Source organism: Ammospiza nelsoni, chromosome 2 (assembly GCF_027579445.1).
Source record: "Ammospiza nelsoni isolate bAmmNel1 chromosome 2, bAmmNel1.pri, whole genome shotgun sequence".
In the NCBI taxonomy this organism is placed as follows: Eukaryota; Metazoa; Chordata; class Aves; order Passeriformes; family Passerellidae; genus Ammospiza; species Ammospiza nelsoni.
In genome coordinates, this window is record NC_080634.1 from 2,830,582 (window position 1) to 3,118,939 (window position 288,358).

At 39.7% G+C, this 288,358-nt stretch overlaps 1 protein-coding gene and 1 long non-coding RNA gene across 3 annotated transcripts; both read left to right on the forward strand.

Moving 5' to 3' along the window:
- The first annotated feature begins 11,957 nt into the window (after positions 1 to 11,957).
- On the forward strand, positions 11,958 to 26,939 carry LOC132070238 (uncharacterized). Its single transcript, XR_009417916.1, has 5 exons — positions 11,958 to 12,004; positions 12,439 to 12,499; positions 13,205 to 13,277; positions 23,464 to 23,574; positions 25,874 to 26,939. It is a non-coding gene; the product is annotated as an uncharacterized LOC132070238 (long non-coding RNA).
- A 27,478-nt stretch (positions 26,940 to 54,417) lies between these two features.
- Positions 54,418 to 229,346, forward strand: EPHA3 (EPH receptor A3). 2 transcript variants are annotated; one of them, XM_059491578.1, is made up of 17 exons: positions 54,418 to 54,631; positions 70,397 to 70,461; positions 107,242 to 107,902; positions 167,146 to 167,301; positions 167,795 to 168,130; positions 180,405 to 180,529; positions 187,357 to 187,519; positions 188,981 to 189,083; positions 189,535 to 189,602; positions 193,165 to 193,290; positions 197,792 to 197,977; positions 201,757 to 201,818; positions 204,034 to 204,243; positions 210,760 to 210,909; positions 212,859 to 213,052; positions 223,934 to 224,089; positions 225,456 to 229,346. In XM_059491578.1, exons 1-17 carry the CDS (start codon positions 54,502 to 54,504, stop codon positions 225,559 to 225,561), a joined length of 2,997 nt encoding a protein of 998 aa, XP_059347561.1. In that variant the 5' UTR covers positions 54,418 to 54,501; the 3' UTR covers positions 225,562 to 229,346. The 2 variants fall into 2 exon arrangements, with proteins under 2 accessions (XP_059347561.1, XP_059347567.1); XM_059491584.1 differs by having other exon boundaries at positions 187,360 to 187,519.
- Positions 229,347 to 288,358: the final 59,012 nt, after the last annotated feature.

Genomic DNA, 288,358 nt, shown 5'->3' on the forward strand with positions numbered 1-288,358 from the left:
TTTCTTATCATCACCATCATCTCATTTTCCTCTTGTGCGTGCAATCTATTCCCATTAAGTGACCCGTTATTTTGAATTAATATTTTATTGTCTACACACTGCTTTCAGGCTGTCTGCCAAACATATAAGGTACCATCCTATATCCTAAAGTGCTTTAAATCATTGATTTTTTTCGGGTCATTAACAAACTAATAAGCAGACTATTTAACATTGATGCTAAATGTGAATTGTCAATGACAGCAGCCAGTGGAATCCTGCTGACAAGTGATAATGTCATTTCAACGTGTCCTCAGAGCATGGTAATTACTGCTCTATTCATGAATGTATATGGCTTGATGTTTACCTGATTTGAATATGAAAGACTTCCTGAAAACTTCATACGTGGTCTCTGCATGCTGAATGCACTGGATGAAACAGATTAGGCCTAACAATCTGCAGAAAACAATTAATTCAGATCCCTGAGCTGACCCGAGGCTGCCTATTGTGGTCTCCAGACAGCATCAGCATTGGTCTGCATTGTTAAAATGTTGCTCTGGATTCTGTGTCTCCAAGATGAAATTGATATTGAGCAGGGATGGCAAAAGAAATTAGGCAGGACATAGATTGCAATGTGACCAATAACCCTTTACGTTATTTCCTTCACACTCTGTAGAAATATGTCCCACATGACTGATGGTCAAAAATCTGTTGTTTTAAAAAGCAATTTCAAAATATGAAAATGAAAGTCAGCATTTCTCATTCTGGTGCTAGATAATTACTAGTTCTGTACCAGTGTTGGCTCTATTGAAAGAGAAGAAAATGTTTCAAATGGTTTTTAAACAAGGACAGAAATAACAGAGCTGGCAAATATGGCACTCAGATGGTAGCAGACAGGGCTTGGGAGGACTCTGAGGGCTTGGGATGTGAAGGAATGAAACATGGATGCAGTAGTATGGTAAGATTTTACTTTTTTATCATTCTGGATTTATTTTTGCATCATTCTGGAGTGCTACAATTTCTTGTAGTCTCTCCATGGCAGCTGTTAGAAATGCTTCAAGCTGTCCAAATGCAACTTTTACTATCTATGCTGGATTTCTGATGGAGAGACAATAAAAGCATTTCATCCAAAGTATATGTGACTGACATTAAGATAAACTCCCAAAATACTCAAAGCTTTTCCAATGCTGAAATAATCAGAACTTTCCTAAGCAAACAAGGAAACAGCAGAAATTAAATCAATTACAGTCCGTATCCTATTTTTGCCTCACCAGGAAAAAAAAAGGCCTGAGGAAGCAGATTAAAATCTAGTAAACATCAATTTATTTTTTAATTGCATTCAGAAAGGATGCCTTGGAAACAGATCTAATTTGCTTCCTTGGAAAGCTGTTCAAACCTCATTGCCTAGTGCTTATATACCTTCTTTTAATTTCTGTTTTGAATATGCTCATGGCATCCTTTGTTCTTGTGTTGGCTTTGTCCTTTTACACCCTGGCTTTATTACACTCCTTACTCTGCTCTTATTATATGTGGAGAAAGAAGTGCCATTCCCTGTCAGCTTTTCACAGAGCTGAACAACCCAGCTCGTTTCACCTCTTCACACAAAAATCAGCGCAGCCTTTCCCTGCAGCTCTTGCCCTCCCTGTGCATGGCTGGCTGTGATTTATCTCTCACTGGGCCCTAAGATTGCTTTCAATTCCCCCTCAGACATGTCACGCTCCCGCTTCATAATGCCATGTGATTGAGGAGCATGCACAGCCTTGTCTTCATTGTTTTGTGCTGATGGCCAAATTTGTTGGTCCCCAAAGGCACAGCCCTTCACTTTGTTTTATGCAGTTTCTTTTATTCTCTTCCTTAAGACCATGCAGTGCTTCCTGCAGGCCCCTGGTAGATAGCATTTCCAAATGTGGAGATGCTTGGTTAACATGTAATTAATGAGCCCATCAAAATTTGTCCCCAGCACTCAGCTCCCTCCAGTCAGTAGCTCTTCCCTTTAACGTTATGGGGGGCACAATCCTCCTCTTGTTCTCCTAAATTCCAGCCAAGGCAGTGACTTTGATGTGCCAATAAGTCAAGATGCTTTGCTAAATCCCAATAGAGGATCTCTTTGTTCTCTGTTCCTTCTAGGAAGCCAGGTATGCTATGAAAGAAAATATACAAGGTCAGTTAGGATCAAACTCTTTCTCTTAAATTTGGCTGTACTCTACCCTTTCTCCTTTAGGGCCTGAGCCAGAGTTTTATGTGCTATTAAAACTTCAGTCATCAAAGCATTTCCTTTCCAAAGTTACTGCATTTGCAGATTTCTAATTACAGACAACTCCATGCATTGTAATAGATTATTGAAACATCCTTGCTACTGTACATACAACTTCATGTGCAGCTTGTTCCAGTCTTCTAGACTGGATGTTTTCCAGTCCCTCTGGCTCACATCAAGCAATCCTGTTACCAGTTGTATCTCTGTTTCCCCTTGATATTCTACTATATGCAGTCTGGCACTGATTTTGGATGTCTTGATGTCCAAGACAGCTTTGTCTGTCTGTGGATCTCTTTTCTTCCATTCTCTGTATGGTCTCAGTTTGCTCCAAGTCTTCTTCCTGAGATTTGGAATCTTTCCCATCTTTCCCCAGTCCTTCCTCACTTTACAAATTGTTCATAATTGTAGCATCTTTCCCTAAAGAGAACCAAATCCTCCTGGAGATTCATGTGCCTTGACTATTCCAGCCTGGATTCAGCTGAATTCAGAGCTTGGTTAATTTTTAGTCTTCTCTTTTCAGGACCAGACCAAAAAAGCCTAATCTGATACTTTTTTTCCTATTTAGAATGAAGTAATTGCAAGAGCTTCATTCAGGGTTATTCTATAAACCCTTAGAGGAAGTGCTCAGCTACTTAGCACGACAAGATGTCATCTCTTCACACTTCTTTTTGGCAGAATATTTCCCAGCTGAGCTCTGCTTTTGTGGGCATGCATCTGGGGAAGCTGAAAATTTCCTTTTGTGAGGCAGATCTTGGTGCTGTTCCTTTCCGCTACAACCTGTCCATATCCAAATCTGGCTTTGGCACAATTTGTTGCAGGTCTACCAAAATGACACCACCATTATCTAAGTGCCCTTAATTATTAAGATTATTTTATTAATTTTATTACAAATGAACAAACTCATAGGAAACTCAAGCTTAAACAAGAATGAGCTTTAAAATGTTTTTTCTTATTACTTTTTCTGGACTTCATTTTAACTTCTTTAATTCTATTTTACATAACTGTGTTTTTCAGCAGTGTTCTGAATTGCAGGTGATATTTGTCTCTTCTAGATCACTGCATCATTTTCAGGAAATAAAATTGTTTTCATTTGCTGTTTATTTTTTCTGCTTTTATTTCCATACAATATTTGTTGTTGCCAAAACAAGCTATTGTGAAAACAGGAGTTACAATTTCTTTCTCTACCCCTCTCTTCCTTTCTTCCCTCAGCCCTCAAGTCTGGACTCTGAGGAAAGAAAATGCTTCTTTGTACTCTGTTTTTAGGTGGATGTGTAGCCCATTATAATCTGATCCTGTATGATCAGCCCATCTTCTGAGAGACTCTGTTTATTCCAGATGTCAGCTCATATTTTGTCCTGGCTCTTAAGTCTCTGTCATTCTTCCTGTTATAACAAGCCCAATCACATATTTAAATACCAAATCTGCTGAGAGGAACATCTCCTGCAGTGGGATGTGCTGGCACACTCCAGTTATTTAAACAGAACTGTAAAGGCCTCTTTCCTCTCCAAAACTGTTTAGTGGATCCAAATAATCAGGGACTGATCTATATCTTTTTAGTAATGAAGAAAGGGGCACTGAAAAACCCTTCGGGTTAAGATGTGACTTCCATAAGAAAGAGAGGGGAGAGAAGGAAGGAATGGACAAAAAAAAATTTAAGAATTTGAAGAACAAATGCACCAAAGTTTGTTCATGAGCAATTTTTTTAAACAGTGAGAAATGCCTGGACTCCAGGTGTCATTATTACTGGCCCATTTTCCAGATACTGGTCTTATGAGTTAGAGCTTACTTTTGGGGGGAGGAGGAAAAAAAAATCTCCTAAGGTTCTATCTGGCAAATAGTTTTATAATCCTGTTCCTGGTGAAACACAGATGGCCTTTCAGCAGCAATCCAGATGCTCCTGCAGGAAGCTCAGGCTCTCTGTGGAGCCATTTGGAGGGTATCCGTGGGTGCTGCTGCCTTGGAACAATGCAGCATTTCTTCTCTGAGAGATGAGCTGAAAAAAGCAGGAATCCATTCCTGCATGGATGGGGAATTAACTTCTGACATGGGAAATAAATTCTGTTCACACCTGGAGGGGTGGTTGGGTCCACTTATGCAAGAGCAGGATGATGCACGTAGATTTTGGGATATGACCCTTGGTGCAGCAGGCACTCAGCAGCCAAAATAATGCATTAAAAAGTGGATTTTAGCCTGGTATTGTATCAGTTTGCAGAGAATATGGTGCAGAGTGCTGCAAAAAAGGCATCAGTTTATACTAAATATAATAAGTTACAGCCTATTGAAGAAAGCAGGGCTTAAATTTACAACATGGATAGCTAAAGGCATCTCTTGGAAAACATATGTAGGAAATGTGCTCATTTTGCCCTGGATGCTCAAATACAGAAGGGAGTAAAAGAGCAAAGTAGACAGATAATAGAATTCAGGATCATTGCTTCAATGAGACTACTAATAAGCATGAAATTGAACATCTGCTTAAGTGCATGTCTGGGTTATAACATAAAGATAACTCTCATAATTGTACCCTGATATTTCCATAGCAGAGATTGGAGTGGATGATAACCAGCATAATGCAAATATAAATGTTATACTCTGGAAGAAGCTGTACAATTATTTTACCTGTGATTGATAGGAATGGGAAAAAAAAATCAAGGGTCCTGTAGTTTACTTTTTTTGAAGAAAATCCTTTGAATATATTAAATATTTGGTGGAAATGCTATCATGAGCTGAGCACTAAAAATTATGTCAAAAAATATTTTCTGGTCCCATAGAGACTTGTGGTGGTGGTTGGTCTCTGAGTATTTTTTTTCCATGAAAGAAATCTTATGCTGACAGTTTAGTGTCCATGCTGTAGAAAATGTCTTCTACAATAAAGGAAATAATAATAATGATAATAGAACCAAATATTTTACAATGGTAATTGTTTTTGCAATCATAAATTAAATAAACTTCCCTAAGAAATCTTTCAGATGAGGCAAGATATCAGGTGAGGCAAGATGTCAGGTAAGCTTCTGTTGCTCAGATGGGAAAGACCTGAACTGAAAATCCAAGTGTTCTGGCAGAAAGGGACTTTGTGCATGGGAAAATGAAATGTCAGTGATGTAAAGCAACTCTGTAGGTAGATTTAAATCTTTATTTGCCTCACTATGCTGGTTTTGTATTAATCTATAGAGATTTGGATGCTTTATAATTTGAATTTCAGGTCTTGAGCTTTACATAAATGAAGTATTCCTTATCTTTTTGGAACAACTTTGCTTGAAATTCCTTAAGCTTGGTGACTACACGAGTAGATAATGCAAGATTGGGTCTTTTATTTGTTTTCTCCAGTAGAATGCTGCTGAAAAGGGCTGTGTCTGTGTGAGACCTCATTGTCATTCTGCCATGTATTGCTTTGGGGCAGCTGCTCTATTATAAGCCCACATAGTTATGAGTGAGAGACTGCAAATTTATTCTTCTAAGGAAGATGCATTGTTTCTGACAGATACAATTAATAACTCTGGCTTTTGAGATGGGATTTTTTGTCTGTCTGGTATGGGGTTGTTTGTTTGTGTCTTTTTTTGTTTTAATTGAAAGGTTGGTTGAGGTCTATGAAAATATTGTGTATTTTTATACGGAGGATACGTGAGTTTTATCATGCAGTAGCCCTCAAACTTCTCTGAATGCTATGGATAAATGTAGGAGTGACAATTCAGTAAGAGAGTTTCTCTCAGTTAAATAATCCAAATTAAATAAAATTAGTGGATTGGCATTGCTCTTACTAGATCATGTTCAATATACTTTTCTCCTCTAATTTTTATTTTTAAATAAAATTATTCTAATACAGTTTTTTATGGCAAGGTCATCAGTGGGCACAATCAAAGGGAAAAGCTATAATGTATAAATTAACATGCTCTGTTTGGGAAAGCAATGCCTGCTAAATAACTATCCACAGGACACAACAGAAGGGAATATTTCATTCACTAAATGCAGATAGAATCTTAGTTTCCACAGAAAAATAACAAAAGCTCTGTTTACCACAGATCTTGGCTATTAGTACATTGAAATGAATATTCAAAGCGCTTGCAGGTAAAAAAATTTGTAAAAAACCACATGCTTGTATTTTAAGGAAAAATTGCTTTAAAGACAGAGTTGCCTCATTTTTTTTGAGAGAAATAACCTCAAGAAATAGAGGCTTAGGATCACCTGAGCTGAGTTCATTGTAGTGTGGAAAATAAACTGTTTTATGTTTTAATGCAGTTGTCATCAGATTAATTTCTTTGGCTCTTCTCTGGGTATTCCTGACCTTCATCCAAAACCCAATTGCTTCTTTATCTCCTCGTGGCGGGGCTACCCTCGGGGCATGGAACAAAATGTGTGAAATTGTATCCAGAGAGCCTCTTCTCATGGGGCCCATCCTCTGTGAGCTCGGCCTCTGATTTTATGAGAGCAGTTAAAGGAGCACCCCAGATGCTCTCTGACCCTCTTAGGTGGCTTATGGGGTTTTAATGGGACAGCTGAGAATTAACTCCCCAGTAATCATCACAGGGACATTATGGAGCCAGAATCATGCAGGATTAGACCTTAGGTCACCTCACTATTGGTAATATTTTCCCCTAAGTGTCAGAGAAGTGATGGGAGTAACACTTGGGCCTGCTTCAGAGAGAGGCTGCAGCTGTTCTCAGAAAGCTCTTTGTCATCACTGCAACCACCTCCAAAAGCTGGATGCTCCCCCAAGCTGAACCCAGTTCTTCCCAGGACTGTGATTTATTTGAGTTTTATCCAGGTTAAATCTAATAATTATTTCTTTGTGGTGTGTTGGCCCTGTCTGAGCACCAAGTGCCCACCAACGCCAAGCTGTCACTTCCTTCCTCAGATGGACAGGGGGATAAAATATCACAAAATGCTTGTGGATCATGTATAAGGACCATGACAGATCACTCACCCGCTGCCATCATGGGCAAAACAGCCTTGATTTGGGGATATGAGTTAATTTTTTACAAATCAAAGCAGAGTAAGGTAATGAAAAACAAAATCTTCACTCCTCCCTCTTTCATTGGCTGAGGAATGAAAAATTCACTACGAAATCTCAATCTTCACTTCATTGTGTGTACCAAATCTGCATTTGTATCTTTCTAAATGGAAGAATATTCCAGTTTTCTCACAACTAACTGAAATGCTGCTCCCTGGCGCAGCTGAGCAGGTTTGCTTGATCTCTGCCTCTGTCCTGAGGTTACTGAGATTAGCAGTGTTTAGCAGAGATCTATGTTACAAATTTACCTCACTGCTGTGACAACAGATTTTGGTGTGGCTTTACAAGGATTTACAAGTCCTTTTTGCGTTAAAACTTTGCTTTGCGTTGACTTTCAGCTTGAAAAGCAGAAGCAAACCATGGGTTTTCTCCTATAGCTGCTTCTAGATTAGACAGCCATGTAATTCAGTCTGTGTGGTTTACCCTGGAATGCTCAAAACTCCTAAAAGTTCTAAAAGCAGCAGCTTTTCAAGGGACATGTCTCAAATCCATATCAGCCCTGTGGTCCAAAATCTTCCTTGGATTGCTGGAGAGGGAAAGGGAGAAGGGGATGGATGAAGAAACAACTCCAGGGCAATTTTGAGCCTTCCTTAAGTAAAGCTCTGACTCTGCAGCTTGTCCTCCTCTAGGGATTCGTGTTGTGTGGAATAAATACCTCCTAAACCTCAATATTTGCAAAGATCTCATCCTATTTGCAATAAATTGCATTTCTCCTCTTGTTCCTTCCATCCCCATTCAGAGTATGAGCTGAAGTAAAGTTCATGTTTAAAATAAATAACACAGTTGGGACTGCAGACCTGACTCCTCACTCAGGTAAATCTGGGTGGTCTGGAGATAGACTGAGAACTTTGTGATATTATTTCAAATATGCAAGAAGGAGAAACACAATCAGAAAGGCTCTGCTTCCATTTTTGCCCTTTGGAAAAGGTCATTGATCTCATGATGGCCTAAAAGGCACTAAAATTATTCTATTGAGTAAAAATCCTCTTAAAATGCCTTAACTCACATTTTCTCCAATGTATGGAACTGGGAATAGCATAGACAAAGCATGGCTACCTTTGCCCACATTTGGGCAAAGAGCATTTTTATGTCTCACTTTTAGTTTATCCACCTTCAACATCACAATGTATTAATTTACTTTTTAAAAATGCTTTGGGTTTCAATAATCTTTAAAAGTCTTCGTTTTTCCACTGTATTACACCACCACCATCCCCACCTCATTGTTTTTTCCCCAACTAAATTTCTGCATGTTGTCTAAGGAAGAGTGCTTATTTAAATTCCCAGGGAAAATCTGCAATCTTGCACTCATGGATGTGTGGAAAGCACACATCTATCACAATCAAAGGAGAGAGGGGAGGAAGGGAGGATATTGTCACTTTATTTTTTCTTCACCATTAACCTCTTAAGTCTTTAGTAAATTGGCTGTCCTTTAATCATGTCCTTAACAACCCCTGATGAGCTACTAATTGTATGTGCACTTGATCACTTGCAAAATCCCCTTGTACTCTTTTTAGCTTCCTTTCTCTCAGATTATAGCAGCAAGAATGTATCTGGAAATACTTCATTATTTCACTAGTTCTCATTAGGAGTCCAAAGGTCATATCCCTAGACCAAAATGAAGTTGATTTTTCCATTTAGTCAAGGTAACTTCACTTAATTTGGCACATGGGCTCCCAAAGATGACATTTTGTTCCTTTTCCTATTTACTCCTTTTGTTCCCCGGAAGTTTTTATTTTTCTTCTGAAAACAGAAATAAATTAAGATAATAGCTGGCAAAGATTCACATTTTTGTTCTTCTTTGGATCTTCGTATTCTAGTTATGAAAATTTTGTTTTATATCTTTTTTTACGAAGAAAGAATAACACCTTATTACTTGTATCAGGTTTATCTACCTTATGGAGATGATGATAATTCCTCAAAGTTTAGGTCAATAGAAACCACTGCTTAAAACAGCAGCTTTCTGTCTGCTCAGCTTTGTTCCAAAGGCTCCATTTTGTTTTTTAATTGGCAATTTAATACCCAGAGAAAAATGTCTATCAATTTGCATGGCCAACTGTTACCTCCATATTTAATTGCTATCTAATATTTAATAAATTTCTGGTTTTCCCCTTTTACTTCCTCAGGACTACAGGGGAAAAAATCCAGTTTATTCCCTCTTTGAGCAGCTCCTGTACTGCATTTGCAGTGCTGTAGAAAACAATGGTTTTTGGTATTTTTTTTAAGTCTTCTGCTTCGCTAAATGTATTTTTTGACTTTTATCTACAGTGAACTTATCCAGAAATTTTTCAGTACAGAAATTTGTAGTATGTGTAGAAAGAGGCCTGCCTGTGGTGCTGGTAGTTTGTGTTGTTCTATTTTCTAGATTCTCCTGAAAAAAAAAACTACAAAAGAAGCAAAAGGAAAACCATGCTGATTTAGTGAGAGACAGCCAGAAATGGTTTGATATGAAAATTCATTTGATCTGCATCAAAACCCTGTCTGGATGAAAAGGATGTACTTTGTACACCACTGAAAGCATGTTCCTTGTAGGATGTATTATTGCCTGCTGTGCCCATCAAATTGAATTAACACTCAGTGATCTGGTGAAAAATGGAGCCTGGATCAATTGTTTTGGGGATGGCTGAAGGAAAAGTGATGTGCATTCCACCCACCTCCCCAGAAATCAATGAGACGTGGCTGACTGTGCATGTGCGTTGTCATCAAAGCAGCTCCAATTCAGATTTGTGTTCAGTGTGCACAGAGGAGTCAGCACCTACAGGACAATAACAGCTATTTTTAGCCATGATTAGCTGCTTCCATACCTGCTTCAGCCATGCAAACAGGTCACCTGCTGCACAGTGTCCTCCCAAAAATAAATTGATAAATAATTTCTAAAGTTTTAGTAATTAGGAGTTTGTGTGAGTGATGTTCCATGAGTTTTGGCAGGAAGCTCATTCTCACCAGTACCATTTGTCATACCCCGAGCTTTAAAACAATCTTGAAACCTCTCAAGAAAAGAGAAAGGGGGAAATGAAGCAACAACATGAGACACAATTTGCAAAGAAATAGCAAGTGCTAAAAAATTGCAAGTCAGATCTATCCATAACCTCAATGAAACTCCCTATGACAACGTTGTTTAACATTTCAGCCTCACATAATAAATAATTGTTTACAAAACCTGCTGAAAAAACCCCAAAACAAACCATCCCATCATCCTATATGTGAGAAATGCTTCCTTCAAGATCTCTGCATAAACAAGATATTGGCCAAATTTAGAGAGACAGAAAAAAATTTTCCAGAAAAATTGATTCCTATTAAATTAGGCTGGGGATTTACTAATTTTTTAACCTTCTTTTTAGCTACAGAAATTAATGTTCTCTACCTACATCAAGAAAGTTTTTCTTGTGGACTTTTTCTTCAGTTTTCTCAGCAAGGTCTTGTACAAAGGCATAATTTTGATATAGAGTTGTACAATTAAATTTAAGGGGTAAGTGTTCAAAAATTTTAAACTATAGACATAGTGTAAATATGTAAGAATATATAATATATAATGGTCTGGAACAGATCTGCCATATTTTTTAAAGGTGAAGGAGTTACTGCAGATTGGTTTTGTAGGAGGAATAATCTCTTATTAGCCAATTAAACAAATGACTGATATTGAGTAGACAAGCTACAAGCTCTCCTTTTTCACTGATGAGGGAAATACTTTTTCACCCAATTGATTGTGACTGAATGGATGAGGTTGTGCATTGAGCAACTGCAAAAAGCAGGAAAGATGATTACACCACTTGAACCAGGCTCCATTTGCAAAAATCAATTCTACCACGAGAAAAAAAAAAAATTTGTTGCTTCTTATCCTTGTGAAGGATTGATACTTAATATTGCAGAAAGCACCCAGCCCCTGGCTGGCACTCAGAAAATATGTTACATTTGCTTCAGCTGTTGTGCCATTCCAATATTGCATGTAAACAGAAAGAAATTATGCACATTAATTTCTTAGAGGTGAGAAATTATAACACGAGGTGATGATTACTCTGCTAATGTGTATTTATTTATTAGACATGTCAGAACGTGCTTATAAGTGATATCAGCAGGTAAAAATATTTTGTGTACGTCAAATCCAAGGCTGCTAAACCAGGCAGTACATCTCCCTGTTTAAGATGGTTTTGGAACCTACTATAAGAAAATTTTCCTCATTTATACAACCTTTGGACATGAACAGTGGCCTTGGTAAGATTTCAGTGGTTTCTCTACTCTAGTGTTACACTCAGTATTCAGTATTTTATACTGTAGTAAATACAAGGTAACTTAAAAATATTTTTTGTTATAGTTAAGGGGTAGGGTGTTAAAATAGACTTCTAGCATGATGATTGAAAAATCAGTCAATTAGGGGAGTCTGAACTCCTATGCTTTAAAACCACTTGTTGCTGACTAAAGTATAATCAAATCAAAATTTCCAAGCCCCTCCATGCTATTAAGTGACCAAGCACTGCAGAGAATGCAGGACCCCTCCCTGTGCATTTGCTCATTCAGCTCTCAGATATCCAGTGTAGGGAAATAGAACATAAGTAAATAGAGGTAGTATAGAAAGTAATCTTATCCATTAAGGAGTTGCAGCTGGGTTAGTTTTTAGAGATTGGGAATGGGCCTGATGTTAGCAGGCCACACCTGTAGCCAATAAGCAGAGTGTTATAAAAGAGTGGATTTGTGGGAATTGGGGTCAGTTGGCTGCTGTGAGGATGAGGAAGAGTCAGTGCCTGGAGGAGCTACCTGCAAGAAACATCAAAGAGGTATGAATCTAGCAATATTGAACCCTTGCAATATAATGATACTAGAACTCTTGCTCTGTATATGACAACAAACCAGAACAGTCATCACACCTTTCTGCTTTCTTCAAAACAAGCCAAGAGCACAGAGCATTTCCCATTTCTGGCTGACCACTATCTTCTTCACAGACACCTTGAAACAGAAGGGGAGTTTCTGGTGTGTGAAAAGGCAGGAGAGGAGGCAGACCCAGCTTAGGGCTGGCTCATCTTTTTCCCTTCCAAGTAGTTTTGATTCGCCTCTAACCTCACCCCTGCACGCAGCAGTGTGGATATTTCTGAACTCTGCTCCTCCAGATGTAACAGCCAGCCTGGGTTCTGCTTCCCCTAAAATAAAACCCATCTTGGTTTCCTAAGTGCCAGCAGGAATAACTCTCCCTTCTTCCATCTCTGGAGCTTAGGAGAAAACATAGGAGAGAGAGAAAACCAAGGAGGAGGACAAGAAAGGCCAGGAAATCTGAGGTGAGACTTTTTTTTATTTCTTACAGGGGAAATCAGTGGTTTTCTACTGTGGGCAAGTTAAAGGTATTTAATTGTGAAGCAGTTTAATAGTTATGTGTGTTTAGTGTATTTGAACTGGGAAGGGCTATTGTGCTTGGCCGTAACATAAAAGTAAATTCTAACTTTTTTTAATCCAGTAAAACAGCTTGAGCTATTGATATTGGTCTTTATGGACCCCAGCAGAGGTGTGGAAATCTCATTAGGAATGTAAATGTCAGGTAGGACACTTAAAAACCTCATTATGGAGAAGAACCCAAGTACCAAAAGTGACATAAATTACTGCCCAACCTGAATATTGCACAAGAGCGATCCTGCAGAGCTCTGTTATGTGGTTTGATTGGAAGGACAATTACTATCAGCTTTATCTTGATATAATGTACATTTAACTAGATTTGTGCGTAAACTGACTGACTAAAAAGAAAGTAAAACAGAGAAGGTAATAAGTCTCTTTAAATATTGAACAAATCTCTTAAGGCAATAAAATACTTTTCTAGGACTTTTGTGTACTTTAATGGTTTATCTGTTCATACTAATGCTTTAGATTGACATGTGGTAGGAAATGACATGGATATGTCTATTTCAGATCTGAAAATTAGCATTACTCAGCAACAGCTCCTTTCTTAATATAAAGTTAGCTATTAATTCTGTTGGTGTCCATATTTTTAGTTGCCCAACACTTCCCTTGACTTTGAGAAGGAGAAGATGGGCTCTGCCTGGCAAGAACATGAGCTGTTATCAGGTGAGAGTCACAATATCTTGTGCCTGTGCAGAGGGTTGGGCTGGCACCATCACATATCTTTAAGTGATTTCAAAGCCAAATGGGAAGAATTTAAATGTTGGTGTTGGAAGATGACCACTCATGACTTGCTGCTGTAGTGATGGAGCTTGGATGGTTTGGTAGGAGGAAAGATAAAATGTGGAGGGATAGAGTGTAAGAAAATAAAGATGGTGCCGAAGGCAATCTCACACCTGGGGAGTTGCAGCTGTCCTAATCACCAAGGATTAGGCACAGGCCTGCCCTTAACAGGCCACAGCTGTGTCCAATAATAATGACTGCTGTAGAAGAGTGGGTTGGCTGGTGGTGAGGAGAGCTGGAGTTTGTTGGCTGTGCTGCAAAGAAGAAGTAGTCAGTGCTGCAAGGAGATGTCCATGAGAAATCACCAAGAAGGTATGGGAGCTTTGCAATAAGATTGCAACAACAAAATGAGGAGTTCACAGGGGGTATGAGTTCAACAAAACTGCTTTCAGCTGCTCTGTACCTTTCAGCTGTGTCCTTCTCTCTTTTTATACCTTTGCCCATTACCAAGGGATCTTTGGTGTACAGAAGGATTGGCTCTTTGCTTTGAAGTAAGCAAAATTAAACAGGAATGCTTGCATGTGATCAGTTTTGATTATTTTGATTTCTCCTTATTTAAAACACTCACAGAAGTCTGATCATGTCAGAGGCTAATCAGAACACAGGGATTTATTTTGTCCACCATATCAAGATTAGCCAAACATAAGGAAGAACCTACCCAGATTAATTTTTATGCCTAACAGAGGCATAAATATCCAGGAAGCATCCCTGCACCTTCAGCAGCTGAGCTGTTCTGTACAATCAATGACATGCATTTATTTTCTTTGTTTTTAACTCAGTGACAGAAAATCTGTCCAAACAAGGCATAGTAAGTATGTTTGGTGGGAGAGTTGGTGGGGTTTTTTCTGAGTTTGTTTTTTAGAGTGAAGGTGTTGTGGGTTTTGCGTGGTATTTTTCGGAAAGAAAGCAGAACCAACAGGAGATGCAAGTAATGAAGGTACTGGGCTGAGTTTGTTATGCCATAAAGCATAAATTACTCTGGATTTAGCTTTAAATATTCATTGGATTTGCTCATTCACTGCTGTCCATAAAAACCCATCACATTGTTTAGCACAATTAGGCCTGATTGTTTAAAGAGTCTGGACTGAAATAGCATTAATTAGCGATGTCATGCTATTATTCACTGTCCATAAACTTGCTGTTACCATTCAGATCATGCTTGGATTTACTGGCAGAGCAGAACCTGGAAAAACACAGTAGACTTTATAAAGCTGTTTTATTTTTTGCTGATTCAGTTTTCTGAGGGAGGACTTATTGCAATAATAGGAAAATGTCTTTAAACTTAAAATGGAGAGAGAGATGGAGATGGGAGTTTTATGTCTTTGTTAAAATGTAGTTTCATAATTAGGAAGCCTTTCTATTTTTCCTTTTTTAGAAGTCCATATTAAAATTTCAAGCTTGACTTTCTGGGTGCACAGAGTTGGTTGTTGCCTTTTCCAAAGATCCCATAGCAGCAATTTACAGGCACAAGATTGACTTTGCTTCTCACAGATGTTTTACCTTGCCTTGGTTTTACATTCACTTTTCCTTTTTAGCCCTTAAAATGAGACCATATACTTAAACAACACAAAATACCTCAAATACCCAAAGATTTTAGCAGTTCATTTAAAGCAACACAAATTTAAACACACAGGAACAAGTGTGCCATGCTGTGATTCAAGCCACTTTACAAAAACCAAAGCTGAACAAAAATGCAAACATTCATGTTTATTTACAAGAACAAGTGCCTGTTTGTGTGCAGTATGCTGGGGATTTTTGAAAATTTAAATAAGAGGCAATTTTCTAGTTGTAAACCCCAGGCATTATCAGATCCCTTCTCTCATCTGATGGTAATATCTCTTTGTGCTTGGATGGAGCACCAGCTCGCTCCTTTGGTGTGAGCAATTACTGTCATAAGCCATAAATCTGCCTCAAGAAGTGACAGTTAAAGCTCAGGATTCTTAATGCTGGCTCTCTTAGAATAATGGTTGCTTAACATAACACTTGGAGCATTACCCATGTGGATCAAAAAGAGGGTTTTGAGTGAAAAAAATTGTCTTCCAGATGAGCCTTTGGCATTATGCTGCTTATAAACTGCATTTATTTCACTCAATACTGAAACTTCTACTGAGCTCACATCAGGACTTCATTTTAAGACACCAAGAGGACAAGAAAGAAGGTATGTTTGTAGTTTAAGGCAGTCTTCTCTCTCAAAATGTTTTAATATATAAAAAACAATGGAGAGGCATAATGGTAACCAGTACATTCCTCCTTTAAGAAATTAGCCTTTTGCGTTTGCTGGGAAAGCTTTCTTGTGTTGATATATTTTAAGGATGCATTAATTTCTGCTGGATTTCTCTAGTATTTCTTGAAAAAATTCAGAGGAGCCCAGTTAAAAAGCAGGCATCATTGAGAAACTTCATCAGTCCTTATGTAGATCTCAGAGCAAGGGCACATGGAGTGTTTACTGCTCTGGTTTTCTGTCAGGACTCTGGGATATGCAGACTTTTATTTAACTGTCATTATTGAATCCTGTGGAAATTTCCAGCTGACATAGTCCTCAAATTCTAGCCCCAGTTTGTTTTTTGACTTTCTGATAAGCCTGGCAACCTTCACTGTCCTTCCCTAATCACAAAGGAGAAATATTGGCCTCTTGAGAAGCTGATGGAATTAATGCCTGATGATTTCACGATTAAAGTAATCTTTATGCAGCAATTTCCACTGTTGTCCAATATCCACGATGAACCTCTTCACAGCAGCCATGAAATATGTTAGAGAAATTGTAACTTAGTGGAGAGCACGCGATACACATCTAATCAGAACTTTCTGAATGTAAATCATATTCATGCAAGGCAGGCGGATTTTATTGGTAGAAGTCAATAACACTAACGAGGAAAAATTCATTCTGTTGAACTTGTTGTACTTTTAATGTGCCCAATTTTTGCTGGGTGCTCTTAGGCTGCCTTTTTAATTTAGATTTCCAGACACTTCTAAACCACATCCTGGATGCAAACCCTACCACAGCCATATGTAATTTTAAATCAGAAAAATCCCTCACAACCATAAAGGGCTGCAAGGAGATCTTTCTTTCATTTCCCCTCAATACTATTGACATCCAAGTAAGTCTCAGCAAATGTGGTTTAGTCAATAATTCCTACTGGCATTACTGGTGTGATTTAGAAGGGAGAGTGAGTCACCTACCCAACATAATGACTGTGTTAGGAAGGATGCTGTTTGTCACACTGGGCTTTGCCTGCCTACACAGCAGGAGATGAGAAGGTAACTTGCCTGATTTTTGGGATTTTTTTCCCTTCTTTTCTCTGATTTCTCTAAATCTAATTCTACTGAAGGCAGTGGAAACACTCTACTCTTCACACAGTCTTCACTTTTCACAGTTTTCTATTTTATTTCTGTATCTAAGACTTCTCTTCATTCAGGAATCTCAGAAAATATTATAAAATCGTTGGAATTTGAACTAATTTTTAAAGGAAATCCTCCAGCATCTCAAAAGCCTTCAAAGCCTGTAATTAGTATCTTAATATTATGAAGCAGACATCTCAGAAGGAGATTTTTGAAAACCTGGATCAGGACAAGGCTCAAATATTGTAAGCTTTTGTTAAGGCTGATAGGAAGAATGTGTTACTTCCTCCTCTCCACAGTTGTCCTTGCTAGTTTGGTGTGGATTAGTTTGTGCAGGCTGGCATATGAACCCACAGCTTCACCTCATTGGGAGTTAATTTTTTTATATCTCTAGGATAATTTTAAATTGGAATTCTCTAGGGTGATTTAAAATTAGAAATCAACTCTGTGCTCAAAGTCTTTTGCCCTATTTGTGCTTAAATATTCCAAATCAACCAAAAACTCTTGCTTTGGTGAATTATCCTTCACCACCTTGATGCTGGAATATAGGATGGGGTGAGATAAACAATGGATGAGCTGCCACGTTTCCACAGCTGAACATCAGTAAGATGGAGGATTTCCTGCCTCAAGGTCTCAGCATTAGCTAAAAAATAAATTTCCTTTAAAGTCACAGAGGAGTTAGAGCAGTATAAACAGTGAGGCTGCCAATTCATTGCTCTAGACTTCTGTCAGGAATCTGAGTGAGCTTGGTACTTGGTTTTGACATGCATGTTTATTTTACACCACAAGGTTTGCTTTTTCCAATCATACTTCTCCTCGGGGTTTATTTAGTTTTGCCAATACTAACAAAACTATTTGTGTGGTACCTGCTGAAATATTATTGAAGACATGTAGCAAGTCATTCTACACCCTCTTCTTAACATATTTTTAACTCTACTGCATAAACAGTTAACTTATTCCTGAAGGAACTGCCTTCCATATCTCAAGCCAATTAAGCATTCTCTGATTATGTGCTTGCTGGATGTCACTTGCTAAATTCTGTGTTCTCAACATTATTTGAGCAAAATGCTCTGGCTATCAGAACATAATAGAGGTGTTTCATGTACTGCAGTCATCCTACACTTGTCTGGGCCTTTCATTCTTCTGGCACTGCTTTTCCTTGTCAAAATGTTGGTTGAAGGCAGTCATTTGCTAAACATTTCATTTGGTAATTACATTTTTGGGATGGGGTGTGAGAGGTTGGTAATTGGCTGCTAACTTTAAAACTGATAACTCCTGAGATGGGTAAGCAGGATGTTGTTTCTGTTGGATAAAGCAGAAACACCAGTTCAATTTGGAGGGTTGCTTCATGTTCTTTCTGCTTTAGGGTGCTCTAAATTTACCAGATCTGGAAGTTAATCTCATTTTGAGCTTAATATTCTTAACAGCTTCTACTCCCTCTGCTTTGTTTTCTTCTGGCTATCATTGGTCAGTGCTGAAAATTCCTGTAGACCCTTGTGTGCTTCAGCATTTTTCTGCCACAACTGTTGCTATGCATTGTGTTTTCCGGGGACAGATTTCACATGGGATTGGTGAATCAATGTTTTCTGCCAAATTTCATGAGTGTTTGGCAAAGTGACAGTATTAATTGAAAAAGACCTGCTGGTGGTTCAAGCCTGTTTATGTTAACAGGGGCACTTTTTCTTTCCAGCCATGTATCCCAGTAATTTTGGGGTGGGATTTTAGTTCCTGGCCACTTAAAAGCTCTCATTCTGAATGTCAGCTAAGTCTTTTTCAGGAAGAATATTAGCTCCATTCCAGGTGAAAGCATTAATCTGAAAGAGGCCAGCAGAAGTTATCACCCTTCTCAAAAAGACTCCTCTTGATTTGGGAGGAGTCTTGGAGAAAGGAGAACAGCTAAGTTTTCCCTTGAGGCAAAGTATTCTCAGGAGACTCAAGTAATTGAGGAGATAGATAATTTTTCATTACAAAAATTTCCAGATTTTTGTATTTGCATTCCAGGGTCATCTGCTTAGAGACAAGTACAGGTCTATAAAACATTTCAGGCTTAAGTGCTTTATGAGCTGTATGATAGAAAACTGTGGGTAAAATTCACTTGAGTGAGTGAAAATGGAGCCTATCTTTAAGCTGAGAAACAGGCTTCTGCTGTAAGGCTGTGCTGGTTTTTTCATGTTTTTATTTTTCCTATTGGATAAAATATTTAAATTCAGGTTTGAAAACATCAGATGACCATTTATTGTGAGGAGCCCTGACCTTCACTCAAGAGTATTTAATTGAGATTCTGTGTAACCACTGCTGTATCTCGTTCTCATCTGTTTGCTGGGACACATATATGCAGCTCCAATGGGGTTTTTCTGTCCTCTGCAGTTCTAGGAAGAAGGAATCAGATCTGGGATGAGCCCAGAATTTCCTTTTTTACCTGCTTAGGCTCTGATAACCTAAGGCCCCGATGCTTGGACTCTGTCCTCCAGCTGAGTTGGCCTCCTTGCGTTGAGCTGCAGCATTTAAATCTAAGCCACCTGGTCAGAATATTTTAATATTTAGCACTGAAAAGCTATTTCTAGTTCAGGCCATGCTTCTAATTTAAAGTAGCCCTGCTGGTTTTGATGGGACATGGCAAACACTGAAGTCCTGCATCAGTCCAGTCAGTCCAATATCAGCAAGGAGGTTCCAGCCAGAACTCATCAGGATAATTATCTGTGTATTTATTTATGTGGTGGTGGTTTATTTCCTTTTCTCTTGCCAATACCTGAGCTAAGTACCTTCAATTTATCCATGTAAGGACACCTTTGCTGCAGTCATGCTGCTGACTCTGGTGTAGGCATAGCCTGGGTCTCATTTTACATAGGAAAAAGCAAGTTTTCCTGGCATAAATAGGGTAAAAACTAATGGCTGCATCCACTTTTCTTCATTATCTTCATCATTTTGCTGCTGCTGCTCTTAGGCAACATGTCAGCATTTATTCATAAACATCTCTGTAAAAAATGTATGCTGGCGAGCATCACATTATAGTGCAAGTACACATCACATTTCTGAGCAGGCTTTTTTTGTTTTTTCCATGACTGCAGGATTTTTCATATGGGTGACATTACTTACTGATCTCTATTCTTGCTCTTTTCCAGTTTGGGCCCCTGCTTTAGAAGTAAATCAATCTGCTCAAATTTCTTTTGGGTGTAAATAGAGGGGGTGGCTGGTAAAGAAAGCTACTGTTTGTGAACTCATGTGCTCAAAAAGAAACACAAAGCTGGTGTTTTGGCTTTTTGATGGAAATAAATGTGAATACAAGTTTTCCTAAGAAAAAAGGAGGATCACAAGACTTGTCTTGTTTGTATGAAATCCCTATTTGTGGAAAAATTTTCAAAAATTTGATCCTTTTTAATTAAGCTGCAACTTGGCAATTGAAGGGGAAAAAGAATGCTTTGGACTAAATTGATTAAAAACATAGAAAGGGCTCTTATGGAATTTTCCCTGAATTTAAGCCTCTTGATGTATTTGAGTCAAGTCATTATGTGCCACATTCACAATTTATACCAGCTGACTTTAAGGGTACTTCATTAGTGCAATGCCAGTGAGAATTTTCCACTTAGTGAAAACCTAATGAATGCAGGAGATTTAACAACCTTTGAAACCCCATTAATCTAAAACACGAAGAATCAAAAATAACAATGATTTTTTTCACTTAGAATACAATTTATCATGTTAGTGAACACACAGGCTAGAATCATTGCATCTTTTTTGATATCTTGGAAAGAGTTAATGAAGAAAACTTATATGTAGTACCTTCCCTGCTGTAAGTAGCTATTAGTTATTGCGCACGTACTGGAATTGATCCTAAAAACAACAGCAAATTTATCTCAAATAAAATCTAGTTCTTCAATGCCTCTTTCCTTCAGGTGAGTTTTGCATGAGCTTGAATTAAATTTTGATTTATAGAGGCATGGTGTCTTTTTTAGGTAATGCTTGTAGTCAGTTGTTCTTCTGTTAAATGTGAATGGAGTCTGAGTTTTTGCCTTATTGCTGGCTCTGGTAACGAATTGTTTGTTAATGGGAGCAGTTGTGAGACTTCTCAAGCTGAAATTCTTGAGCTGGAAATTTATTTTTAACATTCCTAGATAAATGATTGTATTCTGATCTCCTACTTTTTTGTTCTTGAGTGACTCCAGTGCTCCTGCCTTGGTTTTTATGCCATCTCAAGTCATGACTTGGCTCAATGGAGAACCAAAGACCTCAAGTTTAAATAATTAGCACTAGCTGAGCTTTCTTTGGGGATCTGTAATATTTCAATTTTGTTAATCTTTATATCCAATTACTTCCATTCTACTAGGAACCTCCATGACTGCAGGAGTTGTAGTAATGCTGTTATGTGTCTGCATCCCAAGTTTAAAGCCAAGTTTGAAATCAATTCCTGTCTGCAACTTTTTTAGCAGTCAGACTGAGTTAAGATGGTTGAATAAACCCACAAGTGTCAGTAAGTAATGACAGCTTACCATAATTTCTTGAAAAATCCTAATGTTGCCAATAAGGAAAGTCACATGCTGTGGACACAGAAATCACAGAAATTTGTGTACTCTTCTAAAAGCATCTCAAGTTTCTGTGTGGCTCTCACACTACAGGTCCATGAATATGTAATGCAGTTTTTCATTAACATAAATCTTTATGTATTATGATGTCAAATGAGTGAAGGTTCCAGCACAAAAATTTTAAGCATTTTGGAAGGAGAGTGATTTAAAAAGAGATGACAGAGATGGGAATCTCAGCCTCCAGTCTATGCTCCATTAATCTTAGGCAGTAAAATAATATAAATATAGTGACAGGGAGAGCCAAATTTGGATTTTAGCTCCATGAAGGAATATTGAGAATGCTTTCTGTCATAAGCTAGGCTAAAATGTAGGCGTTTTTGAGTCTACTGTGTTTGTAGAATATTGTATTGGTTTCCAATTTGTATCATTACTGATTTTGTATATATATAGGTACACACTTCAAAAAAACAAGTAGATTTTAGGGAGTGATTCAGCTGTCAAACCACACTGATTTGACATTCCTTTAGTAGCATTCAGTTGCTGCTCTGGAAGTGTGGAGTTCTGTTGAGCACCTTGGGAGCATCTAAAACAGCTTTCAATTCATTTATTTAGGCAGCTGAGCGCCATTGTGGTAATCATATGCATAACATTATTTCTATTGCTTTCCATTTGTATCTCATGTAAAGAATAAATTTTCAAGCTGTAAAATTAATTCTGTGAAGAACTTAATGAAGTAGAGCATTTAATTATTTTACTCAGTTACTTTGACTTTGTTAGCTATAGAAAATTTCTTAATTTTTAGTAGCTCTTTGTAAGATATCTAAGACAAAGAGCTTAGATATTTTACAATAAATATTTCCTATGGCAGAAAGGATACCAAGTTAGGTGGTTTAAATTGCTGGGCATGTTAATACAAGGAGTAGTTAAAGAAATTAAATTCAGACTCAGTGAGAAAAACTCATGCTTAACTGTTTTCAGATATAATTTTTAGTGCTGTAAAAAGGATACTCTGCACTGAGCAGGTAAGGTACACAGACATTTAGTTTCAAATAGGCAGGAAAATGAGGATGCTGGTGAAGAAAACTAGCCCTGAAAATTAGTAAAAATGATTAAAATGCAGTAAGTGAAAAAGATTTAGTGGAGCTGTGGTCCTAGTCCTACAAAGAAGGAAGTGCGATAAACCCTGAGGAAACCCAAGGAAGACAATCAGAACTGGTTCTCCACTGCAAGGAAGAGAAATAGTGACAGGAGGAGGTGTGGCAGCATGGCCAAGTCAGCAGTTAGCAGCCATGAGTCAAGGTATTTTCCTTAATATTTTGGGCACTAGTTTGCCCAGTTTCCTTAGTTAAAGCATTAAAACTAGAATAGAGTAAATGCAGAGCAGGTAATTGTTTGGGTATGTGTAATTGCTGTGCTTTCTCTTTGACATGGAGAACACATTCTGGTAATATTTTTGTTGAGCATTACTGACAGAAGCTGAGGCAGACAAAGCCAATAAATTTAACATGCAAATTGAAGCTCTCCTGAGTCAGCCCAGTGTCCTGTTTGCCAGTGAAGGGGAAATACAGTATGGGAGACACAAAAAATCAATGCAGCTGCAACACCTTAACCACTCAGAGATCCTAAAGGTCAGACCAGTCCCGGTTTTCTGCATTCTCTTCTGCTACAGTCCTCCCTGATGGGGTTGTCTAAAAAAAAAAGAAAATTCCTTACATTTATATGATTTTAATTTTGCAATACTGCAGTTTATGGCAGCTCAATAAATAACTTTTCTTCAGAAATAAGTGATGTGATGATTATCTCAGAGAAATTTTACCATGGGCAAGGGCATTTGGAAAGGAAGATCATGCTGCTCTAGAAAAGAGAGCCGAAGAAATGTGATGATAGCTTCCAGTTCATGTATGAGACTGGTTCCATAATGGAAAATCAGAGGAACTTTGGCTGGGAGGGACCTGTGGAGGTCCTACCATATGCTCAGTGCAGGACTGTCTCCAATGGGCAGATTAGCTCAGCTGTGGATTTTTCTAATCTCAAAAACATCTGAGATGGTTCCAACATCTTTCTGGACAGAAAAATGAAGAAAAAAGTTTTCCCGTAAATGAAGCTGAAGCCAGGTTATGGGCTGCTCCTCATCAGCCATTTCTTTGTGCAGACCTGAGACAACACAGAGTTAAAAGTGATAATTTCTTTATTCTGTTTAATTTTCACAGATATGCAGATCCATATTATGTTGCTGAAGAGCTGCATTATTTCAGCACAGCCCCACTTCTTCACTGACTGATTTATCTACAGCAGCAAAAGGCACTGTCAATAAACCGCAGGTACAATTTGGGTGAGCAGGGGAAATTTTGGTAGAGAGTAATCCTTTATGCACTAAACTGCTATTTTTCAGGAAGGATTATTTTCATACCCAGCTGCACAGAGTAGATGTCAATATAGAGAAGAGAAATATGCCCATTTCCTTAACAAATGAGATTTTCCTTGTACTTTTCATCTGGACAGCAGACCTGAAGGAGCTGAGTACAGCAGGGTGTGTTCCCTATTGCAGCACTGCTGGATCACTTCCTTCTTTCTCAGTTATCTGGGTGGGTGAACCTGTGCTGGGAGTGCAGCACTAAGGTTTCAGTGATTGATGCTGTTGGGAAAAAGCTAAATGTGTCAGTTTTCTCCACACCTGCTGCAAAATAGATGCGGCATGAATGCCTCTACAGAATTTTCTTGAGGCCTTCAAAAATTGGAGTGTGAGGGATAGAATAGGAATGTGGGAAGCTATAATGTCATAAAGGAGATATTTTCCAATCCTATGATTGCTTTTCTCTCTTGGCTTGCACAAGTCAAGCACTTGCACAAGTCAAGCACTTGCACAAACAAGCACATGCTTGTTTCTGTTTGCTGTTTCTGAATGCTGTGGGATTTTGCTGCAGAACAAGAGAATTCATTTAAATGGTGGTTAATATTTCTGAGTAGTTGACTGCAGATTTAAAGAGCTACATGGATGCTGATTTCACATCATTGCTGTGATATCTGTGCAGTAAAAAGGTGAAGCAAAGTATTTTCATGGCTGTAAAGCAGGGTTGTTGAATCAAGTTGGTAAAGTTGAAGATTCCTGTTGTGTGAACTTTGCTTTACTTTTGTTAACTTGGAAAAATTCTTAGCCAGATGTGCATTTTGATGTTGACTAGAACAGAAACCACCTAATTTCCATAGGATTAGGATGATACACAAAGCAGGAGACTAAATTATCACTAAAATATTCAAATTCCCCCAAATTGGGGCTTCTGTGCCATTATGTATTGCAGACACTGCTAAGCAAACCACTGTAATATTTAGTAGCAATCTTGCTAAAATCTGGATAAAATCATCACCAGATTATTTTAAGTTTTCTCCAATTTCTAAGTTTGTCAATACTCTCAAGACAGTTGTAAGAGGCCAGGAGAATTATTGATGCTATGAACAGTAAGAAACCCCAAAATAAACAACGATTTAAAAAACCCTCCGTGTCCATGGAGGAATAAAAAATATTAATTCTGCTTTTTAGCATTTGTGTAATGTTTGGGGGTATCACAGGACATAAAAATGAGAATGCTCTGCTTTGTGGTAGTCAAGGCATCCTCGTCCCAGAGATGGAAAAAGTACAGAAGCTGCAACTTTGAACTATATTTGGGGTTTTTTAATAGCAAAGATTCAAGTCATAAGTGTATTTTGGAATTCCATTTTCAACATTTCTGGAGCTGCCTGTTTACAGTCCAAGTTATCCCTTGGTGCTTGCAAAAAGAAGGGAAAATATGTAAATGTGAGGGAATACTCACATCCCCAACTGCTTACTGACCGAAGAATTTTTAAAGAAATGTACTTTATGCAATAAAAGCTGGTGTCATTTTTACAGAATTGCTACTCTAGAGTAGTTTGAAAGTGGTAATCTATCACTGGAGTGATATTCCCAAGTTGCTTCATATTTGTCTTTGTTAATAGGATTTTCTAGAAGTGAATACTTAGAGCCCAGCCCTGTGTTTGCTTCAGGTTGGACTGAAAGTTTCACATGAAAGGAACTGGATCTTCTCATGTTTTTTTTTGGGAAAAAAGAAGGCATGGTTTTGCTTCATCTGGTTGCACTTAAGTTCATTAAGCTGAAAATGAAATCTGTCAAAGAGAGTCATGTGTAGCTTTGTTTGTTTATTTGTCTTTTTCCCAAAAATGCCTGTAGCAGGAGTTTGTATTCATCTGCAACCCTCTCCAAACTGGGGTTTCTCTACAAAAGTGTGCAGAAGTTGTGGTTTTTTTCTTTCTTAGTTTTAGTTCTTCAGATTTTGCAATGTTCTGTCTGTTTGAATAGCTGAATAGCAAAGCAGTAAGTCAGCCCTTTATAGCATGTAATCAAGCTTTTTATATGCTGAGCATTTTTCATTAGTGTAGGTGAAAATTTTTTGCTTCCTTTGCATGGTGTTTTGACAGTAAATGCAGTGAATACATTTCTTTCATTACTCCAGGCAGACTTTTGTGAAACCAACACTTGAAACAGAGATTTGCCTTTCTTTGCAAAGGATATGGGTGAAGTATAACAGAGAATTAGAGGTGTTCTCTGATGCAAGGGACGTAACCAAGATCACATTTTCCTTGCAGAAGCCGGTGTGTGACAATTTTTGACAATCAGTGCAAACCAAGCACCGTGCACCACACTGAGCCTGGAATCAGCATTCACCACAAAACCCTCAGGAGAGAAAGAGGTGCTGCTGGTGGGGATGGAAACTGATGTGGATGCAAACTCTGAAAAGGAGAAAAATAGATCCCCTGATGACAAAATCACACCTGGTGTTAAAGCCTAGGCTCTCATTAAGTAATGATTATTGCCTGCTGTGTATAAAAATAGCCAACACAAATAGCAGAGCTTAGCAGTGCTAATTTAATAGCTGACTGTGCTTACGGGTGCTCAGTGGAGCAGAGAGAATAATCTGCTGAGAGTTGTATATTGAGTGATTTCAGTCCCTCTTTTCTGCTTCTGGAGTAACCACAAACAGATCACAATTTCCTGGAGTTCATATCTTCAAATATCTTTTATTAACAACTTTTGCCAGATACAATTGACTGGGTTGATTGATCATGAATATTCTCAATTCAAACCGCTGTGTGTGCTTGTGGTTAATCTGATAAGTCACATTTTATCATTTTTGTTGACTGGCTGGGTAAATTCACAACAGCTTTCAGGGAGCTGAACCCAGCCATGTGTTAAAGGAAGCAAATCTACAGAAACCCACATACATCTAAAGTATATTTATCAAAACACATTTTCATTAGTTATATTCAAATTTGATAGAAAAAGGTCATAACAGTGTGCGTTAACTAACAGGAGAATGGGACCTGTAGATTTACACTTCATGAAAAGTTACATTTTGCTATTGCAGATGTGTATTCTAGTGGGTAATGTGTATGTTATATTTCCTCCACAATTTAAGATTAAATAAAACCCATCCACTGCCTTCTCAGTGTTGGAAGGAAATGTCATGCTGGAAAGGTATAGAAGACTTAAATACTATATCTTAAAATGTTAAATGATAACCAGCTGATGCCACCAAAATATAGCACAGTCTGGGATTTTACTGATCACTCTAATGCCCTCATGTGATTTATGTATGGTCTGCATCACAGAGGAGCAAGAATTTTTAACATTTATTTTCCAGTGCTTGGACCAACTGGGAGGTGTTATCTTGTTGCAAATCCAATGTACCTCAATTATATTTGACTTGCATCTAAGCACTGATGAATTTTATCTTTTATAGCTGCTAAAACTAAAATTCAAAACTCATCAGATTCTGTGATTCTATAGGTTATCCTGTGATCATGCATTCATTTGTGGCTGCTGGAAGAAAACAAAGATGAAATAATAAGTGAAAATAATTTGGAACATAGCTGGTATTGATTGTCTCATTTAGTCTTTTCCCAAATCTTTCTATACCTAGAAGTTGCTTTTTCCTTACAAAAAAAACTAGGAGTCAAATTAGCAATAGTTTGGAAACAGTAAATGAGAAGGATTCTTGAAAAAAGAAACGATCAGAATTTAAATACTAGTTTGTAAAACTGGTCATTCCTACTCTGAAATGAAGCTAAACACCTTTATATGGGAGCAATTTTTTATTGATAGCATTTACTTTTGCTTTTGTCTATTTGCTTTCCCTTTCTCCTTTTAAAAAGAAAACCAAAATAGGTAAAATATTGCAAAAGAGCAGATGAATTTGCTGATTCAGTTTGCTGAGGTGGTAACTGTCAGCCCAAGCCCAGAACAAGCAGGAGGTAATTCTTCTGCTGGCTTAAAGTTGTTCATCAATCTTTCTCCCAAATCCATGAAACCGCAGCTCTACACCTCTGCTGTGAGGTAGCATAAGAAAGAGCACCATCAAATGAGTAATTGTGACAAAAATTGGATTTTTATACCCAGAGGTGCTAAGTATTTTCTTCACTTGGTGATTCACTGACAAGTGTCTGCATTCCATGCTGCCTAATCCCAGGCTGCTTTTATTTGCATGTTTAAATTTCAAATTAACATTAATTTGGCTGCAGAAGTAAAAATTTACCCCCAAATAGATCTTCAGTTCCAATTATGGCAAGTGTGTCTTTAAAATGCATCTAATCAGGGCCTTCATGGCTTGGAGATTTAGTATATCAGCTTTATCTTGTTGATTTAGGGAACTGATATGGTTTTCAAAATATGGATAACAAGGCATGGACACAGCTGACTTTGCTGTGACAGAAATGAAAGAGTCTTCATGTTTTTTTCTGTGTCTAAGGTAGTGTTTGATGTAAATAATAATATTCTGAGTTAAATAACAATCAGAATTACTGTATGGCCTAAAATATAACCAGAGGTAAGCCTCTGTCTCAGTGAGCTCAGTTATATTCATGCACCATCTTTTTTTTTTCAGATGCCCTCCAGTAGTTCCCAGCTGGGTCTCCTTCAGCCAAAGCTGCTGGGAACTTGAGGAGTGAACTGAAAAATGCTCTTTGCTATCCACCTTAAGTGGACATGATTCAAACCTGTTTTATTCAGCACAACGCGCTCTCTCCTTTACCCCTAGGAGGAGCATGTTTCCTAAGGATGGGTGTTGGGTGACATCACTTATTTCCTGGCTTTGGTGAGATTTTTACTTTGTTTACATGGCTTTCCTTTAAAGCAGAAACACATCCAGGGCTAGGTGAGTGCCTTTCTAAGTGACTTTTGCAGAGGCAGATATTTAATACAACTGGTCCTGACTGAATTTTTTCCACTTGCTGTTTTTTCCTTGTCCTTTATACACTCCTAACATGTCCTCTACTTCACAGGTACTAAATCACCTTACTTAGTAAAATCCTAGCTCTTATCTGTCTCAGCTTTGTCTTGGCTCTTGGGACTCACATTTACCTCTGAATCTGCTGTGTTCATTGAAGACCAGAACAAACCTGCCTGATTTTCTGAACTGCACCTGTTGGCTTTATATAGGTTATGTAGATTTTACTTCTATCTTCAAATCTGTTGAAGCAGTGGATTTATCCAGCAGAGTTTGTGTCTAATTCATGTACTCCTTCCACAGGAAGACAGCATCAAGGTTAAAGAGACATCTTTTAAGACTTAATTACAAGTATCAGGAGGAAGACAGAATGATCCTGCCTTGCATCTTGCCAAGTCACAGGTAAGCTGTGATATATGACAAATATTGGAGCCAGAGATGACACACAGTTAACTGAGGAAGACTTAAACATTGTAGGGTGATGTAAACACAAATGAATGTTTTCTAGATCCACAGGGGTTATTTATGAGATCTATGATTTCTAAATAAAGAAATGAGGATTTTTCATGGCAAGCTGTCTCTCTCTAATTGAGTGACAAATGGAAAGAGAGAGGTCCCCTGTCACCACAGGTAGGGGCTTGCCTGAACTTTTGCTCTGTGGACATTTAAAAAATTCCCAAACCCCTTTAATAATCTCTTAGAGTGCTTTATGGTACACTAATTATATCACTACTATTGAATTTTCCTGAGGGGAGAGATCATTGGTGAAGTTCTAAACCTCTGCTTTGTTATATTTTCTAATTATCTATGTAGATAGCTGCTGTTATTGGCTAAAAATGAATTTTAGTATATGTTGAGGAATAATATTAACAGGAAAAAAATGGTTTTTAAGTTATAAAATTTATAGATTGGCTCAAGTGAATTAAGAAAAAAAAAATCTGAAAATAGAGCTTTCACTCATTTTATCTGATCTGAAATTATCAGTTCATCCTGCTAGGTAGACCTTTTATAATTTGACCTTGAGTGAAAGAGCTTTCATTCCTGATGGAAGCTAATTCTATGTGTGGTGTTCAGACCATAGTGTTGAAATTAAATTAGGACTGCACAGGAGGGGATCATACAAGGAAAAACACACTGTCTTAATGGGCTATAAACCTGAGTGAAGCACTGTTTTCAAACCAATGAAATAGCTATAAAGTCATCTTTGCTCTTTATGATTCAAATATACCCCTGAAAGATTATAATTTATACCTTAAATAGATAAACCATGGAGAGTGAAAAACTGCATGTTTCAGAAGCATGACAATAAGCCCTCAGCTGAGTTTTTTACCAAATATTTATGCTGAGAGTTGAAATGAAAAGTTTTCTATATATTCTTTGAAGGGAAGTCAGATTTCATTATATTAGGATGAGCCTTTGAGCTGTGCTTCTCTTTTTTAGGAGCACGTGTTTTAAATTAATGTGGTTGCCATCTCCCTTTTTTTGCAGCGCGCTTCACTTTCACAGTGCGCACAGAGATCTGATCTCAGCTTGTTTGCTCTGAAGATAATGTAAGTTTTGCCAGTGACTTTGACAAAGAAAAGCACTTTGCCCAGTAATTGCTTGTAATATGCAGATATAACTAGCTATAATAACACATGCTGTATTTTAAAAATGGAAGGAACAAGATATGTAAAGCCATAATATTGAAGAATTCTGGGGCATCACTATACCCTCCTTTTATACTGGTGACCTCTGGCAATGTACAGCACTCTTGAAATGGTGTAATTATGAATTTGGGTCATTTCAAGGTTGCTTTACAAAATGCAAAGAAGCCTTTGCATATCAGGGAGTTGTGCTTTGGGTATTGTCTTCAAACTCTCTTCTTTTGTAAAGAGCAATATGATATTGGCGACTCCTCCAGAAGAAACACAGCTTGTGGTTGAGGCAGTGAGTCTGTTCTTGCATCAGGCTGGCATGGTCTGTGCTGGTGTGCAATGAGCACCATGACCAACCTCATCCTCCTGTGTTTGAGCTGGGTGTCATCCTGGACAGTGCTCAATGTCAACTGATGATAAATATCTTCATAAACCACTGGAAAGAGTCTGCAAACTGAAATTCTTGTTCATTAAACCTCATCAATGAGTATGAAAGCCTTCCTTCGTGTAGACTTGGGACTAAGAACCTAAACTGATATGATCTTTGTCTTCTCCTTCCTCTGTTTTAGAAATGTTCTTCAACAGGTGAAACTTCATCATTGGAAGGTGCAGAAGCTTGTGCTTATGGAAACAAATTTATCTGTGCAGGGTGAAGGCAGCTTTCTAGAAATGCTGAAATTGAGTCATTTCTGCTATTCTGCCTCCAAAGACATTTAGAAAGACACAAGAACTATGCCTGCCGCCCCTCCTGGGATACACATTTAGTGGGAATTCACACCCCACACACCCATTTAAAGCCACATTTCTGAGCCTGCTTGTTAAGTGGAAAAGTCTCAGCTTTTACTTAACTAAACTTCTGCCCTGAGATAGAATGGTAAGCATAAAATCAAACTGAAGGGAAGAAAAACAAACTTCCTGTCTTGGCCTTTTGTGTAGTTTAGTGAAGGAGGCAATCTGCTCACCACTGATTGGTTTGGATGCCCTTTTACTTTAATCAGGTAAAATGCATTTGTTTTCTGAGAGTAAAAAAGCACACAAAGTAAACGAAAGCACTTATGGCATGACTTAAGGATATCCATGTTCACTTACAGCCGCTTTTTTAAATCAATAAAGCAGATCAGGATCCTCTTCTACTCTTGTAGTGTAATTTTGATGTTGCAAATGTATCTAAGAAAGAGCTTTGAATTAGCTTTGCTTATCAAAAAAGTCCCGATCCTGCAAATTCTTGTGAATGAACAATCACCTGATCTTCTTGGGTTTTTTATGGCTGGGTAAACGGAGTAAAAAAGGCTAGACCCACCTTAAAATCTTTGGGTTTTAACATGTTTTTAATGTATACCTTCTCATTCCTTTGGTTTTTATAGTTGAGGGGATTGCTAGAGTGATTTTGATGAAAGCTGTAAAGTATTTACTATTATCATACAGCATCTAACAGAAAAAATGTTACTGGAGTACAAACTGTACCCATTCACACCTCTGGCCTCTCATTTCTATTTTATTCCTTGTCAACAGAACAAAATGGGTTTGGCATCTTTGTTTGATGTTCACACCTCTTAAACTGCTGCTGTGGCTCTTTGCAGCAGGTGCTGGAGTTATGCTCCAGTGAAATTAAAGGAATTTCATTTGCTTCTGTCTTTGGCACCTGAACAAGGGAGTTGATAAGAGTTTTTGCCAGTGGTCTCCCAGCTCAGCAGTGATGCAAGGTACTGTCTGTGAGGTGCGGCTGTGAATCAGGAAATGATAGAATAGATTCTATTTGTCTGCATTAGAGGAAAACAATTTTTCAAAAATTTAGTAAAATTATACAGGCCCTACTGGACAAAAATTCAATTCCATTTCTGTGTTTTTTCTGTCAGTTTACAGTGGAATGGCTGCTTTTTAGCAGTGACTAATAACTACACAAGACAAATTCAGCGAACATAATGATATTAGCTTTCTCTTTTATTTCTCTAAAAGCAAGGCCTATTTCTTTAACTTACAGAAGCAAAAGCATCACTGTCAGTAACCAAATCATTTACATCAAAAGCCATATTTTGAAATGCCAGAAAAATCAAGCATTCTTTGTTTCAGATTGAAGGTTTTCTTGACTTTCAAAGTGCTGTAAACTGTTGTTAACTCCAGTGGGATCTGAAGATAAATTTTTGCTGTTGGTTCCTGTTTGAGAGTGTTTGAAGTGAACTGTGATCAGTGTTCATGTTGAGAGGAAAGCTGGCTGGAAGTAAGGATGTGACTGAACCACTGTATTTTCAGAATAAGTTGGGTTTTTTCCATGGTAAGTCCTGGAAGTATATAATATTTAGTTACGTGTAAGAAATATTTTCACTTGTTCATCAGATAAGGACTACTGTGGAACCATTTAGGGGCTTGAAAAATAATATTGGCAATTTACAAAAAATATCCTTCAGGAAGCATTTGGCAAAACCCCAATCCTATTCCTTAAAAAACAAATGAGCTACAAATATTGGGTTTGATGTAAATTGACAAATCACTCCACAAGATCTGAGCATGAATATTGGTGTGGACAAACAGCTTGGCTGGATAAAAATGAAAGTGTGCATATTTTCAATTTATAATGAGGTCTAGAGAATATAGATACCCTCCAGACTGAAGTGCACGGGATGAAATCTGAAACACATTTATGGAAAAATGCAAATATTTTGCGCATGAATTATAATGTGGCTGCAACCTCGTTGTTTATAACTGAGAAGGAAGATACACGATATACCCAAAGTGAAAACACTTGTGAGTTAATGGCAAGATTTTCTTCCTTCTGCAAAAATTTAACATAAATCCTGACAGTCCTTGAATTTCCAATCCATGCCCAGAGCCATTGGCCCAATTCAGGTTTCACTGATCTGTTGTACCCTGAGCAAGGGCCATGCAAAAAGTCCTTTCCAACAAAGGTTCCCATTGTATGGCTTCAGACCAAGGGTAATGAATTGCAGCACCAAAATTAGTGATGATTTTAGTAGGATCAAATCAATTGTACTTGAATTTAAAGGTGGGATTGATGCAGCAGAGAATTCAAGTCCTGTTATTTTACACAGTTAATTTTGAAGTAGTTGAAACCTGAGGGTGGTAGCACTTTCTCAGAGACCCACAAATTGCAATGCACAGAGACGTTTTCTCCTTTTTGTTCAAACAGTGCTCTTGGCTAGAAATCTTAAAAAGAGCAGGTCTACACTTTTAACACTGTTTTTTGATTTTTTTGTTTGTTTGTTTGTGATCTGAGGCTAATCTGACCTCTAGATTGGCTTCGTGCTTTTCTATGGGCAATGTGTGATGAGAGGGGAACAGTATCTACATGATATGAGGAAAAGCAGCAAGACATCATAATAAACCACATTTATCCGCGTCAGAGAAGTAGCAATTATAATTGGCACAATGTTAACTCAGTTTCAGAGTGTAACTCAGCACATATTTTGTCTCTGTTCTTGAAGGAACAGAAAATCCTCACCAGTATTAATTTAGCACATTATGAACTTTTAGGCAGGGAAACATGTCCAGAACTTGGTGAGAGTCCTCAAAAGGGAAGTATTCATGGCAGTTCCAATTTTTTTTTTTTATTTAATCCTATTATGTCAAAGTGAGAGATTGCTGGAAACATTTTCCCTCTAAGAGGAAAAAATTGTAGTCACTTTCCTTTGCAGATGGGAGGTATCAGGGAAGCAGCTTTAACCATGGAAAGGGAATCGTTTTGCTGCAAGGAATAATATAAATCAGATGCATCTTCAAAATTAATTCCACTCCTTTTTTTTTTTGCCACTAGTTTCAGAATCTAGGGAAAAATAACACATAAATAAATGAAAATGTGGCTGCTTTCTACCTTAGGGATATAGAATGGATTAATTTAATTTAATTAGATGAATGTGCTGCTTAAGTGGAAAACATTTCCTTGGTGGAGTAAACACACAAGAAGGCTGAACTTCTGAAACTCTGTTAAAGTTTAAGTTAAGCTCCCTAGAATAAGTTTCCCTTTGATTCTTTTAGAAAGAAGAAGAAAACCCCAAACAACAAAAGATATTATTCATTATCAGAAATGAAGGGGTTTTTCCTAATTGTATAGAGCTGTTTCCCTGTCAGATCTTTTTGTTTTCAAGTTCAGATTGTATCCAGTTTTAGAATTGATTTTTTTCCTCCATCACAATCTCATCAACTGTTTACTCTCCTTCTTTCCAGTAAAAAACATGCAAGATGGTGATCAGTGTCATTAATGCCAATACTTCAAGTTTTTCAGAGAGGAGAAAATTCTATCACAATGTCTATTATACCCAGATCATAAAATTAGTAGTTTTTGACAAAAGCAGATGGGCAGAAATGTGAATTTACTAACAAAGACGTTGCTTTCAGTTTGTGTGGAACCTTTCTCTTCGCAAAACCTAAGTATTTCTTATTTCTGAAGTTAAGGCATCATCCAGACTCAAAGTCCCAGTTTGGCTGTGATTGTGTGGGATTGTGATTTTAAATTTCATGTTCTTTTAGTACTAATGAAAAACAAATGACAAAAAAAGTTGTGTTCTCTCACAAGCAAACAAAAAGATTTTATCTCTGAAATAAGAATTAGGATGATATTCATTCTCTTACCTACTTTATATGTTTGGTTTGTTTATGTAGTTGATTTTTGGCTGCTCAAAGCAGCTCTAAAACAAACTTACTGTGTTCTGCTTTCCCAGTTAAATCTGGCACAGGGGATGGAATCAGTGCTGGGAAAGGTAATTTCTTGCAGGAATAATGAAGCAATAGGAACATTGCTGCTCTTTTTTTTCCTCCCCTCTTAGAGTGGATTTGGTTATACCCAGTGGTTTGAAAAATCGGTCTCTGTAATATCCCATGGGGAATGACATGCCTGTTCTTGGATTTATTTGTAAATGCAAGCTCAAGTTCTTTAGTTCAGTCTGTGGATAAGAAATCTCATCAAAGAGTAATTCCACTCAGGGCAGCAGCAACTGTCCACACCTGACTCGCTGCAGGCAACAGGAGTCACAAAAGAGAAAAGACAGGCAGAGATTCAGACTTATAATTTAGGGGTATTGATGGTACTGCCTTCTCAGGAAGAAGTTTTGAAATTTTTTTCTGAGAATCATTTCCGGTGTAGTATTCCTTGATAAATTATTCACTGTATTAGTCACAGTTTCACTCCTCTTCCTGAGTCCATTATTTAACTTCTCTTTCCCCAGTTTTTCCTCCTGTAGTTCTCTGAGCAAGTATCTCTTGGACTTGACTGTTCTAGGGAGAGTTAATTTATGTTCACAATAATTATGTGGTTATACAAGTTTATTTTAAATCACACCTGCCAAAGCCCTACCACCTCTGGCAGGGCTTACAGTTACCTGGATCTGCTTGAGGCTTTGCAGACCTCTACCCAAGACCTTATTGTGTAATTAAAAGTTACTTCTAAATTGATTATCACAGACGAGAAAGCATTGTCACTGTGGGAATGTGCAGCTCATCTGTTCTTCTGACCAAAGTGTCTAGTGGGCACAAATTGTAAATCTGAAATCAGTTATTGACCAGCTCTAGGTGACTTGCTGCCCTGTGAACCCTTCACCAGAGTTGTTAGATCATCATTATTCTAAGCTATAGGACTTATGTGGGGTTTCTGTGGTATCAGAAATGGTAATTAAATAATATTGTGATAACCTTTGCAAATGGGCTCATTTGGATTCACAGAGCAAATAGCACCACTGCAGACAGTGTTTGCATCTCACATGGCTGGTGCTTTTTCAGACTGAACCACACAGATTATCAAAATTCACTGTTTATTATACTTTCCTCAATAATTCCAAGTGGTTTTTTGTATTTATTCAAGTTAAAATTCTTGAAGTGAATTTATATTGAAAAAAAAAAATTATTGATGGGAAGAAGTCTGGATACTCATGTTTGTATTTCCAGATGTGAAAAAACCCAGAGAGAGGTGTAGCAAGCTTCCACTTTTATTTATGGAAAAATTGAAAATTAGCTAAGGAGACTGTTGAACTTTTGGAAGGCGTCACTGTGGTTCAGTGAGGAACAAACCTTGCAGTTGTACAAAGCAGACAAGAAATTTTGCAAATTTGTTTAAAAAAAAGAGCAGAGTTGTACCACATAAAAAGTGTTTGATTTCTGCCTCAGAACAAAGTGAGACTTTGATTCTTCATGGTCTTCTTTGTTGGTACTATTTGGATTAAGGCAATTTTAGGAGAAGAAAGTTCCTTGGCTACTCTGTTCCTGCTCTGCATGGTGTAAAGAAGTCAGAGCTAATAACAAATGTGGTGGCTCTCTGGCAGACTCTAGGTGTGACATGTAAAATGTGGGACATAATTACCTATAGATCTCCTAAGCATATGTTTAGGATTAAAAATTAAGCATATGTTTAGAATTAAAAGGCCAAGCAGTTTGTCAGCAAGTCAGGATAAATATGACAACTCTGCCTGATTGTTTGGAGGTTAGAACTGCTCAGAGTTGCTGTTGTACTGAGCAGCAGATAGAAGAATAAGCGCAGTTGGGGGTTTGATACCTGCCTGTTCTGTCTGGGAAATGTCACAGCAGCAAAGAAGCACAGGGAGGACACTGCAGGAGCATGAAGGAGAGGCAGAAGAAGCAGAGGACCTGATAACTGGTAACTAAAGAGCCTGGCAACTGCAGATAAGCAGATGCTTATTACTTAATCTGTGAAGAAGTATCATGAGACAGGTAGTGGGGCTGACATGGTACAGAATTTATTTAATGTGTCCTTTTTTGTTTTGCTTCTCATTCCTCTTTGGAGCTTAGGGCTGTGCTTTTCCCGTTGGTACAGGAATGCACTGATTTAAGTGCAATGGTCCTACAAAGCTTCCAGACTTTAGAGTTAGTGGGTTCTGTAATATCTGCAAATCAAACTGAAGGCACAAACGCTGGTTTTTTTGGATGCTGAGCCACTACTCATGGTCCTTGTTGAACAGATGTCAAGGATGAAATTCCACTCATTTCTGCAAACCTGACATTTTTCAGGACAGCTGCAATGCGAGCTGAAATAGAAATATTTGTGCCATAAAGCCGGAATATAATGTTTTCAAAAAAGTCTCTTACAAAATCTGCTGCTCTTTAATAAATATAGTGATAACAATAAAAAAGCTTGATGTAATTATACTTGGTTCAGGTCAAAACTTCTTTCTGTTGACAGAAGCATGAAGGTCTTGGTAGCTGTAAGACTGCAGATCTTTAGAGGAGAAAGATTCAAAGACTGCAGAGAGAGAGAAGTAAGTAAATAGAAAGGAGAACACATTACACATTTCAACCACAGAAGACACACTGGAGTATTCAGCCCCAGGAAATTCTAAGAAGGGGGTATTTACTGCAAATTTAAGAACAATGTGGTTACACTGTAGTTTATATCTTGTGGCATTCAAGAAAAGTGGGTAGAAATTGTCTATTCTGTGCTTAATGAGAAAAAAAGGTTTTGCTTTGTGCTTTGTAATGTTGAAAGCATTAGGATCCATAAACAACAGCATAGTTTAATCAAGTTTTACCATTAACTCCTAGAATTATTCCATAAGTTCCCAGCGTTCTGGCAAAGTTTTCCCTCTGTCATCTGCACCCAAAATCTTCAGTTCTCATCTGATGCTCACAAGGAGTCACCAGAGAGATTGTCAATTCCCTGATCATAGTTCTGCACAGAAACTGCTTTTTAGTATGAACCAGTCTCAGCTACAGCCTTTTGATACCATCATCATTGCCCTAAAGTAGATCTGGGATGGTGTCTTTTAAACTTCTTGTAATCTTGAAATCATCCTTGTTTCTGCCTTTTATGTTTTAATTGTAAAGACAATTTGTGTTTCATATAGAAACATGCAACATTTTATTCCAGTACAGCTTATTCTCAAAATATCCACATCCTGAGGTTTGTAGTTCAGTTTAGTCATGCTTTCATTTGTTCAGTTATCTTTATCATACAGCATCTCAAGGGAGTACCTCTTCTGGAACCTTCTCAGGTAATTTAGAAATTTTGTTTGCATAATCATCAAAAGTACTATGCTAAAGAAATGCCATTTCACTCGTGAAGTGCTGACAACTGCCCAAGATGTTGATGATAATCTGTATTTTACTGATTTTATTTTTTTGGGGGGGGGAAAAATTTTCCATATATAAGTAAAAAACAGGAATGCTGGGGAGCTCACTGTCTGACTTGCAGCTTTTCCTGGAACACCACAGTATCGAGGTTTGAAAAAAGTCAGTTCTGAATTCTTTATCAAAGTTCCGACGGTCCATGTAAAATTATTTGCATGTCTTTCTTGGCTGCATGATTTGATGTTTTACATTTACACATAAAACACGTATTTCTAGTTTTAAAATTTCCTGAAGATTTTGTCTACCAAAACAAACAAAAGTGGGGGGAAAAAAATAATTGTGTATTTTAAAGTAGAAAGGTTTTTTTTTTCCCCCCTCAGTGTTTGCTCTATAAAATCTCTGGTCTAGAGCAGGTGTTGTGAGAGAGTTTAATTCTTTGCTGAATGAGGATAGTAGTTATCTGCTCAACCATAGCTTTAATTTTGCTGTGAGCACTGTAGTTAAATGCTTCTTAAATGTTTTCATTCAGGGAGCAATTTAAATATTATTGTTAAAATTAGTAATTGCTTAATGTTCTTAATAGCATTATTTTTTGTATTCCTGTTTTGAAGCAGTGAATATGAGAAGATAATTTTGGACCTGACCAAGAAGTTGTATGTTATACACAGGGTCAGAATAAGTTTGCTTTTGTATTAATTCTGGGGTAGTTTCTTGGCTGGAGAGATTAAAACAAATATGATATTAAGTTATAGGAACAAAGGTTTCTAAATCAGATTACTTTAGCATATGTGTTCTTTTCATATAAAAGGGAAAATATCTGAAAATGTCATTATCCAAAACACACAGAGAAAGTTTGGATGCCTTCATTGCATCAAGCCCTTATATCTATGTCAGTGCATCCAGGAACTCCTTTCTTCCCAAATGAGCTTCCAGGCACCAGAACAAAGCAGCAAAAGCCTCCCTCTCATCTTTCTTCTTGCCCCCACTGTTTTTAATAATGTCTGTCTGACATGCCAACAATCAGGCACATGCTCTGCTGCTGCTGCTGTCACCTCTCAGCTGCCTGAGAGGGATGAGGAGTGGAATTGCACATCAAGGATCTCTTTTGTTGGTGGAGCAACCAGGAGAGCGTTTCCAATTTGCAGTTTGGCACCGGCGCTTCAGAAGTACCACGGATGTTTGATACCCTCTTGGTTGCCTGCCACCAAACTTGGGGATCAATCACTCTGTTGTGACAGGATGCAGAAGGAAAAAAAAATCCCCAAAGCACACATGCACATAAAACAAACAAAAAAAAAACATGAAAAGGAAAAAATAAAGCAGGAGAAACCTGATTTTTGTTTTGAAAATAGTAGGACATCTTACAGATTGAGAATTTTATTGTGAAATGTGAAGGCGGAGCAAGTTTGTCTGTGAGTGTGAACATACATGTCTGTATTTCTTTCATAGCATCTCACAGACAAAATATTTCATAATTTGATTCCACTGACAGTTTTTGAGTTAAACCAGGGATTGCACTGAGCCATTTTTAGGCAACCACTTCCAAGTTAGTCCAGGACTTCTTGTGGCAGATGTGCATTCTTCTTAATCACTTGCAGTCAATCAGGTTTTAATTTGTCTTTGTCTTCAGCCCTGCGAAGTTTGGGCCTGAAATTTTTTCTGCTTCAAGGATCAAAGAGTGTTTTCCCTGTGTGTGTCAGGCACACTTATGGAATGCTCTCGTATGTTTATTTAGCTTCATAATTATTCCATATTAACAAAAGCAGATTGTTTCAGGAATGTTTTTCAGAAGAGCCTGTTTGAAATCAGGCTTTGTTGGAATTATTGCACCTCCAATTCTGCAATTTTCCTTTTGAAATGCATTGTAGGAATTCACTAGAAAATCTATAATAACCCTATTCAGGGATGAATGGCTTATTCTGCTTCTTATCTTGTTAATCAATATTGTTAACTAGCTGTGATGGACATAATTAATGGAATGACCCTAGCCCCTCCTAATTAGAGATAATTGCCTTGTTCAGTCACATTCACTTTCCAAAATATGTGTGTGAGCGTAAATGTCATAATTTATTTTAGATTCTGCCATGATCATTATGTATTCTGTTTTCTTGTTAACAACTCATTTTAATTCTTGCTCACCCAACAAAGTTGAAAGCCATGAAAGGGCCCTCTTACCTCTCTGAGCTCGATGGCCAAATAACACATTATGATATTGCACACTTACAGTCAGGAGGGTAGAATGAGGAGGGTAAAACCACTGCAGAATTCCACTGCTTGGCTCTGGCTTCTATCCATTTCCCAACAGCTTTTCAGGATGAGAGATGTCTTAGCTTGAAGTTAAATGGGACTTGGATCAGAAAAAACCCTGGATTTTGGTATGCATTTCAAGTATCCTTTTATCAGCTTTATTATTTATTATGCTTTTGCTGAGCTTCCTTGAAGAAGAACAAAAGGGTACACTTATTATGCAGCTATTTCATGAGAGCTATTTAAAATAACATTTGAGGAGGAAAAAACAAATCAAAATGAATAAAAGCCTGGCAAACACATGATGAAACAGAATGAATATCAGAGCTATTAAATTAATAAGCTTGCAAAGCATTATTTATGGTATCTCAGTGGAAGTTTAGAAATTGATAGTGACTTCTCCAAATTAATGGAGTACCTTTGTTGTATTTCAGGAATACATATTCAAACTCACCGTGCCCGTTCCTTGTGGGGAAGATTGTTCCACCTGCCAAAAAACCTCAGGAGTTTAATCTGGTTTTCATCTTCTCAAGGTAAACAGTGGAGGTATTGACTCAGGATGCCATTCATTCAGCAAAGCTGTGCAGTCTCAGATTGTCTGCACACAGTTGTCCTTGCTGCCACAAGCTGCCCATTAAAGTGTTTGAAGCAGCAGCCTGAAACAGATTTGACCTCTCCATGGCCATATCTGCACCAGTGCAGACACAGAATTTGGTTTTAAGGACTGACACGTTCACAATGGGCTCAAAGCTCCTGCCAGAGGAGTTAGTCCTCTGGGGAGCATCTCAAATCCTTGGGGCTGGGGGACATCCCTCAGCTGTGTCCCTAGAGCCCTGCAGACCAGCCCAGGGTCAGGCACATCTGCACACCAGTTGGTAGGAATGGAGGGGCAGAGGATGGAATGAGTACAGATTTTTTGGCTGTTACCTTTGCTGTGTTGATCAATATTCACTGGTGCAAGTTGATTAGTATTCTGTCGTGCAAATCAGATGGAGGTCAACTTCTCCAAATAAGGGTGTCAACAGACCAGAGGTACCTGCTCAGAACAAGCTGGCTGCTTCCTGATGGCTTTGAATTGTGGTGAGTGGCTGAATTTTTTTTCCTTTTTTGCTGTGGCTGGGAATTCTCCCTGAGTGCCCACGTTTCACCATTAAAAGTACATCTGCTAATTCTTCCAGGATTAACTATTTCTGTACAACACAAGCTTTCTCCAGATTTAATAAACTTGGTTATTTCTGTTATAGCTTCTCATGGAGAAATGACAGCTGGGAAGTGAACAAGGGAGATGGAGGAGCACTGCCAGCAAGAATCCCACCCCTGACATGGTTTCACTTTGCTGTTCCATTTCTCTTCCCTCATTTTTGCTTCCCCTTTTCTCTGATCACGTTTTTCCTGGAGTTTAATTTTTTTTTCAGTGACAGCTTTTATTTTTCTTTTTCACAACAATTCTCCTCTGTTAAAAAATTTGTCTAAGCAATGTTTCCCAAGTCCCTAACAGCAAAAATTTTACAGTAAGATAAAAGTTCTATGTATAATGTGGTGAAGGTTTTAACTTTGTATTGTTTGGCTTATTATAAGGGTCCTTCTCTTGTAGTGTTCAGCTGGTGTGATTTTGCAGAGAACCAGGTCCCCCCAATGTGAGCTTTAAACAAGATATTGGATGAGAGCTCATGATTTCCAGAAAATATTCAGTGATATGTAAAAGAAGCACTAGATTGGATTGAATAATAGCAGAGGAACAAGCAGTTCGGTATTAAGTCGTTCTTGCAAATCTACTTCTGCAGGTATATTTTCAATTCTGCCAATTGCTGCAAATGATCTTTGCCAGTACCAAGCATCAGTTCATGGTAAGCAGTAAAAGTTCATCAAGCAGTTTTTTTGCCTCATTGTCCCACTTAGAATACTGATATCTTACCAAGAAAAAGTAACATTTCCAATCAGAATTTTGAAGCTCTTCTTCTTTAGCTGGCTGTCATCACCTGCCAGGTGTTTCACACCACACAGTGAGCAAAAATTGACATCCCCCCATGTCCCCCCTGCTCAACTGCAGAACCTTGTGGGACCCTGCTATAGATAACTACCAAAGCTTTGGGCCTCATTCTTTTCTTCTGAGGTATTATCAAAGCACTGTTTTCCTTTTTTATATTGCCTGTGTTGGCATTTTTGTTTCCATTGAAACCTTGAGCTTCTGAGATGAGCACGTGTTTCATCTGTTTAGGGTTGTTCTCAGTAAGGGTGAAAGACCCAGTGATTTCTTGAGCTGAAAGAAGGGATTTTTCCTGATCCAGTTTCTATCTGTACATTAGGTTTTGCTTCTCTTGAATTCCTTGCATATCTTATTTGCTTAATACCAAGGACTTTATAGCTCAGGACTGTATTGTCATAGAGATTTAAAGGACATTGTTCTTGGCTGGTATTTCCAGACACTGTTATAATGCAAAACTAAAAAACCAAAAAGAAAAGCAAAAAAGAGTAAGATTATATGTGCTGTTTATATTCATGTTTGTACCTGTAGGGATGGGTTGATGGGGAGGTGTGGTGAAATGATAAAAATGTTATGAAAGACAGTTATTCCTTCCTGTGAAATCAGGAACTCCTAAAGGCACCACTTTAATTCTGAGAGTGAAGTGAAAAGGACCAGGATGAGGCAAAGGTAGCACAAAAAAAGGAATTGAAAAATTATAATGGAAAAATCTATATTTCAAGCACTGACAGGAATATATTTATGCATGGAGAGTATTCTGTGATTGATCTGCAATAAAACTGAGTGAGACACAGAAACAACACGGAAATGGTTGTGTCACTCTGCAACCTCCACTGGAGATACATGTGAAATACACTCATATTTCTTGGGAGATCTATTGTAAGCCTTCCTCCTTCCAATGTGCCCTTAACTTCAGTAGTGGATTTGTAACAAATTGCTTGCTTCTGATGGAGTCATGTTCATCTTCTTGACGCATGAAATGGCTTGAGAGTTCTGTCCTCAATATTTAAATGGTTACCTTAAACCAAAAAGCCTACAGTTCCCAAAATACATGATGAGAGACAAGAGTCCTGATTTCACTCAGTCAAATCTCTTTATCCCCTATTTTCTGTTACACAGAAAAACCATCTGTCACGTTGTCATTAAACTTATTTTTCTATTAACCACAAAGTAGAAAAATGCCCAGTAAATTGAAGTTGCCTCAGTCTTTCACTGAGTTTATTATTTTTTAAAATAATTGGACTTGGTGATGTTAAAGGTACTTTCCAACCTTAATGGTTCTGTGAGTGCTGGAGGAGAGGCGATGGAGAGGATTTATATATTCTCATTATTAAGGGACTTTGATTTGAATGCACAAAGAATTGACTGGAAAGAAGTACTGGAAAATATATTAAGCAAAACCACAAGGTTTCGGAAATGCAGAAACCAACAGCCAGAGCTACCATTGTGCCTCCTGAGTCTGAAACACCAAAGTCACAATCCTGGCATCAAATTTTGCATCATCTACCTTGAATTTGACATCCTATGTTACTTTAGGGAACTCTTTAAATATATTTCTTGATACAGATTTGAACTCTATATTGTTTAATTACAGTTGTTCTGACTTGCTATGAAAAAAATTTAAAAAATAATTTGAAGATATTATTTTGCTAAATTGAATTGTCTGTTCAGGCTAAGGTGGATAAGGTCCAGAAATGAGACACAGGTCAAAGAGAACTTTGCATCTCCTAATTTTCAGGGCCTTACAGTATTCTTTAGTGGGAAGAAATTAGGATAATTTTCAGCACCTGGAACAGAGAGGAGATTAAAAACCAGGAAAGAAATCTTTCCCTCCCATCTTTTGTGGCTATCTGATATATCCATAGTTCAGTAATACCAGTATTTTTTTTTTTATTTCAGAGACTATAAAAAATTAATTTAAAAACACCACAACAGAAGTGGCCAGGGGAGTTCAAGTGGGACTTGATATTTACACTCAAGATTGAAAGTCCAAAATGAAGAGCTGTGTTAGGTAGTAAATGGTATCCATGATTCATTGCCCAAAATAACACCTTGCAAAGGAGATGATGTCTGAGATCCCTCAGAGATAAAAGGAAAATCTTCTGTGATATGATTGGCCTCTGCCTCTAGAAAACAGCATGATTTATAAAGTATTTTTTGCATTAAGGCAAGTGATGGAGGAATCAGGTGAAACAGTGGTAAGGCTTTATGATAGAAATCTTATTTTCTGTCCTGGCTTTTGAGATTAAGCCTCAAATTTGGTAACACTTGTGTCACAGCACCCTATAAAAACTTTCAGAGAAAACTGAGTATTTGGCAATGCGGAAGGCAAACTGAATTCCCTTCTGAGAATATGCACAAGTCATTGAGGTGTCTGCAGGCTGATAGACACAGTGAGGAGAGTCTTCAGAATGAAGAATTAGTTAAAACCCTTACATTTATTGCATCATATTCTCTAAGATTCACAGATTTGTTCAGCATTTGGAGGGAAAAAAAATCACAAATGAGATAATTGTCCTGCAATTATTGACAGAATGGGATGCTCAGCAGTAGGAAAACTAATCTGGAATTCAAGTCAGGGTAAGGGAAAGTCATTAGCTATGCTGTGTAAAGCAGACATATACAATCAATGTGTGAATGTCATGTTTGTCAGGCCAAAGTGATGGGAAAAGACTTCTACTAAAAGAGAGAAAATTGAACACATCTATAACAGTGCAGGGTAGTTCATATCCTGTTGTAATTGCAGTGCACTTTGAGCAGAATGTGAGAATAGCAAGGGGGTGAAAAAAAACCTCTCCTGAGCTTTACAGCAGCACAGGAACGTGTGACAAAGGTAAGGGCTTGGAAGGTGATGTTGTGAAGAAACCTGAGGGAAGCCAAAGAAGATCAGGAAGATGGTGTGGGGGAAGAATGCAAAGAAAATAAGCAAAAAACCAAAGCTGAATTGAGCTTTAGGCAGCCAGGGAGAAAGTATCTGTAAAAGAACCCCAGATGGTGCCAGAACGAACTGATGGTTCTGTTCCTTCTGTCTGTTAAAATGTGTCAAGTGTGCAAGATCAAAGTGCACATGGTGATTTGATGGCAAACAGAGGCATGTTAAAAAATGAAACTACTCTGGGAATTGGGATATGCATAATTGATAGGTGTTTATTGGGTAAGATAGTTAAATATTGCATATTCAGTACTGCTGCTCGGTCTGATCGTGTGAGGTGACTGATGTGCCACCAAGGGTAATCCTTCATGGAGGAAAAAGCTGAGAAAATCCTTAAAACTGAAAATGGAAATAATATTACCTCATTACCAAGCCAGGAATCCCAGATTTATTTCAGGCTGTGTCAGGTAAAAAGTCTGAAACTTCTGAGAGTGCACAGAAGAAGGAAGAAGTTTGAAGGTGTGAAATAGTTCTTGCTTGAATTCCTGAGGTATTCTAGGTGCTGCAGTCATTGTCAAAGATCCCATTATACAGTAGTAATAATGATGATAAACAAAAATTGTGAAATAAAACTCCAAATCACCAGATCACTGCATATAAGACAAGGGGGATAGCAGGTACAGTCTTGCCAGCACTGTGCAGGGCTTTTTGAGGGGACAGAGGTGGGGACAGTTTGCTCCAGTGCCACATTTCAGGCTGCTGTCCCCTCCGTCTCTGGTGCTGCTGAGGGTTAATCTAAATGCTAGAGGAGCTGGGAAGTGGTGCCAGAGAGAGGAGAATTCTGCATTCCTCTCCCTTCCATCTCACAGGGCACTCCAGAAACACAAGCAGCAGCAGCAGCTTCTGTGCGTTAAAGGGATTGAAACAGTAAATTTTACAGCACAATTCATCAGTGGCGTCAGTCAGATTTAAGAGAGAGAGAGCAGGTTTTAGCAAAGCTGTACAGATTGCTGTAGCTGAGGTCAACAGCAAGCTCCTGGTGCTTTTAAAAATTGATTTTACTGAAATCTTACTCAATTTTCTTAGTAATAAAGGCCTCCAAGGATTTAAACTGCTGTAAGCAAGAGCAATGTTTGGCTCTGTTCTCTAAGTAGGTGTGGCTTAGCTCCATTACAACTCCAACTCAAATAATAACATCCTTTAAAAATGGAGTGCCCTTCCTAACATTTTAGTGAGCGATTTTTTTTTTCTCTTGTAAAAGCTGGGAGGTCATATGCTTAAACGCCCGAAGTCTCCAAGAAACCTATTTACCTCCTTTGCAAAAAGGCTAACATGAAATCAGACAACATATGTGGAAGGAATATAAATATATTTGCTTATCTAACAAACCCAGTGCAGATTGCTTAATTAAAAAAAACCCAACAAAACAACAAAAAACCCCAAAAATAAAAACTTGGCAAAATCAGCATGGCTTGGTTATTTAATTCCAGACAAAACATTTGAGACTGTATAAAATAATAGAAAATGCTGCCTTTATTATTCTAGAACTCACAAGAATCTTTTGTAGTCTTCTTAAGGAAAACTAAAGGGCAGGTGGCCAAGCATGATTAGGTCTGAAATTGATATAAAACTTAATCATTTAAAAGTAGGTGATAACTTGGATTTTAATTTAAAAATGAAAAAAACAGAAACAAAAATTAAAAAAACCTCACCCAAACAGCAAACAAACAAAGAACTCTCCCAACCAACCCAACAATCAGGACCCATAATATAAAAGATCTGACTCTTTTCTGCCTTCTCTGGGTCACAGAGCTCAGGCTTTTGCACTTTACTCAAGGTGTTTACAAGGTTCTCCATCCTTAAGCAGGGATGGAGGTTCTGTTCCTCCTTCCACTTCCTGTGATTTATCTCAGGGTTCTTACTTCTATAAATGCTGCAGTTTTTGTTCTCTCCTGAGCAGGGGTAATAATTCACTCAGCTGCCATCTCAAAGCAAAGTATTATTTAAAACAAAGTCCCATTAAAGGGAGCACATCCATAAACCCAGCAGAGTACCCTGGGTTTCACAGCTTGGGTTTCAGCAAAGCCGTTCCTTCCACACCCCTGACAAGCCTCTGAATTTCTTTCACAGATCCATTGCAAGGCATTTCCTTTTCTTCAGTTTTTGTAAAGGTCTCATTTTATGTCGCTTTTGATGAGTGTCCTCTTTTCTCAAGAAATGCGCTTTGATTCTAGTGAGTTTTGGATTTTTAGTTTTGTAGCTTGCCAGTAGTGTTAGTTCATTTTAGGAACTGAATGGGGACTATTTTCTACTAATGTTTTCCAGCTTTTCCAATAATTTGGGGACCTTTTTGGTTTTGTTTTATTATGGGTCTTTTTTTCTATGCATTTTCTACAGTTGCCTTTTGAGCTAGAACCTTGCATTCATTTAGCAAAATCCTGCAAACCTTTGTAATTAATTTCCTCCACCATACTGTACAAATTATTTGTTACTTCTTTCTTTTAATCCCGCTGCTACTTCCCAGTTCCAAAGCTGATGCATCCAAAGGAAATGATTGAGTACTCACTGGCTGATTTCTCTCATTAAAATCTCTAGAGAGATGACTCATTTCAATGCTGGTAAACCTTTTCCAGCAACTTTAGTTTGGTAACGCAAATGATAGAGACTTTCTTCATTTCTGGTATAAAAAAAGTAACTCACACATTCTTCCAGGTTTTGGTGACAGCTCAAAGAAATGACAGAATTTCTTTAAGAAAATGTTAAAGCCAACATTTAAGTCATGAACTGTCTGTCTCATGAAAAATAACCCCGATGAATAAAGAAGTTTTAAAGATTGAAAATTTAGTTCAGATAAACCAAATCTGATATTGCAGTGGAAAAACCTTTTTTTCATGTTCAGGAGGACAAGAAATCTTTGTAATACATTCTACTGACATAAGCAGCACATCTCCAGCTCGGAATAGGAAATGTTTGCATTTCCAACCCTCTTTGGTGAGTTAGAAAGGTTAAGGAGCTCCATCCTTCACTGCAGAGCTGCAGCTGACTGTAGGACTGGAGGGGAAAGCCTAAAATATCATAAAATATCATAAAATATCCCATTTAATGGATAAGGGCTGCTTGACCCAAGGTTGACAGAATGTCCTGCTATGGGTCAGTTGGGCTACAAGAATACTAATGAGCCAAAATTATTTATTGCATGTGTTGTCTAATAATTATAAAGAATAATATTTAGATAATGTTAGCTTAGCCTTCTGCAGAAACTGCAATTCTTCATTGCCCAAGTGGCCGAGGGGATTAATAAAAAAGCCACCTCGTGCTTTCTGGCAAAGTAATTAACTCATTACAATCAAGACGAAAACACTGGGATGCACAGGGTGTTCTCAGCACGCACAGGGTGTGCTGGGGTGATGGGTCAGGAGGATGGGGACGTTTCACAGAAGCTGAGCTCATCCAGCAGCACAGGTGTGACTGCTGAGAACTTGTTCTGGCTGCAGCTGGGGGAAAGGATGCTTTGGGGGGGCTCTAATTAGGGGCTACTTTGGCTTTTCTGGTGTATTTTTGCTGTATTGTGGTTAGAGGCTGAGAAATGTTGGTACAAGGTGGGCACATGAGGAACTTGTCTGTGGAGGAACTTCTGAAGCACCTGTGTACCCTGACAAATTCTGAGCCTATATAGCTAATAGCTGATTATTATAGAGCTAATAGCTAATTATATAGCTATTATATAGCTAATTATTGCATATGATGCTGTCTTCAGTTCCCAAGCTCCCCCCAGTCCTGAAGGAAGCAGCTTTTGAAGCAAACAGGAAATTTCTGTCTCCATGCAGGTACCAGAATTGGGAACAAGCTTTTGGAACATGGTTGTCCCCTTTTGAAATCTGATTTTCCTCTTGGGTGAAAGCATTTAGTTAGGAATTAGTAACCACATGTACAACAGCCTGCAATTAAATACCCCCCTTGCCATTATGAGCAATAGTCATGAATGTAGTATGTATATTATTAGTATGAAATGATTTCATTCTTTGATGCTGGATGTGAAATTGAGGATTCTAAGATAATTCCACTTTATGGTCTTTCCCCCATCTTATTCTGTCCCCTGATGCTTCCTTGGATGTGGACAGAAGTGGTGCTGCCAGTTCCATGGGATAGAAGAGGAGGAAACTTTGGATACCAGGGAGGAGATGAGGTGATTTGAGGAAAAAGCAGCAAATGACAGAGGTTTCATTTGAAGAATCTCTTCAAATGAACAATCTCTTCATCATTTGAAGAATCCCAGGTATTCTTTACCGAGGCAAAAAAAAGAAAAAAGAAGATAATCAACAAATAAATGCAAAAAGTTCCCTGTGGAAATGAAACTGTTAAGGAGTTCTCACATGTTGTGAACACAGACTCTTCAGAGTGTTTGCATTCTGCTGTTTAAAATTGCAGTTGGCCATGAGTGTTTCTCTCTGTTTTTTAGCTGGCAAAAATAGACGACCTATTTTGCTGTCAGTGTGCAAGCCTGGCTCTGCAAAGACAAGGGAATTCTTCCAATCCAGCTCAACCAGATTACAGAATTTTGCCCGTGTGCTCTCCAAGTGCATTCCCCAGATTGGATGTTGATCCCTGGTATTACAAGTACTATCATATTTATTTTAAAATGTGTCTGCCTATTTTGTGTCCAACCCTGCCTTGCACTGAGAATAAATAATTTCAATTCTTGCTTGTCTTTTTTTCCTGGACTTACAAAAGAAATTTCTGAACATTCTTTGTGACCTGCAAGAAGAAAAGGAAACTGATCAAACTTATCATTAGGCACCTTATTGGAGGTCTGCCAGTGTCTCCATAATACAGTCTGGTTTTGCAGGATTCATGGATTTCTACTGTAAGTGCTCCATCCTAGAGCTAAAATTTGGCAAGCTCTTTCATGGTAGCAATACTCTCTCCTGCACATAAATGTTGCTTTTCTTTGAAAACTGGCAGTAACGCTGGTGAGGCTTTTCTTTTATGGCTTCTATAGATTTTTGTTTACAGATAGGTAAATTCAGTCTAAGTGCTTGGACTGTCACCTTTTTATTGCATATTTAACAAACGATTCAGGCTTTATGGGGAAAACTTGCAGCTCAAATGCATTTGCATTTTGCTTTTCTGCCCTTTTCCATCTCCACACTTTTTTTCATTATGGGATTGGTGTGCAGTTGTTTCATAATTACAAGTTCAGCTTTGTTGCTGCTCAAAGCTGAGTTTTTTATGCTGTATAGTTAATCCATTTGTCTGGATTTTCACATAATTATTATGTAAGTATTGATTGGAAAGGGCTATAGCTTAGCTTTACATGACTTATTTAAAGTAACTTTTCACACTTCATTATCATTTGTTTTTATTGCATCCTGCCTTTTATTCTTCCACATCCTGCATTTCCTCATCTGCTTGCATTTTCAGGGCGACATTGTGCATTAGGAGACCTCTGAGTTGTGCTGTAAAACCTCTCCCAAAGAATATTTAAACCAAGGAAATCTACTTGTTGGCTCATGGGAGAGTTTTTCCTCCTTGGTCACCATCTCCTAGAGTGGCTCATGTCAAATTTAGGATGAACTCAAGCATTGCTTCCATCAAGCAGCAATGCTTCCATCTATAATATTTTTTACCTGAACACTAAATAGTTAATATTAAGATGCACACGCACACACACACACACACATATATATATATATATATATATATATATATATATATAAGAACCTGCATAAATAAATCCCAGAAATTGAGGGGGAAATGTTCTCACGCCTCCCAGCCTCCCAGCAATCCCATGGAGGCACAGGCGAGGCATCACTTGGGGACTATTGTTCTTCCTCCTCCCTGAATAAATGGGGGATTGTCCAGCCACCTTTCTTTATGAGTAGTGAACCTGTCATTAATTATTTTTGTTTGTTTTTAAGGAAAATACTTTAAATCTCTAAGATTAGAAGTTTTGTGCCATTCAATTAATTAAACGATGCCACTCAAGAGCCAAAAACATTAAAAAGCTTCTTGGAAGCAGGCTGTGGCCCAGTTCATTGGATAAATTGATTGATTACTTCTGTGGCTATTCCTAATAATCTGTAGCATTTTTTCATTAGGCAGAAAGTTGTTTTCCTATTTAGTATGCAAACGTGGGATCTGGAGCATTCTGCCCATGTGTTATGATTTCTTTTTCCATTATACAATCACAGAATGTGTCACCTCCCTGTTTACAAAAGAAAAATGTAAGAGATAAAATTTGTGTTTAGTAAGGATTTTGATCTCCAATATATTAAAGAAATTAAAGCCCAGGCTTGGCAGAAAATCATAAATCATAGTTATGTGTTTCTCCAGAAGGATTTTAGAGATGCTAGGGCAAAGATATTACCATGTGCACTCTGGTTATGTAGAAATGCTACTAGAGGCTATTTTCTTTCTTCAAAGGTGCCCTTTAAGCTCACAGAAAATGACTCTTAATAGAGTAAACATGCAATTTGCACAAAACTAACACAACGTACGTCACAGAGAAAAAAGCCTAGTGAGAAATTTGTAATGAATTTAATCTTTCTTTCCTGCTGAGAATTTTCCCAGGTTTGTGGGGTTTTTTTAGTGAGGTTTTTTAAAAATGCATTCTTTGTTTCAAATTTTTCCAAGCATTTCTGCTATTCATTTTTTCACTTGGGAGGTTTTCTTTCTGGAAAGTTTGATACTAAAATTTGTATTATATGGATTGTGTTAATAATTATAATTTTCTTCCTATATGAGATGAGTTCACTGATGCTGAGATATTTACAAATTTGGAAAGTGATTGCTATGAGTAACCTCATAAAATCCCTTCTTTGGAATTTTTTTTTTCCACTAACTGAAAACAGAAGTTTTTTGGGTTTTGGATTGATTGCCATTTTTGTTCCTCCTCACTCCCCACCCCCCATATTTGTTCCTTTTTTACCCTTTTTCTTTCACCTTTTTCTCATACCTTAAAAAAAAAAAAAAAAGAGCTGAAATCATGAATGAAAGATGCAGCTTCAGAACTAGTAGTCCTGAGAACTTAGTAGGGTTTTAAGGATGTACCTCTGTTGTATGAGAGAACTCAATGAAGAAAAAAAAGTTGTATATTATAAAAAAGTTGAGGAAAATGTTTGGGAAAAACCCCCTTCCAACTAAAGCAAAATAGTTTTTATTACAAGGGAAAGTTATATTTTGAGGAATGTGAATTTCTGACCTTTTTGCTGTGGAAAAGCATCCTTGTCCAATGAATGGAAAGGTGTGGTGAAATGAGACTTGAGAAGGATGAAGGAGGACAGGAGATGTTTTTCTCTGGGCCATACATAGTTAACTACATGACCAGAGCACCCTGCTCCTCCCTCTACCCCTGCAAGTTTCCTGCTCAAGAGCTCTGGGCATTTTTTCCATCTTTTGGAAGTCTGACCACAGAGGAAACTGGGTAGATGGTAAATATGAGTGAAAGGAAGAGCTGGAGACATGAAACAAACAGTATTAAATTTGATGATTGTTTAATTTGGTTGATTGAGTAATCAAGCCTGGAAACAGGAAAGGAGATTAATATCATGTTAATTTTCAGTGCCCATGTCCTCCCCTGTGCTCTCCTGAACCAGGAACCTGTCTGAGATGACTTCTCACAGCCTTGTCTCTGCTTTGCTTTGGTTTCCAACCCCTTCAGTGCAGTGCACAGTTAAACCAGATGTTTGGGGGGGGCCAATACTGTGCAGGAGAGACCTTGCCACAGGTCCTGGCTTGCAACCCGTCCAGCACCTCCTCTTCTGCTGCAGGGAAGCTGCATCACTGCTGAAGCAAGTTGGTGATTCTGTGTTTGATGAACCTCGAGCTCAGGTGGTAGCAGTTCCCAGCTGTCCTGCTGGCACTGGTGACCCTGAGGACACCAGGAAAATGAAGGAGGCTGTTCAGATGTTTGCCACACTAGTTTGTGAAACACTGGGGATCGGTTTCTGTGCTGTCAAAGATTTTTGATGTTGATTCTGAGATGTAGTTCCACATCTGCTGCCAGAGGCTCCTCTCCTCCCATCCTGTTCCTTGCTGCGTGTGCAGACAGCCACATGCATTCAGAGCCAGCCTCTGTACTAGGAGGATGCATAGCTTTGGTTTGGAGTGAAATATTTATTTGACCTCAGTATTATTCAGATATTTTCCCATTTTCCACAGAACCATGCTGGGTGGCTCTGGAGACCTGAGACGAGTCACTTGGGAAGAAAGTTGTCCATATTCTAAAAAAATGATCTGCAGAAGGGGAAGCTTGGGAAGCGCTGCTCTGCAGTGATTCCCCCTGAGAGCAGCAGAATAGCAGCTCTGTTTCTCTGCTCTGTGCTCTGACAGGTACTCTGGGGCCTCTGACGGGCTGCAAGGGCAGAAGGAAAGGTGCAAATATGAAGAAAAACCTCTCATTTCACGCGGCAACTTCTAGAGTAGAGCTACACACTCCTACAGAGAGCAGCTCTCGGCTGGAGGCCCCTGCTCCACTTTGCTTTAGTGATGGCAGAGCCAGCCCGCTCTTGGGGCCGGACTTGTAGCCCCGCGTGGTGCGGGCTGTCACAGCGGGCAGCCAAGGCACGAACGATGGAACTGGCGTTCGCTCCTGCACGGCTGCAGCCTGAAACTCCCGAGCTTTTACCGCTGCTTTGCCGCTGCATTCCTCCGGGGAGAGCCAGGTAATTGGACACGATCGGCTCGTAGCTGGCTGCAACCCACCCGAGGCTCCCGAGTTACGTGACTCGGGTCACCCAGCCCTACTGCCGAGCCCGGCTCCGGGTGAGGGGGCAACCTCGCGGGGCCGGGCCTGGCTCGGGGGCACCTCACGGGGCTGGGCCGGGCGGCACCTCGCGGGCGTGAGGGCAGGCTCGGGGTTATCTCCCGGGACTTGTGGCGGACTCTGGGGCATCTCCGCAAGCTGAGGGCGGGCTCGAGGTTATCTCCCGGGGCTGAGGGCAGGCCCGGGGTTATCTCCCGGGGCTAGCGGGGCACCTCCGCGGGCTGTGGGCAGGCTCCGCTGTGGGCAGGCGGGGCGGGGCGCGGGGCGGGGCGCGGAGCGGGGCGGGGGCTGCGCGGCGGCGGCGGCGGGGCCGGGCGGGGGCGGCCCCTCCCGGGCGCAGCGCGGAGGCGGGCGCGGGGCATGGTCCCGGCGCCGGGGCCGGTGGCGGCGGCGCGGAGCGGGCGCGGAGCGGTGGCATGCGGCGCGGAGACATGCGGCTCTGCCTGCGCTCTGCCCCGCCGACATGGACCGCCGCCGCCGCCTGCCGCCACCGCCGCCGCCGCTGCTGCTGCTCCTCCCGCTGCTGCTGCTGCTGCTGCTCCGCGCCGCGCTCGGCGCTGCCGGCCGTCTGAGCGCCCGCCCCGGCAACGAAGGTGAGTCGCGGCACGGCCGGGTGACCCGTTTCTTCCTCGTTCTTTTTCCGCTGTCCCCCCTTTCTCTATTGATTTTTTCTCCTTTTTAAAATTTTTGTTTTGTTTTGTTTTTTTGTTTTTTTTTTCACCCCCGTTATTCCTCCCCCGTCCCGCTGCTCCCCTTTAAGGTGGTCCCGTGCGGCAGCGGCTCCTCGCCCCGGGAGGAGCCCCTGTCACAGCGCGGCCGTGCGAGGGAGGGAGGCAGGGATGGATGGATGGATGGATGGATGGATGGATGGATGGATGGATGGATGGATGGATGGATGGATGGATGGATGCGCGGGCAGCCGCCCTACGCTCCCCCGAGCGGAGCTGGCGAGGGCAGCGCAGCCCGTGCCACCCCGGCAGTGACGGGCAGCCGGAGGGCGGGGAAGGGGCCCGGGACCCGCAGCCCCGGCAGGTGCCCGGGGGGAGCCGCCTCTGCCCCAGCCCCCGATCGCTCTCAGCCCGGTGATAACTCCGAGCCCTTGCTCGTTTGCAGGGCTGGCGGTTGCGCTAGCCGTCGTGCCTTTCAAAACTTTTAATTAATCCGCGAAAGAAGGTTGTTGCCCTGTAAAACCTCCTCCTGGTTCCCTAGCGGGTTTGCGTCAGATCGCGTTGTCTGTATCGGATGTGTATCAACGCGTTAAAGTTGTGTTTGTGTGTGTATGCGACTGTTTGTGATTTTCCGGAAAAAAAAAAAAAGAGTGAGTAGTTTATTTTCTTTTGGTGTGTTAATTCCTAAGATGACATTTGCTGAAAACCCATGCTAGTTTCAGGGAAAAAAATAAATAGTGGCAACCAGACACTGTGAAACTGATTGAAATACTTGAAAAAAACCCTAAAAGACCCTGTCCTTTCCCTATTAAGGAAAAAAAAAAAATGAAATGGAGCTTTTGCTTGCTTGCAGTGAAGGCGCTCGGCATGACCAGGTTGTCCAGTGCAATTATCTTTCGGGATAAAATCTAGAGGGCAAAGGTTGTGAAGAACTTTTAGCACCTAACAACCATGTAAAACTCACACCTGTGCTCGAGTTGGATGTTGTGTAGAGAAGCTCTGAAACCTGTCAGAGCAGTTATTTATTTCTCCCTTATAAATAATGCTGGTTTACTAACTGATATTCTGGGTGCTTGTGTGATAAGGCAGTGAGATAACAACTTTCCATGATTTCTGGAAGGAAAAAGAAATATAGTAACAAATAACTAAGGAAAGATGCAAACTTGACAAGTCCTGGGTAATCTTTAATCAGTTGATTTCATTGCTGGCAGATAATTATAGTACCATTATACAAGAGGAGCAGTATGTCATCTGTTTGTGTGTTTTATGCAAATTTGTTTTGTATGCAGTGCTTTATAATTTTTTTTTTTCATGAGTGTGCTTTCAACAGTCACTTCTAAACCTCCAGAGAGAAACTATTTTGTAAATATTGTCATTTCTCAAAAATAATTTTCAGGAATGAAAGCCAGAGTGTGGGTAGGGGTTACTGTTGTCTGATAACCATTCCTCTTAGGGAAGGGTTGTGCTTCTGTCAGTCAGTGGAGCAGCTCTGCCTCCATGGCAGTGGAGGCACATTCTGCAAACTGAGAGTGGCTATGCCAGAAAGATATTGGAGCGTTCCAGTGTGCATAAAAACCCCACTTTTTGTGTCTTTGTTTCGAGCCACTGGCGCTGAGAATGGAGAAAGGAGGGAAAATACGGGTGTCATACGGAATGCATGTTAAGTACACTTGTCCAAGTCAGCTTTCAGCAAATGCTGCCTCCCTTCTCTCTTCCCAGCTTCAAGAGCTCGTACAAGATGAGCAATATTTGCAAAATTGGTAGTGAAAACAACAGTAAAAATGCAGTTACAGGAGAGTAACCCCATAAAGTATATGTTTGGCTATGCTTTTAAAAAAGAAATACTGTCAGTTTTCTTTAAAAAAAAGAGATCAACTTTTAAGGGCTTTTTAGTTTTTGTTTCAAACCCCATTTAGGAAAGTTCAGTAATCCTTTTATTTATTTACATTATATGGATTGATTGTGTGAGTTTAGAAATCTTAATTCTTATAATTTGCCGATCCACTAATTTGATGAACAAGTGTTAGCGTGCAGCTTTAAGTCATGTCAGAAGATGATGTTTTTCTCTATTAAATAATCTTTTTCTATCCACTTCATTTACATTTCTGGTGTTGTTCCCATAAATTTCCTCCCAAAACTAGAGATAGATATTTCTATATTTCTCTGGAGTATTTAGAAAAGTTTCCTTTTTCCACCACTGAGAATAAAAAAAGATATATTTTGGACAGCATTTGTTAATGTAGGCACATAGATAAAAATGTCTCCCTTTTTCCTTACATTTTATATTAAAGCTACTGTTGAAATTCTCCCCATAAATTGTTTTAACAGTGGATGGAACTAATTTTTGGTGTGTTTGTGTACCTTAGTCTAACTTCTAGGGGATGTAAATGTTGTAGTGAGCACGTAACAAGAGTGTGGGCAGAGAAATGGCTCCTGAATTTATTTGACTTGAAATAATATTTTTTTTTTTAAATCCAACTTCACTTAACATTTGCAATTAATATGAAAACTTACGACTGTAGGTGGTAATACTACAGTGGCAGTGGATGGGATGAAAGGAGTAAAGGATGAAGGAAGGGCTGAAGACAAACTGCTGTCTTACTGCACTTTGTGGTGCTCAGTGCTTTCCTTTTTTGTCTTTTTCTTGGGCAGCTTGAGATTTTCTTAATTTGCTTCATCCCAGAGAAATTTTATTCAGGATTTTTTCTGGATAAAAAGTAAAACTTTCCCCGAGTTTGTTTTCAAACTCTCTGCCGTGCTCGTGAGAAATTTTCCCTACTCAATCACAGGAGCTCAAGGAGGTTCTCTGAAGCTCAGATTTATCTGTGTTTGCTGGTAAAAGGTGTGTGCTGTTTTCTGCTGGGCAGGACGATGTCAGGAAGATTTAACATCCAACTTTTCCAGTTTGGAGTTTGCAGACTGAGCCCCGTAGGTGCACAGAAACCACAGGTTCTCCTGTTCCACTCTGCTGGGTATTCTCTGCTTGCTGAGGATTGTGTTTCTTTTTTCTTAGAAGGATGCATTTCTCTTTCTGAATAATTCCTGTGGTATCAAGAAATCGAGTGTGTTCTGTCATTTAATTTAATAATTTCTCCTCGGTCTCTTCTGTAACTATATTGCCTGCCTGAGGGTACCAGCCACCTTAATTTCACTGTTTTATAACCCACAACAGTTAACACTTGACCTAGGTCATTAACAGGATTATCAGCAAATTTGTTTAAGCTTTTACTGACAACCTGAATTGCTTCAATAATATTTTGACTGTGCAGACAGGAAACTTCTTGTAACCTCTCAATCTAGCATAAAATTAATTTCTTGTGAGCACAGCTACCAAAAGATCAATACGGGAAATCTGCTTACAGTACTTGGCTTCAAACAGTGCCTGTTTTGGGTTTACAGTAAGAAGGTTCCAATCAGCCTCACTTTTCAGTCTGGATTTGGAGCTGCAGCTTCATCTTTTGAGCATTGATTGCAATCTCAGAACTTTGCAGAACCACACAATTAAATGCACCATTTTTATCTGAGCTGGTCTCTGTTAACACTTAAAATTGCTAAAGACAATTTACTGTGCCTTTGTAGTAGTGACAGCTCTTGGTGTGGTTTTGAAAAATGTGCTGCTTTCACATGGAACAAAATCCTTGCCCAAGTCTTGCATGTGATTTTGGGAAAGGCTGACAATACTGGGCACTTTTCAATAGAATTAGAAGGGGGAAATGCTTTTTCCAAATCTTACTTTGCTCTATGTCATGTATCATTAGGTCAGGGTAAGTCTTCGTTTCTCGTGGCACTATTCCTGCTGCTGTCCCTGCCTTGCAATTGACTGTTTATCTGCAGAAGAAGTTAAAAGCAGGTTTAGAAGTCTCAATGTCATATCTTTTAAAATTTAGTTTCAGTAATCTCAGAGTCATGAGGGCTAGAGGACTGTTTTTCATACAGCTGTGTCGTATTCAAAGCTTCTGTGCTTAATCCTAAACTGTATCATTAGACAAATAATAAGCATGTTTTAAAATTCACACAAGGGTATGATGGTTTTAAAGCTAGGAGAAGTTGGGTAAATGCATAATTTTCTGACTACATTTTTGGTAGTAGACTGTAACATGTGGAATAGCTAATTTTCTTAATTTTTTGTCACTGGGCTTTTTTCTTGACTTACTGCTATTTAAGCATAATGTATTAAAATGAAAAAAAAAATTCTCCATTTGCTATAGCAAACTTAAAGCAGGTGTTTGAAACACAGAGATGTGCAAATTGGACACAGCAATTAATTCTTATTGCGGTTAATTTGGACACAACATACTTGCTGCCCAGCAAAGCGCTCAGGGCAGAGAAATGGGTCAGAACTCTTCTGTAGCCTCAGCTTCAGCAAAAAGGCACCAGCAGATGGGCAGGCATCAAACAGATAATAGGCACACCAAGTTTAACAGTTGTTTACACAAAAGCTTTGCAAATCAGGAGTGTGTTCTAACTGAACTTACATTTTTCATTCCCAGCTGGGAGGATGTACAAATTAGTTTTAATTTTTTTAAAAAAATTATTCTCTGCTGAGGTTAGGTAAATTGCTATTACTATACTTACTTTTTGATTCTGTTGGAGAACTTGGGAGTTTTCCTCCAGGAAAATGCCTATAATTGCTCTTGTTCTTGTAATCCCCACTTGATGAAAGTTTAGAAATACAGATGCAGGTGTTCATTTTCTCGTTTTCAGAGCTCTGGATTTTATCACCAGTGAGGGTCACTACAGAGCTGTTACCAAATACCACAGTCCTGTTTGTGGAGTTTTATACAGAGCCCGAGTTAGTGCCATAAGATACCTGTAACTCCTGTAGCTTTGTAGCTGCTCTTTGATTTTTCTGGGAAAGAAAATAAAAATAAATAAGTAACTGCTGCAATAATCATGCCTGTACTTATGGTAAAGTTCAAAGCTCTGCTCAGTGGAGCTGGTATTGAAACCCAGAAGGTAATTTTGATACCTTTAGGTGCAAAACTGGATGTTTCCAAAGTTGTTAGATAAATCTCCAGAGGTGGGGCAGAGGGTTTTCCCTAATCCCCTGCCTTTCTAAAGCATAATTCCAGCATCCAAAGAGTGCTTTTTCTGGAATGGAACATTTCCTTCTTTCTTTTGCATTGTTAGATTTGTTGAAGCATTGCTGAAATATATTTTCAGTGAGGAGAAAAAGACTTGTCATAAGAAATGATAGAGTGAAATAGAAGACTTTGTAGTTTACAAAAACATCTGGCTACTGTAAAATGATTGTTTTTCCTAAAAATTCACCACAGTGGGGTAGCCTTTATTTCTGTAAACACTTTAGAGCAGTAGCTTTTTTTTTTTTTTTTAAAGAAATATTTAAACTTGTTCTAAACAAGAACTAAAAGTTTTAAACAAAAATAGGTTAATTCAGAAGATTAGATATGAGCTCCCAGGAGTGTAATTTTGGAAACAGAGTGTGGTAGCAATTTGTGGGCTCAGGATTGTATTCCCCAGCAGAAATCTTGTGTCTTTTAGTTTCCTAGGCGCTTGCTAAACCCAAGTGCAAGTTCTCATTTTGCAGCGTGAAACACATGCAAGATTAAAATTCAGTCCCTTAAACTGAAAGTTCCTTTCAAATTTCTGCAGTGAATGAATGAAAGAAATAAAGATGTAGAAATAAAGATAATCCTGCCTGAAAGAAACCTTGGGATGGTGACAGAAAAGTTCCAGTCTGCGAGAGTGAGGGGGAACCAGCACGTAAAGCCTTAAATTTGCAGAGATGTTATTAAATCAGACACATTGTAAGCAGAAACATTGGTACCACTCTCCTTTTTCTTTTTTTTTTTTGTTCATTTAACTACCGTGTCCTGCTGTTTCAGGCAAAATATGGAGGAAAATCCCATTAATCTACTGGAAAAATATTGATGAAAGAAGAATAGCAGAGCAAGCGAACAGTGGTTGAAACTTGCTAGCAATTAAGAGAACAATAGGTTGAATGTTAAGGTTCAGTCAGGGCAGTTTAGTGTAATATGGTTGGGAATGGGGCTTTTTTTTTTATTTCCAGCTGGTTTCTCATAATGTTTTTATATCTATATTTAGATAGAAAGATTTGCATGGCATTTTTTTAAACAATAATCAAACCTGCTAAAGTATAGCTGCCTCACATAAGAGGGCAGCAATTAAAATCTAAAACTTTTTAATTGGTGCCTAGGAAGGGAGGGGTTTGTAGAAAATCTAGAGTGACAAGTTACTCTTTAAATAATTTACAATTAAATCACAAAAATATCTTTTGGTCCATGATGGGCTATCCCACAAACTTTGTACAGTAACAAATAATAACAAGTGATGTGGGATTGCTTAATTTAGTTGGTGAGGAGTTACAAGGTAGCTAGAGGGGGTTTGTTCTTGATTTATTTTTTTTTTTTAAGAGGCAAGGCTTTTTGAGAGTTCCATTTTAGGGGGGGAAAAGAAAGATTAAAGGAAGAGAAAAAGTAGGCAGAGGTGAAGAAAATCGGATCTGAATATGAAAAAAAAATCCAAACTTCCCATGATTACTGACAAAGTTAGGGACCCAGAATTCAGCCCTGAAAGGGATCCAAAGAGTGAGCAAAGCACAAATTAAGAAATTCCTTGCCTCCCTGAAAGTCTGAGCTTTGTTTACATTAGTGAGCTTCGTGACTCTGATTTACCAGTGGTGAATTTCAACAGAGGCTGCAGTTAAGGAAGGGTAGAGGCATTTTTCACCATTCTATTTAATCTTGCTCTGACAGTGCTTTCTTTAAAAAAGAAAAAAAAAAATAAAAGCAGGGGGAGTTATGTCTGCCCAGCCTTAATGTTCATGGAGAAAACTGACTTGAGGATTTTATCCTGAGACAGGTTCTGAGATGGTGAGGGCCTTACCCTACAAAAAACTTTTCTTCCATGATTTACCCCAGAGAACAAATGTCCTGGCAATGCCTGAGTGCTCAGCGTTCCTGGAGTACGTGGTTCCAGCTGTGGAGAATGTTCTGTGCTCACCCAAACTCTCCAAAGAAAACCCAGCTGCAGGGAAAACTCATCTGGTTCTTTATTCTCAGCTCACCTGCCCACCCTTCCTCTCATGCCTGTGCCATTTTTTTTTGTTCCTTCCCTTCCAGAAATCAACATTCAGCCAGAAAGAGTAGAAGGCAAAGATCTTTTTTTTCTTTTTATATTTCTGATTTTGAAGGATGAGTGCCCAGTCCTCTTTTTACTAAAAGCTGTTTACCAAAGGGGAGGGATGCTTTGACCCTGTAGATGCCCAGAAGAAAAGGCAAAAGAGAAGAATGAAATGTTTAATGGCATTGCTTTTCCTGAAAGATGGGCTAGAGCTAGACATAGGGTGTTCAAGGAATTAAAACAGAGGTTTTCCATGCAAACCAAGGACAGAAACACTGGAGAAGAAGCGTGAGGAACATGCTTAGTTTATGGAATAAAATGGAAACTTGATCCCTTTGTGGTAAGGTGGTGGAAGCAGAAGAATAAGCAGAAGACAGGGGTCTGAAAGTGTCTTGTGGGTAGATGGGAATAGAGCAGTCATTTACCTTTGTTATAAATATTTGTGTTTCTCACATATGGAAATAGTGAAAAAAGATGTTAGTGGGGTTTTGGTTGCAAAGGCAGCAAATGAAGTTGGGGCAATTCCATTTTTCATACGGATAGCTCAGCACACATGTTTTGCATTAATTACCTCCATAAATTCTGTTAACCTGGCAAACAATGAAAATATCATGTTGGTGACATCACTGTATTGGAAAATAAAAATGGGTTCAGCATCTTGATTTTCTCAGCATGACACTTGAGGAGATTTCTTATGCTATTGGCATTTTACTCCTGCAATTTGCACCGTGGTGTTGAGTCATTTGCTCTGTGGGTTTATTTTGTCTTTGGGGCAGCCATGGAAGGGCCCAAGCATTCCATGCAAGCTGGGGATCTTTATTCACGGAGGTAGAGAAAAAAAGCTTGACAAAGTTATCAGGGCACACTTGAGTATGTGCCTTTCCAAATGTAGTGCTTCAGGATTCTCGGAATTGTTTTATAATTCTTGACTTCTGTGCTTTAAACTTAGAAAAACAAAACTCAACCGAGCCCAACCCAACTCTATTTATTTTGTTTTTCTGTGCCCCATGCGAGGAGTTCCTTAAAAGCCAAATTTTTTTCTGAGTTGTGGCATGCTGCCAGTTGATTCACCAGGGGGATATCACAGCCTTTTAAACAAATGAATAGCCATTTCCTGGACTTGTGCTCTGGTCCCTGTCTCAAAAATTTCTGTCCTCCAGTGGGGTATTGATCACTTGCTGTGGATTTTGTTGATTTCTGCACCTTGAATATGTTTGAACTGCAGTAAAATCTGTGGGAACCTTGGTGTTGTGTGTGCCCAAGAGTCTTTTCTGTGACACTTTCTGGTGTCTAGAATTCTAGAAACTGAGCGTGTCATAGTAGGTTTGGACCTCTCAGCTTACCTTAAGTGAACTTGGACACTGACTCAACATTTATTTTCCCCTTTAAGCTGCTAAAAGTCTTCCCAAGAGGGATCTTTGTCACGCTCCAAATCTACCAGACCTTCGGAGAGCTCAGTTCTGTAAAACCAGTGAATACTGGAAATTACTTTTTGTTTCCAAGGGAATGTAGAAGTAAAAAGAGTTAGATGTGCAGTGTGGTTAAACCTTTCTGAGAAGTGCTTTAGGACTTACTGAAATGCTTTGAGTAATGTTTGCTCTTGAGTTTTGGCTAGACATAACATGTGGTGCCATTTTATGTGCCTCAGGGTTTGGGCACCCAGTGGGACTGACAAATATGACACATCCTACAAGAGACCCACTTCTATTCTGGGCTGATAAAAGGCAGGGATTGGCAGGGTTTAGGTAACTCAATCTCATCCATACTTTCTGGATTTTTTTCTTTCCTCTGAGAGGAGGAAAATGACTTGGGTTTTAAAGGGAATTTAAACTCCCTTTCAACACAGTAGCCCCCATTTTGCATTTGCATATTTAACATGGTGCCTCAGTGGTATCAGATTTAATGCCAGAGTGGTTGGAATGGAATGAGATCTGTGGGATTTGTATCTGAATGTCAGTTCAGCTAAACTCTAATTCAGGTATCCTGAAGCTTTCTGCCTCTTGCTTTTTGTAGGAGGCACTGGAACAGGACCAATTGGAACTGTTTAAAAACAATGCAAAGAAGCCAAGGCGACAGTAATTTGGAACCCATTAGGTTAATCCATTTTTAATTTTTATATCCTTGTCTTAATGAAAAGAACTGGCACATATCAACTTACAGGAAATAGCCTAATAAAACTGAAACCTTATTAGGCCCCTTTGATAAACAGTGCATTCCAGCCCACCACCAGTCATATGTTTTTGCATACTTGGAAATTGAGCTTTGTGCCACTTTAACAATATCAAGAGAACGCTCATGTTTCAAAGTAATAAAAAAAGAAATAAAAACCTGTTTTGCCTGTGTTCATCACTGAGAATGGGTGGATGGTTGTCCCTTTTCCACAGGCAGGCTCCATACTTAGCAAAATGGGGAAGACCACTGGAGAGCTTCCACTTAGCATGGAGTGCAGGTGATGTTTTTTATTTGTAGGCATTCCTGCATTGCTGATTGCTGCCCTGCATTCCCTCCTTCATGGCAGCCTTTTGAGAGAAACCTGCAGTGAGGGGTTCCTGCTTTGGCTGCTTCTTCTTTTTCAGCTGTAGGTATCTAAATCTGGCCTCAGATGCTCTTGGGGAGTGTGTTTGGTAAGAAAAGTAAAACCTGGGAGGAGGAAAATTAAATTCTATTCAAAAACTGCAGGAAGTTGCCATGAAATTAGAATTTGCCAAATCATCCGAATTGATGGTGGAAGCTTTTATCTTCTCCAGAAGCAATAATCTCTAGGGTAATTTGACATAATTTGCTAATTTTTTTGTCTTTTCATCTGATATTTTTGACCAAATCTTGCAATTTTGGAAAGTTTTTAATGAGCACTTAAGTGAAAATAATGGAGGCTTGGGCTTTCCGGTATTCTCTGAATATTCCTGTGTTCAGTATTGCAGCAACTCTTTTTAAATTCAGTTTGGTTTCGGTTTGCTTGTTCATCCCTTGCCCTCACCCTGGTGGAGTCCTTCAGTCAGCAGTTTGACCACAGATTGAACATGACAGTTGCCAAATTTGGAATGTTCTGCACAAAATCACATTTGTGTTGTGCAGTGTCACAGCTCAGGCAAGGAGGGTTGGAAGTGCAGACCCCACAGGGCTGTGCCTCTCTCAGGGCTGCAGCCTGGCTTTGGGCTCAGCAGAAATCTCAGCTTTAGGAAAGAGTTTTTTAAGTAAATGGGCCAAACTGTTGGCATGTGTGTTGGCTAAGTCCTGAAGAGTTCTACTGGCTGTTTTTTATTTTATTTTCTTCTGAGCAGTGCTAACATCTTCACTAAAATATTTGAGGGGAAATGCAGGACCATAAAATCACAGGAGGCTTGACTTTTATTATTAAGCAAGCAGCAAATCAGGCTACTTAAAACCAGACTTCACTGCTGGACACCCTTTTTTATTTGCTATCCCTTCCCAAAGGTTTCTTGGTCTGCCTTAGCTGGTTTCAGCATGGTTTTGGCAACATCAGTGTGATAGCTGATCCTAGTTGGAAATTAAAATTGCATCAAAGTGCAACTTTGGCCTGAGTTCTGCCTGCCTATCTGTAAATGTTTGTTCTAGCCCCAGAATAATCACAAAAGTGATGTGCTGGCAGTGCTGGGGCAATGGAGAGTTGGGAAGGCTCAGATCTGTGTTCACAGATGGATGAAAATACAGGTGCAAGCCCCCTTTGCTGGGAAGGGTTCACCATTCCAAAAATGTACATCAGGCTTTGTGCTGACTCCGCTCTGTCCCACCCCAAAACCAAGTTCTGGCTGACTTTCTGCCACAGAGTATTTTCTTTGCTGCTTGGGATTATATGGCAAATTTCAATTAGTCAGTCATCATTTTTTAGTTTTGTTTTTGTTGTTGTTGTTGCATAGCAAATTTAATTTTTCCCATTTGTTGGCATTTTTTTTTAATAACCAGCTAGGGTAAAAACTCCAAGTTTTTTGCCAGACAAGAGAAGACAACATAGTGGTGTGAGGGTTTTTTATGCATTTTTAAAATATTAATAGAAAATGTTAATTAGCTGAAGAAAAAAGATTTAAGTATCTTTTGACATTGGCTATTGCTCGGCATTTTGTATGCAAAGAAGAAAATTTGGAAATGCTTTCCACTGGTGAAGTTTGTGGGTGGCTCTCTAAATTTTGCAAGTTGCAGGATAGTGTCCCCCTAGCAGGCTTTCCTCATTTCTTCAGCAGTGGGGGGAATATCAGAGTGATTCTACCTGGCACAAGATTTGTTTGTTTATTTTTATTCTTGTGGGAGGTATTTCTACCATATTCAGCTCATTGTGGCAGTTATTACCCCATGTGTTTCTGGAAATGCTGCAGCTTTCAGACTGTGTTCAGGAATCAGTTTAGTTTTAGGGTTCTTTCCTTTCCCTGACATCCCTCCTGATGAAACATGCTGTTAGTGAGCCCTGGAGCATCACTCCCAAATCTGGAAGCAGTTTCTGGTAGTACAAGTGTCATATTCCACCCAAGCCTCCATTCATCTGCTGCTGATGCTGTGAGAGGAGGGTGAGAGAGCTTTGTGTTTCACATCCACATCCCATCTCCAGTTCTGGGGAGAGATTGGATTTACCCCCTGGAAATCCACATGGAGGGAGCTGATCATGCTTTCTCCTGTGCCTGTGCATCGGGAAGGGCAAGAGAATCAGGAAAGACTCTCTAGAAGGAGAAAGTATTCTTAATTGGCATTTTAGGGGTGTGCTGTATCAGCAGAAATACTGCATTGTAGTGTGGAGAGCAGGGCTGTTGTACAGGAGGACCAAATCACTGTGAGATTGTTGGAGTCAGAAGTCATGGCTGCTAATCTTAATACCAGTAAATTCTCCCTTGGAATTACCACTAGCTTTAAATCAAGGTAATTACATGCAGGACACCAAGCTAGTTAGACAGCACTTTATTTATTTACTTAAAGTTGCTTTATGAGAGCTCCTCTGTGTCTCCTCAGCACAACCAGGAATCTTTTCCAAGGCATTCTGTTGGAAAGAATTATCACTAGCAAAGAAACTGTTCAGCTTTTTTTTAAGAGTTACCCCTGGTAACTGGCTGGTCAGCCTCAGGGATTTTTGTAGAAACCAGCTGAGTGATGGTCACACAGTTTTGCAGGAGGAGTTGGTACAAGGAGAGCACATGAGTTGTGTGAGAAACTCATAAACTTCTTTCATCTAGTAAATATATGGCTGTAGGCATTTGTAGGCTATTTAAGTATTGGCTTCCATGTAACTTTAATAGTATATGGGAAAACAAATGAGGATCACACTGAAGTGTGATCTAGCCTGCCAGTGAGGATCTAGCTGAGTACATCTTCATGAAACACTTCATTAATTGGTTCACAAAATGCACCTGACCAAGTGTTGTGTGTTGTTACACTAAAGGATCTATCAGGATTAAAAGAAGTTGTGATGAGTTAATGTAGGAATTGAGTGCTTGCATGAAGTTTTCCATTTTTACTTTTTACCTTACCATCCAAATCCATGAAGAAGAATAAATCAGACAATGAATTTCTAACCCGTTCTTTATATATTTCTTATGTCTTTGTGCATGGAAATGCCATTTTCTTCTGCAGTTTCCAGATTAATATAGAGTTTTAGGACATACAATGATGAAATTTACCATTGCTTCTCCCAGTCAGTTTTGTCTAAAGACCAGGATTTCATCTTCTAAATTCTGCATTATTGTTTCCCCTCTATTGAGATGTGCAACTCTGGAAGTCACAGAAGCTTTTAGAAGTCACTAGAAGCTTTTATCAGGAAGAAGGTGTTTTTTTCAGGTTACCACTTGAAAGGAAATATGTTTTTTGCATTTTTGATACTATTAAAGAACAGCACAATACCCATCTGAACCAGAAGTCTCCTGTAACCAGTGTGAAAACCTCCCTTGTAATGACTTCTAAAATGTTTGAGCATGGAAAAGTAATGGTTCCAGTCTGAAGGAGATGAGGAAAGTGGAATGAAGGAGAGAACTGAAAAATTATTCTTAACTTCATAGATTTGATCCTGATGATATCAGGTTGTCCCATGGCTGAGGCACCTGCCTGTTGTGGGGGACAGTGAACATTTCATTGCCACCCATGTGCTGCTGTGATGCCTGTGAGGGCAAGCTGGACCTGCAGGGCAGATCGAGAGAGGGGGAACTTCCACCAAGCTGTGGGTCCATTGCCTGCATGTGTTTTGTAGATGAAACTGGGTTTGGATTGAATTAATCAATTTCAGAGTGACTGCAGTCATGTTTTCAAGGAGCTTGTCCTGTAAGAATAAATAATATATAATTAATATAATAATATGTTATATATATTATTTATTCTGTATAAAATATATCACTTAAGTTTGCTCCTGGGTGATTTGCCTCAGCCACTTCTTGCCAAGGGATTTTCCTCAGGAGTCACACTCCCTTCAGCACCGTGCAGTGCAGGTGCATGGCAAACAGATCTGTCTCATCCCGGGAGATCCAGAATCTGTGGGAATTTCTGCTAACAAAAAATGAGAAGTGCACTTTTCCTTTTGAATTTTTATTGGTGTTTCCTTTTTATGGATGCAAACCTTGCTGCAGAGTTGCCTGCCTAGGGCCCCATGCACTCAATAAAGGACTGACTGATTTTTCTTTGTCTATGTGATTGAGGGCTTGATTCAGAGCTAAGAAATATGTAGCACTGGATTATGTTCTTTCTGTAAGATTAGTAAAGATATTTTGTTTATTGATGTAGATAAAACAATGCTATTGTTTTCTTTTAAAGGGGAGTATAACTGCAGGGGGAAACATTTTTCTCATATAGATGGCAGAGCAGCTCAGTCCTGGCAGTATAGCAGTGCACATATATCCATACAGAACACAAATATGTGTGCACAAAAATGTAGAAAATATGTTTATTTATGTTTCTTTATGGCACAATCTTATTTTAGTACTGTACACCTGTGTCTCCTTCTGCACATTTTAATTAACAGTAAAAATAATGCCTTCAGAGCTGTTTTTTTTTTTTAAAGTGGTGTCCAAAATTAAACAGCAGTTAGAGGAGGATGATGAAATAATACAAATAGCTTAACTCAGCTGATTCATAGGCACTGTCCCTCATATTTTGTTTCCTGTTCTTCTGTTTACTCAGAACACCTTTGCTCATGCCATCTGGTTCTGGCAGCAGTGACAACCCTTCAGGTTAACAAATAGAAGATGAAGCTTCTACAGTGGCTACCTCTAATAAATCTGTCATTGTCAGGTGTTAAAATGTCCTAGCATATGCTGAGATTTATTTAATTTCTCGTTATCATTATTTCCATACTGGAGGGGAAACAAAAATATAAAGGGGGTGTGGCGAACACACCCAACAAAAGTAAGCTCAGATTGCAGATAATAAATATTACAGTGTTGCTGTGAAGTATTAATACTTCATTAGTTGATATTTATATAGAGGCTATTTGTTTTTGTACAGTATTTTGTATGAATTCACTTCCTCTGCTTCAGGTTGATAAAGAAGTGGTTACTTAGGGAATTGTGTGATCAGGCACTTGGAGGCTGTATGGCCAAGATGAGGAAAAGAAATTACATTTGTGCTTGTAGGAAACAAATAAATGCCAAAAGAAGAATATCCTTTAATTTTGATGTATGTATTTATGTATTCTACTTCATGTTGATAAAGAAGTGGTTACTTAGGGAAGTGTGTGATCAAGCACTTGGAGGCTGTATGGCCAAGATGAGGGAAATAATTTATTTTTGTGCTTTTAGGAAATAAATAAATGCCAAAAGGAGAATATCCTTTTATTTTGATGTACGTATTTATTTTAAATACCCGTTGTGTTTAAAATAAGGTATAAATCCACTGAGATTTGATTGACTAGAAAATACCTGTGAAAATGTTTACAAATAAAATGTTCCTTTTCACACTGAAAATTATTGCATGACTCAAAAAAAACCCCCAAAAAAACAAACCAGCAAGATTAGCTATCAATTGATGGCCCTCTTTAAAAGCAGGTTTGTCTGAACTTGTAACATTGTAAATAATTACTCTTGTATCTAATGTGTTACACATGACATTTAGAAAACACTACTGCAAGACAATTTGAGAACAAATTAGATCAGAAGCAAGAAAGAACTGCGGGAAGGACTTTAATCAGCTTTCATTATTTATTCCTGTATTCTGAGAAGATTATAGATGCCAAATGGATGCCTTTAATCAAATAATGATTTAAATATTCAGATCTCGCCATTTCAGTTAGATGCAGTGACCCAAATTTCAAGCATCCGAGGGGAAAACGCTGTGGTTTGTGCAGCTGATAGAAGAGCTCTGTTCCCACCCCCTGCTGCAATTAATTTAGCCATGATCCCTTGTTTGTTTTTTGTCACTTTTCTGGTTTTCAGAAGTTGCCCTGTCTGCTGTTCATCTGTTCATTGTGTTTTAAGCTAAAGGAGATGATCCTTTTTATTTGTCTTTTTTTTTTTTTTTTTTTTTTTTTTTACAGCTTCACCGCCTGGCCACCTGAACAAATCATCTGCTCACAAATAAACACAGCTCTGGGTGTGGGTAACTGAGGTTAACTGGGCAGAGGCGAAGGGAACTCACTCCTCTTCCTTGTGTCTTCTTTTGCAGTTAATCTGCTGGATTCAAAAACAATTCAAGGGGAGCTGGGCTGGATCTCCTACCCGTCACATGGGGTGAGTCCACTGGAGTGTGAAATGCAAAGTGCTGCTGCAGACCAATGTGCTATTTAACCATTGTTTCCTCTTCAGAGGACACTGTGCAATAAGGCTGGGGCTTTGGAGATGCAGAAATAATCTGCTCTGAACTTGCAAAATATGGCTTACACAGGTGTGGGGCCTTCTCTTTAGAGCACCCATCCCACTGCAGATAAACCCTTGGAAGGGCCCATTCCTTGGGGAGAAACATGAAAGCAAGAGGTGCACTGAACAACAATAGCAAAAATTTCTCTTTAGGTACTGCTCCTTCTCTGTCATAAAGTGTATTTCTAAAAGAGATCGTGGCTCTTCTTCATGGTGTTACTTGCTAATTTGCTCAGATGGAAGTGGTGGGAGGTGAAAGCTGTGTGGACATGAGTGGCTGATGTAAGTACTTATTTGTAACTTCTGTGCTGAATTGTTGCTAAACTGTTCAAGTCATGAGTTAAAGTATTACTACAGAAATGTCTACATAATGTTCTGGAGGAGGTTGGTGGTTGTTTTATTTACCTTGTATCCAGATCTAGTGGTATTCTATTGGAAGATTTAGAAGTGCAGTCTTAAAGCACCTGTGCTTTCCAATTTGCTAACTCCATCATACCTACATGGCTTTTCCCAGCAAGACTCTTTAAAAAAAATTCTTGAATAACATCATATTGATGACTAAATGGTGCATATCTGTCTAGTGATGCTGATATGTGTTCACTCTCTCACTCCCCACCTCCATGTCTCTGTGGAATGTGTGTATGTGTGTAGGAACATCCCACCTTTTTCTTTCTGCGTTACATCATGCAGATATGCAGGATGACTCTTGCATTCCTGCATTCTGTTTCCCCCAAACACAAAAAAAAACCCCACTTGGCAGTTGAACCCCCATGTCCAGAACCCCCATACCCTTGTTCTCAGAGAAGGCTGAGCCATCAAGTTTTTGCTTTGGGCAAGCTGTTGATTCACCTTTATCACTTTTACAGAATCAGTGTTAAGAGTGCCTTTGCATCTCTGCCTCATGGGATTCCTTTGCTAATGTTTAAGTTGTGCCTTCTTGATATTAGGCATCAAGCAGGTGTTTAGCAGTATTTAAGGATGAAGGTTTGGTTCATTTTTTGAGTTTATGCATGGATCTCTCTCCGTGTCTCTGGATAAAATTGCTCCATTCTCATGGGAAAGAAGTGGGAAGAGGGTTCAGGTTTCCTCCTAGTGGCTTTTTCTGCTGACTTTTCCCAACAAGAAACATCTCTAAACAGGATGTCCAAGAGGGAACTCTCCAGCAATTTCTATTTCATCCGTGTGGTTTTCTTTTTTTCACTTGCATTTTTTTTTTATGAAGCCTTTCTCTCCCAGCTCCCACTGCTCCTCTGCTTTGCTCTCCTGCTTTGCTCAGCTCCTTGCAGCTGTGCAGATCTGCTGCTCTGCTCCCTGCAGCTGTGTCTCTCCTGCCTTGGATGCCTCAAACAGTTGGTAGGGAATGATGCAGGGTATCATGGGGGCTATAAGGAAAACAGATGTGCTGCATTACCCCACCAAAAAGGGCCCCTGGATCTGTCAAGGTCAATTTTATTGGCTGTTGCAAGTTTTCGTCAGGTAAATCCAGCCCAAGTTGTTGTTTGCGTGTGTTTGTACATGCTGTTCCTATTTACTGCCATATCCTTGGATATGGAAGCCAAAGTAAATCATGGAATTTCACTGATGTTCTTGCAAGTTAATGAAATTCCTTGTTAAAAATCGCATGGCAGTAAATTAATGTAGATCATATGCTGTGACTGTTTTTGGAAGAGAACTGAGCCTCTAGAGTGGAGTCTTCAAAATACCTTGAAATTTTAAGCTTACATATTGAAATATAAATGTAAAGTGTAGAAATAACAATGTTTATCCTATCCCAATTGGCATTTTGCTGTAAAATGGTGACAACTTGAGCATCCTGTGAGAGAGGCGCCTTCTTCTTACAGCCCTTTATTTATAGTCAATTAATTAAACCTGGTAAATATGGCTGTGTCTGTCTCTGAGCTAAAATATGAACTTAAACTTCAGTGGAAAAACATTATAATAAAGATGTCACATCATATTGAAAGATTGCTAATAGCAGAGCAGTGATTTAGAAGGTAAAGCTGATAGAGCTGCACCGGAGGCTGTGACTCACAAATGAGAATATTGGTGTCGTGCCAGGTCCTCTCGAGCGTGCAGCAGTGTTCACATAAATGTCAGGACACCAAAGCTGGTGACTTACAGAGTTTTTAAAAATAATTTAACTGAAGTGTTTAACAAACCTCTTACTAGGTTAATAATTTTGTCCTGTTGATACATGATATTGATTGATTTCTGGCAAAATGACCCGAATTGATTGGTTCTTCTTTATTTCTATAAGTTGTCTCGACTTGGGCATATATAATAATAGCTTTCCAGAAATTCCTGAATATTCATGTTAAGGTTTGTGGCTCATTGGTATTCAGGGGTTTGTGTGTCCCACATGAGCACGCTGTAATGGCAGTGATTTAGACTCTGGTGAGTAATATCACCCTGGAAGAATGTGATCTCCCCTTGAACCATCCCACACAGCCACAGCCTTGGCTCCGGGAACACTGATCTGGTCAAGCTCATTAAAACCCTGTCAGCACAAAGCACTGGCCCCTCCAGATAGCAAGGCACAAGAACTAAAAAATATAATAGCAGGTTTTGCTGATGCTTGAGCATGATTGGCAGCAGCCACAAGGCCCCTGTCCTGTGCCACCATCCCAGCACCTGCCCAGGCAACCTTTTTGTGATGCCAATCAGTCAAACCCCAGCTCCATTTCTATAGGTTTCATTAAAAGGGAAAGAAAGAAGAGCTACTTACTCGGTGCAGAGTATATTATTGATATGCTGATTAAGCATAATGCAAATGATCATTAACCGTAATTCACATAAATTACAGCAGCACAGATGTGGGGGTTGGGAGGATAAAGCAAGTCACTTTAATAATATACAATAGAAATGTGATGGATAATTCATACAGAACAAAAGGAGTACAGTCAAACCCTGCTCTGCATATTCATGGGAGGAATTTTATTGGTTTCAGCATCATTTTTTAGGGAGAAAGATGTATCTGACTCCTGCTCCATGTGTTTTTTTTTTTTTCAAACTTCACAAAAAAAATTATTCGTGACATAATCTCAATCCATCGTTCTGCAGTCACGCAGCTTATGACTCAGTCTTTACGTGTTTATCAGTCAAATTTATGGACTTGAAATTTTTGATCATGTTTTTTTCATGTAGTCAGAGAAAAGTAACAGAGAAATCACTCTTATCTTGTTTGGTTTGTAGCTAGAGAAAGGAATGCTGTGGCATTTTTTCACTGTCATGTAAAAGATAATTGTTCAAAAAAGAAACCAAGCCAAGTCAGGGAAAACAAAACATAACAAACAGCTCTAACAAAAAAAAAAAAAAAAGCCAGCCTCAATGAGTTCTGTACATGGCTAAAGTTAGTAAAATGCAGACAAAATTTAACAGGCTGATTGGAAAAATAATGATTCTATTTCTGATCTTGACAGCTTTCTGAATCCCTGGGTTTCTTCAGAAACAGTAGATTTCTTTGAGAGCTGGCCATACTCAGTACCTTAAACTTTTGGACACATAGTTGGAAATGTGGTGTGGACAACTTGGCTTTTTCTTAGTGGTCACTCTGATGGTCATTTGAACAAATCTAGCTGATCGTGTCAGTAATGGAAACTGGTGCATCAGTATTTGAGGAGAGAAGGGTAACATTCCCTGCTCCCCTAATGGCTGGTGTTGTGCCAGGCAGGCTAGAGCCTGCGTGACTGAGATTAATGAGAGTTTTTCCATCAACCAGAAATTGGGTTAGAATCAAAATAATCCTAGCAAAAGTGAGGAAAATGCCTCCTTTCTTATATTTCAAAAGCCTGAAAGTAGTTTGTCACGTTAGGCTGCATTGCTGCCTACCCAGGCTGCTGGCAGCCTCCTTGGTTTCATTTGTTCTGCTTTCAATAGTTGGCTAAAGTGTGGCCCTATAAAAACTTTTGGGTCTTTTCTTTTTGGGGGGTATCATGGACAGAGTGACTGCACAAGAGCCTGAATTATATAGGTATTTGGATGTCTCTTGTGACTAGGTGAAGGTGGAGGAGAATTTGTGCAGGGTGCAGCCTGGTTCTGATGAAGGTGCTCTCAAATAAATGTTATTCAGGAATCAGCTTCTCAGCCCACTGTGACTGGGAAGTTTCTCTGTTAATGCAGAAGACATTTTGAAGATTAATAAGTATTTCCATGAGGTTTGCTTTCCTGCAGCTTTGTGTCTTGCTGTTAATTGCATCCTGTTCTGCAGAAGGTTTGGGTTTGGTTTTTATTTTTCACTAGATCCTTAATGCCATTGGGTTTACTTGTGCCTTTCCTTCAGCCTTCCCCTCATCTGGGCACAAAAAAAACATGCAAAGTTGTTCTTCCTTGCAAAAATCTAACATTTTCACACCACTGCAGAATCTCAGGGCAGCTGAGCTGCCAAAAAACCTTGAAACTGGCCAACAAAAACACAAAAAATTATCAAATGCCTCATTTTATATTTTTTTAATGCTGATTGACATCTTAGCCTGTGTTCATTTTTTATCTGACAACAAATTTGACAATTTATAAGCAGTACTGTATATAAAGTGGGCAGTGTTGCTGAAATCACTAAGTGGTTGTCAAAATGAGTTTCAAAGGGTACCCAGTGATATCAAACAATTGGTGTGAGACAAAAGACTGAAACTTAGAGATATCTTTTTAAAATAAAAAATTAGGTCCTTGTTTTAAAAATGAAAACAATCGTGTTCTGCTGTATACTTTCTTTTTCCTATCCATTAGCAGTGGAATTTCCTTAGTACTTCTTAAAACAATGTGTTCTGGTAAAATCAAGATTTATCTGTTTTGCCTGAGCTCAGGTCTCCTTACAACCCCATGCTGTTACCCTGCCTTCCACAATTTGTGTATCATGTCTGAAATGCAGGCACACTGTTGTGACGGTTGCAAGTCAAATGAACCACTTGGGGTTCTGGTTTTGTGACTCATAGACTTTGTTTCTTCTTACAGTGAGTGCCTGATTGGAAAAATATTTTTTTTTGTTAATATGCTCATTTTTTTGCTTATTATGTGCTTTTGAGTGCACTGAAAGTGTATTTGTTTCACTAGTTTCTCCTTTTTTCAAAATAGTGAAAACTTTAAATAGTAAGAGCTTTCATAAGAGTTTTTTTTTACCCTCAGTTTTCTGTAATCAAGCATGTGCTGTTTCTCAGTTTTAGACTTGTTGTTTTCTTCCTGCTGGAATAAAACTCTCTGCATGTTCTGCTGTAAAAGGAATGATTTTTCTTTGGAGAGGGACAATTAAAAATCTGCCTGATTTCTGAATTTTTAAAGTCTCTTCATTCACAGTCAGCCTTGAATCAGAATCCAATTGTGGTTTCTTCAGTTTGTGGGTGCTGCTTTTACAAAAAATCTGAATTAGTAAAAAGAAAATTGTTTGTATGATACTTTTTTCCCCTTTCTGATAGATCTTTCTTGGAGCAACATAAAGCTGTGAGATAGGCCAGAGAGATATGTTAATTCTGTGAATGTTGTTATATTTTGACTGATTTTGAATAAATGTGAGGTTTTTTTGATATTTTCAGAGGCAGTGTGTAAGTAGTCAATGACAGTGTATTTTAACTGGTTTTGGCTTGTGTTTCTTCTGTGCACTATCTTCTGCTGCTTGCACTAAGCATGCATTTAAAAGGGAAGTTTAAATTGAAAAACTTAAGTGGAGTTGACTAAAGAAATAAGATAAATGCTTTGGGGGAAAATAACGACATTAAACATATTACTTGAGAATTTTATGCATCCCTGGTCTTGTTAGGAATTGTTACCAGACACAAATGCCTTTCTTTTTAAAATGTGGAGCACTGGAATATTCTTAAGATTTTTTTTTTTATAATTGTAGTCTGCATTGCATTCAGTTGGAAAATTCATTGTGATCATAATGGTGCTGTGTTTTGGTATCTTTTTAAATTGATCTGAAGTAGAAACTGTGCTAGTTTCAGTGATTATTATTAAAGGAGGGGGGCTTTTCTTTTTTTCTACTTTTTTACTATGTTACTTCAAATTATGAGATTTCTTTTAAAGAATAATTATAACAACAAGAAGAAAAAGTACAATAAGGGCAATGTCTTTATACCACATTTTATAATGAAAAATATGCACACCCTCCCCATATTTCATTAGCCTCATCAGTCCTTTTATTTCTTGGTAATAAGGTTGTTGAAGGTTGGAGATCAGTTTTCTGTGGTTTCAAACAAAAAAGAAAAAAAGAAAGTGCATGTTTTGGCTTTTGCTCCAAGAGTTAAATAAAGATCTTATTTAAAATTGGAAATGGAGATGGTCCAGCTTTCAATTTTTCTTTTTAACTTTGAAAGTTTAGAAGCAACATCATTCTCCTCAAGGGCAGAATTTTATTTCTGTCAGCCTAAGTCCAGGCCATTTGTGAGAAGTTCTCTCAAATGGTCTCATCTCCATGAGATCTTTTTCATTTTGTGAAGAAACGCTTACTTCATAATTTTATTCTTTTGTGCTGAATTTATTTGCATAAACCAGAACAGAACAAAGTAAATACAGGAACTGTCATGAAATGCAATATTATTTATCACAGGGGCACACTGCAGTCGATTTTAAGACTGTTTTTATAACATCAAGTCCACAAGACAAGTAACTCCCATCTCCAGTTAAAAAAGCCCGTAAATATTTTCTCCTGATAGCTTTGCTGTTAGTTGAATTTATGGTGTCAATACTTTGGCTAGGTGGTTTATTCTGCATTTTCTTTCTTTTTCCCCCAAATATCTGTAAGCATTCAGTGTGAGATGACTGTAGTTCTAGAAGAGCTTTTAGAAGGTATGAAGTGACTTTAGAAGGAGTTGGTGAGTGGGCGCGAAGGGCACTGATGGGTGCAGGGTGAAGAAGCGAGACTCGCAGGGTGTTTCAAGGCAGGACACACGCGTTGTTTGATTTCCCTCTTCCCCCTGTCTTTTTAGAGTTATTTGTGAAAATAGCCTGAGGGTTGTGGCAATTAATTTCCTAATTTCTCCCGCCTGGCTGCGGGCGGGGCAGGAGGAGCGGGAGCAGCGCTCAGCGCCGGCCGGGCGGGCATTGCCGGGAGCGCTCCCCGGCCCCAAAAACATCGCCTGCCCTTCCCCTGCCTGCTCCGGCCCCAAAAACATCGCCTGCCCTTCCCCTCCCTGCTCCGGCCCCAAAAACATCGCCTGCCCTTCCCCTGCCTGCTCCGGCCCCAAAAACATCGCCTGCCCTTCCCCTCCCTGCTCCGGCCCCAAAAACATCGCCTGCCCTTCCCCTGCCTGCTCCGGCCCCAAAAACATCGCCTGCCCTTCCCCTCCCTGCTCCGGCCCCAAAAACATCGCCTGCCCTTCCCCTCCCTGCTCCGGCCCCAAAAACATCGCCTGCCCTTCCCCCGCCTGCTCCGGCCCCAAAAACATCGCCTGCCCTTCCCCTGCCTGTTCCGGACACCCTCACCCCGGCCATCGCCAGCCCTGGGGACTGCGCGGCACACACCGGGACGGGCTGCGGCTCGGGCAGAGCAGTGTGCGGCGATGATGATGATGGTGATGATGATGGAGGAGGAGTGTGGTGGGAGCATGCACCGCCTCGCTGTTCCCTTGCACTGGAGGAGGGTGACGGGCTTGGTGGGGAGCTGGGACAGTGTCCCCATAACGCTGTGCCCAGCGGGGATGTTGGTGTTGGTGTCGCGCACCAGCGGGGAGCGGCGGGGACTCAGTCCGCACGGCACAGCCCGGCTCGCTCCGAGCGCAGCATCCCCGCCTCCTGTCCCCATCCCGCTCCCCAAGTCCCACTTCGTTTCCCAAGCCCTACCCCGCCTCCCATTCCCTCTCCCGCTTCCCAAGCCGTATCCTGCTTCCCGTCCCCGCTGCAGCGCCCCAAGTCCCCATCCCGTTTCCCCAGCCCTATCCCGCCTCCCTTCCTCGCTGCGGCTTCTCAAATCCCCATCCCGGCTTCCCAAGCCTCATCCCATTTCCCAAGTCCTATCCCGCCTACCTTCCTCGCTGTAGCTTCCCAAGCCCCTATCCCGGTGCCCAAGCCCCATCCCGGCTTTCCAAGCCCCATCCCGGTTCCCAAGCCCCCATCCCGCCTCCCGTCCCGCTCTGTGTCCCGGCAGACAGGTGGCGATGTCCCTCGGCGGGCACCGGGATGATGTCCCGCACCTTCCGCCCGGACAGGCTCGCCAGGCTTTAGGCAGCTGCTCTGTGTCCCTTGGTAAAGCCTCCAGCGGCAGAGCTCAGGCAGCAGCCGCTGTTTTGGTTCTCGGTGCTGTTGTTTTGGTGTTTGGAGCAGAAGGTGTTACGGTGGAACTCGTGTTTTGTGCCGATATTCTGCTTTTAATCAGCGGTGAAAGCTGTGGGCTGCTGGGGGCTCTGTGCACGGGGTGGAGATACCATCTTACACATAATAAGGTGATGAAATCTCAGAGTTTCACTCCGTGACATCTGGCCATTTCATCTGCGGCTTGGTTTCTCCTGCCTAACTGCGATTACTCAAACTTTATTTCCAGCTGTTGGGTTTCCAGAGGCCCCAGAGGGCAGCTGAGACACACAGGGTGATTTGATTGCTGGTTGTTAGCACCAGGACAGGGGGATGAGAGCTGTGCTGCGATGTGGTTTGTGTGCTCTTGCAGTAGGCAAGGAAGGGCAGTCAACACCATCCTTCCTCAAGAGCCTGACAATTGATTTTAGTTGGACTCTGGGGGGGAAAAAAAAAAAAATTGAATTGCTCTGTGTTCGTGTTTTTAAACAAAATAAAAGGCTAACCCCAAAGTGAATCTCGTAAATCTAGAGGAAAGTTTCTGTTTGCAGTAGCTGAAACTCGGTTTCTAAATTGGATGTATAGGTTTATATGCTGCACTTTGTGAGTAGAAAGGTAGGAATTAGTATCCTATATCAGTTGTTTATCTTGGAATGTTAAAGGTAGATTTTGACCACTAATCCTTTAATTAGTGCCTGTTCAGACTTCACTGATATCAACAAAAGCATTAAAGTCAATTAAGTTGGTTTAAGTTAATTCACCCAAAAGTTATGACTGATGGGATAGGGTGATAGTGTTGGTTATGAGTCAGGCTGCAGAGTGGCATAAATCAGAATCTACTTTTCACTTGGAATCTCCATTAAAATGTGGTACTGAAATATGTCTAATTTTGAGAGATGTAGATTAGCAGAGACAAATTAAAATGTTGTTTAGGAGAGTTGCCAGGAGGCCACCCAGTCTCCTGCCTGGTGCAGGATAATTGCTAAGGTTCTATCAGGCAGCAGCTCTGTTTTGGGTAGTGGAGTCTGTGGTTGGAGATGTAACAGCCCCTCCAGGCAGCCTGTTTCAGTGCTTCTAGTGGGTAGAATTCTGCCAGATACCTAACCTGAATTTCTCAAGACACATTTTGTGGCCGTTTTCTCTTCTTACACCATCTGCTGTTACTAAGGAGAGTTTGTGTTAACTCCCTTTCAAGTTGCAGTCTGTAATGAGATCATTCCTTAGCTGTTTTTTCTTTTACGAGACTGAACAATCCCTGTGTCTTTGCAATGTATTTGTCCTCCAACTTGGTATTGAACACTTCTATTAGGTGTGATGCCATACTCACTGCTATCCTGGCTTCCTTAATGGGGAGGTTAATGTGGAAAAATATCCAAGAATGGGATGAAGTAAGGATGGAGGTGCTTTGTCTGTGTAACTGATGGAGTGTTTCAGTCTAGAAACACCTCACAGCAATGCTGCAGTTCAGTTTACATTCCTTTTACAACGCAGGGATTTAACAAGTATAAGCTAAATGGGTTCTGGAGGGATTTCTTGAAAAGAAAGATAACAGCATAGTGTGGCTTATTTCTTCACAGCTTCTAAAAATAAGAAGTCTGGCCTTAAACTACACTTGTGATCAAAAAGCTCTTATAATAGGAGGCATGTTTGTCCAAAATCTGAATGTTTCCAGTCTTAATAGCTCTTTCCATGATAGCAGAAAATCCTAAGATTGTATTTTCTGCTCAGAGAGGAGATTTTGACTATTTAAGACTGAGCAAGAGAAGTGCTTTTTGGAAATTGAGTGTTTTGGGATTTATTTGTTTGTTATGGTTGGGGTGGGTTTATTTGTTTGGATTTTCGTTTATGGGGGTTTTGTTTGTTTTAAAAAACTGATCATTTTCTGTGGGTAAACAGGACACAAAAAAAAAAAGAGCTGAGGAAATAATGGCACCTGAACTGAAGGTGAGAACTTTGGGAATAGTGACATTAAACAGTCAGCTCTGTGTGGAGAGACGTCAGGTGTGAGGGTGAGTGAAGAATCCAAGAGTGGAGTGAGATTTCCAGAAAGCAACCTGGATTTAAATTGCTTATGGAGCTGTTTGTGCTGCCTTCCATCTGCAAGGCTTGGAGCTTCTTTCCCATGTGACAGTAGGGAATAAAGATGCCACAACAACCTTCATGTTCCAGAGAAAAGACAGGACCCTGTGGCTTCTTTGAGAGGGAGAGAACTTGGGTTAACTCTGGGTTTCCCCGAGACTCTGACTTCATATTTCAAAGATAGGTTCAATGACATTTGTGCCTGTCACCTGTTCAAAACTCTGCCTTTGTGCACCTCTGTAAACACTCGTAGTCCAAACAAACAGGATTCTCACTTCTCCACTTTTCACAAGAATTAAAATCCCAACCAGAGCTTCAGAAGTTAATTTTCTTCCTGCCTGTGTAGTCTGATACATCATGTTGAGTGCATTCCATCAAACCAATGGGATGTGTAACCTGGCAAAGCAAACACTGCTACTGGAACTTGAGCGTTTATGTTCCCTGATATCCTTGTGTTACCTGTTTAACTTTCACTAATATTTCTGTGACACTTTATTAATAAACATAATGTATCTGTGATGGTAATTTAATTTTACTTTGAAACCTAGTAATAAATGTTTGAACTGCAGAGCATTTCTGTAGAAGTGTTTTAGCCTGAAGAAATGTTTAGAGGAGAGGCTGAGCTGCACTTCTGCTGATGGCACCGTAATTCAGCGCTGTGTATTCAGAAGTAAATGGTTTTCAGATTAGAACATCCTCTTACAATGAAAACATCCAGAGGGTGAATGTTAATCAGATCTTGTAGAAAAGTGCTGTGTGGATGAAGGACAGGCAGAGGTGGTGAGGTAATGCACAAAATAAATGTGCAGGCCAGGTGGAAACTTTCCCTTTACCACGGGGTTGTTTTGCCAGAACCACAGAATTGTTACTCCTGTAGGCTGGAACTAACTGGAGTATCTAAAAATACTAAAGGCAGGTGTTGGTTTTAAATCACAGAGGGTGTGGTGGGATGGGCAGATCTGGGAACAAACCCCTGACTGAACATCAGCACTGTCACATTTTTAATTTAAATACTGTTTTAAGAGAAAGTTGTGTGTTGTCTGTCTTGTGCTAGAGCAAGCAGAGGGTGCATTGTGGGCTGCCCCACTGACTTCCTGAAGAGCTTGGCATTTTTGTAATAAAGTATTGATAGAGAAAATGGAAGCAGAAGCTGAGAGAATGGAAAATGTTTTGAAAACAGTAAATGTTGAATGTTGGTGTTCTTAAGATTTTTAGGAAATCTGACATATACTGCATGATACGTTTTGAAAATTCAGTTGTTGCATGTGACTGCAGTATTGCAATGTCTTGATTTAGAAGGTGGAGGGCAGCATTAAACCCATAGAGCTAATTTACTGGGGTAAACCACTATTAACAGAGACACAAAGTGGAAGGTCTGTAATCTCTGTTACCTAGGCTGAAATGTGGAGACACTGAAAACAGACCAAAGAAAATACAAAAAGTTTTACTTGACTCAGAGTTGTGTTTTAATCTGAAGAATGACAGGTTCTTACATAGAAGGTGAAAAAGAGGAATATAGTCTGCTATTAAGTATATAATTTCCATTAAATGTATAATTTTTTGTGTTTATGTCCTTTGAAAAATAAAGAGAATTCAACAGGGGAGCAAGGAAGTGTCTGAACTGAAGGTTCAGGGATTCTTGTAATGCGTGATGTGCAAAAGTTTTGCAGGGTTCTATCTGCCACCCTATTTTATATTTAACATAAAATGTATACGTAATTGCCTCTGAAATGTTTGGAAGTGAACTTTTTAAAACCATATGCCTTTTAACTGGTGCATGGTAGCGGTGTTTACAAACACTGGCCAAATGTGGTGTAGGTTTGTTTAACCTGCTTCCCTAGTTGAGTTCAAGGCAGTACTGTGACCAAAAGTAAACAGGTTTTGTCATGGCCTCTTGCAATGTGTTGTATTTAGGAATCAAGTTAATTTAGTGACTTTTGGCAGGGTTTTATTTCTCTTTGTCTATGCCATGTTCATATTAAAATTTGAATTGTGCTGAATTTCCGTTGTAGCTGGGAGTAAAATATGACTTTGTGTAGGTAATGCTTCTGCACTGAACATAGCAAAGAGATGAGTTAATGTGAAGGTTTTCAAAGAGAGGAGTTAATGTGAAGGTTTTGTGGTTTTGGGTTTTTTTCCGAAATGTGAGTAATGTTTTGTAAATGCATGAACCAAAATGAATATCAATTACATTTTGGCATCATGTACCATGCCGGACTTTGTGGAACAGTCATGGCTGGAAAGGACAGAGTGGAATGAGTGTCTGAAGAGGAATCATTGGTTCAATGTGACTGTAAATGCCTTTGTTGTGAAGAGAAGATGAATGCAGAATTGTAACAAATAACCACTGATGGCTGGTGTCAGCAATGGATATGGTATTCTGGGCAACTGGAAAGGTTAGGGAATGGCTAATGGCATTATTAAAATGATAATAAAGTAAGAATGCCAAAAGGTCAAAATAAATACTAAAGATATATTGTATTATCTGAGAGAGAATGGGCAAATAAAAAGAAGAAAAAGTGAAGAATCTTAGAAGTAACCCAGAATAATTTGATTAATTTGGAGTTTGCATAAAACCAAAATTAGGTTAAAAACATTGTTTCAGTGTCCACAAATCTCTAGAAATGTGTACACAAAGAATAATGCAAGAAAGATGGTATTGGAATAACTGATAGAGAAGAGTTTAGAATTAGGTTTTTTGGTGCCACTTGACATTTTGTGCACTGAAATGAACAGGGATATAGGGGAAGACAGGAGATCACAATATAATAGATTTTAAAAAGGAGCAAACAAAGGTGAAACTGAGGGAAAGACCAAGAGGAAATTCAGGAAGAAGGAGAAAAAAAGAAAAACAAAGGGTGCAATCTTTAAAATACATAATAATGTATGAACAAGCTGCAAACTGAGAAAGAGACATGCATGGGTTATAGGTTATTTTTTTCCTCTTGTTTATGAAACTAGGAAGAGAATCCATGTTTGCTTCCTGCTCTGGGGTCTGTAGGGAAGCATGGTCCTTTCTCTCCAGAGGATTGTGTGTTCCTGAAGCAGTGGCTCCTTCCATAGCAGCATTTCTCCCTTTTTTCTTTTTATATTTTAAGTATCTTTTTACATAATTCAGCAGATACCTTAATGGGTAAAATAAATGCAGAGTCCTGGTCAAAGATATTACAGTATAAAGCAAAATTCTAATAGTTCTTTGCTTACAATTTTAGGGACGGAGAGTACAAGTTCTCTCTGGTCCTTTTTTTTTTTTTTAATATGAAAGCAAATATCTTGATAGCCATGCACACACTCACTCTTCTCTGATAAAGAAGTTGAAAATCAAAAAGCAATACAAATTTATATACATTTAATACTGTATGCAGTGCAGTGCATTTTTCATAGCCTTTCTGTGAGTTGCATTAGGTCCTGACTGTTCAAGGGTTTTTATCAGGCCTGCTATACAAATCTTGTCTTTTCTCTATGCAAACAAGTTGGTATTTTTTAGTGTTTGCATGATAATTTTAAAAGATTCATCCAAAATAAGCTTATATTTATTAAACTAGAACTGCTGCTGCTGGTGAATCAGAGCAGCCAAATGCAATATATGTAAACACTTGTGGAAATCAGATTTTTATTTTAACCGAAGTTAAAGAAATCCCAACTCCTCACAAATCAAAGAAGCTTTGCTATTCCCAAAGCAAGCAGCCAGTATTAAAAGAATTCAGTTTAATTCAAATGAAGGCTATAGACCAGATCATTGTATTGATATCAAGTTCCTTGTGATTGATGGTACAAGAGTGAATAAGAAATTAATTTGATAGACATTGATTTTGTACTGCAGTGTATTGACAACGTGCAATGTGATATCTGCCTTACAGAACTTGACTACTTTCTTATTGCTCTTAAAGGTTATTCTTTATTTCACTACTTCCTACCTTTTTATTACTATGAAGAAATGAACATTCCAACCTTCTGTTTTGAGCAACTCATTTGGTTTCACTGGCACGGGGTGATTTGTCCTGGGACCACTCTCCTTTTGAGAAATTAAATCTTCATTAAATCTCTTGCTTTCATGGTTTCATAACAAAATAAGATTTAATGGATGGCTACATGTACAAAAGTTTTTACTGGGTATGCAGGATTGAAGTCTAGGTGATAATTTCCTCTACCTTCTACCATTTAATTTTTTGCTATGTCTTCTTGAAACTCTATTGCCTTTACTCCACAGCTCTGAATAGTTTCAAACAGTTTCTTTGAATAGTCATCAAACTACATAAATGCAGCTTATTGCATAAACTTTGGAACTTGGAAAGCATTTGGACATTAATACTGAGGGCAATCTCAGTTTTTGATACTACGTCTGGCTTTTTGTGCTTGTTGTCATAGGAAATTTAAGAGGGTGCTGGACCTACAGTTGCAGAAGAGTTTTGGGTAAGATATGTCATTAGACCTCTCCAAAGGTCTGTCAAAAGAGTAACTTGCAGGAAAAAAATCCACATTTTTAAGTTTTTGTAACAAATTGGGGTCATTAGCTTGCTTTGCATAAGAGTGTGCCATAGAATTTGCACCACTGGGATAGGTGGAAGCTGAGGACATGAAAAATAAGTTGCAATTTTCAAAAGGCACCATTAGCAGCTGGAAGTGTAGCTGTAATTGACCTAAACCAGAGTTCCAGTTAACAAATACAATTGTTTGAGTTTGGTGAAATTATCTGAGGCAAGAGCTGGAAAAAGAAGCAAAAATTAAACATCTCAGTCAATGAGCTGGATCATTTTAGAAAGAACTGCATTTTAACATGGAGGATTACTGTGCTTTTTAAAATTTTATTACGTCACATCTCAACAAAACCTAATTTAACTTTCATTCTTACTTGTGGCAGAGGATCTATAGGCCATCCACATGACGTGTTTATGGCTGATATATTTTTCAGCAGTAACAATGTCACTTCACATTTTTGAGTTTTAGCCTTTTAATTACACATATTTGACTTGAATTGCTTATGCACCTCCTTTAATGATCAAGTCAATGTATATCATAAATCAGAAGAAATCAGACAAAGAATAATCTTTGGTATTGTGTCTTTTACGACTTAGAGTTTGAAAGTAATTTTATTCTGTTTTTAAATTTGCATGACCCAGATGTTACTTCTGTGTCAAGAACAAGTGTAAGCCTCCCTAGAATATTTCTATCAGAACAAAATAGTTACTGTTGTATTTCAATCATTTCCATAGCTGGTGAAGTTCATATCATTTGAAAAATTTATGGACAATATATTACAGAGGAGGACTGCAGTGTGATAAGACAGCACAGGATATTAAAAGAGATTAAACATCCCAAAAAAAAGGAGAGATTTACTGTACTCAGCAACTGCAGTGTGGATGGGAAAAAAATGAGAATGGAAAATTAGCTTGCAGATAAAAAACCCCAAACAGTTGAAGGCCAAACACTGACAAATTTTGCATTTGAGTGGGGCTTTGTCCCTTTGCCCACTGTTCTCCTGGCCCTGTGTTTCCTGCACAGGATAAACTCCCCCAGACCCTCCTGGGCACTCTGGAGCTACCTTGGGCCGTGGTTCATGGAGGCAGCAGAGCCCTGCAGAATGGGAATGCAATCCTAGAAAAGAGAATCTCAGTCTGTTGTGCTGCTGTGAAATAAGACAGCCGGGTGGGGTGAGGGGATAGCCTGCTTATTTGTGTCTTTTCACCCTGAATTATGTGTGTTTCGCTGTGTGTAATTGACACCACGGCTCACAGCATCTCTGAATTTGTTCCACTTTCTCATAAATACCTGATTTTTCGTTGTCCTGTGGTTTTAAGCTTCCTTCCAGTGAATAGGATTATATTTATTCTTTTTTTTCCTAGGTACTGTTTTGCTCAAAGCAGATGTTTTATGACAAGTAATTTGAGGGTGTAATATGGAAGAGATGTGAAATAAAACTCCTTGAGTGCAGCATTGTCTGGAAAAAAAAGTAGAGGCATGTGGAAGACAATGCAACAGCATCACTGTGATTGTAGTTGGAAAAATGAGTGTGTTTATTTTGATGACACTTACTGAGAGATTTTTATTTAAGATGCCCGTGATGTTATAATGCAGTTTGTCGTATAATCCGTTATATTAATTTGTTTTGTGGTAAGATTTCATTCGTTTCTAAGCAATATCTCAATGTTGTTTACCTATTCATTTTAGTTGTTGTGAAAACTGCTCATAACAAAGCTTTTGAGTTGTTCATATTAAAAATACTTCTTTGAGGAGCATTAGGCAGTCTATACCTCACATAGAAGGGGCGTGTGATGGATAGAAAAGAGCTGAAAGATGAGTTTATGCTTTTTTCTCCTTGTGGAAAATAGAAGTTGAAGAGGTCACTTGAATTCCAGAACTTAGTCCTCCATGGTAGAATTAATTCAGTCTTGAAGGACCTGGAGATATCTATTCTGGAAATAACTATTCTACAAATTGCAAAGCATTTCCTTACTCCTTAGAACAAATCCAGGCAGATTGGTAAATAACAAACTTCAGTGTAGGAGGTCCATAACCGTGAACTGACCACACGGAAGTTGGACACAGAATTGAGACATTGCTGTTATTTTTTTCTTCTCCTGTTTAGGAAACTTAGGAAACAGCAATTTAGGACGTGTTGGCTTCTTTTGTCTTCTGCCAGAAGTCTGGTGCTGGTGCAGAATTGTGTGTGTCAGCTATAGAGCTGATCACACTGTGTGTAATTCATTAATATTTTAAGAACATCTGATTTTAATAGCAGAACTATTTTGAGACTAATGTTTTAAGAAGCTATCCCGAAGACAGCTTGACTTCATCTTTTCCTGTGTGTGTTTTCTTTTTAATAACATCTTACATTTTAACTTAACTTTTTTTTTTTTTAATCTCTGCTCTGATATTTTTTATTGTCTTGCTTAAGGAAAGTCACAAAAGATCACATAAACACATCCTTACCTCCAAAGGGTTCAGAGCTTGGCTGGTCTGGTTCCTTCATGTCTTGCACTGTTTGCTGAACAGTGGAGTATTTTTGTCCCTCAGAGGTCTGATAATTGGGTGCCTGAATGGAGGAATTTGTAGATGGCTTTTCATGATTTTTAATTGTAAGTAATGTAATTATAAAAAAAAGTTATAGTTTTTTATTAATATCTCTGGCTACTCTTACACATTTTCTGTTGTCTCAAAATGCAGCATGTGCTGTGTTCCCAAACTGGAGAGTGGTTAAGAATTATCATTGGCACATGCACTTTTTTTTATGAGATGCATGTTTCTTCTATGGGAAATATTAGAGTGGGTTCTCCTTTTAGTTCAACTGTTTCTGTTTTAAACCTGTAATCTGAAAAGTTAAAGCAGCACAGGAGCATGGGAGGTATATTCATTACAATGAATGGAACAAGGCTCTGGTTCTGCAAAAGCATCTACATTTTGGATCCCACTGGAATTAATGAGTTTGCTATCTGTAAAATTAAACAGATACTTCTGAATTAGGGGAGCAAGTGTTTTCTCAATTTCCTCTGGTTGTTGTTAGATAAGTCAGTATTGTCAAAATTCTCTTCCTCCCTTAAGAAGGAATCAGAACTGTAATAGGGAAAGTTTTAGGGACTGAAAAAGCTTTAGTTTTGGAGCATCAGGATTTACTTTGAGGTTGAGGAATTGTGCTTTTCTAAGAACCTTCTCCAGCAGTCTCTTAAAGTGAGGTTGCTGACCTTGTCTCTGAAGTTTTTCCTGTTAGCAAACTTGTTGTCAGGCTGTGAAATACAAAGACATTGTTAAAAAAGAAGGAACCTTGTTGACATTTTATGGGGAGTTTTTAAAGCATCAGAAAACTTTTAATAGGTAGGTTAAATGTGGGCATTGTATTAGAAAAAAAAAAGTAATCTTGAACTAATTTAAAGTCCACAATTAGTTGGGATCACAGGTGGCAAGAAGAAGTTTTAATGATAGCCTGGCCCAGGCCTTGAGGTAAATGATGCATAATTATTCATAACTGCTATTTTTGGCTTGCTTGCATTTGTCCTAGACCTCTGCCTGAGGAAACAATTTGAAATAATTAGTGTGCTAGTGCAGTGACAATGATGAATGAATCAAATGCATCTGGTGCCAAACACGGATCTTGATAAGAAGCAGATAACTTTGGCAACTGTGGAATTTTTGTTTTTAGATTTCTGAGACTGGGAACAGTTTGTTCTTGTTGGTTTTGTTTTGTTTTTTTTTCAGACTGACATGTTCAACATAGAAAATTACCACTCACTGGGCCATGATCAAAGCGCAGGAGGAATTCCAGCACTGTGAACACGAAACAGGTCTGCACGCTGTGTGTGCAGCTATTCAGGCCTGGGAAAATGAAGGGGTTATTAAGGTGGAGCATTTTGAAAACTCAGGTCAGCAGAGCCAAAAGTTAATGTTAAATGAGCAAGATGCATTGCTTATCTCAACACAGGTTGCAGGCACATTTGATGTCAATATTCAGCGGTGTAAATACAGCTGTGTGTCATTAGCAGAGCAAAGCTAAAGCAGAAACAGAAAGATTGGGTTTAGATTCCTTCATTGTAGCGTAGTTAGTGCTTCTGAGGTCCTCAGAGGTGTTTTCTTTCTCTGGCTTGAATGCTCATTTCTGTCTATGTAATTCACTATATATGGGTTTAGGTGCGGGTAGATGTGAGGCTCTTTTGAAATTAAATGTGTTTATTGAAGAGGGAAAAGTTATTTTTAATTAATATTCCCTTATCTTCTGGACTCCCGCACATTTGTATCTTGTTGGACTAGTGAACAAATGTTTAGTAGTTTTGAATTTGTTCCTAATAAATTGATTAAAATAGGGTGCAAGGTAGTGCTCAGGTCAGTGACTCCATACCTGAGCTGTGACCAGCAGTCTCTCCATCCAGAGAATATTTGGCTTCTACTCACAGCCTTGAAATTACAGCACTGTGAGTAAAGTTCTCTGCGACAAATGTGGCTCTAAAGAAAGATTTTTTAGACTGAAATACAAGGTCAGCATATAAATAAATTTAGGGGAGAGCTGACAGCCTGAGAGTTGGTCTGTTTTTTTCAGTTCTGTGTGTGCTTCAAGTAGAATTGTTACAATAAGGATTTAAATTTTTGAGCTTGTCAACTGCTGCTGCATGTGTTGTGTTTTAAAAGCGTTTCTTGGTGAAAGGCATTTTATGCATTTAATTGGACCTTAAACACTATGCAAACTTCAATAGAATGCATATAATAAGTTTTCTAGCTTCTAGCTGGTCTTTAACCTTCTGCTTCTACATGTAATTAATGTTTTTCTAGTGATTTTTCCAATGCCAATCCTAATATTTCACCAGAAACTTACACCTACTTGGGCAGTGAACTCTATTATGTTGAGGATGCCTTGGCAAAATACGAGTCTAGGGGAGTTTTAAGCCTATCCAAGCCAGATCTCTGTTCCTAAGAGAAGTTCTGCTGGGGTAACAAGTTTGTATGATCAGATACTTTTTCTTGTAAACATCTCTATGAGCTGTGTCCAAATCACCTAAAATCACTGAAGGTTTTTGTTTGTGTGTTATTTCATCTCCGTGGTCTCTGGAGTTGCTGCTTTGTATTGATGTGGGATGAGGCTGGAGAAAGAAAACATGGGGAATCACTCTATGTTCAGAGCCTTTAGTCCAGAAACTTAAATAAAAGTAAATTCTAGTATTAAATGCTGATTCACTGCCTATGCACCTTGTTCACTCAGGCAAAATATTTACCTAGCATGGGTTATTTTTATCTTAAATGCCAAAGATGGCAGAAGTAAAAGGTGAAATGAATGAAAGCCTGAGCAATTCAGAGTCCCTTTAATTGCGGCTCAGATCCTCTCTTGTTGTCTTCTTCATTCTGGATTCTGCCGTTTCTCACGACTGCTGAGCTCCTACAGCTGACCCTGGTGTTCTCTCTGCAGAACAGCTGTCCTAAGAGAGAGCTAAGAGGATGCTGCATTCCTCTCTAGAAAATCAAGGGGATCCTTGACCTGTGGCCTGAATTTGGATTACCATGTTCAAAATCTTTCCAGAAGTATTAGAATCCAGAGCAGATCTTGCCATTCATCAGGATTTCCCACTCTTCTAGAACTCAAGGGTCCTGTGGTAAGGAGGAATAATCACTGAATTAGGTGGTATCACCATGTCTGTGCACCCTGGAGCACAGGTGGATTTCCACACCTCAGTGTCATGAAATGAAAAGCTTACCAGATTTATTTAGGTAAATAATTCAGTCTGAAAAGACTCTTCAGTGGTCCTGAAACTAACTAGATTTTTAGGTGGTCATAGGAACAAGAGTAATTTACTCTTTACTTATAAAATTACTCTTCACAAATCACTTCAATATATTTAATGTGGTTTTTTGGGTTTTTTTGTGATATAAACTAATCAGGGTGAATGATGTCTTCTGAGGGAAAAAAGTGCTCTTATGCCAAGTAAGAAGAGGAAGAATGTTTGTTGGGGTTTTTTGTATGTTCTTTGAACAGTGTTTCATGTGGGCTTTTCTTTGTGATGGGAAAATCTTGGTGGTAGATTTTCATGTAATTTGCAGTTATTGGTTTTATTTTTTTTTTTTTTTGCAGTGTACTCCTTTCCCATAAAAAAACAAACTGAAAATGATAATTTCTCTGAGGCAATAGGATTAAACCATGTACTGGTTTTACCCAGATGGAAGCAGAGTGCAATAAGGTTTTTTGAGGAGAACATATTCTTTGAAGCAAATAAACTTATTTACTGTTAGTATCTCAATCTGTCACACATGGACTGAGCATGAGGATAGCTGCCTCAAAGGTTATCTTTTGCATTCCAACATTTGCACAGAGTGTGGGGTGTGTGGAGAGGGTTAGGTAATAGATTTTGGTTTGGTTTGGCTCTTTTGTTTTCTGGGTTGGATTTTTTTTTTTGTTTGGTTTTAGTTTTTTGTTTGTTTTGGTTTGGGGGCGTTTTGTTTGTTTGTTTTTGGAGAGCTTTTGGGCTGAGCTTTTTGGTGGTTTTTAATGGTTTTTTTTGTATGACCTTAAACAGAAAAACCAGGTTGTTCATCGTGTCTCCCTCCTGTTCAGTGCTGTGCCACGAGCTCCTTCTGTTCTTACCCATCTTCAGATGTTTTCAGTTTCCTGCTGGGCAAGAGGGGACGCGGACAGAGGTATTCAGGTGCTGTTGATCCCCAGGGAAACAAAATGGAATTATTTAATCTAACTCAGTGCTGGTCCTCAAGCCTGGACACCAAAAATCACTCTTGTGTCCTTGCTAAAGTTTCATTAACAGAGCAGAGTGCTGCTTTGACACATTAATTGGTTGCCATGCTTTCTTTTTCTCCAAGTCAACCTTTCCTTTGGTCACTTGATTGAAATTACTGATAATTGCAGGGCTGTTTGGAATCTGTTTGTGCAGAATGGACGTAAAGGGGCTTTGCTGTCCAAGGGAGCAGGCGAATGGTTCCTATCACCTGGGAGCTGCTGGGTTGTGCTTGTCCCACACTCCTCCCCTTAAAGAAAAAGGGCAACCAAGCAGAAAAAAACCAAAGATAACCCCAACAGAATACCACAAGTTACTTTTAAGGAAACCAGTTCTTCCTCATTGGAAAATAAATGGAAGAGTGAGAGTGGGCTGGCACAAAATTAGTATAGGGAATATTTCTTTGCCTCATTTCTGCATTGTAGAACAATTTTTTGTGTTCAGCAGTTAGCAACTTTCAGGAAGATAAATGTGTTTTTAATTTTTTTAAATGACTGCTGAATAATGTATTGTACTCCTGCAAGAAAAGAGTAGGATTTTGGGTTGTTTGAGATTGTCTGGTTAAGTGAAACGAAAAAATTGCACAGGGTAATTTAAATTGGTATAGCTTCCTGGATCTCAGGGGGTTTTGTATACATGTTTCACATTGTGCCATATTTAATATTTTCCTTTCCGGGTGTAAGACAAAGAATCAAATTAATTTTTTTCCCAACAGACTTCTTTGGTTTTTTGTTTCTTAGCCAATGAAAGCCAACAATGCTTTCCACTAAATCTTCTTATGACACTTTGTTTCAACTTTTCTTCACTATTTCAGTCAAATTTCTGTATAGTTTTGATTGCCCTTTTCTTAGCTCAGGCCTCTATTTTCAGAAAATAATATCATTAAAAGATGACTCACTCCATTTGTGTGCTCAGACGTTTGTATTCGACTGTTACAGAAAAGTCCACTTGAATTTTCTGGCTTGTAGTTATTTTAAACCAGGACATTACAGATACTGTTTAGTCTGATGAAACATGAACTTCTGTTTTGAGAAATGTTCTATTCTTTCTGCTGTGATAATTCACTGTGGAGAGGCATGGGGCCCTCTCTCTCAAATCTGTGCTATAAAATAGCATCTACCATTCAAACAAAACTTCTTATGGACAGAGATGAGTCATTCTTACATGTTCCTATTATGCCTTTCACAATGGAATTGGTCCTTCTCAGTACTACCACTTTTCAAGTAATAAAGGTAGCGGCAAAAATACTTTCCCGTACTTGTCTGCTACAAAAAAAAATGCCATTATGTCACTTTCAGGAACATTAAACTTTTTTTTTCTTCAGGTGACCTACTTTTTAGGGTAGATATTTCTGAGATCTGTTCCTTTTTCCACAGCTAATCTGCCTTTATTGTGCAAATCTCAGTTTATTTGTAATTTAGTGCATCCTAAAAAATTTCAATTCTATCTAAATTTTCAATTTTAAGTTTTGTATTTTGTGATCATAAACCAGAAACACTTGCATGGATTTTAGGTTGTTTCTATGGCATAGGTTTGTTTGATTCCTTCCTTGGAACACGCATGTGCAGTCACCCCAGAATTCCTGTTTGTGCCTCAGTATTTTAGCTTTTATATTTTTCAGATTCTCTGCTGCTTTACTGTGTACTTTTGAGCTTCATATTAGGGGATGGTAAATTCTCTTCACAGAGTAGGGAGACAAAACAATTCCTTCTCCAAATCTCAAGCCCAAGAGCACAAACACCATGGGGCTGAAGAGAGAAAAACAAGGATGGGACTTCATGGGCTAAAGCTGTAATTGGACAATTATCTCCAATATGCAAATATGGAGGAGAACTGATCAAAGTAAGAGACCCCGTGACTGCTCGGGCATTTTGGGACCATTTGGGTTCATCTTGGGTGTGGCCCTGGCAGGACTCTCGTGCTGCCCAAGGTGCATCCATTGAGGCCTTTTAATAAATCCCTACTTTATTCTTTAACTCTGTCTAACCTGTGTTCTAGGGCAGCCTTCACAAGGCATCACTGTCATGATTGAATTACAATTATTTAAATAAGTGGCTGCTCAGTATAGCCTGGAAATAGTTGACAGAGATGGTGTTCCTGCTGTGGAGTGAGGATACCTTCCCTGCTGATGGAGGAGACAGGGCCCATAGGTTCCAGGAACAGAAAATTCTCATTGGGTCTGAGGAATCACAGAAGGTGTCTGGGAAAGTGCTTTTATGTAGGAACAAAAGGCCTTGCACAGGTATTCAGGGCACACTCTGTTTTCTCATGCTTGGCTGGAATGGGAGTCCTCTCATCATCATTTAATGAAGCAACTTGGTGACCTGGTGCATGCATAGCTGCTGAGTTACTGGTTTAACCTTAAATCACCTGCAGGGCTGGACTGTTTCACTGCTGTTTGTGCTGTGCTTTGCTGCTGCTGAGATGGACAATTCACCTGCACGGTCCAATGCTTTGTGACACACTCGGGGGCTCTCCTGACAATCACCATGAGGTGGCTGTGAATTATGCAGGACAGCAGCAGTGCTGGATCCTTGCTGCAGTGCATTGAGTGTTGCCATCCTGGGAGGGTGTCCTGGTTTAGGGCCAATTTGGGACAAAACCTCTAAAGGGGTTCCTCTAGAACACAAATTCAAGCGGCCTCTCCGCCAGATGGTACAGCAAAATATTTCCTTGGAGAAAGGTGGAAAAAGCTGTTTAACAAGCAATTCATTCACAAGCATAAAAAATGAATAATATTAAACAGGAAAACCTCTCACTGTTCTGGAGAGATGGCAAACTCAGCAAGTCCCCTTTGTGGGCTGTAGTTTGCTCAATTTGTTATCAGTCTCTCTGGTGCTGCACATGCTGCGGCCCAGGCCTGACCTGCTGGTCCTCAGGGGTGAGCTCCTGGTGTTTTTCTGGGTTTTCAGTCCAGAGTGGGACTGATCAGTTCCAAGGAAATGAAAAACCACAGTCCAGTGAAATTCTCTTCCTCAGCTAGCTAAAAACTAACTAAAAGCAAAGGAGAGCTCTGTCCTGCTGTCTGTCCATGCTGCAGACAACATAGCAACGGGGAGGAGTGAGTGCAGTTTCTGAAAACAAACTCCGCACTTCTGCTCGCTACCTTCACTCTCAGAACCAATCTTAAAGGTGCAAAACTTATTTCTGGGCTAAACAGATGAGTGGGGATACAACTCAGCATCATAAAGTCACCTCAGGACAGAGGGGAAACTAGAAAGCAATTTTGTGGCTCTAGATGTCTCTACCAAAGTGCACATCTTCTGTTTGGGTCATGGTGAGCTAATGATGTGGCAAAGGAATCCAGTTTTGCCAAGGGAAAGTTCTGAGTATTTTGTTCCTCCTATGCTTCAGAACTTGGCACTTCCCTTGCTGAACCTTTTGCAGTTCCTCTGAGCCCATCTCTCCAGCCTGTCAATGTCCCCTGAGTAGCAGCATGACCCTCTGGCGTTTTGGCCGCTCGTCCGAATTTTGTGTCACCAGCAAACTGCTGAGGGTGCTCCCAGCCCCATCACCCAGACCGTTGATGAAGATGTTGAACAGGATTAGACTCTTGGGGTGTCTCCATACAGACTTTGTGATCACAGCCTCCTAAACTTGGCTATTCAGTTTCAGTTCACCTCCCTGTCTGCTCAACTGTGTTTTCTCAGATTCTCTGTCAGCTTGTTATGGGAGAAAGTGGTGAAACTCTGCTGATTTCTCCTGATGGTTTCCTTGTCCTTTGTATGCTTGGAAGTGATTCCTAGGATTGCTTTTTCAATTATTTTCACAGGAATGGAGGCTGATTCCTCAGGATTTCTCTACTCTCCAGCCCTCTCTTCCTGTCCCAGCCTAGGAACTGGAATTAACACTTTGTGATTGTTGATCATAGCAGCCATTTCTGTGTCTTTATTTAAGGCTGTTTGGTTGGTTTGTTTCCCTGTGTTCTGTTTCTGGTGTGTTTTTGCTAGGTTGACATGTAGACAGATTTTTCCTCATATCAGCTCCCAGAATGGACATTTTAGGAACAGGACTGAGCAGAATCAGCAGTTAAGCTGTGTAGGGCCATGACTTCCCTTACTGTGCAAGTTCAGTTTTCCATGTGGTGCTTAGAGGTCAGATGCACATTTCTATACTCTTCACAGGAAAAAGACATCAGAGAGAGAGTGTATTTTAGCCAGGTATTTTATTTGTGTTGTTTTATTTTGCCTTACCCAGACAGTGGTTATTTCTTAAGGGCAGTGAATTTTAATTTATGCTTTATAACATTGTATTAGGCCGTCTTGAGAAATACAAGCTTGTATCCAAAATGTCCCAGACAGTGTAATACAAACAATTTATCCTTTTTATTGAGGTCAAAAATGCTTTAATTACAGACAGAAATTACAATACAAAATAAATATATGTGGTATATAGAATATGGCCTTTATAACAGAAAGTTATGCCTTACTATTTTTAAAAAAAGAGTTCTTATATTTTTAACTTCTTGGACTCTCTGCCCACGTAATTATGTTTAGTAGAAGTTCTAAGTCTAAGCAATTTCTTCTAAAACTGTGGTATCAGTAAGCATATAAATAGTATTTTATTATTTTCTTTCCCAAATATCTGTATATAGTGAATGAAATGTTAAATGTGTTTAAATTATTTTTAGGCATGTGAAAAATTATTTTGCAGCTTTTTCACTGACTTTTTGTACTCAATTTAAGTAAATAACAGTCTTACCAATAATGGCAACAAAATTATTTTTCTGTTGGAAGTGTTCTTATTTATGTAGTGAAATAAGTACAGTGTGATTACAGTAAACACAATTTCTCACTTACTAGAAAATAATATTGCATCTAAAATTAGCAGATTGGAATATTCCAGAATGTTTAATGCATAAATTATGAAACTCCCAGGTATAAAGTGTGTGTTTAACAACACCTGCATAAAATACTCCTTTGTGTTCAAAGGTATGTTTTGGGTTTTTAGTTTGATTTTTCTTGTTTTTTCTGACAATTGAAATGGATAAACAAATTTTGGTATGCTTGGGGCACAAATTGCTTTTTCATGACAATTTTAGTTTTTACACTTGAAATTTTGGTATATGGAATATGAAGCTTGGTGTAGTCCAAGATAATGTTTATTTGATGGTTTATTTGTTTGCATGACTCCTTTGCTTTTGGATGCAGCACCACTGAGGCTCATCAGCAATATTTCATTCAGTATCACTTAAAAATAGAACTTCTCTTGTTATGGTTATCAGCTTCCTATGTTCTCCATCTCTTTTTCTGCTACTCTAAGTGGCATGTGGGTTCAGTTCAAGCTGGAGTTCTCATTTCCCAAAACATTCCCAGTTGGGATGTTGGCTCTGGGACATGTGAATATGAAACAACTCTGAAATGCACTTCTGGACTTCATTGCCTATCAGTAAATCTGTGTTCCTGCCCATGTTTCATGGGTTATAAATCAGCAGTGATACTCGATTTTTCCTGTTTCCTGTGGCTTGAAGCACATTCCAAATGTTTTCATGTCCTGGTTTTCTCACTAGGTCCCATCCATCTTCTAGGGGAGAATTCTGATGCCAGCAATGGAAGGAACTCCTGACAGCTCAGGTTCTTTGTGGGTTTTGATTTTCACTCTTACAATGGTTCAGTGGGACCCTGGGAAGAACGGTCTGAAGCTGAAGTTCTGAAAGAGTGTTGCATACATGTGGTAGCTTGTCTAATCAAGTATATTAAAATGTAATTTTTATCTCTGGTTTATGGGACTTCAAAGACTTAACTCACCCAGAGAGGCTGTGATGGCCTTATCTCAGAGCCTTGAAATTGATTCTTTATCAGAAACATAAATCATTTGACACAGTCCGTGACCTTGGGGCAGGAAAAGACCAGAGACAGGGAGAAGGTTGGTTTGTCTGTCCTCCTTTGGGTTGTGATTCACCCATTCCTCTGGAGGTCATCAGCACATCCTGGAAGGCCATGTGGTTACTTCTGCAAGGCTACCTGGATGGCAAATACAGGGGCTCATTGTATTCTGGTTCTGAGTAAACTTTCACCTCTGGAGTACAATCCAGCAAAGTAAATAAAACACTGAAATCTTTGTCTGATTTTTTTTTTCCTCTCTGAAGTCCCAAATGCAGAGAACCGAGTCAAACACGCATTTATTGATGCACATTCCCAGCAGACTTCCATATATTTAGTGTATTTTGTGTTAAAAAATAACAAACCTCTCTCCTGTGCAGTTGTTTTCATTTTGAGCTTTTCACGTGCATGTAATCAGTGTCTTACTGAGAGCAGTGAAAACTTAACTTTATTTTCTAACAGCCGGACCTAGAAGTGAGGCAATTTTGAGTGTTTGAATACCAAACTTGCAGTGCAGTACTATTGAGTGTTTTCATATCCAACATTATGACAAAGAAATGAAGCTTGAGGAAATTAAAGGTAATATATGGAACTATTTTTGGCATTACTCCTAATGAACACTCTTCATCTTTAGGGTAATTCTCTGAACCATGCTTAATCTCTGCAGTAAAGTATTGGTGCCACTGATAATTACTGCAGTGCATTTCTGGAAGCATTCTGTTCTCCACTGTAAGGTAGAAAATGAAATTTAAGCCTCATATTTACATGCAAGGCCTAATGGAAGAATTTGGTGAGTAGGATTATAGCTCAGGAGTTTCTGTTCCTGTTGATGTCTCTCAACCTCCCACAGAGCAAGTACACAAATATCTCTATTTGATGACCTTTGAATTTGAAGTTCTTGTGAGCCTACTCTAAAACATAACAATACCTTTTAGTATTGGATGTGTCCTATTCCTAGAGACATTTGGCTCTTCCTTGGGCTTTCAATGACCTGTTACCAGATTTTTTTTTTTCCTAAGTATTTGTTTGTGTATTTGTCAGCTGTTTTGTCTAATGAGCTTCTGTTTACCCAAGATTGGATTTGAACGCACCTGTAAGCTGTTAAAGTATGATGAACTTTCGGAGGTTTTTATGGTTGGTTGACTTTGAGCGTTTATTTTTTGTTCTGTTTTGTTTTGTTTCTACAGGTAAAACTACATATTTTTTGGCATGCTATTTTGTAGTTCCCAGTGTGGACAATTTATCAAGTAACAAACAGAATTTTTAGGAAACGATCTATCTCCAATTTACTGCTACACTATAGAACTGTGAACATCAGCTAATGCCATTGCTCCTCAAGAGTCTTTGGTTAAAATCCTGGTTGAGTTACTTCTGTTTATTCATCTCATATTAAATTAGGCATGAGTTCTTCTCTCATCCCTAGCCTGACACAGGGAAGGTAATTGTTTAATAATGCTTTAGAGCCTTGAGAAATCAAGAGTGTCTCAGCCAGAGGTTGAGAAGATATCTGGACTATCTCCAGAATTCCCAGTCTAATTACTTTCTTCTTGTTCAGCTGAAACAAATTTATCTTTAGAAAATATGAAATGTCAATGAAATATGAGTTCCTGTATTAAGCATATTTTTCAATTAGAATAACTGGAAATATGTGCACAGAACTAACTTTTCCTAATTGTATGGTGAGGAAATTAATTTCCATAGAGTCACAGTAAAAAATATAATAATTACCATCTCTCTTTTGACTCAGCAGTTGACAAAAGAATAATTACCTTTTTGGAGGTATTTTTAACTTAGCCTTTTAAGCATAATGACTCTTGTCTGATTTTAGCATGTTTTAATTTTCAAGACCCTATATGATAGCTATATTTAAAAAATAGTACGTGTGCTATTTTTATTTATTGCCTTTTTTTGCAGTACTTCCCAAGCAAGGGATTGGAGGAAACAATATGAATATTATGCTTTTCAGTTATATACATAACTATTTTTGGCTTGTGCTCATTAAAGGGGAGGTATGATGGCTGAGACAGGATTTCAGATGCTCTTTTCTTTAAGGTGTGTTGCCTTCTACAGGAATAAAGAGGCAACTTCAGAAGGAAAAATGTATTTTATTGACAACTCAGAAGAATATCATAGTATAATTTAAATGCCTCTACTGAAGAATGCAATTTTCAATGAAAGGATAAACTCATGAATGAAAAGGAAGCCTCCTCAAGTAGTTATTAAGAAATTATTCTAAAGATGGAAACATGGAGATATGTGAATGTGTAATTGCCCAGCTGAAAAGATATAAATAGAGATAAAGAGAACATATATAAAGGATAAGGATAATATATCCTTTATAAAGGATATAAAAAGAACATTGCCATATGAACAAAGTTAAAACCAAAATAACCCAAATACCTTTAAATTATGGTAATTACTCTGAGCAGCCTTTTATGGGATTCATTGTGGGCTCCAGCTGTCATGGAAGTTGTTTGAGTTTCAGATTAAATTGTTGCCTCACGTGGACCTATGAAGCGTTAGCTATGTGTCACTCACCCAAATTAAAGGTTTCCATTTCTAGATTAGCTCCCCATCTGGGTTGTGCCAGGGAGTTGAAGATTTCTGTGGAATCAAGATCTTTCAGAAGGGGCAGAGTCACAGTTCTTGCCTTTATGCGCAGGATTACATCCCGTGTTGAGATTTTAAAGCTTTTATTGTGTTGGAGGCCAGAGATCCTGGGGCTTTTCCTCAGTTTTCATGTGAACATGGCTGTGCAAAATTCCAGCTCCTTGGAATTGGAGATCCTCTGGAGCTTGAGGGAAACTGCTGCACTGAGCAGGAACCTTTGCAGTGTCACTTTGGGGTGACACCACGCTGGGGTGGCTTTGCCACCATCAAATCTGCTGCAAATCTGGAAATAGGGACACAAAGTTTTCAGCATACAACTCTTCCATTTCCATTCTTGGCTGTGTTCTGCTCACCTCCTGCTCAGTATAGGGTTAATCTGCTCCTGCGAGAGGGGTAAAATTTTCCTGCACAAAATTGGGAATAAGTCTCACCTCTGGACTGGTTGGTGTGGTGTGACTATTTTCTGGATCCAACATTGCTGTTTCTTGTCTTTCTGCATTGCCAGTTTACTTATTTATGCCCTGTGTAAGGCACTGGTTGAAGGACACTTTGCTCCAGGAGCAGCTGGAGTAAGGATGCCTGGTTTGCCTTTTTTTTTTTTCTGTTCAGTTTTGCACTTTGAAAACAAGCAAATATTATTTGGATTAAAGGGGGAAAAAAGTCTGCTATGTAAAATTTGCTCAGAACTCTGTATCCTTCTTTGGTTTAATCATCTAAGAACAAATGAGATTTTCTGTAGGGAAGTAGTTTTATATGGATTTGTGTTCCTTGCCCTTGTGCAGTAGTACTGCCAATTATATTTATTAGCCCTAAATATTAAACAGCTGGAAGGATTCCATTGTATATAAATAAGACATTTGAGACCTGGAAGGTTGCCATTTCTAATGCAGCCAGCTGGTGCTTTTTACAGTTACATTCAGCACAACACTACTGAATTTCACTTCCATTGAGTGTTGTGTTAATGACAATAGGAGAATGTGGGGTGGTTTGGGATTTCTCTAGGAAATGCCATTGTGTAAAAATACATTTTTCTGAAAGACTGGCTAGCAGGGAAATGCTATATTATGCACCTGTTTTGTGCATTTTGATGTAAATATTTTTTTTGTTTATGTGTTTTGCTGGCAAATCCAAAACAAGAAACTGCAGGGGCTTTTCAAATGTGAATTTTTAAGTGTTCTTGTGCCACAGATGTTTTTCACTTTCTCTGTTGTGGTGTTGTTTTCCCGTTTAAGTAATGGTTTCATTTTTAAAAAATCCTGCTTGCTGATGCTTCTGCATTTGCTCATTCTTTGATTATTTTTTTTTAATGCTGGCATCATTATTATGGTTCCAGAAATAGCTAAAATAGTACCAAAATTATCGCCCCATTGTTAAATTGTTCCTAATTTATTTCTTAGAAAACTGAGGCATGAATGTGGATGAAGGATATATTCCTGTTTAGCTAGCCAGCAAACACTTTGGAGAAGTGGATTCTTCCCACTTTTGATTGACTGTGTCCTGATTATTTCTTTGTAATCACTGCCTGTGTGGGTGGCCACATACAGTTTTTGGTGCTGGGTAGTGCATTAGGTAAAGCAGAGGATGGTGCTGAACAACCTGATACTGTTTATATGTGTTAGTATTGAAAATTTAGAGGAGCTGATTGTTATGAGCTAAATGTCATATCTAACATTGTGTGAAATAATTCTTTGAAGACACTTTTTTCACTTCAGACTGCCACATCCACAGCTTTGTGTGAGATCTGTCTTGGATAAATTTCCATCTCTGAAACAGCCACACTTAGAGGCTGAATCTAACCTAGTTTATTCAATGCTTGTGGAGAAAGGTGCTTTTATAAAAATTATTGTTCAGTACAGATTTCAGCTATGGGGACTGTTGTGTTGAGAACTTGCCAGAAAATCTGCTTAACCTGTGAGATAAATAAGATTAAAACCTGCTTCTCCAGGAGATATATAGCTTAGGGGGAAGAAATGAAGCTGTAAATACTTTTTTTTGTCTGAAGGGGTGTTTGAATGCTGGATTCAGATGTCTGTTAGGAAGTCAGATGTTTTCCTCCTTGTGGTGACCTTTTTACCTCACTGTGATTAAGAGGCTTTTGCTTGCTGATGGGTGAGAATCAGCTGTCCTTACAAATTTGATGATGAAGTACTCTTCTGTCTGCCAATTAGAGATGGGGGAGAAAAGATGGTCTTCCTCATCTTTCTGCAGTTTGGTTTGATTATTAGTTGAGCAGTCCCATGATAAGGTATGCACTCATGCTTTCTCAATATTGTTTATGTGTGTTTAGATTCTGTAAGACAGTTACTTATTTTAATTTTTATTTTATTTCACAGTTCTTTAAAAGTTCAGAAGCATAACTGTATGGAACACAGATCTGACTGGCTTGGATAATTTAGGATAAATTTGGGGCTAGGTGTATGGTAAAATGCTAAACCTCAGTTTTTCTTAGGGAAGTGTAGTATCTGGGTACTCTAAATGAGCTTCTCATGTCACCTGAGCACTCAACAGACAAGATATTAATATTTTGTCTTGGTTGCAATTCTGAAACTCTTTTGCTTAGCTATGAAGAAACCAAGTTTTAGGTTGAAGCTATGAGTGTACCCACAGTCTGTGTCTTATGAAGGTTTATGTGATGGAAATGATAATTTCACTGTGTGTATAACTTAATCAGAAAGCTCTTGCAATGCAATTTATTCTTCCATTTACCACTTAGAAAAAACTAAAAACCTCTGGCTAGAGCCAGTGGCCTGAGGTAGTTTCATTGATTTTTGAATGTCAAATGCAGAAAAAAATTTTCCATGGTACTTTTAAAGTTTCTTAAAATCCCAAATCAGATCATTCTCTGTCCTCTGATCTCAGTTGGTTGGTATTTATGGGCCTTGAATCAGCATCTTTGGTGATGTTATCAGGAAAGTTTCCATACTGATGAGCTGGCCTGGAATGCATTCTCCTATAATATGGTCATCACAGGGTTTTTGTTAATAGCAACCTTTCAGAGCTCTTGCATCCTGCTACTATTTTGTTAAGCTTTTAAACAGCATGTGGAGAGGTTCTTTTTTTTATTTAGACTTGAATTATTCTAATGCTCATCTCAATTTGCAGTTTTATACTTTGTAGTTAAAGAGTTTGATGGCAATGTGATGCTGACTGAAAAATGGGGATTTTTTTGCAATCACACAGTTGCATATATGTTGTATTGTAAATCACAAAATATCCCTCTGTTTCTTATTGTAATTCAGATTTTTTTTTTAAACTATGATGAATAAAAAGACACAAAAAGTGATGTCACAGGCAGGATGCAAGAATTGAGATCACTCATGTCCTAGATTCCCACATTGAGAGGGAGCTTTTCATTGAGGCTGCTCATGGCATCCCAGAAACATCCTACATTCACTTCTGTACATTTCCTTTTGTAAAGAAATTGCATTTCCTTTTGCAAAGAAATTGCAAGAAATAAACCAAAGTCTTAAGTCCAGCACAGTGCCAGATCTTGGAGAAGAAAATCCTTCTTGGCTCAACTTTGTCACTCAGAGACATGAGTTAGACCCTCTCACTGGAGATCTGGACATTTTTCTCCACCACTGAAAGCAATCTCTTGTTTGCTGTCATTAACAGTATCCAAAGAAGATTTTAAATAGTGAAAAGTAAAAAGAACATTTTCCAAAAGCCAGATTACATGCTGGGAAGGGAGTGGTGCTATGGCACTTTTGGAAATGCTTCAAAAGTATTGAAAACGCCTGAAGGCATCAGAGGAATATGACATAAATACTGTGTAATAATATGAATTCAGAAATTGTGGCCCACATCATTCTCTCATAGTGTCACTGAGACTCTTTTATAAACATCTTCCTAAAAAATTTTGAATTTATCATTCCTATTGGGCTTGGAGGAGGATAGTCCCATCATTTCATCATTCCAGAATTTAGGACTTGCCTATTAATTTCCTCTCTAGCAATTTTGGTACTTGCAATTCATGTGTTCAGTTTGCTCTGTAAAGTTATAATAGTTACAAAAATTCTTTTAAAAAATTTAAAAAAATAAGTAGAGATAAATTCCTATTCCAGGGATGAAATTAAGAAGGGAAAATAATAAAACAGACGGACATGGGAGGTACCAAAATAAAATTAAAATAAATGGGAATACAGGTGTTTGAGAAACCTTACTTAGTAAAAAACCCTCAATGTCCTTGATTATCTGTTTAACATTAGGATCCCTTTAAATGGCAATACAGAGGTTTAATGGGAACAGTTGCAATGTATGAACAATGCAAATGTACTGCTTGCTTTTTACTTAGATAATGATAATTATTGAATTCCCAAAAGTACATGTTGGGATTTGAATGCTCTTCCTGTAGTTTTGGTGAGTTATTTAATCTTTTTCTAATGAAATAGCTGCAATCTCCACAATTTTATAACTGTTAAAGTATTTTAGTCAAATTAGCACTGAGAGAGTGACATTTCCCTTCAGCAATGCTTCATCATTTAAGTGATCAATCTAAAATTTTGTTGTTGATGTAAGTGGACTAACACAGACTTCCAGGCAATTTGATCTTCATTGAAAATTACTGAAATTATAATTGCATTAAATTAATAATTGAAACTTTTGGATTAACAACATAGTAGTGATACTGCCTTTGTTATGCAAGTCCTATATCTACATGCAAAAGTCTGTTGGATAAGAAGCTTCTGGCAAAAAAATTTATCATGAGACTTGTTCATAAAACTAACATCTTCCTGTGGAGATGTTTTAAACTGTGCCAGTTCCTGGTTTTGGCTCTATCTCCCTCTGGACATTTTAAATAGAACTGATTAGAAATTATATGGAAATGATAACCGCTGAATGACTTCTGAATCAGTGCGAGCTGCTTAAAATGTCTCTAAAATTTGGTCTCATTATATAATCCTATCTAGTTTCATCCAGGTGTTGTTACTCAGTATTTATTTGTCCAGGTAAGAGCTGCAGATGAATCAGTGCATCCAGCTTCACTGAGGCAATTATGGCTCTTTGAGGCAGGGTTGGATCGCTGGCTCAGGGCCTGTGCTTGTGCAAGGACATCTGTCAGAGGAGGGTCCTTCACTCACTTTTGGGAAGCTGGCAGAGGTTGGGAGCCAGGGTCCAGCTGTCTCTTCTGCGGGCAGCAGCTCATCCTTGTGTGGCTGGTGCCGAGCTCTCAAGTGGCCATGGGCTCCAGTGTGGTAATTTTGATTTAAAAAGTCCCTGCGCTGCTGGCTCTTTTTGGAAATATATTCTGTTATGGCATGCTGTAGCATATCAGCTGCTGTAAACACATCCAAGATTGTGTTTTAAAGTCTGTTGAACTAGTCAGGAAGAGATAAAACTTGTGTATAGTCAGGTCTGTAAAGTGAATTGCAGTAAACTTGGTTTCAATTAAAGGAAAGAGTATTTACACCGTTTTTATCTGCTGGTTTAATGACATGGTTTAAAATCACATCTTCAGTGCTGTGTGGACAATTTCATTGTGCAGACCAGCTCTTAGTTAGATCAAAACTTCCTTAAATTAGTGGGTTGAGACTGAGAACTCTCAGATGCTACTCTGATATGTCCATGCTTTTTTTCCTTCCTTTGTATATGTGTGTGATATACCCGCATTGTAAACCCAAGAAACTGTAAGCACTTCTGCACCATGGTTTTTGTCTCTATAGTGGGAATACTTCTTTCCTCTCCTACTGTCTGCACTACAGTAAAGTCCTGTAACAAAAGGTGCTTATATAAAACAAGTTATTACCAGACTGAGATCTTAAATAGGAAGTTGATATGACTTGATTTTTGAGGGAAGATGTTTTTCTGGTAGAAATTCTTCTTTGTCTCCATTCCTCAAGAGTGGCAGTGACTTCTGACATTGATTCTCCAGTTTTTGTTGTGAGGTTTTTTTTTTATTTTTTCTTGTGAGTGATAAATATTCCTCTTTCTTAAGTGTGACTTTGGAAACCAGGTAGGACTGGTATCTGAGTAATTCTCAAGTAGGAAACCCCTTCCTTCATGTTTGGGTCAAGAGAGTTTGTTAGCTGAGGACTGCTGTAAAAACAAATCATAACCCTGTGTTCTTCCAAAATCTTTCCTATGTCAAACCCTATGTAGTGCACTGAAAAACCACCTAATCAAGATATGGTGAAGTGGTAGTATGTCTTAGACCAACTCAACCCAGTTTCCAGAGTTATTGTTTGTCCAGAGTACATTTATCCCAAGGAAAATCAATTGTCATGCTTTGAATAAATATAGAAATGTAACATTTTTATTGCAACTGTATGAAATTTCAGTTGGAGCCATTGGTTTTTGTTTAATCTTAGATATAAAGCTGGTTCTAACAGTGCAAATATGTGTGGTCCTTGAGGATCTCCTCCATCTGAGCTGAGTGTAGTTGTTGTAAAGGCATGGAATTGTGGGTGAAAGGACAGCACTGCTTATTGTTTAGGAAATCACAGGTTTTTAGTAATGCAAAACAGCTGTAGCATCTCTTTCATCCACCTTGAAGTAACTTGGTAAAAACTGACTTATTAATGGGGAATTCTGTGATCATTTAAGATGTTTTTAGTTTTTATTTAGAAAAAAAGTAAGAGAAGGTTGAACCAGACCTGATTGTTTATTTTATAGATATGCCCAAGCAAAGTTATTTTTGCTTTTTCACAGCTTTTGGTCTAAACATTATTTTTGTTGGTATAATAATTGATCTTAAAACATTTCTTTTTCTTCTTATTTTGTTGATGCAGTGGGAAGAGATCAGCGGTGTTGACGAGCATTACACTCCGATCAGGACTTACCAAGTGTGCAATGTCATGGATCACAGCCAGAACAATTGGCTGCGGACGAACTGGATCCCGCGCAACTCGGCTCAGAAGATCTACGTGGAGCTCAAGTTCACCCTGAGGGACTGCAACAGCATCCCCCTGGTGCTGGGCACCTGCAAAGAGACCTTCAACCTTTATTACATGGAGTCTGACGACGACCACTCGGTCAAGTTCAAGGAGCACCAGTTTACAAAGATCGACACCATCGCGGCTGACGAGAGCTTCACCCAGATGGACCTGGGCGACCGAATCCTCAAGCTGAACACGGAGATCCGTGAGGTGGGGCCCATCAGCAGGAAGGGCTTCTACCTGGCTTTCCAGGACGTGGGCGCCTGCGTTGCCTTAGTGTCGGTGCGGGTCTACTTCAAGAAGTGCCCTTTCACCGTCAAGAACCTGGCCATGTTCCCAGACACGGTGCCCATGGACTCCCAGTCGCTGGTGGAGGTGAGGGGCTCCTGTGTCAACCACTCCAAGGAGGAGGAGCCCCCCAAGATGTACTGCAGCACGGAGGGAGAGTGGCTGGTGCCCATCGGGAAGTGCTTGTGCAACGCTGGCTACGAGGAGAGAGGCTTTGCCTGCCAAGGTAACCGTGCCCTGCGTGCCCGTAGCTCTGCTCTGAGCTGGGGCTCGCCCTGCTCCCTTTGCTGTGCTCCTTTTCTCCAGGTTCTGAATCCCTGCAGAAATATCAGTTAGGTGGGAAAATTGCTGTGCAAATGGGGTTTGGTCAAGCTGTGCTAATAACTATCTGCTAAAAATATTTGGTAAGAGTCAACAGCTGATTTTTAGTAGCGCATTGTGCAGCAAATCTAGCCTCTCTTATCACTCTTGGACCTTCTTCCATTTTCTTAAATGTTTGTGTCAAAAAAGTGATTTTTTTGCAGTGTCTTCTTGTCTTTTATACTTTGTGTCTTGACATATGATTTCTGCCAATGAGCTGTGTTGATTAATTGGAATTGGTTGGTAAAAAAGATATGGTATTGCTCCTGTAGCATAAATATTAAATGCAGATACATTTGGAAGATTAATAGTTCAAGTTTATTCATAAGTACTCATGTATTTTAACTCTATCTTCTCCAAATTTTTGGTTTCTGCTAACTGTGGTTATGTGAATGCTCCCAAGAAAAGAGTACACTGGGGATTTGGATATTTTACAGAAATGGTCCTTCTTAGAAATCTTAGAGAAATGCATGTTGTATTTACTAGTTTTAGTATCAAGCAAGATGGTAGTAGCTAATATTTTTATTCTTTTTATAAAATTACATTTTGAAGCTTTGTGCTGAATCAGTCTTTTCACAGTGTGCCTCGAAGGGTGCTGGCTGTAGCAAAGGGTCTTCTGTTAAATATACAAGTAAAAATTAAACAGTAATGTCTGGAAATCACATGGTTGGAAGCACAATAGCTGAAATGTTTACTGTGGGGTGTGTGTATGTGTAGAACATTAAATTTAAAGTATTCTGAGCCTGGCTGGGACAGTGCCTGCTCCTTTTTAATTAGTCCTACAGCAATGCATATATCAAGCAAGTCCTGGAGAGTTACTGAGAACCCAACAAACCATAGCCATGACTTTTTCTCAGAAAATGACAGGTGGACATCTGGGGGAAGGGGTAAGAGTGTTCTTCCTTTGATTTTTGTTTTAAATAGATTTTAAATAATCTTTTGCCCTTGAATAAATTGAGTAGCCAGGTACAAGGATGCTTTTCTGGGGTTAGATTCTGTTATTTATAAAAAACAAAGTAAGCTCTTCTGTTAAGAGCTGAATTCAGGGGAGGATTTTATTGTTCAGAAATCCTTTCTCCAGGGCCTCCTACAGCTGCACTTAGAAATGCTAAAACATGAGTGAATCTTTTATCCACTGTATAAATTCTTGCTTGCTGGAGAGCCTGTGTTCCTGTAAATGGTTGGAAGCTGTTGGTTTAGTTTCAGTCACACGTGAGCACAGACTACAACTGAGCAAAAGTAAAGCTAAATAAATTAAACTAAACTTTTATTAAAAACAAGTTCTCAAATGCTTGAGACAGGCAAAGCAGCTCCTACTGAGTTCTGCAGAGAGAATCAGACCATAGAATTAATACATTTTTCTGGTTTGGTTTTTTTCTTCCTCACTCATTGTTGATCAAGGGGATTTTAAATGATGAAGCCATTAACAATAGCAACAGGTCCTTCTGGTTTATTCTGGTGTAACATAGAATGTTCTGCTAACCTTTATTGGAAGTCATATTGATCAGATCCTTTCAGTGTGCTGTGATTGAAGTGATGTTTTAAAAGTGATGTTTTAAAAGCACTCAAAACTTCACATTTTTTGGTATCAATGGTGCAGCAGGAGTTGGAAAACTCAGAAAACCAGTTCAGCTTTGACTTCAAGATCAAGGCTGCTCCTGCATTTTTCCTTTTCTTTTTCTCCTCTTCTTCTCTTGCTCCATCTTGTAGGGTGTTTAAAGATTTTTGTGTTTGTTTAAGGATTTTTGTGTTTATTTGAGTTTTTTTGGTTTGGTTTTTTTGTCATTGAGAGGGCAGTAGCATCAGGATTGTGGTAATGTAACCCCAGAATGTTGTTACAGGCATGGGCTGGAATGAAGACATAACTTAGGAAAAATAAGTTTTAGTTGAAATCTGAAGCAATAATTAGTAGTAGAAGTTATTGTCTTCCCAGTGGCTGAAAACATTTAAGAGCTTCTCAAGCTCAAGATCTTAAGAAATCACTACTTGATCCTGTGTTCAGATGGTTTCTGATTTTGTTTGTTTCCATAATGCAGGTTTCATAAACAATATCATTTTGCATTAGCAGAAGATTATCACTGAGAATTAAAAGGAAGGACCTTAATAGTGTAAGATGAGCCTATTTAAATTCCATTCAGAACAGCTTTTCTTTGTACTTGGAAAATTAGACACAGTCATGGCCTCCCAAATAACAAAAATGTCACCAGTTTCCTTAACTGCTTTCTTTTCTCTGCATAACCAGGAAAAGTCAACATAAAGTCAGACCAGTTTTTCTTATTAGTGCACATTTTTATAACACATTTATGGGTAAGCTATGAAAGCCAGCTCAGCTGATGGGTTCTTTCTGGGTGGAATATTGTTCTGCTGTGGATCCTGTTGAGTGATTTTTCCTGTACAGCAGCAACATCCCTACCTGTCAGTCAGCAAAAGAATTTCACTGTGACCATCTTTGTCCTCCTTATTGTGTGTTTGTAGAGCAAAGATTTCCCAAAAATGATACACTTGAGGTTAACGGTTTAAGATTTAATTCCTCCTCTAGCAAAGGCTTGTGCACCTGCTCGGTGTTTTGGAAGAATTAGAGTTTGAAGTAAAGTAAGATGTGTTGGGGAGCAAGTTGGAAAAAGCACCCTTTCATACCCATTTTTTACCTTAATTAATATATTTATTAGTTAATTAAAATGGTATATATCATACACTGTAGTCTGTTTGTTATTACAGGTTTTTAGCATCACAAGGATCCTCTCTATTTAATCTTATTTAAATATTACATGGTTGAACGGACCTTCTTCCTCACAATATCTTTTATAAATTGTGTTTTCCTGTCACTTTGACCAAACTACCTTTTCCTGGCATCTTCTCTTTTATTAGTGGGTTTTAATTAGGGGGAAAAACCCCCAACTGGCTGTAACTACACACTAAGCTTGATGCTTTCTAATGATCTCCATCCTGATCCTCAGCCAACCAAGGAAAAAATAATCTTTTAACTTGTTTCCCATCAAACAGGACAAATAGATCAGGTTAGATCTGTCTTACTATTCTTGCTCTGACAGTGACTAGTGGCACCCTCCTAAGGAAACTAAGGGAAAGTGTAAGATATTATATAAAAATGCTGCTTTCCTGGGCAAAGCTTCTGCCAATCTACTGCTGACCTTTGAAGATTTAAGACGCATTTTGTAAGAAAGACTATGTACAATAGGAGTCAGTGACCAGTCTCTTGGTAATTTGTCTATATTTTGACTCATTTATATTTTTAATCTCTTAATTTTTGTGGCAATGAATGCCATATCTTGCCTTGTGTGGAAACCATAACTTCTTGCTGTGTTTAACCCTTCTCTTTTAGAGTCACTGGGATAAGGTTTAGCATATCCCTGTATGGTAAGGAGATAACTGCTTCCTTTCAGCTTCCATATGGACAAATTTCAAGACCTCTTTCATGTCTAATGTCTCTTGTCTGAGCTTTTCCCCTCTACTGGTGCCTTCTTTTTTAAAGGACAGACTGGTTGCTCTGTACCTCATCTTTTTTGACTGCCTCTGTACATATTCAAGGTAAACATGGTTTTTATGATGGCAATGAATCTTGTGTGCACTATTTAAGTTTCAAGTGCAGGAGGAGATTAGACAGTGGCTTAGAGTTTGGAACAGCCCAGACATTTGAGTTAAAAAAAGGGGCATTCACATCACCTTCCCAGTGAGGGATTTGTACATGGAAAAGCTTGACTCAGTTTTATTTTGAACACTATAGAAGAACTAGATCTCACTCTCTGAAGGTTGATTAGTTGGGGTATTGATACCAAAATAAATGGAAAAATGTAAGATAAATGGCAGAAAAACTATCTGTAGTTCTGTAATGATCTGGAAGGCTCCTCAGGGAAATAATGGAAGCCTCATTTCAGGAGTTGTTTTTTAAAAAATTGCAGGAACCAGATGATAAAGAAAATCCTGCACTGGCAGGTTTGGACTACTAAATCTTTTCCATCCTGAATGTGTCTATTCTGTTGGTTTCATGCACTTCAGAAAGACCAGTTGGACATGAAAATTGTCATTTTTCATTGCAGTATATTTAATTAGCAAGCCTGCAGTGGGCAATTGTTTATCCATGTGGGACTATGAGCTTGAATCCTCTTTTGAAGGCTTCCGACAGGTGACCCTCTAGACCAAAATCAAATTTTCTGTCTCCAGTTATCAAATGAAAAATTTAAATTGGTGGGCCTGAACATAATGACCCAAAAAGCACAGAATAACATTTTCTGCATGGTGTTGTTTCAAGGTATAGTTCTAAATTTTAGTTGCTGGAATTGAGTAAATCTGAACTGTAAATTTCCTATGTAATGCTATGTAATATAGTTGTAAGTTTTAATCATGAGTGACTGATACATTTTCTATAACAAAGACAGAAGGAAAAAGAATGTAACCCAACAGTTCCTCCTTATGTGTTTAACTTTTAGCTATTAATCAGGTGCATTGAATGGGAGAAAAGGGAGTGAGGGGTAAAGGAGGGAGAGGATAAGTTCACCCACTGTGCCTGGTTATTGCAAAAATGACTTCAGAAAATTTCCCCTAACACTAAATTTTTCAGTGTTTCAAGTTGTGCAGTGAGCATCTCCTAAATCATATTTCTTTCTCTGAGTTTCTGGAGATATGAAAGGAATGCCATCTGTGGCTGCTAAATCTGAACCATCACATCCATTGCCTAATTCTTTAGTGGAATGACTGCTGCACTTGTGGTAAAAATATGTACAACATCATTAATACCAAGGAAGCAAATTTCTCCAGACTCCTTTTTTTCCTCTGTGCTTTAAATAACCATTTTGTCTCTGCATAAGTAAATCTAATTTTTACTTTTCTAGATCAGTAAGAAAAAAAATTATGACTTTGCATGTAAAGAGAAGAAGATACTGTGAGGAACTACTCAATTTTGTGCAAATGAAAACGGAATGAAGGCACAAATCTTTTTTGCAACTGCAAAGTTTTTCTTGGAATTAATTGAGTGGCTTGAATGTGTTAGACTGCAAATATGTGTGGCCTTAACTCAGACTCTGCACAGGAGTAATATTTAATATAATTATATTAATATAAATATATTTAATAAAATAAAGGCACTGATCATATGGAGATCATACAATATAATAATGAAACTATCAAAAAGTTTCCCTTTACCTGAAATCTGAGAAAACTGGAGGTTCAGAGTTTTTAAGCAGAGGTCTGAGGTGTGTTTTTATTCCTTTGGTTTGTATTGTTTTGATTTTAAAAAGCAGGAGAGATGCTTTTTAAAAGGACTCTTAGTCTTTCAAGCTGGCAAACTAAAATGACAGCAGCTATAAATTATGAATCACTTTATTTGTAAAATATTCATTGTTTTGATCCACTTTGTAGTCTGTAAGTACATAAACAGAGCACAAAAGTCAAGGATTTACCTTCCAGCTTAGAATTTATTTAACTCTTACAAAAGTTGTGTTGAAAATGTCCAGATGATTTTTATGGGAGAAGAATTACGTTGTATTCAATACTTGCTAAAGATCCCAGCCAACTTTTTATGTAACATATTCTGACCATTACAAATTTGGAAAATACTCTCGAATTTTTTCCTAGTAGATATAAAAATGCAAGTTTTTTAGGCAAAATTTATTTGGCACAATGTTGTGGTTTTTTGAACACATTTTCACATATCCTGAAGAAAAAAATCTGAAATTATTGGAAAAGAGGGGTTTTTTGATACAATACTATGCACATTGTTCATACATGTAAGAAAACTGTTCTTTTAGCCCTTTTTAGTTTCTTGGAAAAGCCTTTACTAAATTTCTTGGAGATGGTGATAGAAGTATTTAAAAACATGATTAAATATTGCTATAAAGTTTTTAACATTCAGTGATCAGAAGCTCAAATGTAACATTACTGTTAAGTGTTCTTAGAGAACTTAGTAATACATCTCTGCAAGTTGTTCAGCACTACAGTGTCAATATATGGCAGGACTAGATAATTTAAAATTGAATTTTTGTATTTGAAACAAGGTGGGAAATAGAAAGGCTTACTCAGAAATAATGGAAATATTTGCAAAAGTGTTAATTACTTAGAAAATGCAACATAATACAGTTGTATGTTTGTTTGATCCAGATATGTTACCACTTTATAAGTGTTTGTTCTGCCACTTTGTGGGTGTGTTGGCAGTTTTTTCCTTGTCTCCCTTACCTGCTTTTCAAGCAACACAATGACCACCCCACTCCAAACTCTGACAAGGAAACTCCTCAAACACCCCATTGGAACCCAGGCTTTCTCCAATTTAATAAGTTTGTGAAACATTTACTTGTTCTTATCCACACAGAAATATTTGCCTTTATTCTCTGACACTCACCTGTTCAAGGGCTCTACCACTGGATTTATGGGCAGGGTTTTGCTGCAAGAATCCTCTGGATGTCTGTCACTGAGAATCCTAAAGGATCTTGCCGGTATTTCCTTAACCTTTTCACTGGAATGGGTTCCCTTCTTTGGAGGCTTTCAAAAGATTAAAGACTAAATAATGAGTATCATCCTCAGCACGTTTTGTTCACTGTGCCTTGGGTGATTTTTCAGTCTTGGAGTTGCATGAAGGTTGCATTGTCAGTGGGAATTGAGGGAACTTTTTCCATTGAGAACTTTTTCCATTGATTTCCCTGCCACTGGCAGAGTTTATAGAGCCATTTGACAATCCCTTATTAGTTCCAGAGCGGGACTTATAAAGGCTAACAGGGTTTTGCAGTACCCCTGTCAGCTGGCAGTAGGCTTTAAATAGAGAGCAATTGCAGCAAGAGCTGTGAGTCCTGATAACACTCAGCTCTGAAAACGCTCTCAGAGTAAGGACCATCTTGAAAGATGAGTACAAGATGAGGAGAATCTTCTCTGAGTCTGCTGCTCCTCAGCGTGAAGCTCAAGATGTTGTCAAAACACGCTGTTGGCAGACATCTAAATAACCAGCAATTGATAGCAGACTTTATTGAAACACTCAGACTGTGGGAGAAGTAGCAGCATTTGCTGTTTCTTGGATGACAAACTCAATAACATTCAGTTCATTTGTAGTGTCTCATCCTCTTTGCGTTTGAAATTCTGTTATTCTGTCTGAAATTCAGTGTTATTCTTTACAGGAAAATAATGACTTGGACTTCACACAGCTTGTTTAGGGAGGGGAAGTACAAAGTTCACTGCCTAGAATTTGTTTGTGGCTTCAGCTTTAAGTATCAGATACCCCGGCAATTAGTGTAGGTGTTCTGAGGCAGGGATAGCCCTGAAAGATGGCAAATCCTACCCAGGTCAAGGAGGTGAACTATTTCACCGTCATGGCTCTGTGGGTTCAGTGCCTGTCTACTGTAAGGTTAAAATTTGATGTGATAATTTAGAACAGCTGCTCTTTGACAGGAAGATTCACTTTCCGCAAGGGAAGGAGAAGCCATATGGTAAAAGCTGATGCTGTGCCAGGCCTGAATAGCTGCAGAAGTGATACAGGACAGTTCTCTTCAACAATATGCTTGAAATAAGGCATTTTACTTGCTATTGGTGTTTCCAATCCATGTGCTTTTTTGAATTGTAACTTAACTTTTGAAACTTTTTATAAATGCTTTTTTTCTAGCTATTTTTATATACTAATTTTTATTAATAATGACGGTTAATTGACAGAAGGGGTGAGGGGCTTTAAAAATACACCATTTATTCATAGCCGTATCCAGACCGCTCTTCGTACTCTAAATACATATCAAAGTTTTATAGAATGATTGCTTCAAAATTTTCAAGTATATTACCATGTATTTTTAGAGGCTGTATCCCACACTTAACTTGAGATGCTTTTAGCAGAGTAATTCACTTAAGTGACACTGCTTTGGTTCACATACTTAAATTTCAGTAAATTGAGCATGAGAAATAGCCTGAAACCTCATGAAATTAGTAATTCCCTGTGCTCATCCTAAACAGTAGTGGTCAGTAGGAATAAGGTGGTCATAAGGAGTTCAAAATCTTAGGGAGAATTCATCCAATTTGGAGGAGGGGAATAATTTGTCAGAACAATTACGTAAAAAAATACCACCAATTCTTTTTGATGTGGCAGAGATTTTTAAGGTAAGGAGAATAACAGAATCAAATACTTAGAGTGCCTAGCTCTTAGCTTGAAAAAATGCCACTAAACAAGTGACTAAAAATCTTCCCCCAGCAGTGCACTCCCATTTAGAAATAAAATTTTTTTTGGTGTGTCCTATTTCCCTGCCTCCCCCCATAGTGAGGATGGGACAAAAACCTGTTGCTTAAAGAAGAACAAAATTTTCTTTCCTTCTCCTAGAAGAAAAAAAAAAAAAAAAGAAGAAAAAATAGAATCTCTGAGGTGATTCTAGTAAAGCAGTAAAATATGTTGAAATGGTCATCTGTTACCCAGCTGAGCTAAGAAAAGACCTAAAGTGTGGCAAACATATTAAAGTCAAATATGAAACTTGTTCTTTGATGTTTTGCAACCCTATACAGAGGTCACTTAGGCAGAATTTGACCTAACCTGACCAGCCCCTTTATCTCTGTAAGAGGTAATTCTGAGATTTAGGTATGCGCATATAGAATTTTTTATTTATAAATGTCTTCTGTAGCATTTTTTAATGCCACATTAATATTAAGATGGTGTAGAATCCAGTAAGTAAAAATTCCTCCTTTGTTTTCCTAATGAAGGGCATAATGTATTCCTTATTAGTATTATAAAACGAAATACAAGCAAGTTATTCAATAATATATAATTCAGATTTAAAAGGAGCATCTTCAGCTGCTGCAATGTGCCTCTTTAGATGCCAGAACAACTTGAACTCTCTGAAGGTCTAACAGGATTTTTTTTTCCTGATTTTGGTAATGTGATCCTAATACTGAGATGATGGCTCTGGGCAGTTTATTTTAAGAAGCTACTCTTCAAATATGTTCTAGGAATTTTCAGGTTTTGCTCCCAAAAGGATAAAATGGAAAACTGAAACAGGGCTGGGGGACTGTGACTTGAAGTGGAGTCAAGGTGTATTTAACCACGAGCATGAGATCACTGCTGCTACTGCAAAAGTGGAGTTATTCTGGGCCGGAGGAGGAGGAGGAGGAGGCTGGGTGGGAAGCAGGACATTGTAGCTGAAGTAGCTCCTTTGAAATCTCAGGTAACCACAGCTAATGAACCTTCATCTTCATTAATCAATCAACCATTCCTTCAGCTGCTACTTTTGTGCAGTGTATAATGTCTCTGGCTTTTTTGATTTTGAGTGTCCAGAGCTTTCACCTCGAGCTCATAGGAGTATTTGTAAATGCAAAGGATGGAATTAGGAAAACATGAAATTTTTAAGTGTGTATGGCATTTAACAAGCAATGCCATTCTTGTTTCTCACCCTGTGTGAGGGGGTGAACTGGCAGTGAAATTAGCAGTGAAAGGGGAATCAGCTTCTGTATCTTTTCTCTGCCCACACCAGCCACAGCAGATGGTGGAAGACAGCTAAAAGCATTTTTGTAAGAGAGTAGGAATAAGAAAGACAATGTGAGGAAAGAGACCAGAGGGAAAAAAAAATCACCATAATAAATAAAATATACTTATTTCACTTAAACCTAAATGCTGACATTAGTATTCTCAAAAAAGTTACTAAGTAAGAGGCTCTCCTGAGATAAGGAATACTGATTTTAGTTCAGACAGGAGTATGAGTCAATGGTGTCTTTAAAGGAGGATTTAAATCTCTATGGTAGTTTAGTCTGTGCCCAATTACTAAAGATATTCATGTTTCTGGGGAAAAAAATGTGGTGACTGCTTCAAGTCCATGTTTGGGTGGGTCTCTGTCACAGTCTCACATGGAATTGGTCTGCAAATAATAATATTAGAATTGCCATAATGATAGTGCTACATTGAGAGATTTAAAGCTGATGTGAGGTGCAGTAAATAGTGACATATCTGTGTTTCAGGGACCCCTGTCTAAATGAAGCTGCACTAGAAAAGGTTTGCTGTTTTCTCAAGAGCCTTCCTCTCAGAGGAAGGCATAAATTGTCTCTCTGAATTTTGTCTGGCCAACATTTTAATAATCTTTCTCTGATTTTTCTTTGTGTCACTGAATTTCTAAAGGCTCTTGGGTGTGTACCTAGCAGTTTCTCACAAATTATGGAAATTACTTGGGGGTGGACTGGGAGATCTCCAGAGGTTGTTTCCAACCCTGGCAATTCTGTGATTCTGTGAACTTGAAAGCCAAGTGACTGTGCCTTGTTCTGAACTCAATGGACTGGGTTTTTTTGGGTTTTTTTTTTGAGCTTGAAAAGCCTCTGTCCAGTGAATTTATCACTGCTCTTCAACGTCCTTAGTAGAGGGACATGAAATAAAGCACTTGTCAGTGATGTGACATAGAAACCATGGTCACATCCATGGCTTCCCTTTGTAGGGATGACTCAGAGGTGCAGTTTATCATCCTCATCCTTTGGGAACTGCTGCTTCATGCCATATTCATGGGCAAGCAGCTGCTGTGGCCAGGGAGGAGCTGTGTGTGTGCAGCAGAGCTCAGAGTCCTCTTCTCCTGCTTTCTTTGGCCACTTCTGGAAGGTGAGAGGAGGTATCAGATGATGGATCCCTCAGAGGCTTGGAGGAAGAGGGTAGCAGAGCTTTTTGGGCTGGGTAAAAGTTAATCCTTGTTTGCCCTCACACTGAAGCCATGGTCCTGATCTGTTCTAATCCACAGCAAATCTGAAATGTGATGGCAATATCACAGCTCACAGGAGTTTTCACTCAATTTGATTTTGAGTTTTGCCTCTGATCCACAGCTGCAGTGTGATAACAACCTAACCTTTTAATTTTTAATCTCTTCCCTGAACAAGTAGGCCCTGCTTCCCCCCAAAAGTTAAATACTAGTCTTTAATTGAAAAATACACAAAGCACTGCCAAATCCTGTGGTAAAAGCAGGTGTTCAGGCACAAGCCTGTTTAGTAAAGAGCTTATTTAAACATGGATTAGAGGCTTCTTTGGAATTGAATGCGTTGGTTTTTTTTCTGTGCAATAATTACTTTCCAGAGCCTGTGTGTTTAAATGACTGCCTTAAAACCTAGCATGCCCTCGATCCCAAATTCTCTCATAATTAGGGATTATTTTGTAGCTTGTCAGTTATCCATCTGCTGGGAAGCTTCCTTGTCTGACTTCCACAGATTGCAGTCATTCAACCTACAGGTGTTTTCTTGGTTTTGTATGGTTTGGAGGAAAGAAGCTCAGGGGAGACTTTTACTCTACCTGAAAGGAGGCTGTGGCAAGGTGTGACCTCTTCTCCAGGGAACTGCAGGACAAGAGGAGACAGCCCCAGGAAGGTTCAGGAAGAGTTTTTCCCTGAAAAGGTGAGCAGGCATTGGACTGGGCTGCCCAGGAAGGTGGTAGAGTCCCCATCCCTGGCAGTGCTCCTGAAACACCTGGACAGGGCAGTGCCATGGTTTGGTTGGGCTGGATGGTGTTTGGTCAAAGGTTGGACTGGATGATGCTGGAGGTCTTCTCCAACCTTAGTGATTCTGTGATTCTGTGCTCCTCTGAGTTATTTTTCTTAGGCACATTGGATTCTGTGTTGTGCTCTTGTCTCCTGCATTCATCTTTTTGCTAGATTAGAAGTTTGAAGGTGGCAGGAAGGGGATTTTATCCTGGGTCAGTTTGGTCAAGTCTATCAGATTCTCAACCCCCCTGCCCAAACACATGTGAACACAAGGTTATGCATTCATAATCTTGCTGTGGGATTCAGCTGATTTTGTGGGATCACATGGGAAACTTTGCAAAAAGTTTCTGGGAGTTAGGACTTAGGAAATTCTCTTGACATCTTAGAGGTGTTGTGTTTTGATACACTTTTGGTCTTTCCTTGCAGATTGTAAATCTGCTTTGGGGCATTTCACTTTGTTTTGTGGTGTTTGATGATGTGTTTGTTGACTTTCTATAGACTGTTTCCATTACTTGAAAATCTGTCTGTGTCCAAAGGTTGACTTAGAAACAACTGGAGGAATAAACAGTGTTATATATTCTCTCTGCAAACAATTTAGAAACACTTACTGGTTTTGGATAACAGTCACATCCTGCAGTAATTTGAGAAGGCTTCTATTTGAGGGAAAAAAGAAAATGTATCATTTTTCCTTCCACCAGTAATTGTGAAGATTTTTGGAGTGAGATGTACTTGACTGGAGACTCTTGGATGTGAGCAGAATCATTCACACCAGGTCCTAATTCACATTAGGAGTCCCCTTTATGTCAAGTTGAACACATGAAGAGATGTGACAACTGCAATTTAGTGTAAAGACTGAACAAAAAAAAAAAAAGATATTTATGAAGAGAACTGTTGGTAGATGTATTAAGCATTCCCATTGGAGAGTCATCAAAAGCGTGCCTGCAGGGCTTTGACTATGAGGCAGGGAAAGGTTTCCTAACAAATAAAGGCTTGTTCATTCTGGAGGAAATGAAATTAAGAGAAATGAGTAAAAATGACCAGTGGCACTGGGGGTGCTTTTCCCTGAGGAGCAGGAGCAGGTTCTCTGCATCAGAACCCATCCATAGTCTCAGAGCATTCATCCCTCCCTTCATGGCTGTTAACATACCTTTCCACCTCACCTTGTCACGCTGTGATGGGCCCAAGGCGCCCTGCCCAGGCTGCTTTTCCTGCCTGTGTGTAAGAGGCAGTGCGTAGTGGGAAGGCAGCTCTCCCAGCTCAGAGCTGGCAAGCCCTCGGGCTCAGGATTGATGCTCGTGGCTGGCTCGCAGTGGGAGCCACTGGAAGCAGTGACAGAGACTGATGATGGCACACCAGAGCTGCCAGCTGAAAATGGCAGGGGCCCCAATGAGCAGGAATGCTTTCCTCATCAGCAGAGCTTGATTTTTGCCTCCTGTGAAGGTGGGACATTAGGGAATGGCTGCCTGGTGGAGGATGTAGTTTCTTTTGTCTTTACATTTTAGATGTGAAGTCTCTAACCACATGTCAGGGTTGCTGCTTGTGCTGTCATTGAAATCAGTGGTGAAGTTCCCATTGGTTTAATTGGAAGAAGTCAAGAATTTCAGCCAGTTAGCTCTTGGATGGATGAGAATGTGTGGCTTTTTGATAAAATGCGATTCCTCTTAAATAACATATCTCTCTACAGTCAGGCATGCAATACATTAGTGAATAAATTTTTGTATGTGTGAAATACAAAATCAAATGCAAATCAGATCATGGAATTTGCAAAATTATGAATTAATCGTTCAGCTAATTTACCAAGCAAAGATTTTTAGCTTTGTCAGTAACTCAAAATCACTTCTTTGTATTGTATTTTAAAGTACAAGACAGTTGGTGTGCTAATAATATTAATCAAATGGGATTCTTTTAGATTCCAGCCTCTATAACTAACATCAACATGGACTTTGAAATATTTCAATGAAATATGTACCATTTGTGTGCTATTAATTCTGGTGAATGTTATACAATTAGAAAACAAAAGCATTTGGCTGTGTGACTTGACTAATAGCTAGAGTCCAACTTTCAAAAGATCAATTTAATAAACAAATATGTAATTAAAGAGATGCTTTAGCACATACTTAATCTAAAAATAGTATCTCCCAAAACAATAAAAAGGCAGCAGCTGAGCTTCACCAGCAAGCATTTGCAATAATTTTCTGTGTTCAAATGTAATTTTGTCCAGCTCAAATTTAGGTTAGAGTGTAGAAAGCCATGTACACCCTGGTGTTTTTACAACTCTCATTATTCTGGATACAGCCCTGCCCTTGAGAAATTTAATGCAATGTTTGTACATCAAGGCTTTATAAAAAAAATAAATAAATGTTTTTTATCAGTTACAAAAAATATTCACCAGTGGCCCACACATGTTTTGTTACAGAAGTATTATGATAACCTGAAGGCTTTGTTTTTATTGCTTTTGGGTTTGTATTTTACGGAGTCTTCGTGGTCCCAGTTTCATTACAGCTAAATGCATGAAAAATGCTCCAATTAGCAATATATGGAAATGGTTTGCAAATGGTTTGCTCATTCCCTGTAATTTAGGAGTTTGCATAAATTACTGCATTCACAGGACTGAACTTCCAGCATGCCTGAGGGCTTTGGGTCTGGGTTTCTGGTTCAAATCAGTCTATGCAATACCTTAAGAGAAAACCTGTCTTTTTCTGCCTTGTTTTTTGACCTTGAAGTATATTTTCTTTCTGTCATACCTATATCTCTGTACAGATATAGATATATAGAGAGAGAGAGAAGAACTGGAGGTCTGTTCTCTTTGCATGCCTTGAGAGAGCAATTTGCGAAACACAGAACAGGGAGATTTATTTGAAAACATATGGAAACCATGGGGGTGAAGCCTGAAGAGGCCACTTGGCCCAGCATGGGATGCTCCACCTCAACCTGAACAGAAGCTGCTGCATCAGCCTGGGTGACCCCACGCTGGGGCTGGCAGGAGCTCAGTTTAGTGACCAGGGAAATCTGGCTCTCAGTCCACAGGCCATAAAGCCAAAACTTGCCAGAACATAGAAGAATTTTGATGGATGCTAGTTACGTAATCAATAAATAACAAAACAAAAAGCAATGAATAACAGTTACACATTTAATCTAAAAAAACATATATTAAAGAAAAAAAAAGGCATGCAGGTGAATTTAATTGAATTGATGAATTGATTTGTTGGCATAAATAATAATTGATGTTTTAAATGTAGGAGGTCTGTTTTAAAACTGTTTTGAAGAACAAGCTACCAAGGCATGTGCAGTGAAGAGAAAGCTTGGTGCATAAATAAAGTATTAGAATTATGTAAAACCCCTAGAAGCTCTTGTGTCTGTAGCCAAAAAAAATGTTTGTTTGCTGGGCTTAAGCTGAACTGTGATTAGAATACTTAAATTTTAGCTTTTCTTAGGCTGGTTTTCCATGAATAAAGCTCAAAATTAAGTTATAGCTTAAAAGTAATTATTCAAATAATGCAGTAAATTACTATGATCTGAATGGGTGGGTTTTTAAAAATACTTTATAGTTTGTGTCATCTTAGTTCATAAGTGTTATGTATTTTTTATGAGAGCTGAAGTGTTCTCTTTTTAAGTGGCAGCCTCTTGCTCACTCTCTTTAATTCTGAATTATGACTTGTTTTAATCAGATGCCAGTTCCTGGCAGATTTGTTGAGCTGAGGTGCTCAGTGTTGTCCTCTGCAGTTGTGTTTGTAGCTGTGTCCCTCCAGTCCCCATCTCTTTATTCTTTTTTAGTGTCCAGTGGTTGCATAGCTCACCCATACTCCTATTTTTTCTTCCCCCTTGTTATGATCTTTTCTTATCACCTGCATTCAGCTGAGCTCAGGACCTGTCTGGGTGTAGCTCATGCTCCTCACTTGTAGAATTTCTGATAAATACCTCTCAGGGCCTTTTCTGGGGGAAGGTGACTCTCTGAGAATAGTATTGATTACTACTTCCTGACCTTCTTCAACCTATTCCTGATTTAAGTGAGTTGAAAGGATCGCTGTTAGAGAATCAGCCAATCTGCTGTGTTTCAGACCTGATAGCTGCAGACTAGAGAAGCCATTTCCCAATTTTGGAGCTATTTTATGATGTGCTGCCCTCTTGCCCTGTCTGAGTTGAGCTTGCCTTAGTCCAGGCATGCTGGGGACAGGGCTGGGGACAGTGGTGCCACCAGTGTGACCACAGGACAGGGCAGGCAGCACCAGCACTGGACAGGTGCTGCTAAAGCAGAGCCATCTGTGAGCTCAAAGGATTTGGGGTACTTAGCACAGTGCACCCCAAAAGGGTTAAAAAGGTTAAACTTCTGTAAGGGCTCAAGTTATTTCTATGTCTTCTCTTTTGTGTCTCTACTTTGTAAAATTTGCCTGCCATATAAGGTCCACAGAATCTGGTGGTGGTTGTTGAAAATGTATTTTTAGTGAAGATCGACCAAGCCACAGCTCTGTGTTATGGAAATACTTTAGCTTTGTTAAATGAGATATTTTCTGCTCCCCCTGCATCTCAGTGGAGAGTGTCTCATTCATATTTCATCGTGCTGATGATTGTGTTTGCGAAGAAGTCTCTTTGTTTAATGATCAATCAGGGAATTTAATTCATTAATCTGAAAGCACTCTGAAGCACAATAAAACATCATCTACATTTTACAAATAGAGTACTAAAATAGGAAAAGCTGCAGTTGCTTGGTCACATAAATCTGTGAGCAGCAGAACTCAGATTTCTTGAGTCTCATCTCTCTGCTTGCTTCATGAACCGTGGCCACCTCATCACTGTTTGGGAATGATAAATGCCTCCCATTTATAGGCACATATGCATGTTCTGGTCATGCAGTAAACAAAGGGGCCTTTCAGTATTAATGAAAGTATTCGCAAGAGGCCAAGCCTGTGGTCCTCGTGCAGACAAAACTCTTGTGGGCTTGTGTCAGAATTCTGCTCTGAGTGATTGCTAGACCAAGCTCATAATGTGTGTTTAAACCTTCTCAGGGGAGGAAAAGAGCTAGCATGAAACAAAGCAGAAGTGAGGGTTTGGTTTGGTTTTTTCTTTCACAATGAAAAAGAATAAATGTAGCATCACTATGGATGAGATCATATGAGGAAGCCCCTTGCAAGAGAAGTGAGGTGACTTTTGCTGTTCCTAAAATGGTTTTCCTTTAGGTCACCGAATAAGTTTTAACTTTCATAACTCAACTTCCCAGTGGCTTTTATTTGCTCAAATATTGATGTAAGAATATAATGGGTGCTATTTCTCATGATTATCCTTAAGAAAGAAGTTTAGTGAAGGCTCCCACATTCTGTGTTTCTGCAGACACATTCACTGTGCTTTGGTTTTAAAATTTTAAGTTCCAAATCAAATTTCTCAAAGATCTTTACCAAAGTAAAACGAGCTATTCAATAGGAAACAGAATAAAATAAAATATATTTGAAAATAAAAAATAGGCCGTGTATCATAAAGTACTATCAAAGAGGATGTAGGGAAAGTTATTCCATATCTCTAGATTTTGGGTTTAGTTTGATTTGTTGGTTGGTTGCTTGGGGTTTTTTGGTAATTTAAACACACTACAAAAAATTAGCATTTTTGAAATACCAGGTGGTAAACTTCCAATAACCTGATTTTTTAGGATGACATTCATGGATGTGTGTGCTCCAGCATAGGTGGTTCATTGACTTTCTCAGTCACCCAGATATTTATGCACAGGCACACATCCTGTCACTTTTGAGGAGGGATTTCAGTCTTGATGGACCTGTACTTTTAAACAAAAAATTGTTTGGTGAAGGATTTTCCAATCAGGTTCTAATCTTGCATGTCTGAGTAGCTTTGAAGTCACTCTGGTTTTGGAAAAGAAATGCCTGTCCTGTTTAACTATTGAATGCTCCTACTGAAACCATCTCTGTCCAAAAAGGAATGGGAGCCAAATTCAAGCAGGGATGACTTCCCTGTTCCTAAAGTTATCATAGTTTTAAATTGGCATCATTATTCCATTAGTAAAGGTGTCAACTTTTAAATTAACTACTAGTGCCAACAAAGTCTTGAGGTATGAGTTTTATCTCCTGGGAAAGAGAAAACTCCCACCTTTCCATTCCCATTTCTATCCTAAGAGTACCAGGATTAAGGATGTACTCCTCCTACTTCCTATACTACCAACTAATGTAAGTTATCCACAATATGTTAGGGTGTGAGATAATGGTTTTATCCTCACATTTTTAGAGGACATTTGTAGTTATTTCCTTACTTAAACCTGACTAATTGTTGTCTAATTGCACTTTAAGGTGTAGTGCTGGCAGCCTTGAGACACTGGACATGCTGAGAATGCTGTCAAAGATTATTAAATACAAAGGCACCTTCTCTGGCTCAAGAAGTCCCTTTACCACAAATACCTGGAGTGAAGGGAAATATTCTGAGGAAGCATCAAAACCCATTTGTCTTCTTGCTGTACTCTTTTCAGGCATAGGCGGTTACAAAAATAGTTTCAAGTAACAATAGAATCTCTGTGGATGTCTGCTCTTATTTTATGAAATACATCTTGTAGTAGTTGTTACACTTGTAAAGGTATTGGCTATGAAATATTATCCATGAAGAAGAAAAATAGCTTTGCTTCAAAGTGGCATTGAGAGTAAGCAGATGTAAATGCAAAATGGGTGTTGAGTAGAGAAAGAAAAGTAGCACCAGAGGTGTCAAGTCCCAGTTTGTCTCTAAAATTAACTGGAATTTTACGTGTTCAGTGCCATGGTTCTTATACTAGCCACTGGTGGGGCCCAATATATGAATATTAATAGGGCAATACTGAACCAGCTCAGGTTTATTATGTGAGTTACTCTTCCATTTAAACCAGTGGAGTCTAACCCAGGTGTGAATTCATACTTCCAACATAATAAATCTGAACTTTAAAACTGGAGACCAAAGGGTCTCCTCCCATCCCCATCTTTTCTGATGACTGAAGGTTGTGGATCTCGCAAGAGCCTTGATTTTGGTGGAACTGAAACCTGCTCCTGCTGGATAAATGTGTTTGATAAATGACTCTCATGCTAATCAAGCCCCAGGAGGCAGGAAGGACGATATCAAGTGAGTCTTTATCAAACCTGCCAATATGTCAGAGTGAGATTTTTGCTTTTCCCTGGAGCTATAGCAGAGAAGTCTGAGGACAGTGAGAGAAACATCTACGAGGAGACTAGATTTTTCTTTCATAGATACAGATACAGTAATATTGTATATTATTTTTCATTGTTTTTATTGTGTAAAATGAGTTTTACTCCTTCATTTTTAAACAAACAAAAAATTCCAAATGGTTAAATTAAATAAGAAATGGATTTTCCAGATGGTTAAACCATTCAACTAGCTGGAATACCAGATCCAGACTTACAGAGCTCAGTACTGGTATAGCATCTTTTTCTTTTTGTGCCCTTTCTGAAACAGCATAACTAATCAAGGCACTATTTTCTAATAATTTCTGTGCAGAGTAATTTGCTTTGTTCTTGTCTCTCAAGTGACAGATTGCTGAAGTTGAACTTCTGCTCAAGCACTTCTTCCACAGACAGTTTCATATTTCAGTGAACGTTTCCCTGGCCTGGTTGACTTGATTTATAATAGCTGAGGTTAGTGGGAAATTAAAAATTAATTAATTTCAATGAATGTGTAATCAAGCAGAGTGGCCTGAGCTGTGGAGGTGCTAATAGGTCTCTCCTGGGTGTCCCTCTCCAGCTCAGCTTTTAAGGTGTGGAACATCCCAATATAGGCAGAGGGTCAGGGTTTTGGGGCAAGGTCTTCTTCTGGTGCTGCAGGTTGAGGAAGGAAATTTGACAGCTTTTTAAATATATTGGTGGGACTTGGACATCTCAGTGAGTTATTTGAGTTAATTTTTGGTACCTGATTTTGGTCTCTGGGATGCTGGGGAGTGCTCACTTCTATCCCATGCAAGCTACAACCTCTTTCATGGGAAAAAATGAGCATGTGGCTCATGCAGCAGTTCAAAGGACCCCCTTAATGCTCAGGGATTTGAAGTAGTTTTGGAGGAATACATCATAAATTTGAATCTGTTGTCTAAAAAAAATGAAAGTCCCCTTCATATCAATTTTTATATGGTAGGGAGATAATTTTCTGTTAACTGCTCCTTTCAAAAGGGAACATGGGAGAAATTAAACATCTCTCTGTTTTTGTTGTGAGAGAAGGAATTGATAGAAACAATAACTCCAGTGCATTACTGTTATGAGATTAATTTTAACCCTTTTTCAACTGTAATAGTGCAATGACTCAGTGATTTTAGCAGCAGAGTTCCAGAGTGTATTTGTGATCCAAATTGAAGTGGGAAGAGTAGCTCTCACTCAGAGTGATGCTGGGCTTTCATTATTGGAGCTGTGGCTGGTGGGAATCCAACCACAGCCCCACCTGATCAGCTTTGAAGGTCACTGAACCTTTGAAGGCTCAGAACAAATGAGTGCATTATTAAATATCTCTCCTGTCCTCACACTACACTGCATTTGGTTATTTATTTAAGAATCTCGCCGGAGTGAGAAAAGCAGAGAAGTAGTCTCATGTAGCATCCCTTCAAAATTCTCTTTAGTTGCCAAAATAATATTTTTGTGTGCATGTGTGTGATTGCACGTATGTAAATATTTATATGTATGCACACGCAAAATCTCTCTAAAAAAGTTGAGGGATTTCCTTTCTGTTGAAGGAAGGTAGGTTAGTTGGAGCAAAGCTGTGAACAAAGATATTTTACCTTTGCCAGAGCAGTTGCATAAAAACCATAAGTAGCATTTTTTAGAATATCAGTGTGAAGTATTTTCTAGTATGTTGCACCCTAAACACTGATTCAGCTATAAAAAAACATGGCAAATATAAATCTGTGCATTTGAAATTTTACTGGAACTAAATACTTGATACTTAAATTTCACAGAGTATCTTAGAAGTAGTCCAAGAGCTATAGTTGGGAAACAAAATGCATAAAATATATAATATTTTTTTTTTTTCATTTTGGTCCCTTATTTCCAAAGGTTTATGGCTGACACTTAAATTGTGACACCCTTTGATTTTTACTGAATGTTTGTCATATATTCCTGAAAACAGAAATGTATGATATTTTAAATAAACTATGCTAAGGAGTGAGAGGAATTTAAATAACCAGGATTTTTGCAATGATTTCTCTGTATATGGTCACTAGTGAAATATTCAGACCATATTAATTACAGAACTATGGTGATTAACTGCAGGGCAGGGACAATTTTATCTCTTATTCCATTTCAAGAATGCTCTGAACATAAAATGAGTATATTTAACCATAATGGTTTGGATAAACCTCTCAAATTCATCTGTTTTGAGGAAATGTGACAGTCTGTAGGGTGTTTTTTCATCTCCAGTGCTGTTCCCAGGTGTCATTCAGTTATTCCCAGCGATAATGAAAGATTTATGCATCAACAAGTGTGGAGGTGAAATTGTGGTTAAAGCAGTGCTGCAAGTGATACTCCTGATCCCAGCAGGAGCTGCTACCATGCTTGCATTTTTTGGAAGGTTTTGCAAAGTTTCCCCTTGTGAATAACCATAAATTACTGCAGTGAGGCCTTTCTTGTGGAAGCTAATGTCACCTCTTCTGGCCTGGAGATTTCTGAGCTGCATAATAGAAGTTAATCCAGTACATTTTTTGCTCAGAGGATCTGAAAGGCTTTTATTATATGGAAAAAAAAGAGGATTTGCAGGCTTATGAAATAAGAACAATTACCATCAATTAATAGTTTGAGTGCTTCTTATTCCTTTCTCCCACAACTTTTTTAACAAAGAAAGGAATGAAAAACCCTACCTAAACAAAGAAAGAGAGGCAAAAAAAAAAACCCCGAAACTTTTCAGGAGTCAAAGTAAGCCTTAGTTGTGTGATTGTGCTGTAACAGCAGTTAATCTCTTGAGAGCTGTAACATGGATTGAATTCATCAAAAAGAGAATGTGTGTCAGAAATGACCCCGTGTATAATGGGCAGAGATCAGGTCCTGGTTTCATGGTGTATTAAAAACTAAAGACCCACAGTTTCAGGTCCCACATATAAAGAAAAGGGGGGAGATTACTGAGTCAAGCAGGGATGTTATAAATAAGCACTTGCCTTGATTAGCCCAGCACAGGCTGCACTTCCAAATATTTGGGGCTTCAAAAGCCTTTACTGGGAGATTCTCAGAAGAAAAAAAATCAAAAGACAAAGTGCAGCTCATAAAATTTGGTCTGTCTTTGCGGGGATTGAGGACATAGTGGTAGCTGTAAGAAATAGTTGAATTTCAGCTGTTTTTTTCAGTAGCACTTAAAAAGCAATGGCTATCATCCTATACTGGTCTCAGTTGTTTCCAAGGCAGGACTTTGCTCAGAGTGTCTGCACACAGTGCATGTATCTTTGGTTTTACCAGGTGGGCAAATGGAATTTATGATAATCTGAACTGCATAGGAACTTTCATCCACAGATTACATTGACCAAAACAAACAAACAAAAAAACACCAAAAACCCCCCCAAAACAACCCAACACCCCCCCCCCCCCCAAAACAACCAAACAAAAAAAAAAAAAAAAAAACAAAACAAAAAACACTTAAAAAAAGTGAGGAAATTTGTTGATTGTATGCAAGGGTGATTAAGATGCATTCAGGATATCTCTGAGGTATCAAAGTAGTTTATTAATGTGATTGTAAATAAGATTTTTATTTTTTCTTAACCTGTCACTGGTGTGTATACAAAACTATACACACAGCACTTTTTTTGCTTAGAAACATGACCAAGAGATAGGTGAGTCAATATTTGTTCTTCTTTCAGTCTTTTTGGGTAAATTTTGAATACAACCCTAATTTACTGTTGGCTGTTTCTCCTTTGGAGATATAAAGGGTGCAGTAGAGGACACAGTCGGTAAAAAGCAGACAAGTTAACAAAGGGAGGTGCTTCTTTTGGGGATTATCCTAAGAGAAATGTTGAGGAGAGGCCTTTTCCCAACATTACAGGAGCTGGTCCCTGAATCTACAGTCAGCCACCCTGCTGTTGCCTTCCCCCTGTTGTGTTGTGATTTGTTTTACACTAATTTTATCTCATGGGGATTAATGAGTTCATAGATGAAAGAAATTGAGCAGAGAATGAAAGATGCCTTCTCCAGAGCATTCTGGTTCCTTGTGGAGTCCCTCAGGGTGCTGGACCATGAGGAGCTTCCCCAAGTCATCTTCATTTCCTCAGAAGATGAAACTGCAGAATGAATGGAAGGTGAAATGGGAGAGAGGATGAGGTGGGTATGAAATCTTTAAACTCTTTCATATCCTTCACTTCACCTTTTTGCTTTTTTGCTGCCTGAGAGTTAGGTTTACTGGTGTGGAGGCAAAGGCTGTCAGAGCAAATTGTGGGAGAGAGACAAGGAGTGGAAGGATAATTGTGGATTCCCCATTAGCTGCAGTCATTAACAGCTCAAGGTCAGCACTAATGAATGCTTCCCCAAGGCTGCAATGAAAATTGCCCAAACCACTGAAAAGCTTCTCTATGGCCATAAGCAGGGCCTGGGCACACGTGGTTGGACATGGAAGAATGAGTTGAAGGAAGTTTGGGTCTTCTGGGGTCACCAGGCAATGCCTTCACTGAGCACAGCCTGCTGAAATCACAGGGCACAGGTAGAGGTTGCTGGTTTGCCTCATTTTGCAGTTGCTCTGTTCTACCTCTGAGAGGAAAAGCTGCCTCTTTCAAGAAAGCTGAGGGTACCTTTGGCAGACAGAAATGTACTATGGCTTTGGTATTCCTGATGTATGGGGTGGGGGTGACTGTGTGTGGAGCAGCAACACAAACATGAGAAAACTTGTGTGCTTTTTGTGATCTGGAGTGTAACTAGCAAGTGCAGAAAAGAAGGAGGCGAAGTATGATAATTATTGACCTTGTAATTTGTCAAACTCCCCATCCACAACATTTTTGCACTGCTTTACTGCCTTGTGGAGATTATATTTTGTTCAGATACCGAGATCTTCCTGCTCAACCTTTAAAGTCCTTCAAGAGTAGTTGACCTTTAAAAAAATATTTAAAACAAAATGCCAGATGAGAGTTTTGTTAAGTGAAACTCTTGCTTAGATCCTTTTCCTCAGATATTATTCATTGCTTAGACATAGTTTTTATTCTCTCTTGCTACTACAACACAGCCAGGTTTGTTGGTAGAAACTGAGGAGAAGAGGGAAAAAAATATAATCCAGACCCCAAGACTGCTCTTTTTCTGTGGTAACTAAATTGCAAATGGAACTGAATAAAACATGTAGCAGAAAATTAGTAGAAATCAAAGAGTATCAGTGGGAAAAAGTAACCTTATCCTCAGAATGCCAAATTCTGAGTTACAGAAAATGTTTCAAGGCCTCCAGAAGTAATTTAAGGAGCTGGTGAGCAGCGTTATTGTTTGCTTTGTAAATGAATTCAGTTGGCTGTTTGCTGGTGTGGGAGCTGGAGTTATGGGTAAGGCAGTGTGCTGAGCATTGATTGAAAATGTGTCATTAATTATCTGTGCTTGATTTCATACTGTGGATCAATCAGAAGGGAAGAAATACATTTCCTACAGAATTGGAGGAAACAATCACAAACTGGACAAATGGGGAAGGAAGGAGGGAGGGGAAGCAAAGGCCTGCATGACCTAGGGCTTTTCCATCTCCAGCTTCTATGAATTCGGAACTAGGCTTACTGGGGCCTTGAGATATTAAAAAAGAAAAAGAGGAGTCAGCAAATCCTCCATGAGCAACCACACTGCAATTCCCAATGGAAATCATGGAGGAGGAATGATAGGGGAGGAAATAAATGTCAGGAACTGCTGGGCTCAGGCCTTGGTGTGCCACTCACAGGGAGGGGATCAGCAGGACACTTCCAAAGATTTCTGTGACAAATAATAGGAAAATACACTACACTTGTGATGTGGTGCCACAGCCTGAAAATCTGCTTTGGGACTGACATCTGTGTCCAGCGAGAACATCCTGGTCTGTTTGGCTCTGCCTGTTTTTATGGGCTCTGGTTCATGTTTAGGCAGTTTGGTGAAACTTGGCTTGCTGTTACCTGGTGCTTTACAGGAGGTTTTTTTTAGTACCTGTTCTATCTTCTTCGATCTGACCTGTGATGTGGGTTTTGTACCCATTTCTGAGCAGGGAATGTTCTAAAATAGAGCAAAGCAAAGCAGGCACCACATTGTGCTGGGGTGTTTGTTGTCCTTTCTGTCCCTTTTGCGTCAGCCTTGGCTGCCTTTGGTCTCCCTCCCTTTTCTGGGACACAGAGCCATCCCTAACCCTTTTTCTATCCCTCTGGGGGCCTCCTGGCTGCAGGGAGAAGGAGACATCCTGCCCATCCACAGGCAGCCTCCAGGTTACCTCTTGGACTGTGGCGCCTATGGATGAGGAAGGAGGGACTCAAGTGCAAAACCCAGGGGTTTTCTGGCTGCCAGCTGGTTTCTTTTTACAGATAAACTGGATTGCCCAAAGCCTCATCAGTCAGGAACGTGAAAAATCAAAGCGTTCAGGTTTCACTGCTTGTACGCATCGATTCTGCACCTCTTCTTAGTCTTCAGTGGTTTGCAGGAGCGTTGGTGTGAATGCAGTGCATAATTCTGGTATGAAGTCATTGATTACACCAGTTTGAAGATATTTTATAAGGCTGATTCAAATCCTTGAATAAAACCAGAAATGAGGTTGGAGAAAATCTCTGATGGCTTGAGAGTTATGTGGTCTGCATTTTGACAGAAGAATTTTATCCCCACCTTGTTTCTCACAGCTACTCAGGGCTGAATCCACACCCTCCAAATATCAGCCTGTCTTTGTTAAAATAGGTGAGGAATGTTCTTCAAATGGATTTATTTATTTTACTCTGCAAAGAATTTTTTAAGAACTATTCTCAGTATTTTATTTTGGTTATATGCATCTGTAGAGGTTGTTTAGACATTTTATTGATTTCCTACGTGGAGTGAAGCTATGAAGTCCATTCAAAAGCAGACCAGCATGGCATTAAATATTTAATTTCAATTGCCTCATTGTCATTCTAATAATAAAAAAAAAGAAGAAGGAAATCCATAGCAAAAAATTCTAATGACAAATTTAAGAGTGTCTAAGGTAGAGATGAAGCAAGACCTATTTGTTTTGTCTTTCTCAGTGTTTATTGCTCCTACTTCCAGTGAGTTCCTGTGGAATTCATACACCTGAGGCTGGGATGGGGCAGCTTTAAGGCAGGAAGTTGTCTTCCTGCCTTTCTCTGCATCTAGAGCTTGGCAAAAATGCCAACGTTTCTGCCAGCAAAATCACTGGAAGGCAAACACTTGAATCCCTTCCCACTGCTGGTATTAACTAGGCTGAGTCAGAAAAAGCCCTGCCAAGCCCTGCTGTCTTTCACTCCCAGAATGGCACAGAATTACCCGGTTTTATCTTGTGCTGAAATGCTAATGGCCAAGCTGCTGTTGTTTCAGAAGAAAAGTGCTTTATTGTCAAGGGCTTGAGCAGCTCTACCAAATCCCCTTCCCATATTCTACAGATGGTTTTGGTGACTTTTTTTTGGCCCTGAGTATTCCATCCCCACAAAGGAGCTAATGTTCCCCATTGTGGTGGGAGCACTGCAGTTGCAATTTAGTTTCTGGTTGTGATGCCCAAAAACACGATGGGCTCACATAGGGGTAGAAAGAGGAAGGAGCTCCATCAGGCCTCAGTGAGGATGCTGTGCCTTGCATCATAACTTCTGCTGGTCCCTTTTGCAGCTGTTTTCTCCCTGGTTCATAGAATGTCTGTCTGCTGCTCCTTTTCCCTTTCTTTTTCCTGTAGAAATATTTCGGTTTTAAGCATATCTCTAAGTTAATCGTGACTGAGATAACAGGGAAAGCTGTGTAATGCCTTGAATTCAAGAGAGAAAACCTATTTTTAGTATTTTTGCAGGTGACTCCTTTCACTCTAACAAGTGAACCTTCCTCTGGAAGAGTTACTTTGCTAAAATTATGTTTTTAAAAGGATCCACAAAGCTCACAAATAGGCTTTGGCTATCTGTGGGTAGTAACTTACCAATATTTTCTTTGTTCACACAGCCACATTTTCTCTTCCTAAAAGCACTGTAATCTGTTTTGGGGGGTGTGTGAGCAGAGGAGAAGTGTGGAATAAATAATCAGGTTCCTTCTTTGTGAACATGATGTTCTAAAGGAAAATTTGTTCAGTCATTGATACTGAACAATGAAAGCTTTGGCTCTGTCCAAGGTTTTCAGGAAACTTTTTTTTGGAGTGAGAAGGAGAAAAAAACCATAAACAAATGTTTAGCATAAACAAATGAATTGCATTTTCTTTGCTGTTTTTCTCCACAGTTTTCATAGAGCAATCCTTGATATTACTAAGTGAAATGGGAATATGAAAATCATGGAATATGACAATTCTTCTAGATAGCTTTAGCCTTTGTACAGTGATGCTTGCATGTAACTTGAAAATCTGCTGTTTGAAGTCCCAACAGGGCTTCCCAAGGGCTAATAGGATACTTTCACTATTGCAAATGGCATATAGTCTTACATGTACTCACATGGAAATTCCCTTGAGAACCATTGGACATGGGAAGAAATGTCTCTTTTTCTTTCTTTTCATGGCCTCTCTTTGTTTTGGGTATTGTTCATAATGAGTTCTAGATTACCTTTTTATTGAAGGGATTTGAGAAGCACAGCAAGGCTACAGACTCTGCTTTGTGCCTAATTTAGGGAGGATTAAATGTAGCACTGGAAATTTGTTCTTGTGCATCTCTTGCAGCACTGAGCTGTGCTCAGGAGGCTGCCACTGGCTCATGGGCTCTGTCATTGTTTTGAGCAAAATCAGTTTGAACCCTCTGAAAGGAAAAGAGCTCTCTGAAGCTCTCACACGTTTTCTCCGCTCGCACTGCAGTGTGCTTTTGAATTGCTGAGCAGCACTCTCAGCTGGCTGCCATAAATTTCTTTCCTAATCCAGCCTCACTCCTGCAAATTCAAAGTCGAGATCTGGCCACTTGTTTGAACTACAAGTGAGGAACAATGGGGTTTTGTGATGGAAATGCTGACCCATGCCGACCCACAGCCATGAGCATCCTGCGCTGCTGGAAGGGCTCTTGGACAGCGCTCAGCTGAGCCACGTGCCACCCACCCCTCCTGCATTATTGATCAATTATTGATCATCCTACCTGCCCTGAGCTGGTGCTTACAGGGAGGGCAAAAGGGGAATAAATGGAAGAGTTTGGTTTTTTTGATGGTTGCCTGCCAGTGCTGTTGTATGTCTTTTATACCATGTGATTAAAGCCTGAATAGCAGCACATGCAAAGGTAACTTGTGCTCTTCTATTTTTGACACAGTGGTTTCACATGTAAATTAAAAAAAAAGAGCAAGAGCTGAAAGCAGCAGTGAAGGGTAGGGACCCCGCTGAACTGCTTGGATGTTGTTTTAAAAAAGCCTTATATTATAAGTTTGATTAAGTAAGAGTGAATTTTCCTGAGCTTTCTGTGTTTGGTGGGAAGATTTATGAGAATGAGCTAAATGGTGCCTCAGGAAGCCAAAGTTCCCACAGAATTCAGGAAATCATGTATTTTTTTTCTGCAACACTAAAAAGAGCGTTCTGCATTAAAAGGCATATCTGTAAGTCACTGATGCTCTGAGGGAGTGCAGCTGTGGTACTAATCCAGACCACTGTAATTTTACTCCCTGTTAGATAAATAAAATAACCAAAGATGGATTTACATATATCTGGCAAATACTTTGCAATAATTTTATTTCTTTTAAACTGAAGAGTCAATCAAAATTCATTTTAATCTGTAATCTTTAAAAGCTCCCCCTGTTGCTTCCCCACATATTGTTTCCCAAAAAAGTGTTACAGTTCACATCCACTATGAATATTTCAAAAGCCTTGTTGTTCTTCTGTCATCTGACAGGTCTTTGTTTCTTTCCTTTTTTTTTTTCAGTCTGAAGTAAAGTATTTGGTCTGAAATTTATTCCTTTCCTCAAGCAATTACAGCTGAGTTTTTACTGGGTACACTTGTGATGTTGCTGCAGTTAATGGCCACGCTCTGTCCCTGACATTTAACAAAGTGCAAGCACTTAAGTGAAATGGAAACGCTGATTTAAGATACGTTATTTCAAGCTTGTTTTCATAGTTACTGTTTCATTTGCAAAATGTGAGCATGGATTGCTACAGGGATTCCAGGAGATCATGTTTTGGTTAAAGCTGTAACAGCAGCTTTTTTTCTATTATGTGCTTTCTCTGCTTATATTTAGTGAGCATTGCATTGAAGGATTAAAGTTGCAGCTTTTCAGGCAGTAACATTTTTTAAGTGATTGTCCTATGAACTGACCTTTCTTCCTTTGGAATTTTATAGGCTAGAATTTGTTGTACAGCAGGATATCAGCAGGCTTGGCAGCTGAGGGTCATCCCTGCCTGGGAAAAGCAGCCCCTTGTGCTAAAGGGAAGGTCCCACTGTGAGTTTTCTAGCTGAGGTATTTTTGTCATTGAATGGGAGGCTAAAAATTGAAATAATCTCTTAAGAAAGTGGATAGAAAATCAGGGGTGAGTTCAGGAACCACAAAACTGGACTGTGTTTTTATTCCAGCTATGCAAGTAATGCATGTACACAAAAAAACACCCAAACTTTTCAAAGTTTCAGGCTGCTTATTTTTGAACAAACAAACAAAACCTAATTAATTTAGAAAGACACAGAAATTAACATCTTTAAAATATGCAGACTCATCATTTGTAGATGAGTATCCTTTGCTTCAGCAGGAAGGACAGGAGGAGCTGTTGAAAGTGGCATTGAACTCATGTCAGAGGACCAAAGCAGTTGTCTGGGGGTTAGTATTTTCCTTAGCAGTGAGGTAATGATTAGATGATGAAATAAGAATATGAGCCAACAATTTCTCAAAGCAAGTGTTTGCATTAATGTGCCTGTCAGGGTTCCAAGATTGTGGTTACATCTCAGAAAGTGATAATATTGCTGGCAAATAGCTGCATTTAAAATTATCACCTTCTCCTGACTCTTTTTAAATTATGGAAGCATTTTCACATACCTTGTAGCTTTTCACACTGAACTTCTTACTGTTTTGCAGTAATGAGCTGTCAGCTTTTTACAATTTCTTACCACTTCATGTTTCAAATATGGATCTTTATTTCTCCAGATTCTAAGGAGCTAAGATCAAAAGGGGCTTCCTTTTTAATTTTATTCTGTGAACAGCTACAGTTCAGTCCTGCTTGCCTTTTTCTTCCAACTGTGTAAGACCAGAAATTAAATACCTGTTTAGTTCATCTACATTTAATACTAATTTGCAGTCGCAACATGATAAAAGACAGAAGTTTTTAAGCAGCAGGGGGTTTAGAATTTTCTTGATCCCGTCTGAATAAATCCTAAATTAGTGGGATTAACACAATTGGATCTGTGTTTTACCTGGTAAAGACCCTCCAGGGGATAAAAATGGTAGAGAGGAGGGAAAAAGGCATTCATCTAGAATAGCACTTAAATATACGCCTTGCCCCTTAGGATATAGGTATGTGCTTAAATTTGAGTATATTTTAAACACACTTCCTGAATCAGAGCTGTAGAGAGCAAGAGCTCCTGGAGTACATAAATAAAGGTTGAAAAACCAGGAGACAATGAAGTCAGGCAAGAAAGAGAGGAGAACTTAGAATTTTTTAGAACTATGAATAGTATCTGTTATAGAAAGAGCAACCAGTCACCCCAGTTCACATTTGCAGAGCTTTGATCTCATTTCAGGGCATGACACCTCTGTCTGTCCTTTTCTAATGGGAAGAAAGTGACTTGTCAGTGAAAAATGGTTTGGCATTGAGGAGAAGGTTATGAACCTGAACTTTTGGTAAAGCTAAACACAAATTGGAGAAAGGAATTCACAGCACCATTATTTTATTTGATAGCCAAATACAATTTATATTCAAATGTTGATATTCTGTAAGTTTAGCTCAGTTCACCAAGTTTTTTGGGGTTTTTTTTTGGTTTTTTTTTTTATGTGAAGCATAGTACCACCTTTCTTTTCTAGGTAGCTGTTCAAACTGTACAGACTGTACAAACAACAACAACAAAAATATTTACAAAAAGATACTTGTTTTTGCTTTTAGAAGCTTCATGCTGGGCTTAACCTTTTTGTAGTGTGTCTTTGTATCAGCACCCTTTAATTCCCCTGAAGCTTTTTAAACTGGACTCTGTCAGTTTTGCTGCTGAATGAAGATCACCCTGAAGACAGATTTGTGGTAACTTTTCTTGGCCATCTTTCCCATTTTCAAGGTGTGTTTCTAATCCCAAGCACACTGGAGCATGATTCAAGACATATTGCCTGATTTTATTCCAGTGCTCTGCTGGTTCCCCAGCAGTATCCAGGCATGCCATATCTCTGGAATAAAGGCAGCAGTGAGCATGTGGTGGGCTCTGTAGGTGGTTTCAGGTTGAAGAAGCTGCCTTCTTTCAGGTGGGAAGTCAGCCTGTCAGGCTGAGTTATGGGAACATGATTAGTGTACCAAGTTCATTAAATGAAAACTTTTGCAGCTCTGTGTTCCCATTGCTCCCTGTTTGTTCCAGTGAAACAATCCAGTTTTTCATTCACTGAGTGGATTACCATGTGTAGGCCCAGCAGGAGGACATTCCAGATTCCCCATTGATTTCCTCTGCCAGAAAGTGTTTTCTGTGATTCTGGTTGGTGTCACGTATAGAATCTGTATTATCTGCTGTCTTTTGCCATGGTGGATATGAGCAAACTTGTGTTTGGATAAAATGTGGAATAACAGCATGTAATGACATGGATATCTCATGTAATGACATGAATATCTCAACCAAGCTATTACAATTGCCCTTAAAATATTCTGCTCAGTACATTTAAATATGGTATATTTGTAACCCAAAAGGTTAGGCCCCATCAAGTTATCTTTTAGTACGGTATGTGATTAAGATTTGATAAAGAAGGGATGCCCTAACTCCAGATGTTGCTGTCATTTGCTATTTTGAGCAGCTAAGGAGCTTCCCAGGTGAGACACAGAGGTAAATTTCACTTTGTGTCAGCCAGAAGCTGAAATGTGGTGCCTGTTCATTTTATCGTTGCTGTTTTCTGCCCTCGTTCATAAACAAATCTTTCTTTCCTCAGTGATTGCAGTTACTTAGAGATAGAAAAGGCTGCAGGATCTGGAATCAGCTTTTGTGGGGCTCTGTGATGCAGAAAACATGGTCTGAGAGGTCATTCCTCCCACAAGTGCTGTCTGGAGTAGTTTTCAGATTTCCTTTTTTTTTAATAAGCAGTTTTATTAAAACTAAAGCCAAACTAAGTTAAACTATTTATGCAGGCTTTCAAGGGCACTTTGAAGATGTTTATCTGGCATCAATATTCATTAGGAGTGAGTTGCCTTCAGTCCATTTTGTGCCTCTTAAAAGTCAAAGCCTAAAAGGTTTTTGACGAGGGGCAAGATGCTTTCTGTTGTTATTTATTTATATGTTTGTAACTGGGAAGAGTGACCTTCTTCCTAATGAAATGTATCCTTTTCTGCTAAGATAAAAGTGGCCATTTCTGACTAAAAAGCAAACTGTTATCAGTCAGGTATGGATTCTTCTCCAAGCAGTGAGCAATGTCCTTAAAAGGTTGTGCAGACCTGTCTGCTACAACAGCTCCACTCTGCTTGTCTTTCAGGGACAAGATGGAAAAGGTCAATGAGGTACAATTGCTGTGCTGTAATATTTACAGATAAAGTACCAGATATGCCTAATTTAGAAAAGAAATGTTGTGAGCTTTGCATCATTAATTCATTTTATACTCTCCTTTTAAGCAGATCTCCATAGATGATTGGTAGGGGGCTTAGAGATTAGTTTAATAAATGCCTAGGCTAAATGGAGCTGAAAATTCAGAGGAATGGTTCAATTTGCTCAGTGTTCAGTGAAATAAGCTGGTGTGTCAGCCAGTTGTACACATAGGATTTTTGCTAATTGATCACAAGTCACATCCCACTGTTTCTTAAATGAGGGCATTCATCTTCAGGAGTGTCCTGCAGAAGTGCAGAGTTTTATGTGCAAAAGGAACCTCCTGTACAGCACACCTGAGGGGTGTATTTTGCCTTTTAGGTGCTACTGGCTGTTCTCATTCATTTTTAGCTTGATCTACATATAAAGCCTTTTAAAACCAGACAAGATGCCCACACATAAATACTGAGTACAAACTAAGAGAAATCTAAAAGTTCCCCTAGATCTGTAAATGCATGAAGTGGCATTAAATGCATAATAAATAGCATTACTTATGCTATTTATTACTCAGTCTCTGAAAATGCTTTTGGAATTCTTTCAGTACAACATTATATTTCACAAAAAATATGTCTAGAGAGTTGAGACCTGAGTAGAGGGGTGAGTGTTGCATTAGACAGCAGGTCTGCATCTTCACAACAGCAGTGCAGGGAGAGCTGCTCAGATTTAATTCCAGATCAATAAGAAGGCTGCCAGGGTCTGCTGAAGCAGACCAGGGACACATTGTCATCTTGTCTCTGCTGCCTGTTGTACAGCTCACACAAATCAAAGCACTGCAGCAGAGACAAGCCGTGTTTCTGTGCCCATCGATCAGGGAGCTGTCCTGGGGGCACTGGTGTTTGCCAGTGTCAGGTGTCTTTGATTTGGTTTCACATGGATTCTGAGTGCCATCAGAGCAGCTGTTAGGAATGGCTGGAGTTCACCTCCCTACCTTGCAAGACACCAAGTGGCAGAAAGCTCATAGTGTGGTTTTGATCCTTTTGATGAACACTCTGAAAGAGGAACCAAGTAAAATTATGTGAGAATTATTGGAAACCACACATGTATTTGCAGTGTTGGTGAACGTGACCCCTTGGTTCTTCTTCATGCCATGGGCATCCAGCAGAACCAAATTTTAGAGTTTAGCCTCAAAAGCAGCACATGCAAGTTGAGGACAAAAATTAAAGGTGGGAAACAGTGAAAATGTGATGGTTTTGGAAAAAGCATCATGCTCTGCTTTTTCAGTAAAGGTTTTCTGTCTTATCATGGTCTTCCACACCACTTAAAAGACTCTTTCAGATATTAAATAAGTGAGTACACCTCCTGCAGAACTTCTCCCAGAAGGAGGATGAACTGCAGGAGATCAGCCTCCAGGGATAAGCTGTTTGGAGAATTTAGGCATTGCTTTTTTTTTCCCAACTATGAAATAGCGAACCTAACCAAACATCACTTCAGATGATTTTTCTCTCAATAAAAATTGAATTAAAGCAGCTTAAGTAAAGTGGAGGTTAAACCAAAACTGAATCAAAAACGTATTGTAACAGTTATCTGTTCTCAGCCCTCCAAAGCAGTTTATTTTTATTGAGATTCAGATTTTACTGTTGCAAATCTTCAGCACACAATGAAGGCAGCTAAGCCTTCACCTTGAGTTTCATCACTGAGTTAATAACTCACAGAATAAAAAAGTCTATAATTGAATATTTACCTGCTGTCTTAATATTTTTTATGTTCAAATTACTACCTGCTATGTTGATGGTCAGTTTCTTGTGTTTTCACTAGGAAAAATATTGAGTGTTGTAATGTGCTGGTAAGGGAAAAGGGGAAAAAATATTATGAACCTATAGAGATCCAGGTGGGACTGTGATATTCACATGCTATGCATTTTATATCATCATAAACCCCAGGAAGGAGAGAGAGAGAGAGAAGGGTGTGACACTGGTAATATTTTATAAGCTGCTTTGCATTCATTTTGCACTGTTTCCAATAGCTACGTGTCAAAGAGCACAAGAAATCCAGCTGAGACCCCAGGAGCACGAGGCAGGAATCCTGCAGCATAGAGTTTGGGAACTGATCTCTAGGAAACTGATATTCATATGCTGTGCAAGTTTTACAATAGCTGGAACAGAGGGTTTGATTGACACTGTTTCTTCTTCACTCCTTATCGTTGGAATTGCATGTAGGAACTGTTGGATTTTGAAGTGTGTGAGGACATCTGTCATGGTAAATTTATTTTTGAACAAAGCCTCTGTGCCAAAACTCTACAAAAATCTGTCAAAGTATATTTCTTTTAAGTTATGTGGTCTGTACCATTAATAATGACTATTTTGGTGGGCAAATGTTGCCTTCAGGACACAGATACCAATGCTGTTGTGCTGGCATTGTTTTTTGGGGTTTTTTTTTTTTGTTCTGTTTTGGTTTTTGTTATTTGTTTGGGGCTTTTTTGTACTGCCTTCCAAGGTTACAATTCCAGCCAGAATGAAGAGCCATTTACTGATTTTCTGCGAGCACTTAAATTCTCCTGGAGTCTGGCATTAAATATTCCTTGGGTATTTCCTGTTTGCAGCCAGCTGATTTTTGTGAGCTATTCAAACGTCTGAAGCTAGGCTGCTGGCAGTGGTTAGTGCAGCCAGCTTAGAGTGCCTCCAGAAACCCAGTTTTAGCTCTACCATGTAGAAGTGCTAAAAAGGAGGAGGAGGTGAAAAGAGCAGTTGCAGCTGGCAAGTGGAAATAGAGGTTTCTTGGATCCTTTGCTCCATCCTTGACTGAATGCATAACCTTAACTGCATTTTTGATCCATGAGGTGAGGAGATACACAACAAAGCAATGCCCTCTTTCGCAAATGTCCCTGAAAGAGTGACAGAAAATGCAAAGTGGCTTTGTTGCAGGTTTTAAAGCCTCATCCCAGCCCCAGAGTTCTTACCTAAGCAGCCTTGCTGCTGCCTTGGTGAGCAGATTGGTTTTGGTGCCAAAGTGTTTATCAATGGCTTGCGCTTGTCAATTCACAAGGAACAAAAAATGTCCCTTCTCCACTGATGGTCTGCAATGACAACTCCAGAAATTCTATTCAGCCCTCCACGTACAATGATTTCCCTTCAGATGTCTGCGGAGGCAGTGGAATTATTTTTTTTTCAAATGCTGAAGATAAAAATGCCTCTGTTGCCACAGATTTGAGAGGGACAGTGTTTGGTTTTTGCAGCATGTCCTGCATGGCACAAACGCAGAGGGCCTCAGAGGGAGCAGTGGGGGTTCTGTGGAGCTGGAGATGCCCGGGGATGCTGCTGAGGGTGTTCAAACCTTCTCTCCTGGCTGTTCCACAGTCCCAAGGGTCTGAGCATCACTCTCGTGCAGGTATTTGTAACCACGTGCCACAGATGCTGGTAAGGTGATATTTAGGCAGTGAAATACACTGTTCAATCTTTCTTAAATAAAGAGAAGAGCATGAAAAACTTCTTTAAACTGTAAGTGGCACTGGAACAGGTTGCCCAGAGAGGCTGTGTGTCCCTCACTGGGGATATTCCAGAACCTTCTGGATGGAACCTGTGCCTTGTGCTCTGGCATGGCCCTGCCTGAGCAGGAAGGCTGGACCCCATGCCCCACTGTGGTCCTCTCCAACCTGACCCGCTCTGGGGTTAATTTAGTAATAAATGGAGCTTCTATTACACTTTTTAAAAAAAATGTTTTAACAGAAAATGTCTACTCCAATGTTATACATGAAATTCAGTACTCGGTACAAGTTATTTATTTTAAGCTCTTTCCAAATTTATTTCTTAGTTATGCAATAAGATGCATTAAGATTTCAATGTCCTAATAAAATTTTCACTTATGTCTTGTGAAGAGCAAATTAGACTGACAAGTAATTGATGCTTCATTTTAAAATTAGAGGCTTACAAAGCTTAATTTGAGGACAATTTCCATTTTTGTAGCCAATATACCATTTTGAGAGAGAAGTTTCTGGATGGAGTGTCAGTCTGACTTTGGTTTTGGTTTTTTTTTTTTGCCTCTTATAAAGAGCAGGGTTGCATTGGCTTGTGTCGTCTTGCATCAGAGTTGTTCTGCCTTATAGGAAGTTTGATGAAAATTCAGGAGAAAGAGAGAGAGAGAACAGAATTGTTGCATTTTATGGGTGGCTTGTAGCTTAGTGTGCCAACTTTAGAATTCCTTTTGTATTCTGTTTTCCAGATTACCAATAAAAGGGGAGTTTCTTGTTCCTAAATCTCTAATTAGGCTTGATTTTACAAATTCTGTTTCTTAGATAAAAGCTGTGAGATGATTCACAAGGACATGAGAAGAATTGTTATAGACATGAGATAATCCACAGTCTGCAGAAATCCTCAGGGATTTCTGATTGCCTAGTGTATCTCCTTTATAGATAATCCTCCCACTACCTTAACCAGTGATGTTCAGCAGGCTGTGATGGTTCAAAATTGAAAACTTAATTTACATAAATGCTATTAAAATGGTTTTTAAAGTTACAACTGTATTTGTAAACAGGGCATCTAAAACTAGTTGGGAAATTTTAAACTCTAGTTCTTGGGAAAGTTTCCTGTTATCAGTGAGTCACAACACTGATAAAATACTGCAAAAGAGTGAAGAATGGTGTTTATTTTTCTAATCAAGTCCTGGGTTTAGTTTTGTAATGGCTAAACCACTACAATAGCAAATAACTTGAGTAAAACAATAATAATTTTAATTGAATGGAAAGCCTCAGTATAGTTTATTTTCAACATGCATCCCAGAGTTTTCTCAATTTAGTTCCCATTTTATGGGTTATCCTGCAGGAGAGCAGAGAGAAAGGTTTTTGCTGTTGTCTAATTGTAAACTTCTCAATGGATTTTTTGATATGTGGGAAAGTTTTTTACCATCTCCCTAGGCATTTTTATGATCATTTAAAATATTTGGTTCTGGCATCCTTCTTGATGAGCATCCTTTGTGATTTACTATGGTTGAGATGAGAATCTTCCACTCATCAAAGAGTAAAATCTTTTGTGTTTTGTTTCTCTGAAGTGGGGAGTATAAGATTCTAATGTGAAGTGTGTTATAAGTGATGGTTTGGGGGGAAATTTTTTTTTTAATTATGAATGTCTAGGTTATCTGTTTAATAATGACTTTATGGTGTTTTTATTTTTTTCCCTTTATTTTATTCTTCATTTAAAAGGTGAGAAGTAGTAGTCTCATGCATGAATCCTTTGTGTGGTTGAGTTTCTGGCTCCCTGGGATCCTTTGGAGAGCTGAATCCCTCTGGCTCTTTCCCAGTTCCTTGACAGTGGTACCAAGCTCTTATGTGGCTGCATATCAGTGGCTTGGACATTTATAGTGGTGTGACTGGATGCCATTTCATGTGATCTGTACTGATGAGTTGCTTCTTTTCTCTCTTCCTGGTTTTGTTTGTTTTTTTTTTTTTTTTATTTATTTTTTAGTGTGGGAGCATATTCTTAGCACAAGTAATTTGTATGAAATGCAAATGTGCCAGTTGTCCTGGCACTGGTTACCTTACATAACTCCACCAAATGGCCATGATTCAAGAAAAAGCTCTGTTTGTGCAGGTGCTAAGTGCATTTTCAGAAGCCAAAATGTGAAAGTGTTTGTTGTACTGTCAAGAAATCATTCTTTGCACTCGCTACTGAGATGAATTATAGATTTCCAAACTATGCTTGTGCTATTTGTGATGCACCATCTGCATTCTTCACAGCAACTTTGGCATGACCCTGGTACTGGTTAGTAGAGGTTAAAAGGCTCTACCTGTGGTAGCTGGGCTTCAAACAGGGATGATTTTTGTGTGCCTTACAAGATGTCAGGATCTGGAATTGACAGCTTCCATGCTTTGGCTCTGACAGGAGCAGCTAAGCTGGTTTTTTGGGTTTTTTTCCTTGACCTGATAATTATAAATAGAAGATGTCAGATCACCAGTGAGGGAGTGACCCCTCAGATGAAGTAATTTGGTGTGGATCTAGTTTTAACAGGATGGTACCTGTGTGGAGCTGGGTTTGTGGCTTGCTGGGGATGGTGTGCTGGACATATCCAGCTGGAACCATGCAGAGTTGATGCTCTGTGACACCTGGAGAGCACATCTTTGTCCAACCTTGGCCAGAAACCATAGTGGGGCATGCCAGGGTCCTTCCCTTTGCTCCCTGAGCTAAGAAACAACACAGAATCTCTGCCCTTCAAGAGGCAAACCCCCCAGTATTGATGTGGTTTTGTAGATCCCCATCCTTAGGAAGGAGACAATACTCAAGAGCTGGACAAAGATCCCAGACTTTCCTTGTGTAATTTACAGTGATCAGACAGCTTTCTAAGCCACTCCTAACCATAAATATGATGATAACCACTGCAGCATTCCCATATGCTTGCATGAATGCCAAAAGTCTTAACAAAACCAGTGCTTAGCAGCAAAGTCTGGGACATTATTTCAGACTTGTGACACTGGAGCTTTGTTCCACTCCTTGCCACTGTAACTGCATCAAGTGCAAGATTTTGTTTGTCTCCCAGTTCCTTGCAGAATAAATATTGCTGGTGCAGGCATTCAAGAATGTAATCCTGAAAAAAATGGTGCTCATCATACAAAGATCACTGTGTTTGCCTGCTCTGTACATTGCATTTCATATTTTCTCTACAGCTTTTGAAGGTGGCCAATGGAAAGAGCTGTAAATGCCAAATGGCACAGCACCACAGTGCCTCATTTCTGTCACAGAAGGCATTTTATCAGTTAAATACTGAACATACCCAGAATTGTGTTTGGCGTCCATTTAGGCAGATGTTTAGAATGGAAAGCATGTTATGAATGAGATGCCTCTCACTCCATGACTGCCTATGAAAAATATATTAGTCATTGATGGAGGAAAAATGCTATTGTTTTATAAATCTGACAAAGTTAGGATGATGTTTTGGGATTAGGGTATGTACATGTCAGTGTATGTGTGTGCATGGTATAATTTTAAGATCTGTGGCAGTGCAGTGGTAATAGAGATCTGAGGGGAAAAAAGAAAAAAAAAAGAAACTTCTTGGGTAGTCTTTTTTTTTTTCCTAATATATTTTGTAATTCCTTAGAGCACTGAAGCCTTTTTCCTTTTTCTTCAGTGTCAGAGGCTGAAACGTCACTGTTTGATTTATTGGATTGGCAGCCTTGCTGCTGTCACAGGTAGAGGAGTAGCAGTGCAGGGCATTTTATCTGCTCACTGGACTACATCAATATGGAGTGGATCTCTCCAGCTTTTCAGTTTAGTGTAATTCCCTCAGAGTGATCTAACTGGGTGAAAATTCTGGTTTAATAGATGAGAATTACTTGGAAACATTGATGTGTTTTCCATGAGGTTGTCACCGTGTACCTTTTCTCAGGAAGATGTTTTTTATGAAGAAAATTAATTTCCAAAAAGCAGAATGCCATGTAATAGGTGATTTTTAAAGCAATGTTTCTGCAGCAGAGTTGTTGTTCTGGTTTTTCTGTGGATGCTCACAACCACACACAGGAGTGGTATCACACCCCAAGGAAAAACCTGTGAATATTTCTTGACTCAGAAATGAAAGTGTGATGTTCCAGAAGCCTTTGAATGTGTGTTTTACGTGGCTTTGCTCCAGCTGACCCTTCAGAGAGCCATGGGCTCTTTCTGGTGTAAATACTTGGTGGAAAATTAAGACCTCAGCTTAAACATCAGAAAACTTGTCATTATGTCAGATGTAAAGTATGTGGTGTCAAGAGGTCTGCAGGAGTTTCTACCATTGGCTATGAACTGGGGACAAGCTTTTAACCTCCTCTTTTATTTTAAACCATTTACACAAATATAGTGACAGCTCACAGCTGTCATCTTAGGAAGGTCCTTAGAAAGAATTTTAAGGGTTTTGATCAGTTCTTTATAAAAAGACATGAAAAAATAAAAAGTTGTGCCTGTGCTGAACTGCGAGTCTTGTTGAGTTTGCTGGTAAGGTTTGTATTTTAATACAGGAAAGCTCTGCCTTTCCCCAAGCAAAGCTGAATGCAGGAGTTGAATGAACTGGTCATGTCATTTTTGAAGTTATTTCTTGGGCAAAAGGGTGGTAGGTTTTCTTTTTTGTACTTGAGTATAATTTACAATTCATTTAATCTGTAATTTTTTTTTAAAAAGCATTTCATCTTATTTTTGGAATATGTGTATTGAGTGGGTTTCATTATAATTATTCTTATAAAAGGACAAATGACATCTCTCAAAGTTCAACTCTGGCCACATGAAGTTTATCATGCTTTTGGTGCAGGTAGCAAACCAACCCCTTAGGTGCTGTGTTGTGAGGAGATACATTTAGCAGTTTATATCTAATGTTCAACTGTTGGCAATTGTCACTTCTGGGAGCTCCAATCCTCACCTTTCCCCAAGGAGAGAGCATTTGCAGACATCCCAATTCCACAACAAACTGTTTCCTTCAGCATCCCTCAGGCACTCAAGGGATGCCTGGCTTGGAGAAAAATCATGATTTTCTAAACCCACAGAGCTTATTATGCAGAACATTTATGGTGCATATTCAGAGATGGTAATAAATGCACTTTTAGCCCTGAACAAAAGCCCAAGACTGGAGCAAAGGGGAGGAAACAATAGAATTTTTCACAGAATATTTGAATAATGAGATCAGTACAAGATTGCACGTTGCAGACACCTTTTAGGCAATTTAGGTACTTAGGCTGAAGAGCTATTACTAAACCACTGAGGACCTAGAAGTGCAATGTCGCATGAGATGATGTGCAAGGATCATTTCCTGCACTTCATAACTCTGTCACCCACAGGCAGCAAAGAGAAAGGAACTTCCTTGTGCATGGCTCAAAGTTTTGGGCTGATTTATGTGACATGGGTGCCCAGCTGGCATGATAGATGAAAATATCTGTTCTCTTGATGAACTTCTTGTTGTTTGACAAGGGCTTTGATGTATTTTGAGCAGGTTTTCAACCTGCCCTGTCACAGTTTCAGTGCCCAGTCAGTGGAGACAAATTGGTGATGCTTGGCAATGAAATCTTAAAAAATGTGCTGACATCCCAGCTGAACCACAGACATATGATTTGATTGATTTTGTTTTGGATGGGGTTTTTCTTGTTTTGGGGATTTTTTGCTGGGTTTTGTTTTTGTTCCTTGGTGGATGTAAAGAGTTTCTGTCCCTTGAGGTCCCTCTGCTCTGTTATTCTCAGGAGATGGGGGTTTTAATTGATGTATGAAGAAATAAATCAGAGTCCCTTTTTCACTCAGCACTAATGCTTCTGTTACAAAGTTTGCTGGTTTTCTCTTGCTGGGCAGCTCTTTTGGTGTGGTGTGATCTCAGATGCTGGAATATGCAGTCAGCACTTTCTCATTTGTCTCTCTCTGGTGTTAATTACAAAGCCTTTGCAGCCTGCACCATTGCTTCTTTTCAACTGTGTTTAGTCAGGCTTATTTCTGAAACTAAATAAAGGAGAAGGAACTGAAGAATTAATACTGGCACCTGCCAGTGCTTGAGTTAATGAGCTATATGAAGGAAAGCCTTGAGAAATTTTCCTTTTTTTTCCTGTTTTAATTACTCTGGTTGTCCTATAGCAGCAGTCAGCACTCCAAGTAGTGTTAATTTCTTTGCCACAAGAAATCCCATAAAAAGAGCTACTTCTCTGTGTAGTTTTAACCCTTATATTTGTCATAACCTCTGATGCAAAGAAGAAGAAAACCTAAGCATTTCTGCTCCTTGGAAATGCAGGGTTGCACCATGAGATATTCCTCCACTGTATGCTGAGCATGTAGGCACCAACTCACCTTCACTTTTCAACTAAATTTTGAAATTTGAAAAGTTTTTCTTTGGTTTTGGTAATTTTTTAAATAGATATATGACTTATATTTGAGATATAAGAGTGGTTAAATGACGCACAGCAAGTTGAGCTGCATTCCTGTCTTGCTGGTCACTCACACTGAGTTTTTGTGCAAGCTGGACAGTAATAGGCAGCAACTCATTACTGCTGCATGCAAGTGAGTGTCTCCCTTCAAAACATCTCTTGCCTGGTACATGTAAGCAGCTTTTTGAAAGCCAGAGGCCAGCACTGTGCCTGTGAAGCCTTTGATCTTAGATTAAAATAATGCTCAGCGTGGGAGGGTGGAACTCAGAATGGTGGTCGGAGTTTGGGAAAGGTGACACAGGAAAAAAGAAATATCAAACGAGTATTTGGGCCAGATACTCATCAAATAGGGGCTTCATCAACCCAAAAGCCATAAAGAGAGTGAAACAGCAGTCACAGGAGGATGGTAGTTAGGAGAAAAACACCGAATTATTGGAAGGTATTAGTATATCAGAGTGCCAAAAGGGCTGTTTATCTGAATTGCCAGCAGATCCCTGCTAACTCTTCATAAGTGTAAAAAACTCCCTTCCAACTGTAGAATATTTGCCCAATATTCCCTTTATAGGGGCAGAAAGTGCAACTTCCACACTCCCTGTTCCTAAAGGTTTAGTCTAACTATGGTGTGAGTATAGTAAGATGCTCCTTTTCCCATGCTTGCAAAGTAAAATGCCTCAAATTTTTGGAACATTTTGTAGTGTCACAAAAAAACCACACTGCATAATTTCATAGGAAAAGAGGTTTTTTGACACTTTATTTTTAAAATGGGAATTGCATCTTCTGCTTTCTAATAATTGGTTTTTATTTAATCACTGAAGATTGCCCTTCTCTCCTTGGGGAATAATTGAGGTTTAATCTTTTTTTTTTTTTTTTGCGCTGACACTGCTTCTTCTCCTGTTTATAAGAGTTAGACACAAGGTTCTTATACATTAGTGGTTTAAAAGTAAATCTAATTAGTAGTGTCATCATAGCAGCCTCTTTCTAAAGTACAGTGGGCATGTAATAAGGAATTACTGCATCAAAAAAGAAATTAATTTTCTCTGTCTTTGCTGAGAGTGCTTAATTAAAAGGAAGGTATTTAACTGGTAAAGATTGGATTGTTTGTGATATAGCTCTAAATAAAGGGTTTGGGGTTGCTTGTGCTTCTACCTTGACAGCTTTCTTTAGGATAACCAAACACACACAAAATAAATAAATCAGAGGAAGGGAGAGAATTTCTACTAACTGCCCACAGCCAGATAAAATACTTCTGCTATAATTCACCTGACTCTTTCACAGCATTTACTTGTTTTGTTCTTGTTAATTTTTTTTCTCTTGTTTTTTCTTTAATTTAATATTGGTAGTTAAGACTGAAGCATCTCACTGTCCTGTCTGAAAATAAGAATAGTGGATTCTTATTTAATAGTGGATGAAAATAAGAATAGTAGATAAAGTATTGGTCAATTTGAAATCTACCTTTAAAATATTTCTCTTTTTTTTCTATGCGTTAATTTTTTTTTACAAGGATCTCAAGTATCTTATTTATGACAATATTAGGATTAAGGGACATAATTAAAGGATATTAACTGTCAGTGGAGTTGCATCACTGGGGCAAAAGGAGGGCCCCTTATCTCTGTGTGGATGCATGAATAGCACCAGTTCAGCATCTGCCACGTCTATTTAAAATAATAATGAATTTAGTCCTTAGGAAAGCAGAAGATTAACAACAACAGCAGCTCTTGCCAGGATTAGAGTAGGGAAGTGCTGCAGCAGCATTTCTCAGCCACTCTGCCAAGACACTTGAGTTGTAGCTGGTGAGAACAAAGCTGTTTGAGCCATTTAAATCCCCGTTTGCCAGAGGAGCCTCCCAGGTCCCAGAGCACGTGTGCTCAAGATGTGGGTCCTCACCATGGCTCACTGCTTGCTGCTCACACCCCTGGCCGACAGGCAGCAAAGCCTTTGTGCCTCTGTGTTTGTAATAAATTCACGTCGTGACGAGGCTTGAAAGTGAGATTCAGAGATATTAAAGGCTTAAAAAGAGCTTCTGGAGTCATTTTGCACTTGGGTTTGTGTTATTGCATGACAGTGCTGCTGGTTTGCCACAGTGGTTCTTTGTCACAGCCAGCCCTGAGCCCTCTGCTTGAAATGATCTCAGCATCTCCTTTGCCAAATCATTACACTATTTGTTTTTAGTAGTTTCCTTTTCATCTTTTAAGATGTTAGCTTTAATTTCTTGACTACAGGCATGTTTCTCTTGCACTTGCCTCACTTTTTTTATGAACACTTCTTAGGCTCTTACAAATAATGCTAAATTTCAGCAGTGTTTTTCCTCTGGGTGGCTGTTGGGACCACTTTTAAAAATTGAGATTGTACACAGGTACAGCATTTTGTTTAGTGGCATTTTCTGGAGGCTATTCTGGACAGAGTTGGTGGCATTTTTAATATAAACACTGCACATGCACTTCACCACCAGGTAGGTGGACCAAATTCTCCCACTGAATGAAAGACTGGACATATCTGGCAACAATTTTTGTGATTTCCTAAAGACTTAACTATATATATATATATATATATATATATATATATATATATACACACATACAAGTGTGTGAATATATATATATATATATGGAGAAATGTATAAAAACTAACAAATAAAATAATAAAACTAATCTTCAACTCAAACGTTTCAAAACCGGAAATGTCACCATCTTTTCCCTAAGTCAATGGTACTTTTTAAGTTTGGAATGTGAGATGTTCAGGTTGTAACTTCACTATTTCTGTTTCATGAATCAGTTTATAATTTTATTATTTTAACTGATTGTCTTTCTTTCTCTTTTCCCTCTCTTTTTAAAATTATTTTTTTAAATTCTCTCATCCATTATGAATCCCAAAGTTCAACAGCAAAATAAACCAGGGAGTACTGTTACTGTCTTTCTTCTGTACTGGGTCTTAATTTTGGAGGTAGAAAATTAGTGGTAAACATAATGAAGGGATTTCATTGCTTCTTTAGCTTAATTAAACAGCAGATAGCTAAAGAAAATCAACAGACTAATGCTGGAAAAGATTGTGGTAACTTTTTCATTGTTTTAGGCTTATAAAACAGTAAATAATGGAATATGTGCAGTTTTCTCCCAATTAAACTCCCGCAAATAATTGGAATTAATGCATTAATTTATTAGTTTTTATAAATTTTAATTATACTATTTTATACATTTAAATTAAGCTTTTTTAAAAATTAGTGCATTCATTTATTTTTTCAGTTTTCTCCATATATACACACACATATATACATGTGTGTGTATATATATATATATATGTATACGTATATGTATACATATGGTTAATAAGTCTTTAGGAAATCACAGAAATCATAGAAACTCCTGGAACTCTCTTGTGGAAAGACAATGAGAATGGAAAATTGGGACAAGATGGGAGTCAACAGTGCTGTCCTAAAATTTAGAAGTGAAATAATCAAACTACTTCTGTAGGGTTTGTATGGTTTTGGCCTCTCTCCAGGGTGTGTTGGGATTTTCCCACAGAAATGTTAGAAATGCCAGAATCAGTCATTTTGCAATAGAGATTTTTATCTGTGTTTATCAGGAAATCCTGTTGGCTCGTGTCAGTTTTTTCTCTTAGCTCTGCTGCCGTCCCAGTCAGTGAGAACAGCTTTATTAGATAATTGCAAACACATATGGGGACATTATTCTGATTTAAGAAACTCTTGCTTGGATTCAATGCTTATACTCTTGTTGAGCACATCAGCAAGCTGTCTAGCTTCAGATGAGGTTGTTGTTTGATATTGATTTATTTAAGTTTCTCCTCGTCTTGTATAGATCCTGGCTTCATTTCAAGCTAATTTGGTTTTAACTGAAATTGATGAAGCAGCTATTTAATATAAGCTGATAGAAATGACTGCTAAGCTAGAGATGTGCAAACCTCCAAAAAACAAACAAAGAAAAGCCTCAAAAAGCTGCTTCTTGTGTGTGCATTTGAAGTAATCGTTTGAGCTGCTGCAAAGGGGGGGGTGATTTTTTCTTATTGCCAATTATAAAAATACAGAGCTTCAGATTAAATTGTGAAGGTATAGCTAAGAAAAATATCAGTGCACAGAGATTTTTTTTGCAGAAAGATAAAAATAGACCATGTCTAGTTATGTTGGTGTAATTCTGTGAAATGTAGGCACTCCTACAGATGGGGATCCTGCCAGGGGTAGAATGGGGACAAGTGTTTTTCTAGTCCTGTGTTCTCTTTCTGGCAGTGAAGAATCCCAGGTGCTTGTTGTCTGTGGTTTGCTTTTCTATTTGTGAATATTTAATAATTCAAAATATTTTTAATGGGTTTTAAAGGCTCATCTAAGAAGTTCCTGGCCCCTGAGGTGGCCCTTGAGGAAGGACCTTAGCGCAGAACTGCTGGAGTGGGCAGGGGGGATCTGGAGGGGACTCGCACTCTCTCCCCAGAGCCAAGACCATTTTTAACTGCTTTTCTCATGCTGCCTCGTTATTTTTTTCTAATGTATAATCTGATCATGCTCCTTTTCACCCCTGCAAACAACCTTTTAAATGTTCCAGAGTAGATTTTATTTTCCCCACTTATTCTTTTATATTTTCTGTTCTCTTTATCCCTGAACTTAGTCACTGCTTCAGTAGCTGAGGATCTCTTGGAGTCAGATTTGAATCCCATTTTCCATATGTAGGGAAGAAAAATGGCCTGTTCAGCAACTTTTTAATAACTTTTTCCATTATTCTGTATACTAATTTTACCAGTCTCAAATATATAATTAGATAGATAAAGTCTACAGATAAAGCCAAGCCCCTACTAATCTCTTTTCACCACTCAAAATTCCTGCAGTCAAAAGCAGGCTACATAGAAGCAAATGTAATTCCAATTTATTTTAATGGGAATTCAGGATTTTCAGATTGTGGCTGATTAGAACTGCTCCTGATACCAATTTGTTGTAAATTATTCTTGTTTTGCATAACCCCCAAACATAATAATTTGCTACTTAAAACTGCTGCTGCCTGCTGCTAACAATTAGATAACCAGGCTGTCAGTCCAAGTTTTTCCCCATTGAACTTGGCAGGGTTTGAGTGGCCCTTTTCTGCCTCACCTCTGGGAGTCCATCCTCAAAGAGCCAATATTAAATTTAGCAAAAATGAGGACTGAATAATCACATGGATTCTGAACTGCTCATCCAGGCCAACTCTGCTCCTGCCTGAGTTGGAACTGTTTCAGGAGCACTTATGAAACTGAGTTATTTTAGTAGGCTGGAATGTTTGGCTGTGAAAATAACACACTCATTTTTTCCTCTATATTGGAAAGGACATCACTTAGGTATTGCACTCAGCTTCTGCTTTTTACTTGGACTGTGGCATCTTAGTGCAAGTGAATGTTGAGGTATTAGACTTATGTGAAAAGAAAAGGAATTAGATGACAAAATGCTAATTAAAAAATTTTAGACTCTCCTCTTATTGTTGTTTCATGATTGTTTTCTACTGTTTCCTTTATATCCTTAAATATCTCCTTCCCTCTGTTGATGGTCCTAGAGTTAATTCAACTTGGTATTTGTTTACAGGCTTAATTTTCAAATTATTTTGGTTGTACAAAACTCTTCTGGGGCAGAAATTACCTAATCAAAAAAAGCCCTTGGAAGGGCCATGAGTTTCTGTTTTAGACCTTTTTTCAGAGAAATTTCTCTGTAAAAACACCTGAAGAAGTCAAAGGGTAAAAAAAAATGGAGAGGGAATTCCACTGTACCCTTTCCCACATGTTTCAGATGCAAGGGGAAAATGGGTTGGGTTTATTTGGTGATTGCTGCCATTATAGCTGCCTTAAAATTGTTGATTATTAGCTATACACAAGGAATCCTCCATGGATAAGCATTCCTAATTTCTGAGAGATTTATTTTCCTTCTTCTGCTACTTTGGAGGTTTTGTGATACTGATGCAGAGGCTTGGGATCATTGCCTAAACCTTGTGAGGTGATCCCTTTGTAAACCAGCAGTTTTAGAAGAAAGGAGGTTTTGTTAATAGAAAGAAGTTTGGGTTTTTTTAAAATAGAACGCTGTCCTTTATTACTACATGAGCTCTAACTCCTATCCTGATTTTGTTGTGCCACAGATGTAAAATATGCAGAAATGAATGTGATAAGATTGAGGTAAAAATATCTATATATTACTGGAAGCTTTGGAGAGTGCATGGAGCAGGGGGCAGGAAGAGATTTTCAGTGTTATATGCAAAGAGTTTTGATGGAAGGTTTACAAAGTTATACATAGTGTGAGAAGAAAGATGACTCTACTTATTGTCATTAAAAAATGCCCAACAGATGAAGCACAAGGAGGGTGCCACCAAGGAGGCAGAGCAGAAATATTTCCCACTTGCAGGGTAACAGGGAGGAATAATCTGATTCAAGCCAAATTTACAAGCATTGCCTCACTCTTTTCTAAACTGGGGTTGTTGGCAGCTGTTAAATCAATTGTGAGCATTACAGCTCTTAAGTTACATTATTCATCAAGAATAACAAGTCTGCTTGCTGCTTGCCTCTTCCAAATGTTTGCTGCACACACATTTAATGGGAATTCACATTTAACCCAGTCTTCACTGCAGCCAGGAGAAGAAGTGGAAAAAGAGCAAAATGTTCTTTAAGAATGAATCCTAATGCAGGAGGAAAGTTTTCCTTGTTAGGGAACAGTTAGGAATTGCAATTAATATTCCAGTTCACAGCTATTCAGAATTCCTGTCCCAAGGGGCACAGAGCAGCAGAGACAATGGTGATGGTGCTGGAGGAAGCTCCCTGTCCCTTGCACTTCTGGCCATGCCTTGCCCAGACAGGGATATTCAGGATTTATTTAGCAGTGCTGAGAGAGGGTCACTGCACAGATTATAATTTATAATTATAAATTAGTAATTAATTTATAATTTATAATTATAAATTAATTTATAAGGGGGAGCAAGACAAAGTGAAGGGCTGAATGTGCCATGTCCTTGGCACCAGGTGGGGATGTGAGGTGCTGGATCTGCAGGGCCAGGTTTGTGGCTGTGGGAAGCTGTCACAGCCTCACTTTGTGCTGTCAGGGCAGCAGAACACAGCACTGATGGCATTTGTGTTAGTGGGAGATCATTTCAGATTGCTTGGGCTGTAATGGGACATTTTGCTAATGGATTTTGACAGCACCTTCAAAATACAGTTACACTTGCCTATCATAATTACTTGTTGTATGTTTCTAATCTGACACACAGGAAGGCAGAAAGGAGAGGAGGAAGGGAAAAAAAAGTAGAAATGCTTTAGTGACTTACATGGACATTATTATTATTACACTTTAACTGGATTCCTGTCTGAAGCACAGAGCCTTTTATAGAAGAAAAACTTTCCATGGGATGCTCCCAGCTGACATACACCCTTCTGAGGGTTTGGTGGGGAAATGAGGGCTCATGAGCTGCTGAACCATGGCTTTGCAGAAAAACACAGTTTAAGGAACCTCTTCCAGGGTTATCTTCTAGTCCAGGGTTATCCCAAGCTGAACCCTTGCCTGCCTGTGGTACACATTTTGTCCCAGGACAAGGCTGGGAGCTCCATTTGTGGCTGCAAAGCTTATGTGGGATCTCACGAGTCTGCAAGGCTTTTGTGTCAGGTGTAGAGATTCACCCATCAGCCCTGGGCTCTCAGAAATGCACCTGGTTAGTAGTGAATGTGAGATGTGTAACTGCTTAGCCAAGGACAAACCTTTTTCCTGTTCTGCTCTCTGCACTGGCTTTTCAAATGTAGTATTTAGTGAAAAAAGGTTTCAACGACATGTATGCTGGAAACCAGTTGTCCCAGTCAAAGTTACATCAATAAGCAGGTAATTATTTCTGTTATAACTTTTGTTTTCAATAACAGATTTTCTTGACATAATTGCTTAAAATTGTTTGGGTTTTTATGTGCTATTCTGTAGCATTTGTACCAGTTTAATGTGTACAGCATTCTTTTTTCTGGATTCTTTCTTGTTCTTCAAAATTAGCCTACAAAAAAGAAAACCTTTTCTATTGTCTTGAGATTTGTTCAGAAAAAGTAAAATAGATATTTTGGAAACAGACCTGTGATCTGAGCTTTGCTAAGCAAAGTAACCAGATGGAATTTGACTTCCCCATTACCTCTTAGTAAGCACCAAAGAATTCTAAAGGGAGTAGTTGAGAATATTCCTAGTAGGGAAAAAACCCCACCCTATTCTGCATCAGTTGGTCCTGATAGATACAGAATGTCAAATCTCATGGTGGATTCCCTAAATGCTTCCATCTTTTGAGGGTTTTAGATGTCCTTTCAGCCTTCTTGGTTTCTGCTTTTGACTGTTAAAGTAAGAAGTGGGAAAAAATTAATATAAAACCAATGTTGTAGTTAAATCCATGGTGTTTGCTATATAGTTCCTTCACTCAGAAAATGGCATGGTGTCTATATAGAAAAACCTTTCTTATAAAACAATGCAGAGTCATGAAAGGCATTGTAATTCTGTTTTGTGATTCTTTTCCCCATAAATTTCAGTGGAATTGCAAGCTGTTAATTGAACATGTGGCATTGGATATCAGCACAAAGTATTATTTGTTAGAAAAAGTACTGAGCAGAACAATGCAAACTTGGTTTCCTATCCCTTCTGCTGAATTTCCTGTATTGGGAAGTGAATGCTGTTGGAGAATATTGGAGAATTTTGTTTCTGTTGCTGATTGTAAGGAAGGATTTCATTCTGTAGCAAATACCCTGTAAAATGCAATACATCACATTCTTTGTTTTCTAAATAGCTGAGGTTCTGCCCCCCTTGGATTCACACAGGTAGCAGGCAAGTGAATAAAAATGCTGAACTGTGAGATTTTTTTAAAAATTTACATTTAATTGGATTTTTGTTCAGCAGATAATTGCTTACCCTGCAAACCAGACATTTTTAACACATGCACACAAAATGCATGTTAGGTAATTAAGAAATTTCTTTTTAAAAGGAAAAATACCAAGGAAGAAAAAGCAGAAACTAAAGCACACACTGCAGAAATGCACTTGAGTGTTCAGATAGTTTTGCAAAAGCCTTTCTTTTCCGCTGTGAGAAGATTGTCAGCTCACAGATGTCCCCAGGGGCTGGAACTGTTTAATTTTCAGGCTTTCTGCTGGAAGGATGAAAATGCAGTTGATGCAAAAGAAACACAAAGAGAGGAGGATGTTCTGACAATGATGAAGCTGTAATGTTTTGGGTCTTCTGTTTAAAGCTTTTCTTTAGAAACCTCTCTGCACATGACTATGTCTGTTTATATGTTTAATGGCTTTAGATTAAATCATCCTCCTTTTGCCAGATTCTGACAGCTCAGAGATATTTGAAGGCTGGTGCTCATGGCTTAAGTCTACATTAACAAGGAGTGTGGCCAAATAGGAGCAGATCAGTGGCACTCAGCAATTTGAATTAAGGATCCTGTGCCCACACCATGACAATTTTGAAGCATTTAATTTTCACTTGAGAAAATCTCTATCAGATCCTACAGACTTCCTGTAGCAGGGAGAACCTCTTCCAGTATACCTGAAATATATGTATTTGTGTGGTCTGGGCACACTTTATGTTGTGAATCATAATACAAAAGGGGGAGAAATGGGATTTTGCTTTAAAAGTGTGGCTAAAATACTTATATGGACGCAGCCATTAAGTGGCATTAACAGCATCACTAGCAAAGCAATGGCTGTTTCCTGTATACTGCTGCAAATTACAATCATTTTTTGATACCCTAAATTATATCAGGTTTAATGAGAGTGGCTTAAACCTTAGGGATTTTTTTTCCTACAGATTTAAGTGCTTTCCATTGCAGCAGCATTTCTCTTCTTAAGAGCTTCCCTTTCCCAGCACCAGCTCTCAGTGAATTCAAGAAATAATGAGTCAGTGGTTGGCAGTGAAAGTAGCACTGAACAAGGCATAGGCACAACATTTCAGCTTCTCAGCTCCTGTTCACATCAGTGCTGAAAAATGTGAACTTTGGTTTTGATTTGGGTTTCATTTTGGTTGGTTGGTTGGTTGTGTTTTGGAAGGGAGGACAGTGTAGTATCTCCAGTGTTTGCTTCCTAAACTTAATGTGCCTCTGGCCATGTCTTGCCTCCAGTGGTTGAATTCAAAAATATGGTGGAATTGGGAAAAAGAACTAATTTTGAGGTATGAGAATTTGTGGGAAATGAGTGTACAGACATTCTAGTCACTGGCCATTAACTGAGCCATTCTATTTTTATTTTATCAGTATCTGGTATATTTAGTGTTGTGAGATTGTCATGTTTAAGCCCAGCTGACAACCAAGCTACTCACTCCCTCTCCCCTCATGGGATGTGGGAGGGAATCAAAGTGAAGAAACCTGTGAGTTGAGAGAAAGACAGTTTAGTAGGGAAAACAAATGCTACATACAAGGAAAAGAAAAGAAAGAATTGATTCCCCACTCTCCATTAGCAGGCAGGTGTTCAGCCATCCCCAGGAAAGGGGATGGAACATCCCTTTGGCCAAACTGGGTCAGCTGTCCCAGATGTGTCCCCTCCCAAAACCTTGTGCACCCCCAGCCCGCTCAGAAAAGACCTTGGCACTGTGTGAGCAGTGTTCAGCAGTAAAAAATAAAAACTTGGTTGAATTATCAACACTATTTACAGCACAAATGCAAAACACAGCCCCATAGCAGCTGCTATGAAAAAAAATTAATCCTATTCTAGCCAAAAGCAGCATTAGAAATAGATTGTCTTTTTTTATGTCAGTGACAGGTAATGAATTAACAGCTCAAGAAACCAAAATCCTCTCTTTTTTACCAACAAAATAAGTTCAGCAAGGGTGTGAAGAACACAAGCTTCCCCCACACTGCTCGAACAATGTGCCTCAACCCTGACCTGAGAGCAAATCTCTGAGGGGAAAGGCGTTTGTTAAATTTCTTTTCCAATTAATTTGACAGCTCTGCTGAGACTCCTAACAAAAGTACTAATTCATGCAAATTGCAGTAGTGGACCTGTGTCATCAGGGAGCTGGGCTGGGCTCTCTGAAACATCACACAGGCCACCAGGCAGCATTTTGATTAGAAGGTGACACTGGGTTTGGAGCCTGTTCTGCATTAATTTTCTCCCAGGGACACCAAAAGATTCCTGAATGTGCTAACAGAGGTGGGAAGTTGCAAGAGAATATTCAGCCTCAGTAAATGCATCATCATCTTCCCTCCATCCCTGAGAGAAAATTTATCCCTTTTATATGTCTGAATTAACTCTTCTGACTTGGAATCTGTGCATTGACACACTGGGAGTGATGTTCCATGGGTTGCTCAAAATAAAAAACAAAACCCAAAACAAAGCAAAGGCCCAAATGTGTTAGAGAGCAAGATGTAATCTGTGGTCCAATATATAAATCAATTGGTTTCATCAGACATGTCATGGGGAAAATAAGAACATTTTCCACTGTATAAATGACAGTGTAGAAACAGAGATGGGTATGATCAAAGGATCAGAAGATATTCCTATAAAAGCTGATGGAAAAGTTTGTCTTTGTTCATCACAGAGAAGATAAGCTCATGATAGATCTTTGTAAAATGAGGAATGGCTTTGAGAGGACACGTCAAGAGCAGCTGGTCTTCCTGGCATGTAATAAAAACCAACAGTACATTGATTTGGTGAAAAAAGTAACAAATTTGACGGTAAATTGAAGGAAAGATGAATTTTTGTACTTCACATCAACTACCTAAACTGGAGCAGAATACATTGCAACTAATAATTTGCAAAAAAACCCCCAAATATTGGATAGTCTGCATGAAGGGTAGTACAATGATGATTAACATAACGATCTTTGTTAAAAAAATAAATTGACAGATATCTCTATATTTCCAGGGTTTTGAAATAGTATTTGAGTTTTAGGTATGAGGGTGCCATAATTTATATAGCAATTTATAAACATGAGTTTATTAAATTCCTGTTTAAGGAATACCTGTTTAAATGATACCTGTTTTAAAGGTTTAAATACGTGTTTAAGTGATCCACTAAGATTTCTTTCCCCCAAAACTGGCTGCAGAGAGGACACAATGCCTGACACATTTTGAAACCAGGTGTTTTTATGCCCACAAGTGAGAACCTCTTTGCTGTAAAGAGGTTTTAGGTCTGTTTTAGGTCTGCAATCTTTGACATTGCACTTTAAACAAAGCTGCTGGCAGCAATCCTGGCTGAAATGCACTGCACAAAAAGAGACACAGAAGCCCTGCAAGGCACAACGTGCAGCTATTACAGACTTTGGGTTTTTTGTGCTTGAAAGGTGCAGTGTTGTTCCCTCAGGACAGCACTATCTCTTATGTACATATAATTAATATGTCTGCCAGTAACAGTTATTAAACAAAGGAACAGGAATTGTTGCTGCTCAATGGCTTGACCTGGGAGTAAAGCCAATTTCAGAAGCATCTGATTAAAATATGTTAAGGTCACAGATCACTATAAAATATGAAGCGGGGAGGAAAAAGGCAGAAATTTACTCATGAGGAAGATTAAATACTACTGATTTTTTTTTTTTTTTTGTGCTAGCAGAAGCTTTCAGATTTAAAAAAATGAAAAGTGCTCATTCTGAGGAGTGTTTTCCTAAAGACATTTCAGTGTCACATTGCACTGAATACTTGCTCCATGCATATCTCATGGAAGATGCAAGAATACACACACTAAGATCATTTGTGAATTTTAATTTCTTCAACGGGCAGAATGGAATCCTACAGGCAAGGAGAGAAGGTCAATATCCTTAGCTCTTATTTTCTGGGGATATTCTTACAGTAGTGGTAATGGGGTCCAATCACAAGGAGAGCTTTTATCCCTCATTAGAGCCTTTCTCAATCTTACTTTTCTCTTCCCTCAGGTGCCAGCAGCACAGCCCATCACAGAGAAAGCCTGTTCTGCATGTACAGCAATAGCCCTTGGTTTTAGAGCTGCTCACTTAAGTGATGTCTTTTTATTCAGGTCTGATGACAAAAAGTGTGCCTGCAGTTCAGTGGAAGTATGAATCAAAAGTACAGTCTAATTTTTAGAAGCCTTTTTGGGCTGAGTTGGTGTTCAAGAAGTTCATGGAGGCTCAGGATAGAGAGAGAGAGGATGCTACATACATATAGAATGGTATAGAATTTATGGCTTTTGAAATAGTGATGAACAACCAGAGCTGCTGAAGGTGGTTTCATTGCTCTGAGGAGTTTTGAAGGAAATCTACTTTATAAAGTTTGCTGGTGAATGGGGTGCCATAGTGGGGAAAATAAAGAAAAATATGTGTAAACACTTTGAAAAGGAACTGGAGAAAAGTTCAAAGATGCAAGGCTGTCTGCAGGCATTGGGAGTCAGTAGCATTTTAAGGAAAGACTGGACACATCCCAGTGCTATGGTTTCATTGGCATGGTGGTGGGGGTGGTGGGAGGTTACAAGCTGGACTTGATGGTCTCAGAGTTCTTTTCCCACCTATTCTGTGATTTCCTTCTCAGTACACCTGGCCAGCCAAAGGTCATCCATGATGACCAGGTCCAGTTTCAGGACTTTGTACCTGTTAAAACGCAAGCAAATCTATGTCCCTGCAGGGACTGGAGGATTTTCTCAAAATCCTGGAAGTGAAGAATGGGTTCTGATATCAGAATTAAAATATTGATTAGTTCAATTAACTCACCTGCTCAGGTGACAGTGGGAATGGTTTGCAAAGCCCCTCTAAGAGTGGCCACTTCCATGGGGAATGCTTCCCTGTCCTGGGACAGGAGGTTTGTCCTGAGATGCTCTGATTTGTCTTGTTAGTGCACACTCTGAGGGTGTGTTATCTGTGAGCTGCACAGGTTTGTGACTGAATTCCCTTCTTTGTGGAGGCTGTGCCTTAAAGCCTCAATGACATTTCACCCCTGGGCCGTTTTAATGAGGAGCAGAGGAACAAAGACAGGAAACAATCAATGGGTGGGTGCTGGTCAGCCATGCCATGGATGTGTAATCCACTTCCAGCCTGTTGTGATGCTCCAGCCCTGCCTAAAAAGCACAAAAAGCAGAGCTCCTGCAGGGCTGGGCCGTGCCAGGCAGTTTCTAAATGAAGTTTCCCTGACCTTGTGCAGGAGATGGGCCCTGTCAAGCCTGGAGTGCTGGGGCTGGGGCATCCCCAGTGCAGGCTCCACTTGTTCCTTGGTGTTTACAGCTGGGAATTGCTGAGATTGCTCTGTGTGCAGGGGGCTGCAGGACCTGAATGCTAAAATGCTCATATTTGCTAACAGATTTATGTTTTAATTTAAAATTAATTCCAGTTTAAATTAATAATTTAACCCTTAATTAGCACTCCAAGCAGATTAGTCAGGCTGAGGCAAAATTCACTTTGCTGCAGAAAAGGGAACCACATTCCTTTAATCGGTACCTAGCACAGATTGTTGCATGCATTTGTTTTCCTCTCACTGAATTAACTTTCCCTGCTCTCTGTTTCTGAGACAAACTCATCAGTTAGAGCTCAAGGAAGTTCATTTTCACACAGTAACAAGGACAACCAGAGTCCTGAAATTCTGACTAACAGGTGACTCAATAAAGTCATCCTGACATCACACCCAAACAAAAGAGACTGAGATCAGAATAAATGCAGTTTTAGAGTGCTGCAGATGGAAGTTACCACAGGAGTCACCAGAGCCAGCTGGCTTGAGGAGATGTTCCTAAAAAAGCAAAACCAGCCAGCCTGGCTGTACTGTTTATATCACATATGTAGAAGCTCCCAAAGTTTCCTTGACTCACTTTTAGTGTGCTAACAGGTTTTTTCTTCCTGGTCCATTGCATCTACTTCCTCCTGCATTGTTCCCCATTGTGAGGGAAAGAAAAAGTGCTTAGTTTTTGCAAGAAATTGTTGAGTAAAAGCAACTGCTGTTCACAGCTGGTTTCCATGCTAAAATTAGAGATTCTGTGAAGACTTCCTATGCTAATTCCTATGATTTTTTTCAACCTAATTGAAACCAAAGCCATGGTGCTTGCCTCAAAAAGCCAAAGCTTCTTTTATCAGTACATGTAATCCAATTTGTCTGACAGAGAAATTAATGCCTTTTGAAGTAACAACTTTTTTTTTTCTCTCTTATATATCAGAATTTAAAAAAAATATTAGGAAAGGAATGATTATACTAAGTACTTTGACAATATTTTTCATTGGCACCTCCAGTTCTGAGCTTCAGTTTCAAGTGTAAATGCATTTTTTTTTTTCTCCTTTGGGCTGCAGTTGTGAGTAATCTGAAATTGGTCTGACAGACAAAGACAGAAAGTGCAAGACAGCCTGAGGGGAAGACATGAGATTGGGATGCCCTTGCTAGGGCACATGGGGACAGCAGGAATCTGACTGGCTCACCCCCCCACTGACCATCACCACCTTTTCTTAAATGAGGTCCATGAGTTTTCACCTGGGGGATGAAAGAGACATTGATTAATGGGCAGTTTTTCTTCTTTATCCCTCTGAATACGTCTTCTTCTAATACAAGCTTGTTTACTTCTGTTAAATTTATTGCTTTTATTATAATACTGGTGGTAGGGTCTTTCTTTTTTGGTCCTTGCATTAAACTAGCATATATATTTATTTTAAAATTCTGCTGTATAGAGTCATAAATACATCATTGTCTCATAAATGTAAAAGTGTCCCTCCAAGCTGGTTAAGCAAAACCATTGGAGTTTAATATCTGGTAGAAGTTTCCATGAGAAGTTTTAGTGGAAGTTATCTATATTAATGAAGGAACTGAAGCGTGATGTTTATTCCTTATTGTGTTTGCTTAGTTAATATTGCTGGTAAGAAGGGGATTGGCCTCTTTTCTGCCTGGCTTGCTGTCTCAGGGCTGGGAACAGAAGCAGCAAAGTCACTGGAGGTTCCTCTGTCACCCAGAGCTGGGTTTGCTCCAGGTGCCTCATGGGGCATCACATGGGAGGGGATGGCATTTGAGTTGTGAAAGGCTGCAAAAATAACAGCTACACAAAAAAACAACCCAAACCCAGTTGTTTCCTGCTGCTTTTCCTCCTAGTGGAGGGGTGTAAGAAGGACTTAGGTTTCCTTTATTTCCTCCAGTTAAATGGGAATCCCCAAGCCCCTTGGGCAGCCTTTGAGGAGAGGGGAACACCAGAAGTGCCAGCTGGATGGGCTGTGCCAGGTTGGGCAGGTTTGTGCTGCTCACACAAGGTCATTTGTAGCAGTTCTGCTTTTCTTTAGCAATTCTTACAGTTCTGCTGTAGCAGATTGTCTGCTGGGGCTGTGACTCAGAGGCTCAGAGTCTGGGATGTTTCCTCAGGGCTTGCAGGAGAGAACTTGGAGCAGGAGCTGTCTTTGGCAGCTGCTTTGCTGCAGTCTGGAAGTTGGAGGGAGCAGCTGCAGCCAAGCACTGCCATTTGCCAGGGCTGGGAAGAGCTGGAGGAAGGCTGAGATTGGCATTTCCCTGTGAAACCCTTTGTGCTCCTCCCGCTGTCCCTTGTTGGAGGAGGCTGTCCCTTTTTAGGATGTTTCAGAGGAGAGCAGAGTAGTTTTCTCTCACCATTCACCAGAGCATTTCACTCAGGTGTGCAGCATCAGGAGCTAAGCAACAAATCTGTCTTGCCCAGGTGTTTATTTAGGTTTTGGGGATAGACAATAACAACCCCTTCCTCCTCCATCACTTGAAAAGCTGCTGGGATGTCTGTTCAGAGCTTTTTCCCACCTCAGGCTGCCCATCTAAAGACTGCTAATCCAAAAAAGAAATCTTTTACACAGGTAATACACGCAGCTCATTGACATGATCATTTAAAAATGGAAAAGATCTTTCTCTGTTCAGGTTATTTTCTTGGTTTTGGCTCGCTTGCTCCTGACCTGATGAACTGAAGAGATGTAGTTTACAATCAGTGTGCCCTTGTAAGAAAATGTTAGCAGCAGAGGGAGGATAAGTTAGCTTCTTATGCAGGGCCACAGTTTTGGTAAATGAAGCAGAAGAGAAGGAAAAGGAGTGAAGGTCTCAAAATGAAGCGTAGAAAATGTTTCTTCTTAGTGGTGCAATACCCTGTTTTGTTTTCCAGGAAAAATTAAATGCAAATCCAGGCTGATGCATGAACTCCATGCTACCAAGACATTTTATTTCTGTCAGCTCTGATTATGAGAAAAATCTGTAATTTTAGACCATAAATGTCTGCAAACTGTGATCCCCATATGGGTAGGTTCCAGGGCAGTAGTCACATGTCAGAATTAAGATGCCCAAGGAATTTAAAACTCTATCCCTGTTACTTTGCAGCCTGTCGAGCTGGGTTCTACAAAGCCTCTGCTGGCAATGTGAAGTGTGCCAAATGCCCCCCTCACAGCTCCACCTACGAAGATGCATCTCTGAACTGCAGGTGTGAAAAGAATTACTTTCGCTCTGAGAAAGACCCTCCATCCATGGCTTGCACCAGTGAGTAGCTCATTCTGCTCGGGGCTGTCATTCTTGCTGCTCCATCTGTCCCTCCACAACAGCTCGCCTGCTTGCTTCCTCTCATGTCCTACTGCAGTCAGCCATCCACTCCCTCTCGTGTCTTCTTGAGTGTTGGACAGGCTGCTGGAAATTGGTGGGCTGGGTTTGTGCCTTTTCTGATTTCATTTTCTCCTTGTTGTACCCTGTCAGACTTGAGAAGGAGAAGTAGGATTTTTTTATTGCTACCAGTACTCAGCCCTCAATCCTGAACTGCACCCTGAGGGAACTCTCTATTTATAAGAAAACGTGGTTCTTGTTAGCCTAGGTCTGTAATCTAGTGAAATATTGCAGGAGTCTCCACAGGAAATAACCAGAAGAGTTTGGTTAATAATGTTTTTTTTTTTTTTTTACTTTTATATTTCTGTGCTCTCGTTACTCCCATTTTGGAGCACCCTTAGGGAGAAAATCTCACTCCCTGCTTTCCCTTTCCCAGGACCACCCTCCGCCCCGAGAAACGTCATCTCCAACATCAACGAGACGTCGGTGATCCTGGACTGGAGCTGGCCCCTGGACACGGGGGGCAGGAAGGACGTCACCTTCAACATCGTCTGCAAGAAGTGCTCGGGGGGCGGGCGGCTGTGCGAGCCCTGCAGCGACAACGTGCGCTTCCTGCCGCGCCAGAGCGGCCTCACCAACACCACCGTCACCGTGGTGGACCTGCTGGCACACACCAACTACACCTTCGAGATCGATGCGCTCAACGGCGTCTCCGACCTGAGCACCCTGTCCAGGCAGTTCGCTGCTGTCAGCATCACCACCAACCAGGCTGGTGAGTCTCCCTCGGATTTCCTTTCCTTTGAAGCTGCTGGGGTTTGTGCACCTGTTGTGTTTGTGGGGCTCCCAGATGAAGGAAGGAATGATGAATCTGACTCTGTGTGGTATTTCTGGGGTCCCCTGTTGTGGTGAGGAAAGATGAATCTGACTCCATGTTCTTAGAAGGCTAATTTATTATTATATGACATGACATGATCTGACATGACGTGATGTGATATGAATTATATTATATTATGCTATTCTAAAACTACACTAAAGAATAGAGAAAGAATATTTACAGAAGGCTTAACAATATACGAATTAAAAACTCGTGACTCCTTTCAGAATCTGACAGTGATTGGTCATTAAGTGTAAAACAATTCACATGGATCCAACTGAACAACCACCTGTTGGATAAACAAGGTCCAAACCACAATCCAAAGCAGCAAAATAGAGGAGGAGCAAATGAGATGTATTGTTTTCCTTTTTCTCTGAAGCTTCTAAGCTTCCCAGGAGAAGGGATTTTTCCAGAAAATCTGACAGTGACAACTCCATGTTCTCAGAAGGCTAATTTATTATTTTATGATACTATATTATATTAAGGAATACTATACTGAACTATACTAAAGAATACATAAAGGATACTTACAGAATGCTAAAAATTATAATAATGTAAACCCGTGACTCTTTCCAGAGTCCTGACACAGCTTGGCACTGATTGGCCAAAGAGTGAAAACAACTCATACCAGAATAAAATGAAACAATCTCCAAACACCTTCCACATGAGAACAACACAGGAGAAGCAAATGAGATAAGGATTGTTTTCCTTTTTCTCTGAGGCTTCTCAGCTTCCCAGGGGAAAATCCTGGGCGAAGAGATTTTTCAGAGAATGTGAATGCCACATGCACCTTTGTTTCCTCTCCCTGATTTGCAGGATTTGCTCTGTGCCAGGGTGACTAATTGTCTTGGATATTCCTGTAAAAGTAGAAACAAACCCAGTGTGTGTTTCTGTCAAAGAACCTGGCAGCATGACTGTTATGATTAACTCCCAGTTCCCAGTTGATAGTCTCTAATAGCAGGCTCACATGATTCCTGAGCCAGAATGTGTTTTATTAATAAAACCAGATTTTAATAAAACACTCATTTCAATAATCTCCAACGTAAATTGCTTTAGTAATCTTAGTGATTAATTTTGATTAAATAGAAGTGAAAAAGGGCTTTGATGTTAGATGCATAAAAAGCTAACATTAAATAATTAGAGAGATTGAAAACATGGCTTTTTTTTTCCTTTTTTTTTTACTCCTTTACAAGTTGTCTCACCAACTGTGCATTATTGCCAACATGATGGGGGTGTGGAGCTGAATACTGAATTAGATCGTGGTGTCACAGTTGATGGGGTACAAAAGGGCTGCTCTCCTTCTTGGAGACTTTTTAAAGCCTTTGAGGCCCTGCCTGAGCACGGCAGTGTGCCCTGGCTGTTGGATCAGAGCCTTTGTCATCACTGCTCTGTTCTGCCATTTGCTTCTCATTTGGCATGGCTCCATTTATCTGAAAGTTGTGAAGAATCTAGAGTCTTCCCTGGCATTTGGTTGGGTGTGAAATTTTTAGGAGCAATGTGTGCCAGTGAAGAGAGAGAACTAGATGCTGCAATTTCTGTGCTTGTGCTCCATGCAGCTTCCATCAGGAGGCTTTGTACAGAAAACATGCATGTGTTCAGCAAGCTTCCTCCCACGTCCTCCCATCCCACACCATGTCCCCAAAATACTTCCAGTTCTGTCTTCCTGAAGCCACAGACAAGTTCACATTGTTCTGGGTAGGCATCCTCCTGGTGGGCTGTGTTATTGCAATGTTTTTCACTGTAGAGGGTGTATGTTTGCTCCTTAAATCACAGATCAGCGGTAGTGGGAGGCATAAAAATGTGAGAACAGGCTATTTCCTGACCCCAGTCACTACATTTCCCAGTGCTTTGGGGCGCTAACTGTGCAGTAGGCAGACAGAGGTGAATCCACCCAGTTCAGCCCTGGAACCTGCATTTTATGTCCATTCAATTTGTTGCTGTTATAGTTCATTGTTTTGGATTTTCGGATCAGTGACTTGGAGCATCCTTGTTGAGTTGTCCTCTTTTCTCCTGTTTCTCTGATCAAAGGTGTTGCCTTTCAGCTTGTTCATCAGCACAGCAGTTAGAAGTCACCTGAGGACAGTCCACAAAAAAAAAACTGTGCAGGATCAGGGAAGTTCTTTCCCTCTTGCTTTACAGTGTGCTTCCCTAGGGCCCAGAGCTGCTGCCTTTGCTCTGCAAGGTGGATTTTGATTTTGGAGTGGAACACACAGTACCTGGGATGTGGCAAAGTCAAAAGCATTTTTGGCAGTAGCAGCTCTGTTCACTGTAACCCACAGGCTGCTTAAGCAGTTTATTTTCTGCTTTTATGCATGGCCCATTTTTTCTCTAAGTACATTTAGGTGATGTGGGTTAGTACAGGCTTAATTGTGCTATCTCTTGATCATGCCAATTGGTTCACTATATTAGAATTCCCTTAGAAACTCTGCAAGTTGTTAAAATTAGACCTTAAGTATGTATATAAGCAGTCTCTTAAAGTATAATTACAAAAACATAATTGCATTCCCTCACTGGTCAGATCACAAAAGGGATATATCAGAAGCACATTGTTAGCTCTGTAAGGTCTAGAATGCTGTCCCAAGAGAGCTTTTCTACAGCTTTATCCAGCTTTATTCTACAGTTTAATTTCCATGTACCATGTCCAAATGGGTCTGGGTTGCCATGAAGGGTCACAAATCCAGGTTAGACCAGAGGGGCTGTGGGGCAGAGCAAGCAGAAGGAGCAAAATGAAAACCCTGTAGAGGGTAGATGGGAACAAGAGGGTCAAGTCTATGACCTTTTTTTGCAACAGCATTTTCCTGGCAGCTGCTCCACATCAATCTGAATGTTCTGTCTCAAAACATCAACTTTGCATGTGCATCTTCCTGAACTCTTACCCCTTCCATTATTTAGTGATGATTCAGTGTTCATGCTTCCAGCAAAATTATTATTAACATCAGAGTTTTGTGAAAATAATTAAATTTTCTGTATTTTCCCAATCTACTCATGCCAATCCCCAAATATTTTCCTTTCCCCCCCCTTATATCTCAGTTCTTTATTACATTGATGACAAAATAGATTGGGGTTTTTTTGATCATTGTAACAGCTTTAAATGGAGCTTAATTCTTAAGGACTTTAAGGCCTTTTAACCCAAGGTCTCAACGGTGCAGCTGAAAAAGGTGGTAGCAACTAAATTCAGCTACAATAAGGCAGTGTCAGCACTAAACCAATTCCAAAGAGTTTTGTGCTGTCACATCTCCTGGCACCAGCAGAGGAAGAAATGGGATGTGTTGTAACAAGAGACTTCTTCCATTTCTGTCCTCAGCTCACCACAGCTCTTCCACAAAATTCAGGCAGGATGCAGATAGGTGCCAAAAGTAAATAAACTGGAGAATGAAGAGGAATCCCTGCAGAGGAAACATAGAAGGCTTTTTGTGGGCTAAATTTCAGCTAGAAATGTCAGTTTTTTGCTAATTGTAGGAAGTGATTAGGCTTCTCAATTGAAAGACTAAAAGTGCCTAACCCTGAGGTTAGGCCTCCCCACAGATCAGTTGTGCACCCACAAAACTTTGATTCCTTTCTCTGTCAGAGACTTTTCCTAGAGGAAGCTTAGAGAGCAACCACCCCTGCATCCAAACTGAAGCATCCTATGCAAAGCTACATTATAAATAATAACAAAACCCCCGATCTACTTTATATCACCTCAAGCTTCCCTTGACAAGCAGTAGTTTGATTATCTAGAATCTCTTATCTTTTATACTTCTAAAAGCCAGGAGGCAGAACAAGGCATGTAACTTGTTTAATTATCTTGCCTAATCATTGAACCCAGGCATGAAAAGCCATAGGAAATCAGTTTGTTTAATGAGAAAGTAACCAGTAAGGCACTGCAGAGTTTTACAAGAGGCCAGAACGAAAATTATTTTTAAAATAACCTTTTGAACAAAAGTAAGGTAGAGATAAAGAAATTAGGATCATTAGGAGTGTTGAAGGGTTTGCAGTATCTTGATCTCCCTGTGCCATTTAAAATTCCAAGCCATGTGTTAATTTCAGCTTGGAGGGATAAACATTTACAATGGAGAAAGAACCAGTCAATTTTTCAGTCCTGTTTTAAGTAGAGACTTCTGTGGCTCCTTGGAAGGCTTGTTAAAACCTTCTCAGAACCAGAATTTTATTTGCCTGAAATCTCTGGCTTCAAGGGAATAAGTTCAGCCCCAAGCTTTGTTTCAGTGTATGTATTTGATTATTTGCAGGTACTTTGATGCTGTTTATGTGCTCAGCCTGCGCTGCACTGTCTTCAGCAGCTCACAAATGATGTGTGATGCTCCCTGTTTAAATAAAATCCATATTTAGAGAGGGTTGTGTGCACTTTACAACCTATATCCCAAGGCAACTCCCTTAAGTAGATCTGTCTTCTAAGAGAGACAATTTGAGTGAGGCACAGATGTTTGGGGGATGATATATTTCTTTCTTTCCCTATGGCCCTTATAAAAAGGACAAGAAGATAGACTTATTAAAAGTGAGCTAATGACATGATGTAGGGAGTCTCTGGTTCACTGACTGTTATTACAGCTGTGCCCCATTACGTTCTGAATACCTAGGACATGCTTGTTTTCCTGAATGACATTTATCTTTTGAGTTTCAAACATTCCTGGCATAAATAAAGATTTTACGCTCTTCAAATGTGTTTTACAGTTCAGCCCAGAGGCTATTCGAGGATCATTTTAACTCAATAAAACTCCTTTAGGGATATAAAAGGGAAGTGTTTTTAACAATGTCACTCCATGCATAGCCTGTTATTAGCTGGAGATGTTCTGCCTGCAAAGTCTTTGATCCCTCTTCCCCCTGAACGTCAAGGAAGCTCTGCCAAGGCTTCACAGTCTGTGACACACACACACTGGGCTCTTCAGTCCTCATGTGAACGCTCCTGACCTGACAGAAAGTTCACAGGTGAAGTTTGTGGCTCAGACAGTTTTGCCTCTTTCAGAGCTTTTACTTGGTTTTTCCACAGATCACAGTGAGATTTTGTTCAGCAGTCACTGGATAATGGTTTTCTTTGATTGCTTCTGTTAGTCTTCCTCATTTAATATCTTAGTTTGATACAAGAGTAAAAATGAAGGAATGCAGGTAAGCAGGATGCGTAGTCCTCTGTTAAATAATAAACCTTAGGCTTGTGTCTCTCTCTGTTATCTGTGCTGGCATTCTCAGTAATCACTGAGGGAAATTGTGTTACTCTTGATTGGAAACACAGCTACCAATTTGCTTTCTGAAGCAATTCCCTCTAGGCAATTTTGCAAGCTGGGGAGAGATGGGAAAAATTGTTCCTTTGGGTTTGGGGACTGTTCCTGCAATGGGAATTATGAACATACTAAGTGTCAGCTTAAAAGCAAAAGATTATTTTTTTAGTATTTCCTTTTAGTAAACTAAATGTCTGTGTATATGAAAAAATGTTTTAAATCAAACAAAATTATTAAATCACCCTCAAATGCAAAAGCATGTGAAAGATGTCAACACCTTTCAAGTCTTTTCTGTTAGAGGTTCTTCTTTTCTGATGAACCTCCACAGAAGCAGCTGCTCCAAATGACAGGGCAAGAAGTTTGAGAATTTTGTTTCTTTTCTTGTTCTGAGCAGGTGGAAAATACTTACAGACAAACCAGTTAAGGAGCACTTGGTGATTACATAGAAGGAGAGAAAGTATTTTGTATCATAAATTACTTATTTGAGGGCAATTGTCTTCTCCAGTTTTGGATAATGGCTTTTTCAGAGATAGTTCTTAAGTATATTCTTACATTGTGCATGGGGTTTCTCTGGTTGAGGAAATAATCAAATTATCACAGAAAGGGAAAGCCTGCTCAGCACCTGAATGCTGATGTTGTGAGCATGGTGAATAAATTCTTCTTTCTGAACACTTCACTCCAGAAAATGTGAGGCTCTAAAATCCTCTAAGGTAATGTAACAAAGGGGTAGGGAAGGCACAGAAAAACTGTTTATTTAAACTGATAGGGTCTTGACACATTCAGTGAAAAATATGAACTATTGCAAAGCTCCCACCATCACCACCTCAACAGAGAGCAGAAAGAATAACATTTGTGTTGTGAGTACCTTTGGGATGAATCCTTATGAATGCACATGCAGCATTTGTCTCCTCTCTGAAATAACAGCTGGGAATGCCACAGCACCATAATTTCCAGTTTCTGAAGTGAGTGCCTTGTGCAGCCTGATCCTCCCCAAATGGACATGGCATTTCCATGACTTATTATACATGTGTTTAGCACATGAGCAAATCAAACCTTTTGTTTGCTCTGGGGAAGGCATTTGCTATCTCTTTTAATAAAAAGAGGGAGAAGCAAGAACACAATTGTGCTATGCTTAATGATGTTTTCTTTTAATTTAGAATTTATTTGTAAAAGTGACAAATGATCTCTGATAATCACTTGTCCAGTGACAGCTGCTGCCCAGAAGGTTGCCTTTCTGTGCACTTGAGAGGGAAATCAAGCAGCTGCCTTTTGGTGTAATTCCTGCTGAAGCTGCTTGTTTCCCCCCTTCCAGTTCCCTGCAGTCTTTCTTCCTCAGCACCTGTGAAATGCCTGCAGCCGCTCTGGAGCCTGTAACCACAGGCTGGAGCCTTTCACAGATGCATTTGGGCACTTCTGCCATAATGCAGGCAGTCATCCATCAGAACAGCAATGAACAAACCACTTTTTAATTTTTTTCTGTTTCTGGGAGAAATGTGCCCAGCTTTGTTCCATCCAATGGCAGCCTGCTTGAGTTTGCCTTTGAAGTTTCCTCCTGTTTCTTTCCTTCCACATTTTGGCGTGTGTAAATGTCATCTTGATAGTCCTTCTCCCAGAAACTGTGAGCCTTTTCACCCCCTTCCTTATGATGGAATCCTACCAGGATCCAGCCTGGGGCTGGTGTGAGGGGCTTTTTGGTGGTGTGGGATGAGAGGAAGGAATGTCACCTTCAGGCTGATGGTCACCCAGTGATGTTGCAGATTCAGGTGACATTTTACAGCCCAGGTCATAAAAACAGATGGAGCCTGCTCCAGCTCAAGGAAAAGGTGCAGGAGGACAAACACAGGCACTGTGCTGGTTTAACTACGTGTCCTGGAGATTAAAGGGCGAAGGGCTGTGCCTGCACGTGCCTTGAAGCTGTGGGGAGTTGTACCTGGAGGAGCAGCGTGGAGGGTTTAGCAGGTTTCCAAAGAGTTGTTAAAGTGGGACTGTTTCCTCCTCCTCCTGCCTCCTGGGAGGCACCTGGGGACCTTCTTGGAATGTGCCCCTGGGATGGGGCTTGCTTGCTTCAGCACAAGCCTGTAGCACTGCTTAACAGAGAAAGTGAATAGGAGTGCAGCCAGAGGAGGTTGAAAACGGGGCAGGTGCTGTTTTCTGTGAGCAGCCTCCTCTCATAAACCCCTTCCACACTAATCCACAGAATAGATGCTGGAGGTGTTAAAGATTCCAAGTTAAAGCACAGCTGTTCACAGACTTCGTGTTAGTGTGATCATGTCATGGAGGTGTGACATCATTACATGGATTTATGAGTCAGTGCTTGGGACTCTTACAAATTGAGTAGTGGAATTAGATGGATAAACCTAGAGAGAAAATGTTGGTTCCCAAAAAACCCAGATGCTGGGTGGTTGTGTGTTAATCCTAATCCAAATGCGTGTGTGGAGCATTATGAGCAGTGCCAGAGCCAGCACCATGGTGAGTTCTCTCCTGTCGTGATGCGGATGTGGCTCCAGTGTCCCAGAGAGAAACTGTCTTCAAGGGAGAGATCAGTTTGTTCATTCAAACACTGCTATTTCTACTTTAAATTGCATGATAGTTTTGTGGTTTGGATGCTGGTCCTCTAAGACTGGCAGATTTAGGTTGGAGTCCCAGCAGATCCTACTTTGGATCAGAGAATGCAGATTTAATTTTCAGGTTATGATCTTTATTTACTGCTCTTGTTCCACATTACCTCCTGGGGGTATCATAGACATTAAAGAAAATTTATGGGTTATATCAGATTACAGTATTATGATTTGATAATAAAAGCATCAATTTTCTAAGGAAAGGAAAAGGAAAAAGCCTTCCATTTTTTCAGCAGGGCAGAAGTTGAAAATGAGTAGAATAGTCAATTCTGCTTGGTCACCATCTTTCAGCATAGTTTGAAATATCCTAGGCAAAGCATATTTTGTTTGCAAGCAAAAGCTGGAAGTGAGCTGTGAGTCATTTTAGAATTAAATCCTTTACTAAAATTAAATTTGTGACCTAGAAACCTAAGCCAGAAACAATAGGACTAAATGTTTCAGCAGTTGTACACATGTGCCTTCGCAGAGTTAATACTGAGTTCTCCCTGTCACAGGACAGGGAATTTTCTTTCAGTGCATTTGTACATCTGTAAGCCAGTCACATATGAAAACAATAACCAAGGAATAAGGAAAAAGTCAATAAAGAAATTTATATATAGCTGCTATTAAACTGGAGGAAAACAAATCATCTGTTGGGGTCAGTTTCAGTGGGAAATCAATTTGAGCAGAGTTTTATTGTCGTCTCTGCAGATCCTTCATGTTATTTGCTTGCACCTTTAATAGTCATGACTGAGGAGGTTTTTACACTTGAGCCTGAGCTCCCTGAATCATTGTGTTTGTTACCTTTTCAACATCCACATTCCCAGTTGTCACAAATGCTACCTAACAACAGCGAGCGCTCAAAGTACATTTCCCCTCTTAGCTCCAGGGAGTTTTCAGGGTTCCTGTTAAGTGCTCAGAGCAGTTAGGCTGCAGTACCAGACAAATTCGAACCATGTGAAGTGTAAAAATGCCTCTCTGTGCATTGCATGGGGTTGCTGAGACTGAAACTCTTCATATATGTCCACACAAGCCTAAAGTTAGTCAGAAAAATCCAGTTCCTATTCAAGTGAAGAAGTTGAATGCTAATACATAAATCAAAATATTTATAAAAAGGTAAATACCTGTGAGCATACAAGACATGGGATTAATTAAAAAATCACTGAAACCTCTTAGTCTAAAAAAATACTCTCCTTAAGTTTTACCTTTAGGTGCAAGTTTTCTTAATGGTGAAGTAATTTAAACTTTGCATTCCTGTTGATACTTCTGTATAGTTTTAAAATTTCAATCCAAAAAAGTTTGATAATATCTCATTATTTGTTATTTTGTCAGTGAGAGCTGCAGATTTAAGATAGAAATTTCAAATTTTATTTTCAATTTAAGTTAGAAAAATAATGGGAATTCAATGAAAAATGGCTGTTCTAAATATTATGTATTTCTCTTCCTTTTTGTAGCCTGATTTTTAATTCTATCTCATCCTGTTGTGGTTATTTAATTCACTTTACCAAACTCTTGATTCTCTCATATGGAAGACTAAAGTCTAAGCATTGTTGCACACGGTGATGCCTTCACTGTTTATTGGTTTATAATGTTAACTGCCTTTACTTTGATTTTTCTCTTTGCTGCATTTTCAGACACTTTTAATGAAATAGTGAAATACAGTAACTGAGCTGCTCTGATGTTACAAAATGGAAATAAAGGCTGACTTCTGTTTAGACAGTATTTAGAACAGAGCTTATTAAGTTTTACATTGTATTCTGAGCATTTGTACAACAAGAAATTAATTAAATGGTCCAAATGTCAGGTTATTTCTCCAAATTATAGCCCAGCCTTGGGTTGGGGCTATATTCAGTTTACCTTAACTCTTATTGTATTTTAAATTCATTGATTGTAGTAGATTTAAGCATAAAGTTAGCAGTTATCTGAACAAGGTATTTTCTTTAATTGGGTTCAAGCCTTCTAGCACTTTTTAAACACATCTATCTAACAGGTATACCAAAAAAAATCCAAAAGAATGCATTCAAATGTAAAACGGTGACAGTCCAGCTTGTCACTAACCTGCAAAGAAAGGTTTTGTGCTGGGAATTTTTTCCATTTTGTCTCACCTTGGTGTGAGATTAAAGGTGGTTGAAACATGATGTTCCCTTGATTATTTATCTCCCCTCGCTGAGCCCATGCAGTGGGATTCTGAATGTCTCATTTCTGAGCAGCTTTGGGAACCCTAGGGATTAGGGAAGGTATATGAATGTTTTATGATGTTATTGATAACTGCAGAGCAGATGTTTTCTAATAAACTGCTGTGAGATAAGTTACTGGTAGCATCTGCAGAGATGTGTGCAAATGAGCTCAAAATAATTAATACTGTGTTACGAGAAAGCTTGTTTTTAAAAGTTTGTCTGAATTGCAGCATGCAACATTGTTTCATCCTGCCCTGAGAATCTTTTAGAGCAAAATTACCATAATTTATTAGGGGAAAAGCCATTTCTGTTAATCATATATTAATTATTCATAACATCAGTACTAATTTTACCTTAATGGGAAGTGTTAACAGCTGGGTACTGGGTTTGATAATCTATCCACATACCAAAAAAAAAAAGAAAAAAAGAGGGATAAATAGCTTGACTTAAAAAGAAGACATAAAAATGACTTAAGAGAGCATAAAAGCAGCAAGTATGGATATATGAGTTCCCATGGAGCTGGCTACAGCAGGGAAGTTCAGCCTGCTAAGCACTTTGTGTTTTGGCTCTGGCACTGGTTTGCGGGATTCAAGTAGAATTGCTGAAGGATGTTTGTTGCACACAAATCGTGTGTCTGCTTCTCCCAAATTGATTTTAGGAATTTAAATTCAGGATAAATTCCTCCTGCTGGAAGAAAAGAAAAAAAAATTGCCACTTTTTAAAATTTTGTGAACTGTGTGAAATGTGAAAATGCTGTTCAGAGGACGTGTTCAGCCTGGAATGAATATGAAAAAGTGGATCCTCCACTCTGTTAAAGGAGGATTTCAATACTTAGATTATGACTCACGACTAGAAAGTATATTTTGCTGGAAGTTCAGCAAAATCAAAAGCAGAATGAATTGTCAAGATTTTATTTTAATTAAAACTTTTCTTTCTCTTTAATTTTCTTCTCTTTTAAATTTTTTTCTCCTGACTATTGAAAAGTTCTTTTGCAAAAATGAAAACCCACTTAGAAAGGGCATTGGCTGAAGCATGCAAATATGTAATGGCTATAAAGTGCAGCTAGTTTTATATGAACAATAAAAGCTTCAGAGGATTCAGCCGATACTAAATTGTTGAGGTCAGCTCTAGAGCCTTTTTATTAGGATAGCAAATGTTGAACTTATAAACAGATTTTATTTACATGTTAAGATAAAAGACTGTTTATTAGTAAAAGATTTTTTTTTTAAATGACAGTTACAACCTCCAGTGTGTGATCTGTAAAATACAATCTGATGAATTTTAGCCAAAGCCATGGAAAAGAAGCATTTGGAGTGGGAAGTCAACCCAAAAGAAACAAAACAAAATAATTTTTATAAATTGCACAGCTTTCATTGAGTCCAGGAAACCCAGACCGGGTCTTGGAACAACTTATGGATCTGGGTGGTCTAAAATTGAACCAATGTTCAAGAATCTTAAGTAATTATTATTTTTTATGTGTGTGTTTAACATTGATACTATTTCCACGTTGTGGGTGGTGTATGAACCTATGGTATGCAATCAGTTGTCATGCCTAACCCTGATCAATGCACATAAAAAAATTATGTTATTTTGCAGTTTAGATTTTCCCTTTTTATTCATTTTCATTTTCAAAGAAATGTGGTGAAAAGTGAAGTGTGTATGGGAGCAATTTTCATCTGGAGAACTTCACCAAATAATGATGCCAAAGAGGCTGAATTGTGCTGATGGTTATTCCCAGCCATGAGTACCAGGAGCTCCTTGTACTTTAATGCATCCCAGCCCCCTTTTAGACTTTCTTATCAAAATGTTAGGAAAGTCCTAAGTCAGAGTTCTGCAGAGTCTGGTAATGATAATACCTCAGCATTATAACAAACAGGTACTGCCGCTATTTTGTTCTGTATTTCCCACTGAATATATTTCATTGCTAACACTGTAGTAGCAGATCAAAACCATCTGCTGCCTTGCCACCAGTCCTCCTCCAGTGGAGGAAAAAATCTCAGCTGGTTTTCCATGAGGCCAGGGTGCTCCAAGGCAGGAGTACCACGGCTGCAATCCAGCTGCTGCTGTCGGTGAGGGGCCAGACCCTTGCTGGATTAAATGAAAACCTCACTCTTTGCCAAGAGCTGGAACACAGATAAACTCAGTTTGCTTCTCTCCCTCCCCTCTCCCCCTGCCCCCTCTGCAGCTCCGTCCCCCATCACAGTCATAAGGAAGGACAGGACATCCAGGAACAGCGTGTCCCTCTCCTGGCAGGAGCCCGAGCATCCCAACGGGATCATCTTGGACTACGAGGTCAAATACTACGAAAAGGTGGGAAGGTCAAAGGGGAGGGGTTTGCTCAGCACTGCTGGGATGAAATCATTGCATCTTGCCTGTGTTAGGGGTTCAGAAACACTCAGATTTGTACAGCCTCCCTCAACAGCACTGAGTGTTGGAACTGCTCGGTTTTTGGTGATGAGAACATCTGGAAATACAAAGTGAAATCAATGTGTTGTCTACCAAGTTCGCAGAATGACTAGGTTAAAGGAGACCTTCATCTCTTGATCCTTGACTCTTGATCTCTTCAAGCTCATCGAGTCCAACCCAGCCCCAAGCCCTCAACTAAACCCTGGCACCCAGTGCCACATCCAGGCTTTGTTAAACACACCCAGGGATGGGGATTCCACCACCTCCCTAGGCAGAACATTGCAGAACTTTATCAATCTTTCTGTAAAAAACTTTTCACTAATATCCAACCTATATTTCCCTTGGTGCAGCTTGAGGCTGTGTGCTCTGCTTATGTCAGTGCTGCTGGAGAAAGAGCCCAGCCCCAGGTGAGCACAGGCACCTTTCAGGAGCTCAGAGAGTGATAAGGTCACCTCTGAGTCTCCTTTTCTCCAGACTGAGCACCCCCAGCTCCCTCATAGGGAATCCCCAAGCACATAAAACAAACAAAGTAATGCAGTCAATATATAGTTCCTTTATTTTCTTATTTTCTCTAACTAAAATTTCCTTATTATGCTGTTCTATATGCTGTCAGTGCCCATACATTTCGTCACATGCTGGTGGCACTTTTGTGCAGCATGAGCATCTTTTACATGAAAATTATTTGGAAAATGTTGGCTGGCCTACTGGGCTGGTTGCACTGTGAATGTTGTTTCTATGAATAACTGAATTATTCATAAATTGCAAGCAAATTACTACAAATGAAAGAAAATCTACCTTCTGCTTTTTATTGACATTTTCTTTTATTTACAACTGTTCATTTAGACATCCTATAGAGATCTATACTTACAAAAAAAAATCTTTGTAGTAGTATGTTTTTAGCAGGTCTTACTGGTAGAATTGAAAATATCATAAATTGCCATGGAGATTGAGGAGTGTGGTTTAGCCAATTTTTTATAGATCTATTGATAGCTCTGTTTTATATATTGCTCCTGGAATTAACAAACATTGAAAAAAATGCCAGATTTCTTGTTAGCTAATTGAGCATTAGCTAACAGTCTTCATACCTAATAATCAGGCTTATATTTCATATATACCAGTGAAGATGTAGTGATAATATCCTCTAAAAAAATGCTTTTAAAAATACTCCATGAGTATTCAGTTAATCTTTAGAAATTTTTTTCCATGAAGTTTTGGAGGGGGACAATGTGGTGTTGGTAGCTCATGCCTGATCTTCACATGAAGAAAGAGGATCAGAAGGCTGGATGCTTGAAAGATTTCTCCCAAATTTATGTAATCTGATTTTGGGAAGAGTTTTTTTGCTGAGCACTTGAACCTTCAAAGACTTTGGTAAAAATCTAAACATACCATGTGCTGGTGATAAGGGGGGAAAAAAGAAATCATCAAAAACATTTCAACTCAGTCTCACTTAAGTGAGCAGCATCTGTGGGCTTCCACATTGTTTTCTTTTTTTAATTTCAATTGGGACAAGATCAATTTCAGTCATCCCAAGGAAAGCAGGGCTTGGGAAGACAAATGCCAACACTCCAAATATCCCCTTCTTCCTTCTTCTATCCCAGCCTTACAAGCTGAGCATGGTGCCATGTGGGATGGGATATCCATGTGCTCAGCTGGGATCAGCTGTCCTGGCTCTGTCACCTCCCAAATCCTTGCTCACCCCCAGCCTCCTCTTTGGAAAGGTGTAAGAGGCCTTGACACTGCAACCACTGCTCAGCAATAACAAAAATATCTCTCTATTATCAAACCTATCTGTTTTCAGTGCAATTCCCAAAGCTACAGCTGGATATTTTGAGGAAAATTAATTCCACCCCAGCCAAAAACAGCACAGGTGATCTCTTGGGTTTTACTTGCCCCAAAGGGAGAGATTTTTCCCCTGCTGTGCACATTCAGTTAATTTTAATTAAATCACCTATAAGTTTTATTTGTTTTGGTTTGGGATGTTTTGATCATCTTTCTGCACCAAAATTGGGGTTTTCTGTTCAAGAAAATTGCCATGCAGTGCTGTTTTATGCACAGACAGAGCACACAGCTCCTATTCCCACCGGGTGTATCCACTCTGAGGGAGCACTTGGTTGTCAGAAGACAGCTTTATAAGACAACCCACCAGTCTTAGGGGGCTGATCTTGCACATGTGTTTTTCCCCTTTGAAGTCTGTGATCAAGAGTTCATATGCACCAGACAGTTTTCTTAAACCAGGGAGCCAAGTGCTTGACAATGGGAGCCAGACCATTTAGAGCAAAAGGCTTTTAAAAAGCCAACCTTTCTGGCACCAGCATTTTTAATGTGTGTTCTGCAGGCCCTTGGGGAGTCAGAAGCCTATTCCTCAGGGTTTATGAGGGGGAAAAAAAAAAGTAAAAAGCAAATCTGTTGTCAGGAGACTTGAATCTATGTATTTTTAAGCTTTGCAAATAGGTTCAAAACTAATTCTCTGATAAACTTACTTGAGGCCAGAGCAGCTCATGCAGAATTGTTACTCTTCATTCCTCCACAAAACGCCTTTGAAAGATGCTGCTTTTCAGTCTGGGATCTCTGTGCATGCTTCCTTCCCTCCTCTTTTAAGAGGAGAGGTTTCTTTTCAAACTGGTCCAGTGCATTTGATTTTTCTGCTTCAGAAATCATCTTGGTTGTGCTCATCAGAAAATCCGCTGCTGTTAAGTGGAAATAAACCCTTCAGAGTTACCAAATCTGGGTGTTTCTCCTGACAACTCACACCTGATTGCTGGTAAATGGTTTGTGTTGAGCCATCCTTTTTCATCCTGCTTGTTTTCACTTGATATGTCTTTTGTCATCTCTTAGAAATTAAAAAACAGAGCATTAATAGAGCAATGCAGGTCAGCCCAATTCTGTCATACATCTTGTTCGTGGCATTATGTTGCTAAGCTGGTCTTAAGGATTTAGGATCTTACAAGAGATTCGGAATAAAAAATACAATGTCATGTATATAAATTATAATATCTTGTAGTTTTTTTCTCATGGATTATTGTCATAAAATATGTGAAATATATTCAGTTTCTCAAGGGCAGTTAATTACCCTGCTCATTTGGGGTTTTTTCATCAGTTATTGCTTTTGTGTAGCTGAAACAGCAGAGCTTTATATGTGTCTAAAGAAATTTTAATTTCCTACAGCTTTAGGAAACTATTTCAACTCCTTGGAATTAATCAGAATGGCCTGGGTTGGAAAGGAACTTTGAGATCATCCGTGACCCTCTGCTATAGGCAGGGATAATTTCCACTATCTCAGGTGTCCAAAGCTGCATCCAACCAGGCTTTGAGCATTTCATAGCATGATGAACTGAGTGGCAGTTTTTCAGCAGCAGTATTTGGAATAGAATTGTATTTTTGCAAAAAAATACAATTTAGAGCTTTATTATGAAGCCCCCGTCAGTATTTATTCAAAACATTTAAAAGAAACAAAATCTCTCAGAGGGAGACCATATGGAATTTTTAGGCATTTACTTTATGGTAAGGCATAACATTTTATGTTAAGGTAATAGTACTAAATGACACCTCAGTTTAGTTCATCCATATAATGCTGTGCTGAATTTTAAGTGTCTCATCCATCAAAATGCATAAATAACAAAGCCATGTTTTCCCTTGCACAAGCCCTATTCTTGTTTCCTCCTTGTCCTTATTCACATAATCATGTTCTCTTGAAGGAGTATCTTGTCATGTGAAGGTACAGAAGAAAGCCATCTCTTAAAAACCACTCATAAACTATTAATTGTTTCAACTAAATATGTGGCTTACAATTAAATCACATACTCTTTATTAAGATGGAGTCTTCTACAAACAATGAATGAAATTCAGCTGCAGGCTCAGGTTACTGAAATAGATTTGCTTTTGCCATCATAGGAATTGTGTGATCAGTGGTTACAGCCAATACAGATCTCTGCACTTGGAGATTGAAAAAGTGCATTATATTCAAATGCACTTTGTTGCTTTTGAACTCTAATTATTCTGGCTTTAAGTGCAGGTAGACCATGAGTGCTCCACAAGACTTGTAGGAAATGTCATATCCATGCAGAGCTCACTTCTGGCAATAAGGGAAGCTGTATCAGGACTGTGGCCTCCTCCTAGAAATGTGTATGCAGGTTTTGGCCTCTCAAGTGCATGTGAAGCTGATGGAAAAAATATTTTTCCTTCTATAATATAAGCACTTTCTGTGCTTATCTGGAAAAGGGCAAACCATTCATCCTTCCTGGTATCAATTTAAAATGTCTCCAATATATGATTTTTGTAAAACAAAGTGTAAAATTATAAAATGTCACTTGCAAATGAGACCCTAACAGCAGTAGGATTTGCTTCCCAGCAAAGGTTGTGTCTGATAAACTATACAGAAATATTCAGGAAGAAATTGCTTTGTGCATCCAAGTTCAAATTTATCCTCAGAGTGTTTGGTTGAAGTTCTGCTTGGCAAGGACTGAGTCTTCTTTTTGTGTATTCCTCCTGCTTATGGGAGCTCTAGTGCTGTATCTCTGAAGTTTTGCTTTATCCACAGGAAAGATAAACTTGGGCTTTTATGTGGTGTTGCGCTGATTTGATTACTACGAACATAAAAAATGACTTACAAAATATGTGTGTAAAAAGCTTCCCATAAACTGAGATACCATGACATCCTCCATACCATTGTTTTAAAGGTTTATTTTCCAAGTTCCAATGTGGATTATTAACAGACAGGGCCATGACTGTGTTTTCCCTTGCACGTATGTATCTGCACCAGAAGGAAATGTTTGCATTTCATAAAAGCAGCCTGAAGCGAGATCAAAATGAATGTCCAGTCATAGCATACACAAAAGATGTTGTGTTTTAAAGACAAGATTATTATGTCTTTGAAATTAAAATAGTTGCCTATATCCAACTGAATGATGAGATAAGGAAAGCCTGCAAATTATAATACTAGGCCTTTGTTAGTTCAAAAATAAATAATTTAACACAAGCCTGTTAGCTCTTTACAGTGTGCTCCTGTAAATTTGCCCCCCTGAATTTAGAACAGAGGACTTTTTAGAGAAGTGTTGGGAAACTCTGAGGAGGTCCAATGCTGATTTCCTTTTTATTTTTACTGTGCAAAGAAAATGGGCCATGGTCAACATTTTTATAGTCATTCTTTGAAGACTGGGTCCAGCTCCCCCTATCTGAGGTTTCGATTCTGGATGGTAACTTTTAGGCACTTAGCTGCTTTTTCTGTTTTCTTTATTTTTTTTTCCTTTCATTGTGATTTCTCACAAACATAATGTTGAGTACTACATGGAGATTCTGGCAATTTTCCTAACCATGGTGTAAATGTTTCTGTTTCTGTATATCAAAGTAATGCCAAGAACAGGGCACTTAGTCTTCTTTAGCACCAAAGTGAGCAGTTTCTGATGTTCACCTACTAACCTAGAATATCCTGACTCTATTCCTGCAGACAGCAGAGCAAACACACTAAAACAACTCCAGTCACTTGAACTTTACACCTGGAGGTGAAATGGCAATGAGTGTGTTGGGTGCTTTCCAGCCCCTGAGCTCGTGCACTGGCACTGCAGAGCTGTCAGAGTGAAAATGTCAGCCCCTGAGCAGCTAATGCAATGCCATAGACACGATGAGGGTTGGGTGAGATGCTCTGCATCCGACATGCCCGCGCTGGGCTGCCGCTCTCAGCCCGGCAGGATTCAATGGCCGCAGTGTTCTGCACGGGGCTCAAAGCAAAAGGACATCACATGAAATCCCCACCACCTCCAGAATAAAAAAAGTTCATGCTGGGGATCCTGAACAATTGAGATTCTCACAGTTTCCCACATGTGTGGCTGCTGGCCAAGAGCATTTTTTTTTCCTGACACAGTTCCAGCTGCCATATTTAGGAAGCCAAAAATGCTCTTTTGGTACAAGATGGCTTTAGTAAAATAAGCAGTACCTCAGGCCCAAAATGCATGCTTAGATGTTAAGATTATGTGCTTACAGTGAGACAGAGACATGCTTTTATCAGGATTAGCTTTTTACACAGTGTGAAGTGTATCCAAATTTACCAAATTATAAACCAGTCCGCCTCTTATTTTGTATAAAGAACATTATGTCAGACATAGGTGACTCTTAAGCAGAGAAGGGTTTATGAACATAGTCCAGGACTGAGTTCAGTGTGGTTTTGTCCAAATGAGGATGGACACAACTATCTCATAGTTTTTATGGCATAATAGAAAACCAGCTAAATCTGCTTTTTTGCCGAGCTGAGGAGCCTGAGTGGGGTTTCCCTTCTGACTGTTACAGAGGTAACCACTGTCTTGTAAAATGTGAGGCAGTAAAAACTGCATCCTGCAACAGCTCTGCAGGGCCCTAAAATGTCTAAGTTGGCCTGTTACAACTTCCAGATCAGTGCAGTAGGCAAATCTGATTTATGTTTTTTAAATAATCTTTTAATAATTTTCTTGTTGTATTACAGACCACTGACAAAATGATGCAAAACCATTTAGTAAAATGTCATAAACTCAGCATGTCTAGTGTTCAATTTACAGCACAATACCATGGCAAATCTGATGATTTAAGATATCATGTTAAAAGATGATTGAAAATGAATGTTTGCACAAGTGTTTGTTAGGCTATAAATATTCAAAAATACACCAGTGGTCTCCAGGACTTTTGTAGTAATTTAGAGCCAACCACCTTTTTTTTTTTTTTTTTTTTTTAGGGTGTGGTTTTAATCTGATGTCTTTTTTCAAAAGCAGGAACAAGAGACAAGCTATACAATTCTGAGAGCCAGGGGCACCAATGTGACCATCAGTGGCCTCAAGCCTGACACCACCTACGTCTTCCAAATCCGAGCCAGGACCGCAGCTGGATACGGCACCAGCAGCCGCAAGTTTGAGTTTGAGACCAGCCCAGACTGTATGTATCTGTTCACAAGGTTTTTGCTGACATCCTGCCCAGTTCCTGACTGATCTCAATGGCTGCTTTCACTCCTGCTCTAGCTGAGGAAATGTGTCTCATAGCTATTTATGATGTGTCTTTCTTGGTAGCACTGCTGGATAACTTTATGTTTTATCATTAAACTTGAAACAGGCTGTAAGGAAAGTTCTATCCCAGAACTATCACAGGTGGTGTTTTCTTCCATTCCCTACCCTACTTTTTTCTCAGACCAGAACTGATACCTTGCTAGACTGTGGCTCTTGCTGAGGGAGGAGGTGTCATAGAAAACAAAGAGTAGTGTCAAGCTAAATCTTTCACCCTGATTCTGTGTATATTTGAGATACGTCATGTATTTCATCCCCACTTCTTCCTTCTCCACCCCAGCTCTTATTCTGAAAGGCAAATAAGTTTCATGTTTAGGAAAAAGAGTTAAAAATTGCTGTTATGGTGACTTGCAGTTTTGGTGTTCTTGTTGAAACTAGAACCCAAGTTAGGACAATTACAATAAGGAGGAAAAAATAGTTGCAGAGATTAAAAGCCTAACAGTTTAGAGGTTAATGAGTTTTCTCTGCAAAGTAATGCCGCCAAAAGAAGGGGAAATTGAAGAAATAGAAATGTGGAAGGAGACAGGGGTGCACATCTCAATAAGAAGCATACAAATACCCAGATGACCAACAAATGGCATGAGTTTGTTGCTGTGTTACCCAGTTATCATAAATAGGTGCAGCTGTGGCTAACAGGCACAAATGGGAATGCTATGACCCTAAACAGAGGCTCTCTAACCTATCTAGGTCAGAAATGGTAGCTGGACACTGGTCCTCACACCAAAGGTCTGAAGCCATCCTGTCATTTTATAACAGTTAATTTTGTAAAGTTCCATGCTCAGGCACCACAGGGAGATACCCAAAATAAGGCAGAAAATTCCCCTGTTTTCCCTGTAGACATCTGTGCCTGCATGCCCTGGCCTTCCACAACCTTCATGTGGATATTGTCAGGCTTTACTGGGAAACTTAGCTCCTAAGAACACTTTCCATCATACCGAAGGGGAAGTGAAGGTGATGATTATGGGATTTCTTGCCAAGGAAGTGTTCCTTACTGAGCACGACATAAAGTATGTATGGCATACATGACATGTATCTTTGTATTTATGTATATGTTTTTATATTAGCATCAGTTTGCCAGCAGTTGCTACAATTAGCCAAAGTACCAACTGAGAGTAGCAGAAACAGCTTTGATAAATAGGCAAAGGTTTCTGGAGTTTAAAGTTTTCTTTCCTTGTATTTATTTGTTTGATGAAAAATTATGTCTTGGATTCAATATCTGGCAGGAGACCAAATGCTATATAATGATGCCTGTCCCCTATGTGCATGTAAATTCTGATGTCACCAATGAGGGGTGTGTGTGTGAGGTTACTTACATGCTTTTGTGTTGCCATTGCAGCCTTCTCCATCTCCAGTGAGAACAGCCAGGTGGTGCTGATTGCCATTTCAGCAGCAGTGGCCATCATCCTCCTCACCGTGGTGGTGTATGTCCTGATTGGGAGGTGAGTCTGGGGTCTGATTTGCACATTTTCTCCTGTTGCCACATCCCAGGGGGGCCCTGGTGACAGTGGCACATGGGGTGTCATGGTGTGGTTGTTTTTTAATCCTTTGTCTGCTGCCCAGGAGCTCCAAGCACTGCTCACAGTCAGTAATGAGCCCGCTCATGTTAGCAGCCCAAATCATGCAGCAGTTGTTAAAAAATGCTATAAACACATTCTCAGGCAATTGTAAAATTAAACTGTAGGGGTCAAAAATCAACAAATCCTCTCATTAGCCAATTTCCTCAAATTCCCTGAGAACATCACATGCCTCTATAGGGCACAGAGAATGTAAATATCATTAAACTTTCAAACAGGCTTTTAATTGTGCAGGGAAAACTGCACAGTTCTGTTTCCACCTGCAGTTAACACATAAAATTCTCTGTATTAATTTTTTTTTTCTCTTTGCTTGTAGATTCTGTGGATACAAAAAGTCTAAACATGGCACTGATGAGAAAAGGCTGCATTTTGGGAATGGACACTGTAAGTTACTGAAGCCTTTTAATGCTTCCAGATCTGTTGAATTCCTCCCCTAGGAAACTGATATTTTTCAATTAAAAAAAAAAAGAACCATACCTCACTTAAACCAAGGTGAAATTAGGAAGAGAATTATCCCCTCTCTTGTGGGTAAGGGGATTTTCCCCAAACAATTATTCTTTGTTTCAACTTCTTTAATCTGTGTTCAGGTTAGTAATGAGCAAAACATCTCTGTCTATGTTCAAACAATGCATGTGTTTGGAATTGTAATATTTATCCTGCTGTGCAGCACTGAAATCCAGAGTACAAGTGCATCTTCCTCATTATATAAAGTCTGAGAAACATATTTTCCTTTCCCAAAGCAAAATATGCATAAATTAAACGCATCTTGATGAACACCAAAGCTGCTGTGAAAATTGCTTGCTTGAAAAAGTTCACCTACAAATAATTGTAATAATCTGATTCTGGTTCCCCTTTGCAATGTGTGTAATTTTGTTACACTTTTCCATGAATCCTAAAGGTTGTTGCTGTGAATCCTAAAGGTTGTTTCACAGGCAAAGCTCCATCCATACACCCTTTAAACAGGAAAAAAATTAGTTTTGGAGCAGGAGAAGCTGAGGGGAAAAGAAGGTGATAGCCTAATTTGCGATCAGGAATGGGAGGATTACTTGGTTGGTTTTTCATTTAATCACTGTACTTTGGATTTTTAAATCCTTACAGGCAAAGTTAAGGCCCCTAATAGACACCAAGACAAGAAAATATTTTTTTTCACCTACATAATTATTGATATCTAATGAGGCTTTGTTTAATAAGAAGCAGTAGTTCATCTTTGAAACTGTTTCAGCTCCAGATGAGTGTCCTGCTACACCATGTAAACCATGGCTGAGCCATGTATTTCTGTTGTTTAGCATGTTGTAACATTAATATCTGTTGGGTTTTTTGCACACAACATTGGCACTCTGCTGTTTGCAAGAACAGAGCTGCTGGTACCATAATCAGGTTGCCCCTCCCCAAATATAAGCGAATTAACATTTTAATGAGGGATTTACCTGCAGTAGCTGGAAATTAAAGCTGCTTCCCAATCCTTGTGACAATGGAATAACTATGCTCTGACTGTTCAAATTATTATTCTTTAAAGTTTCCTGCCTCTCCTTATCTCCAGAGAGCCAAGAGCAGGAATATCCACAATTTCTGTCTCCTTCCCCAGCACTGTCAGGGGATACACAAGCTGCAGCCCAACAACTGCTAACCAACTATTCTCAAAAAAATCTCTAAGGTTACATGTGGCCTGTAGAATTAATGCTTCATCATCCAAATTTAATGAGGTTATAAAATAAAAGCAGCCAGTAAAATAAGTGTCACAGACAAATAACAGGTCAGAATTTGCTCTCCCTACTCCCACACAATGGAAAGTTGCAATCACTATTCTTAAACATGGCAGTGCTGTTAAATTCCTGTGGATTAAATTGCTTTTAATTTGGCTTTAGATATTTATGTACTGTTTTCTGAGTAGTGCCATGCTGATTCACTATGCAATAAGACCAGAGCCAATCATGGGTCTGGTATGTCTGTTAGAAGTTCTTGAAAATTATTTATTATGGATTTTGCAGATATTTATCTGTTACAATTTGGAAGTATGTACCTGTGTGGCTGTTGAAATTTTCAATCTACCAAATTACAGTCATTCCCAAAAAGTAAGAAAATTGCTCTCATGAACTGAAAATGACAAAGTAACTTCCATGGCTGTCGTAAACTTTCAGCATCTTATACACAGCAGCTGGTTTATTTCAGTCAGTTTACTCTGAATTACTTTTAAAAAGGCTCCAGCCATGAGCTATTCCCTGCAGCCTTATTACAAATCCTATAATATTACTTCAAAGGAACAAAAATGTTTCACCTCCTCAGATCCTCTCCCTTTGCCTCCTCTGGCTGGGCCTTTTTATTTTTTTGCTACCTTTAGGGCAATTTGTGCCGTTAAAATGAAAATGTAAATTATTATGTTTGCACAGAATGAGCTGTAAAGTAGTGCAGCTTAACACATGTGCACGTGTTTATTATCTGTATTTCATGACAGAACCCAGTTACTGCACAGGCTGCCCTTAATTATTGGTGTGAGGGGATTATTCTCCTTGCAGCCACCATCACCTGATCTTGGGAACCTCTGGGGTCAGCATTAAAAATCCCAAGCCAAAAACCCCACAGTGCAGAAGCTTTTAATTGTTATTTTTATTGGGGATGTGAGGGGGCCTGTAATGTACATTCAGCATGGACGGGAAGGAGCATTTACAAGATTTTTAACCAACAGCAATATACAGCCAATTACTTTTTGTTTTACTTGCAGGTAATTCTGTAATCATCAGGCTCTTGAAGGAAACACGGTTGGCTTTTAAGGCTGTGCACATGCAGCCCTTGTGTTGGGAGCATGGCTCTTACTTTGCTTTGTTTTCAAGACAATTAGCTTGGGAACTCAGTTTTATAATTTTTTTGTTTGTTGCTGTGTTACCCAGTTGTCATAACTGGTATGATTATATTCTTAGACCAATAAAGCCTCATAAAATTGAGGGTTTTCTTCTTTTTATTCATACACTTTGCATTGTTTGATAAAACAATTTTGTGCTCTCACTGTCCAATGATTTTTTTTCCCACATCTTCAGCAGTGAAAAAGTTGCTGCAGTATAATAATGCTAAGCTGGAAAGGATATTACTGAGTGGGTCAGAGCAGTGTTTGTTGAAGGAGTTAATATCTTTTACAAGACCTACTGGTACAGTTAAGGAAAGCTGGAATACATGTCTGGGAATGAAGGGTTTGTGTCAGAAGCAGAAAACTTCAAGCTGAGTATTTCACTTTTTGTTAATAAAACATATTCCTGTTGTAAAAAGAGTACAACAGAGGCAGGCACAGAAGGGATTGTGTGCAAGGCTTTGAGCTGGGCAGGGGGAATGAGCCTGTGCTTTGCTTTCAGCATTTTTGTTGGAGGCAAAGGTTGACAATGATCTCTTCCAGCAATCCCTAGCCAAGAAACTCTAGAGGTGCCCAAAATAATAACATGGATTTATGGGGAACAAAGCTCTAGAACCAGCCTTTATTCAGAACAATTGTCTGCCATCCTTGAATGTTCTGGCAGAGAGATTGAGGCAGGGGTGCATTTTTTAATGTATAAGTTTCTTATTATGCATCTTGTTGATGGACTTAGGAAAAAAAAAAGCTGGAGTTAATCTGATTTCTTAATATATTCCTAAGAACTTGTCAGGTTGACTGTAGCAACACACTTTGTTCCTTGCCCCTTTTTTGTTACTTTGGAAGGGTCAATTTAAGGCAGCATCTAAATGTTGCCTTAAATTGCAGATATTTGAAATAGGTTATCACACTTCTCTGCATTAGTGTCTGGTTTCACACTGTACAAAGAATCTGAGGACCCACAGAAACCAGTTTGGTTTGAAGAATTTACTTCTTCAAAGGAAATTCTTTCCTTCTCCTTCCTTCCTTCTATTGATTTGGTTTCTGTTGTCTCATGAGTTTTATTTCAAGTCTAAGTAACATTTTCTCTCTGAATTTGTTTTTACACAGTAAAACTCCCAGGTCTGAGAACTTATGTAGATCCACACACATATGAGGATCCCAACCAAGCTGTGCATGAGTTTGCCAAGGAACTGGATGCTTCCAATATATCCATTGATAAAGTAGTTGGAGCAGGTAATGACCACCATCTATACTGAATTAAAGACATATTTTTGCTGTGTATATACTGTTTTATGTCTTTAGGTTCATAGTTGTTACTGGAAAGAAAATGTTCTAGGAAGTCTTCAAATTAGCAGGTTACATTTGCAGCTGATTTTAGTGCAAAGTTAAGGGCACACAATTTTCTACTTCTTTTTTTTCCTGAAAGAAAGGAGACAGCAAGACAGCTTCTCAAAGGACACCAAGCCCATACTTGAGTGCACCACTGTTGTAAGGGAAAAGATCATTCTGCCTTACTTCTATCTTTCTCTTTAAAATCTGTCAGCACAGGAAATGTTATCAACTGTGAAGATGTTTTCTTTTTTTTTTTTCTCTTTCCCCATAAAAGGACTCTTGACTATTATGCCTTGAGTGAAACCACAAACTCATTTCATAGCAGTCACCAGGCATCTATCAGGCTGCAGTGACCTTTGGCTATTGGATTGATTTTGGTCACTGCTTGGGATTTGAATTATTGATTTAGGAGGAAAGGGTTGTCTGTCCAATAACTGGTTGTCTGAGCCATAAAGATGCCACAGGTTGTTGGATTTACAGGAAACAAGTTGGTGAAATGATCAGATTTTGTATCTGGAGCCAGATTACAGAAATTCTCATTACAACAAGTGTTGCAATGGAGCATGTAGCTCCTGATGGAATGTGAGCTTGCTCCTTGAAGTGAAGTGGCAGATTGTCTCATTGAGCCAGGAGATCATGGAGTGTTGCCTTTCCTCCTATATTAAAGCATTTATGAGGAGTACTATTGATTTTTAATCCATTGAAAAATACTTGTTCCTTTACTATTGATTTTTTTGGCTTCTCTCTAAGTATATGGTTTGAATTAAAACCATGAGATGTAAGAGACAGACTCTGAGTGCACAGCAAAAGATTTTCAGCTGGAAAATGTGCAGAATCCAAGGTACTGCACTCAGTGCATCTCCTGAATCACCCAGCAAACAAAAGGAACAGTTTTCATATTCTCTTACTGAAGCTACTCAACTGTTGTTATTTGAAGGTATTTTATGGAAAGATGGAATCCATGTTCCTTGCTGGTTTTAATTTTGCCCCACAAGAGTGCACTGTTCTCCATTATCTTCAGTCAAGGCAGCAAAGCTCTGCTTACTGCACATAGCAGGGAATTTGTGTGGGGATGGAGAAGGAGGGATACTCTAAATTAAAGTCCAGGAGCAGTGTGTTTCCTTGCAAGACTTTCAGGAGCCTCACAAATGCAAAGTTTGTAAATTTGGGCTGTGTGCAATATATGAATCTAGAAAAGGAGTTCCTAGGATCATGCCATGTTTTACAGCTTGGTTGTTCTGACCTGTTTTTAGTCAGGATGCACAGCAGAATAAGAAGTAAATCAAAATTTGTCAAATATGGCCTCTGCAAACAGAGGAAAAATTTTGTAGGGTCAGATGTTTTAAAAGCCTCCCTGCTCCACTGCAGTGAGAATCACAGTTTATTCTGGGTTGGAAGGGACCCCCAGGGATTGTGGAGCCCAACTCTCAAATGAATCCCCCCACAGGGATTGAATCTGGACCTTGGCATTACCAGCACCCTGCTCAAACCAACTGAGCCAAGTGCCAGAGGGTTCCTGCAAACTTTTTACATTAAAACTTGTGCTGAAGCTGTAATAACACCTTTTTTTGGGCACCATAACTCAGTTAATGTAGTCTGGAGCACATAAGGCATTATAGTTAACATTTCCTCTTAGCATTTGCTTGAGATGCCATCAGGAAGAGCCAGGAAGGGAAGAACAGATGAAAATCAGGCCACAGAGGGCTGGGAGCACCCAAAATGAGTTTGTGGCATCACTTTACACTGCTATCACCCTCAGCACGTGGTAGCTTTCACATTCAGAGTGCTCTGAGGCAACTTCTTCAGGAACACTTCTCCCCAAAACCATAAAGGCATTTCCTGCCTCTTACTGAGTCAATGCCTTGTTTGAGTGAATGACTTGGTCTCTTCCTGCCCTTGTCCTTTGCAAGGCAAGTGTGGATGAAATTATTAAAAAAAAAAAAAAAAGACAGGGATTTGAGAAGAAGGGATTCATTTAACTGCCCTGGAGTGTGACGTAAGTAATGAGACCTTCAAGGCAGGCAGGCAATCTTGACATTCTGAAGTGCTCCAAGCAGTTTTTCACAGCTTTAGCCAGAAGTCTCTGAGAAGAGAGGGCTTTCAGAGCTTACATAGCTTTGAAAACATACACAAATGCAATAAGGAAATATTCTTATCCAAAAGAACCTCAAGAAAAACACAAGGGATTTTAGTGGGAGGCTAAGCATAAGAAAATTGAGGTCAGAAGCCACTTTTTCAGACTTTTCTTTACAGTAATTTTTTCTTTTAAAATACCTCACTTATTTTTATGGATTCAGTTCAACAAACCACTTCAGAAGTTTAAATCCAACTGGGCAGTAGGAGAATACTGAAGAAAGTACTTTATTGATTTGGGGTGGATTTAACTATGTGCTTTGCTGAACAAGAAAACAAGCATTTGCTTTTCTTCCAAAGAGGAAATATACTTATAGCATAACATCTTGTTAATCAAATTATTCACAAAATTCAGGTGCTACCTGTCTATAAACTTACTGTGAAGGTTTGCAGTGTCCCAATGAATGTGGCTGATGTTCCCAAGGTTTATGAAATGTTGAACTTTGGTGCCTCTCCAAATCTGAGGGAGTTCTCTGCACAGATTTAAAATGCAGCAGAGTGAAGGGAGTAGCTTATTTCACAGAATCTTCATTTACTGTTCCCCCGAGTCTAAATGCACAGCAAACACTATCCTCTGATGTATTAATAACCTCTTTTAAAAGAAATTAAAATATCCTGAAGAGAGATCTTTGTGCCATGAACAGCCCTCCTAAATAATCCCTATCAGCTTCCCACATGTAAATAGACACACCAGTCAGCAGGGCAGGTTGTTCAATCTTTATGTGTGGGATGTAATTAAAAATAAACACCTCAGGAAGGCTTTGTATGAAAAGCCATCATTCTCACATCTTACAGTCAGTGCCAGTTTTTCCACTCAAGCAGAATCCCTTGTTTCTCTTAAGCAGTGTCTGGTGAAACCCAGTCCATTTCTTAGTGGGGTCATGTAATAATAATAATATGCAGGAAAAATTGTAGTGTAACTGCATGGGTCACTATGGTGTTGACCAGATAAATGTATTTAGCATCCATGCTGTGCTGGAGGTAAAAAATCATAGGTTAATGTAGTTGGGCTGCCTGGGGAGCTCTTTCCAATGAAATAATTTTCCAACAAAGTGAACCTGCTTTATATCCATAGACAAATAGGAAGGGCCCATCTTTTATTCTCTTGCAGCATCTGCTGGCCTTGAGGTACTTTTGGAATCTGATTAATCACTCAAGCTCTGGATCATTCAGCCATGGCTGAATGGGACTGTGTTGATGGACATTACCCATAACCTTTTCCTTCCCAGAAGTTAAACAAATATCAGATTCACGATTCCAGCTTTAAAATGAAGGATTGGTTGCTGGGCTGCTGGCTGAAATCATAGCTAAAGTCTCCATTGACAGTAACTGTAAAATAGTTCTAAGACCTTAGCTTGTTACAGCTTTTTGGACCATTAAAACATCAAGAAAATGGACTTGGAAGCAGGGTGCTACAAGATTTATTTCAAGCATTTTCCCCCCTTTCTTCTGTTTTCAAGATGTGCTTTGGTCTTCCTATTTTGTGGTGCTCTGACAGTATTGAGCTGGGGTTAGTGTTTGAACTCCTGGTAAAGTATAATGGTCATTTGGGCTTGCAGAAGTTGAATGCTTTTAATTAGGTCTGAAAAAAACTCAACTCCCTTTAGTTACTAGTAACAGCTTTTAAAATTTGTTTTCTGAGCTGCTGCCTGTCTTGGCAGCCTGAAACACAAAGAGTGTTAGAATCAAAGGATGTAATGTCAGTGCTTTTTAGCAATATATATGTACATAAAAATGGATCTTCCTTTGACTGGTTATTATCTTGATAGTACAGTTCTATGCCTAGAGGATGAAGCAGCTGGTGGTAAGATATGGTAACATGAATTTCTATGTTGTTGACTCAAATCTAACCTGGGTTAGCAACAGAGGAAGGTCATTGCCCTACCACACATTTTTTCAGGTCTTTTTTGATTAACTTGGCTGTCTAAAAAATAAAAATATTCAGAAAAGAAAAGCTGAAAAGGGGCATTGAAATCAGTTGCTGCTCAAATAATAATATATTGAAACTTCCTTATGTGATCTGTGTAAAAATTATTCAACAGAAAAAAAATTTCAAGTAAAGTGTCTTCTTCCAACAGTTTTCTATATATTTAATACTTCCTCTTCTGAATGCTAAGATAATTTTCCTTGTGCTCTGCTCTTACATGTTGCAAAAGGGTAAACCAGTGTACACCACATTGCAGGGGCTTGAGTGCTGATTGTTCTTCCTTGAATCCCTACGGAGTAACCACATTTCAGCTTTCATCACTTTTCCACTCTCTTTTTTTAGGAGAATTTGGAGAAGTGTGCAGCGGACGCCTGAAGCTGCCTTCTAAGAAGGAAATTTCAGTGGCCATCAAAACCCTGAAAGTTGGCTACACAGAGAAGCAGAGGAGGGACTTCCTGGGAGAAGCCAGCATCATGGGCCAGTTTGACCACCCCAACATCATCCGGCTGGAGGGAGTCGTCACTAAAAGTAAGCAATTCCAGCCTGAATAATTCTCTCATTTGCTGATCAGTCAAAGGAGAGAAAAAGTGAATTATGAATTAAGTCAGCCAGGTATATGCTCTGCAAAAAGCTCAGTAATAAATTGGCAGGTTTAATAAACTCTGGAGTTAGGAATTGCTCCAAAATTGCTCCAAAAGGGCCAGGAGGGACTGGGTGATGATCTGCTAAGGAGTCATGGAGACTGATGAGGCTTCGTAATTGCACTGAACTTCCCTGTGTTCTGCTTTCAGCTAAGTCATTAGATTTGTCATTAGCACTAATTAATGAACAGCCTACCTGGTACAGCAACAGGTTCTAGTGAATCATTAAATAAGGCGAAACTTTTTTCCTAGATGGTTTTCATGCAGGGGAAATAATCCATAAGATATTCAATAGGTACCAGCACAAGGCATGTTCAAGCTCCAGAATTCACACATCATGGTGTGTGTGAATCTCAAAGAAGAAGTCTTGAGGATTTAATCTGTCAGTAGTAAAATTAATTTTATCTCTGTCCTTATATATCTATTTACTTAAATGCCTTTTCTAAATCTGCTTTTGTGTGCTTATGTGTTTGCTTGGGATATTTTTGTTAAAGCATATTCTTCGTCTTTGTTTGTGATTACAAATCACCTTCTCTTTTGGAGAGCAAAAAATTTAACTGAAGCCTCCATGTACATGTGGTATCTTCTTGGAAAAGTAATATATTTCAACAACCTTCTTCAGCCACATTTTCTATATTTCCACTACAGAATGAAGAGATACATTTAGAAATCAAATTTATCTACCTACATTAGTTATTAAGGGGGAGATCAATAAGCTTTTATATGAGGCAATCTTTAAAAAAAAGAAGAAGAAAAAGGAGTCCTCTAAGATTTTTCAGGAAGCAGAAAAAATTGGTGGGATATTTTCTTGTTCATTCCAGAGGACCCTGCTGGCGAAGCAACTCTTTGCCATTTCAGTGCTCAGCTTGGAATTTGCTGAGGATGTTTCTAGTTTAACTGACCAGAAACATGCCAAACACTTTGGGTTTAAGTAGATGGTTTTATTAGTTTGAAGAAAATTTTGGTTTTTAATTGTGTAACTCAAAGTTTCACAAGAATAGGCATGAAAAAATTTCATAGCATACTGCTGAAAAGTATAAGAAATGAAAACCCCACCAGAATATGTCTAAAAGTCTCTAGTGAAAGGTATGTAAAACACTACATGTTATGAAGAGTCACAATTATAATAATAATAATGCCTTCTCTATGTATGATTCATGAAATTCTATTTTGCTGATTTCAATAACAAAGAAATTATTGTTTATCTTAGGTCTCACAGTCCTATTAGGAAAGGTCTGCCTGCATAAATTGAGGTTTATCTCCCGCTTTGTAGTGACACACATTTTGTACAGTCAGAATAAGATTTGCAGTCACAAAATCACTTGAAACGCCAGCATCAGCCTGCACACAGCTGAGCTAAAATCTCTTTTGTTACATTTTGTATTCCTGGAGCACTTGAGACAATAATTTAATTGCTGTACAGGCAGGAATTTATGCATTGCTCTTGAATGTGCATTACTAATTCTCTCTGTACTCTGTGTGAGTGACTTTTAGTGAGTTTGCCACTCAGGTGCATTCACAGCACTGCTGTCTGGTTTGGGGGGCAGGGGAAGGACATCAGGAGTGCCAGCTGCCCATCACGTCCATGTGTGAGAGAGCAACTCTGAATATTCCCTGCTGAAGCCAATAAAACCTCAGGGGTACAACACCCTCTGCAGATAGCTCCAGAACAGGAGCTGAGAAATCTGCTCTGGAGCTGCTTTTTACTGGGCAAAAGTATATGGCACAAACTAAACATAACAATATAATTATTTGTTCTATTGGACATTCTGCAGGGTGATAGAAGAACAAGCTTGGGAGTTTGGAGGGTTTTTTTTGTTTGGGTTTTTTTTTTAACAAATCAATCACTATATCAGGCTTCCAGCCTTGCCTCCAGCACAGAATTTTTCCTCTGCTCCTTGTGGATTTCTGCATTTCCCAGCTGCTGCCCTGCACTCCTGGGCACACTGCAGGCAGCAGTCTTAATAGCCAGCACACATGTTCTGCTTAGTTTACTAATAATTTACAGCAATTTGCAGCCTGCTATTCTAATAAACCTGGGCAATACTGTTGACACAACTTGTTATCATTTATAAACGGCTGAGCTTTGATAAATGGATGCAGAGGGTTCTTTTAAAACTTCAGAGCATGTGATTCTTATTATGGGCACATTTCCAACTGAATGAGGGTGAAACCCTGCACTTAGATTTTTGAGTGTGGGTGAGCAAGGCAGGAAGATGCTCCTGTAATAATTTGGAAGATATATTTCTTACTCTAATTTAAGTTCTTCTGATAAAGTCTCATAAAATTGCCTGAGTTTGTACAGAAACCAGGCACCTGTCTCCTGGCTTCAAAGTGCAGGGCAAAGTAAATCAATTTATCATAGAAAGTTTTGGATAGCCCTGTACTTGAAAGGTCCAACAGCATATTCTGGGTGTTATCAGAAATCCCTTTGAATTCATGTTACACACAGAGTGCAAGTTAAGTGCTTTTTCTTTTCTTTCTAAGCTAGCAAGACTAAATATAAATAGATTTTTTTTTTAGCTTTTACATTGCTAGATCTCTTATCTGTATCATCTCTTATATCATTCATGATTAATATTTTGCATACAGTATTTCCTACTGGTGAATGGATGAGAGTCAATTAATTACTCATTAGTGTGACTCCCACAGTATAACACATCATTTGTACCGCAGAAAGAAGATATTTGAACCCATTAATTCATAATGTTCTTGTGTTAAATTCATTCTTTGAAATGACTATTTCTCTTCTAAAGTTTCTACTTAGTAGAAGCTGTATTTTTTGAAAAACAAACAGAAAAAAAGTTGTTACCATTGACTTAGCTTTTTGATGGCTTTCTTCTTCTTAATTAAGCTGGGTACCTTTTTCAAGCCTCACGCTGTTCAGTTTTAAAAGCTAAAATTTCACCATGCTCATATACAATATGCAGGCCTTTTGTCCTACTTTTATGGTCAGATGCCTTCCTGTATTTTATGTGCAATAATAATTCATCTCCTTAAATAACTTCATGGTCTTACCCAGCCTTCTCTCTACCACAAAGAGAAAATAAGCAAAGCATTAGTAAATATTATGAAATAATAAAATCCATATGATGGTAAAATTAGCAGGGCAATGACCTTGGTCTGAAAACTTCCCTGTCATCATATGAATTTTTGGATTACTTTCTCTCCAGCTTGTCAGAGCTGCATAGAAAATCTTGGTTGTGTCACAGAATGCCCTAGGGTGGAGGGAATGGTTTCAAAAACTGGTCTGAATATATCTGGATGAGTTTTGGGGGAACAAAAAAGGCTTTTCAAGGGCTGTTTTCTTAGAGTTTGCCAATGCATGTTCAGGTCCCAGCTACGTCCACGGGATCAGGGATTTTTTGTGGTCAGGGATCCCAGCACAGAGAAAAGGAGCTCCTGCAAGGAGGGAATGCCCATCTTACAGTTCTGCTTCTCTTTCCTGTGCCCTGTGTTTTACTGAGCACTTTGCTTTCCATCTGTATCTGCACCCAGCCTCAGTTTGCCCACACATCTTTTGCTTCCTTTCTAAATGTAAAGGAATAATGTAAAAATTATCCTTGGGGCTAGGAAGATTTGGACACAATCCTGAAATGTTTGGGTTTGCTGATGGTGTTCTAATGTGTTCCTTTGAAAGGCCTGACCCCTGTGCTCTATTTCCAGGTAAGCCAGTTATGATTGTTACTGAATATATGGAAAATGGATCCTTGGACAGCTTCCTACGAGTAAGTGCAACAGGAAACTAAATGGGGCAGAAGTGCCTCTTGTTCTGGACCTGTTAGGTGTCTGCTGCCACTCTGCACTGATTCATCAGCAGCTCTTGTTGCTTGATATTTTTTTTATTTTCATTTAGGTTTGTGAGTATCATGATGTGCTCAGAAAGCCACTTAGGGATCTGCTGGTCCATTTGCAGTAAGCATTATTCCAAAATTAAGGCAATTTTGGTTGCATTAGTGTGTCATATCTATTAAAAATGAACAAAACAAAGCAGCATTCTGGCACACAAAAAATGAGAACTGTTTTTCTGGAGGCTGAATTATGACTGTAGTGCAGTTATGCTTATTGGTTGGCAGTCTCTTTGTCTAAGCAAGAGATTTTCAAAATTAATAGATTTGTGGAAATTTTATCAGTAATGAAAAGTTGAGAGAATAGCCCCATACCTGAGGATGTTAGAAATGTTTAACTAGCAACGTTTACTGGCCTGTTTTCTTTTTCCAACCTTAGACACACTAATGCTGTTGCTGATTTATCTTTGTTTTCTGTCAAAGTTGGTAGTGAGCCTAAAAAAATTCAAATGCTCCCTGCGTCACCAAGATTTACTTGTGGCAAAACAAGGAGTGCAGGAGAAGTGAAATCCCATCTGAGGGGAAACACTGGTTTAATTTTAATTTGTTAGGGCAAATTCAGCTTTGGCTGGGAGACTGCTTTGGTTCTGCCACGGCTGAATGACATTATCCCCCAAATTCATAACATTGAACTAGACGTTTAACCCCAGAAGGGGATAGATTGTCAACCTTAGTTTCTCTATGTACTATATATGTTATGGTGTCCACTGGAGCATGTAAAATACATATAAATAATGTGTCAGTATAGCTGAATGAAATATCTCTGTACTGAACTATATATATATTTTTTTAGACTTGAAATCCTTGAAGAGAGCCCTGAGGAAGGGAGAATAATTTCTGACTGCACAGAACAGTTGTTCAGCTTGTTCTTTCATTTTAGTGTGATTTTTTTTTTTTTACTACTGTTATGTGGAAGCATAGATAAGAACCTTGTGACTCATTAATATCACAGGCAACTCAGGCCCTCTAACCTTTTTATAAATGCCTTTTGGAACTACTTAGTTTGCTTTCCTCATTGCCATTGAGAGGCTCTCTGAGCATCTGATTCTGTTCATGCTTAGAAACCTTCTGGTTTTTAGCGAAATCTTTTCCAGAGTCTATATTAAATTCTCTTGTGTTGGCTCTGATAAAAAAGGGACAGACAACAGCTAAGAATCTTTTAAAATATTAATTTCTTCATGAAGGGGAGTTCTGAGAGACTCTTTAAGTATTCACTGTGTCTTATATTTGCCTAATGTTTCCAGTGCTAATATTACCCCCAAGTACACTAACCAAAAATGAAAAATAGATGCAATCAGTCTGGCAGACTGATTCATGTCAGATCACCTCATGTGACAGAGCCAACTCCCTTGTATTTAATAAAATTCCAGAAGCAGCAGCATGAGGAGCTGGAGAGCTGCCCATGAGGTTACATTTACAGCACTGGGGAATTCATCTGAGAGCTGCACTACAGCAAATGCTGTCCTATTGTCTATGTATCCATATATCAATATCAAAAGTAGCAAACAGGATTAGTAAGAGTTGGGAGATTTTAATTATGCCCAGAAGTAGATGATTTGAAATATATCCAAGCAATGCTTTCTAGGCTAAGTCATAATATGTTTCAGTAATTTCTGAATTTTTGAAATTAGTTTAAAACTAACAGAATTTGAAAGCCGCTGACTCACATCAGCATTTGCTTTTGTTAAATGAATTCCTGTGTAATAGAAAACTTTCATTAGGCCATTGGGGAAGGCTTGGATTTTCACTAGAAAATCCTGTGGCCTTGCAGGGAAGTTGGACATCTGTTTCTGTAATGTTCTGACACTCCAGTCTCAGGAGCACGCACGACTTAGATTTATGTGCTGCTTTCACACGTGCCCCATCTAGGAAATTAAAACTCTGATGACAGCAAAAAGGGGAAAAATGAATTTTTATTTGAATTGCAAATCTGTCCTCTTCCCTCAGCTGATTGGGAGACCAACATGTGGCATTTAAATCACAACGCCTGACTCATGAGCTCTTCATTTGAGGAGCTTCCAGGTGATTTATGAAAAAAATCTGTGCAAGAAGGAGCATGAGCAATCCCTGAGATGACATTTCCAATGTTTTCCAGAAGCATGATGCCCAGTTCACAGTCATCCAGCTGGTGGGCATGCTTCGAGGGATCGCATCTGGCATGAAGTACCTGTCAGATATGGGCTACGTCCATCGGGATTTGGCTGCTCGTAACATCCTCATCAACAGCAACCTGGTCTGCAAAGTCTCAGATTTTGGTCTCTCTCGTGTGCTGGAGGATGACCCAGAAGCTGCTTACACCACAAGGGTGAGTTCCTGTGTTCCTTTACCTTTTTTAAATTCTTGTTGGTTGTGGCAAAGACTCAAATCTGATGGAAATCTGAAATCTGAGGCTGTGTTGCAGAGGGCAGTCAGTCTGTCTGCCCAGAGATGCTCAATAAACCAGGAGCTCATCACAATTATTTTTAAATTCATGTCTGGAGAAAATAAAAAATGTGCATGCAAAAAGTATGGCTTGTGTTGGTAGATTACTTTCCTTAGACTATTCAAAATTCTTGGATCTGTTTCTTTCTCCTGGCTGTGTAAAGGAGTGAATATTACAATTAAAGCCTGAGTTCTTTTGGCACACAATAATTTACGCCTTCATGTGTGCTTTGAGAAGTTTTAGTTACACTGCGTATTTATCTCCCACACAGTAAAAAAAAATCCTACCCATTGAATTTTTTTGTGCTTTCTAGCATTATAAAACATATTTCTGACTGGGGCATACTGCAATCATGTTCTTCAAGTGTGTGTCATTATACCTGCTCTTGTACTCCTAACTGAGTAAAACAAAAATTGCACATCTGATTATGACCTTGAATAACACTTCCCTTTTTTTATGGGAGCCTTTAGCTTTATGTATATAGCTGTACTATACTTGGATATCTGGTTGTTCATTTTAATGCTATTTAAAGTGGATTTTGTAGGCTTTACAAAAAGTGACATTGACATCCAGTATCTTAGTCAAGTGTAATTTGCATTGCTCACAGTGATCACCTCATCTTCACTGTACAAACAAAATTACAATGTATCAACATAACCTTAATGTGGGTTTTATGAGGTTTCTTTCATTCCTGAACACTGACAGGAGCAATCAATAATTTTAGTAGTTTACATGCTGCCTTCTTCATGATTGAAATAAAATAACATGAGAAATGAGTAATGACAGATTTCTTACACATTATATACTCATACATTAATAGATACATTTATCATACCTTCATAACTTAGCAGGCATAAAGACTCTATTCTTTACTTGACCTTTCAGTGTTTTCTTTGCCCTCTGATAAACTTTGCCAAGGAGTTAGAAATATGCAATATATAGCACTTTAGAAAACTGTCTGCAGAGATCTGGCATGGTTAATACAGAGAGACATTAGCAGGAGAAAGCAGTGTTCATTCTCAGTAGTGTTACAGCACTAATAAATAAATATTATAAATATATTATTATTAATAATAATAGTAATTATTATTATAAATAAATAGGTGTATTGCTGTGTCAGATACTTGTTTGCTCTCTTAAAATCAAGCTGAAAATGAAGCATTGGATGAAGCTGTCACATCAGTGACGTGTCTGTAGGTGGCTTGGACAAATCAGGCTGCACAAGTTGTCAGTGTTTTCAGCCAGTGTTCTATGTGAATGTCCTCTTCCTCTCCCCCTGCCACCTATTTTTTGAGTCTACCTGCTTATTTGCAATTAGATAGTGAAATCAGATGGAAAGAAACTATTTTGTGAAGTGTAATCATCTGTGTTCAGTAAACTCCATCTGGCATTTATGGTGTGTGTGCAAACTGCTGCAGGAAGAAGCTCAGGTAATTAAAACCTTCAAATACAACTTAGGACAAATCTAATTTATTTTTTCAAGAGTTGTTGCTGTGAATATACCTGTGCCACATGTTGGCTCTGAGAGAAGAACAAGGCTATTTGATATTCATCTTTTTTGCTCACATTTCCCTTTGAAGTGAGTCTTATGTTGATGTCAGGGGAGTGTTTCCAGGTGGGATGTTTGATCCCCAGCTGAAAAAATGGGGATCACAGATGTGAAACAGAGTTTCACTCCACTGGCAGAGAGATGAACAGTTTGTGATCCTGCTGCTTGGATATTTCACAAAACACAGGACCATTTCCTAGGCTTAGCACATTTTGCAACCACTAATTATAGGACAAAAATAGTGCCACTTTTTAAAAATAATGGTATCATCTCAAATTATTTCATGCCTAATAATAGAATTGTCCCAAAACAAATGTCTTTAAAACTAAAGGATGACAACAAGATATTTTAAAAAGCAACAAAAAAAATCTAAAATTATAACTCAAATTTCAAACATTACAGAGTGTGTATTATATTGATGTCCCCCTGTCCTCCTGTTCTTCCTATTCCCAGTTGTCCATTTAGTATCAGTGGTCCTAGAAATTTATAGAGTTAGTTGCAAAGTGGGATGCTTTATCTATTTAGGCTTCTTATCTACCCCTATTTTCCACCTGTAAATGTCAAAGCCTGAGAATGATTTCACTGCTTTAATTCATAATTGCAAGTCAGGATTGATCTACCCCCAAGAAGCCCAGCCAGGCTTTCAATACTCAGCACTGCCTGGGTGAAATTTTATGTTGTGCTGTTCTCAGAAGCCATGTCTGAAGCTTTGCATTAAGGCTATGAACATGTATTCTTTTATACATCAATAATTTATGTATTCCTTTATATATCAATGCACAATCTGTGATATTCATGCTATTGTATTGGAAGCCTGAAGGACAATGCAAAGATCACAAGTGCACGTGTGAATTACAGGGAATCAGGAGTTGTAAGGAACTTTGCTAACTGAGAGGGTCATTTTTTTACCTCCTGAATTATTGTCACTGCCTTGATACCACAAAAGGCCTTCGGCAGCCTGGGGTCTGCCTGCTTACAGAAGCAGAAGCCAGCATGTGAACCAGGCTGACTGTTTGGATTTTTTAATTTTTTTCACAGAGTCTTTGTGCCTGAGGGGATGTGCTGTAATTATCCACATTCTCCATATCTATTCACTTTTAATTGAAACACTGAGATTGTATTAAAATTGTCATTTCAAATGGATCTGGTTTATCCTTATTATTTTTCAGATGTCTGTATGACAAGTGGGTGGACTAATCACACACTATGAAGTGGAAGGGAATTTAAGCAATCACAGTTGCAGAGGGACTGTAATTATGTCTCTCAAAGACAATATTTGGGTAATCTGTAGATGAACTTTGACTATTTAAGCACATAGATACATCACCAGTATTCATGGCATTTTAATGTAAATGCAGCCCATGTTGGACAGAAATCAGTTGTGTTTTCCCTATATATGCAAAATCACAGTGATACAGTCTGAATGTATTGAAGGGTGTGGTAAAAAAGGAACCAAAACCCCATAAATTCTCTTGCCCCAAAGCACAGAGGAGAGGAGCAGTGCTCCGTCATCACTGACTACTCAAGGAGGAGATGATTTCAATATAAAACATGCATTAGTAAGGGACTGACAAGCAGAATCTGATAATGTCAGGTGTGTAAAAAGGTAAAACTGGCTCATCTCACTCACATGAATCTCTCTTGTTCTGTGCCATTAAGATATCTCCTGGCCTCTCCTAAGTCCTAGTATAATGAATGAATGCCAGGCTTTTACTTTCAGCTCTTTCTGCAAACTCCTTCTAGTAATTCAGTTAGAATCCATTTTTCTTGATTCACTCCTCCCCAGGCCTGTGGCTTAGGTGCCTGTGCCTGTCACCCTGTAACAGATTATAAATCAGAATATTGGAATGGGTTCTGAAGCCCTGGAAACAGCTGCCTTGTGCTGGAGTGCCAGACGTGCTCGAAATAAATTGAGGACTTCATTGACTTTAGATGAATTACATTGGAGAGACAGATACTGCAGGAATAGCAGCTCCATCTACAGAAGATAAAACTTTTGGTTACTGCTGGCTCTCTGATTTCCAACCCTGAGAGAGGTTCTCTGACCCAGAGTGCCTGGGATTTTGAGCTGAAGTAACAAACTCCTACAATTTCTAACACCAAAACTGTCTTTCTACTCAAATTTAGGGAGCTGAGCTTGATGATGAGCGTGTCCTTAAAGGCAGACCATGACAAAAATATATAAAAACTGTACTTATCTTCAGAAAATAATCAGTAAATATATTGCTGCTCTTGTTCTTAAATTATTCCAAAAAAAGTCAGCAAAATCTCTTTTTAAAAATAATTATGACATTTATATGACAAATTGGGGAACAGAAGAGCAAAATTACACTTTTAGACTCTGTTCACTGGCAGTTGATTTCTTTTTTTAACTACATTTTAATTAATATTTTTGAGTTATTTTGGCAATGCTGTGTGGATCTGCAGGTTTGTATAGAATTACAGCTGAGACTTAGCAAAGAGAATTTGAAAGTCACTTACTCACACTCATTGCAAGAAGAATCGGGGGTAGATACACCTTCTTTTTTCAGTAAAGCAAAGCCAGAAGTTGTTTCATTGAGTTTTTAATCTTTCTGCAATAAAGCAGTCCCAAAATGTGAGGAGACTAATTAATGCTGCCTTTTTTTTCCTTTTTTTTGTAAAAGTGTTTCTCCAATTTCATAGATAACTTTTTACATAAGATTATAAAGACCTTCTGTCCAATATGAAATTCCTGCCCCCGTCTATTGGGAGATGTCCGATTCTCTTTGTGGTGGTGGGGTCTTTGTTGATGTAAATTTAGGATGTGGCTTTCCCCCAAGATTCATGTTCTTTATTGAAAACCAGGGCTCACTTCTAGCATAGAAAACAGAGAGATTGATTTCTTTATCAGCCTCACATCTAAAACTGTAAGTGGATTTCTTGTGAAAACACGAGGCTACAGGAGAGCTTTCCTTGTTTCTTGGCTGGGCCTTGTGCTCACTGAGGGCCCCTGGACACTTGTAAAGGGAGCTTATTAATTGAGTATGATAAAAACAAAGTCATTTTTATGTTCTTGGTACTGTTCTGGAGCAGCACTGGGAATTGCGAATAAAGTTATAAAGCATGGAAAATACAATGTACTTTTTGTGACTAAAGACCATCATCCAATAGATTAATTTCCAAGAGAGAGAGAGATCAGGCTCTTCATCTGGCTTCAGTGATAAAACAGTGGTTTCAAACACTCCAGTTTATCTTCTGTGTCCTGTTTTTGCTGTGTAAATTTGGTGATCACCTGATTTTAAGGGTTGTGTGGGAAATGAAGATTTCTCTTTTGGTAGGGAGCTCTGCTAAACAGAATGGTATCCATGAAAACCATGTGCCAAGACAATCCCCTCCCTGACCTTTGCCAAGCCTCTAAGGCCTATCCAGTGACATTTTGGAGTCTGAGTCAGGACTGCCTGTGTTGTTTGTACTTAATTTAATTTATGCAATATTAGCCATGAAAATGAAGATGCTTCAGTGTAGTTAGACTGTATTTAGGTTTCTCATTAACACTAATGCCTGCATTTCTATTCTTAATCAAGCCAGTGATTCTAAAGCTAGTGATTGTACAGCTACCCTCAGTGCAGGTACAGTTCGTGGGAGTGTAGGCAAAGCAGTAAAATATTTGAATCTCTTTTTTTCTAGCTGGTTACTCAGTGGAAGTCAGAGCACTCTCTCCTCACAGAAGTTGTGAGGAGAGGTGTGTGACTGGAATATAATGGAGGTGTCAGAAGCACTGCAAAGAGCTGGTCTGGTGTGAAATCTTCAGAATATATTCTGTGCACGTTATGCAGAACTGGAAATAACTTTAAACTCTCACAGTTTTCTGTACTAAAACACATTCACTCCAGAATTGCCTTCAGGAACAAGTTCTGCACTGCTATCATTTAGAACTTAATTTTCTCATGTGTGACTCTCAAAAAGCTCTGTCGAAGCTGGCATCACCAGGAATTGTCTTTCCTCTAATTCTCACATTTTAGAAACTCAGCCTGAGATTCCTTATGTGCATTTTATTAACTTGACCTACAGCACCAAGTGGTGGCCATGACCAGAGAGAGATGTTCCCCTACCTACCATGTTAATTGTACTGGAAGCTTCAATTCTCTTCAAGTTTGGCATTTAATGGTGACTTGCTTCTCTTATGACTGTAAAAAATGTCCAAAGCCACTCTCCCAGCTGACATTTTTTCACTCTTCCCACTGCACAAGTGACTCCATCTGAATCTGACTTTCTGTCTCAGCTGGAGGCTTGGCTTTAGTGTAGTGAAGCAACATCATGGCCCCTTATTTTCTTGAATGTCCCAGAAAACCTGGTGAAGCCATGCAGGGAATTCACTTCAATGCCTTTAAATTAGCCAAATCCAGCTCTCCTGGGCTGTGCAAAAGAACCTGGGTTATAAGCAAGGACCTTGGAGTGGTTTTTTCACCTTTAATGATGTATGTGGCAGTTCCCAACATTTCATAACTGAAAATCAACCAGACTTGGTTTACCATTTACTTTTATCTGTGTGAATTATGCTACACACTCATACATGCATATATATATATATGAAATATGTATATATATGTGTGTCTATAAAGTATGTATGCTGTAATGTACTATAAATCTATATTGTAGATAGATAAATCTATGGTAAATCTAGATATCAGTAGATTTTGCACTGAAATGTGTTTTACTCTCTCTTTTGCTCTTATAGCAAATGGCAGCAGCGTTTTCCAGCTTGCACTAGTTTTTCTTACACCAATATCACGATTACTGAGAATCTCAGAGATAAAATAATCAACCACATGAAATCATATTTGTGGCAGGACAGTCAGATGGACTCTCTGGTTTTGTTTTGCTCCTAGGGGGGCAAGATTCCCATCCGATGGACGTCTCCAGAAGCCATCGCCTATCGGAAGTTCACGTCAGCCAGCGACGCCTGGAGCTATGGGATTGTCCTCTGGGAGGTGATGTCTTACGGGGAGAGACCCTACTGGGAGATGTCCAACCAGGATGTGAGTAAATTGTTGGCTTTTTGTGTTCTCAGATAAGGGATCAAGCTGTGAAAGGAGGCCAAGAGCAGGTGGCTCTGAGTTTTTGATGGTGACATGCAGTAAGGTGTGGAGATGTAAACTTGATCTCCCCGGTGAAGTAAAAGTTCCTTAGAACTTTAAAAACCCACCATATTTATTGCAGACTGTTTTGGACCTCTGAAGGAGCAGAATGGAGTATTTTATCCCATTGGTGGTTTTCTGTAAGATGATGCAAATAATTCCACTGCAATGAGGTCATTGCATTTCACATTCTTTAGCTCATTGTTAGAAAACCCTCCTAAATTTCTGTTGATCCCCTTTTGGTTCCACTCGTATAATATCCTATAGAAGTTTTCTGCAAATGTCAAATGCACAGAATAAATTGCTCTTGGCACTTGTGAAAAAGAGAAGCAAAGCATTTCTGCTAAGAGTTTAATGGAACCAAAATGCTTCTGGAAGTAATCAATGGATAAAATAGAGAAGGAGAGTGATCTGATTAGACTTCCAATACAGGTTTCTTTGTAACATTAGTAAACTGTCCAAGCCTGCAATCCAAATGATTAATGGAGCTCTCCCAGTATTTTTTAAAGATGCGTAACATTTCCCCAAAGAAGATTTTTTACTATGTCTATTTTGAGTTCTTTTTCTGTTGTTTTATTAATTTTAGATTTATTCCACAGGAGTTTCTTATGGACAAAATTTTATGGAGTGCAGTCACTCACACAAACAGATTTTCCAAGGAGATGATATATATTGTTACTAGTTCTAAGTTAAAATAAATAAGTCAGTTACATAGTTGTAGTCAAACATTTTTCTGTACTACTTTGTTAAACAAGGAAAAAGAGAAGAAAATTCCTTTTAAATGGGTACCCTTGCAACCCAAATCTCTGCAGAAAATGATGCATTTCTTTTAATTGGTAATGATTGTTTTTGTGGAGATTAATGTATCCTGTTCTGCAGACTGATATATTAGTGGAATGTCTTTAATAATATCCCATTGAAATCTAAAATGGAAGGATTAACCTATTTATGTACCTCTCCTTCATGGCTGCTTAAAGCATTAACTGTTCTCTTGTCCATGTTCTGATTTAGAATAGTTTCTTCTGCTTCTCAATTAATTGATACAGATGAAAAGGAAAGATTAACAGACTATGGCTTTATCATTTTCTACATTGAAGTTTCTACATTGGGTTTTTTTGTTTATGGGGCAATAGATGCTGTAGGCCTGATCAAGAAGTGTTGGATTCTAGGAAAAAGGCTGGATTAAAAATCTTATGGACAACATAAATTCTAAAGTAATCTTAGTTTTGCATGTGTCCATCTGGAAAAAATACAGAAAATCTAGACAAAATTTATTAGCCTAGGCAAATTATAAGGAATTGGGCTTGCACTGCCTAGTAGAAAATGTATAGCTGAGGTAAGTTTTAAAAACATTTTGTGGCCCTGTGACATCATCCACAAGACCTTTTGTCTGTTGGTTGAGGATGGCAGTGAGGGGCATGTTGATTTTTCAGCAGGGTAGGCTGTTTTTCTTGTTGGTGTTTTGAGTTCTGCACCCACTGGAGGATGCGGAAAGGTTGTTTTTCTAAGTGTAATCAGAGGAGAGATATCCAGGACCTTTTGAAGTTTTGTATATTAAGCAAGCTCTTGCTAACTGTGGCTTTTGTTTATGGATTTATTTCAAGTGAGTGTGAGTTTCTGAGATCCTTTCCACACACTCACCTTCTTCAAAGTCACACACTGTATCTTAACTTCCCCCTTCTGCATGCCTAATCGACTGCCTGGTTTACTTTGCAGATAAGGAGAGACAATTAGTGAATAAACACGTTTGTTTAAACACACAATGTCCACGTTAACGTTCTCACAGCTGATAAAAACCCAAGTTGCTGTAAAGTGCCTTTAAGTTTGCACAAACTTTTCTCCTTGTGCAGGTGATTAAGGCTGTGGATGAAGGGTACCGCTTGCCACCTCCCATGGACTGCCCAGCTGCCTTGTATCAGCTGATGCTGGACTGCTGGCAGAAGGACAGAAACAACAGACCCAAGTTTGAGCAGATTGTCAGCATCCTGGATAAACTGATCCGTAATCCCAGCAGTCTGAAAATAATTACCAACGCGGCGGCAAGGTGACACACTAGATCTTGCATTGCTCATGAACCTCTTTGATTCCTTCATCTCCTGTAATTAGAATTTGTTTGCACTCTTTACCACCTTCTCTCTTGAGAGAAGGATTTAATATTATTATTTTTATCATTGCTGTGGTTATTTTATTAGTGATTTGCTATTATTCATCCAATTTGTGAAAGATTTTTGTGCTAAGGATATGAAACCTACTGTAAGACTGAGCAGAGTTTTTTTTTTGAGAAAAACACAGCTGGCAGATTTGGCCATTGTGGGATTTTCCTTTTCCTTCTGCCCTTTGGTGGTGTTGTAAGTGCTTAGTATTTCATAGGTTACAGACAGCCATGTTCCTAAGTATCTTTCTGAATTGGGTCCAAATACACTTAGGCTCTTCTCTGACAAGTCATGTTAACTTTAATCATCTGAGTAATGTCTCTTTTTTTTTTTTTTTTTTTAGTAGTGCTCACAGACCTAAAAATGCACTTACACTCCCTCTTAGATCAATGTGTGAACTAGGAATTAATTTTCAACCTGTGCAGTGTTCGTAATTGCATTTGAAACATTCATTTTTAATCCTGGGTTTTCAACACACTCTGGAACATCATCACTATGATGAGATAAGAATTATCTCATTGAGAGAGAGCAGCTGAAGAGTGTGTTGACACCTAAGGGCATAATGAAGACGTGGTGAAAGAAGAGCTTTAGTTAAGTAGTGTTAAAGAGACTCGGTTGTACAATGCACAAAATGTCATACTCTTACTGAAGGAGTGTAAAATAATTTTTAGCATGAATGGTAGTGCCAAATCCTCTGTCAGCAAAGCAGGCAGAGTCAGAGAGAAAAGCACTCTGCTCCTCTGCTGCTTCAGAGCCGGGCCCTGGAGGGTGTTCTGTGTGTCACTGGGCAAGAGACCAGAGCCTGACACGAGGCAGGTTTCAAAAGGGAGCACAGAAAACCTTTCTGTCAGACCTCTCCTTGTGGTGCAGCACACTTCCCACCAGGGCAATTGGATGGGAAGGCTGAGGGAAATGGAGCAAAGGCAGAGGGGAGAGCTGCATTGATCCTGCAGCCTGCTGTGCGACTGCCATGGACCTTGCCTCCTCCTTCCTGGCCCGGGCTTTGTGCTGCATCCTCAGCATCACACTGGCCACTCTAATTGCCTTCTGCTGCCATGCCAGAGGGCAGAAATAGAAAAACTGGGAGGAGAAAGGCAGGCATGCTAATGGGCTCTGCTTTTAAATTTATATATTGAGAGAAGATGGCTCACACAAAATTGTGTTTGGAAAATTTTGCTTGGTGAGTGTTTAACTTGTAGGAAACTAACATGCTTACAGAAGCAATTATTTCTAGGAGGTAACAGAAAAAAACAACCAAACAAACAAAAAACAGCAACACATTTTTGGGAAAAACTCCAAACTGTTTAAACAGCATTTTCTCAGTCAAGTACATTTCTTCCAAAGACCTTGCACCACTATGTGGCAAATCACTGGTGCAAAGAATGATTTTATAGGGATGTGCTGCAGCAATCTGATGACTAAGGGAGTTGGAAATCATAACTATCTTGTTTGGGTTTGGAGACCTGATTGCAGAAACCAGGGCTGCATGTTTTTCATTCCAAACAGAAGCAAAATGTCTGTGGTCCGTCCAGCAGCAGATTTGAACTGCAACAGAGATAAAAACAGTGTGGAACCATAATTTCCAGTTGCTTGTTCATAGCCAGTAGAAGCTGATATCCTCTAGAGGGGACCAAATTCAGGCTGAGCACTGTTTCCACCTTCTGGGTTCTGTGCAGGGCCTCCACAGGGGGATATTTATTGTTCCCTTTTGTCTCTCCTGTTCCATTCTGTGCTTTGTGGCACAGAGGGTGGCAGAGGCTGCACATCCCTAGCACAGTGCCATGCTCTCAGCTCATGAGGAAGCAAGGAGGGGAGGAAGGAGGCTGCCTGCAAGGTAGGGAACCTCTCACAGCTGCTTTAGGAGAGCTCTTAGTGAAATGCTCCTCCTGCTGCTGCTTGGCTTTGATACTGAGAGGATTTCTGAGGAGGGCAACATCAAAGGTGATTTTATTCCTACTTTCCTTCCCAGTTACCCCTCCACTGCCACATCCCTGCACATTGCTAGGCAGTGCAGTGTCTCTCCATCACTGCCTGGTGACACACAGGGCACTGTGGGGTCCCAGCATGGGAGTTCCCTCTGTGGAGGAGCTTCTTGCAGCTCAGGGAATGGTCTGTGATCTCTCCATCTCCTCTGTCAGTGTCTGCAGGCCAGCCCAGCCTATCCTTAAACACAGCCACAAATAAACACCAGTGAGGGGTGCTGGGCAGCCCTGTGCCATGAAATCATTGTCAAAGCAGCCTAATCTCAAACCTTAGATAGGAGCGAAAATCTGCAGCCAGCTGCACAGCCCTGTGGTGTCCTGCACCGGTGGCAGGTGACAGCCCCTGGTGCTGGTGCCAGGGACTGAGCCTGGAGGTTCAGCAGCGCTTTTTGACAGCCTGACAGAGAAAAATGAGACAGAAAAATGAGAAGTGAGGCTTAAAATGGGCTGGGGCCTTGCCATAGCCTTGTGTGCAGGAATGTGTAAGTGATACTGGAGGGCTGTGGGTCAGGGCAGCTCCTGGAGAAGGGGACACAGTGGGATCCCAGAGAGGGACAGACATCAGAGCAGGGGGAAGCACTCAGGGACTCAGCCCTGAGGGCTCTGGACAGTGCCTTGGCTGCTCTCAGTTGTTATTTGAGGCCGCAGCACTCCCACACTGCCTCTCCTCCTACCCATAATAAGCAATTAATCTAAGTTATAGAGGTCCCAGCTCTCCTCTGGCTGTGTCTGTGGTGCTACTGGAGGAATGCTAAAGCTTCATGCCCTCCATATGCTTGTAGGTGTTCAGAATATCCTCGGTCAGGGGAAAAATATTTAACCTGACGACGTCTGGTGCAGATGCAAAACCTGTCTCTTCTTACAGATTTTAGGGCTGATGTTTGTTTAAAGCAGTCACAGCACCGTTGTATCTGTTTAAAAAACATATTTCTGGAGGTGCATAGGATATCCCTGTCCTCTGGGTGCTGGTTGCTGTTAAGTGACCTCCACTGGAGGATGTGCTTGGCTGAACATCTGATTCCAGGCCACAGCCCAGGCACGTTCTGCACTAATACCTCACAGAAGAGGAGTCAGAGCCTTCAATTCCCTCCTCCCTTTAAAGTTTTCTATCCCTTCAGGCCACTCGATGGTATCTAATAATTTCTTGATTCCCGAGGGGATGTTTTTATCCTTATTGATCATGGTTTTGCAGACCATTCTACGTGCCTTTGAACCTCACACTGACAAAAGGTTTTTGTAGCCTCAGCCCAGCAAACGTTTCATAATACCTTTCCTGGTGTTGTGTTTCATCTCAGGTTCATGTACAAATTCCATTTCTATTCCTTGTAAAGTACAGAGTATGGCTGATTTCTTTCTTACCTGTCTAAATTCACTTTTTAATCAGGTGGCCACCCCGAGCTCTTGCTAATAAGACCTGCACTGGTTTTGGACACATGGGGTTTTTGTGTCCCTTAGGCAGCTCTGCAAGGGGCTGTAGGAACAGAACTCAGTGCAGCCCATGTGGTTTTCTAAAGCACAATCTCATGATATTTTTATTTGATTTATGTCTTGCTGTTCTTTCCTGTTTTCTGAACACAATGTTCATTTTTCGAACAGAGTCCTTTGGTTGTTTGGATATCTTTAGGGTGGGAGTGAGTTCATCGTTCTTCCAGTTTTGATCAATTCATTATTTTTCCTCTTGAGCTTATTGTTTTTTCAGCCCACTGTGTATTACTTCACATTTGTGAGCATTTCATACAGATACAAAGCAGATGGAAACTTTTCTCAGCTTGGGCTGGGGAGTCAGAATCACTTCACCCACCTGCAAGTGAGTTGGTGAGGCTGAAATGGCTCTTAAGCTGTTGTTTCATTCGTGTGGGGAAAAAATTGTAACTTGAGTCATGCAACTGGAAGTACTTTGTGTACACTGCAAATATGAAATGGACTCTTGAAATATTTTTTAATCCACTTAACTTTTTTCACTGATTTATATTTGTCATTTTTTTTAGATTTATGGGTTTTTAATTCTTAAATTTATGATTCTCCATTTATATGTATACATATATACATGAATATATATATATATATATTTACAATGTATATTACCATTTTATGCATATGAATCTTAATCTTACATGACCATTTGAAAAAATATATTTAAAGCATAGTGTGTCATATAATATATTTAAAGCCTTTATGTGTCCCAAAGATGTCATAGTACAGTGTGATCTTGAGGTATAAGGGTTGTGACACAGGATTCAGGCAGCTCAAATGTTGGGGCTGCTTTCCCATATCTGCTTTGTGTGTTCACATCTGTGATGTAGGGGGGACTGAAGTCATTTAGTCTTCATGAAGCTATGGAACAGAGTTCCTCATTTGAAAGAAAATTGAAATTTGCTTTTAATTCCTTTAGAAATTCTGGATTTCTGCCAGGTCTCTGATTGATTGCAGAACTGACACGGAATCTGCACCAAAAAAATCCCAACCTGCTTCTGTGTTTGCTCTTGGTAGTGTGAAAGTCAGTGTCAGGTATTGCTGTTGTTGTTTTTCTTTACTGCAAGCACATATTTAGGAGAAGAGGAAATAATTGTATGGCAAGGAAGAGGAGAAGAACACCTGAAAATTCAGGATATTTCAGAAAAATCATAGCTGAAATTATTTTCATAAAGCCCAGAAAATTTAGGGGGTCAGGGTCAGTTGTTCTTCCTGATGAAAAAACATGTATGAATAATTAGTTCCTCCTATATTCATTTTCATGGTAGCAAGTTCTTTGCTACCCTGCCTTGATTTGCTTAAATTTGATGTGTAGTTTGAAACACTGGCTGGGAAATTTCCTTGAGCAATCTTTGGGAGGGCTGTTATTTGTGAGCAATTGTTTGCAAGGGTTCACTGCTAAACACCTTCAGCTTTGCTGTCTCTCATTGTGCTGCTCTCACTGCTGTCATTCTCGGACATCCAGGGGCAGCACTTACAATTTAAAATTTGCATTTAAAACTTTGCTCCTCACAAAGTTTATTTCCATTTAAAGTTTGGTAATTCAGTGGAAACACACTGCATTCTAGCTTGTTAGGATTTTTATGAAAATCAAACTCAAAAGGAGCAGTGAATAGGGCAAATAAAAAATTCAGACTTGCTTCTTTTTGTACTATAATTCAAGCCTTGTTTTTACAAAAATATTTGCAATGAAATTACTGTTTAGATTGGCTGAACACTTTGTTGAGAAGTCCCTTTTTTTCACCATTCAGGTCAGAAGGCTTCAGATGCTTGACATATAGTGCTGACCTGCTGTAATATTGTTTGTTTGCTTCTCCCTGTTAGGAACTTGCAGGATGGAAGAGAGGAGGAGATTTCAGTTTTCCTTGGATGTTGTCAGGGTCTTAACAATGGGGTTTGAGTCTGGCCAAAAGCTCTGTAGGGCAAAATTCTGTGAGGACTTTAAGCTTCATTTAAAATCCAGCAACAATCTAATCTGTGTCCTAAACCCAGACTGTTCGCTCTAAAAGAATTCAAGTAATGTAAACTTAAAACTCCAGCTCTCTCTCCGAAGCCTGCTAAACATAAAATTGTGAATATATGGAAGGAGGGGGAAAAAAAGAAACTTAACTGCAAATCACAAAATGGAATGCAGTAAGTCCAACTCCTCGGTGTCTAAGCACAGTTTGGATTGAGGGGTTAGACTGAGGAGATTTTAGGGACTTCATTCAGCTTTTCAGACAGAAAAGCCCTGTCTCCACCTGATTTTCCTAGGGATCATTATTACTCACTCAGCCATTGTCCCTTCAGAGTGAGGGGTTGGAAGTGAGCAGGGCTGGCTGTTAACAGGGACAGTAAAACATCTATTTGCACTTTCACACCTCTAATTTGGTGAAATCGGGACAAGAATTTACTGGGTTGGGATTGGGTGCTCTGTAATTTACATAGAAATGCAGCTGGACCAGCGGGTGGCCTGGTGGGGAGGGGAGCTTTTGCTGTTTATTGGAATTTCCCAGGAGTTTTTAGAGCCCTCGTTAGTTGTGGTGGCAATTCCACACTGGGAATGCTGGAAAGAGGTGACAGAAGTAGAAATGCACAGTGATGCCTAAGCTTTTTATATATTTCTCGCATATTTGTAGCTTGGCAGATTGCTAATCCATGGCTGTAGTACTTTTCCTGCCCTTTCCCCCTAGATTTTGGATCACATCCCTGAAATATTGTTTAGATTAATAAAAAATCTTTATTCCAAGTAGGGGACCTACAATAAGAAGTGGGGAAACTCCAAGGGGCTGACCCAGGAGTGGGTTGCTGGGGCAGCTGAATCTCTTGTTGGATGTAGCTGTTAAATATTTAACCTTAAATTAATTAACCCCATAAAATCTTAGAAAATTGATTCTGGGTGTGCCCATCCCCACTGGGACACCTGGAAGCTTCCAGATAAAGATCTACTTTTTACTTTACTATTCCAACACTGATGCAAGGGGTTTTTCTCTTTTGATTATAGGCAACAGCAGTGCAGCCAACAGTGAGATGTAAAGGGAAGCTCTCCACAGCAAATGGTAGATTTTTAAGCATTTTGAGAGCTTTATAAAGCTATTTTCTCTGCCTGTTCTGAGGAGCTTATAGACTGTCCTAACAATAATGAGTGGTTGGCATTGAGGGTCTGTCAGCCAGCCACACATCCCAGGAAATGGCCATGTGCCTGTATTTCCTTAAAAGCACAGTTTAGGCTGGGTTATGAGGGGGAAAAAACCAAAATTCAGCAACATGCTGGGGGCTTTTTTTGCCTTTAGTGGTTTGCTGTTGGGAAGAAGTAAATGAAGGAGCATGAATACACTCAGGCATGTGATTCATTATCCCACCAAGATGCTGAAAAATAAGAGCACATTGAAAATCATGTTCTGAGGGGCAGCTGAAGGAATAGGGAAGACTGAAGGATTGACCTTTGGGGCAGTTAATTTTTTATTTGGTTATTATCCCAGTGGAAGCTGTGGTAAGTTAGGTTGTTTTGGGTTTTTTTGTATTTGGTTGTTTGGGGTTTTTTTGGGTTTGGTTTGGTTGTTTTGCCAACAATGGAGCTAGAAAACCAAAAATATTGATATTTAGAGAGGTGTACCATTTTTGCAGCCTCAACAGCATTGTTTTTTCCCTTTGGTTATTTGTGTTGCCCCTTTTGATTTCTCCAGCTCTCCTTTCACTCCAAGGAACAGCCCACAACATGATTATTTGGAGAGTATGAAAACAACCCTGGAAGGCCCTTGGGAAAAGCCCGTGTGCCCCCTTTAAGGAGTGAATTGTAATTTAGGGACTAAATTACCAATTCTGCTCAGAGCATGTTAAAAATGGGCATGAAGAGATGGAACTCCAAAGATTTTTATCTTTAAGGTCCAGGGATAATCAAGTAAACAGAATAACTCTACTTCTCCTTGGCATGTCATTTATTTACTAGTTTTCTGTTGATACACATGCATGCATATGACTCTGATTGCTACAGAAGATAAAACTGAAATTTGCTTTCTGTGCCACCTTTGGTTTTGGGGTTATTTTTCTCTTGAAATAAAATTCTTGTTAGACCCCAACTCTGTGCTTCAGCTCACCGTAGTCATAAAGCCTGTAGGATCTGAGTTCCAACCAGGCTCATTGGGAGCAATTTCACTATACTAAATCAGCTTTTAATTACCTAAAATTTGCCACAGGAAATTACTTTATGTTTTTGGGGACTTTTTAAAAATCCTTTCCTCTTTAAAAGAAATTGACTGTGGAAAGGAAAGTCCAGATTTAAAAAACTGAAGGTTGGTTGTGCTGTTTGGAGGAAAGGATGGATAGAGAGAGGCTCCTACAGTACAAAGTCTGGCATTGTGTGTGCACAGCTCCTCTGTGTATTTGCAGAAGAAGTGGCAGGACATTTTCATTTTCTTTGTCTCAGTTCCTGGATTTTACAAGTTAGTTTGTCTCTTTTTCTCCCCAGACAGCGGCCAACCAGAGGTGAGATTTTCATGCTGTATTGGGAAGGGTTCTGATGATGTTTTCTGTGTTTTTTCTTGCTAGCGCAGCAAAATTTTCCCTCTGTTGTTTCAAAAAGCTGTGCTAATGGCAATACACCATAGTGCAGATGGCTCAAAGGTTAATTCCAACTGTTAGACTAATGGACACATCCAGAGAAAGCCTCCAGCCACGGGATGTTTTGTAACTGGCATCTCACTGTTCAATTTGTCTCTCCAAACTGAGTCTTGCTGTTTGTTGGGGTTTTTTTAGGGCACCACATGTCAGTAAATACAACTTTGTAGGTGTAGTAGATACGACAACAGTCAGGGTGAACAGGACAGAAAATCTCGCCATGACTGTCAAAAGATGATATGAGAGGGTGTATCATAGTTAGTCAGAGCAACAAAGTGAAAAGAGTTAAAGAAAGGAAAAAGAAAATAAAAAAGGAGGGGAGAGAAGAAAAGATGGAGAGAAATGTTCTATTTCACTTCCCCTGAGCAAACATGTAATTTCCATGATTTCTTTTTAATGACTCTCTCCTGAAGCTGGTAGGTACTGATTTATGAAAAGCTGTAGAGGATCAGGTGGAGCCCTGCAGGACGTCGTTTACAGCTGCACGGACTGCAGCCCGTCTAATTTGTCTGCTAAAGTGTGAGCTCATGGCACACATCACCCAGACCATAAATTCCCTGGTCAGCCCTTCTGTCTAGGGGCTGGGGCAGGGGGAAAAGCCTGCCAGGGTGTGCAGATGCTCTGCAAGCCCAGCTTTCCCCTGGTGCACACGAGGAGACAGCGCAGGCTCTTCGCAGCGAGGCGAATTCCTGCTCATTGATAAACAGTCCAGATGTCCTCTCTGAGGAGGAAAGTAACTAATTTCTGTTTGGAGTCCTGCAAGAAGAAAAATGATGCTTTACAGTGCTGGTTACTCTGAGGTCACTCGCATTAAAATTAGGTCATATTTTTTGTCATGATGATACTTTGATCCAAGTAATAAACATAAAGGCTCTTTTGGGCCACTCTAATTCCTAATCCTAGAGACCTGTTCTATTTCAACTTGTTTATACTTTTTCTTTTTTTCATTAGTGATTCTTGAGTCAGACCTTGTTTTATTAGACTTAAGTTAAAAAGGTGTACTAAGCTGGGGAAAAAAAATCTGTGCTTTATCACTAAGAACACTTCATAAATACTCTTAATTAATATCTTGGGATTCCAGCCACTGTACCCAGAAAACTATAAATAAAAAACCATTGGCTCTTCACAGGACAAACAGTAGTCAGTGAAATTCAGGCCTTACAGCTACTGATTAAAACTATCTTGGGCCTGATTATCAAACTGAGCCTTTAAAGCTGGGTGTCATGTAGGTGTCTAAGATTTGGTTTCACCATGGCACCAGCACATGAAGTGAGCTGCTGTTCTGGGGGCAGAGCAGGTTTCTGTGTCTTCTGTTGCTTTTCTTTCCATGGGTGGCTGCTCCCAGCCTGTGAAGTCCAGAGTTGGTGCCAGTGGTCACAGTCCTGGCTGGGCTCTGAGGGAAGGGAGCCAGGCAAAAGCTGGGACATCTCAGCTCCTCTGGGACCTGGTGAAAACTGATTGTGTGTGTTTGGAGTTAAGATTTTCAAGCATCCAAGTAGCTCTTTAATTATGCCTAGCATTCCCAGAAGGGAAAAAATACTATATTAACTTTCTGAGCCTGAGAGAAATCAGCTGATTGATAACAATCAAAGTGAAAGGAGCTGTTTAAGATGTGGCCAATACTAAAAATCATTGCTCTTTTTTTTCAAAAGTGAAAGGTAAAAGTCTCGATGTAACTACTGTTACTTATGTAACTGATGTGGTATCCCCTGACTCCAGGGCAAGTCAGGTGTACTGCAAGGACGTGATGTTGTAGTGCTGCTGATTTTGGTGAAATTTAAGACATATTGGAATTGAGAAGGATTTGGAATTTCTAGGCTTCTTATGAGGTTAAAATCATTATGTTTAAATATGTGGTTCTCTTGGTGCCTTTAGAATCTCCTCCTATTTATGTTGGTTCCATTGATGAACAGAGATGACTTGGGTTTGGAGAGAAGAGTGTTTTTACAGCCCAGTTCAGTTCTCCAGTTCCAGCAGCTGTCACCTACCTGTTACACTGTGCAATCACTGCCTTTAAATTATGCTGTCAGTCCAGCCACCTCTCATTTTCACTGCTTTCAGGGACAAAAGTCACTTCAAATGGGCTCAGCAGCAGTAGTCAGACTCCTGTGCAGGTTGCTAGAGAGAAAAAAAATCCTGGGGCAGAAAATAGACTGTGAAGTTGCAGAGATAACTGCTTTGAACATTCTCTAGTTCAGTCTCAGGCACAGCACAGCCAAGCACATGCTTGGCTTTAAGCCTGAAATAAAACAAGAAAAATAAGGTACTTTGCATGTTGTTAAAGCTTCTAATGTAGTAGGATTTTTCAGTGGGCCACAATATTCTGAACATTTGATATGACCAAATTCTACCAACGCACTCAGCTTGGAGCCTGGAGTGTGCATTGTCCATGTGATGTTTGGGACTAGGTGAATCACATAAATGTAATCTAATTTAGTCTTTGTTAACATTAATTTGGGAGGTGGCAATGCACTTTGTGAATGCTGCAGTGATTTAAACACAGGCATGGGAAGCTGGTGCTGTTCAGCAGGATGATTGCACAGCATTTGTCAGAGCTGCCAGCTCCAGTTTCTTGGTGGCCCCAGCGGCTGAGAACTCCCACAGATAAACAGCAAAGCCACATCCAGCCTGGATGCTCCTGCCACTGCTGAGTTTAGACACAAAATAAAGCTGTGTTTCTCCCTGCTCCCTAAATTCCATTGCATGATTCTTTCATTTCAGGCCATCAAATCTCCTCCTGGACCAAAGCAGCGTTGACATCTCAGCCTTCCGCACTGCGAGTGATTGGCTCAATGGATTCCGGACAGGGCAGTGCAAGGACATCTTCACTGGGGTGGAGTACAGCTCCTGTGACACCATAGCCAAGATTTCCACTGAGTAAGTTGCAGCCTGATGTGGGTTTTCATCACAGCTACAAGTTCAAACATAAGCACTTTTATATGGTGTTCCCAATTCTTAGCTAAAAATTTCTTACATTTAAAGAGACAAATGGGAGTTATTTGTTGTAGTTGAAATGGCCTTGAAGGAAATCTGTGTCTGGTGACTGTGTGAAGGCCACGGTCCCACAGCTTTTTCTCACTAAATACAAGGAAATTCCCAATTTCTTCCAATAGAGTAGCACCATGCATCATCTGGTACACTAGCATCACTTCCTTTCACTGAAGTTTCTCTGTTGATTCTTTAAATTCTGTATTTTACATGAGAGTTTCTCTACAGCTGGCACATTACCAATCTTTCCCTTTATTGCCCATCCCATATTCCACCAAACCAGGTAAAGGGGCAAATTCTTTGTAGCTGTTTTCCTCCTCCATGCTAATAATTACTCAGGAGCTGAACTCCCTCCTGCTGTGCTTGGAAGTGAGCAAATGGCAAGTTTATTACATTCTAAATGCAATCCATCTTTGTTCTAGTGACAAGTAAGAGTAGGGTTATGTTCTTTCTGCACCTGAAAAGGCATCAAGTACAGTTAAAATTTTAATGCCAAAGGAAATCTTAATTCCCAGTTTGGCTGGCTGGATGCACAACAAGTTATGGAGAAGTATGCGGTAGCTGTGCTACCAACAATTAAACACATCAATGCCATTAATTAGTGTATTACTGCATCTATTAAAAGGGTGCTAATTGCTTTGTGTAACAATTACCCTTTGGGGACAGTGTAGAAATCCCCTAGGAATGCCCAATTTCCTGTGAGCCCCTAGTTAATTAGCCCTGCACAGGTGTTAAAGCACCTCTGTGTTGCACAAGGAACAATGAGGCTGAGATCCTGGACAGACAGGAGGGGAGAACCAGGGGAGGAAAGCTTGGCCATGGATTCCTTCACCTCAGTGCTGATAGCAGAGCTCAGAGGACCTTTCACAGGCCAGTGATGTGTGAGCACTGCCCAGGAAGAGACATTGGTGGGGATGGAGGTGTTAGAGAGGCTCAGCTGATCCAGCAGTGACCCCCTTGCCCCAAAACCCCAAACCCCAGTGCTTGCATCACTGGAGAACGATTTCATTGCCTTTTCTTCCATGTTTTCCTCCACAACAAGGCTAAATGAGCTTTGACTAATTTTTTGCAGGCCACTCATGTTTTCAGGCAGTTGCTCTATGTTTCTTTGCAGCAGGGCTTGTGTTTCAGCATTATCCCTGTACCTGGAGGTTCCTGAAGTGCAGCACTGTGAGATGGGCAGGTTCATTGTGTTTGCTGGGATCAGAGCTGTGAAATTCAGTGTCCTCACTCACACACCTCCTCTTTTTTCTAGTGACATGAAGAAAGTTGGTGTTACAGTGGTGGGCCCTCAAAAGAAGATTGTCAGCAGTATCAAAGCTCTAGAAACTCATACAAAGAACAGCCCTGTTCCTGTGTAAGGTACCAAAATGATGTTGCTCAGGAGAGGAAAACAAAAAAGGAGCAAAGTTGCATCACAGGTGAAAAGTGATGGCTGACAAACGGCAGAATTTAAAGGAGATCTTGGCAACAGCTTGGGAAACACAATGTTGAAATTTCAAACCCACAAGACACTCAAATACTGAGTATAAATGCCTTAAAAATAGGAGCAAACTTGTTTTCTATCTGTTAATCCTAAAGGGTGGGTGCTCTTGACTGACTGTTAATGCAGATAGTAAATATCAAAAGAAAAAAAAAAACACATGTGAAAAATCCTTCCAAGTAAAAACCAGTGTTACTAAAACTTAGAGCCATTTGAATATTAAGTGACTGAATAACAGAAAAAAACCATGGACATAAAAGCTGTGTATTTGATCTATACAGCAAACAAGAAGAAAGAAAGACTTGCAGTATTTTTATACAGAAGAGATCTGTAACAGGTATTTTATTTCTTTAAAAGCAAGGAAAATAGAGGACTATACCTCACAACCTGTCTGGCCATATTTACTATAATGTCATTGTAACATGCTATTTCAGCTTCAGGAAGGAACACAGAAATAAAGTTTGTAGTGACTTTGAGTTAGTTGACAAAAAATTTTCACCATTATGTTAGCTTCCCTGTGTTCATTTAAATAGAAACAAGTCTTAATTTTTAAAAGGCTTATTTATTTTCTTGGTTTGTTTTTTTCCATTATTGTTTATATTTATGCTTATGTACCTTAACCTGGCTGTATTATTGCCAAGTGCCAAATTTTATCCAAACTTCATTGGTTCAACCTGAGAAATTGTCTGAGGGTTAGTTACTAGATGATTTTATACTCATAGCATCATGCATGAAATACAGAAGGAAAGAAAGGTGGTTTTTTTCCAGCACTGACACTATGAAAAGCATCTGGACTTTTTTTGGCAAATGAGATTTCTTCCATTTGCTGTGAGTGGTGTTTTCATCCAGGCTGGGGTTTTGTCAGTGGTGTGTGCATTGATCTTTAGATCAGGATCTGCCCCAAACAGGACATCCCATTTCTTACCCCAGGGCTGCTTTCCTGTCACAATAATTTCCTTTTTCTGGGATGGTGTTCAGGTGAGAGATCTGCCAAGAAAATAGAAAAGAGGGCCAGGGTTTATTGCATCCTGCTTTAACTGATGATGCTTTTTTGAGTTCCCTGGGAACTTGTTTAAAGGGATGACTTGAGCTGTGAGGGGAGGCTTTGGTGTGGAAGTTTACACATGCCTGAGCTAGAAACCCCCCTGCAGAGGCACTGCCATCCTGTAGGGGACCTGAATTTTTGGCACAGCTTCAGTGGGTACCTGTCCTTTGAAAGAAAGCAAAAGGGAGCCCAAGTCCAGGAGAACATTGACATCTCCCATTGGAAAAAGGAGACTGGAAGGTGGATTTTGGGGGCCCTCCACCATTTTTAGCATCTTCCAAAGAGCTTCCCAACTCCTAAATTTTTGCTCTGGAGCACATCAGTCCCAGTTCTGAGCAGACACCACTCTTTGCTCTGAAAACGAGTGGTTTAAAACATAGTGGGAGCCATTTCTTGTGCTTCTTAATGCTGTAGGTGTGATGCCAGGCACACAGAGAGCAGGCCTTGGTCACTAGGGGAAACCATTCTGCTTCCCAACTTGACATTCTGGAATACAGACTTGATTCTGATGACGATGAATCCCTAAAAATTCAAGACTGTGTGAGAGGCAGATGAAAAAATGGCTCATTGTGTTTTCTCTGTGCATGCAAAAGCAGGTGACCACTTGTGCTTCCTTCTGCTGGCTTGGGTTTGGAAGCTCCTTGGTATGTAAGTGAGGAAAGAATCACTTTCTAGGATTTGTGGGACTGGAACTGTTCTGCATGAATCCAGGACTTAAAAAATGTCCAGGCACAGCATTTATCACACATTGCTAGAAGAAGTGTTAGAGGCTTTTTCATGAGTGCTGGTAGTGAGCATGCTGTAAAGGACTGGGTTTGAAACACACAGCATAATAATTAGTAATTCTCTCTGAAAGAGAAGTGAATGGGTTTTAAAATTGAAATTTGAAAATGGAAGAAAGGTGAAGTGAAGCACTTAAGCAGTAAAGAACACTTCCCCTTATCTGCCCCAATCTATCATGGAATGCAGCAAGCTGGACAGAAAAGCTGTTTTGTGTTGCTTAGTTCATTCAGAATCCATCTTTACTTCGGGTTGAGATTGCTCTAAATCAGACACTGTTGGTGAATTTAAGCCACCAAAACCCAGTGGCAAACAATGTCTGTGTGGGGACAGCTTTTTGTGGCATTTCTCCTCAGCTTCACCCTGCTGCTGGAGTGTGGGGATGAGGGGCTGGGGTGGGGAGCTGACCTCTGGGAGATGCTCCTGGAGACACAGACCCAGTCCTTAGAGTTTTAGACACTTGAAAACTTTGCACCAACCACCCTCAGTTTCCTCCTGTCGTGTTCTTGCCCACTGTTCAGGCATGCTCAGCATAAAAGATCCAATCTCACCGAGGGGAAACAAAATGAAGCAGCTGGGTTTTGCTTTTCTTTGCTGTTAGGAGCTGTGAGTTTTTAAAGCCCATTTGGTTTTCTCTCCCTGTCAGAAGTTGATTTGTACTGTAAGTGGCCTCTGTTGCAAGCATCCTGTACTCCCTGTCCCCCTGTACATATGTAAACATAGCAGTGTACAATTCTTCAGTGTGGAGTAGAGAAATAGAGGTCGTGTGGCCATCTGCCTGTACAGGTTATGGACATCCAGCAAAATGCAAACTGCTCATAAAATGACACGCCATATTATTGGGTTTGTATCTTTCAATATAGTTTCCATTTTATTTATTTCTGTTAACATAATCTAGTTTTTGTGCTGTAACTTAGCATCCAATAAGCAATTGTATAGATGTGATTTGATTGGCAATATGTATTTACTTTAACTTGTATTTCAAAAGCATTACTTACTTATTTAGATTATATATTGTGCAATTGTAGATGGCCTCTTACTAATGTAAAATGATTTGTAGTGGAAACATTTATATTTTTATAATAAACATAATGAAAGTATTTTTTACATACTGAAATACTGAGGTGATTGCTTGGAGGACAAAGTAAATTTATTTGATTAGTGTGATAAAATTGTAATTAAATATGGATAAATTCTGAGTGTTAAAGCATGGGTCTGGAGTGAAAGCTAGATATTACCTATATTATCTATTGAAAGAAACAAGCAGTGCAGGTTTTAACTAAACAGACCAGCATTTGTGCAAAACTGACTTACATCAGTCAAAGACTTTACTTTCTCCATGGATACTGGAAAACATCATCTTCTACAGCCTGCCTATGGGATATTGAAAAAAGCTGTCACTTATTTTATTTTTGTGTCAAGTATTTCCAAACTTTTGCTTTCTTTCCTCCCTCGCCAGTGGACCTATTTTCATCTTATTAATATGTTGAATCCAGTCAAAGATGTACTTTTCAACAAAATAAAATAGCCCACCACGTACTGTAACTTCACCCCATGATCATTTCTTGCCTCTGAGTACCTGTATTAGATAATATTTTGCCCCTGTTTTGTTATGTCCCTGCCATGTTGTTTCTGTGTGCTTCACCCAAGTACAGGGTCTTTGGAAATGCCAACATACACAACTCAGGAATCCTCTTCCTAGGAAAATAGGAATGGTTTTGATGCTTGCCAGTTTCTTGAATTTTGCAGGTTCTTTCTGTACCATAACTGATTTTGCATGCTTTTGTATACTACTCTGCTTACTGGTGCAAAACAATGAATGATATACCTGTCCTGGAGTCTGTAAGTTGATAAAATTTATGAATGTGGATGTAGCATACTTCTTTTTTGGGGTGGGGGTGGCATTCCGTCTTGGTGTGTTCAACAGAAAGGGGAATCACAGAAAAAGTCACCCAGAGCTGGATTTGTCCTTAAATGACCACAGCTGGACTGGAAGCCCCTTGTCCTTCCTGCCGCCAGAATGCTTCATGCTGTGGTGGATCAATAGTGTCATTTTACCTTCCAAACAGGGGGTTTGATGCTGTGCTCGAGCACCAGGGCTGTGATGGGATCTACTCCATGCAGGTAATGGCGCAAACCATTTTCTCTGTGAATAGGTTTCACCTCAGCAGTTGTGTCAGCCCAGCTTGTGTCTATCCCTGTGGCATTGCTGGTACATTATATTTGCTCTGGAGCCTAGAGGTGGCTATTGGTGTTTTTATTGCTTTTACCGTGAAATGGTATTCATTTGATTAATGAATGTAGCCAGCTCTGGAAGGGCAGCAGGATGCACTCACTTAACAACAGCAGGACAAGGAACTGCCTGGCAGCCCCCAGAATCCCAGAATGTGCTGATTTGGAAGGGACCCATCAGGATCGTCGAGTCTGGAGAGGTAAATTGCTGATAATCACTTCCATAAATTCAATATGCCTGCCAGGGTTTTTTAGTGCTGCCCAAGTGGTGTTTTTCCAGGAGGATGCCCAGACCCAGATATCTGCGCCATTAAAAGCCCAAGCAGTGCCAAGTGAAATCAGAGCATTATTTCTGCTGTCTCACACGTGCCACTCCTGTTAATTCATGTGGATATCCATGCTATTGGCTTCCTTTCATTTTCTGAGCTGCTCTAATGCCTCAGTTCCTTTCCCAACCACCACTGCCTGGTCAGTAATTCCCTGTTTAATGGGTGTGCACTCAGTTCCTTTTTCAGTCCTTGGTTCAGTCCTTTGGGATTCCTTAATGAATTTTTCTTTCCCAATTAAAAAAAAAAATATTTATTTTAGAGATATTTCCCTCAGCTTTGATTTATTCCCATATACAAACAGGCACATGGTGTTCATGAAGGTTACTCATGCAAAGGTGAACAGCACAAAACACAAAGAGCAGCTTTCCCTTGGCTTCCTCATGATCCTTTTCAGATGGCCAGAGAACCTCTGGTAAATGAAGAGTACTCAGTACATGGGATTTTTCAGCTCTCTCTGCTTTCACATTAAAATGATTTCATAATAGCCCATATTTCCCCAGTTAGCTCATGAGAATGTCAAGGGGGACAGCACCAGAAGTCTTAGTAAAGACAAGATAAATCACATCCACTACTTTTTAGATTATCCTGCCACAGAAATAAATTAGATGAGTTTGACAGGATTTGTTTATTCTTGACAAATCTGAGTTGGTTTCTTAAGACCTTGAATCCTCCAGCTGCTATATATATATATATATATATATATATGTAAAATCTTTCTGGGTATTTGAGGTAAGCATACCTGCTCTGGAATTGCCGGGCTCTGCTTTTCTCCTCTATTTAAAGCTCAGGATGATCTTGGCTCCAGGATGTCGCCAAGAGAATAGCCAGTACTTGGACCAGTCCCTTTTTGCTATAATCTATGCTATAAATAAACAATAAATATAAAATATATAAATATAAAATATAAATACATAATAAATGCTATAAATTCCACAGACTCTGAAATCCTGAACGCATCAATCACTTTTGACTGTTAAGATTTCTAATTATGAAACAGAAATTAAATGCATCCGGAAAAATATTTTAGTGCATGACCAGATTCTGCTTTGAATTTTTGCCATCAAGCAATGACTTAGAGTCATCATTAAGGGATGATTTGGTTAGCAAATTTCATTATGTACTTTTAATTAGATTCAGCAACTAAGGTTCATCACTGATATATCAATTTGAAGGTAGTTGAGGTTTATTAGAAATCTTTCAATTCACTCTATTGCTCTCCATGTAAGGGGAGAAATATCCTTTATCTCCTCTCCTCTTTTATCCAGTAGTCTTAGAAAGCTCAGATTTTAAGTTTCTTCAGTAAAGTGAGTGTCTATTCATCATGGATTTGTAATTAATACTGAGTTTAGCTTCTAGCCCTTTAAAGAAGTGTATGTTTGCAAGAGAATGTGAAATAACCAGAGCTTTTTATTCTTAATTTTTGGGGATTTAGGGAAGCAGGCTTCTTTGGCTTCTCCTGCCTCAGGGCGTGTAAGGACCAAAAAAAAAAGTGTGTTTAGTCTCAATGTGTTCATGGGAGCGTAGAGTAAAACATTTTATTTTAAGGCACTGAGATGAAATGAAGCCAGTAAAAAACATATAAATACTAAACCCTATTTGTTTAAATGAAAAACTAAAAATTAAAAAACCATGAAGGTCTGGTAGTTTTGCACCGTAGTCTGACCAGGGATTCAAATAAACATCTCTGATGTCAATTTTCTTGTCCTTCCCCCTCCCCACCCAGCAGGAAATTGTCCTTATGTGTTGTTTACATTTTATTTGAAATTTATTTTCATTTTATCGGAAGGATTTTATTTTCACGGGCTGGTTGGCTCTTTTCACCTTCATTGCTCTCAGAGCTCGTGCAGGCGAAAAGGCCGAAAGCGGGCTCAGAGCAGAGGGGCTTTGTGTGGCAGAGCCCCCTCCTGCTGCCGGCTTTCCCTGGTACCTGCTGTCCCCTGCTGTCCCCACCAAGCATCGCCCTGAGCCCTCTCTGCTGCCGGCCTACAGCCCAGCCTCCCAGAAATCCCAAAATCAAGGACGGGAGATGACCTGGGGAGATGTTTTAGAGTCAAAGCAGTGTTTCTGTCCTTGCACTGTTCGTTGCTTGCCTTGCTGCACTTTCCCTTTCTCTGCCATCCAAGTTTAACTCTGTGAATCCCAGTTTGATTTGTCTGGGATTCTTTTCCCCATAAATCACCTCCAGTGTAGACATTTTGTCCCCACCTTTTCTGCATTATCTGGGTGGCTTTTTGCAGGTCCAAGCTGAATATTTGCTGCCAGGTTTTTGACCTGCAGCTTCCCCTCGGGCTGGTTGTCAGCTAATTACCAATAATTATTCCCATTTTCAGTGTGCCCCTTTAAAGTTGCATCACCTTTTATTATTTAGCTATTTTTGATCTCTTTCTTTCACTCTCATAAAGCTTTTTTGGGGGGGGGGGGCTGTAGTTGAGGACTAAGTCACAATTCCCACTTGTGGGAATTTGGATATACTTTATAAAAAATTGTGCCTCATTTAACTGAGTTAATAGTGGCCTAATTGTACTAGCAAAGCAATAAAATCCAATCCCTACAACAATTTGGTGCTCTAACTTCCTTTCCTCTCACTGATGGAGCACTGGGCTACCTGCCAAGGAAGTCAAACGAAAATAGGAAACAATATGAACAAATAAAATCTATTTCTGAGATTTGGATATAGATATTTTCTAGAGGTTTTTGCATGGTTTTAGTTGTTGAGGTTTTGGGGGGGTTTTTTTGGTTTTGGTTTTTTTTTTTAATTTAATATTCAGTTATTACTTGGTTCCATTTTTTACTTTCTGTTCCAAATTTCTCTCATTGTGCATGTGGATTTTTGGAGACAGAGGAAATTTCACTGGCCCACAGAGAAATTTCTTTTCTGCCTTTTTACCTGTTCCTCATATAAAAGTTGTCCTCTTCATATAAGGTTTTAGAGGGTTTTTGTGAAAAAAACCAAGTATATCAGATACCACCAAAAATCTGTAAGGGAACACCTCCCCAGCAGGGACTATATAAATAACTGTAATTAAGCCATTCTAACAAATATAAAATAAAGATTTTCAAACAAATATAAAATAAAGATTAAATTGAAGTAAACCTCTGTCCCTGGCACCAGCCAGCCTTCAGAGGTGTAACACAGCTTTATCGATTTCCTGCTGCAAGGTAAGAGATCCCATTAGAAAGAGGACAGAAGGCAGACACTGAATCACAGAGCTGAAGAAATCAGAGACCTTTGCTACTCCTAACATCCAAAGCTGAGTGTATTCTTTCTCCCTTCTCTTGTAATTTCTATGCAATATATCCTGTGCTGAACAAGTACCATAACCAGCTAAACTAATGCATTTAGACAGTAAAAAAAGATATTTAATAGCACCCACACACTAAGCAGCTCCTCCATGATTAAGGTAATGTTGGGTGATTGTGATCCAGCTCTCTACAGTGTATAGACCAGGCTCCATCATCTCAACATGTGTTTTGAGGCATAATCTCTATAAATTTATATTATTATAAACATTATGGACACAAGCAGCTCTTTGGCCTGTTCTGTCTGGCTGCCACAACACCTCCTGCTAGTGTGGGTTTCAAGCACTCTATCTGAGCTGTATTTTTTTTTATCTAGTCTGTTTTTAACCATGACAAGCACAGCACCAAAAAAACCCTTTCCCCCCACTCTGCCTGGTTCAATGTTTTCACTGGGATCCGTTGGGTGCCTTTCCAGAAACCCCTTTCACAGGATTCCTTCTCCAGCCCAAGTCTTTACCTTTAGTAAAGATCACCTTTAGCACAGTTGAGCACTGGCTGTTCAATGCTCTCCCAAGGCCTTGCAATGATTTTGGCTATGGCCTTTTGTTGCTAAGTGCCTTCCAGAAGGGTGCCAGAATTACAGATTAAATATAAATTTAAATAATTAAATATAAATTAAATAATTAAATCTCCTGCTCTCAACAGGAGATCCTGTGGATCACAGTCAATAGGGCTCCTTGAGAAGACAGAACAAAAGTTTTCCATCTCGTGGGAAACCAGTGGAACAACTAGCTTGGATATTTTGCTCCTAATCCTTTGGAATTTACAATCTGAAATTTAGATCACATCGTTCTTTCATCTGTGTCCTTAGTGTCTGCAGCATCTGACTAAAAATGCACTAAGCCAAGTGAATCAATGGTCAAAAATGTCTCAGTGGCTTCCCAAAAGGGAAAACTTATCAAACTTATCTGCTGCTCTTCTATCATTTTATCAACAGCACTTCTTTCTCCAAGTAACTATTCTTGTCATGCTGTAAAACATTGAGTTTGCTATGACAGGTCTGGCTGTGTGTAGTTACTGTGATACTGAAGCTATAAAACTTTTGAAATATTCTTGAAATATTTTTGAAACATTTAACAATTAAAAGTTTTATGGGCTTGGATCACAGGTATACGAAATCTGCTTGATGTTTTAGGCTAAATGTTAGTCCTGTATCTTGAGGGAGTGGTTGCCATTACTACGCAGACAAAAACTATATCTTCCAGTACAAAGGAATCTGAAAAAGCTCAGAAGGCTTGTCAGAGATTTCACCTACAGTTTGTGAAAAGCTGATTAATTTTCCAGTGGGAGAGTGAGAGGGAGGAAAAAAAAAAGAAAAAAAGATCTGGTTTAGTCCCTGAAATACCAAGCTCAGTAATATCAGAGGCAGGAGCAGAGGACTCAGGGGAAGCATTCCTGTTTCCTTCATTTAGCCTTAGCAGGGTTTGGACACAGGGCTAAAGTTACCCCTCTCTCCAGAGATGCTGTGCAGGGGCTTGGATGTGGAATGGGAGCAGTGCATTATAAATCTCTTTGCAGAACATGAGAGTGTAAGGTTCTTGGAAGAAAAATACCTCGGCTCTTGTGTCATTTGAGGGTTGTGGCACTTCCAACCTCTCAGTAATTGCCTAGCTCTTTGCATTTGTGAGAAAGCAGAATGAGATGCCTTAAAAGGGGGTTCTGCATATTGTAAAAGTCCAACTGCAACTCGGAGAAGCACCCCTGAGACTTATTGCTACCATTAGAAGCTTAGAGTAATGTGCACATATTTTTCTTTTTAGGCCATGCACGCTTTATCCAACCCTCAGAGGTAAAAGGAAAAAAAAAAAAAAGAAAATGAAAGAAAAATGAAAAAATTGAAAAAATGTTTTGTAAAGTATGGGGTGGATTTTTTCCTTTGCTTTGATCTTGCTACCACATCCCTGGCATCACACCCCGTGGTGCCACAGTCCCTGGGGATGTCCTGAAGGCCACAATTTCCCTGTGGTGCTGTGATTTCCAGCACTGCTTCCCAGCTGCAGAAGGGGGTGAAGCAGCAGCTATGGGTGAGGGAGGGGATTTCATTCTGGCTGGAGACCCCAAAATCAGCTCCAGGCTTCCCTGGGGGATACCAGCACCTGGCACAGCCACTGCCCAGCCCTTGCTGGGGCACTGCCAGATTTGGCAAGGCTAAATGATGGTGGAATTAAGGAAAATGCTCATCATTGGAAATTCATTGCATTTCATTCTCTGTGTGTATCTGTTGTGCCTCAGCAGCAGGGGAGAGCCAAGGTAGAAGTCTGACTTTTTTTAGTGCCTCGTTTGCTTTTCTTGTTGGGTTTGTCATTGCATTTTAGAAACTCTCAGGTCTACTTTGTAACCTTAAAACTGGAAATTTTCTCCTTTCTGCTGAAACTTCTTTCTGTGCCTTATACAAAACAGTGGGAATTATTAAATCACAGCAAAGAGGAAAACAAATACAATGAGGAGTGTAGCTGTGAAATAATTGAGAAGTTTTCACTTGGACACTAGCTGTGCTCCAAAATCAGCAGCAAAAGCAGGTTTGAAACCTTTGTCAGCAAAGGCTTTCAAGAAAATAATCTGGTCTGGTGTCTCACAGAAATCATTTGGAATGGCCTGAGGCAGAGAAACCTCTCAGTCTTTTCGGCTTCAGAGTTCATGATTCACGTGGACTCACACAGCTCTTCCCTTCCCTATGATGCCTCTGGTTTTAGCTTTTCTATTTTTCACATTCTGTGCTGCTTTAGTGTGCAGTTCTGGGCTTCATATTGTGGGACGCTGAGCTCTGTGCACAGTGCAGGGAGACAGAACAATTCCTGCTCCAGCTGGGCACCAAGGACAAATGCCCCAAATCTCAGCCCCAGAGCACAAACACCGTGGGCTGGAGAGAGAAAAACAAGCAGGGTGGGACTGCAGGGGCTAAAGCTGGAATGGGACAATGAACTGCAAGGTGCAAATGGAGCAGAGCTGATGCCAGGGACAGAGCCCGTGCCCGGCCGTGCATTTTGGGGCCATTTTGGTTCATCTTGGGTGCAGCCCTGGCTGGGCTCTGGTGCTGCCCAAGGTGGATCCATGGAGGAGATTCTTTCCATAAATCCCTGCTTTATTCTTTAACTCAGTTTAACCTCTGTTCTAGGTCAGCCCTCACAAGGCACCACCCACTCCTGAAAAATCTTTGTCCTAAAAGACAAATCCCACTTTTCCCCTCTCCCTGGTGTGCTGGGCACAGAGAGATGACAGCACAGTTAATATTGCTGCTGCCTCCATCAGGGCTGGTCCCCACCCAGCGTGGTCCCTCTGCCCAGCCTGTTCATTGTCACAAAGCCCTGACACACTGGGAGAGCCACAAAACGGGGGAAAAACCCCAAACTGATCCCCTGCTGCTCCTCACCCCCTGGCTTTTCCCTAACTCGGCACTGCTCCTCCTCCTCAGCGCTTGAGGAGCAAGGGAACAACCTGTGCAATCTGCTCCGTGGGACAACAGCTCGCACAAGGACAATTTCCCCTCTGCTGTTGGATGTGACCTCCCCTGGGTAGGTGGGATTTTGGCAGCCTGCACAAGGGCTGACAGAGCTGCAATAGAGCTGTTATGGCTTGACAGCCCTGTTTGTAATGCACGGGGGGCCTTTGTTACAAGTCAATTGCAGCTTCAAGCAATTTAGGAGTATGGCAGCAGCTTGTATGGTTTTTATTTTTTTTTAATGTTTAATACATGAAATTGCAGTAGATTTTAACGTGGAGATTATGGCTGTAGGAGGCCTGGATGACTTAATAAAAACTGAAATCAGTCAAAGAACTTGATTTTGTTGGCGAGATTTTGCTCTGTAAGTGGAAAAAAATGTTTTTGCAACCCTGATAATTTCACTCTCATTTTTTCAGGCAGTGCCAAAACACTGGGTTTATATTGTTTGCTGAGTGGATTTTTTTATTTCTTTTCTGATTTTGTATTTAAAGAGCACACTGTCAAAGACCATTTAATGTAACCTTTGTCACTACAGTGTCTATCAATGATGACCAAAAGCATGAAGGAATCCTGTGGCTTGAGAAAAGACTTTTCACCTCCCCACTCTCTGTAACCTTTATTTTTCTTGAATTAACTAACTAAGGGACATGATGAAGGCAATTAAAGCTTCAGATCACTGACTCCATGTGGTCACAGTAGAGCTTATTTTTATTGTAAGATAATGATTCACAGAGAGGGAAGGAGAAGGGGTAAGATTTTGAACAAAAAGATGCAAGGAAGGGATTTTAATTTGATTTTAGTGGGAGCATGGTGAATAAAATTACAGAAATTATATAAAGCTACATGGTGTTTACTCCTTTGACCAATAGGAAGTAACCAATGACTTATAATTGGAAGAATATTCAGTTTACATCTACACTCAGCACGTCTTTGGGCTGAAAGACCCCATCCTTCAAAACCAGGTAGTTACAGCATCCATTATAATCTCATTTTAGTGCTGCATGTTGAACTCTGTACCTTACTATGCTCCCTGAATTTGGCTTAGTCCCCAAGCAGGGATTGGTACCTATGTCCTCATAGAACTTCTTACATTTCCATTCAAAAATCTCAAAAAAAAAAAAAGAAAAAGAAAAAAGCAAAGAAAGTGTTTCATTTTAATTATCCTGCACAGCTGGAAGGCACAACTGCCCCACCAAGGATGCTGCAGAGGCTAAAGGGAAGTGAAATCCCAGCCTCCTGTCTTTTTTCCATTCTTCAATGAATGGTTACATCTAGCTGTGGAATCCACAGCACTACCCCTGGAGGATTTTTTTGGACAATCCTGATTCTCAAGGCTTTGGGGGTTTTCTGGTCCATGGAGCATAAAATCCTGAGGAGGCCAGAAAAAAGAACAGGATTTACAATCCTGCTGAAGGTTTGGAAAGACCTTCTGGGATGGCTGCCCCTGCACACGACTCCCAGGAGCCCAAAAGAGGAGTCTGGATATCCATGCCCACCTGCCAAGAAATGGGAAATTGCTAGGCTCAAGCCAGATGTGTAGCTGGAGTTTATGTGACTTCCTGTGCTCTCTCAAATCCTAGCTTTCTGCTCTGAGACAGTCCTCACAGCACAAAAACTGAGCCCAGCACATCTGTAGACTTATTAGCTGCTTACTGTGTTGCTTTGGGGATAAATATTTTTAGATTTTTTTATAGAATAACTGGAATTTCCACAAATGAGCATTTTTCTACCTAGAAAGTGTTCTCTCAATGCCAGCAGGCCTGAGCAGTGCAGACAGTGGAAAACTGATATTCTTAAAGAATTTTTGAACGGGTCAGGTAACAAACCCAACAAAACCAATCCATTTTCCTAGGTGGGCATCTTAGGGAGGATTTTGTTCTCTCCTGGGTGCAGTGTGCAGAAAAATATTGTTCTTGTTAAAGCCTCTTGCTGGACAGAAGGGCACAAAGGTTTTTATGTCACCTCTGCAAGCTTTGATGTGGTGCCCTGACCCATTTTGTACAAACAAGGAATTTCATGAGCTACAAAAATTATAGAACCTATGCAGAGGCAGAACATTTCTCATGTAGCCTTGAACTCCTTTCCTGCTCATTAGTTTTTTGACAAAGAAGCCATGAAACCTTCTCTTCTGGTGCAGAATCAGCATCCTGTTTGTCACCTGTGAGGGGCTGGTGCACTGCACAGCCACGGGGGTGCTGAGAGCATCAGCTCCTGTTTATGGACTGAGTGATACCACATGTGGAGCCACTGCATGTTTACACAACTGCCTGGGTGGGTTGATCAAAAAAGCAGGGATTTTCCTTTGGTTTAATTCCTGTTAACTGATGAGAGTGGAAAAAACGCCAACAAATCAGATCAAAACTAACTGAGCTGCATCCCAACAAAAAACAAAAAATAAAACAAACAAAAAAAAAAAAAAAAAGGAAAGAAAGATGATCAAATTGTATTGTGCTTTAATCTTGTTTTTTTGAGGCTTGAATTGGGAGACGCTTGTCCCCTTCCTTGCTATTCCAAGCCTGGAAGGAGCAGTGCTTTCAGCTTGGCAAAGCTGGAAGCCTGTGTCCCCTGGAGACACCAAGTGACTTGGGGGTTTATCCCACAGCAGTTAAGGGATTTCCCTCCTTCCAGAAACTGCTGAGGAAATGACCATCTGATACTGAAGAACTGGTTTAATGTAATGACATGCAAGAGAGAAATCTGTCATAGCCTCAGGGGCCCAAAATGCATCTCCCAGATGGATATTCCCTGGTGTGGGATGTGCTCTTGTCCCGGACCCTGTGGTCATCAGGGAACAACACTGGAGACACAGAAACTTGTCCTACTGTCACAGGAACCTCTATTTTTGTTGTAGGAGCTTAACATTTGGCCGGTGCAGCTTCAGCTTTTCCCTTTTAGCATGCACAGATCTTTAGGGGAAACTGTGTGCCTGAGTTTCTGAATGGGATCAGTAGCAACTACCTGCACCTGCATGCATCTGCAGTGAGTTAATAAAGACAGCTTGCATTTAGATATAAAAGTGTGTATTTTCCCATGCTGTAACTTGATTGTCTTCCACAGATTTACACAAGGGGCAGATTTGGATAAAGTAAATCCAGTCCAACCTTTTACTCAGGGCAAAACTTATATTGGGATTAATAGGCTATTCTGGTGTTCTGTCCTGCAGAATCAATTAAAAACGTTTATAAAGGAAAAAACAGACCACCCCTGGGGTTAGTGCACCTATTTTTTTATGGTCTTTTATCATGCATAGTCCTCAGCACCTGTGTAAAATGCTGTGTAATCTGAAGAGAGCTTCATTGCTGGGGTGTAAATGGAGGTTCCCCTGTCACAGCTGTGCATACTTAAAGCAGTGCTTAAAGCAACTCAGGGCGAGTGTGTCTGGTTCTTGCTGATGGCCAAGCACGCCAGGACTTCCTGAGGGCTGCAGACTGCTGGCTGGCAAAAGGTAAAATAACCCTTGATATTGTTGTTTTCTGTGCTCTCAAATTTGAGGTAAACCTAGAGCTGTCTTCGGTTGGTTTGTAGATCCTTACAGGTTAAAATCTGGCTTGGAAGAGATTTTTTTTGTCAGCTAGAGGGGGTTCCTGGTGTGGCTGCTCTGCTACAGGTGACCTGCAAGGCCCTGAGAGAGGGAAGGAATTTATTTTCATGGAGAGCCCCTTGTTGTGGGTGCCCTGTGACCTTGGATGCTGCATGGGCTGAGAGCTCTGCTGTGCCTTGGCCTTGCCTTGGGGTGATGCTGAGGTTTTTTTTTGTGGCTTGAGAAGTGAAAGTTGGTGGACTGAAACCAGGACTGATGGTAACCTTGGTTTGTGCCTTTTTTGCCTCTGCTCTTGTGTGTCTTGCCCACCTGGGCAGATATGCCCTAAGATAGATGCTTGGCTCTTCTCTAGTGTTAGCTAGACCCAAGGCTCCTGCTTTTATGATATGCTTTATAAACTGTGAAATTTTCAAGTGTGATGGCATGAGTGCCTCTGAAAGAGTGATAAACCTCCCTGCTACATTTAATAACTGTCTGGTGGAAATAGAGCTACTTTCTTTCCTTCAATTCCAGGCTTCCTCTTACCACCCTTTCCTGGACAGATGGATACTGGGCTAATTTACTATGAAGATGCTTCCTAAATGAAAGCTTTATGTGATGGGGAGGAGGGAAATAATTTTATGCCTAGGCACAGGTTAAGTTTTAGAGGCATTTAAGAGACTAAACTGAGCTTGGGGAGTTTAGGGAGATCAGCTTGTTTTGCGTATTTTGAGCTGAAAATCTTTTGCCAAATAAGAAATTTTTGATACAGATTGATTTATTTTTATTCTATTTTGGTTTTTTACTCAGGGTTGGGGAAAGGGGGTGATTGAGGTGGGAAGGAAGTGATGCCCATTGCTCTGCTGAAGCAGCACTCTACCCAAACCACCGCTGTGAGCAGGGAGCATCGTCTGCTTTGTGCTGCACGCCCTGTGTGTGCCAGAGCTGTGGCTGCCAGGCCCAGGGATGAGTGAGGAGCTCACCCATGAATGGTGCTGGCAGACAAAGGAGCAGCTCTGTGGTGCTCAGGCACAGGAGGCAATCCCAGGGCAGGGTGTGTGGGATAACCGCGCCGAGGGTCGCGATGCCCTCCCAGGCCTGAAACTCAGCCTCCCACCCTGACAAATTGGCTGTGAGCTGGGCATGGTGTGAGGCTCTCCAGGGCAGCCTGGCTGGGTGTCACCCCTTGGTGCCCTGTTAATGGGATGTGTGAGCATCAGGCAGCTCAGCTGAAGGGCAGATGCTGCAGAGCTCACGGCCACGCTGTCTCCTTGGTGGTAAAGAGATGGTGAATAATTGAATAATGCTGTAATAGGGGAGGAAGATCTGCCTAACATAAGGCACAAATTATGCTTCTCTGTCTCTCTCTCTGCCCCAGCTCAAATGTTTCAGAATCCTTTTTCTTTGCCATAATTGGACGTAATCAGTAACACGGTCAGTGACTAAAGGCTGTCTGGTACCAATTCCCGTATCCAGCAACCACATCTAGATTTTGAGAGAGTTAATGTTCTCTATTAGTTGATTAGTTCAGTTAATTTGTTGTGTCCCATGGTGATTGTAAAGTAAATACAAAAGGGAACTCTGTTTTAAATGTCTTCCTGCAGCTCTGTGTGTGTGATGTATGCATCTGTGTTTATCTGCAAGTTATATCTGCTTGAAGGTGTGGAGAAACTGCAGCTTTCCCTGGCTTCAGAGGAAGCTTCTGGCTTAGCATCTCCTAAAGAAAAGTTGTCCAAGAGTATTTGGACAAAGGCTTGTTCCATGGAGCAACTCAGAAAGAGAAACGTCTGTGTGGCTTAGAGGAATTTATCTCAATTTTACTTCTAGATATATCCTGTGTGTCTTGTTTTCTAATGAAAATTCTTTGGGCAGAACTCTTCTTCAGGAATGTGACATTGTGATTAATTAGTAAGCTTAATACAAATCATTCTTCCTAGACAAAGCTCATTTCTGCTACTGCAAATGTGACTTTAAAGTATAAACCATGGGTAGACATTTACTTGTGTATTTTCCTGTGATCTAGCAGATTAGTTATGGATTTCTGAAGTAGTTCTTCATGTCCATCCATGAAAGACACTGCATCTCACTGCACAAATGCTTCTGTTACCTTTGACAAACTGGTGATGCTGGAAAGAAAGCAGAGAGGTTTTTGCAGAGGCAAACTCGATGGATGTGGCAGGTAGGAAGGTATCCTGTTGACAAACAGCTTCCTAGGGTAACATTTTATTTTTCTGAGGAATCAGAGTGAACTGGAGAGAGCACTTGGTACCACTTTGGCTTTGTACGATGGAGATCTCCATGCCAGCAGTTCTGCACCTTCAGAGCAAGCTGAAACCCTCATGTTGGGAAGTTGCTTGGATCCCTGTGTTCCAGGACCATTTCCTTCCCCCTCTGTCCTGCCAGGCACCAGCAACTTCTCTTGCCTTCTGTATTAATCTTGATCCCTGAAAGCAGGCAGAGATGGCATTTCCCACCCTGTGACACCTGGGATGGGGCTCATGATGATGGGCCCAAGTGCAGAAGACGTTTTCAGCTTGGTGGGGATCAGGAGCTTGTAACAGTGCCATGATTAAAGTTTCAGGTTTCTGCTCTTTTGTCTGGTAGATGCAGACTGCCAAAGATTAATGCAGGGTGATTTATCTTCTGTGGGATTTGCGTGACAGTGAATGAGGCTGTGACCAATGTGCCTGAGTAGGGCAGCTCAGAGCAAACCCTGGAGGTTTAGGGGGTGGCCAGGACAGCCCTCTGTGCCCTTCCTTGTCTTGGGGCACTCACTTATGGAGACCTGCAGCATTATGAGGTCACTTGAACTCTTGAACCTGAGTGTTTGGAAGCTTCAAATCACCTTTTCCACAAAGCAGAATTTCCCCCAAACCAGCAGGTCCCAGACCAGACTTCAGTTTGCACACACTCCTGCAACTCCCCTGTTGCCTGCATTTATTTATCATTGAAAGATTTCTGAACGAAAAAATAATTTTGGGTTGGTTTTTTTGGTTTTTTTTTTTTTTTCTGTTTGGAGTTGGTTTTGGTGGGCTTTTTTGGGTTTTTGTTGTTGTTTTGTGGGGTTTTTTTGGCTTTGGATTTTCTTTTTTGGCTTTGGTAATTTTTTTTTTGCTTTGGTATTTTTTTTTGCTTTGTTTTTTTTTTTTTTTTGCTTTGGTTTTTTTTTGCTTTGGTTTATTTTGCTTTGGTTTTTTATTTTTGCTTTGGTTTTTTTTTTTTTGCTTTGGTTTTTCTTTGCTTTGGGGGTTTTTTGTGTTTTTTTTTCTGGTTTTGTTTTTTTTTCTGTTTTGGGGGGGTTGTTTTGTTTTGGGGGTTTTTGGGGGGTTTTTTGTTGGTTTTTTTTTATTAGTTTTGTTTTCTGTTTGTGAGTTTTTTGGCCCTTGGTCTCAAATTTGCCCTTAATCCTATGAGGTGTGGACTGTCATGGGAATTTTGCTCCTTGTGGTCCCTTGCAGTCCCTGGCACTGCTGGGGGAAGCATCCCAGCCCTGGCTGGTGAGCAGGCTGTGAGCACTGCTGCCTGCCTGCTGCGCTTATTTTGTGCTCCTGGCTGTCAAATTGGGCTGTACAAATTTATCTGCTGAGTGGGGAAGCGCTGCTGATTGAGAAGCAGCATTAGCCCAAAGGTCAGTGCTAATTACTCTGGTTTGCATGAGGAGCTCTGAAAGGTGGAGGAGAAAGTGTCTGTGGCATTTTCTGCCGAGGAATTACAGGCTGACAGGAGGGTGTCCGTGCTCATCAGTGATGATGGACTGAGAGGTGGTACTTGTGCAATTAGGCAGGGTAGAAATCTTGCCTCAGAGAGTTAACTTTCTGCAGTAATTACTGTAGGTGTCAACACACGCCCGTGAAAAGGAAGAGGATGTATTTACCAAGTACAAGAATCCAGATTATGAGTGATCAGTCAGTTGTTTGAGATGATGGCCTCTGTGTCCAGCCTGTCCTTCCCTCCTCTTGTTTCTGCATGCTTTCACTGCCAATTACACCAGGGAAGGACAGAGGGCCACATCTACGCTGATTAGGCTCTGCTGATCAGGGTTTTGACTGCTTTTCATCTAATTGAACCTTGTGAGCTTCAGTGTGAAAGATTAAGGTGTTTCTTAAGCCTCGCTGCACAGACATAGCCTGCGGTTCTGGTGAAGAACTGAGCAGGGCTGAGGCTGAAGCAACTGGAACAGGAACACAAGGGAGGTCTGGAGGAGCCAAAGGAAAATGTGACTTTTGGAAGAAATCTGAAGGCAGGAGCCCCTTAATTAACAAGAACAGTGGCTTTGAATGACTTGGGTTCTGCATGTCAAATTTCCATTACCAGAATTTCAGTGGGGGCAAGGAAAATGGGCTGTGGAAACAAAATCCCTTAGGAGTGTCTGCTGATTACCTGAAGGTGAAGTCGATCAGGACCAATTTTAGGTTGTAAAAACATTACTTCAAATGAAAGCTTTTATTCAACAGTATTGGTAGCATGATGGGGCTTGGCTCCAGCAATTAAAATATTGCCAGAGATACGTCCTAGAACATGCCAGGTCTGGTCTATGTCTGCGTCACCTCTGTGTATCTGTGGCTCTGGGAAACACTGCTGAGCCTTTGCTGTTGAAGAGCCAGCATTTCCTTTGGTGTGAATTGGGCAAATTCAGTTCTTTAAATCTAAATGCTCTTTTTATTTTTCCCAAAATAAATCAAAATAGAAAATAGCAGTAGCTCCTTGAGTTTGTCAGTTGAGCTGACATGTTTTTTCCAACTCTGTCCCTTGCTTTTCTTTGTTATTGTTGCACATTTAAACTGGGTTCAAACCGCCTGCCTACCTAGTTATTGAGTTACAGAGACTTCAAGTTCTGCAGAAGCCAAGTGCCCAAGCCCTGCTGTCACTGAGGGACAGACAAATGTGAGTCCTTTGTGCTTTTTTGAACTTCACCACCTTTGTGCTCATGTACAGGACACCAACACCAAGTCTAAAAACAGAACAAAATCCCTCTCACAGAGTGGAGCAATGGCTGTAGCCTCACATAAATCAGGGCTTTGACTTTGCATAACAGAAAAGCACCAAGAGACAAAGGGCTGCGTGTGGTCCTGGGAGACAGAGCAATTTGTCACGGCTTAGGATCCTGTGTGTGGCCAAAGGCAAAGCTCAGCAGATCAGGGTGATAAAAACACCTCTTCTGGCACCTCTGTGCCATGGATTGGGATTGCTCTGTGGGTTTTTACCTTCTCCTTCTGAGTGTGATGGGGCAGGTGTGTCATCTCCTCCAGAGATGTTTTGGGGCCATGGCATGAGAAGGGTTTGCTGCGCCTCAGACCCTGCACCTTTTTCTGGCACAGCAGCAGCACTGTCCCTTGTCACCAAACCAGACAGAAGCCAAGGTGCACCTCTTGCTTCTTTGTAGGCGTTTTCACAGCTGATTTAAATCCTATTTCAAAGCTGCCTTCTGAGAGGAGCGAGGCAAAAGTTGCTGTCCCCTGCAAACCATCCTTAGCTTGGTTGTGTAAACCTTGTTGAATGTTTTGTTTCATAGTTGCGCTTTTCAGACACTGCTTGTGTTTAGAAATTGAATTCATGCAAGGTTTGAATTGTAGGGCAATGGGGTGGTCTGAATGGTTAAGTCAAAGTAAGAAAATTCTCAAATTGTTGAGGGTAAATAATGGGAGACTTGAGATTAAAGCCTAGAGCTGGGTCAGAAGTAGGAGAGCACAGTTATTGTCCCCAGAATGGGATGATAAACTGTGAGTAAATAAAATGGCAGAAAGAGGAGGCTGAGGACAAGCCTTGAAATAGGCACTAGGGATAGAGAGGAATACCTTGATACAGTGTTTTACACCCATAGTTTACACAGCATTTTTGACTTTGAGTATGCTAAGGCTTGCTAAAGATTTCCAAAAATTCCCTGTTTAGGATTTTATGTTTGGTTTTCTGATAAACATAAAGGTGAAAGAGAGAAGTTTACAGCAAGAGATAATTTCCAGATGGAAAACCTTCCTGGCTCAACTGCCCAAGAGGTCTGTGGGGTTTTAGTTCAAGTCCCTCCATAAACTAAAAGGTGCTGCTTACAGTATGCTTATTTTCATATTTGATTAGTAAGCACACTAAAAATGTAGCAAAGAGCAGGACTCTGCAGGGAGGCCATTTCTCCCCACTCCATGCTATCATTTGTCACTCAGTGCTGTTAAATTAAAAGCAGCGTGGCTGCAGCTCAGCTATTACCTACAGCCACTTAAAGGGCAGCAGTTTAAATTTTAAAATGTTTTGCATTTCTGTGAGTCTCAGTAACACATCTTCATCCATGACTGCTCAGCTTTTTATTGACTCTGAATGAAAGAGAAATGTGAAACCACTTTTGCTGTGTGCCTTGAAGTGCTCCCAGGAAAAGGGAATATGTGTGTCAGGTTTGGGTCTGGTTTTTTGGGGTTTGGGGTGTTTATGGTTTTTCATTTTCTTTGGAGTAGAAGTGGGGATGTAGTAGTGCCTTGAGTGTACAGCAAATTGTTCCCTGGTGGAAATGTGGTGCTGGAAGGTGCCTGAGGTGTCTGCTACAGCTGCTTGTGTTATCATGAAACCACTTTGATTCCTTTGCCTCTAAATGAGGTGATACCTTTGATTACCTGAACTAATAAAATTAGTGTGCTGGTAGGGACATAAAAAGCTTCATTAAAGGGATATCTATAGAAGGTTGATATCACTCTTTATCTTACCTTTTCTATTTTCCAGGTTATGTAATAATTCTTAATTCTAAACAGCAACAGCTGATGGGGTCTGTGGGTGGGAGGTTGTCTCCCCAAAACCTTGGTTACCTGTATTCAATGAGGTCTAGAGAAGGGAGAAAATATCAAAATCCTGCTGGGTTACTTTTCCCCATTCTCGCATATGTCTTTAGTCTCTCATGGCTCCCACTGAACAAGCACAAACCAACAGAATAATTCTTTATTGAGCAGAACCAATTGCATTTGAAATGTCTCCTGGCATGGCCTATTTTAACGTGCCACAATGAAACTTATGGAGAGCCCATTACACTGGCAGCTGAGAGGATACAACGAGGAAATATTTGATATTTATATGTTTGAGGACAGAAAGCAGTTTGCAGACACATGACTTACAGGAACTGATATTCCTGGACAAGGAAATCTCCCTCAGTTTTACACTTCCAGTGACCTCACAAGGTAAACAATTCTCATTAATTATCAAGTCATATATTGTAATACTGACAGACATAAATCTCAGCTGAGGATAGAATAATCCATCTGGCCTTCAGGTGATTGTGCAGTGATGCATAACTTTTCTATTAAGAGCAAATAAGCCTTTTAAGTAGGGGTACTGGCAACACTTGTTGGCAGAATTGGGGAAAGTAGAAAGACACAGTTGATGGAAACAGTTGTGCAGCCCAATGTTCTGATATAAGGCTTTAATATTTTTTTTTTCCTGAGGTGTGTTTTATGAGAACAAGAAAAATGATCTAAAAAACCCCCAAAAACTCATATTAAAGCAATCATCTGGGGATGGATATGTTTACCTAACCAGTAAAGGAGTGCCTGGGAGCTGCTGCTACATCCTACTTCCTGGCCTTGAAGGTTTGCTCTGTAAAGAAAAATTCTTTGCTGTTTCTTGTGTGCTTTGCTCAGTTTGAAAGATGATCCAGCTGATCTCTGAATCTGACCATTGGCTGGTTGCAATGAGAACTGATCCTGGGGCAGGAGAAATACCTGAGGACACTCAAGGTCTTCAGGAATTTAGACAGAAGTCTCAACATTAATGTTTACATCTCCCCCTGCCAGGAATATGTCTCTGAAGGAGACTGTTGTCGTCCTGTACCACTGATTTTGTCCTTACTAAAATATTAGAAGAGCATCCACCCTGACAGGGAAAGGGGAGCTTGAGGGTAACTTCATAACTCAGCAAATTCCATCAGAGACAAAAATTAACGTTATGTATTAAATTATTAATTAACCATGCATTGGAGAAAAGGCCCATCTAGATGCTGAGGCTGTGATCACTGACAGCAGACACCTGGCAGCTGAAATGCTGGAACAAAGATTTCCAAACCCCTTTGATTCATGTGTACTGTGCTGGTATCCAGAGCTCCCAGCCTGCTGAGGGGGTTTCTGCAGGGTTCTGACATCTCCTGGAGTTAATGTTGCCTTTCTGGGGCTGGTGCCTGCCCAGCCTGGAGCCCATCCCTCAGACAGAGAGCTAGAAACAGGAATTGTACAAGTGCCAATTTCTATTTGAATGGGGAAGAAAGGTTAATATAATTGTGAGGCTGGTTCAGCACAACCTCAGACAATCTAGAGCTGCACTGCTCTCAGTTAAGAAGAGCTCCTGCACTGTAAAATAGTAAAAATGAAAATCAGTCAAAGGCTACTTTGGTTTTATTTGGTTTTGGGTTTTTTTTTTTTTAGTTGATTGGTTGTTTGTGTTGATTTTTTAAATTTGTGGTCAGTTTTTTGTTTGTTTTGTTGGTTTTGGGGTTTTTTTTTAGTTGAAATGTCAGTGATGTGGAAACAAGTTAGGGAAACTAAAAGGGTCTCTTGGCCCTCCTTGCCATGAAAAGGATCTCCCCAGGAGTCCAAACCTGGGAGCAGAGCCTCTCAAAGGTGACACAAGGCACTGAATTTCCTTTGAAATAGGCATTTCATGGTCCAAAGTGTGTGTTTGACGGAGGAGGAGCAATGAGGACTTCTGATCTGAGAGAGAATTCATGTTGTTTTTGTAAACCACTGGGCTGACAAATCTGAAATGGTTGCAGAGGTTCCCGAATTGCCTTTAAATTGGAATTTAATGTCACTATGTTCAAAAATACCAGCTTCCTTTTTTTCTTTCTTTCTTTTGTTTTCCCCAACCTCAGAGTTTGATTTCCTGAATGTTTTCTGTATCAGTTTGAGCTTTTGTGCTTTTGGCTTTGCTGCCTCTGAGGCTGCAGAAATCTCTCTCACTGTGGGGAACGCAAAGCCCTGAGTATTGTGGTGGGTCAGAGCTGCCTCAGACTTTGTGATAAAACAGGAAAAGCCATTAAAAACAACCCTAAACCCACAAAAAAAGAGAAATTCTAATGCAGAATTCTCTTTTGTTTTAAGTAGTGGTGGTAATGATCAGCTTTCTTTAAATCAATATATAAGTAGTGCAGCCAAAGTTAGTTGAGGGTTGCTGATGACTGTGGAAGGAGCCTCTGTAAGCCACATTCTGCTTTCTCACATCACCTTCCCCCAAGGAAACCACCTGAAAAATCTTTCTCAGTGCTTCCTCCTCCTGTGAGATTTATTTTTGCTGACCTTGGATCATTCAGGCTAAAGCTCCACCACTCACTAATGTTTCAAAGCATATTCAAACCTCTAATTAGCTGGAAAAAAAGAAGATATTTAGCTCATTATTCTGTTTCAAAATTCTAATGGAATGGCACTGCTGCTACTGTGATACATTCCATATTCAGAGAAAAAGTGAATTTCTGAGACATGAGAAATGTAACATCCTGGCACCCTTTGCAGGGCAAGAATCTGATGTTAACACATCCTTGCTGTAGAAACCAAAGGGGTTGAAAAATTCTTTTGGCAGCTTTGCAGTGATGCAAGCACTTTTACTTCTTTCAGCCTGATATTGTCAAACCCTACAATATTCAGGGAAAAAAAACTCAAAGCCCAATAAAACTCCCCAAAAAACCTGGAAAATCCAGATTCAAATATTATCAGTAAAAATAATTATTAGTGAACTTCCATATAAATATCCATATAAGTATACACACATATATATATATATATATATACACTCTGAGAACATGGGCAGGGAACTTGAATTTCCTACTAAAAGCTTGTGTCCTTGTAATTACTTCAAAGACCTGTACTCCCTTTTTAACACTTCTTGCAAGGCCTGTTAGGGCAATGCCTTTAAAATAGGCACACTGCAACTTAAAACTGCTTTTTTTTATATACTGGGGAGGGGCAAAAGAGAGTGATAATTCTGCTGCTACAAAAGAATGTTGGGTGGGAATGCATATTTAATCTTAGAGGAGTGCAATTCTTTTGTGGTGCTTTGGTTTTTGGGAAAACTGAGCTAGAATCCAAATGGCAACATTTTGAGTTATGTGATGAAAAACACAAAGCAGAGATTAAGAATAGTGAATATTTACAACACTGATGCCCTCAGTATAGCTCCAGGCAGTTATTAAGTAGCAGTTCTTTCTCAAAATTAAAAAAAAAAAAAAAAGATTGTTTTCATCTGTGGGATAATACTGTAAGCAATGGATTTTAGCCTACAGGACTTCAGTGTTTAATGCAACATTTTCATTGGGTTTAATAAAATGTGTTTGTGTCCTGTGTGTGACTGACAGCATTTAGTGAGATAAACAAAGGAATCTCACATTGTCACATCCCCACATCACATTCAGGTGGGGATGCTGGAGGAGCCTGGATGATTAAATCCAACATCCAGAGGCCCCAGTGCACCTTCAGAGAATATTGGAGCAACCTATGGATTTTGTGCCCTGTAATCACACTTTGGTTCTTTGGGAACAAAGTGGGAAGTGTTTCAATTCTCTGCAAAGCCAAAAACAACAGAAAAGATGATGAAATCATAGGATCCATGTACAGTGACTTCCTCCAGACATCATTTTGGTGCCACTCACCTGGAAAAGGTTCTGCCAGCATTCAGTCTTTCCCAAGGACAAGGTCTGATCCAAATGCTGGAAATCAAGGGTTCCATTGACTGAAGCAGGAGTCTGTGACCAAATCAGTCAGCTATCAGCAATCTCTTCCTGATGAGTTCACAACCACCTTAATTGTGCGTTTTTAGACACATGTGTTTGATAAATATGGAACTTTATAAAATAAATGAGCTTTTTGATCAGGTTACACATCAGCATAATGCAAATACAAGCCCTGAAAGAGCAGCATTTAAACATTTCAGTTTTGAAGGATGAGAGTATGTAAGTACCCTCCCTGAAGATTTTTTTCCTTTTTTTTGCCCCATGATTAATTCTCTTTCATTTTCTTTAATCTGTTGCCATGTGCAGCAAAAAGACAAATTGTGTTTACATTACCTTGGTCCTTCCCTTCATTTCCAAAACAACTGCTTTTATGCCCTTCATGCAGCTCAAATCAGGCCTAATTACCAAGCCCTACATCTGCTTTCAATCTGGGGGCTAGCACACAAAGTTGCTCTTGTTTTGAGGCTTGCACGGTGGTTCCCCTTGTTTATGTTTTGCTTTAGGAATGTCTATCTCTAAACATCCACAAGGACAGCAGCATCCCCATATTTGACATCCATCATGCAGCAGCAAGGGAGGATTTCTATTTGGGTGCTTTGCTGGCTCCTCAGGACAAGCACAATGCTCTAGACCATCCAAACTCACCGAGTCCATGTTGGGGCTCATTATTATCCTCTTTTTGCTCCTTTTCCATCAGCTGCCTTTGCTGAACAAGCTTCTTAAAGACTTACGTAAAAATTTCCATCTCCACCATTTGGGTTGTTTCCCTCCACGATGGAGAAAGTTTTGCTGAAATTAAAATCTTTTCTAAAGGCCATAGGGAGGAAAGAGATCCATTCTGCTTTGTGTTGTATTCATCTTAATTTTCCTTGGAATGGTTGTGCATGAAACAGTAGAAAGCTGGTTCTGAGAATTTCTGTATTAAACTTTAGAATAGGTGAATGGCAGAATAAGCTTGAAAGGAAACAATTACTTAGAAGGTCATTCTTGCTGCAAGCAACAGCTTGTGAATCCATGATAAGTTCACTTTGTGTGTGAGAGCAAATGCGAAATTTATTTAATAGAAAACCAGGATTGTGTGATATACATTGTATAGCAGATGGTGGTGGGAAAGTCCAGGAAAATACCAAGAATACGAACCAACAAAATCTCAAATTCCACATATGATCCAGACCATGATATGGAACTACTGTTGATTTTTTGAAAAACTATTTCCTTTGCTGGAGTACCAGAAATGATGTGGGATGAATCTGGGTTGAAATATTTTATTTCATCTCGTACACACAGAGGAGAAAAGAGCAAGCAGCAAGTCTAAGATGAGATTTCTGTCATAAAATGCTGTCAGGATTTTGTGTTTTATCCTGCCCATATCCAAACCAGTTGTATGCCTAATGGAATAGATATACATTGCATGCAGGTGCCCTCTCAAACTCTAAACGGGCCTCCACTTGTGTGTTAAATGTTCTAATACTTTTTCTCTCTTTACCCCTGAAGGTGTAAAGCCTTTTAGAGCATTTGCATGTTTGGTTTGACCTCATTTGATTCTTTGATGTATTTGTGAGCAGCAATGCCAGTATTCCTTCACTTTAGTGAGCCATTTGTGCTTGTTTGTTTTTTTAAGTGCACATAATTATTGATGATATTATTACAGAGTGCATCTGCTATAGAATAGCTCTCCTATATCTGTTTTATCTTGTGTAGTATCTTTTACTGTGTAATAAGACTGAATAGAATTGCTCTCTGTCTTGACATCACATTCTTCATTTCCTTCATTTCCTCAATGACTTAATAAGTACTTAAATTAAACAAGAGAGGTGTTCTAACACAGAGGTGAGGAAATCCAGAGTTAAATCTGCTGCTCTGCTCTTAATTCACCCAGTGGTGCAGAGGCACTCTATTAAGAAAGCCACAGAGCAGCAGGTGAGCTTTTATCTCCTGTTTCTGCAATGTACATTCCATATGTGCTGCACAGGTCACTGCAGATGCTGTGTATGGTCACCCACTGCTCTGGACCCCTGCTGCCCCAGCCTGCAGCCAGGTGATGTAAGAGGATGAGGAATGACTGCCTGATTAATGTATCCCTGTTTGGCTTGATGATCTCTCTGCTCACAGCACATTCTTTTATTGGCGTGGGACCCAAAACCGTCTTTTCCCTCTGTGGCCTCCTGTTCTGTCTTTCACTGCTTAACTTGTGTAATGTGTGGAACCTCTTGTTGTGGTCTTCAGCTTGTTAGAAGCAGAGGCCCTTTCCTTGAGTGATAAAAGCTCAGGAGCCTTTTTGAGTTTCCCAAATTAATCTTATGAGTCAAGAAGTGAGTCCTGGTATATGCCAGCTTTGATATTGCAGAATGTTCCTGCAGTGGCATGGACAGGGAATGCCCAGAGCTGCCTCACTTCTCCTTTTACCACGTGCATTTTACACTCTGGGTGAAGCTGATGCGTTCCATGAAATACCTTCTGTAAATTACTACACACCTAAAGTTAGTTGTTGGTTAGGGCAGCAGGGCCTTCATCTTCAGTAATGCCCTCTTAAAACTCTTATTTAGACCACAAATGTTTTATGGGAGGCTGGTTTAGCCTGATTCTCCAGCCTTGGCTCCCCATGAGCCTGGACCAGCCAGGAGCAGCTGAGCAAATGTTCTCTCTCCTGCTGCTCCATCCCCAGGCTGTGAAATGCCACGAGGCACAGAGGCAAGGCTGACTCCCTGCTGCATGCAGGGCACCAGCAAAGCTGCTGAGCATCTGTGCTGCTCCTCGCTGCTCATTCCTAAGGCCCTGCCTGTCTTCTGAGGCAGCAAAAGCCAAGGGGAGAGCAGGGTGAAGTCAGAGCAATCGCTGTGCCTGCACGCCTTGGGAGCTGGCTGTGAAATCCGTGTAGGCGCCCTGCGAGCTGCAGTTCCCCTCGCTGTGGAAATGCACTGATCAAAGGCACTCTGTCAGTATCTGATTAAGAGCCATGTAAGAGTGCTGAAGACATTTCCTTCTGGCTAACAGCTCTGATTACAGGGGCTCCTGGAGTGAATTTCCCTGCTAGCAGACAGCCCTGTCTCCAGGCTCCACCTGACGCTCTAGGGTTTCTCAATGCCGTGGCTTCCTGTTGTTGAAGGCTACTATTCATTCACAGCTTGTAAATCAGTGCCTTGTAAATCAATGGATGAAAAAAACTACTGTTGGAGAAATGTTCCTCAGCAAATTCCTCTCCCTCCCCCAGATATTTGTTTTCCCAGGGTGTACAGTCCATGATCACGGAAAAATATTTTAAAATTCAACATCTGTAACTAATGATAGAGGTGGAAATGAAGGACCATACCTTCTTCATTACCTAGGAAATTTGCTGTAACTACCTTAATGTGATTTTTATTTTATATTTTTTTTATGTAGGATTAGGTTTATTTTATAGCAGAGCCAAATTAACTTTTTATTGCTAACAAGCAATAGACTCTCATCTTTACAGTAACCTTCAGAATGGCTCAAAGTTTAATGTAAGCAAGAAGCAGAGGAGAGGTTTGGGGTTGCTTAGCACTGATTTTCCTGCAAAAATGATTGAAATAGTGTTAAGGAGCTCTACCCTGATGAATGCATCCAGGTGAGCACCAGCAGCTGCTCCTACTGCAAAGAGCACAATACATCCAGTGACAATCTCTCTGAGGGGCTGCAGAGCTCCAGGAAGCAGTGATAATTAGAGGATAACATTTGGTAGCCAAACCTCAAGGAGCACATACCCTCAGAAACAGAGCAGGCTCAAACTGAATTACTGCCAGACAGGCTGCTTATCTGGTGTAACAGTGAGAAATGTGCTGTGCATGTCATTTTTTAGCGTTAGCTGCTTTCTGTGTCAGCAGGCAGAGTTGTGTGGCTGGGGGTGTTGTGCCTGCAGAAACTTTACTGGGGCAGATTTGGGGAGATCTCAGTATTTAATCCCAGCTACAAAACTGAGCTTAGGGCCTCCCTGCCCCTCAGCACAGTGTGCTCCCATCCTTACCCAACAAAAATTGGGGTGCTCCTTTCTTCTCAGACCTCTGTGCTGTGCTCACCTCAGGCACGGTGCAGATGCAATCCTCTGAATCTTGAATAAGCTCTGCAGCTGCCGTTCCCAGCTTCCCTTTGCTTTTTAACCAGAGTGGCCCATCCCAGCCACAGGAAAAAAAGAGTAGTTTTCAATTTAAGCTCATGTAACATGTACCAGATGGGGTTTCTTTGGTACTGAGCCCTAGAACAAGGCGATGACTGGAGGAGGGCCATGAGAGAGAGATAAAGAGAGATCTGCTGCAGCCACAGCTCTGAAAGAATCCATGGGATAAAGATGCCACAGAGGTCTAGTGAAGGAGCTGAGGCAAGATTTCAGGGAACATATGAGAAGTAGTAAGAACTGATGTAAGAAAAGAGAAAAGTTTGAAAAGAAATATAATTTCCCATTCACTGAAAAGGTAAAATATGTGACTTCTTAAAGGGCAGGGGAGCAAACTTTTTCTATCAAACTAGATGATACACCAGCCAAGGAAATAGCTGAAACGTGTAGGGCAGGAGTAAAAAGTTATGGTCAAGAGATTAATTAAAAAAAAAAAAACAACCTAATTCTGCTTTTATTTTGACTCTAATCATCACACCATCAACTCTGAATTTAGAAAATCCTTGCTGTGCTATTACTCTTAGCTGGTTATGCACGTTATGTTACTTGTTGCCATGAGAAAAATCTGGGAGTGTGCTTTGAAGTAAGAGCTGAGATGCAAGAAAATGTGTTTCCTAAAATGTACTGACAGCTTACAGAGGAGACTGGGCTAGCAAGAAAACCTCAGCTATGGAAAGAATAATGTGCTTAATTTCACAGTTCCTGGAAGTGCTGTCTCTGAAAGAATTCTGTCTGTGCACAAGGATAGCCTATATGGGGAGTGCATAAATCTATTTCAATTCATGCTCCTAATAAAAATTTTCTTAAGTGAAATCAGAATTGAATTTGATGTATAAAGTAGTTGCATGAGGTTTTGGTGTTCTCTGTAACTCCTAATTTTTATGGTCATTTCCATTTCTTGGTTTTGATGGAGAGTAATACAAAAATGCTGAAATGTCTTAAATTAAGGGTTGCATTTGCAGTGTTCCCATTAGAAAAAGATAGAAATCTGGTGGCCTATCCAGCTCTGTGTAACCAAGAGGGTACCTTGGCTTCTGGGTCTCTACACATACAAAATTCTCAGACTCTGAGGTTTTCCAACACTACAAATTGATGGAGATGATTTGTTTTCTAGTTTTGTCCTCTTAGCTTCTCAGAACTTCTGTAAACAATTCATTTCATTGCTTTCACATTTAGGAGTAAAATTTCCTTAAGTTGGGTGTTTTAAAATGAATTTTTAGAAGAGGTAACCATAAATTCTGTGCAATTCTGCTCAGATGAGCTCAGACTGTGACTCCTGACCCTTCAAACTCTGCTGATTCACCTGAAAATGCTGACTTGGACCCAAGCCCTTTTTTCTGTGTTTTGCTGTCCCAGTGAAATGCTTTGCTCTTCTCAGGAATGCTGCAACTTCTACATGGAGCTTCTGTTACTTTTCAAAATTGTACCTCTGCACATAAATTCACATAGAAGTAATTTATTTTGAAGCCATTTTAATAGGCTTAGGTACTAATTAGTTTAGATTTCTTGATTACGGTCTTTAATCATTTTGTGGCTGGTCACTTGACCCTAATGACTCAATCTTTCTAATTTGGTTAGGAAACTATGGGCACTGCTAGGATGAGTTGTCTGGATATAAACTGTTTCTGGAAGAACCTTTAGCAGAAATGTCAAAAGAATCGCTGCTCAGATCCATCATTTCTCCCTTATTTGTGCTTGGCTATTTCCTAATTTTGTAACCAAGGGCTTGAAAGGAGACCTGATGGATGCTCCTTCCTTTTTGATGTTGTCTGGGCATGGCTGGAACTTCATCACAGAGAAGGAGACCTGCCTGTAATTACTGGTTCTGTCCTTGTGATGAAATTGTGCCTAAAATGTGAATTTAAAACAAAAAAGACAAACTTAATATCAGTGAGCAATTCTGGTGTGTCTATTCTATTCTGAGAGTCATGATGCAAACTTCATTCTGCTCTGTGTGACTGGGGAAGAATTCAGCATTATAATTTTCCCCTGGTTCCTGCTGCATCTCTTATTTGTGTAAATAAAAGGCACAAAAGAGCATAGTAAGATTTTTTTTGTTTCAAGTGAACTGATTTTTGTGTGTTTCCTTCAATTTTTTCAGTTTCCTCTTGTATGTGTCTCTTGCTTTTTGATGCCTCTGCTTTTTCCTTCTGTCAAGCACCAGTTTTTTGATTTGTGTCACATTTCCTTCTCCCTCCTTTCCCGCCCTCTGAAGTCTTCACTGCTTTTAACCAGGGTCTTGTTTCATCATTGCATTAATCTCTGCTAGGACTTGCATCAGCAGAGATGATCAGCAGCATTAATGGCAAACAAATCCTGTGATGTATCTCACTCTCCTTTTCTTTTGCTATCGGAGCTTGGACGTGCAAGGGTTAGAAGGATTTACCCCAGAACATCTTGTGCTGACCTTGCAGAAGTTTGATGAACTTTAAATGTATTAGCAAGTGTTTAAATCCAGGGAAGGCTGTGGAATCTAAGCACTTGTTAGGGACAAAGATCCTTAAATTCTTTAAGAAATTGCTGCTTTTTTAAAATATTATCTCTGGAATGTGATTGATTAGAGTCTCAATAATTATTTCATAAGTAATTTCTAAGCCTTAAGTGGCTCAAGATTTTTTTTCAGGGGTACCAATTGCCTTAATTTTGTCCAAATCTCTATTTAAAATGTTAGTGAAGAACCTGAAAGCTGCAGATGAAGACATTGGATTTCTTTTCTCCTAGCAGGTGTGGAGGCAGTGATCTCTGAAAGCAGGGTTGAGGAATTATTCCACACTATAGCAAAGCTTAACATCTCCCCAGTGCTATAAGGAGAGAAAGAGATACAACCATTAATTGGCCAGTGGTCTCTGTGGTGTGATAGCCAAGATGAAAAACTGATTATAACTGGAAATTGGTGTTGGGAGCCACTGGGAGGTATAAAACACATCACAGGTTTTCCAAGGTGCATAAACATGTTTGGGCAAGGTGTGTGTGTATATCTATTTATCCACAGATTTTCCCCTCTATCTTTTTCTTCCTGTCTGAAGCTGAATCAGAAATGGTGATGAGAATGAAAAGAAGAAAATTGATCAGTGTTCACAGAAAGAATTCAGATCATTGGGACTCTGTGCACTGGGTTTTAATTTTGGTTAAATGCAGCACCAGTTGGAACAGACTTGTGGGTCCCATAGGAAGCTTTAGGAAAGGTTTTGATAGGGAAAAATTGCTAAATAATTGGTCTATGATAATGGATGTCTCTACAAATCTCTGCTGTGCACTAGAGAGAAAACCTCTGAGGGGAGGAGGGACACTCTGTCACCTTGGATGTGTGAAATAATAATGCCTGATATATAAAGGACACCATAAATGTTGATAAGAATTCATGAAGGCAATAAGTTTTCCTTTTCAATCTTATTCTATCTAGAGAAAGAAAAAATACTGTCACACTGATAGCAGTGTTTCCTCTATAGGTTCCTCATGCTCTTTTCAGTGCACAATGCTTATTTATCTCTGCAGTTGCTTGAGCAACAATCTCTTGGCTGCATCAGGAAGGGTTCTCCCCTCTCTGGAGCCTGCAGGTCCCTGCACAGCAATATTTGTTCTTCAGGTGCATTCCTTTCACACCCCTTCTTCCTGTCCCCAAAGGATTCTTGGCCTTTTTCTTCCTCACCTGCTCCCCTGAATCCCCTCATGAGCTGTCTATACCTTCCAATAGTTGATTGTTTTGGTTTTTTTTTTTAAGTGGGAACAAAACTCTTATTTAACATATTTCTAAATTAGATCATTGAGGGAGGAGGAGCAGGAATTTCCAGCTACTTATTCCAAACTGAAGTGCCTTTTCATTTGGTGTATGTGTGTAAATTTAAATGTCATTTATCTATAGGGAATTACAAGAAATTTCTTTTGAGATGGCAGCTCCACCTCCAGGGATTAAAACAAAGATTTAAAGTATTTTCTATTTTTTATTTTTGCATGACTTATATATATATTTTTGCATAAATTAATATATTTATATTTGTTCTACATTTTATTGATCATTTGAGGATCTTATAATGAGACAGTGAAGAAATCACTAGAGTTAGGTCTTGGTATGTGAAGTTTCCTGGCTTGGCTATAACTTGTTGTGTGGCTTCTCACAATTTGTTTTTCTTCCTTGTGCATGTTAGAATCATCATTTCACAGTCTTTTAAGGTTTCTCTCTGCAAGTAGTATCGAACACCTGCATGTTGTCATAGGAGAAAGAGAGGGAGGGACAAAGCTGAAAAAGTCCTTCAGTGTTGGGAGCAATGTGGGTCAGCATCCTCTTTTCACAGAAGGATGGGGCAGCTATTTGTATGATTTTTTTTTTGTGCTTTTTTTTTTTTCTGTGTATGCATGTTGTCCATTCTATATTGCCAAATTTAAAATTTACCCTCAGCCTTGTTTCTGAAGGCACTGATAGCAGCGCTTTCAGTTGTGGTTTGTTTGTTTGACTTGTGGGTGAAACAACAGGGAGCCCACAGATGGCATCTAATATTTAGGCAGGAAGAAGTCAGCACCAATGTCACAGAGAAAAGTGTTATAAATAGAAAATGTGTCTGCAGAAGGGCTAATTAATTTACAGTGAAGACGCTAAGCAAGATAACTGGTGCCAAATTCACGCAGGAATATTTTAAACTGACATTTTTCTCAGCCTCCAGAATAACTTGCATGCTGCTCCAGCATGAGGGGGTGTGAGGAAGCTGTGGGAAGCCTGGCGGTGTGTTTCCAGCTTTTCTGAGCACAGGCCCTGCCAAGTGGGGCTCTGCCTCAGTGGCACAGCCTGTGCTGGCAGGGGACAGAACATGTTCAGCTATCTCACAGCTTTTGGTGGCAGAAAGCATCCCCCTCACCCTGGGGGAAAAGCAGGGATGCAGCCCTGGTGAGAAGTGCAGCACACTGTGATTCCCTCAGTGCTGAGGTGGGGCTGCAGTCGAGTTAAGCTGCAACAACAGATGGGTTTGTTCACTTCTTGGTTGGCTTTTTGTGTTGTTGTGGGGTTTTTTTTTTTTTTCCCTTGGCACGCTTTAAGACCTGGATTTAACATCTCTGGTTAAATGATACTTCACCTTCCCTCCCACATCTGGCCTTCCCTTTTGTGCCCTGGTGCAGATGAATGCCTTGTCTGTTCCCTGTGCCTCACCCTGAGCCTCAGATCTGTGGCACAATTTGGCTCCAGTTTGATAAGATGCAGACACGAATTCAATTTGCTGTAACTAAACCTCAGCATTTATAAATCTCTTGATGATACTGAGGCTTTAAGCAATTTTTCCTCTCTCTCTGGTAGATGGGGCAGAGGCAGATCTGGTGTCAATGCCAGCCAAACTGTGAGAATGCAGCACAATACTTGGGTCAGTTATTTTTTTATATTTAAGTTAAATCAGCACAAATTTCTTTCACTTTGCCAGCGCTCTTCATTTTTATGCAGTTAAATGTTTCTTTTTCATGCTGACTTCAAGTACCCAGCTTTAATATCTAGAATTTTTTAATTCCCTATTTGGTAGTGGGAGGCTCTCAACACTTTTTCAGGGTATAGGTTACATGACTTTGGAATATCTAGGGAAACTTTCCAGAGCAATAAATCTCTTTCTGCTTGGAATAAAATCTCTTATGGTCTATTGTCCTGGGTCTTGCAACAATACAGTCTGGTAGCTCTTGAAAAATAGCTGTGTGAAATATACAAATAAAGAGACTAAAAGAGCTTGAAATACAATCGTCCCAATTTGGCCTGTAAGGATTTTTTTCTTGTTTAATTTGTTTGGTCACCTGGCTTCTCCAGCCACTGTAGTGAGCACAGTAAATGCAGTACCAGTACTACTTTCTCTCTTTTAGTCCTTGACAAAGTTGCTGTCTATCTAGAAATATCATTCAGGCCTCCTTATGCAATAGTCTTGTTAAATATACATTTTGTCTCAGTTTTTGGCTGAAATTTTCTCTTTTCTTCCCCCTCCTTTGCCTGTTCCCCACCTCCAGCTCCAGTTTAAAGCCATATGGACTCCTTTACTCTGAGCACTAACCTTTGATGAATATGCCCTTCATTGCTGCTCACTCCCAGAGACTGCAAGGAGCAAGACTGATTTTGCAACTGGTTTATTTCATATCCTAAAATCATCCTGGGCAAGGAGGGATCACAGAAGTTCTGCATCTGAAAGTTGTTTTTCACCCCATGAACAAGTTCAGCAGAGTTAATCTCTTCATAAAGCCCAAACCATTCCTTACTAATGAGAACCACGTGCACATCAAATAGCACAGGTCCTGGAGAAAAATACTTTGATGCTCCAAATACAGAACATCTTCAGGTTAAATGCTCCAGGAGACCCCAGGCTGGTGGGAGAAAGTGGAGGTGCAGGATGGAAATGGGGTTTTGGGGATCAGCACCAAGGTTGTGTGTGGGGACACAGGAGCAGGTGGCAGCTCAGGTCATTGGGCAGGGCCTTTGTGCTGAATACAGCCCCAAGCTATTTCCAGAACTCATCTGAAGTGTATCTTTTCTTGCAATTGTAGGCTGGGAAAAATACCAGGGGTTTGGGGAATTGTTGAAGAAATGTTTCATGCGTAATCTGAGTTTTGAGGCGCTATTAAAGCTGATGTCATCACTTGTGGTGTCATTCAGCTCTATTTTCCATTTGGAGTGTAAAGCAGAAAAAAAAAATGTGCCTTCAAACTGGAAATGACTGGAAACTCCTTCTGTTTGGAGGAGTTCAAGCACCTATCTGTGTTTGAGGGATGGAGGAAGGATGGAAAAAAATCCATTGTGACCAGGAGCACAGGAGGGGAAACCATCACTGCAAGCAGACCATGGGCTGTGGCTTGGGGTAAATGTTCAGGCTTTTTGTGCATTTCCAACCAAGATTGATTACATCTGGTCTACTACTCTCTGTGGCATTGCAATGAGCACACAGCTTCACAAGTTCACCATTTGTGCATCTGTGTGTTTACATGACACGTTTCAGCTTTATTTCTTGCAATAATTATTCTTTCACTTCTAAGGATGGCTCTGACACTTATGTCTGTGTAAGAGCATGCACTTCCAGTTTCTTTCACTTCTACTAGTTAGTTAGACCAGGAGCTAATCTGTGCCAAATAGTTCCCTGCAAATGGATCACTTTTCTGCTTGTGTCCTTAGCTTTGCACAGGGTGACTTGTAAATTTCTTGTCCTCACGTGTCAAAGAAAAAAACTGTGTGGGTAAAAATTAAGTATTAGTGCTGGATTCTCAGGTATATTAAAATAGAAGGTGTACATAGGATTTTAAAGGTGCCTTTCCACTCTTGCAGGTATTGAGAAGCCATTAGACCCCTGCATAAATGTTGCTGGGGGTTTTGTTTCTGAAAGGCTCTGTCTGGCTCAGCTGTGTCTCATTCTGCAGAGGGGGATGAGGGTGTGGATGTGGGGAACATGTGCAGTGCTGGTATTTTGGACTATATTCACCTTGGAGTTGCTTTTTTGCTGCAAGGTTGCAATGTGCACTTAGCCCAGGTCAGGGCATGGCTGATGCTGCTCCTGTGAGTCCCTTCCACCTTCCTCTGCCACTATCAGTCCACCTAAGGGAAAGAATTCTGTGAGCTGCAGGATCCTAATCAGAACCTGCCTTTTGATTGTCATAGCTCTTATTTGTAATTGTGCTGTGTGCATCTGTAGTTTTTCTTTTTGTTTTGATCAATAACCAGGGGGTGTTGTCCCCTCCCGATCCCTTGCTGTGCCCCATCCTGGGCTGGATTCAGCTCAGGCTCCAGAAGCTCCACCTGGAAGCCATCCTGCTGCTGCTCCCCCTGCCTGCCCCGCAGGGAGTGATAGCCTAATGGCTTACTCGTGTATTTCAATTATCTCCTCCCTGCTTTCCAGCTCTGCTACCTGCCCTGCATCCATCACTGAGCAGCAGCAGCTTTGGGTGCAGCACCCAGGCTGCATTAAAGCCCTGCTTTAATGATGGATTCCTTACAAAGATTAAGGCTGCTGACATTTTTGTGCCCCAGCTCAGATGGAGCACGCTGGCTTTGATTATTCTCTGTTCCACCCCAATATAAATCTGAGTCAGTGGAGTTATGCAGATGCAAGGGGAAAATCAGATGTGCTGCCCAGGCCTTTTGATGTCACCAGCTGCCTGCTCTGATTTGCATCCATTGCTGCAGAAGGAAAACAGGAGCTCACCTTGTAAGCAATCACCCCAAATTCAATAATGAATCTAAGAGTGCGCAGTCTATGTCATAGCTGGAATTATTGTGCCAGATTTCATCACGCTGCCTTCCTTTGTATCTCTCTGGTAACTGGCTGTGACAGGGGAAACAATCCATTGGTTTCCTTAACCAAAATGTTCAAATGGGAAACACATTAAGCTCTAGGTGCTAAAAGGGTTTCTGGGGTGAGATGGGGAGGAGGAAGGGTTTGGAGTCCTTGAAGCGCTGATGGTCACTTTGACAACACTGTTTTTATGCAAGCAAAGCCCTCCCAAACTAATTTAATATTTTTGTCTTCCTGCTACTACAAATAATCAATTTCTTTTTCTGTCACTGCCCTGTGCTGTATAGAAGGGCTTGTTCTCCAGCCATTTCTTTTCTCTTTGCAAGAAAGCAAAGCTTATTTCATTGAGCACCTCAGTTCAAACCTCTGCAGTGCCACTCTGGCTGTGGATCCCAGGCCTGGTGTTTTCCCCTCAAAAGATAAAGGAGAGCACCTTGCTTCCCTTTTGTGGCCCAAGGAAGATCTTAAGGAGCCAAAGAAGGTGAGGGTTTGAGCCACAGGGAACTTTGGGCACTGAGAGTCCTGGTTTGAGCCCTGGGGTGGCTGTCATGTCTCATGGGGACTTGCAGAGAGGTCTAAAATGACCCTGTGGTCTAAAGAGGAGCAATACTGTTAAAAGTTTGGAGAAAATAGGTGAAGGTCTGGTCTAGGACCCAGTGTTTTTGGTCCACATCAGTTAATTCAAATGTTCCCCTTTTAAATGAAAAAAGAAAACCCAGTATCTATATCATGGTTTTTTGTTTGGTAGTTTTTGCTGGGCTTTTTGGTCAGTTTTATTCTGTTGTTTTTTGTTTTTTTTTCAATAAAGAAGTAGCAAGGAACCAACTTCTGTAAGGAGTGGGACATCTCTGTATGTGTCTGAAGGTATAAACATGAGCCTTTATAGGATTTTTCACTCTAAAACCAGAAAAGGCTAGGGAACTGAAACTCTGTTGTTTGAGCCACAGATAACTATGACATTTTAGGTCCCTAAGTTAAATTTGGTTTGTGGGCATTTAGAAAATGACTTATTTGAAACCTGGCTCCTGAGGGCTGCAGGAGCCGGTGATATTGTGACTGAAAAGTGAGCAAAATGTGTCTGTTTGCTCAGCTCTCCCCCATCATCTACCTTTCCCCTCTGTCTTTTCTGATTCATGTTTCAAAACACAAATCATACAGAAAGATGCCCTCTGTAGGTCACTTTATAGAGCAGTGATTTACTTGCAGATGCTGCCCCAGGTACTTTTCTGTCAGTGTGTCTTAAATCTCAAGCTTGTGTAGGAGCTTGCAGCTCACCAGTTCCTGCCATGGGCACATCTGTGCCTTCTGATTATAAACCTGCATTACCATATTCTGTGTAATAGTTGCTTTTCATTATCTCTGCAATTTTCCAGCCCTCTACCCACCAAGAAAAAAAATAAAAAAATCAGGTCTTCATAAATTGTGAATAAGCTCCTGTCACTTGTGATCCATTGGTTTGCAGAAAACCATTAATTGTGATTCCTCCTCATTAATTCTGGCTATGAAGATCATGCAGAGCCCAGTGTTGCATTAAGCTTTTTATTGTTGAGAGACAGCAGTAAGCCATGACCTTATGAAGCCTAGCAGGCAGTATTTTTATTAGTATATAAGATATGATGCATTACACCTGCCATTTCTGGGATTTTCATGGATGGTTCATAGCTCTTAGGAACTCGGTACTTGACATTTAAGATGGATACAGCACCAATTAATTAAAAAACACAAACTTCCTGGCTATTCTCATTATTGAATTAGCACAGAATTGTGAACCACTTGCCTCCTGTGTGTGAGGAGCAATTCATGAACAGGACATCAATGTTAATGCTGTTTTAACCTTTGCTGGTCTGTTTAGGGATGGAACACTTGATGAGATGCTTGAATCTTCTAGAAAAAGAAAAGTGCTCATTTCAGCCAGCCAAACTGGCCTGCTTATTGGTAAAGTGATGGGGAAAATGTGCTTTGGGTACAGGTTGTAACCTGGACATTGTGGGATTCAGATTTGCTTGGACAAATCAGGAATCTGGTAGCTGGAATGGGACAGGGTAAAATTGACTCCTAGCCCCAGCAGCTGGAGGTTACTGTCAATGAAAAAAATTATCCTGTTGCTTAGAGAACATACTTGGAAATGTATTTAAAACTCTCAGCTGAGCTGGCATAGCCCAGCCATTCTTTAAAAATCACTTTTCTTCCAGTTTTGCCCCAAACTCTGCAGGAATCTGTTATTGTTCTCACTCATGTCTGGATATGAAAAGTTCTCAGTACTGAATTATGTCCTCTCAGAGAGGACAAGCAGCTGCATGAGATACCAAACAGCCAAGAAGTTTTACCCCTGTGTACTGTGCCAGAGAGAAAACAGCTTTGACACACAATAGATAAGAGAGAGATTGGTTATTTTAGTGCCTGTATTCATCTTTGAGGCTGTATCAGCAGCCCAAGAAAAGTTGACTCTGCTCTCAGAGTGAGCCCTGCAGCTGCAGCTTCATCCTTGGAAACCATTATAGGCTTTACCTTCTCTGTAGCTGCTTGTTTGAACTTCCTAGAAATGTCTGAAGGTATTGGAAGGGGGAGCTGGTGCAGAATGTCACAAACTGACCTCAGAAAGCTGCCTGGAGCTGGAGCAGCAGCAGCAAAGTTTTCAGACCTATGTTTAAGTGCGTTTACTTTGTGATATCTTTATCAAGAATGAGACCCATTTTAAAGAATGAAGCCCCCTTATCAATCATTTGGATGAAGTTTTCAGGGTCAGTAAAGTAGTTCAGATTTGGATAACAAAAACACAAATTGTTGTGGAAGTTGTCAGGTTTAAACTGATCAGGATTCAAACACTGTTAGTTTGAAAACTAAATAAAGGTTAAAAAAGTGCATGCTAAGCCACCAAGCAGGAATGACAATCATAAAGTGGCATTCAAACAGCTCTGCTGGGGCCAGCTGCTAATTGTTCCTCTTGGGTAAATAGGTAAAGGAAGATAGGAGCCTCAGGCTAAAGAATTACAGCCTTAAGCCAGATAGAAAGAGACCTTCTGGGTGTCTCAGCAGCTGCTGGAGGTTTGGGTCCAGCAGTGCCAGAAGGACAGGGGGGTGAAGGGAGATGCCTTGAGGAGAAGCACTCTGGGCAAGAGACAATCCTGATGGCCTTAAACTACAAATAGCTTGAGAGATCCTGCTCCTTGACAGCAGGCAGCCCCTTAAAATTGGCAAATAAATTAACTTTATCAGGCTAGAATGTAAGCTTTCTGTCATCTTTTGGTGTCTCAAGACACTTGTTGCTTTTATTTTAAAAGGAAGACAAGGGGAGAAATAACTTCTAGGAGAGTTAGCACTGTCTGTGCCGAGCAATGTGAAAGCGCAAGATCTGTTATATCAACACTGTAAAGTTTGGCCTGCTATGTCTCTGCCTTAAAATTCAGTCTAATCTGGTGTGATGTATTCCCTAGATGCCATATGAAAAATGAAGAATTTGCCTCTTTAGAAACTGCTTCAGCCCTAAGCCAAAATATCCATAAAAGCAGCAGCTACTGTTTATCCACTTGCACAGAAACCTCCACAATGTTTTACACTTTTTGGATCCAGTTACAACAAATGTCACAAGCTGAATAACAAACCTAATTCCCAGAGCTCTGCCTTCATTATTGATGGTGCCTTTAACAAACAGGAAAAGAAGTGCAGAGGGTGGGAGTCTGACTGCACTTTGATCTCAATGTTCGGTGAGAAAAGGCATCAGCCAAGCAGAGGGATGGATGGAGGAGGACATTGGCGAGACAGCTTCTGACCTCGTGTCCAAAGACTGCCAAAACTCCACAGGTTTTTTGTTGTTGATAAATGAAATGGCTTTTAAATGCACTGCTATTGCCATTTATTCCCCTTGCTGTTGCCTCACACCAGAATTGTGGCAGCTTCCAGGTGATTCCTCTCAAACACTGGAGGGAAACTCTCTGCTGACGGGGAAATCTCTGCACTGATTCATTCACTGTAATATTCATGCCCTTCTGATCTTCAGGACTTACATCAGCCTTTGCTGACTCTTCAGTCACAGTAAATTGTGTTAATCTATCAATCTAATTAGTGCTTTATATGGAGGTTGTGTTTGGGAATGAGGAATTGAGCTGGGAGGTGAAGTGGGAGTTGGACACAAAGCTCGTTCAGACAGCAGAAACCAAACTTTGTCTGTTCAGGGAATGCCCGAAAACTCCCCAAGATGTGTATGTGGGACTTGGTTCATGTCAAACAACCAAACTGCTCTGGCCTGGAGAGCAGCAGGTGCAGGGATTGCTACTCCTGGAGAACTTGATGAAAATGTAGGTTATTCTGGTTTCATCTGAGGAGCTGATGCCTGACCCTGTGGAGGTTGCTCTGCAGATCTATTTCTTTCCTCTGCTAGGAGGAAAGAAAGTTTTCTTTTCTCCTGTAAATGTGTGGTGTTGGCTTAGCACTATGTGCTCCTACCCTTCTGGGCCATCTCTGTGTAGTACTTGAACCTTTTGGGTTGGGAAATGTTGCAAAAGCCACACAGATATTTATGGCATACAGTGAGCTGCTGATTTGTCTCTTCTGTCTCAGCTAGAGCTGTCTCCATGGCGCTTACCCTGAATATTGGAACATAAAAGAGATGTTTCTTCTATTTGTTGCAGCAACAGGCCATTGAAAGACTAAAATAAATGTAATATTCTCAAAATAAATCTAGTGAAAACCAACAGCCTATCTTCAGCATTCTAGCAGCCAGTGTTGTATTTGTTTTTCTTTGCTCTGAGTCAAACTGTGACTTCTCTCAGCAGAAGGAAGCCAAAAGCTTATAGTGGGGTGGTTCTGTGAATAGCTGAAGCATTGGTGGCATTCAAATAAGTGTGCATTGCCCAGCTGTTTAGGAGAATGTGCTGCATAATTGGTGTACCATAAACAAAGTGATTATTGGTGAGCACAGCTGTCATTTCTATAGTCAGACTTGATGGAGAATCTGGGAGTCGCAAGTTGTGAAAATCTGCTGGGTCTGTTTTGTCTTTATTAATTTGTAGGCTTCCAGAAGAATCTAGAAGACTTCTCAAAGAAACATAATGTGCTTGTCTTTTGTGCAGGAAAAGCTGCAATCTCTTTCCTCATTGAGATACAGCACTGTTTCTTTGTGGGTGTAAAGGGAAGTAATCAAAGCAAAGTTAATCAGGGCTTTTGAATGCAGGCTGGGGATTTTTGTGTGGTTTTTTTGTTTGTTTGTTTTGTTGGTTTATTTGTTTTAAATGATGATAGAAAATAATTTTTAAAACAAGCAAGTAGCTTTTAAAAAAATCATATTAAGTAATCACATTTTGAAAACTTAATGTGCTGAAAGGACCAGAAATAACTTCTTGGTCAGAAATAACTTCACTGGTAGATATGAGCTGCTTTGCTGAGGCTGTGAAATAATAAGAAACTGGCTCAGGGTAGGAATCTATCCAGTTGCAGGAGCTCCCTAAGCAGATATGCTATAGAAATGATAATGCACTGCTTCTGCTGGTGCTGTGATCTTCCAGCCAGAGAAAAAGGGAGAGAATTTCTTGACAGATAAACATTTCATCAGGGAATGGGTGGAGGAGAACTGACTTTAATGGTATGAGGGGTCTTCTATCTTCAATAAGGTCTGTACCACTAATATATCTGGTCTCTTCAAGAGTCTCCTAGTTAGACAGGTTTAATTTTTGGGTAAGTGTAGCTTGAGCTCTGTTAGCTGGATGTGCTCAGGTGCTCTCCTGTTCTGAGCTCCCCAGGGGAATTAAAGGCTTCCAAAAGTGCAGAGGAAAAGATAAGGCTTAACAGTTTGTAACTCCTTACCACAGTCCCTTTGTGTCCATCTGAGAACTCTGCTGGCCCAAAACTACAAATAAGTGATGGGGAAGAGGGCAAAAGGTTCTTCTCCCTATCTTTCTGTCTAGGGAGGGAATGTCTCTCTATTATAAGCACCATGTAACAGAAATAGGAGCAGAACAACACCTGACACTGTCCAGCACAGTAAGAAATCCTGATTAAGGAGTGTCTTCAGTTTGGAGGCTTTTGTTGGTTTTGTTTTGTTTTTTAAATCAAAGAGTAGGAGAGCTTGCAATATGAAGCTAAGCTATGACTTTTTGTTAAAAAAAGAAAAAGAAAACAAAAAACCACACACCCCCACCGAGCCCCCTGAAAATTTGGAATGGGACTGTGAAGAATTTTAATGAGTTAGACTTCCCCTGCAAGCCCACAGGCAGCATCCCAGGTAGCTGTGGAGGAGACCTGATGAGAAACACGTGAGGTGAAGCTCTCTGAATAATGATGCCATCTGCAGGAGTTTCCCAGCCATCAGCCCTTGTCCCAGAAGACCATTTGTACTTCTCAGCATTAATATTCATTAGGTGTAACACCATATGTTGCGCAGCAGGATGCATTGCCAGCAGACTGTTTGTCATAAAGCCAGATTTAATAAAGCATTGTAAAACAAACATTATGATGATAAATACAAAATGACAGGCTAATTAAGAGAATCTTAATTGCCATTTTTCCGTAATAACATTTATTTAGTGTGTATCTGTCTTGTGCTGGTACCTTCCTTGTTCAGCTTTTCACTTTGTATTATTTCCATAAGGGAATCTGTGCCCTGGATGTTTTAAGGTATTTTAATGTTCTGTTGCAAGAAATAAATTCAAGATTAATGAATTATTGCTAGACTATAGACGTGCATAACCATGGACCTCCAATCTTGACGAGTGCAGAGAAATCCAGCCCTGAAATGTAGATTTCAGAGGGGTGTGAGCTTGTGGGGACAACTTAATGCCCCCTCTTGAGGGAATAATTTGGCAATGCAGCAGTTGCATTTCTCCAGACAGGCACCGTGCAATCCTTTACAGGAATGCTTTTCAGGGAACAGCTTAGGTGTCCATGGCAATTGTCACATTTCATTGTGCAGACTGAAAGGCCTCCTTTTTCCCTCCTTCACTAGAGTAGAATTTCATTGTTGCTCCACTGCCCTACACCGGTGACTTCATGGGAGAGGAAGGGATTTAAAGGATGTGAAACGAAATTGTGAATTAATGCAGGGAAGCGACACCTATTTTTCTTCTTGCTATTGCCTTTTTATCACAGCAGTTGCTGCCAGAGTGTCAGGAAATTAATAGATCCATCTTCAAAACTGTCAAGGTGGTGAGTTAGAAAACTTTCAGAAACTCTTGGAAAAGGAGGATGGAGAAATAAAATCCTGTACCATACAATGTGTATATTCAGACAGGTGCCTGATTCTGTTATATGATAAAGGTAAACTTATATGGGGGGTTTGCCCATCATAGATGAGCTTATAATTGGATTTTAGTGTTTATCTTAGTGAGCTCTTCTCTTCCAGGGATGTAATTTTTACTGTAATGTAGATTTGGGTTTTGCCTCTGTGTACTATTTTGTTGTTACCATAACCAAAAACTGGAAGGTACAAAACTGAAAGCCAGGGGAAGGAACCCCCAACTCTTTGATTATAGTGACATATTTTGAATTTTACCACTGCATCTTTCTGCATGGATACCTTAAACATGTCACTCGTTTCACAAAACAAATTATCCATAGGGGAAAAAAAAAAGAGTGAAAAGTGTCCAAAAGATGATAATTCATTAATTAGAAATATTTATCTTGCTATTGTACCTTGGATGGAATTTTTAATGTACTTTAATGTGTAGATTTTGAAACAGTAGTGTTTCAGAAGCTGGATGACACTTTTTTGCTTGAGGTTCGGTTTGGAGTGGTTTTTGCCTGTGTTGTTAACCTTTTTATTCTATTTAATTAGTGTTTAAATTGCAACTGAAGCACAGAATAAGTGTGACAAGTCTTGAGCAATAAAAAAGGTTTTTTTGTTGTTGTTTGTTTTTGGTGGTTTTTTTTTTTTGTTTGGTTGGTTTGGAGATTTTCTTATATAAGAATAGGTTTTTATTCCTTGTTTTTTGGTGTTGTTTTTGGTTGGTTAGTTTGGAGGTTTTCTTCAATAAGAATAGGTGAAAAGGGTTTTATCCCTTCTGTGAACATTTCCTGGATGGTTATTTACAGTCCTCTCCAGTCTCCCACCTGGATCATCTCTCAGCAGTACCTTATATAGTGCTTTACTCTTGGTTTTCTCACTGAGTTCTGCTTCTTTCTGTGCCCTTGGGTTTTGACAACACTGCTCAGGTTTCAATGAGCTCTCCTTAGCACACATAAATTATCAGTGAAGGATTTTCTAGATTTATTCTGTTTTGGGGGGATTTTTAAACTTTTTTCTCTCTAGGTTTTAACTTTATTACAATTATTACTCCTACTCTTTACTTGCTGTGCTATCCTCAGGTGGTTCTTGGGTGTTTGACATTGCTTGTGATGACAAATTCACTTTACACCTTCCAGAGTATGAGGTGAGCAAAGTGTCCACCTCTACCTTGTGTAGCTTAATAGATCTCATCACAAGAGAAGAAAAAGGCTCAAAAATGTTATTAAAAAACCCAAAAGCCACTGGATGTAGAATTTATACTACTAGGGAAAAATGTGCCTAAGCTTTACTTGAAGCTTTTCTGCAAGAGGCACTGAATGGGAAAGAACAAATCATGGTATTTAAGTCATCCAGGGGTTGAGGAGAGGAGCGGGATGGCCAGGACAAGTTAATAATTAATGAGTGCTTTCCCTTCCTTTAAAGGATGGCCAGGACAGTCATACTCTGGGGCAGGGAAGATGAGGTAACTGCAGTGAGGTGCTGAAGCAGAGGGATTTTTAGGAAACTGGAGATGGAATCTCAAGGCACATAATGAGCCACCTGATCCTGCTCAGAAATGCTGAATGCTGTGTTTAAAATCTGCATCTTCATCTGACAGTTGTAAAGACTTTAAAATATTTGTGTTGCAATGCTTTTACAAACATATTTTATCCTTTATGACATGGAAATTTTATGGCCAAGGGGCAAAAATGATCGATTCACAGACTCTGGTTTAGGAAAGTGGTTCAGCACCTTGGGAGTTGAGTGGTGAATAAATACACTGAGTTCCGCATGTGTTTTGTGCAGTTCTGCTACTCTAATTTATTCCAAGTAGCAGCCATACTTTTTTCTGTCCTCACAGTTTCCTCTAGTGATGTGATCAGAAATTGAGAGGAAATGTTGGATTTAAGGTGCTCTTCTGGCCCTCCTGACATCAGTGGGAGTTTTTATTCAGAGGAGGGAATGTGCACTCATATATTGTGGGTTGAAAACTTGTTTGTGGTTGTGGCCCATTTGTGCTTTGTATGTGTTTTTAGTAGTTTCACATTGAGAAATCCCAGTGTGAGTTTCCTCTATACAAAAGATTATCTGTCTGTGAGTGGTGAGTTACCAAAATCTCAATTCTGACCCTGTTCAGTAGTACCACATTAAGAAGAGACATGTGGTATATGCCAAGAATGGATTCCTGAGAGCTTTTAGACAAAACATTTTCTGTAGATCAGTGTTTCTTGTTTGTTTTGAGACTTTTGTCATCCTAATATCTTGAATAAGGAACAGCAAGCATAGCTAAATTTTTCATACTTTAACCCACCAGAGATGACAAAAGAAAATAAAAAGTTGTTTGCCTTTCCATAACAGGCAAGTAAAGTTGTGCTCCATTGCTGAATCTGTCTTTGGCAAAAAGATTTTTGACAGAGTGACTGAGAGTAATTTAAAAATTAACAACTGAGTACATGCAAGCATATAGGGCCTGGGCAATAAATAGCAGTAAAGAAATAAGGGAGGACCACAGCAGCAGTGATCCTGTTCTTTGATTTGTGGCCTCAAAGTTCAATAGATATGATTTAAAAAAACAAAAAAATCCAGACAAATAAAAACCTAGATAAAGATCAGAGCTGAATACTATTGAAGGACTGTGCATGTCTTTCAAAAGGAGTTAACCTTATTTCCCTCATAATGCTGATGTGTGTTTGTCATCTGGGCAGCTCTGAAGATCACAGAAATGTCACCTCTCTCCCCCTTTGCCTCTGCAGTGTCTGTGACACCCAGGCTGCACACCAGCACAGGCCTCACTTCCAGAGGATGTGGAAGCGTTCACTTGTCATAAGGCATCCAGGAAAATTGATATAAAATGCAATTGGTGAAGTCAGGCTCAGAAAGTCTGAGTTGCAAACAGGTGGAAGCTGCAGGTATTATTGGGCAGACAGGAGTGGTGCTGGACCCTTATTTTGACTTGATGCTGCTGCTCTGACACAGATTGATGGTATTGGGAGCTGTTGGATGGCCATGGCTGCTGGGCTGGTGGTTCAAAAGCTCATTTTCCTCCTAACTGGAGTTTTGGAATGGAGGAAGAGTGGTCCTTGCTCAGCAGCCCCTCAGGGAGGGATGCCCTGACCTCTGGCCAGGCCTTGTTGGCAGAGGGGAGCCCCTTCCACCTTTCACTGCCCGCTTTTGGCTCAGCACAGCTTCTCAAACACCTGACAGCAAAGCAGGCAGAGAACAAGCTCCAGCTTGGTATTTCCAAGGGCTCAAAATATAAATCACCTTTGCCAAATGAGATCAAAGTGAAGCATGATCAAATGGAGCAGGTATCTGAAAAGATTTTATAAAGATCTTTGGGTTATTTATTTTCAGGCCAGCGGAGGAGGCTGAGAATGAAGCATCCAGCTGGGAAGGCTAAGAGAATAAAGCATGCAGAAGTCAGATTTAGGGTTCATAAACATGTTCTGCTGTGATGAGTTTAATCCTAAAAAAATTATCTTCAACATTAGTGAGGGATTTGTGCCCAGAAAAGAGAAGCAGTGCTGTAAGAAAGCTTTTCTGAGTTTCGCTAAACACCTCTTACCACCAGGAAGCAATGCCATCAGTTAGTGACTAGTTTTCTAAATTATTCAGGAACAGCCATGGGGATTTGGATTCAGGTTTATACACAATGACATTCTGTGCTAAGTTTCAATCTTGGAGGGACTGATGTTAAAATCAAGCACTGTGTCATGTGGTTATAGGACATGAAGATGTGTGCTGGAAAAGGAATGAGAGGCAGAAAGATAAAAATCATTATTAACTTTAGGAAATAACTGTGAGCTTCAGTGTCTGCATGCAAGAAATGAGGTTAGGAAGGAACTAAGAGGAGAGGCATAAAATGGTTAGATGCAATTATAAATTAATGTTAAATGAAAACATTTAGGATGTCAAACACTACCAGTGAGATCCAGACTATCCTGTTTCCTCACTCTAAAATTATTTATATTTTATACACAGCAGACACTTGCTTCATTGTGAATTTCATCTGATCTTGTAGCATTCTGCAGCAAGAAAACAGCAAGTCTGTGTTCTAAGCAGATCAGTAAACAATAAATTCATTAGAAACAAAAAATTCAGCTTAGAATAAAATAGCCTAAATCCTAAATGGACATTATTCTTAAATTTGTCTCAGCATCCTCTTGTGCATTTGTTGGAGAATGTCTGGCTAGGTGTTTTCACATCTGTCAGCAGAGCCAGCCCCTAAATGCGGAGTGCAGCCCTTGGGAACACTTTGCAATGATCCCCAGAGGACCTTTGGCCTGCAAAAAGCAAAGAAAGGATTAGATGGACCCACAAATGCATTATTTTATTTTCGTCTGCAAGGGGAACAGCTTTGCTCCAGCTTGGTCCCACATGGTCCATCACTCTGGACAATGATCTTTCCAGGCTGTAACTACTGCTGTGTTTGAGAGGTAGAAGTGTTATATTTAGAAATCCTCAAGGCAAAGTCAGAACTTGAAGGATATATTGTGAATTACTTTAGTAAATATTTTTCTTCTGTTGTAATAAATGGAAAAAAAAAAAAACACCAAACAAAAAAAAATCATTTAATAACTGGCTTGGAAGAAAATTAAAAAAATGCACTGCAGAAAAGATTAGCATGGGTGGTGCTGCAAGGGATGGAGGGAGATTTAGCAAAACTGGACAGGCAAGGAGACCTCTGGTAACAAACACCCCAAAATAATCATTGTATGACATTATATGTGGGAACCTTTAGGACTTGTTTCTAATAATTTTGCCAATAGCTATATCTAGTTGGTGCTGCATGAGAGAAGAATTTCTTTCAGTGTAACATTTTTAGTTTTCACTGTTAAAAATATCAAGCGGCTTAGATCAGAGTCAGGTCCTCAGTAGGTAATTAAGTCTTTCAGAATTTAAATATGATCATGAAAATGAAGAAGTCTCCAAACTGCACTTTCAGTTGGAGATTGGTTCTTTTTTTTCCCCACTCTGGATGTCTTCAGAGGCTTCCAGACAAAAGTTCAGTGTCCTGCCTGGACAATTGTTTCTTAAACAAGTTATTGATGATACTTTGTTTTGAAAACTGCTGAAACTGTGATGCACATGTGTGATTTTAAACAGAAAAGTTAGTAAATATGAGCTTAGTGTGACGGCAGGAACTGGGGGAAGCTTTTGACTTGCTGAGCTACAATACTTATTCTTTATTTACTCATTCATATAAATATTTTGTTTAACGTCTACTTTGAAAATGCAGAGTTAGTCTGAAATAAAGCTGAAATATTTTTAAGGCCTGTGTAGTTCTCCATAGTCAAAATAAAAAGTTTTGGGGTTGATTTTTAATGGGAGGAAGGGGAATCTTCAGAAACTCCCCCACATTTGCACACTGAGTTCCTGGTGGAGAGATGAGATTTAAGGGAATTTGGAATAGGGGAAGCATTTGATTGGCTGATTGCTTTTCTGTAAACTCTGGCCTAATTGCTCTCATTTGCTATTTTTAGTTGTGAATTCTTCATCTATTCGTTGCCACTAAAGGCCAGGTCTATCATTTTATTGGAGGCATGAGAGCACCTTTTTAACCAAAAAGAGAAAATTTTGGACTTGCCTCTTTTTTTTGTCTTGTTTTGGTTTCATTGTTCTTGTTTTGGGGGTTTGTTTTTGTTTTTTGCCTTTTTAGGGTTTTTTCATTGGGTGTTTTGTGTGCGTGTGTGAGATTTGTTTTGTTGTGGGGCTTTTTTTCCCCTTCTTTTTTGTGTATTACTGAAAAATTGCACCACTTAAAAGCACCCCTGGTAATTATAAATTTCAGCCTCTTCCTTCCTGAGGCAGACAAGAATGAAATACAAGTCCACAGGTAACAAAACATGCCAGTAACTTGTCGGTGCACCATGCTTAAAGAGTTTTCATTGGATATCCATCTTCAAAGTGCCTTGTAAACAGTGGCAGGCAGAGTGGCTGAATGAATTCATCACTGCTGAGCAGCATTGGCTTGATTAGATAATCATCTAGTTTCTTTTATACTACAGGGCAATTCACCTTTAGTCTTCAGCTGTTGGCTTCTGGAGAGAAATATAAATTACTGGACCGTGATTTTTTCCCACATATATTCAGTGTGGTCCCTGATAAATTTTCTGAACCTCCTTAGTTCCCTATCTGGCCTCAGGTATGCTTCTTTTCCATTAAAATCTTCAAAGATATCTTTTTTGGTTTGGTTTTTTTTTGTTTTTTTTTCTTTGTGGAAAGGAGAGGGAGAGGCAGAATGAGTAGCAGTGCTGCAGCATCACCTTCTCTCCAGGTGTGTCGGAGGCACCAATGCAGCCTGGGCACAGCATTTGTCCCCTGTTCCCAAGGTGCCTCTGCACCACCTGAAGCTGAGATTTATTGCTGAAAGGGTGGACTCTGGTCCCGGGGCTCAGCTTGGAGAGTGACTTACCCAGGAATAAATATCTTATCCCAGTGCTTAGGGAGCAGGGCTGTTTTCCCAAGCTTGACCCTTTTGGCCACAAAGCCAGGCCCAAGGGGGATTTGTTCCTCTCATATCTTGTGCTAAGACTCTGGAAAGTTTGCCAGAAAACAGAGGTAATATTTTTTTTTTTTTCTGTGAGAGCTGCCTGGAGACATTGCTCTTTATTTCTGCTCTGCACCCCTCTGAGCAAAGCAAATCAGTGGGAGGAAGAGACTTCTGCTGTTCAAAGCCTTCCTGCTCCTGGCTTTATCCTTAGGCTGATTTTGCCAGGAAAAGAGCCAGGGAGTGCAATCCCACATCTGCACTGGGGACAGTGACTTGGAACCCCTTTAAAAGAAGTGCTGCTGCCACAGAGGGTAGAGCCCTAGGGAAAGAGTGATTTCCAAAAAATATTGGTTTTGGGAGAAAGTGCTGCTCTGTCCCTGCATTCCTGGAGGCTCTCACATCATCTCTTGCCATCCATGTGGGCTCTACTGGCTTCCAGCAGTAGGAATTACAGTTCCTCTAAGTTTGCTCTTTGGGACTGCTTTGCCATCAATAGATTTCCTCTAAAGTTCTCCCAGTTGCGGACTTGTCTATCTCTCCTCCTGTCTGTAGTGAGTTTGGCAAATGAAGTCTGTGCCTCCAGTTTCCAGTAAAACCTGATGTGGCAATAAATAATGATTTGTCCCTGAAGCCAGTTAAAATAAATACATCTTAAAATGTCTAATTAAAATTCAATCTAACAGCTCATACCTGCGTTTATTTCCTTCCAATAGATCCAGAATTAATCTCTAGAGCATAAATAATCTTTTCTCTGATGATATTTAGGGTAGGGCAGTATGTATCTTTTCTATGAACTATATTTGAAATATCAATGCCCATCCCAATATCCAAATATCGTGTGGTTGTATCATCAGCAAAGGTAGCAGCAAGCATAATTTATATATTTAGAGAAGTAATTTTAGGGTTTATTCCTTCTAAATGTAATTCACATTGTCCAATATTAGTAAAACAAATGGGCTATAACTCCTCACAAAGGGGCATGTTTTTACCATTTGGCTTTCGGGGAGGTTCCCAAGCGCTTTCACATGGAGTCAGCATCTCACCCTCAGCTTTACAGATGGAAAAGCTGGGATCCAGGATGGGAAGTGCCTGGCCTAAGGTTCCTCCACAACCCTTGGAAAGCCCCTCAGCTCCCCTCCAGCCCATTAATTTCAGGCAGCTGCCAAGCACCAGATCCTTGTTTGTGTTGCAGCAGCACTTAGCAACCTGGGCTGGGCTCGGGGCTGTGGGGCTGCAGTGACCGTCCCTGTTTGTGAGCCTTGAACCCACACAGCTGCAGCCAGCAGCCAAGAGAGGATGCAGAAGTGTTGAAGTGATGTGTCTAAAACCAGACCTCAGGGAAGCAAGCAACTTCCCCAGGAAGTTATTGAATTTCAGCCACTGGACGATGATTTCTGCTTTGGTGTTATGAAAATATCCCTCAGCTCCCAGGGGTGAGCCTGCAGCTCTCAGGGGGCCGGGGGAGGCAGAACAAACTCAGGGTGTGCTGCTGGCAAGAGGCTGCTTGTTCTGGCCATGAATTGCCTCAGGAATTGGGTGTCATGTTCCAATTTATCACAGAATATTGGGGTATTTTGCTTTCTTTCAATGTATTGTATGTGCTGAGGTAAAATATTTTCCTTGGAAGAAATGCAGCAACACAACAGGCACTACATGTTGTCTATAAAAGAGAAACTCCCTGATTTTTTTCCATCTCACCATTTCTAGCAACTGTTTTGTTTTCTTTCTACTCTCACAAGACAGTAACTTATTTACCCTGGAAATTTATGTCAGCTCGGTGGTTACAATCCTTTCCTTGTAATTTTTGAACAGTAACTGATCCAGTTTGATAAAAATTCTCCATGTTCTAATCAGTCAAAAATAGTCCTCTCATCAGCCATGTATTTTTGGATAGCTCTAATCATGACTGACTTGGTCAGATGCCTAACTGCTAATTTAAATAGAACCATGTCCTTTCAACATCCAAAGTGCAGTAAGTCACTAAGAGGAAGAAAAGAATCTGTCTTGAGTGCTTTGCAGTAAAAATAAAAATTTGGAAAATTTAAGAACCTTCCATTCCCTCATGGAGTCAGACAGCAAAATCCTCAAAATGTCCGGCATTAATAAGGGTTTTTTTCTTTATTTGTATACATTTTCTTGAAATCACCTGTAGTTGTGTTCTCCCTGGACTGATGACCATCACTTGAAGTTAACAAGAAAACAGACATGTTGGACAGGTTTTATGTGACTCTGATGTGGATTTGCAGTGGAAATGAAATAATGAATACTCTGCTCAGGCATAATTCCATCATTTGATGAGAGTCCTTGCTTTACTGCTTTGTCAGGTTGCTTTAACACAGCAAGGAGGCTGGCCAGGAGCAGGATGGTGTTTGCCAGGTGATGTTCAAGCTGGACATTCCCCTCCTGGCAAGGTGCAATCACCGCTCTGGTGCATGTTTGTAGCAACAAGAAGTGCAGGTCAGGCAATAGGAGGTGTCAGAAGGAAGAAAAAAGGTTATTTTCTGTCTCTGTGACTGAGGAGAGCCTGTCCTTTACAGATCTCCCTCTCCCCACCTGAATTCCCCCACAGCACTCAATTTTCCATTAAGGTTTTGAAGAGAAGCAGAATGGCAATTAAGCTCAGTACAGCAGTGAGAAAGCAGTGGAAACTGTGGGCTTGCTGAGAAATCTATCCATAAATGAGTTAACTGCACAAATAATTCCAGCTAATTAGAGGTGTGCATTCCCCAAATAACTCAATTCTCTCATTTACTTAATTGAGTTGATGGTTGCTCTGGGATGGAACAGCAAACTGTGCAGTGGCTTATACAAGAAGTATCACTTTGACTAAATCTGTTCTAACAGTCCAGACTTTTTCTGTTAACTTGGAATTTGCAGCAGAATCAAGAAAACTGTTGCTTTGGATTTATTTTTTTTAAAAAATCCATTATTGTGTTTAATATTTTAGAAGATTAAGGTAAATTCCATTTACAATTCCAAGTTTAGCTGAAAAGTGAGGGCTATAAATAAGGATTGTTGATCAGAGAAGTGGAGTCTTTGTTTCACACTTCAGAGAAACGCTGACAGGACTGACAGCTTTCCAAATGATGACACAGATGAAATTGCCATGCTTGGATAACAAACTCAGATAGTGCCTGGGGTCTAATCAACTTCTTTGGGATTTACATAATTTAGGATCTTTCCCTAGATAGAAAAATGAAAGAACACCAGCAAGCTTTGCTGGTGAGATGATTTTCCCCTAAATGATGAGAGAGAGGCTTCAAACAGCCTCAGATTTTTCAGCTTGTTTGACCTTGTCCCTCCTCTTTTTTAAATGACCATTCGGTCTCAGCATCTAACTTTATGTTGCATGTTCTAACAACCTGAAAAGGGCCACACCAACCACTGGGCATCAGTAAAACATCTTTCTTTTCTGTTTATTTGCCTTGCTTTCTTAAATATATAAAAGAATAGGCATAAAAATACTGCTGGTACTGAAAGCATCACTTTTCAAGAAGAATAAAATTTCAATTCCTGCTTTGTGTTAGGACCGACTGAGAGGAGACTTGACCAAGATTTTTGTTCTCTAGTGTAATGCTTGCTGATCAAACATTTCCATTTTGGCACTCAAGGATTTGGGATGTTAATGAACACTTAATGAAAACGTTAAAAAATGAACACTTAAAAAGAGGAGAGAAATTAAAATATGAGTAGCAAACCTGAAAGAAAGAGTCAGTAGACCCCTTTTTCTTTAGGAGACGTAAAGTTGGAAACATGCTCCTGTTCTCTGTTTTCTTGGAATCATTAAATGTACTGATCTTTTGCTAAGGAAATAATTTAAGCACAAGGTAATAGCCACAGTGCTGTTTGTCATTAGCTTGTACCTGCTAATAAACAGGGAAATTCATCTGTTATGGAGTCACTTTCCTAATGGACCTTCAAAGACCCCATGTCAGTGTTCACAGGGAAAATAGGGAGATTACCAGGCCACCCAAGCCCTTTGCAAACAGAAAATTTGTGCAAGGAAACCTCAAAAAGGCCCAACACAGTTTCTCTCTTTTGTGTTATTACTTCACCAGCAAAACCTTTCCTCTGTTATTTTGATTCTCACCCTCTCCCAGCCTTACATCCTCGTGGGAATTCCATTTCTGCTCAGTCCTGCACTAATTTTTCTTCCCCTTGTTGTTCTTCTGCTGTTTATTTTTCTTTTCACTGTTGTATTGCCTACTGGCACTGGTGATGCAGATCAGTGGGTGGGTTTGTGGCAGGGCCATTTTGTGTTCTCGTGGACATGGGAACATTTCTCTTCAAGCAGAAGAGCAGTGTCGCTAATTTGGCACATTGCTGAGACTTTAGTTAGCTTTTAGATGTATTTTTTTTTAATTGGATTTGAGATTCAGCAGATGTTGGAAAGCAAATAAACCATATGCAATGGTTGTTAGACGTTACTCATGGTGTAATCCCTTTATCCAAATACAAAAGCTAAACATGTGAAACCATATCCTTAGATAACTGCACAAGTTCAGCTCATACTCAGCCACCACCACGTCATTCCCTTCGTTATTTGGGGCAGCACATCCTCTCTGAAGGAAGGTGGGCAGACAGGGGGAAGATGGATTCATGACTGTGCTTTAAAATAAATGTCAGCTAACCACAAAGGGTCAAATTAATTGCTGATGTAACACTGCTGACTTCAGTGGGTTTACACTGGGGATTAATGCAGTCCTTTCTCTAATATACGCGTTCAGGGGGGAGGAAGATGGTTTTTATATAGATTCAGCACAAGATCTGCTGGCATAAAAACAACCCAAACAGAATTGTTCCCTTCTCAAACATCTGTTAGCATGAACGTCCAAATCCTGCGTATCTGCCACAGGTTGTTATAATCGAGCTGCGTTACATTAACAAAAATACAATAACCATTTGGTCTCTACTTTAAACAAGAGCTTATGAAAATGGCTTTCAGGTGGAGGGAGTGGTGATTTGGCAGCCTTCTCTTGGCAGGGCTGTGGATTGCACATGAGGGAAAGTTGTTTGGTGGTAGAACAGACAAATTGCTTAACAATTAATAAAAATAATGCCTTGTGTTTCTGCACGACAAGGTGCTGTGTAGGAATTTTCCTCTCCCCAGCTGCTCTCCACTAATAAAACATAGTCAGCCCTGTAGGTTTTTAAATCACACACAATGAAGTGGAACAGAGTTTTAAAATGGGGTAACACTGGATGTTTGCACAAGCAAAACTGGATTTGTAACATGGGTTAATTTCTCTAGACTGCCCTGCTTTTAAAAGTCTTCGCAACCCCACATCAGTCAGCATGGTTGCTTTTGGGTTTTTTTCTGTTTAAGTTTCTAAGAGTTTTTTTCCCAAGTAATTAACCAATATAATAAAGTGTGTAAAAAATTATGACAGAAATCAGCTGCATCCTTTTAGGAAGTGTATGGGGATGTTTTCATCTGAATCAGAGCAGATTTAATATCTTAAATCTTATTTTACAAGGCAACTGAGACTCCACAAGCCAAAGTGTGATGCAAAGTGATAAAAGGCTCAAGAATATCTTAAAATCAGAGGTGTGTTTGGAAATGTTCTTTTTGTTTTGAGCATATAATGGGATCTTAATTCTGTAGCTTCTTTTGGAAGATACAAACTTTGTCAGCCAGGCTGCAAACCGGATGGGGAAAATTTTGCCTTGTTTTCTGTAAAGCAGGGTTTGGGTTTATTCTGCTGAAAGTTCCACAACCAAATCTCCTTCGGTGAGAATGTCACATCAGCTGCTCTGGCCTTGTTTGCTCTTCATGCTCTTGGCTCCACTGGGCCTCTACAATGTCCCCTCTGAAGTACCACAAACCGGGTTTATTCTCTTGCTGAGAACACTTCCTATGTTTTACTGTGTTCTGGAAGTTTTCCTTCTTGAATCTTTTTTTGCACTCCGTTTTGAAAGTAGAAATTGTTTTCCTTGGGAGAAAAGAGAAATTTCTTGGAATTACTCTACTGTTGGCAGATGTCAACATTTTAGAAAAGAAATCCAGATTCCTGGAGGTAATTTTCCTCCTTAGTGTAGAGTGTGTTTCTCATAGCACTGATGATGTTTTATCAGTGGTAATTAGAAGCAAGATACTGTGTGAGGATTTCCTCTTTTTGGGACGATATAATTGAGTGTGTGTAAAACACGCTCAGCATTTTCCTGGTATTAATCTCCAGTGTTTCACATTTGAGATTATCTTCTTCAAATAGCTACTTTTAACTTTACCACATGGGTTTGGGGCAATATCTGTTACTTTGCTCAGAGTGCAAAACCAGCTCAGACTAAAGCTCTAAATATGTGCTGGAAATCTGAGATTGGACTCAGCTTAGAACAGAAGATTATGAGACTTTTGGTTTGGGCTAGGATTTTGTCTTTTGTACCACTTTTGAAATCAATAGGACCGAGATGATAAATTCTCCTATTGCTGCATAAACATAAAATAATTACTTTGGGTTCTACTTTTTTCATATACTCATTGGTTGTCTTGATTAAAATTATTACCTTGAGTTTGCTAAATGGAATGATTTTAATCATTACTTTAAAAGATGACTTATCTGTACCTATATCAGCAAAGACTGAATACTTCAATTTGGAGCTCACAGAAGCTCCTTATTCCTGCAAATTTTTTTCTGGTTGTAGAGAAAACATGGTCAGGCAGATCTTGGATGATGATCTAGTAAAGCCCACGTAAATTATTTCTGGAAAACTTTGAAGGAAAAATTAACAAAATAACTTTCAGGATGTTGATTAAGGTAGGAATTAATATGTCTCCAATTAGTTAACAGATTTGTGTCCAGAAAGGATGAATTACATCTTGTTGAAGTGATTTTTTAAAATATATATGTGTATATATGTTGATTTTGGAGAAGTTTTTGTGTTTTAACGCAATACTAATAAACACAAGTTTGCTGGTAAGGATTTAGACAGTCAGAAGTTGTCAGTGTGGTCTTGATTTCCTACTGCTGGTTCGACACGGTGTACTCAGGTGATGTGTTAAAAAAACCTGTGTAGTTTGATTTGTTTTTCAAAATTAAATTAAAGTTTTATTCTACTTAAATGCTTCCTTATTAAGGTTCTTGTAAATGAAAACATTTAGGTGTCTACTAATCACCAATAGCAGCCAATATATTTCTCAATTAATCAAGTAAAGCCTGTTAAATGCAGTTTAAGGACCATTTTATGGGGATTCTCAGTGACACCTCTGCAAATGTACTTGAGTAAACTTTATTTGAGCCCTTACCAGGGCTCTTGGGCAAACAAAGCTTTACTCCTCCAATGAGTAACTGCCTGCATTGAGGCTGTGTAGGATTCAGGAGCAGAGAACTTGTAAACCTATTACATTTATTTTGTTCTGCAACAGAGAATATCCTTGTTTTCAGTTGTTTCCTAACTGGTCATAGGGAAATGCAGAGAGGTTGAGTGGAGGGGCACTACTTCCAATCCCCACTCCTAAATATCTGTGGAGACACTCAGATCAAAAGGGTGATACCATTTATTTTAGTTAATTCTTCTTTAATGCAGTCCTTAACCAAAATACTTATGTTGCTGAGCATAGCAGAAACTTAAAGAAAGTCCATCTTTCACAAGGATGAGATTGCCCAGTTCTGTGGCCCAGAGGTATTCACATGAGATGCTCTCTCTGCAGTCAGTGTGTATTCTTTTTTGGGGGCTATAAATCCTCAGCAGTGTTTTTAATGGTGTATTAGCTCTGACTTATGGAAGGGACCTGGATTTCATTTGCCTAGGAGCTTTCATTACAGGTGCCTTTGGAAGGTTGATGGCTGGAGATAGAATCAAAAATAGAGGTGAAAAGGAGTTATTACTTGTCAGAGACCCTTATTTTCCCTGCTACTCTGCGGGGCTCTGTGAAATGGCCCAGACTACAGATCGATAATGGAGTGCTTGCACTCAGCTAAAACCAAAACCCCATAAACTTTAAAACACAGAGTCAGTGCTGGGCTGGGAGCTCGCTGAGAGCTGAGCTTCACTGCTTAGCTCATCCAGCTGAGATCTGGGGAATATTTATCTTCTCAGTGGTGTCAGTAGAGGCTGAGCTGCCATTCTCCTGCAGTGACATCAGTTAAAATGCTCCAAAAGACTCTGCAATTCACTGCCTTCCTACCAACTGCTGGAGCTGCTGCACGATTGAGCAGTGTCTTCCAAGGGAATAATAACACTTCACAAAATGTGATTCTCTCTAATGCTTGCCTTACCTTTTTGAACTCTGCTGAGGACACATTTTTTTGTTGGTGAGATTAGCACCGTGTCTGGACAGCAGTGTACATCCATTTTTTTTTTAATTATGCTTTTACTTGAGTGGCTTTAAGTGTGGCAGATGTTTCAGGTTTTGATACACAGCTCTAGGGGTGGGTTCTGAGGAGTCCATGTGTGGTTGTTCTTCTGGAGACATGTTATTCTCCTGATGGTTCTCCATAGCTGTTTAGGAAATCTGCATCCATGAGGCAGCACAAGCCAGAAACAGGAGTGTCCCAGCACAGTCTGTGCCCTCCCCAGCCTGGATGAGTGCTGGGTGGGCAGAGTGTGGTGATAGGGATGGGGTCCACCAACAGCTCCTGGTGCAGTAAGTTAAGACTTGCTGGTGTCCCAGAAGCCCAAAATGCTACATCACACAGAAATCTTGTCCTGTACACTCCTTTCTGCAGTATTTATTCTTTTTTTATCATAGCTTTACATTCTATTTTCGCTCCTATTGCTTCTCTGTATTTATTAGGCTTGACTGAATATTATTATTATATAAATAATACCTTTTCTTAGCCCTTTTTAAGTGCACCCTTTTTCCTGTCTCTGATTGACCCTGCAGGTGTATTAACACAGAATTTGTACCTTGATGCTTTCTCGCTGCAAGGTGTCTGTGAAAATCTCACAAGATAGCTGATGATCTCTTTTGCATTGCTAAGTGGTGACAGCAGGACTGCAGGATCATAGGGGAATGGGCAAGAGTCCACTGGAATATTTATAATAATCTCTTAAAAGCTCTGTGGAGCTTGAAAAAGTCAGGAGAGAAACACCTGTGGGGCAAGCATGAATTTTCATGGGATCAGAGGGCATCTGGGTTTGCAAGGGAGCTTGAGAAGCCTCTAATCCAAATTCCTGCTCAGAGCAGGGTCAGCCACGGGTTCAGCCCAGGTTGCTCAGGGCCTGATCCAGCCAGGGTTTGAAATTCCTCAAGGCTGGAGACTGCACTGGGCAGGAACTGCTCCACTGCCTCACTGATCTTATGGGGGAAAAGATGTTGTATCTTTCCAGTGTGAATTGCTGGTTTCAGCTTCTGCCATGGCCCTGCTGTGCAGGCCTGGCTCTGCCCTGCCCTGGGCAGTGGGGACAGCTGCTGGGTCACCTCAAAGCCACCCACTGTCCAGCCTGAAGGAGCCACAGTCCCTCAGCCTTTCCTTTTAGAACTCATCCTTCAGCCCCTGCTCATCCGGGCTCCTGCAGTATGAACTTTATCAAAGCCTGGTTTTGTATTGAGGGCTCAGGAGGTGGGGATGGGATGCAGTGCTCCAGGCTCAACCTCACAAGTGTTGGGTGTGAGGGATTTCTTCACCACCTTCCTCCACTTTGTTCCTGCTCCTCTTGGCCCTTTCCTGCTTCACACCTTTCCTTTCAAATTTCAATGCACTTAGACTAGAGATTCCCTTGCCTTCATTCTTTGAAAGATTTTCACCTCTTCAAGGTTCATTTCCACTCAAAACAGGTTAAAAACTGTCTGGGAGTTGTTCATTTTCCCCAAATACTCCCAAAATCATGGTGTGTCTGGAGCACCACAGAGCACTTGCAGCACATCTCCAGATAGGAGGTGGATAATACTGAAGGAAGATGGAAAAAAAAATAAGACTGAAAAATCAAAGCTCAGTGAAATTCTGGACATAAGATTCAGGAAAAGTGTTTACTGATAAAACGAATTTGTCAGAATAAGAAGAGTTTTTAGACAGAGCCTTAGTTTACTTTTAATATACATGTATTAGTTCTGCTCTGAAAAAGATTTCTAGAGAGAATTCCTATCAGAGAGTAACTGCTTCCAGCTTTGGTGTTTCTAAAAGTTGAAAGTTTATTTTTGGGCAGATGAATAGGCCACAAACATCATACCCACTGTTAGGCTAAAAATTAGGCAGCTGTGAACCCATAAAAACAGGTGAGTCTTCATCAGTCATCTGAGCTATTTTGATTCATTTTGCTGCAGATTGAAGTTTTAAGGGGATCTTTGCAGCGTGAGCACAAAGCGGGTGAGGTTTCTTTATGAAGGGATGAGGTGCTAATCCTTCCAAACTGATAACAGCCATGTATTTAGGGCCATGTAATACCTTGGCATTACTTTTTTATGTACAGAGGATTTCTGCAAATGGAAGCAACTGGAAATAGTTATCATATTTCAGGTCTCCCAAGCGAGAGTTAAAGCTGCAGGTGATGTTTCAATAGCTCTGAATTAGAGAGCTCCATTTAATTCATTTCAGGTCGTGATGAACTCGTAGCTTTTGGTAAGAGGACTTGAGCCAGCCAGAAAAAGATTGAATTACTTGTCCCATGGGGGGCTTTTCTCTGTTGCTGGAGAATTCAGGCACTTGGGGGTCAATGTGGAACAGCTTGGACAATGTCCTCTTGGCTGAGCCCCAAACCATCAAACCCTTCTCACTGGTTTTCTTTGCCAGCACTTGCTTCACCTTCACCAGTCCCAAGATAAGCAAAGCCAAATTGAAAAAAAAAAAAAAAGAAAAAAAGGGTCCAGATGGGAAAAGATGACCAGATGTTTTGGTGAGGTTGGGATGATCCATTACAAAAGAATTCTGTTTTGTTGCCACAAACATAAAGACTGTTCTTGTGCATTGAAATACAGAGCGTTCATTATCCCAGGCCTTTGTTCTTCCCTTTCAGACAGATATTTCTGCATCTGCACTCTACTTGCCTCTGCATCATGGGTATAATGGAAAAGAAATGGCTTTTTCACCTGCCTGTAGCAATCATTTCTAGAAAATACTTTCCTAAGGAGCAGCAAGCCTTGCTGCAGCATTCCTCTGAAAGGATTCAGCCACTGTAGGGCTGCTGCCAGGTGATCTGAACTGCAGTTCTCGCAGAACTCCTGACCTCAACATGCTTGTTCACACTTTCTCAGCAAATGTTTGTGCAAACTATAGTTTCTTTCTAATAAATTAAAACCTGTAAATAAGCTGGGGAATCCCTAACCCTTGGACATTTGTGGTTTTAACTCAGATAATATGAGGTACGGCTGTGGTGTTCAGTGAGAATGGGCGTCTCAGACTATGAAAATAT

Coding starts and splice junctions, on each gene's coding strand:
- EPHA3 (XM_059491578.1), top strand. CDS start 54,502: ATGGACCGCCGCCGCCGCCTGCCGCCACCGCCGCCGCCGCTGCTGCTG. Junction 54,632..70,396: donor CGCCCGCCCCGGCAACGAAG/GTGAGTCGCGGC, acceptor CTTCTTTTGCAG/TTAATCTGCTGGATTCAAAA. Junction 213,053..223,933: donor ATTACCAACGCGGCGGCAAG/GTGACACACTAG, acceptor CTTTCATTTCAG/GCCATCAAATCTCCTCCTGG.